The following is a 288,358-nucleotide window of genomic DNA, read 5'->3' as shown; positions in this document are numbered from 1 at the left end:
CTTTTAGTGCTCATTTTTTAAATGATACAAAACAGAATAAATATAGCTGGGTGGGTTGCTGATGGTTTGTTCCCCTTTCATTTCACTCACTTTGCACTTAAAAAAAAAAAAAAAAAAAGTCTTTAAATGCCTAACGCTCCAAATTGGACGGCGTTTTGAAGAATAACAATGGAGCAGGTCTTGCGAAGGTTTTTAATGCAGCAGAAGTTTGGAGAACTGCCTAAATGTTTGGATATTTATCAGGACATCTGCAGAAATTGCATTGGAGATCTCGCCACAGTAGTTTACTTATTAGATTTCTTGTACTTAGCAGCATGTGGGAAGTCTACTGGTGGAACTTACCGCCACCAGCCACTGCTGAAGTGCTCTTTGGTGTGCACAAAACCCGGGTTAAAGGTTTGAGGTTTATATCCTGCAGTGGTGTAAACTGAGCAACCTGATTCAAGTGAGCTATTTCATTTGATGCTGATAGATCCAGTGGTGCATTTGACCCCTGTATATATTGGATGCATCATCAACGAGGAGCTCGCTACGGTCAGAACAAAAAACATTTCCCTGAGGACTTTTTACTTTGTGGTCCACTCCCTTGAGATGTTGTGCAGCTGGGTTCCTACTCCTGTGTCAGCTGAGGGTGACAGAACTCCCTGAGCTCAGGGCATAGTGAAAACCTTGCTGATTTACCAACTGAAAATGTTCCTGGACACATTGGTCACGTGGAAATAAGCAAGCCAGGAATCCAACACATCCTAGCAAAGTAAGGATTCTGACTGATGAATTTAACTTGAAATAGCTGTGACAATTCCCTTTTCAAACTGTCTGGTTTTAGATATTAGGGTTATCCAAAAGCATTGAGGGTTATATTAATACAGTGAGATGAAAACGACATCCATTCAACAACTGTTCCATGAGCATTTGGGGAGCTCTATAAAAAGACCAAGAACTAGGTCTGAGGTCAGGAACCCTTTCCAGAAGTTAGAGCCCAGGTTGCCAAACACCATCTGAAAGGCAAACAAGTATAAATGAAGATTTGGGTTATTTATCCAGCTCAACTTTCTCCATGGGACACATTCAGCTGTAATACAGCAGCACCATTTTTCTGTTTCTAGTTCTACAGCAGTTCTTTGGGGTAAGTTCAGAGCTTCTTCATGAGACTGCATTTGAAGACAAAGTGCTGCTATGTACATAACAGTAAGTAGCATTTCTTCCCCAAACAGCTTAGCACCCCAACACATGTCATTAAGGACACAAACCACAAGAACTGTTCTATTTCTTTTTTCCTAAAAATCATGCAGCAAAGCCAGGAAAAGAACCCAGTTCCATAGACTTTTGCTCTGGTGTCTTATCCAATGGACCAGCCTTTTCCAGATGCTTACAGCTTAGTTAAAGAACAGATAGAAAAGGAAGGTGATTAAAAACCAGTTCTGCTGAATAGTGTGTACTTTGGTGAGCATTCCCTCTGAATTTGATGGCGTATTTGCAGAGGAAGGGACTAAGGTAAGCAAGGATGTTTGTGTGTAAGCCATTCTGAGGCTTGATTCTAACCCAGTAATGAGCAAGAAGTAATTGTTATTCTGAGTCTGTTCCACTGGACAGCCAGAACTATTTCTGATCTTTGCAGTCAAATAACATAGAAGTTTTAGTTACTACGTGGTAAACTGAAGTAAAAGCAAGAAACCCAGAACTAATTTGTTACAGTTTAATGGTGTAATGCCCTTCCTGGCAGGATAGAAAATGATCATCTCCATTGCCTGGGGACATGGTATAATGGGAAAACCTTTTCCCTACTCTTTGTATATTGTCCATTGGACATTAATTTACTTAACATTCTGTTTAAAAGAGAAGCTGTGTTAAATACCAATACACTAAGAGATCTGTGTGTGTTCAGTATTTGGCTAATAGGTAGTGTGATCTGGTCCTTTCAAATTAAGGTCTTTCTTTATGTGATACCACACCGTGTGTTGCCAGCACGGCATTTGAGGGTAGTGAAGCACATAGGAAAGGTTTGCTCGGTGTCTCATGCTGACAGTCAATGCCAGAAGTGCTTTAGAAGTATACCACCTTTTAGAAGATGCCATCTTAGTTTGGCATTAACTTGAATAATCTGCTTCAGTGCATGCACTTGAAAGCATACCTGGTGCAGCTGGGTTTGTATATGATTGACACAAGTGGTCAAAGCTGGCCTGTGTCTCTGCAGGGTCCCTTCTTTGGCTGCCTAAATATGAGTATGGCCAGCTTTCTGTCAGCGCCTCACTCATGGCATCTTCTTTATTCCTTCCTTGTTCCTTTACTATTCTAATGTGGACATTAACATCGACATTATCATCTTGACCTCACATTAACAGCCAAGTTTAGAGGATCTTTACAGAAGATATGCTCATAATAGCTCATTTTTAGTAGCACTTTGCACTTGTAAAGTTCAAAGGGTTTAATAAATTAAAGGCAAGGTGCCTGTTGAAATTTCTTCAGTGGGGAAACTGAGGCAGACTTTTTCTGGACTGAATGTCAAGTGATGCACATGCTGTTGTAATTGGCTTGCTGCTGAGCTTGTCCGGTCTCTCGATCTGAGCCAATATGCATAAATCTCAAAGGGTGGGATTAGGAATAACAACTCCTACAGGCAGAGTTCCCTGTTCCCTCTCTTACTGTTCACTCTTGTGACCTTGTGACTTGAAAAGGGCTGCCAGCCATAAAAAGATCCTATTTTAGAGAATTAGTCAACATAGTCCCGTAGCTTGGCATTGCATAAATTACACTAAACACTTTCACCTCTGGGTAAACTGTAACAGGAGAGGAAGAGCCAGGAGGTAACTTGAATCATAACTGTTAATGACAAAAGAAAACTTTTAGCTGGCTTTCCAATATATGTTAATTTAGTACCATTTTAAACTTTTCACTTAGGAGTGTTCACCCCTTGACCACTGGTTGATCCGTGAAATTGCAAAGCAAACCCTTTGTTTGCCATTTGGTGTAAGAGCTTAATCTGTTTCCCCCTTCTCTCTCATCCCTCCCCCTTCTTCCCCAGTCTCTTTCAGACTTGTTAGAGGAACTCCCTATTTGATTCAGGCTCTTCTGCCACTGGATTTTTCAGTCAACAATAAAAACACTGTTTAGCTTTAAAGCAAACAAGCAGCTAGCAGCAGAGTGGAACTCGAGTTCAAAGGTAATCCAAGAGGAAAGGTACTGAATTGTCCCTAGGAGGGGATTCTGGACCCTCACTGCTCTTAGTTTGACTTTTTTATTTTTTATTTTTTTTAATCCACTAGATGGCAACAGACAGCTACTTACAGAGCCCTCTGTCATCACAACTGGAAGGCTGTAGTTCAGGCTCCTTCCATTTAGCTTGGCTACTTTATTTAAAGGTATAGTATACAGTGACCTTTGCTGCCTTGAACTCTGTGGAGAAATGTCTGAGCCATGTCCAATGTACTTCCTTTGTTTAAATAGACACTGTCACGGCGGTGTGTGTTCTGTCATTCAAACCCCCCGGGGAAGCTCCCCAGTAGGACAAATTTTCTTATAGGTTTTTCAAGCCCTTTGCACATGTAGAATTGTTTGCAAAGGACTGTCATTGGGTGTTCTGAGAGAAAGGACGCCTTTCCAGCTCATCAGCAGTTTTAAGGTATGGCCTTGGGGGATGGCTCTCTGTCCAGCTGCCTCTCTGCCCAGCCTCAATTTCCCACCTGTAAACGGGGGTTGCTCGTGACTCGTTTTCGTGACGACTCTGTAGAAGATCCAGAGCATAATGTTGCTGTATGAGTAACATTACTGAGCAGATGTTGTGGTTTTACTCTGTTAGCTTGTTTTTTTTAGAAGGTAATATGTGAAGGGAAAAATATGCGAAGGTAGGATGTGAAGGAAAGCACAGCTCACTGAGGGATGTTGTGGAGTGGCAAAATACTATAGCATATATTTAGGATTCAAAAGCCTGAACAATGTGAGAAATGCCTTTCCTGCAACTCCCCTGAAAGGCATATCTCTACCAAGGCATGTTCATCTTCCAAACTGCTCTGTCGTGAGTGCCAACAGGGTATTCCCATTTTGTCTTCAGGTGGACTTGACACTGTCCGCTAGAGAGCAAAAGCTGTCTGTGTGACACATCTTCTGTGTAGGCCTGAGGCCATCATCTCTCATCCCCTGCTCTACAGAAGTGCAGGCTAGAAATGGAAAATTCGGCCTCTTTCCTCAGTTGTTTCCAACGGAGATCATCTCACGATTTTTCTCTGTTTAGATTGAGCTGTATGCTATCGCTTTAAAAACAATAGACACTGGGGGGTGGGGGGGATGTATAGCCTTGAATAATTAGACTAGAAAGTGCCAAGGGACATGACAAATGAATCTTCACTGAAAGATTGGCTGAATATTTAAACTGAATGCACGCAGCTGGTGATCTTGTTCTTCACCATGAGGCCAAAATCTGCTCACCTCATTCAGCAAAGTCCTACTGGCTGGCAGGTGAACGAGCTGAGGAGGGTTTGGCCCACACAGTGCTCCTAACCATCAATCTGCTTACATATGAATCATCTTGATACCAAAATGTCAGTTACTTGCTTAAATCTGCCCAGTCTGGGGGACTCGAGCGGTCAGGGAGTGCTATGAGGGACTCTGAAGTCTTTTAGCAGCAAGAGTTAGGTTCTGGCCAGGGACCACAGGCCAAGATTTTCAGCAGTGACTCTAGATTATAGGTACTGAATCTGAGATCTTTAAAAAGGCTTCAAACAAGGATTGAAGGCAGCCTTAAGATCAGGCAGCTCTGTTTGTGTCAGGCAACTGATGTATAAAGCACCGAGAATGTTAAGCTGTGTTTTAAAGCGCAGTCATAGCGTACAGAGGTTGCTGTAGGGCTCCTTCCAGACCTGTGTGAATAGCACGTCTTCAATCTTCATCTCTACAGAGCTCTTACTGGCAATCTGGGAATGAATGGATGTGGTTTTCTTGGCTTTTCTGCCTTGGATGTAATCCTTTCATAAAGAGTTGTTCACAGGCTAAGGCAGAGAAGCTACCTCCTCTACGCCTAAAGAAGAACACTGCGCCTTCAGGGCCCTTAACAGATGGGATCCCCCAGTACATCCGCAGTGTCCTTGCAGTGATTGTACACGTGCTGAAATTAGTGGAGGTTCCCAGTAACTATACACTGAAGCTGTGTAGTCACACTGACATTATGAGGGAGCATGGTCTTAGCATAAAGATACCCGTTCTTTTGTTGGGTTCATGTATCGTGTATTCGGTAGGAAATCAAGGGTATAATAATATCTTGCTTTCTAAGAGTGTTAACTCTCTGGTTATAGGAAATAGGGATAATTGTTGAATAAGAAGAAGCAAAGCTGCTGTGTAATTGCACTATTCCTCATTGTGATGCTATTCACTGTTAACCACTATGCCCCAACATTTTCTGTGAAATCAATAAAATAAGATTTTATCTTGTTTGAAGCCAGTTAGATTTCTCTACTGTGTAAGCATTGACAGTGTGCTCCTAGGCAAATAGCAGAGCTAGGCAAATAATTTGCCAGGATGAATTATTTCACTCTGCTAGTCTCCAAATTCTGGAATGTGTTTACACGTCAGAGTTTGTGGGTTGCTTTTTGTTTGTTTGTTTGAAGAAGAAATTTTGGTTTTCAGGTTCTTTTTGCTGCATCCAGCGTGTCTGTTGTCTGCGCTCTCAAAGAGTAGGTATTATGCTCCAAGAGAGGAGCAACTCCTTCTTGGCTGATAAATACAGGGACAGTACCAGTGCAGTGTAGATGATGCAATATTGACTTCGTAATTGAAATGTTTGGTTTCACTACTATGATGAAGCTGCCCCCAATTCAAAGAACTGCCCTGAGAGTTATGCACTAATTAAATTCCATTTAAGCCTGTAGATGATATGATTAAGTTTATTTTTTTTCTGTAAAGCATATTTCATATTTGATCATCAGGCACAAGAATTGCTGCAAGAACAATGTGTCCATCATAAAAATACATTAAAAAATGTGTTAAACTCCAGGTGTTTTGGTTCTTTTACTCCAAATGCATATAATTAATAGGGAAAAAAATGGTATATTCTTCAGTAGGGCCTAACCTTTCCCATTCATGTGAGAATAAATTAATGGAGTCTTTGCAGTTTTTGTTTTTTGAGTCCAACATAACTTGATTTTACTTTTCTGTTGTGTTCTTATCTGTTGCCTTCTGCTGCAACTGCCAGCAGCCGACTCCAAGAGTAAGTACGTTCTGCTATAATAGAGCTCCAGGTGTTGTTGATATTTTAAATAATGGTTGGAGAGACCCCGAAACTGAAGACAGGACTTGGTGTAGGGGGAATCATGTTCAAATCACTTTAAAAAATAATTAAAAAGTACTAAGCAAATGAGCAAAGGTATCAGAAGCAAACCCCTTCAATGTGGTGAACTCTCTGTAGCACTTGGTGTGAACGTGAGAACCTTAACTTGGCCCCCTGCACTGCCACACATATGGTCTCACACATAATAATGTGACATGCTGCACACTGAGAAAATATTTTGTTGAAAATATGAGTAAAGCAGCATCTTTGCTTTTCCTGGATAATTAGCGGTGGAATATGCAGATGACTTGCTTTTCTTGGAGAGGTTTTGCATAAAAAATACCTTTGTGGTCAATATGGCAAATACAGATTTAATCTGGTCACTTGCTTAAAGCTTTCATTTGCTTTATCTTCTCCATCCAATTGCCACATTCTTTGGGATGTGGATTGTATTTTTTGTATTTAAACAGCTTGGCTATTTAACTAGTAGTTTAATGTTTATTTTCATTGCTAGGTTTTTGTATTACCAGTGGGCATCAGCAGGCTTCCCTAAGTGATAATGCCCATTTCTAGGAAAAGGAAAAGAGTGATCTTGTAAAACTGAGAAATATGCAGTTAGTTTCTATAGTCTTTTCTTTTGTTTGACATCATGCTTTTTTTCCTTTGTGCCTCAGATTCTCATCTCAAAAAACTAGGTTTATTTTATATTTCTTCCCCTTTTAAAGTTCTCTGTGATTTGCAGGTGATTTGCAAGTGTCATACGAGTATCTCCGATGATCTCAGATCTGAAAGGTCCTTGTGAAAAGGACGAAGAAATAGACATCTGGCCTGGATAGCTCTTGCACGTGAAGATATTTGGACTCTGAATTAAAAAATGTCAGATTCTCAGAAAGGTGCCTTAGTATCTGGATTTTGCAGCTGGAGTCTGAGGGGTACGTTGCACTTTTTTTATCCTTTTTTTTTTTTTTTTTTCTGACAAATGGGAAGGATCACGATTGAATATTGGGCCTTGGTCTTTACCTGCTAGAGGTTATGGATGGAGTTCAAGGTTCAGTAGTTCAGGGAATGCTTTGGTTGCTCAGTAGTGTAGCAACACAGTGATCTGACAGCTTTTTCATTTGAATATCTTCTGATGCCAAGAATGCAGCCATGACTTGAGGCCCAAAACACTGTGTTGGGGTAGGGAGCAGGAGAGAAATTTGGAGGGGATAAGGTGCCTTCACCTTCACAGGGCACCTTCAGATATGGAAAGTAAACTCCGTCAATTGGGTCCAGATTTATCACCCACATGCTGTATTGTCTACATGCACAGAAGGGGATTTGTTAGCATTATCGTTTACCTAGGTAGCACCGAGAAGTGTGATATTGTGGAACATATGGGCTGCAATATCATGGCAGAGTAGCCTGTGTGAAGGATGCGGCAGCTCAGAAAATATTCTTGTTTTTGACAGTTTAAATACATGCTGTTTAAAACTGAACTGAAGCAAAACATTTGGATTGTTATGGCTGAAAGAAAATGCTTTATAGGGTCTTGAATAGATTGCTCCCTCCTTCCTAACTCTCACAACATTTCAGTGACTACAATTAAGAACAAACAAATGAAAAAAAAGACAAGACAAGGCAAATCCAGAAAAGTTTGTTACTAATCATTGTGCAAGGAAGGAACAATGATGATGAAGCTCACAGCAAAGTGAAGTTGAAGAGTCTTCCTTCCCTGACACGAGTGAAGAATGAACCGAGAGTCTGGTTCTGAAAGCTGAAGAGCCCTTTCTTTGTTGTCCATAACACTCAGGAGTGTGAGGTAAATGACCTGTGCATATAATCTAATATTCACCTAGAGGCTCAGATCCAAATCTTGTTGGTTTGGAGTATCTTTTCTTTATTTCAGGCATAGATTGTTGCTTTCTGAGTAACTTGCAAGAAATTTTATGACTTTGAGATGTTGTCTTCTCTGGTGTTTAAGGGTCTTATCCCGTGTCACTGAAATCAGGGGGAAACATGTAGCTCCAGTCCTGTTCTGTCAGTTGTTCGCCACCCATCAGCAAAGCCACAACGCAGCTGAACCAAACTCTAGCTATTGTCACTTCTTTGGAGAATTTGTCTTCACATGCCTTTTGCATTATTGTAACCGACAAGTCTAAGACACTGTCTAATGTTAATTCTGCTCATTGCTGCCAATTATAATCAGAGCTAGTCAAAATAAACAAATTAAACAAATAAACATGTCAAAACATCTCAGTCGTAGAGAAAATAAGCCAAGTCTGAACTCTATCAGTGCTGCAGTGTAACTGATGTGCTGCATATTGTAAAATGTTCTATCACATTTTTCACCTTTTGTTGAGGAAAGGAAAGAAAAGGTGGGTCAGTTTAGAATTACAGTTTAGTTCTACCCTGCTAAGGGGTCTGCAACTGAAACCAAATGAAACCCAAATGTTCTTTTAGCTCCTTCACCCAACCTAATGATCATCTGCTGTATGTTTTAAATGTTTGTGTTTTGGGAAGGTTCTTTTCTTTTCTTTTCTTTTCTTTTCTTTTCTTTTCTTTTCTTTTCTTTTCTTTTCTTTTCTTTTCTTTTCTTTTCTTTTCTTTTCTTTTCTTTTCTTTTCTTTTCTTTTCTTTTCTTTTCTTTTCTTTTCTTTTCTTTTCTTTTCTTTTCTTTTCTTTTCTTTTCTTTTCTTTTCTTTTCTTTTCTTTTCTTTTCTTTTCTTTTCTTTTCTTTTCTTTTCTTTCAGATCGCCAAGATACTAAATCATTGTAGGATTTGGACAAGATGCAGGTGAAAATATACCAAATGTGAATATACACTTCAATATAAAACACACTGTTGCTGTGACATAACACAATCCAAAGTGGTAAAATACTATGCAATTTGAATTAGAAAATAGTCCAGGTTTAAATCCGAAATACATAAAACATGCTTTTGCTACATGGAGGGGACATCTTAGCCTGGATTTGTTAAGAATCAGTGGTAATGGGAGGAGGGGGCATTTTTTTTTAGTGGTATGTTAACCTTAAAAATATGTTCTGAGGTTAAAGGAAAAAGCTGTCGCTTTAGACAGGTGGTTCTTGTAAAGAGGTGATCTTTTAAAGTGCAGTCTTACAATGTCAAAAACAACGTCTCGGCAGAGATAAAGCTATAATGCAGGTGATTGCAGGGACTCTTCTGTTGTCTGTCATATAGCTTTAAAATCTGCTTCTAAACTTGCATTTGGAAGGGGACTTGGTTTTTTAATATAAGACACATGCAGCAAATATTTGTTTCAAATAGTTAGCAAGTTGGAAATGAATCCTCAAAATGCAGTGCCTAGAAACAATGACCTTGCTTTTACAAATCTTAGAATAATCCTTATTATTGTGTGTGATCAGAAGACTAACTTCATGCTGGGAACTGTTGGTGGGACCATGCCTGGATTTCCTGGGACTACCCAACTGCAGGTAGGTGGGATCCTGCTGCGATCGGGTGTGCCAAGACCTCAGGGCACAGGAGGCATGAAATAGATGCAGAGACGTCCTTAATGCAACATTTAGAGGAATGTCTCAGCAACTGACCATCGAGATTGACGTGGCTGTTTAATAAACACTTGCTTGCTCATCCTCAAACAATGTTGGAAACCTGTAGCAACATTTTGCTCAGCCAGGCAGGAAAATCCAAGCAATTTCCTTGAGGTTTGGGGAATCTTGCGAGGCAGATTGAAGAGAGTGAGAATTCCCCACAAAAATATACAGGACTCTTAACTGCTGAGGTTCGTCCTCCTCTCCCCCCCTTCCCTTTCTTCCCCCCACAATGTTTTTAATGTACATTGGGTCTGGGGAGAAAAGGAACAGTGTGCCTTTGAAATGTTGTTTGCTGAAGACAGTATATAGAGTCTTGGTTATTAACAGCCTCTCACAAGACAGTTATTTTTGGAGTGGCCTCTGAGGAGGCAACCTCTTGGAATCGAACTCATTTATTCTGCGTTTCACTGTCCTGCCATTTCCTGCAGAGAGAGGGGAAAAGTGAAACCACATGTTTTGAGGAGCGAGCGTAGGAAACCCCACCGAAGACAAATGACTGCTCCTCTCCCCTGGCAATTAGTCAAAGCCGGGCTGCGTGCCAGCCCAGGTGTTCCCGACTGTGTATAAATTTGCCAAAGAACAATGAAAATAGCAGCTGATTGTGCTGACAGATTCTTCTGGTAATTTCCTGTTGTTTGGCATCTTCAGGTTACTTTCCCACAATTATGGATCCCGATGAAGTCTGGGGCCTTCAAATCCACTTTTTAACTGGAGACGAAGGGATTGTGTGTGTGTGCGCGCACACGCGGAGCCCTGCTCTCTCCAGCCCCTAGCCTTTTCCCCTAGTTACCAGATGTTTTAATTTAATTCGTTTTGCAAAATACATATTTTAATGAGTCTGAATTTAAAAAACTATTTGCACCTGCATCATATAGAATTTCTTGGCAGTCCCACCATGGCTTTTGCCAGGATTCATGCTTCTTCTATCGCTTAAACCTGCCACTTAGAAGGCTTTCCTCTTGTGCCTCCCATTATCTTCTAAATCAAGGCTGCTCAAGAAACACTCGCTAATGGAACTCAGAGCCTCGAGCTGGCCACGGGAGGGGGGGAGAGGGATCTGACAGCTCGAGACGCTGACAACAAGGTGGTGTGAAAAGTGCGGGGTGTCTTCAGATGCCAGCCATTGTTTTGGGATCTGGGGGAGAAACGGCTGTCCCTGAAGAGTTCCGAGTTTTATCATCTAGAAGGAGAGAGGGAGAGCCAGAAGGGAAGGCAGACTTTACAGGGATCTTAAAGCTTCATGCAATCCAGTCTGTCAGGAAGTTATAAATACTCATGTGGGTTTTTTAAGCAACTTGATTTTTTTTCTTTCTTTTTTTTTTTTTTTTTTTTTTCAGTTGGAACAGAGCTGGATGGGCACCAAGGGACATTCGCCCTGGGTCCGTTGTCTCATTTCTTCTCCGCGTACATTCCAAAGCGAGGGAGAGCAGAGCGCATGGGTCTGTGTTGCTGCAGCATGTGTGAAGAGGAGAGGGAGAATTCTGTCCAGCCTTTCCTCGGTGCGTTTCCTGCTAGTTGAGCTATTCCTAGAATATCAATTCTAAGAGCAACACTGACTTTGGAGAGATTTTGCAAACCTTTGGTGATTTTTTTTGTTTTGTTCTATAGTTTAAATGTACGTTCCATAGAGAAGTGATTTTTGTGATTTAGAATGAATGAGTGTCCTTCTGTGGCTAGAGGATTTTCTACCTTTTTCTTGTCCTTAAAGAAGGGAAGATCTTAATTATTTGTGGAACACATGAAGTGGAACTAAGGCTGATGAAAACTACCCTGTTTTTTAACTCTCTTAAAAAAAAAAAAAAAAAAAAAAAAAAAAAAAAAGCAATTACAATTTTCACTAAGTGAAAATTTCTGCCAAATATCTGCTTTCCCTGAAAAAAAAAATATGAAAAAAAAAATCTCAGATTCTTTTTGGCTTGGACATATATTTCAGAAGATCAAGCACCTTTTCTTTTTGCCTCAGGTCAAGGCAACAGCAACTCCTGGCTGCTCTGCGTTGGGCTGTTCACAAACCCGAAGGGGTCAATTGAGGTGCTGAGGTCGTGTCCAGTATCCCAAAGGGTCCTCTTCTTTGAGGCCACCAGTTTGATCCACTCCTCGTGTGAACCACTTGCAAAGTGTCCTCTGTCTTGCTGTGCTGCCTGGCTCACTAGGTTTGAAACTATCTGGTAGAGATCTATATTTGTTCCAGAAGGTCTCTGGTTCAAATTCTGCTGACAGCCTTTGCAGGGACCATCGCGGTTCCCTCAGTGATAATGGCTGTTACCAATGAGTGTCCCATGTGTATTTCACCGAGCAGGTTAGGAAAAGGAGGGAAATAATGTTGTGAAACTCCCCCCTCACCCTCTGGTTTTCATCAAAAAATTCTTTTCAGTGGAAATCTTCTCCCAGCTGGAGTGTCGCCTTCTGTTCAAATCCCTAAAATTAGACTGAGAGTCTTCTCTCACTTAAACAAATCCATGCTGTCTGCTTTACGGTAATTATCATTCTGTAGCAGTGGCAAAGGCATGCAGGTTTGCAGAATTCTTTGAAGATGAAAAGCTCTGCGCTCCTCGACTTGGTCCTGGCGCACGTCGGTAAACAGGTAGAACACATGGGAAATGCGGCAGGGTTCGAAACGCTGCTCCCCGCAAGCGAAGCTGTAGCTGCAGAGACGTACTCACCAGGCTGTGAATCCACCTTGCAGGGACTATTTTGGGTTTCTGGCTCTGGGGAACTGCCAGCTCTCTACCTACCCACTCAGCCCTATTCCAAGCCTACTGAAAGCAATTAGAACTTTGTTGCTAATTGCTGAAGTGCCTGGTGTTGTCCAAGCCCCTCCATCTGTGGTCCCACCTTGGAGCACATCTCTTCCATGTGTCCCTGAACAGAGTCTTTCTCTTTTCTCTCTGCTCTTTCTCCTTTCTTTCTCTCTCCTCTTCTCCCCTTCTTCCTTTTGGACTTGTAGTGGGTCAGGCAGACCTCAGGCTGGGTTGTTACCCCCCTGATGAAGCAGTGGATAGAGGAGGTTTGTTTCTGTTCCGTATCTCCTGTTGACCAATTATTTTTTTCCACCCATCATTTTTTTTCTGCCTTATTTTCCCCATTTCCCCTCTGTGTGGAGGCTTTTTTTCCAGGACAAGGACATTCTCTCCCTGTGCTTGTTTTGTTCCTGCAATGAGAGAAAGCACCATTTCATCTGAGACTTCTGTGCACTGTAGCATATTTCTGATATTCCAAAGACTTTAAACATTTGGATGGAGAGAAATGGAATGTGGATCTGTCCGGATCTACCCCTGTTTCTTTTGCAGGCTTCCTACATGGCTTTAGATAAGTCACTGTACACCTTTCCACCTCCATTTTCCTATCTGTGACACAGAGACAGGGGCTCTGTCCCACAAATAGCTTTAAAATCTACAGAAGATTTTTGCCAGAGCTGAACATTGTTTTATTAAAACTAATTGAAAACATACATGTTTAGGACCTGATCCTAGTCAGTCTCATTGGTTCAATTCCTTGGCTATTAGCTTTAACCTTAAAAAACGCAACTTGGTGAACAGTGGTGCATAATGGGTCATAAATTTGCCCCGAGATTAACAACCCGAACAGTCAGAGCTCTTGTGAAAAGAAACCACTATAGCAGGTGGTTGGCAGAAGTTGAACCCTGGACTTCGGCACCAACAGAGCCTTGTGTGAATCGTGCTGGAGGTGTCGTTTTGTTAACTGGCTGCGGAAGCAAGCTTTTAAAGACCATTCCAGCCAACCACAGCAGCTGAGGAGGTGACATGTTCTTTACAAGTATTTTACTTTCACCAACTGGGATTTTTATTCGTGTTATAATTCAGTGAAAATGTTGCTTTCAGAATGTCCCAAGCTGCCCAAGGAATTTGATCACCCAGTTCCTAATAAAATGAATGCAACTGGAAGCCTAAACCCTTGTGGATGCAGTAAAATTAGTATTGGTGTTTTGTTCTTTTTAGATAACAACCTTGCTTAACTGGGAAATGGGGCAGAAGGAGCTAAGTGGGGCCCTTTGTCCAAATAAATTTGGTGTTTTCTGAGAAGTTTTCTAGTTTTAAATCGTGCTTGCCATGTAATTCTGAAAAGCACACATCACCTCTCCACAAATAGCGGTCTGGGTAGTTAGATGCAGATGTATTTAGCAAAATATCTTGATAAAACCTTCCTTTAAAAATAAATAAATAAATAAACCTGGTATAAAATGCAGCATTCTGGCAGGTAGTTAACTTGTCTTTCTAGAAAGAAAAGTAGAAAGAAAAGGGGAAAAGGCATGCACTTCCCATTGTCTGAGTGGGACAGCACACCACGTTATAAAACAAACTTCCTATACTCTTCAGTTTATGAGACAAGTATTTATGGCCATGAAGAAAAGAGTGGATGATCTCTCCTCATTCTTTTCCCAAGACTGTTATCTTTGGATCAAGCCAAGAATGCCGGAACACATGGGGAAGCATTGTCTTGGCAAAACCAGGGCTGTTCCAGGTAAGGGAAGGAAGATCAGGGAGGCGGTGTGCACTGCCAGGCATGAAGTGATACTCCGTAGGGTTATCAATTCATCTGGCTGTTCCAGATTGTGGAAATGCTGCCCAGCTTTTTTTGTACGGGTACATCACGCTACCCCCAGCCTCTGGACTTGCTTCAGTGCCTGTCTTGCCTCGATTTACTGCCTTTGCTCTGAGATGCATTGATGGGATTTGATTTTTCATTCTGTTGCTGGGGATTCTCCTCATTTGTAGATTTTGAAAGTGGGAAAAGTGGGGATGGAAGAAATAACTGTAAGGTTACATTCCTCTGTAGAAACGCTGACTGCAGAGAAATGTTAAATCTTAAGTGATGTCTGAATTCCACTTTTTTTTCTTTTTTTTTTTTTTGAAGGCACTTCCAAATAAACTGTTGGGCTCCCTGCAGTCTAATTCACTTCTCCTGGCATTCCATGTTCATGTTACAAGCTCCTCTGAAAGAAGATGTGGTAAGATAATGTTGATGCACATTTCTCATACTTATCCACTTCACATAAGGGTTAATTTATAGAATTTGACTTAATTAAAATGGAGTCTTTTCTGTTAGATTCTGGGAAATTTTTTACCACTACAACTGGACAGGTATAACTTTGTACATACATGCATCCAAGGAAATCCATAAAAGAGTCATAAGGGAAGAATAGGTTCCACGGGGGAATTTATATTAGTAGAATTATTCAAATTCATCCATTGGCTTATGCTAGTGTAGCTTTTCCATGTAAACAAGTGACTAAGGATTAGTCTCATAAAGTAGGTAGGAATGCTAATAAAGATATTTTAGTGTTGGTTTTGGTATCATTTTGGAAACTCCAGTCTAGTGAAAATGAAGAAAATTTAGGCCCCTAAGTGACCACAATTTTGAAGCCCAAATTTTTCAAAACAAGTGAGTTTTTTAAGAAAAAAATAAAAAGAAACTTCTAAGGGAAATTGAATAAGGTATTATAAAGAATAAAATACAAGGTAATCTCACAGTAGAAGGACAGCGTCTGTCTCATATGTGGAGGTGCCACATACTGCAGCTGCTGTAGCACTAAAGGCTCAGAGGCACAGACTGCAGCAAGCTGATGGTGGTTAGGTGACAGACAAGTTTTGATGTTATTATTTTCTGTTTAGAACTAACTTTGTCAAAATCTAAACTTCTGTTGCAAGCAGATCAGTTGCTAAAAGCCTTTCTTAAAGGAAGACTTCAATGCAAAAATAATTGAAAAAATCCTTCTGGATTTGATGCTGGCTTTTTAATGTCTTTCAACCTTAAGAAAACTATTTTCTTCATGGCAAATGAAGCTTCCTTAAATAATGAAATGAATCCTTTTTCCCTCACAAACTGATAGCAATTTTCATTCCAGATCCACTGCTTTTAGCTGTAGAATTGGGTGTGTAATTGTCACTGGTGTCCTGGGGGGGGGGGGGGGAGAAATTAAAAAAGAAGTCCCAGTGTCTTGTAAGTGAGACGTATTCAAGGTGTGGTTGTCAGAGATCCTAGCCAAGGCCTGCAACTTCTGATTTTTCTTAAACAACTTTTAAAAGAGGCTCATGTAAAATATGCTACTAACAAGTAAACTTTCAGAGGACTCATTCTAGCTTTATATCACTCTAAAAAGGATCAGACCCTTTCCCTCTCCGTCTGTCTGTGTTAATGTTCTTCCCCTACCTTTCAACCTCAGGCTTATGACCTCTGAATACAAGCTCAAAACTTTTTTTTTTTTTTTTGTTTTTAGCCCGTGCCTGCATTTCTTCAAGTCAGTTATCACGTGTCGCCTGACAGATGAGCTCCTAGAGCACTGATAGTTCTAAGAATATTCTTTTTCATTTTTACTCTGTTCTGTCTGAAAAACAATTTCTGGCCTCAGTCTTGGACAGAAACCTTGTGTACAGACAACCTGGCTGTAAGCTCAGTGAATGTCTTTAATGGTGCAATCTTTTAGGTTTGCTACTTCTGATAAACATTTAGCTCCTGGTTAAAAGAGTGAATGTTCCTGTAAATCTGAATGGGAAAAGTGCTTGGGTTTGGTTTGATGTTCCATGTGCTTTGCACTGATCTCCTCAGGTACAATCATGGGCAGTCTTTCATTAGCTGGGTAGCGGATCCTCGTGCTATCCCATCTGCTGAAGAGCTCGTTTGGGGGCTAAAAGGTGGCACCCAAGCAGCAATCAGCTTGTGTTGGGTTAATTCAGTGCTATTTCCACTGCCACAAGTGCCGGATCCTCAGCAGGGTTATAACAGGTATCATGGCAATCCCTCTCCAGGCAGGGTTTCTGTGAAACTGATGCTTGCAGCTCAGGTGTGGCTATGGGTGGGGAGGCTCAGAGAGGTGAAACTTTAGGGGAGGAAAGCACGAACTTATGGTCAGGGAAGAATGTCTGAAAGCTTCCTATATGGCTGCTGGACCTGTCACGCTGGTGAAACTTTATGCCAGTTAATGATGCTCTAACTTGTTTTTTCTCTCCACTTGCTTTTAGGTGATGTGCTGTGATCTGCTGAACGGCCTGAGAGCATCGCGGCGTGGTGTCCAGCAGCTGCTGCTTGTCACCCACGTGGCAGCTGGACTTCGCTGGAGCACAGAGGTTCCCCTAAGCACTGGTTCTGAAGCACTTTGTGACGCCTTTAGGGATAAAAAAGATTGATGGTATTTTAATGGAAAATCTCAGAGCTGAGATTTTTTTTTTTTGAAGTGAAAAATTTCACTTTAGGTGAATCTGTTCCAGGCAGTCCAGTTTGACATATCTTAAAGGGAATCGGTTATCAGTAAGGCAGGTGTTCTTCAGTGTGTTTCGGCCTGGGTCCCTGACAATCATTACTCATGACTGGAAATCTTGTTCCTGTGCTTTAAATTTTCCTTTTTTTTTTTCTTTTTTTTTTACCCTCTCAGTTTTTGAAGCTGAGCAGCCAAATGTTGGGAATTACTAGTCTCTTGGAGACTCGGAAGATTTTCAAATGGTTTTCATGTTTTTTGGAACAGCTTAAATTTGGCTGATCTCTTTTAGTAGGAATTCCAGGATTTATTTTTTATTTTTTTTTCTTTTTACAGTTATGAAAAACAGGTTTGCTGCCTTGGGGGAAGGGAGCAGGATGAGGAAGGCAAGGCAGGGAAGAAAAGATGAATTTATTCTGACTTTATCTTTATTTCAGTCTCCCAAGTTAAATTCTACACTGTTTCACTGAGGCCAGCTGGTTTTAATCATTTCAAGAGAACACTATTTATTAAGTGTCTGTTTCAGGCAGTGTCAAATCCTTCAGCTCCTTCTCTATTCTCCATTGTAAGCAAGAACATCAGTAGCCCAGGTGGGCTTTGAATAGCTTCAGAAAGTAGGTAGGTGAGAATCTATTTATTACTTACTGTAGATCTCAGTAGACAGAGACTCCAATTAAGGCAGGAAACTGACATACTTAGCCAACTCTTTCCAAACATAGGATGCAAAATGAGTGAATAAAAATTAAATAAGGCGATCTAAACTTTTCTGCATTTCCTTATGCAGTCTGGAATCATAATTCCTTTGTGATTTTCTTTTCATTCACTTAAAAATGCAGAAAATGTTGAGGAAGCATATTATGTTAAGCTTCACCAAAGCACAGGTGATATATTAAATAGCGTAGAAGTCCATGATCCAGTAGATAACCTTCAAATTCATTTACTATGACTTGTCGCCTTCTTGTGCTACTGAAACTGCTACAGTCAACACCATTACGCTTTAAGATCAAAAGCAGATTTACAGCATCTCAATTTTAGAACCCTGAGTAGTATTTTGTATTCTAATTTGTCAATATCTGCATTCAAATCCATTTTGCTCTGTACACAGGAGAAGCCTAAGATGTTGAAAGATAGATCATTTATTGTAGTAACAAATGTGCAGATTGTGTATGTATTGAACAGCCCAAGGAAAGTTTAAAAAAGAAAAAAAAGTAAGTAAATTGCTGGTCAATTTTATACACCTCTCCTGACATCTAATCTACAACAGAATCTACTGTGCCTCTCATAACTCCTGCTTTCATTCTGAGGTAGTAGCTAGAATTATCAGCCCAAGGTAGTTACTGGAATCTCATTTAAAATAATTTGGTTGGTAGAAGTAAGTTTCTGTTGAAATATCTTATTGTTTATGTAACAGCAGATATAACTGGAATTTCAACAATTAGCATATCTGCTTTCATGCCAAGACTGGTTAAATACAGGAGAATTTTTTTTTTTTTTGTGCTTATCTGTTGAAACTTAGATTTTTCTGTAACATTTCAACCCTTATTAAATTGCTTTGAAAACAACACCAAAAAAGGGGGGGAAAAAAGAGGAAAAAGACCCACCCATCATCAAAATTTTAAACTCTGGGTGCTTTCCAGTGAACTGTTCTTGAATGAAAACACTACTCTGTCTTCAGTTAAACATTGGCTCTAACGTAGACAAATTAACACGTTCAGTTACACTGCAAAAATCTTTAACTGTAGGAGAGGGGGAAAAAAAAAACAACAAAGAAAAGAATGATCATAATCATTAGCATTTATATAGCAGCTCAGTAGGAATATGTGATTGTTAAAGCACAAAATGCAGCAGCTGGTACTTGAGGAGGAAGCAAAACTGTAAAGGTACTTCTTGATTATTATTTTTTTCTGGAAAACTTGCAGAACTCTCTGTTACTTTCATGAAGCTCTGATTTTGGCCAGACTACGGTGCAATACAAGATGGTGTGTATTCCTTCCCCTTGCATCCCTTCAGTTCCTCCAAAGAGCTATTTCTTCAATTAAAAATAAATTTAAAGATATTGTATTAGAAGATTTCTTTAAGTGCTTTCCCAGACCTGTGTTTTGGTGGTTTCTTTCTGCATCTGTTACTCAAATATAAATTCTCTGTTTTGAAGTTAAGTCCTTGACTCAGGATTTGAATGCTTTCCCAAGCTTCGAAATGCTTAAAATTCAGCTCCAAATTTTCTGCAATTAGCATTATGCTTCAATCTGTGAAATGCTTGCATAAAAATCAGCAAAGCTGTAGAAAGAGCAGCATAAAATCAAAGAAAAAATTCAAGTATTGACAGAAAGACTCTTTCAAGGACTGAGGAAAACAAATGCTGATGGAGGCATTTAATTAATTAACTTTTAATACTTCAAGTTGGTGTTGGTAATATAGGTGATAATTAAATTTTAAGACAAATTTTGAATTGGTGTGGAGATTAACTGCATTGAAGTCATTTGAGCTACAGCCGCTGGGTTTATACTCCAGCCCCTTTGCTTTCAAGAATCAGGTGCAATCTGGTTTTCAGGAATTCGCAGTACTCTTAACTCCCAGCAACTTCCGTACGAGTTGAAAATGAGCCCAGCAATTCTTAATGGAAAGTCTCCCTCTGACAGATCCCCAGCTGGTATCCGTTTGAGCATCACCTACAAGCTGAGAATTGGCTGAAGCCCATGTAAGAGGGTCAAACATTTTTATGCAACCTGGTTTTTAGGTTTGTTTATGTTTTTTTTGTTTGTTTTGTTTTTGTTTTGTTTTATTTTGTTTGCTTGTTGTTTTTTGCCTGTTGTTGTTTTGTTCCTTTTTTTTTTTTCTTTTTTTTTTTTTTTTAAGGGATAGCTGAAGTGATCCAGGACCACAACAACATATAAATTACTGGAACACATCAGCATGGTGAAAGGACTTCATTGTTCATACACATCTCCACTTGACATTTCTGCAACCTTGTGTCATTCTGTAGCATATCCTCTTCGTATTAATAGCAATTTATCATTAATCCATTTGAATAATACTTTTTTTTTCCAACGGAAAGAGACAGAAAACATCTGCATATTGAGTAATATTAGCTACAGTTTGTGTCTCAAGTGAGACTAACTGACAACCCTCATTTATTATGACTGTGTAGGCTTAATTGGGTTGACGTAGGATTTGGACTTTGTGAAAGGAGAAGCAGTTTGAAGATCTTTTATGAAAAAAAAATAGAGAGGGGAAAGAGTAGGGAGAGGAGCGGGGGAGGAGGAAATAAAAGAATAAATATGGAAAATAATGATGCTGAGATGTTCTGTTAAGGCCCAAACATTCAGGAGGTGTTTTAATAATGGTGCTTAAATGAGAGATTAGTTATTAAGCCATATGGTTTGTATTACAGCTCTCATCTTTTGTTTCCTGCTTACGCTGTCAAGCATTAATGTGATTGTTTTGATTCTTAATGTCTTAATGCATCATTCCTCCCGATGCATTAGGCTAATAACTTTGGTCCTCTTAAGGGCAGTGTCGCCATTCATTACTCTTCCTGTTTTGGCTGACCGTAGAAGTTGAAATGAGGGACTTAAAAAATCTCTACATGTTCCAACATTTATGGAGCCAGCACATTGAGATCATTGAGAAAATCTGAAGTGTATTAAAGGCTGCTTACTTCCACTGTGCTGATGACATACATGCAATGCCTAAGCCTTCCCCCAAGGCAATTTACAAGTTTTTCTGCTATAAGTGAATGTGATCTGAGTTTGTTGTCTTAACTCTGGGCGAGGCTTCAGGTAGTTCTTTGTAAAACTACAGCAGTGTGTTAAACTAACTGCAATTTTTCTCTGTTCGGGCAAGCGACTGTGTGTGTATGCAGTACATGGTTTTATATTAAAACATGTCTGTTACACATCAGTTTGGGTCACCTTTTGGGTAAAACATAGCAGTAACAACTCAACAGTCCAAGACTCTGCTGGTCTGCTTTTCCAGTGCTGCTTCTGTTGAGAAGCTCTCAAGTCAATGTGCTCCGTTAAGATTGATTTTAGAGAACATTTACAAAGCTTTGCTTTCAAGCATTTTCCCCAGATGAGAGTTGGTATTTCCAGTAGAATGGTCATCTCTGAGGCTGCTAATAACCCATATTGGTCACCCTTCATAACATATCAGTGTATCCATGCAGAGTAAATTGGGCGCTTTGGTGGAGCTGATTTTATGAGGAAAAGTGTATTTTTCAACTATTCAAGTAAATTAGAACAGTAGAGAAACAGGTGGCTTCATTTTGCAGGATCTACTGCAAAGGCTTGAGCTTGAAGTGATGTTTTGATAGATGCTACAAGTTTTGTTTAAATGATGAAGTTTGATAAAGTTGAAGCACGGTTTTACATAAAACATTTAATATTTTGTGTTGTACTTTACCAGGCTAATGTAGCTCATCAAATGGCACTTTCTGTTGTTGCAGCCAGACGTGTCCTGTTGGTCTAGGGATGCCAGGTAAGGAATTGCATGTCACACAAACATTTCTGTGGATACACTCCTACCTTCTGTCAGACTTTGTAAAATTTTAAAATAATGCTAATTCCTTGCAATTCTTAAACTGGGAGAATTTTGTCTTGTTTTGCTGAGTAAAACTGAAGAGGTATAGTGTAAGATAGAGGGTTTTTTTCATTGTCAGTGAGAAGTATGGATCTTCCTGAACTGATTAGCTTCTTGTTTTGTGTGGATTTCCAGTGACTATTTCCCTTAATATATTCAGAGTTTACTGTGATTTTTGTAGTGTTCTGTTCATTCTCTTTGCATGTTCAGAATATGAACTACAACACTTTACTGCAATTATCAACGAGAGAATTCTGTTCATGTCCCGTTGCCTATACAGATGTACGTATGGTTGGTTTTTAGAAAATAAATACGTTCATGCAAAAAGCTTGAAAAAAAAAAGTGGAACAAACCCATCCTAAGGCAAACATGTAAGTGTATGAATGAATATTCATAGATGTGGATATATATCTCCACTTGAATGCCTGTGTGTATTTGTATATGAACAGAACATATAGATGAAACACACAGACACTAAATATTTTGTCTGTTCCTATGTACATTTCATTATCTGCCTTTCCCTCTTGACAGCTCAAATGCTATGTCCTCTTCGTACAATGCCAAGAGCATTATTTGCTTGAGCATGAATCATAAACTGTCTTAAACAGTTGGGATTCTTAAAAATCCAGTGCATTTTTTCAGGGGTGTTTTGACTGGTATGTTTTTCTAATGGGGTTATTCAAATTCTTTCTGTCTAAAACCTAACCTGCAATTTCAAATGGTGATAGCTTCACCTAATATGAGCACTGGTTCAGCCTATGTTCTGTCACAGAAATGATGCAGTGAATCATATGTGAAATCTGTAAATCACTTAGGAATCCAGTGGGATGAAAAGTGGTGCATCAATGTGAGATTATTGTCATTCCATGGTCACCCCAATTTATACAGTAGAAATAGCAAATGCAGCAAGGTGGAAGGAGGATGAAAGGTGTGACGAGCTGTTCACAACATTAAAATGACCAGTGTCCGCTAGGGAGTCTGTTATATATTCAACATGTCACTGAAGCACTTGTGTGATGGGATTGCATTTGAGAAAGTGTCAATATGAAAGACAAGTAAATGATTTAAGTACAGGATATACCCAGTAGTATTGTCACACAGACTGAAATTTAAATACACAGCAGATCACACGATGGGAAGAGCCAGGATGGAAGCTTTAGGGAGACATAACAAGTATGTGGGGGAAATGTTTTCGGAAGGAAATTATCCAGATGGTTGGCTGTTGGTTTGTGTTTTTTTGTTGTTGTTTGTTTTTTCTCACCACAGAAAGTTCCTAGTGTATCCACAAACAAGTTGGGTGTGTTAGATGCAGGAATGCAACAGACTTTCAAAGATTTTAAGGGTCTGAAGCTGAAGCGTTCAACCTGTTGAGCAGAAGATGAACCTCAGACAGGTAATACAACATGCTGTTGGGCCCAACACTTGTGTATTCTCAATTCAAAGGAAAGTGGAGTCTAGTACTTTAAATTTGTTGTATCAGTGTTGATATTTTCTGTTGCTTGGCAGAATGCTGTTTTTTATACAGGGGCAGTGGGGATGAAAATGCTTGTAAGACGGAGAAAGATAGAAGAACTCAGTGAGTATAGACCTCAGCACTGCCTCTCTCTCCTTGAGCCTGATTAAAACCCAGCATTCCTTCCCCAGTGAATGACGTTTCTGTGGGTAAGGACCTAGGTGTAGTTACTCAAAATATGTGAAGTATGAGGGCAAAAAACATTAATTGTTGCCATAAGTGGAAAAGTCTCTCCTTTTCATTTTGTCCTCTAATGTAAATAATCCTGCAAATAATAATGCAATACAAACATTGGCTCCCTGTTATCACCAACGCAGAGAGAAGAAAGTAAGTATCAGGCAGCATTCAAATCTGTTCGGACTGCTCAGTACTGCAGGAGGGGAAGGGGAAAATCAGATTTGAGGGAGGAGAGGGTTAAGACAGCCCCAGAAGCACAAACTGAAGTGGTAGGTTTCCAGTTGGGGATAAGGGCTTGATCTTCTCACCAGCCATCTTCACACAGTTCATAAGTTGTGCAGAGTGTGTCATTTCCCTAAAGCTCTGCACTCCCTTTCACCCACAAAATTGAATCTTGCACAGGTGTGGGCAGCATGTATAGGATTAAAGGCTTGTTTCCCCCAAAATCTAGACCTGTCTGTTTAAATGAGTGCCTTCATCCTGTGAGTCCTTGCTGTGTGTGAGAGTTTGAGACAGTTTGCTCAAGACAATAGCATTAAGTCATCTCCCACACTGACTCTACGTGGCTGAGGCCCTGGAGAGAAATGCTTCAGACTCTAGTGGCTGACGAATTAAACAATGAGGAATATATGCCAGCTCTTTCCATTTGCTTATTAATAGGTTCTGTGTCTCACGCTCCAAGGGGATTGTCCTTTCTTTTGAATTGCTAGCGGGGAAGCATTCAAGCATTCACTCGATGTAAATGGAGAAAAATGGAGAAGGAAAGAGTTTCAGGAAAGACTGGAGCATGTCTTCAAAATGTAAGATAAGGGATCTGACTTTGCAGAAATGCTGATATTCTTGTTTCAAGCAACCTGGCTCACATACCTTTGGGTATCAAGCAGTGATCATCTGTAAATTCTAATTTTAAATATCCTGATATTATAGCAACTGCTTGAGCTAGAAGACAATTCCAAATTGTGCATTCACGGGACACCACAGTTTGTGAAATCCCTGCAATCTAATAATGCTTGATTAGATGAGCAAGTTCAGTGGGACATCTTGTATAATGACAGGGCTATGGAGCTCCTAAATATTTAAATATCTTCTTGGATATTCAGCAATTTCTGAGAATGGTTAATATTCTCTGTCACTGATACTTCTGATTATGTCCATGAGTTTTGAGCTCTTTATTTAATTTAAATCCATGGTTTTCAGTAAATGCTTTAGGTGGTTGTGAAAATCTGGGCGTTGGGGTGGTTGTTTCCCCAGAAATTGCTAGTGGATTAGCAAACAAATACATGTTCATGTTTAGATCCCTCCAATCTCAGTGTTTAAAAGGTTTATTTCTGTCTATCTAAAACCTTTTCTAATGCAGCTGTAGGATAATTTAAGTTGTCAAGCATGTCTGAACATCATCTGCTCCAATTCCCCTCTCAAAGCAGGGCCACTGAAGTTAGATCTGGTTGTTCAGAGCCTATGAACAGATTTATACCAATTGAAAATAAAGCAGGAATAATCCTAAATAAAGGACAAGATAAAAAATCTGTAAGTGCTTACACATTCCTTTTTCATTAGAGACTTCAGTTCTTATATTCCACTGGCTCCCAATGACTTTTTAACCTGGTTTTTAAAGGTGTCTATACACCTATACACCTAAATAATATTGTTAACTTGATTGTTCTGGAATCCAAAAATTCATTTACCTTTGGAAATGGCACACATTCTCTCAGTCTATGTGCAGACTTCAGCTCTGTGTCAATAAGGTCACTTCCTTAACTTAAATTGTTGAAATTCTTCAAGTGAGCATGGCCACGGGTCTCCGGGTGATCGCACTGACTTATTAGATAAATAGATAAACTTTTAGGTGATGTTGGTTATAGCTGAACAAAAAAAAAAGGTGAAATCTTAAAAGAAAATTGCTAAGAGGTGATGTTGATTCATTGTTTCCCAACGTGTTCTTGTGCGATATTCTCTTGACATAATGTTTATAAGAAACCCTATGCAGATATAGCAGTAATTTCATTTCCTCTGCTTCTATTTGAATGACAGCAGGGGCATGCACAGAAATGAGCTGAGAATATTTGAAGGGAAGTTTTTATGAAAGGGTGGCGTGGTTTGCTCTGGGTTTTCCAACAATTACATAACCCTGTTATGCTCTCCCGTGTCATTGTAGGACTTGGTACCAGGCAGTTGTTCACATCTACTTTTGCTTGCTGCGTCGGGTGTCCATGGGCTACATGAGCACAAACTGGACAAACCATCCACAGCATTCTTCATATTGCATTGGTAAAACTGTGACATCTAACAAAGCAGGAAATCCAATGAGTTAATTAAGGAAGAATTGTCTATGATTTCCTCTTACCTTTTATTTCCACCCCCACCCCGTGAAAGTCTATGCAGTGGAGCTGCCTCTTGCCCCTTGTGCCAGAATGATTAATGGGGGGACCACAATGAGGTCAATTAGCTGGGGTCGGCTTGAAGCTGAAAGGTGGAGTGTGTTTCTTTATTGAACGCTGCATTCACACTCCAAACCGTGACCTGGACTACAGTGATTTATTACAGGGGCAGTGTTTTGATCACTTACCTTCAGTACCTTACCTTGGCTTGAGAAATCAGGTTTTCACTGTCAATTAAAATCCAGGAAAAGGGATTCATTCAAAAATCTGAAAGGTGCACCCCAAGTAAAGGATGGGGAGCCTGAGGATGATTCTCAAAACTGTCTCGGTAAGCCTGGCAGCAACAAAGAAATTAAATCATGTTCTGTGTCTAACAGGAAAAAAAATCATCCATGGCTGAACTTCTACAGCCTTTTTCCTAACTGAGTTGAAACAGAGGAGCCAAATCTGTCCTAACGAATTTTGTAGAGGTACTAGGGAAAAACCTCTGCACTTAATACCTATGTGGATGTGTGGCAGAAAGGGCAGGAAAACAACCTGTTGTTTTTGGAGAGAGAAAAAATTTCTCATGTGCATATATAAGGTATTTATTAATGAATAATGTTTAGCAGTTATGGGGCATCTTTCAACAGAGGATCTTGAACTATGTTACATACGCTAATGAAGCCTCTTGATGATGAAGTGGTGAAACAAATAACCGCTTGTGCTTGTTTTAATGGTCAAACTAAGATGTAGAAAGACTACATTATTTTGGTATTTTTTTTGATCCTGAAAGCTGCTGAGTCCCCAGATTAACTTAAACAGAGGCTGTTTGTGATTTAACCCAAAGACTTGCCAGATTAGTCCAAAAATATGTTTTGTTTGAAATTCATTCACTGTAATAATGAATCATAACTTCTACCTGGTACTTTTAATTCTGTTGGCTGCAAAGCACTTCACAAACGAGGTCAGGAATATTGCTTATTTTGAGAAAGGGGGAATTGAGGCACCAGGGAAAGTGATTTTTTGTTGTTGTAGCCTCTGTTCCCACTTCTTACCATTTGCTTATGATTCTCCATCATTTGTTTTATTAAGGCTCAAATATATTATCTTACAAAATATCATTAATGCTAATGCTGCAGCATTCATGAACTAGCAAATTGTCAGAAAGGACTGGCAAGAAAAAAAACATGGATGGCTGTATCTGACAGAGGGGGGAGAGGGCATCTCGGCTGCCCCAAAATGCTGCCTTTTTCACTTGTTCTCTCCTTCCTTTCCCTTCAGTTTGAAGAACACTGCACTCGCATCAATTTCATCCCATCTTGTAAAGATAATGGTGAACTAAAGTCTACCAAAAGATCTTTTGAATGAGCTTATTTGACTTCGTGACTACTGCTTAAATCATTTCTGAATTCCAGATTCTGGTGCATGAGCCTCTATATGCAGAAGTAGAAGAGAGTCCCAAACCCAAATGCCTTTCAGCCAGAGGCTGGAAATTTCTAGTTGTGCAGAAAGGAAACCTGCAGTTATTTTTGTCTCTGGAAGCCCAAGGTTATATCGACAGAGGCTGTGAGAGGTAAAACCACTCAGTGAGGGAAATGCAGTGAGCCCCAGATTTCCAGGTGACTGGTGGTAGGTTTGGGTATTCAGTCAGAGTCCCTTGTACATGGGCATGCTGAAAGCACAGAATTTAACAACCTGCTTTGTAAAGAGCCTGAAATTCTAGTGTAACTATGTAGAAAAACGCTTTGATAATATTTTCTAAGCTGTTTTCAGTTTGTTGCTGTGTTCCCTCCTATCTCTTGCCCAAGCCTAATAATTAGACACAGAGAACACCTATTAGATAATCAGGTCCATCCCTCCCCCTGTACTCCCAGCAGATTATTTTTCCAGTGCATCATCCAGAGAGGTTTTAAATGACTCTTGCGACAGACAACAAGCTCTCATGGGGAGGGTATTCCTTCTAACAGTGCTTTCCATTTGCATGGCGTGTAGCTTGCTCACAGTACAACGTAGGTTTTTAAACTCCTGGAAGAAAAGGATGTGGGCATCTATTGCAATGCATTAGTTTTATTTCCCTGTCAATATCTGTGTTACTCTAATGGGAACAGAACGCCTTCAGTGAAAACAAAGCAGCACTTATCGATAGGCAGTGTATTCTGGTACCTGGACACAAATTTGACCTACATCTGTTCCAACAGTCACTGTCCTTTCAGGCAGTTGTCACACCTTGCCAGCCTTACGTTATGAGCAGGGTTCACGCGAGACAAGCAGCACAGCTTTGCAGTGCGCTTGTGTTTTGTCTAGGGTGATGGGGTGGGGATGTTTGCTTACCTAAAGCATTTGAAAAATTGTGGCAAGCATTTGATTTGCCATAGCGGGCAGACTGTTGGTCCAGGAGGTCCATTGCCTCTGGCAATGTTCAATACCAAATGTTCCAGGGGAAGATGAAATAGCCACAGAGCACCTGGAGAGCTGCATAATGCCGTGTGTTGTTACATGAGGCTGGAGTTGGCATTTGGAGCTTTTAATGTAAGAAAACAAGCAGCATAAATGCACATAGTGCTGTACGGGATGTAAAAGGCAGCAGAGTTTCTGTCTTCAGATAGCTTGGGCCTTGTTTCAGTGGGTCTGCAGATAGATGCAATGCTGTCTTTCAGATCAAGATCTAAATATTAACTCCCCGGTGATAATTAACTTACACCCTGAAGTTTAAGGTTTAATTTAGCTTGAAGAGTTGTTTAGTATTGTTTGTTGATGAATCAGTTTAACTTATGCTGTTGATTCTGTTTTCCTACAGAATTTAAACCCCGTCTGGTCATCTGTAAACGAAACAGCTCGTGGTCCTTGCTGTGTTTATCTTCTCAACACCTCTGTAATACAGAAGGCATCATCCCCATTTGGAGTAAGTGATGTGAGCCGTGGCAGGGCGTGCCCTTGAACTAAGGCTCCCTATTGTCTCGGTAAGCATTTTAGCCATTTGGCTTGCAGTCTCATTCCCTAATTTGTGGAGCATTAGCTCTTTCTTGGGTGTGAGGTACCTATTGTTAAATGTGTGCAGAACTTCTGAATCACAGAACAGAATAAATAAGATAATGCTAATAATTTAAAGATGCCATTTAAATGAATTTCCTCTAGGATTTATCAATAACTGTAAAATACCAGGCAGGTTTAAGTGAGATCTAACTCAAGAGTAAAATTCTACTATCTATGGGCAAGTCCTTTTCTTCAAGACAAGTACAACAGCATTTTTCATTACATTTACTTGTAAATTATTTCCTCTTCTAGACTTTTTTTAGGCCTTTATTGTAATTGCAGAAGTTAAAATATGAGCCTTTAAGAAAATAAAACTTCTCTGAAACTTCACCTTTCCATGTAGATTTTAGAGTAATTTATATGGCATCCTATTTTATTCCTGTAGACTGCTGTTGACTCAGTGCCTATTAATTTTTATAAGATTTTCTCCATGAGGCTTTGTAAGGGAGAGACATATATTTAGTCCCTGGACTGGTAAATTTTAATGACAATTTTGCATGCTTGACTTAATTCCTATTTTTCATGTCCCAATCATGCATATCCCTCACCTTGTTCTTTTAGGGCTTGACTCTTGTCTTTTGAGTCTGATCCAATAACACACATAAGTATATAACTAGTCCCACAGATGTTAACATAGGGTATTTTTGCAAGGCGTGTTAGTCCCCAAATCCAACTGACTTTCAATGGGACTTGATTCCAATCTGCCCCCTTTGCCTTCCATGTCAAAGTGTTCTGATACAAAGACTAAAAGAGCTATAAAACCAAGGAGGAGAAAGAGATCTCTTAGTGCTAGTTGAAGCCTTCTGGAATCCTGTATTAAGTCCTACAGAACGCACAAGAAATAGTACAAAAGGAAATAGTTTTCCACTACTGTCAATACAGACAAAAACAAAATGAAAAAATAAGAATTTTTGCACCTGCTCTCTAGAAAGTCCCACCTCCTCGTGGTTGCTTGCACTTAAATGCAAGTTGCAGTTTGGAACAGGGCCAGGATGCTCAGTATCTTGCAAGATCTCACTGTTGGTGACAGTCTGCTTGCCAAAGGGCTTTTGTATTGGTGGTGTGATGGTCTGCTTAATTTAGGACTCAGAGACAGAAGGAACTAGTCACAGAGTGATCCAAATGCCAATGAATGGGGTGCTTCTGTTAAACTTAGTCTTTCACCCTCAGAGGTGCTGTGGAACAGCTTTAAAGGCTCCCTATATGTTCTAACAACCCAAAGCATTGGGTTGTACCAGTTTTGAGGCAGGATTGTCCTACCATTGGGAGCTGGAGAAGCTGAGATAGCCTGGTTAATCAAGTCAGTAGGATTACTATTTTACTCACTTGGCAGAGAGGCACGAATCTTGAATTCCAGGTCTGGAATTTTCTCGTGACCATAGGACTTATTTTTCTTTACGAAATTCTTCTTGCAATTTATTTCATGCGGCCTGACATAATGCTACCTAACCAGAGCCTCTGAATACTACTGCAGTGGAAGAATTAATTCCTAGTAGGACATTAAGGATGGAGGTGAGGGAAAGCCCAAGTTGTTTTCATCACTCTAGTGTTACATAGTGCTTGAGTAGTAAAACACAGACTTGGGGGCCCAGATAGGCTTCTATAATTGTTCTGCAAAAACAACTATGAGTTTCCATTTCTAAGGACTGTTCAGTGGTCTGCAAGCCAGAATTTTCAAATTAACCCACTCTTTTCCATTACAGCAAAGACTATCCTGATAGACTGCTGCTGAAATACCTGTATGCTCTTAGGACCTGACCCTGCGTGTTTTCCTCGTGTGAACACTATTTAATTGGAAACGGTACTGTAAATAGCAACAGTTCATGTGATTACATGAGATTACATCTTGTGATATTGGGAGGGAAAACAGCATCCTGCTGGTGGAAACAAACAAAAAGAAGCCTGAATAGTAAATAACATCATAACGAATTTTCTGGTTTGTGACATTCTAGACAATTTCACTGAGGATTGTATTTAACAATTAAATTCTACAGAATTGCCTTCAAGCCTCATACCTGAAATAATCCATGGAAAAGATCTAATTCAAATCCTGTAGGTTTTAGAGGGGTATTTGTATACATCCCTTTTGCGTTTTTCCCTAGTAACCTGTATAAGCCTTATCCCAAAGGGAATGTGGATATATGTAAACCTTCATAGCAGCAGAAAAATAAAAATAAAGTTGTGTGCCAAATTTTCAGCAAATATAAACTGGTTTAATGCTGTTGAAGCCAAATAAACCAGTTGAATATCTGCTTCTCAGTTCACAAAGGAAAGGTTCTCCCCATTGCACAGAAAAATGTTGCTTTTGCATTGCTGCAAATGGATTTTGTCACTTTTTGTTTTCGCTCAGTGTACCCCTGAATGTGTCTTGTGTCTTTGTCTGTGTGGGCACAGAAGCATACTTATAGCTTCTAGCGATCTCTGCACATATACAGTGGTCTTGTTTTAATATTTAATCGCTAATTGGTGTGATGATCAAGGGACAGACGAGGGAGCACTCTGACATCTGATCTCTTGAACTGATTACACGCACTTTGCACTACATGTTGTTTATCATGGTCAGGCTAATTTCCTTCACTGAGTGCTGATTTCTTTCTTGCGAAGAAATCTCAATTTGGGGCTTGTAAAGAGATTCTTTCCATTTCTGGAAAAGGATTCCAGTGTGCATTGGGCTCCTGTTATTGACCAGAATTTCCAATAAAAGCAGGGCAAATTCTGTTGGATGAATAGAATCGAATATTCTTCTTTGCCTGTGCTCACTCTCTCTGTTAAGGTTTGTTCTGTATTCACTGTCTCTGTGCGTTTATTCATTCCCTCTCTCCCTCTGTTAGCTTTCTCCCATTTTTCAGTAGAAATTTTAGATTTCAAAGCTCCTTTCAGACTTAAAGAAAAATAAATAAATCCACAACCAAATGCAAACTGCTAATCCTAACAGGAGGAGAAGGTTTTCTTTCTTTCATTATGATGTTGATGATGATGATTATTATTATTTGGAAGAAGGTGGTGAAAAAGAGAGAATTTGTCATTACTGTATAATTTAAAATTGCACAGCCTACAGCCCACAAAACAGAGCATGTAATTACACACTTACTAGAGGTAACAGCAGTGCTGATAATTATTCTTTACACAGGAGAATCTCGCTGATATCCCAGAGTCGGAAAGTGGGAACTACAATATCTTTAATACCATCCTTAGAGACCCTCATAAGCAGAGGAGAAGTATGAGGAGGCACACAGGGTCCAGAGCAATATCTTCATCGCGCCAGAATGTCAGGGGCTTTAGTACAGCAGAAATCAATAGATTCAAGTACATTTTTTTTTAAGGTACAATATTTTTTTATGACCCTACCTAGAGAAAGTACAGCAAAGCCAGAGGAACGGCAATGGTATGAAACAAACATTTTGAATGGAAGCCATGTCGGTTTAGAAGAATAGTAAGCTAAGATTTATTCATTTATTTATTTATTTTTAAGGCATGTTCTGCTGCAAGGATGTGTTAACTCTTTCTGGGCTGCAACCCTAAAATTTCTTTGGTATTGAATACCCAGATTATTTCTCTAACCCCATTTTTTTCTTAAATATTTTTCTCTGTAGCTGTTCTCTGTCTGCCTCACTTAGCATTTTGGCCTCCTAGATTTAAATAGTAATAGCAATTCAAAGTTGATCTTACATTTGGCATTTAATTTGATGATTTTTAGTGTGAGCTAGAAACCAGTCTGATGGATAATTTTCTACATCCCTATTTTCTAAGCTCATTTAAATCAGTGTGATTTATTGGCCAAATATCCCTCCCTTTATTTATGGCGAGGGGTGTTTTATTTTGCAAGTAATTCATTTTACTTCTAAGGAATAAAATGCTATTTGCTATGAAAGCAACCAGCAAAACTAGCTCATGTTTTGCCATTTCACTTTGCCCAGGTGATGCAAAGTGATGCGAATTTAACTGTCAATGGCAATTATGCATGTAGGGAAATTCTAAGGTATTGTATTCCTATACAGACGTACATTATAAGACAGACAGACAATCTGTTGGCACCTAATTTTCCTGTGCAGTTGAGTCTCAATCAGACTGATTGCCTTAATGGAGTTGGAGTAACCGCTGGGCTGCTCTAACTTAAGCCATCAAGTTAGGTCTGGAGTGGCTGCCCGGTGTGATTCAGGGAGGCTTTTCGTGCTTCTTGATGGTCTCAGTTCTGCCTGAGCAGATCTCTGTGTTGGTGAGAATCTGGGTCATGGTCACAGGGAGTCAACATGAGTAATAAAGTACATGAAGCAGTTGGGGAGGAGTCAGGGGACATAAAGTTAATTAAAAAAAAATCTGTTCCTAATATCCCTAATAACAAACTTAAAATGGCATAAAGATCTCAGAAGTTGGTTTAAAAGGGAAGTCAAACTCTTCACTCTCCATCTTTGGCATAAACTGCTAGCTATTACCACTTGCGTGTGTGATTATTTTGTAAGGAACTTTCTGTTATTCTTTATATTTCTCTTATTGTGCCTCTGTATAGGGAGAAGTAGAATTCAAGTGAAAAAAAACATTCATATACCCCTTGTACAGTGATAGTTGTGATAGTTGAAGCTCAGCCTTGTGGCACTCAAGACACAAATGACACTAATATTTTATTTGTTCCAAATTGTTGACATGAATAAAAAATTAAAGCAGTTGAAGACCTTGACTCTTTGTGTCTAACAAAGTAGGATAAATGGTCCTCTGGTAACTGTAAAAGAGCAAATAATATCTTGCAAGTTTTTAGGGCTCTTCTTGAGGTTTGTTAATAGTGATAGATCTGAAATGAATCAGAGCGTAGGAAGATGTAGCGATCAATGTATATTCTATATACATTTAAGATCCACAGAAATCACTCAGAAATCTTTTGTTTTCTTCGTAGTTGCTTAGGGTCCTTTGTGTCATAATTTCTAGGATGTGGCATAGATGAAGAGGTGTTGAATATGAGAGGCCTGGATTCAACTTCTGGCTTTGCTATGGATTGCAGGGATGACCTTGAGTAAATTCTTAATTTTGAGAACTTAGAAATTAAACTTACTCTGTTGTGTTTGTTGTTGTTTTTAATCTGTTACTTAAAATATTCTCTGGGCTGTGTACATCCTTAATTTAACCTATGCCAGTACAGTGCCCAGCACAACAGGAGAACAAGTAGTAGCAGTTCACAGGTGATGAATAATAATGGGTTGTTTCTCTCTCATCCTTCTCTAGTCTTCAAAAAACATCAGCTAAATCTTCATACTTCTACTTGTTAGTCAGAGGCCAAATAATTATAATTAGTAGGGAGATAAAGAATCAAGAAATGACATGGGCTTCAGTTACCCAGTGTGTAGGTCAGTGCAAGCACCTTCTCTTCCATTTGTCTCAAATACAAATGCACTTTTAGTAATTTTTGTTCTTAGTTGGCAAAATATTTACATGCCTTTCCAGAAAGAGGTATGCATGGGAAAGGGTAGCAACTAATTTTCTTTAAAACTTTCCTCAGAAGTCATCTTGGGAGTTTTGAAAAAAAATTCCAGGGGCACGTGGATCCAGTTTCTGTCATTATGTTTAGAGCCACAGTCTCAACTTGCTGCTTCCCTGATGATAAAATGTCTGCTGGCATGTGAGAAGGTGGGTGGATGTCCATTTTTTTGATGGGTATGCTCAGCTCAGGTGACAGGATCATGCCTGTGACTAGGGTTACGTGAAAGGTACGTTCAGCTACATGATGGGAAGCACCATTCCCATTATGACAGTGTGGAACCGCTGCCTTGCTCTTATTTTGTGTCTCCTGGTGCTGCAGCAAGAGATGAAGGCCAAAAGAGTAAGCATCATGCTGAGGGCAGGAGCTGTGACAGGTCTTTTGTCTTCGCTGACTTCTTTGCATTTCAGAGTCAGATAAGCAGTTCCACTTTTGGTCTGTCCCTTGGTATTTCTATCCTCGTCGTCTTGGACTATCTGAGCCCCCCCTGCAGTTCCATGGCTAAAGCTGATCCTTTTTTCTTAGACTTTCATTGAAGTCTGTTGCCAAAAGTAAGGTGCTATTAACATATTCATGCATGCGTCTATTGTGATAGTTGATCTGATATCTCTCTTTGCTTTTTCAGCTGGCTTGTGTCTTCATGTTTTGTGATTCCCATGTTATATTCCTAATTATTATTATTTCACACTTCATAACATTTTGGTAACTAAAATGCTCTAGGGTTCAAAACTTGTCTATTACATTTTAGCCCAGAGGAAACTTTGCATCTAGTTCCAACTTCCATCCCCAAATATGAATTTATATTGGAAATTCTGATGGATCCTGCCTGGGATTGGTGCAGCTCTGATAGAATATTGTAAAACACTGACTTTGTTACACATTGAGATGGGATATTTTCTCCCCCCTTCCTTTCTTTTGTGTAAATCTGTTTTCACCACAGGAGCACATGCTGTCTCTTCTGGCTACAACACTACTTACTAATTCATCGATTCATCTTTAATGAGGCCCCCTGCCAATGTTTAAATAGCATTCGGAACAAAGAAAAAGGCAACATTTCCAAAACAGCTGCTTCTCTCCGATCTTGACATATCAGCCCTTCAGAATTTCAAGTAAAATTTTCCCCCCTAAAGTTGGTAATTTATAATTTAGGTGTAGCTTTATAATTAATTGTTTGCAGGATGGAGGAAAAAAATAGGAAGAGAGAAGAATGAAATAAAAAAAGAGTAAAGTTTCCCTCAGGCTGTTATGATACATGAAACCAACATGGTTTCTGTGGATTGCACTAGCATTGCAGATATAACAGTGGGAGAATTCTCCTTTGCAGCCAAAATCATTTGTTGTACATTGCAAGTTGGTACAAGGACATGACAGAGCAAAGTTTTTCTGCCCGTTACATACAGCTTTACTATGTTGAATAGCTCAACCCTTGTCGTATTTGAGTTGGCTTCATAAGGCACTCTTAACAGGAAGGAGCATTGCCTTGGTCACTACTGTTGGTTCCCAGTTTTCTGAGGACTCCCTGAAAGCACTGCTTAATTGTGTGGGATCAGGAGTCAAGACTACGAGTACTTGGTGTCACACCAAATTTTGACATGAGGTTAAAATCGTGTGTTTTGGAATGAATTTGGGCTTCCTGGTGGTGGCCATAACAGGAGTGCTTCTTAAGTCCAAGTGCCTCATGTTCCTGGAAAATGGTATTTGGACCTGTGACCTGGAGGTTATGGACGCCTTGTCCCCCTTTAACACTTTGGCCCCTTCAAACTAGTTCATTTTCCTGCCCTTTAGGAGTAAACAAAAAGGTTTTGTTCTTGTCTCCTCACTCTTGTTGAATAGCAAAGGAAAAATTATCCAAAGTGCTTGAATTATATTTGTTTGTTGTGCCTTGGTCACATCTAAGAGTTTTTGAATAAATGATCTTTTAGGGAGAAAACAAAGGGTGAGAACGGGCTAGCTACAATTCAGAACTCGAGAAAAAAATACTCTTGAATTTGAGTGGAGGCTTCATTTCCTGAAAAAAAAAAAAAAAATGTTGTCAATTTTTCTTTTAAGCTATTTGGTTAAAACAAAATAGTTTTCTTTTTGAATTTTTCATACTTTAAAAGTGAAACTGAAGCAAATGTAGTAACCAAGTATAATTTCAGTATGAAAATTCAAAGTATGTTCACTTCTAGGAAATATTTTTTTAATACTTTGAAACTAAATTTTCGGAAATTTATTATATTTTAGTTGAATATGCATTTTTCAGATACAAAAGAAGTGTTATAGTAGTATTTGGATACACAACAAAACATGCATCTATTTTTCCCTTGTACAGAGTATACCACGAGAGAACAAGCAGAAAATAAATGAGGCAGAATTTAAGACCATATGCAAGAAATAGTGCCCCGTGGTGTCCGGCTTGTTCTGCAATGAACTTCTGAGGAGCAGAGCTCAAGATTTCCGTAGCCCTGTACTCCGTACAGAGTGCCAGGCTGCAAACACTGCTGGTAAATCCTGGCTTAGAGCTGGCAGCTTTGCATAGTGAAAGTGATGGAGAAAAACCTGTACGGGATGGTAAGGCTGGTTGTTGTCTCTGCAGCGCCGTGACTTGATATGCTCTGCAGTCTTTTCTAGGGACTTCTTTCCTCTTAAATTTCTCCTCAGGTGTAAGAGGACCTGCCTGGCTGTAAATCACTGTCAGTGCGCATTGCATTGCCTCTTCTGGGCTTGACTCCGTACGTGCTGCTGAGCTTTCCCAACTTCAAGCAGTGGGAGCTGCTGTGGCAGCCCAGGCTGTAGACTGTCAAGTTTTCTGTTCCAGTCCAATCCCCAGCACTGACCAAGGTGGTGGAAAGCACATGTTAATGTGAGAGTTTAGAGCGAACTGCATAGTTTTACCTGGACTTGCTGTGGCAGACATTCCCTTTCTTTCCAGAACTGTCTTTCCTCGACCATGAGAGATGCAGATAAATCGCTGAGTATTTTATTTCTCTCCTGCCATCCAAATTGCAAGACCAGTGTTGGCAAAGAAGTCCCAGTCAGAAAAGGGGAAACTCTTTGAAAAGGGAGAGAACATTTTACACTTGGATTAATGTCACACCTAATTCAGTTTCCTAACTGTTGTTTCTCTATTAAATAGCAGCAAAAGTCCTACAGCCTCGGCATGCATATGTGCACATGCACACACACAGACTTGCCTAGAAACAACAACAAAACAAAATGAAGGCAGTTTGGAGGCATTTCCTGGGAAAAAGATTCATGATTCTGTTTCCATGGAAGCGACAGCACATCCCAAGTGGCAGTGAGAGCTGACAGAGCGCAGCTAGGAGAGTTAAAGTGCCATCTTCTTCCTAGCGGAGTAGGGGGGGGGCAGAAGTGGGGGGAATTGCTTTTAAAAAGAATACAGAAAAATTTAAAAGGACAGATGGACATATGGTTAAAATGAAAGTCTGGAGATCGGGGCTGGTTCTCCGCTCTGCCATGAACTTCCCGCGTCCCTTTGGGCAGCTCACATAAGGCATCTTCCAGCGCCTGCTCCAATCAATAATTGATTTTGGTGGGCACTAAATCAGAGCCGTAAGCATTCTGGACAGTGTTCAGCCTGTCGTCTTTGGCATCCAAGTTGTCTATGACATTTCAAGTTCAAGTCCAGCTTAGTTTGCCTGTTGATCTTCTACTCTGCTTAGCAGTAAAACACTCTTCATTTTGCACTGTTTCTGAGCTAGGGCTTTTAATACATTCCTGTTCAGATCTTAATGCAAAAAAATTTAGTTAAATCCAGTACCAGTGACTTCACAGAACTAAAGATGTCACCTAGACAGATGTCTATCACTGTCTTCAGGTACTTAAATTTGTCTCTGTGTTTGTTTTAATTTTAGATATGGCATGATGAGAAGTGTTAAAGAAGTTAAAGAATGAGAGGAGAGTGGGAAGGGGTAAGGATTTGGGGAAGAAAATCACTCTAAAGTGTGCACAAATAGTGGTGATGGCACTGAAAATTCTTTCTCAGTATCCCCTACAGCCATGTTCTCATGTGATGGGATCCAAGGTGAACTGGTTTTAGAAATGAAACAGTGCAAAAGGACAGGAGAATATCAAACTGCAGCTCATTACAAATATCGTGCATGCTTTTGTTGTGATCTCCTATATTTTACTTTGTAATTCTTCACTTCCTTCAAACTGAAAAAAATTAAATTGGCTCAGAAAAGCTTTGTGATGGTTTAGGGCTGGAGAGTGCAGATAGCAGCCAAATTCTGTTCCTTTCCAAGTTGGTTTGTCTGCTGCTTAGCCTTAGCCCTTCTCTGAGAAAGGCTTTTGGAATCCCCATCTTTCGTCTTCTCCATGGCTTGACTATATTTCTTCCTGGAAGATGTGTTTTAGTGAAGCAAAAGTTGGAGAGCTCGGTGCAGGGGTGGTTGATGAAATCCTCTAACCTGTCCTGTTCTGGAGATTGGGCCAAATGATCCAATGGCACTGACCGGCCTCAAAACCCACGCAATAACTCTACGGGCTCCTGGGCCCATGCAAGGACTTTTGCAGGTCCCCATTAATTGCAGCGGGTTTGCACGAGGTCTGGTCACAAGGACTTCTCTGCATAACACGAATCAACCCCAGCCTGTCGGCAGCGGACGTGCTCGCTATTCGATGCATTAATTAATATGGCTGTTGAGTTTCAATCCTCTTTCAAAGCGCTTTAACTACTGCTACGTGGATCTAACTAGAAGGCAGGGCCATATGCAGCAGGCATGGCAAATAGTTATAGTGCTCTGCTTTTTTTTTTTTTTTTTTAATGGTTTCTGGCAATGCATCGCACTGAGGTAAGTGCTTTGTTTCTCCCTCAAGTGGCACTCATCTCCCTAGGGTTTCTGTATGAATGCTTGAGAAGAACGTCCACTTGGGTTTATTTCTGTTCTGTATGTACTATGCAAGCTTTTGGCTGTCTTTGCCAAAGGAAAAGGCAGGTTACTGCTACTTAAAAGAAATATTTTTAATTGCATAGTATTGATTTTCTTTTTTCTTGCTGGAGTGCGTGTTCTCTTGTTGATGGATGCCGTAGAATACGGGGCTGGATTATGTGGATAGATTAGCACTGAGATAACAATACAAATGAATTAAAACCCATTCAGTTATTTTGGTGAAAGTATGTTTGTCTGCCACCTAGAATTTGGCTTTTCTTTTTATTCACTTAATGAAACGCACGTGCCAGCACTTCCCTCTTTCTCTGTCACCCTTTCTGCACTGCTGCAGCACCCCAGCAATACAGTGCAGCCAGCAGCACCTAGGCACTGAGACGAAGGCTGGAGTTGTTCCTACCCTAGCTTATGTGTCAGGTTCTTCCTCCTGTTGCACTCTGTGACTTCGGAGGATGCAAGGCTAGGGGAGATAATCATAGATCTTTAATTGCAACCCCTCGCAAAATAAAACAAGCTGCAGAGCCTTCAGCATCCCCTTGTATACCTCAAGGGGAAAAGAGGAATTTTGAAAATGCTTGGACATAAACAGGTTAACACAGAGCCATGGAGTATAACCCTTTCCTTTATCATGATGTGTTATGATAATGTGCAGTTGAGAGCTGGTAAAAGACAAATGCATGCATGTTGATACAGGACCAGGGAGTTCTAAAATTGTTTTCACATTTATATGTAAAGCAATTACCGATTTTTTTTCTCTGCCTCATAACCTGAGAAGTGGTGCAGACATACAGGAAGTCTTACTTTTTATTTCACTCTAGTAGACTTGTAAAGCATGCAGCTCTGGTGTACAGTGCAACAAGAGTCAAATGAAACTTGAATTTTTTTTTTATTGCATTACTCGTAGCCCCATAATGCAGGCAGATACCTTTAGAGCAGGGAAGGGGGTAAGTGAAAGACTAGTGTGTTCTGACAGCTGACTGTATAATCATTTCAAATCGATCTGTATTCATGATGATCAGCGTATCAGTCCTAACACATGTATGCTTCTCTCTACCCTGGTTGTTCTGATCTGTCATATTTAGGGCACTGGGGAATGCAATTTAATTTTTTTCACCACTTGTTACTTTGGAAACTGCTCAGTAAAACACCCCTCCAAGCCTGCATATTCTTTCATGGTGTCTAATTAATTCATTTGCAGAGTGTGTGTTTCTCTCAGTGCTCATTCTGCAGAGGTGCTAAGTCTTGTAATAAGAGGGAGAGAACCTGAACAGATTTGTTTTCACATTCTCTGTTTCAAAGCTGATTGAATCAGACCCAGCAGCTCTGTGTTGGAAAAAGAGGTGTTCTTGTAGACTAACAACAGTGCTTAGGTCAGGACTATGCAGAGCCAAGCTCTCCTTGTGCCTCACTTTGCTCCTCAACCCCTGCAACATATGCTCGATGCTGTCAGCAAAGGTAGGCACTGCTTGACAAGCAAAATCAGGACCTATTTGTGCTCAGGTTTGTTGGTAGAAAAAGGCAGGTCATGCCACAGCCACTTTGTTTGCTCAAGGAAAGTGTGCAGATTTTTACCCAGAAGTGAAAAGTAAGGGAAAGCCACTGGCTACATCTATCAGCAGCAATTAATAATCCATTACCTGCTGCCAGTCTCTGCCTCGTGGTTATGCATAGGCATTTGGCAAATGAATGTGAAACTTTACAGCCTCCATAAAGGGAGGGGACAGAGGTGAAGGTGAGTAGTGATGTCTGGTTGCATCTCCCATCCATCTTGGGATATCATACTTGGGGTTTGTCTCTGTTCTCTGAGCCTCTGTAAGCTCTGTGGTACCCTAAATAATCATAGAATCATAGAATCATAGAATATCCTGAGTTGGAAGGGACCCTTAAGGATCATCAAGTCCAACTCTTAATAAGTGTATTTACATGTGCTGAAAGGCACCTAATCAAACGAATTAGATGGCTAAATACCTCAGAATATTCCTTCAACTTCTAGACACTTTCTGACAGATGTACTTGACTGGTTCAAGCTGGACTGTAGGTACTTATTTTACTCTGAACATATAAAGGCGTTGTTACAAATGTACATGATCTAGGGTGCTTTTCTGGGGGAGGAGGAGGCAGGAGAGGGATGGTTGGCATTGGGAGAGTTCCCACTGTCAGGGGTATTGGTTTTAGAGATCCTCCTGACCTGGCAATTTAAAATTTCTAAAGCTCAAGGCTTTAAAAAATGAGGGGGAAAGGCTGTTATTGACAATAACTTATTGTGGAAAAATATTTGCATAGATAAAACATTTCACTCAGCACGTTAGGACTAAGAATAAACCCCATCTCTTATCTGATCTTATTCATGATTGCTCTTTGGCTCTTCTCATGCAGAGATCTCAAAGCATTTTGCAAATGAAGATGTAAGTTGTCACCCTTACTTTATACAGGAACGGCTGAGAGAGAGAACCAATGCACCGCAGGACCACCGGAGACCTGGAGCTCCAGCTTGGGTCTCTGCAGTCCCAGTCTAGTGCCTCATCCACTGGATTCTGTAGGTACCATTCTTTTAAGGTTGAAAAACTCATTAGAACATATTAGGTAAGAGGAAAAGCAAGGTGGAGAGGTTATTAGCAGAGAAAGAAAAAAGAAAGACAATACCAAACTGTGAGGGGATTTAGAACAGAGAAAGCAGATCTTGGGTAAGGAGTAAGTGGGGAGATTTTTCTCCATAGCTGAAGTGGACTAAAGCCACAGAATCTGACAGTAACAGAAATGTAAGATGTACATGCTCTGATTTTCAGCACTCTCGGGTAGTGTCAGGGAGTTGGAAAGAACTTCCAGAAGCAGCTGTGTCCATAGCTTTTTCAAAAGCATTGTAGGCATTTAACCTGCAGCCCTTTACTGTACAAGGGAAATTTGCACCTTACTTATTTGTGTGCTTCTGTGATTATCAACAGGTACTTAACCAACTTTGCAAACAGGAGAATCCACACTTAGTGGCTTAGGAGTCTGCTGTTAAAACATGACTCCTCGTCCTTGTGTCCATCTGCAAATCACCTGACACACACTCCATGTACAAATGATGCTAATGGTTCTGATTCTATGTATTCATAGAGTGCCCGTCCAGGTGACAACGTATCTTAAGTTTCTGAGACTAAAAACGTCACTCTGGGCCTGGCAGAGTGTTTGATTTCGTTCCAAGCATAAAGTAACAAATTGCCTTTAATGGCAGCATCACCAGAAGTAGGCTTCCATCGCTTTTTCATGTCACTTTCAAGTGCGTCGTTGATGTTTTTATGGAATTTTATTATACAGCTTGTTATGCAGCAGGAACAGCCATGCCAGGTTCTTGGGGATCAGCAGGCAGGGGGGGCTAAGCTATAATAAGATCTCGTACACTCGTGGTTTTAATATCTTTTACTTCAAAGCAAGGAGTTGATGTGATCTTTCATCATCTCAGCTGTTGTTTACCAGCTTCCTACAGATGCTGTTTGAACTAACAAACCCCACATTTCCTGGTTGGAGGGAGGAATTCCCTCGGTAGTTGCAATCCGTTCACTTGGAGGCTTAGTACTCCTGATTGAATGATGCCACTAACAAGAAGGGGATAAACCATTTAAACGTTCAGTATCACCTTTCAGTCAAATAATAACTGGCCAAATTAGTTTGGCTTAGCTTCTCAGCCCTGCTCCTTATTTACAGCTCCGAGGGAAAACGACCACCGAGTCCAGGGCTGTAGTTGGGGTCAATTTGCTCCATGTATCAGAAACAGACAGACGTGTTCCTGATACAAGGGCTTCTCTTTGGCACTGATCTATGAACACTATTTTGTTTCCTAGCAGTCTTTTAAATCAGCTGAAATCTAGAAATTACAGATGAGGAAAGAGCTGCGAGGTCATCTGTTCTGAGAAGATCAGAGCAGGTTCTTTAGTGCCCGTGATTACAGTGGGTGAGTGTCTGTAATGGAGAAACTAGCAGCAGTCCCAGGCAGGTTCCATTTTTTCTTCCTCTACCACCTCCTTTTTTTTCTTTTTTTTCTTTTTTTCCTTTTTCCCCAGCCCATCAGCAGAGCACTCCTGCTACAGAAGTCAATGAAATTTTCAACCACACTGAAATAAGTATATTGTAATAAAAATGGGATGAGGCACGTGTGTGCCAGGTTGGCTTTCCAAACAGACACTGCTTTCCCTTTCAGTGGGCAGCATGTTAGCCATCCACAACTTCTTTCCCTGTTAGTTATGTCTGAAAACCCATTCCAATCTCTTTGTGTGCTTGTATGCTAGTTTATGCTGACAGCATATTATTTACCTCCAGGGACATCAGAGCCTTAAGCTTGACCCTGTCCCGAGTAGCTGGTAGTCTGAGCAAGGAAGCATTGGGAAGAAAATGTTTTGGGCAGTGACTTGCTCAAGGCTATGCAGCAAGTCAGTGGCCACAGTGGGAAACAGAACATGATTCTTTACTCTCTTCTATGGGACAGTTTTTGTTCTTTTCTTGTAAGTGTTGCTGAAGGGCCCTAACCCCCTTGGTTGCACCAAGCACACTTCTGGAGCCTCTGCAGGGTCCCCTCCTCCCTTTCTGAGTATTTATGTGGAAAATTGTAAGCTCAGAAACCACTTTTGCATAGCCAGCTGAAAATGCCCCTTTTGGGGTGCTAGCAGGTTACAATCAATACCTCATGTTCTTAGACTCTTGTCTCCGTGCAATTTTGCTGAACAAAAGTTTAATTGACCTGAAAAAGAAACTTCACTGATTTTCAAAGCCATCAGCCACCTAGTAAAATAAACATTCTGCAGGGCAACTTCCATGTTATTTCTATGTTGAATTTCTGTTTTGTTTCCCCTGCCCAACAGCCACCTCTTAGAGCAAAAGGCAAAACCACCGTGTTGGATTCTACCCTCCTCTTAACGTTTCCTCATAAAACAGCATTCAAAAAAGAAACAGAATTTTGCTAAGAAGCAAGTTTGTGGGAAATGATGGAGAGGGCTACTTCATACAGATCCAAGAATAATTTTTCCACTGTTCAGGATGCTTGGCTATTTAGTCTGTGTCAGAGGCATGGGACCTTTATCAATCAAAGACTGACTTTGTCATTAAATGGAATCTGTGAGTCGCACTGCGATTAAATTCCTTGTAGGATCCGTGAAATAAGGGTCTGATTCTCAGCTACACTGAGGCTCCTTTGTGCACCTACAGTGGCAGAAAGCCCCCAAGACTTTATTTTGTATCAGATCTTTCATAAAATCTATTCACCCAAAGCGCTTTAGGGTTAAAATTAATTCAGTTAATGAGTTAAATAACTGCCAAGGGAGAGAGAAATTAAGAGTCATGGGCAAGGGGGAAAAGAGATGCTTCCAGCTGAGTTCAGAAGAGAGTGTGAATGAGTTGAAGGGGAAAAGAGATGCAAAGAAGATGCACTGATGGGCAGGAGCTGCAGAGGAGAAAGCTCTTATGCCCTGGGGGTCAAATTATATGAAGGAAGGAGGAAGAGCCCTCTTTCTGCAGGAGACTTGCTACCAATGGAAGTTGATTTAATGCATGTTACAGAAGTAGCAGTATCAGTTAGGATTTTCCCTTATTGTAGCCAGTTGCTAGAAGTCTGCACGGGTTGTTCACCCTTTGTTTGTTTAAATGCAGTAGAATTTACAAAGATCTGGCACTTTAGGAACAAAGTGATGGTCCCTGAGTGCATCTTCTGACACCCAGGATCGTTCAGGTCGCAGAGAACTGTGGCTGTTCCAGCTACGGTAGAGAGAGGCTCAGAGCATTAATCTTCTCTGATCTCAGCAAAGCAAAAACTGTTGTAGGGCTGTGTGGATAACCTGCATCTAACACACCCCTACAAACAGCCAAGGAGTGTCTCTTCCTCAGCTCCTTAGTCGGGCACAGAAACAAGTGGACAGTCACCTAGAAGAAGCTACAAAATATTTTAATCATGCTGACCACCACATCTTGAAACTCTACTGGAGACAGCAGAGCTTATTTTTGTCTTCCAGGTTATTGTTCCACTGAAATCTTGGAAGTAACAGCTGAGTGGTGTGGCACTGGAAGCACTGTCCCGGTGGCAGCCCAGGTCTGGGAATGAGCTTATCTAGCTTTTATCAGGAAGGTGGGTAAATCTCTATGTTCCTCCTGTGTTCCTCTCTGTATTTAGCAAATAAGCTTTTATGTCACTTAGATGCCTCTGAAAAATGCCCTCTTCCTTTTCCCCCAGTCTTTCTTTAATTTCTCCTCCCCTGAGAAGTCTTTCCAAGCCTTTAAGCACATTTGTAGGACTCCTCTGGATCTGAATCTATCATTGGTCTAGACGACAAAGAATAGTTGAACAGATGTGTTTTAAGTGAGCTGATCTTTCCCAATTTTAATAAAACTTCTAACTTCATGCGAGGCACAACTTCATCTGAAGTGGCTCTGCACCTCCAAGAAACTGTGCTAAAGCAGGCTTTAAACAACTCGCAGTTCCTAGCATGGTTAGACTGATGACGTCCCTTACACTTTAAGAAACCTCTGAGGCTCACAAACAGAAGTTTTACGTTTAATAGTTTGGATACTAACAGCCTTGATTCATTTCCCTCTGTTTTATATCATTGCTCTATCATGGCGCGATTACAGTGCAAGGAGGTGCCTTGGAAGCTTGGAGAATAGTAAATGCAGACCTGGCTTCACTCAGCAGAACCTGCTCAGGGCTTTACAAGCAATTTTCAGATGAACTCATCTGACAAAGGTTGGTTAAGAAAAAAAAAAAAAGACACATAAAAACAAAGGAAAACAAACAAAACAAAAGCCCAGGTGCCTTATTGGAGAAAAGTAAATAAAACACATCCTGCATATTCTGTGAAGTGGTATGTAGTCAGCCTTTGGATGATATAAGAGGGAATTTATCCTCGCTTAATGTTCACTCTGTGTGAAGTTGGATGTTATGTCCCGAGTTATTGGGAGCTCTTTAAATGAAATTGGTGAGAATGGATAGTGAGGGAGAGAACTGTGAGCTTTATTGATGTATCTGCACAGCATGGGGCTGAAACATGTTCCCTTTACACGGGGGTGGGGTCTGGTGTAAAACCCAAGAAGGATTCTCCTGAGACACATTTCCTCCATTTAGAAGTCCCGTTTAGAAAGCAGGGGGAAGGATTCCCAGGACATCGTGTGTTGCAAGTTTGGCTTGAGAAGGTCCTATAAAAGAGCTCTGGGTAAGACAGACATCCACAGGGGGCTTCCTGCAGGCCCTAGCAGAGCCTGAAATGGCTCGTATTTCCATAAATCCCTTTGTGAACAAAGAGGCAAGATTTGGGTTTTACACGTTGAGTCTGTGACACTTCGCTAGGTCTAAAACTAGAACTGGGTGCCCGTTTTGAAGGAAGAGAACAATTAGGATAATTCTCCAAGACTACGTGAATCCAGTGCTGATGGCTTTATCTTTCTCATATGCTTTTGTTTCTTCTCATGCCTGCAAGTCTGGTTTCTGTGGCACAGGGATGAAAATATAAAACTCTTGAAATCAGGGTCTGCCTCTGGCCTGTGGGTTTGGGTTTCTCATGCATCCCTCTGTTTGAGCTGGGCCTATCTGGAATCACAGTGTGTAAGTCTAAGTGAGTTTCTCTGCAAGCCTCATTTTCCTCTCATCTGTGAAACAGGGTAGATAATTTCTGCCTTAAAGGCATGTAAATTTTAATAGTTTAGTCCCCAGTTCAGCAAAGCACTTGAGCACATTCCACTGGAGTCAATGGGGTTTTAATTCTGTGATTACATTGGTTGGTGAACTAGGGCCACAAAAAAATGGTTTAGGATCATTGAAACAGAGGTGTTACAGGACTGTAAGGTCATTATCAGTGTTTTGCAGTAAAATATATCAATGTTTTGCAGTAAAATAAACCATGGTAACATTAGAAGCATTTCAGAAACTAACCCCAGATATATTTTGGCAATCAAAATCATTTAAAAATAAAATTTACCTTAAAATCTGAATGCAACATGACTGTGTGGCATCAGAAGGCCAGGCACAAATTTTTACAGCATGGGACCATGGATAAACTATCCATTCACCTTTCTTTATTTCTGTTTTAAAGATGCTTTCAGAGACTTATTTATCTTTTGCACAAAATTTTGGCCAGAAATGGGCACTATTCTCATTACCTCCAACAAGTCATACATGGAGTTTCGGTCACCTTAAACATATTTGACCAACAATTTTTCTGGAGACGTTAGAGGACAATGGCTTGGCTGTACATTTTTGTTTGGTTTGTTATTTTTTAAAATGTAATAACTCAGTGCTCTAATGTACTTTTCTGAACTGCAGGAATGCAGTTTCAATTCCTTTCTCTTAAGTGGCTGAATCCGCAGTTCTTAGACGTGCGTCTGCCCAAGAGTGGCTTTAGTTTAGGGTAAGGAATTCTTAATTTATCCTGTTACTGATTATTTTGAATAAATAATGTTATGGTATACATAATATCCATAAAATCACCAAACACTAAGCTTAGAGAATTACAGTAGCAAGCTCTTTGTCTCAGTGGCTGAAGTGTTTTCTCTGTTCTGCAACTGTAATATCCTCAGCTGGCTTGTTTCTACCACCAGAGCCTCCAGATGCAGAGGAGAGCTGCAGAGACCGGCACATACAGAGGAAGAATACAAGAGATCCCCAGAAAAGGAAGGAGGAGGCTGAGAAGGAAAATGCAGCGCCGAGGCAGCTTGTTTATATCACCTCAGAGAGTTGATTGCATGCTTATCACACACAGCACAAAGCTCAGTTGTCTAGACAATCGTCTAATTGTCTTTACTCGGTAAGTAGCAGCCCTGGTGACATTCCAGACCTTGACCTCTGCCCTGTCCAGCGCCAAAAAAGTGCCGTTAGGAATCATGTAACACTGGGTATTAAAGATTGTTGGAAAAGGCCATGGGGTCAACCTACTGTGGAGTTTTAGCAACAATGCTGAATATAGCCGACTCTCTCGCTCCTTCCTCCCTTCCTCTTGAGATTTGGGCTTATTGTACGAGAGTGTTGGTATGATTCCTGTGCTTAAACTAAGAGATGAGGCTGCGCTAGCACCACTTGGGGGCTATGCTAGGAAGGAGGAATGTAAGTCTAGGATTGCTTATGCCTGCCATCCTTTTTTTAAAAGAGCTTGGGCAATCCTTGGTCAAGAAATGTGCTTCTAAATATTGTAGTCGGACAGTGTGGCTTGGGGTGTCAGAGGGTAAGTCTACAAAGAGACTGCTGGCTAGAGCAACAGGGTTATATGTGTTATAGCCCTATAAACAACATTGTGCTTCAAGGATTTAGGGATGGGAAGCAGAGAGCCAGACACTGCTGAATATCGGTACAGACCTGTACAGATTCCTCAGCTGCTGCTGGTGAAAAGCTTACTTGTGCACACCCTGCTCCCCTGGAGCTGCAGGTGGAAATGGGTTTGCTTGGCCCGTTAGAAGATGAAACCCTGAGCGTATGAAGTGAGGGCCCAGTTCAGGGAGATAATTAGCTGTAATGGTCGTTACAGCTAGAACTCAACTCAGAGATGTCCTGAAAGGCGTTCTTGAGTTAGAGTGGAAATCTGTTGTTTGGTAATAACTATTTGTACTGTATGATCTGTCTTCTATGAAGTATTCAAGTTAATTGCATCAGTCATTGCATTTAAATAATGAGAAATTTGTTTGGGCTTTTAAATGGTGTAAACGTATAGAAATTGTTACCAAACTCCTCAACTGGTGTAAACTGAGGTAACTGTTTAAATCAGTGGAGTGATGCCAGTTTACATCAGTTAAAGACCTGACTTTCTATTCCCAGGCACATTAAAGGTGTTAGTGTGCAAATGACTGCAAAAATTATTGCTGAAAGGTTTTACGCTCAAAGGCAGATCAGGTATCTGGTCCAGGGAGGGTACATCCATGGCTGTTAAAGGAAATAAAGGAGAGAAAATTGTGAAGTGTTAACTGATATTTTTAGAAGCTTTATAATGACAGGTCACATTCCCGAGGACTATAAAGTGGCAAATCTAACACCCATTATTCAAGAGGGGCAAAAAGATACAGCAAGCAATTACGGTTTAACACCAGTTGTGGGAAAAATATTAGAAACCATTTCAGGAGGTTTTGTAAGTGAACAGCTTGGAAAGTGTAATTTGATTAGAGATGGCCAACATGGGCTTTTGAGGTAGGCTTTAACTAACTTGGAATTCTTCAAAGGTATTGCTGCCATGGGAGGCAGAGGGTCTGGATTGGGCGGCACGTGTCTGCGTTATGTATCTGAAGTGGCAAGCTGGGATGCTGCTGCAGAGCTCCTCTTACCTGCACTGAGCTGGGCTGCTGAATCCATTTGAAATGTGCTTGAATGGAGGGAATAATGAATCCTTTTAGCCAGGAAAAGACAGGTTTTGCTTGAAGAAGTGAAATAAAGTGGGTTTCTTTTTGCCTCCTACTGTCTGAAAGTCCTGAAGACCATCACAGCAGGCAGAGAAATGTAGCTTGGAAGAGCTGGTCTTGCATGCCAAGCTCTCTGTGACCACAGGGAAGGGTCTTCCAGACGAGCTTTCCTAGGTGCACTGCTATATCTAAATGAAATTCAGATCATTCCTGGAGGCAATACATAGACCAGGGGAGTATAGCTATCAGCAGGTCTTTGCCTATGTACACAGATCCTGTTTACATGAATCACTTTGAAAGTAAAATGCTGCTGTTCCTTGTGTTGCCTTTTTTAATTGCAGGGTACAGCTCTGAGAATGGCTCTTGTGGCTTCCACCTGGCCTTGGCCGCTGAGCCTGTGAATCTGGCCAGGTCTTTCCTTTGCACTCTTGTTCCCCCTCAAACCTTCTCTGTCACAAACAGGTGGCTGGGACAGACTCCTGCCACATGGTGGATGGTGGCTAGCACAGTGTGTCCCTTGTCTCAAAGTCCTCAAGGCTTCTTGATGCTACCAAATAAAATAATAATAATAAAACTTGTTTTAAACAAAGAAGTAGAGAGATTATTATACTCCTGAACTACCAAAGAGCAACTTAGTATCTCGAACAAGATTAATTAATTTACTTCTTTTATATTTCAGAAAAGATTTACTGATAATTTCAGGGATGAGGCCAGGAGTTAAGTTACTAAACCGTGTCTTAGGATAAATAATTGTCTCAATTTTTTTATTTTTTTCCCCTTAAGTGTGATGTACCACAATAACTATTTTCTCAGTACTTTTGAATTAAGGCTTAACAGGCATGATATTTCAAAGGTAATTACATGCTTTAAGATTTGAAGTTATGTAGGTGTTCTTGAGATTTGAAGTTATGTAGGTGTTCTTGAGAATTTCTCTTCCCAGTATTATCTTGTGTATGTATGAGAACTGTATACATTTCAGCTTATTTTTTCCAAAAGCAGAGGATGTACTGAGCAAGGAGTACTGCTACCCCCATTAGAAGGGCTTGACTCTGAGGCCGGTAAATGGAGAATGCAGTTTTAATGCAGAAAAATATAAAATGCTAAGTCTTGGGGGCAATGCACCAAAAGTGAGAATACATATTAAATGGAGGAGCCATGCAGCATACTGATCAGGGAGGGGATTTAGGGGCTGTGGTAGAAAAGTCCTTCAAGCCATCATGCCATCATATTGCTGCAGCTGGAAAAAAAAAAAAAAATAAGAGAAAGAAAAAAGCAGCAGAGTGTAAAGCAACAATAGGAAGGATTTTTTAAAAATAAATAAATGGCTGATCATTGCATTGTTTTATTTGTTCAGTGAGGCTTTGAAGATATGCTTGTGTCCTCACAGGGAGCAGTGTATTTGCTCTAGGGGAGAGGTCAGACACATGTCAGAGAGCTGCTGCCTTGGCTTCTCCTGGTATTCGTGGCAGAGGACAATCGTGTGCAGCTGAAATTGTTTCACCCAAGGAAACAGAGACCAGAGGCCTTCTGTGGTTGATGGAAGTATTCAGAATTCCTAAGGGTCCTGAAGCAGGGTAAGTAGTAAGAAAGGTGGAACTGAGCCTTGAGGGTTGGGTCTCAACGGGCGTGCTGCTGCTGCTGGAGGGCCAGGACCAGCATCTGGTCCTTTGCTCTCAGCCCCACATCACAGCAACATCCTGGTCCACAAAGATTTTCAACTGCTGCAAAATGGGTCATGGACAAAGTAATATGGCTTCTGTGTCTACTAGCCAGTAATTACCATCCTGCTAATATCTTTTAACGTGCAACTCTGCGATTTCAGATTGCCCATTTGAAGGTAATGAGAGCATTTCGTGCAACGCCCTGCCTATTGTACGCGGTAAACACTGATATGTGTCCTCCAAAGGAGATGGCACTGGTGTGTAATGAGAGTCTGTAGGACTTGTCCTGCTTAATGAGGTTGTTCCAAGAGAAAGGTCTTTAAATTTCAAGTGATGACAGATGAATCCTAATTCCTGCAAACAAAGGCGCTAATGCAAAATGGAGGGAAAGCTGGAGAAGGCAATGGGGAATCAATAGAGCTGCTATGGACTGGATCACTTACATGGGTCAAGTCAGTTAACCTCGTTCTTATTCCTTCTGCTGCTATCAGTTCACAAGGAATGATAAGTACTCATCTTTTTACAAAAATGCCTTGTGATGCTTCAGTGATAGGTGTCATGATAGGTGTAGAACTATTAACAAGGATCAGAACAAAGGGGGGAAGTGAAATAAGCCTTGGCTCTCATCTCTGCATGTGTGCATGCAAACTGATTTTTACGTCCACCGCTAATCAGCTTGTCCTCAGACACCTCCAGCAATAGGTGGTGCTTTTGATATCAGCAGCAGAGTTCTAATACTTGAAATGTGTTTATTATCTTTTAACTAGGTTAATGTTGCCTGGGTAGACTCTAATATAAGATTTATGGCTTGTGTATATTCTCCCCTCCTTGAGATCAGCCCTACACCAAGGAATCTGCACTGTAAGCAGAAGGGACAGCTGTAAGAGGAGAAAGGGAAACTGAGGTACGTGAGCAGGGAGCATTATCAGCCTGTTGTATGCAACAGCCCTCTTGGCAGGGGTCAGCACAGAGCCTTGGTCCTCAAACTGCCTGTATGTTAGCCCATATGCTATCCACCAGGTCCAACCTGTAATTCTTTATTGTGTAAAGGTACCCACTTTGTAAGGGAATAACTGGAATATTGGAACTGGAATCCACAGATTCCACCTTTTAACTGAAGATGCTTTTCAGTTTGATTGTAAACTCTTTGGGGCCAGCGATTGCCTTCTGTTTTTCATGCTTATAAACACCTCAGCACAATGGAGTCATGGTCCAGGACTGGCTTCCCTAGGTGCTGCTTCAGTACAAATAATAATAACTACACTGAATTGCCTTGTTCTGTGAGGAAATGGTTGGGAAACGCTGCGAAACCATTTGCTTATGTTATTGTAAAAACAGAAATGTTTACTCATTATATTTAAATAGGTTTGGATCATTGTGGATGAAAGTGAAACAAGATATAAGCCTGCAATGACATGCATAAATACATAATTAAGTATATTTCCTTTCCATATGGAGACGATTAGCTTCCTTGCCTCAGCAGGGAGTTGCTTTATTTGGTGTCTGCTTTAGTGTCCCTTTCTTTTTGACAGCTTACAGAGGTGCACTGAAAGGGAATTTCACTGCCTAATGAATGTTGGAATAAGGACTTTGAGGGCATGTGGAAAAGAAGAAGTGATTACCTCAGAAAACAGAAGTTTAGGGACCTTAAGGGCTGTCCTATTATCCTGACTTCTCTTTTTGACCTTAAGTGGGCCCTATGGGATGATATTGCCCGCCTTGCCAAGACTTATTGCTTAGTCATAAATCGAGATGGAGGGAGAGAGATGTGTCTAGTAAATGCTGAAGTGTCAGCAAAAGCTCCTTAACTCAGGTTTCATAACTTGAGAAATATTTTATCACCCTTGTGAGCCAAACCTCTGAAAAATCAATAGAACTTGAGAGTTGCCTGTATTGATCTGAAAGGCCGAGCTGTATTGAAATATTCATGGCCGTGTGTGCGTGTTTGTGTCTGTGTGGTTGGGGCCTCAATGTAGGTATCTTTCAGGGGGTGAAACGCTCTTTTTTTTCATTTAAACCAGATTAAGATTATTAGGAGACTTGCAGAGCATGTATTTAAAAGGGAATGAATTTGTTTGTCTTACAACAGGGCTTTGGACAGATAAAGAGAAATGCATTCTCGTTATTATTATTTTTCTTAAATGACAAACTGTTGGGAGGAAGAAGTCAAGGAGATCTGATAAAATTAGCACCACGTTCTCTTGGGGATCTCCGGGCTTGCTTTGTTTGCAAAGCCAATTTGGACACTGCGTCTTTGATCTTCACTTTCAGTATTTGAGCAGGCATGTTTAGTATCACTCATTTCACAGGAGATTTGGGATTCAAGTTTCTTCAACAATCTAAAAAGCAGTACATTAGAAGGGGAATTGTCTGCCAGTCGTCTTAGAATCTCAATACCCTTGATACTAATTTGATGTGATGCATTTCACCAGATGTGTCTACCTGAACGATGTTTTATGCCCAAGAGGTTTGTGCTACTGTAGAGTATTAAACCTGGCTCTCTTTTTTTCCCCCATTCCTCCCCCCACACACACCTTTTTCTTCTAAGAATGATTGAATGAAAAGCATCCATAATTTTAATCTAATTTAATCTGTGACGGGTTACAAATATTTGGGAGGAAGGGGGTGTGTCAGGCAGGATTCGTAAACAGCACCAGGAAGAAAATCACTGCCAGTAATGCTTCAAAAATATTTAAAGAGAGTGATGCTTGTGTGTGTGCGTAATGGATTCAGACATTCAGATCAAACCTGGAGACCTGCCTTTTTAATTTTATTTCTTTCCTTAAGTACCTTTGTCACTTCTAAAGCATAGGTTTACGTCTCTGCTTGTCCCCCAGAACTCCTAATGGGCTTTGGGCAAATCGCTTAGGGGCAAGATCCTCAAAGGCATTCAGGTGTTGGCATGTCAGCGATCTCTGGTCAGGTACGTTCATCAGACAGAGCCATAGTTATGGATGTAAAGGGAACAGCTAAGTGAAGAAAGGGAGAAAAGAAAAGGTAACAATTACTCTTTAAGAAAAAATATTGTCCATATAGGCTGCCAGTGGGCTGCAAATACTGTTACAGGAGTGGGCACCTCCAGAATCTTTTGGACAAAAGGTGTGCGATACAGGCTACCAGGGATTGTGCTGTGTGGTTATGGAGCCCAGATCTTAAATGAAAGGGCAAATACGGGACATGAGAACTGATTTCTTCCTCAGGTCTGTCATGTGTAAATTCAGACACAGTTAAAAACAACCACCCTAGAGGGGCATTGCTTAATCAGTGGCTCAAACTAAGCAGCAAACTAAGCTTCGTGCATCTGAGATGTGCTGGTGTTGCTACAGAGAAAGGGAGCAAGCAGCTCTGTCCCTCAGTGATGTCCGTGGAAGTTGAATATCCCCAGGGAACGGTGCAAAGCCACCTGGTGTTGGCTCAGGATCTGCACCCTCTGCTTTTGCTTCCTTCGCCTCCTTTGAAAACTAAAATTAAGAGAAAATTGGAAATGCTGCTGCTGGATTGGTGCTTTCTAGGTAGAGTAACCTTAAAACTGTATGGTCAGATGGCATGGAGGCAGCCACTGCAAAGCTTGGCAGAGGGCTACAATTTAGTTGTTCAGTGCCTTGTACACCAGCTGAGTGTGTGTATCAGCTGTGGTTTGAGCCACGTGCAGCTCTGCTCTTGTGCAGGTCAGCATGTTGGAGTTTTTGAGGTGCTGGGGAGCTGGCACATGTGAGATGAGCCTATGGCCCTTTGCCTCCACTCCTGGTTGTGTTGCATCCCTCGGTCTCAGTGCGTACTGCCCCTTTCTGTCCTCTAGCCGAGGTCTGCCCTGAGCCCAGTGAATGTTGGCTTGTTGAAGCCGTGCTGTGTTTTCAGGTTAATCTCAGCCTCGTGGCCGAGCCACTGGGATGAAAGGGAATAGCATATCTCTGAAAAGGTGGCTCCTCCTAATTGCAGCCTTTTTTCTGAAGACCCTGTGCCCTCCTGTCCAGCAGCATGTACGAGCAGATGCCTGCATCTCCCACTGAACAGGGCAAGACAAGTCTACAAGGCAAAGTTCTTGGGTTTGGCAATGTACAGAGGCTAACCTCTTGGTGGTCTGCATTGATCTACAGACAAGACCCCTCAAGACTGAAATTCTTCTTCTCTTTTGATTCAGGGGATCTTGGCAAGCCTGCAGATAAAGGATGACATGGGTAGGGCAGGAATTGTGTACTGATGCTGCTGACTTCCTACTCTGTGATTCAAACCATAGACTGCAGCAGACGGAGAATAGAGGCAGATGAAACCAACCCAGCCACCAAATCATCCCCCACTCGTGTACAGATCCCAGATGGGTTCATTGGAGGAAGGAGGGAAGGAAGGAAAGAAGGAGAGAAGGAAAGAAGGAAGAAAGGAAGGAAAACTTTCTAATAGTAAGTAAAATGAAAAGAAGGAAAAAAAAACACCTTCTCTTGCCATTCCTTATTTATTTGCATTCCTCAATGGCAAAGTAAACTGAATGTTTAAGCAACTGACATCAAAGATTTGATTTCTCTGAAGCTGAAAAGCCTATTAATCACAATTTTAAAGCGTTCTTTAATTACCCTGTAATAAAATGACACGCGCAGAGCGGGAGGAAAAACTGTGTACTTTTAGAGTTCCTCATGCTTGTTTGTGTTTCAAATCTCACCGGAAATCCTCACTGATCCCTCTTGCTTCTGCTGCTTAATTCCATTCTACCACCACAGCTATTGTGTACCACTTAGCTTGTTAACCATACACTGTGCAATTCTGCGGCAGGGAGAAAGCATTCAGGGAGAGCAGGCCTGGTTTAGAAGCTGGCTCCTGGATACAGTAATGATGGAAACTTCATCATCTGGTGAATTAGGAGGCTGTGAAGTGCAGAACTCATCTGAGGGTTGAAGGCAGTGCTGGTGTTAAAGCCCATTGCTCAGTGAGTGGTGTATGTAAGCTGCAGGGGCCATGCCTGTATTTTAAGCTTGAAGCGCACCTTGGTGCATGAGGATGTTGAGTCTGTGTTGTGTTCTGGGAGAAGAGGACCTTTAATCCCTCTGTAAGCAACAAACTGGGAGATAAAGGACCAGTAGATGGTGCTCAAGATTGCACTGCACAGGCCTGAGTCATGGACCAGTACAGCTCCTGCTAGTCTTTAAATGTTTGGGTTTCACCAGTGAAAATGAGCAGTGAAATCGGGAGGTGAGAGACACAAAAGTGCTTTGGTTAACACTTGAGGGGATGGGACATGTCAAAAGGAAAGTAGCTGTAAGGAAAGACAAGGCACATCTTTGTTTCCTCTCTGCAGAGCACACCAGCTGTGTAAAGGAAGGAGAATGACACATCAAGTCAAGGTGACACCCAGCTCCTACCTTTACTTTAGGAGATAAGTGTTCATGGTGGTAGAGAAACATTTGGAAATGTGAAGCAAATTCAAAGCACTGCAAAATTGGAAGCATTACCAAAAATAAAATAAAATAAATCCCACAATGTTTAATAAAATTTTACAGGTCCTTGAAACCCTTTTCAAGTTTTTAATCCTTGAGAGAGCATTCATAAAACTGGAAACATCAATTGGCAGCATGGAAGCTGACTACAAAGACTGCCTATCTCTGTGGGCGGTGTGAAGGACTCTTATTGGGAGGAGAAATGAGTGGCAGTGCTAGGGGGAGGATGCCACAATCCCAGCTGATCCGGGCTGGTTTTGGGCTTGAATTCGCTGCTATTGCAAAACTCAGCCAAGTGGGTAACGTTCTGAGTTGATCTGTTTTCAAATCCAGACAGTTGTTAATGAAACAGTTGCAGTTTTGTTGACAGAACATTAATTACTTGATCTTAGGACTTGGTAATTGCACAGGCCCCCTCTGTATACATCACTAATTACATTAGCAATTATATGGCATTTTAAAGACAAAGAAATGACTACAGCAATTGCAGTGTCATAGGGACCCTGCTGGTAAATTTCAATCAAGTTCCTACGATCTCAGTGAAGTGTTGAGATAACTCCTTCTACATCCAAGTCCTGCAGCACCGGCAGTCTGTTGCAGTGCATTGCTGCAGCCACTTAAACCAAACATTCCTGAGAAAAGTAGGGGTGCTTGAATTTCTCATCAAGATTAGTGGCGCTCTCAGAATGGATTTGAAGCATTCTCAAAAGCCTACTTGCTACTGGAAATATTTCTTTGTACTGTAGGCTCTCTTAGTCCTAGAAATTAGGAGTGATCTTCTAGAAAATCATGACTTTACAATTGTGGTTATTTTTATTTTTACTCGTGGGTGCCTTTCTGAAAAGCTGAATTGTGTTTTTCAGGATCTTCCCCTGTAAATTAACAGACCAGAGAGTTACTTAAGGAGCTCGAGTTCCTCTGCCTCTGGAAGTTAGACGTTTCAAAAACACCTTCAACGTTGGAAAAAACTGTAAGCATGAGAACTGGCAACACAGCTGATATTTAAAGTCACCGGTATTTTGGAATGTGACAATAAGTGTAGAGGCTCCTTTACTCTGACAAGGAGCTGTAAAGAACCTTAATGCAAATAGGAAGCATCCTTACATGGGGTATATAACATATGGAAGGAGATGTTTCAGTTACTGCTGCCATTCCTTTCTCTTGTCCCACCTCCTGTGCTTTCCAACTCCTAATCCAAGCAGAATGTGTTAACCTGAAAATCGATGGTAACTTCTTTGTGTCAGGAAGCGTTTTCATTACTTGTTTATACATCGCCCTCCATGGTGGGGATGGATTTTGAACCCTCGCACACCACTGTAGTGTAAGTAATGAAAGTGATGTGTGCACTTTTGGGTGCTGTGCTAGGATGAACAGGAACATAAAAGAAATCCAATGCTTGTATTTTTTTTCATTTATTTTGTTGCTGTGCTTCTGCTTTGCAGGCCAGAGGGGAAAGTAATTATATGACCAGCTCTATAGATGGCATAAATTGGTACACCTCCACTCACTCAGCTTTATGATAGCTGAGGATCTGGCCCATGTCTTGTCAAGTTTTCTGCTTGTAAACAGGGAGAGATGCTATTATTACCGATAGACAATCTCTCTGGCTTGTGCTAGCTATTTATTCGCCCGCTCCACTCTCCCCTCCCTTTTCACTATTCCTCAAGTACTAAGGAAGGTTGGCAATTAGAAAATAACAAAGTTACACAGTGAACTGCATATATACAACAGCAAACACTGGGTGTAGAAACCCCTTTATAAACTGGTATTTGGTATGAAGCCCAGGAGCTAAATGGGGGATCGGTACTGAGGCTAAGACCACCTCTTTCCTGATGGTTGGAAAGTAATTAGTTAATTTCCCTGGTCCGTTTTGGGGTTGACATGTTGTAGCTGAAGTCTTCTGGGTAGTTTTTTCTCACCTTAAAGCTGCCTTTTCTTCGGTATTTATTTATTTAGTTATTTCAGTGAGGAGGCAAGCTCATGGCATCAGCTGGCATGCCTTTGGCTGAGTCAGTTTTTCTATTAAAAAGAACAGCTCTATTGAAAATAAATGGATAGGAGGATAAAGGAAATCTAATCATGCATATTTTGATTTGTTTCAGCTCAGTAAGAGGAAAGTGTTCTGCTGTGACATCGTTTGAACTTAAACTACAACAGAAGATGTGATCTCATTGAAACAAAATATGTGTTTTTCCAGGGAAGAGAACTCCCCATTTCTGAGCAGAATCGCACTAATTAGAGCCTCGATCCAGGATTAAATATGGTAGGTTTGAACCCACTGATTTTTATGGTGTCAGGATTACACCTTCTCATTACAGAGATGGACTTTATAACTTCTATTCAAACTTGAATAGTGTCAGCTACATGGGATTGAATTTGAGACCATGGACAAAAATGAGTTGGGATGTGTCCCCAAGAAGGCATGCCATAAAGCTCACAGACTAATAAGCAAATAGCAAGCTCTGTCCACCTGCCACCACAGGAAGAGGCACTGGCAATGGAAATGCTTGTGTTTTGCCATTCCCGTGCCTTTTTCTGTTAGTGTTGTAAACAGGAGATTCCTTCACACAACCACAGCGGAAGCAGGCCAGCAGATACGGTTTCCCTGCCCCAACCTCCTTATGTTGCCTCCACAAGAGAGCATTTTGGTGCCTTCCACTTCAGGAGGGGGAAGTGTTGGGTTTCCTGCATCCCCTTATCTACACTGATGTTTGCTCAACGTTGTCTCTGTCATGGCTGCTCTGTCTGCACCCTCTCCTCTGGCCACCAGCTGTCTGTTTAATCCAGTTCTGCAAGCAGAGTTAATGAGACATTCCTACTTAAATAACCCGGTGCGATTAAAGCTTCAGATCTTTGCACCTCAACAGCTGTGTGTTGTCACTGAGATAAATATTTTAACTGGTCTGGCAATTCCCTAGCTGCCCTGCGTAAGTGGTTGAGAGAGTGGCTATTGTTTCACCATTTATTAAAGTGAAATTCAAGTTCTGACAAAACAGCCATCTAGAAGAGACCTGTAAAGGAGAGTGGGAGCCAATCTGGCTTTCCAGAGGGCTTTTGAGCAACATGGGCATGCCTGGCTGTAGTTGTCTGCTCCTAGGTGAAGTCTGGCTGTACTTTCAGTGGCAGCATAGGTTAGTTTTGGTTCATCACTGCTGCCAAGAGCATGTGGTCCTTCAGGATGCTGGACAAGCAAAAGGCTATCCAAATAACTTGTCTTTGGAAAACAGGGCAAATGTCATTAAATTCTTCCTGCTTGCATGGCAGCAATCTTACAAAGGAAAGCTGAACAATTTGATCTCGTATTCAACTTAGTGAATTAAGTGAGTTGAGAAGGTGGTAGATTTCTAGCCTGTATTTGTCCTAATGGAGACCAAGAAAAATTGTTTCACATGTTTTGAAGAACTGGGTGAGATATTGATATTAAAATAGCTTTAGCATGACAATGTAACTGATCCACAATGGTTTTGTTGTTTCTTTTGCTGTTGTGGTGATGGTGGTTTATTTTTTCTAGTTTGTGGGTGTCAGCGGCACAGCATCATGGCTCAGAGGTGTGCGTGAAGACCTGGCTAAGGCAGGCCCAAAACACAAATTTAGTTCCCCAGGCAGGCCCAGAAAGGACCCACTCTGTCACTCCAGGCTTTGGCTTTTGATTCACGCTTTGACTAACTGTAAGTACTAGCAGAAAGGGAAGGTTTCTGAAAAAGAAATTAGAGCTACTCTACATTTTGGTTCCTTCCCACCCCAAAATGGACAAAATTCTCACAAAGGTGCTGCCTGCTTTGTAAATTAGCTGTAATAAGGAAGAGGTCAGAGGAGACCATTACTGTCTTGGTGTGCCTGGTATAACCCAGCCTTCACTCTCCCAAATGCTGGGGGGGAGATCTTATAGACAGGCATGAAGGCTTGATGTGGAGCCTGTCACCCAGCGTATAATTCACATTTTCTTAAGGAGTCGTTGCTGTAACAGTGCCCTGAGTGACTCATGGGGATGAGAAAAGATAAAGAAAAAAGCACGTTGAGTACTCTGAAATTAAGATAATTCCCCCCCTTGTTTACAGTACAAAAATTTTATTTTTTTGTTAGGATAATTTAAAGTTTAAAACTGAAGTAGACATATTCATTTTACAAACAAGATATTCTTCCATAAGTAGGACCATTAAAAACAGTAAACAAAAAAGCTATCTTTACAAAAGCTCTGTGCATAGCAACTTCATACCGTATATAACTGACAAAGCAAAAAAACAAAACAAAACAAAACAAACAAAAATAATAAAAATAACAAACCAAACAAACCAAACAAAAACGACCAGCCAACCCCAAACAAACCCAAAAACTATACAGTGGGGAGAAATGAGGCCTTAATTTACAGAAGGGAGGAAACGGTCTTTAAAAACCATGCATATTGGAAGTGTGCAAAGAAATAGGGAGAGTAAGATGCTATACCAAGATAAATAATGAAATAAAATGTACTCTTTCCAAGTTATGATAAAATCTGTAATTACCTATTGCAACACTTTCATCTTCCTAGTGACAAAAAGGAAAGCTGTTGGGCAATAGTAAACAGCAATAACTAAAAGAGGACAGGTTTGCTTATTACATTGAAAAAATCCTTACACAGAAATTTTTTACATTACTTTTCCTTTTTGTTGGGTGTTTTGCCACTGCCAAAGTCCTCCTTTCACGTTCAAGGATTTTTGATTGCATTTATTTACACACCGTTTTCCTTTGTAAAGCTACCAGTAACTTCTACACTTATCTGCAGTATGAGGATTTGCATGCATGAGCAAAATTCATGTTCTACATCATTCCTATGTGTCCTTTTTTCCCATTTGTTTGGCTCAAATCAAACCTGAACGAGTCATTTTCCCTTGTCTACACCCACTTAGGCAGCTACGTTTGTTTCTCGTCCTGTAAGTACCTGAAGTAACATTCTAGGGAGGTTTTCTTTTTTCTTTTTTTTTTTTTTTCTTTTTTTTTTTTTTTTCATTTGGGCTCACAGCTCTCCCACACGTGCAACTGGACAGAGCCAATAAAATAATAACTGAAATGTGAAAGGAATGTTGAGAATTTCAGAACGTTTTATTTTTTTAGCAAACCATTTGTTGTTGTTTTTTGTTTTTTTCCCCAAATCTTCCTGAGTTTTCAGTGATCTCTTTTTAGGTCCCTACACTGACTAAGCAATAATAAAAAAAGAAGGGTGGGGAATTGTCAGAATAGCTCACTTTCCTTGAAATGTCTCAGTTTTTCATTGGGAATCTTTCTGACTGAAATTCTGTAGCGAAAAACTTACTTGTTAAAAATGTGAGGAGTCATAGCGAGCTGCTGCTCTTCTGCCTGTGGTCTGGAAATTCCTACCTGGGATATTTGCTGGGCTTGGAGTTGTGAGTATAAACTGATGATAAAATTAGAACACACCCTGTACACAGAGGGGCAGGGGAAAAAAATCCAACACCTTTATGCTTTGGAGCTTTTTGAGTTGCTTTAGTACATGAACATGCTGGGAGGGAGATTATAAATTAGAAACTAATCTGATCAAGACATTTTTGGAAATCTAGGACTCAATAGAATATTCACTGACATTTCTGGAAGTCTTAACCCCATCTCTTAATAATCCTCAAACTCTCGTATTTTTTTTTTTTCCTGTATGGTTGCAGAAATCCAACCATGAATTTTGACCTCCCATGCTTAACTGTGCTGGGATATTGGTACCTCTGGATGTCTGCAATTCATTTTTCTTGTTCTCAGTAGCAGTTATCAGGTTAGCTAGTACACCCTACTGTGCTATCAAAAGTGAATGTAGGGCAGTACTCCGGTACAACTCCGGACATCTTAACACGTGATTCTTTCATATTCCAGGGAGCACTTGGCTTTAATGCTGCTTGCTTTGCTGATTGCCAGTGACTGCTGCTTCCCTGATGGCATGAAGGGCATGCAGACAGCCTGCGGTGTCAAGGAACGTCCATAACAGTGGTGAGTTATTTTATTTTGTCCTTCTGAAATGAGACACTTTTACTAACCTGACTGCAAGACTCTGGCTAACTATATTCATGCTTCTTAAAAACACATTGTTCTCACCTAATCTCTTTTGAAAGTGGCTTTTAATTGCCACTTTTGTAGATAAACTGAGCCTTGAGTTTTAGAAGGCAGTAGCAGTAACCCCCCTATTTCCCCCCTTCACATTTAAAAAAGGAATTCAATAGCATTAAAAAAGCACCTAAGGAATCCCCTACTGAAGCATCACGGCACAGCCAGGAGTTCAGAGCTGCTTCCAACAAGCGCATCATCTCTAGGAATGGCAGGAGTAGGCCAGTGTCATTGCCTTTGCAATCCACTGGCTTCTTTCCTGTGCTGCATTCTGGTTAAGAACCAGCCTGTCAATATTTGTGTATACCGAGTACATTTCTCAGTATCTGAACTCTGTGCTACAGCATGAAAGTCGAGCTCCAAGGAGGACCTATTCTCACACAGTTTGACTCAGAAGTGTGGTCACAGGGAGTCAGCTTTCCTGCACTGGGTTATTCACAGGGATGATTTTTACACGTTTGCAGAACGCAGTCGTATGCCAGAAGCCTGGCCATGCAGTGAGGGTCTGTAATAAAGTCATACCACACACAACACCAAGCCCTAGTCACTAATTGTTGCAGCTGGATTTGAACCCGGGCTGTAGATACAGACTTCCTAGTCTGTTACTAATCCAAATGAGCTCCAAATGGGCTCCAGATTACCTCAGCCATGGAGGTTGTCACAGTTCTCCATCCCGAGTCCAGTACTGAATTGAACATCACCTACCATATATTCTTGGATCACCAAGAATCCCATTTTACTTACACATCAGTAAAAGTACTGGGCAAATGGACAAGGGTGGTTTCAGGGGCCATACACTAAAGGTTTATCTATCAACAGAAAGATGTCATCATAGGAACAACTACTTGTGCAGATAGTAATGTTATGTATTTTAGTGGGGAGTAGCATAGCTGACTTTTTTTTTTTTTCCCTCAAAAAATGGCTTTCCAACAAAATTGAGTTCTTTGATCAGTACCAAGTTCTCTTGTTTGGTCAGATAACAAGTGATTAGTTTTGTTCCCCTCTCACCTTCCAATTTCAGGAGAGGAGAAGCAAAGGAGAACTCATTTTTTCTTACACTACAATGCAGAAAAATTCAAAACAATTACTTCTATAAACTTTAGTATATAAATGGAAAATACTTACCATTTTTATTGACTCAGGATAAAAGTGCATAAATTAGTCAAATACATATTTACCCTTTATAAATGCACCCTTAATATGAAGTATAACTGAACGTAAGGTGTTCTAACTACATGGAAAAACAATGTCAGAGAGCCCTTTCCCTCCCAATTCATACACTGAATGTATAAAATAAACTCACTACCGCATGAAAAATCTGATTTGTCCAAATCCCCAAGTGCCACTCATTTGCCAGTAGGGTCTTTGAAACTCACCAGATAATCCTAGTACCTGAATATCTTAATTGAAAGAGAAAAATGGAAGAGGGGAAAGATGAGGAGGATGAAAATTTATACATGAATTAGTGTCCTGTATACCACAATGCGTATAAAAGTTTCTGATGAGTTTGTTAATCAGAAAGAATTCTACAAATCCTTGCACATGAATTCACTAAGAGGGAAGAAGTGAGGAGCAACTGCAGCAGTAATAATATATATTGAACTCGTCACTACATTTTTGCATCATTTTTCTTCATTGTACAACTGGAGGAAAAAATCCAAAAAAGGTTTAATTTCTACCTCTACATACAATAAGTTACAAGTTTATTTATTTAAATAATTGTAAAACATCTTACATTTTTAAAGAGGTTAAACTATAAGCAAATACACACATACACCAAAGTTCCATCATTCGTGTCAGTTTGTCCTAGAAATTCTTTCATGCTGGTACCCTGTTTTGTTGAATTTTTTTCTGCATAAACTAAATCGATATCTGAAAGGCTCCATAGAAAATAGAAACTTCAACTTTTTACCCCTACAAAGTAAAACAAATTGTATCCAAAATATCGAGCTTGAATCATTTTGCCAATTTCTTTTTCCTTTTAATATTTTACAAATCTTAGGAAGGTTTCGTGTCTTTCAAGAAAGACTTTGCATTTCTGATTCCGTTCTGCCAACTGTTGTTCGTCCTGGCTCTTGGCTGATTCTTCATTCACAATGTTTTAGGAGTTGATGTGGTTGTGTCAGAAATATGAAACAGGTAAAAGATGCAGCCTTCTATCTTGTCCAATCCATAAAAAATGTTCCTTTATTTTTCATGGGCCTGGCTTTCCCCCAAAAAAGAGCTTGTAGTGCTATGTTTTTTCTTTTTAGTGGTCCATCACAATAAGTAGTTTTGTGCTGTAAAAGAAAAATGAAAAAAAAGAGGAAAAAAGGGAAGAGGGAGAGGAGCAAAGCTGCCTCTTCCTTACATCGGGGGAACGACAAGACCAGTCATGGCTGAAAAAGAAAATTGACAAATATGAAATGCTGGCATATTTTTATGGAACAAACTCTATTTGAGCCCTTCACCCTTCTGTGTGCAGTCATGCATTGCTGCAGGTTAACCTACTACATTAAAAGACCTTCAGCTTCTTCTAATGTTTTTATGCTCAGTGAGAAGAACTAACGCTGCCAGATTGACAGTGATCCAAGAAAATGGCCAATGTGCTATTTCTTCATCAATTCACCTAAAGGACAGGGCCAGTCTGTTTTTTTTTAAGTGGATGAAGGAGATAGGCAGTGGATTAATTCAAGTCTTAGCACATGAATTTTCAGAAACGCCTAATGATTTTGGGGTGGTTGTGTCCTGAGACTTCTCAGAGTTGGCCACTGCTTAGAACTGTCCCCAAACTTTCAGCCTTCTGATGCTTTCTTAAGTTGAATAGTCAAAATCACTTTTGAAAAATCAGGATCTCAAGGAGGCTCCTCTGTTCCCCGCTCAACCTGCAAGGTTATGTGAGGAAGGATGATGGAAAGCAAATGCAAACTGGCCCCTGAGCTGCTTCTGGGACCCAGCCCCAGAACTCCACGTGCCAATTCCTTGGAGAAGGACCAGAGCTGGGGTTTGCTCATTTACTTCCAGTGGAAGCAGTGGCCCAGCCTCTCTTTCTCGCTTGGTTTACCCCATATGTCTGAATGACTGTAGCCTTACCTGGCACAGTCCCAGAACACCGGGCTTATGTAAATTATTTATTAGTCACTCCCGGTGCCTTTAATTGCAGCTATATTCTTCATAACTGACAACAGCAACATTTGAAGTTGCCTGGAACTGGTGCTGCTCCCAGAGGTTTTGAGGGGTAAGTTAAGTTTATACGTATTTATATAACAAATGAGTGAGTCATATTTTCAAAGGGGCCTCAGTGTAGTGCAAAGTCCTAATCCTGCAAAGATTTACGTTCACTGAAATTTGTGGGATTATTCATGTGTTTAAAGCCCTGTCCTCTGAGAATTAATTTCACCCTTATGTTCATAGTGTTTAAAAAAAAAAATGCTCAGGGCAAGATCCTCAGCTAACATGACTCTTTCATTGGAGCTCTGTTGATTTTAAACAACTGTGGATATGGTCTATGAGTTAACACAATAGGAAAATAAATATTTTCATATTTTGTAAGTGACTAGGGCTAAAATTTCCTGCCAATTTTGGCAAATAGTTGAAAAAGAAAGTGAAACTAAATAGTCAAGTCAAATTTCTACTGTTTTAATTGCCTGGGAATTTGCTAGTATTTTTCAAACAGAGATTTGTCAAGGAGACAATTACATCACCCTAAATAAGGGAAGTAAATCTTTGCATGCCTGTTTGGGGGGAGGAGAGGGCAGAGACAAGAGGTGACAGCGTGCACATTTGAGGAAGAGAAGTTTTCTGTAGCACTGCAGGGGCTGATCCTTTCCTCTTCCTCACTCCCAAAATTGAAGACCGACCTTCACTTCCTCGAGGGTCGGTGGAGTCCCAGCCTGACTCTGCAGAACCCTCTCCTTGTGCATTAACCACATGCCTGCCTTTCAGCCCTCCAGAACAGAAAGTTTGATTTCAGTCCTGGATTGATGCCCTCGTCCAGACTCTGCTGGGCTGCAGAAGAGGTAAGTGCCCTCAGCTGCTCCCGGCCATCCCGCAGGTTTCCCAGTGGAGCAGTCTGCGTGAGCACTTCCTAATCTGCTCCAGGCAAAATCATCCGAGTTAGCTCAAAGAATTTAAATTGTTTGTCTGAGGTATCCTGGCTGGGTCTTTTGCCTGAAGCAAATGAAGGAGCACTCACACAGCCTGTGCCTGGTTGGTCCATACGGGGGTAATCTGTTCTCCTGGCACAGCCAGAGACAGCCCCTGTCCATGGCTTTTAGGCTGTCTGGGCAGAGAGGCAGCAGACCCTGGTAGAGCTGACATGGTTTCATGTGAGACACACAGGGTCTGCTGTCAGTGTAGTTTAAACTCTATTCCCAAGGGGCATTGGTTGTACTGGCATAAAAGCTTTTTCAGATACTGCTCTTATCAATATTATTTTCATTCCCTTAATCAAGGAGAACTTTGCAGCAGATCAAAGACCAAATCAAAGACCTGAGTTTCTTCCATTTCTCTTAAAAATATTTTAAGACTACTTGTAGACACAGCATTATGAGAAGTTCCTTACATTGAGGGACAACTACATTTTTGCTGTGTAATTAAAGAGATGATGCTTAAAAGGCAAAAAAAGGCAAAAAGCCTCATAACTTCCCTGGTCTTTCACCCCAACGTTGCAGCTTCACCCCTTTCTACAACAAAGAACAAGTTGAGGAATTCTCACCTTTTTTTTCTACAGCTCATGTAAACAGCCTCACTCTGTGCTTCTCTTTTTGCGTACCTTATCTGTCCATTTCCACCCCACCTCCACTCCCCTTTGGGGCTGCACTGTCAAAAGCCTATTCCCAGCCTGTATCGCTTTTTATTGAATGTTTGTGAGGTTTGGATTAAGGTCTTACACTGCTAGCAAAGCTGTAATTATTTTTGCCTGTATTACTATATATTGAATCGATGTAACTTTTCAATAAAGGTGGTTCAATGCAGGACACTCCCTGATGAGTTGGGAATATAGAAACCACAGTCATTATCCCAGAGGGTTGTTTTTTTTTTTCTTGGAGGGAAATGGAAAAAGAATTAGAGATGAGCCTTATTGTATTAACCTTGACAGCTTGCAATTATCAACTGAAACACTTGATTAAAATTGTCACAAGGTTGGAGAATTTTTTTATAAATAAATAATCAAACATGGATAGTACCCAGATGCTATGGTGATAGGCACCTTTAATGGGTGTAATTAATAATGATCATAAGCCTAGTGTATACGAGTGGCTCCTGAAAACGCTGTCTTGCTTTGTTGTGGAAAGAAGTCGGCATGCAATTCACACAGGCACTTGGGAAGAACTGGAAAGGGGCTCGGTGCTGTGTTAACGTACACACCTATACGTGTGCACACCCTCATCGAGCTCTTTGGATGTCTCAGCTGCTTTCTTGGGGTCTACATTATGCCCTGTTTTACAGGCTATGCTTTTTAGATGGGTGTTGAGCATTTTCGGTCATTGTTTGTTGCCCTCTCATTTGGTTGTTTGACTCAGGTTTCCTCTCTTGCCACTAAGCTCCCAGCAAGCCCAAATCTTGTGGTTCTGCAGCTCACTGACGAGGTGAACGAAGAGCTGCAGTGGTGCTGCCCTGAGCATCTTAAATGGCTATTCCTGTCCTGCAATGCCAGAAATACACCTGTGTATGAGCTGTCCTGTACATAAAGGTAAGTTTGTACATGGCAAGCCACCGAGCTGCTGGTACCAGAGCTAGCGGCCGTGTCATTCAGTTTAAACTCGTAGAATTTACAGCTGGTGGGTGCAGGCTTCACCTTACTGATATCTTTGACTCCCACCATGGCTACAACCAGAAAAAACGTGTCGTTTCACTTCTAATATTAAAGCCAGGGAGAAGTTTGTAAAACAGTGCACCTTTTTATGAGGGAGTAATCAGCTGAAAAGGCAAGAAAAAAGAAGATTTCCAGAGAAAAAGAGCTGACTCACTTAAGCAGAAAACATCAGTGGCTTGGATGACGGACACCACCATCCCTTATAGCAGACTGTAAGTGAAATAAATTGTAGCTTCTGTGAAGGACCTGGGAGGATAGTTCTAGCTAAGATACTAAAAAGTAATAACAAAATACTTGTTTTTCTTGAAGAATTTATTTTATATTTTCCCCCATAAGAAATTAATTTTTTTTTTTTTTAAGCAAATATCTGTCTGTCTGGAAGATTTGCATTCAGCCACATGCAAGCAGATGATTGCACAGGTAAGTAAAACATTTTTAAATAAGTAGTGTTTTTTTCTGCTTTAAAAGATAAGCAGGTTAAACCATATTTTATGTTTTTTTTAATGTTTTTTTTTTTTAAATATAAACAAAGTTTTTGCCAGCTAGAGATGGAGAAGTTAACTTGACCTCAGCTATTGAGTTACACTGCTGTAGCTACAGATCTCTGCACTGTGCTAAGTTGTACATGTGCAAAAGGCCGCCTGAACACTTATTTTAATTTAGTTCCATTTCATTAGGAACAGCCTTAAAAATCAAAATACGTGTTTGCAAAGTGATATGCATTAGCTTAATTATTAAAGAGCAGAGGAATGTGTAGCCTCTCTGCAGTTACGTATGTTTCCAGATGGACTACAAAGTGGCTAAGTTTTAGCCTGTGAAGGAGAAATCGGTATTAAATCTTACCCACAGTTTTTTCTTTTTTTTTTTTTTTTTTTTTTTTGTGACATAAAATAGGCCTGAATATGTCTTTCCATGAATAAAATAGGTGCAGATTTTTATGTTCTCCCATGAAAAATGGAGCTCTTGTCTCACTTGAGTAAGTTTGTGACATACGATGAGATACCAAAATTAACATCCCATCAAATGAAAGATAAGTAAATAATAGGCACAGGAGGGATTTTTTAGCTAAGTGTTAACAAGAAATGTAAATATCTCTTAAGGTTTTCTTTGTTTAGCGGCAGTCTGTGCCCCATACATCTCTGCCAATAAACTGGGGAGAAAAATGTACTTGATCCTTCCTATATATCAAATTTAATCACATGACAGATAGATATTTTCCGTATATATTGACATCATGGGTATATCATTTACAGGCTTTGGCATACTTAGAGCACTGGCTCGGCTCTGGAATCATCCTGGTTCAGACAGAGGCATATTGCTGCACATTCCTAGCTAGGAAACACCCAGTTATTTTTACCTGGTCAGAACAGCTAAGAGTTATTTTAAAATGCAGCATCGTGTTGACTGAAGCTAGGCTTCAAGCTGGCACAGCAGGTCAGGCACTGGGAGCAATCAAGAACCATTGCTCTGTTCAGAAGCCCACCCTTTACAAACTTTTCAGAGCAGGTATTCCCTACCTGTTTCTGCAGCCTTTTAATGCAAGCAGACCAGGCTTCCCTGTGCTGTTGACACCCCGAACTTTGTCAAGACAAGATATGAGCAATTAGGGTCTTTAACTCAAAAACCTGTATTTCCTTAGGGAATGGTGCAGATGTCCCCGCTGCTAAATTGAGGCTGTTCCTAAGCATATCAGACTTCAGTACCTTTTGGATTGGCCAGGATCCTGGTGGTTAATGGAACATCTGACCTTCTGGGGCTTGCCTGCTATTCCTTGTAACTGAGCTTGCATTTTTATGTTGAGATGTGCTGAGCTGGCCAAGGGTAATCTGGGCAGTCAGCGGTCCATGCTGTTCCAGCAGTTTCCAATTTGCTTACTTTTCCCCATCAGCTGCCTTCCATCTGAGATGAGTTGATTAGGCATTTGTGTACTTATCATGCCGCGTTGCGTCACGTCACATTATATCTTCCCAGTGCCTTTTTTAAACTCCCTTGACGTATGACGTGAATGGAGCAAACAATTGTTCTGATCAAGATCACCTGCTCTCAATTTGGAGAGCATATAGAACTGAGTGGTGTCCAGTATGGATTGCTGCTTGTTCTCCACCTATCATGTCCTGTTACACTGTCAGAATGTATAGCAGATGGCAGGTGAAAGAGGTAAGCGAGAACACATGGCACAGGATGGGGTTATCTGAGGGTAGGCCCACATGTCTTGGCTGTGTTGTGCAGCCCAAAGCTGAACAGCAATAGATATGCATGTTCCATGCTTAGCTAATACTTTTGATTTACAATATATTTTTTACAAGCTGGCCTATTGTCTCCAGAAGCTTTAAGTATGACTGTTTTGTTTTGGTTTGTTTTTCAAAAAGATTTTTGTAAAATAAATACCATGAGCACTGTATACTCTATAAACAGCTAGGAATAATACTAATCCAAGGATGAAGCTTGTAGAGCTCCTCCTGTTGAGACTAGGTTTGATCCAAGCCTAAACACAGTTGTGGTTAACATACACAGAAGCTATATTCAAGATTTTTGTTGCTCCTTGTAAGTAGAGTGGCATGCCCTGTGGTGCTGGTAATATTTCTGATAATATCACAGCAGCAGGATGCAATAAGTAGGATGGAGACTGTATTACTAGGAAACTCTTGCCCTTGAACAATAGATGTAGCCAAAGTACAACATTGCACACACTACATTAAAGTTCAAAAAAATCCCTGTTGGGGAGATGCTTTCCCTGAATTATGGATAGGGAAATTGAGAGTCAATACCAAACCCCTTGTATGATGTGCTTTGGGATGGAGCCTGCTTATATACTTATATACTTGAGCTGTGCTTTTGCTGATGCCTACGTTAAAAATAAAATAATAATAAAAATTACATTACCAGCACACCTATTCTTAGCTTATGTAACATAGGGTGATGGCATAGCAATGGAGATTAACAGTCTCCCATCGCTGCAGCACAGTAAGTCCATTCAAGAGGCCTCTTTGGGACCCTCCTGTTGACTTTCTGGCCACATCTGTCTGTCAACACTGTGGGAACGTTAATTTGGATATCAGGCTGCGTGGATCTGGATCCTTTCCAAAGCATGTGCTCCCCAGCTTGCATCAATTTAAATATTTCAGTTGGAAAAAATTTACATCTATGGCTGAAATAGTTAAATAGCGATGAAGATCTGGTATAATGAACCTTGGGCAGACGTGTTCGACTACTGTCTGTGCGGTGAGTCACAGCTGCTGTTTGTTGTTGCTGCCTGACTGACAAGTCTCATTGTACTAGGTGTGGTGGCTGCTGAAAGCTTATTTAAATGACAGTTGTAGCTGTATTACTGTATTTATTTATCACAGTGTTGGTGTACAAGGAGCTTTCCTGCAAAGAAGGGGATAGAGTGGACTTTTGGTAGTAAAAGAAATTCATACATGAGAGTCCTGGGTTTTTACCTTTGAGATTTTATGTTATACTTGATATTAAATTTCCATTTCTAGAATTTATTACCAATGTATAGATTGGATAAAATATTTGGTAAATGCTAACTGGCAAGAACAGCACCAAAGGACGCTGGTGCTTCACCTGTTTATAAGAGGGTTAAGGAAGAATAACAAACTCTTGCTAAGCACAGGCTTAGGCAGATGGAACAGACATGGTAAGTTAAGGAAAAGTATTAGCTACATAAAAAGTCATTGTTTTTCTTATCCTGTCCTTTTTCTGTCTCCCAGAAACAGTTTTCCCAAAGTGATTTTTTCACCAAGCTGATCTGCAGTTAGCACCGGCTTGGGTAATTTCTTAAAAATTTGCCCTCCTCAGCATGGCAGTTACACAAGTTTAAATTTAAATCAGATTTAAATCTACTCTGAATGCACAGCGACTCGAGCGATTTGTCTTTTGATTATAGAGCACTGGCCAACCAGCTTAAGCTAACCGAGCAAACTACTCTTAAGTTGATGGGCCTTCCTAGTTAAATGTTTAACTAAATCTGTTTAAAATCACATAACCTTGGACTAGTTCCCTAAAACACCTAAAGCCTCACCATGTGCACTTATTTATTTATTTGTTTTTAATAAAAGCACGGTGAAATCAATACATTCCCGCTTTAGCTGATATGAAGAACTCAAGGAATTAAAGTTAACTGCAGACCAGGTAGTGATGATTACACTTTAGAGACCATGATCATACATCATTAACAAAGATAAACCCATCTCTAAACGGTGTAGCTAAATAGCCACAGCTGTTGGGCCAACAAAGCTTTCTATTTGTATAGATTAAAAAAATTGCTTCAAACCCTTCTACTCTTCTCCTTTGAGTAAGAGAGAAATTGAATTCCCTATTAATATGATGCTTGTGCATTTACATGGATATATTAATATGTTTCATTACTGGGGAAAGGAGATGATCTTAGGCACAAAATTGGGGCAGGGGAATAAGCTGTTTCACATATATAGCAGAATTCTGTAAGTTAGCTTTTAAAAATATAATTATTTTTGTTCAACACACCTAAAATTTCCTTATTATATAAAATAATCGCAGTTTATGTTAGTCCCTGTGGCCTAGCTAAGGATTTATAATGCACCCAGATCAACAGGTGTGGTTTGTAGGACTCATTTTAGAATTACCACTGGCTCTTGGCATGGCTGAATTCCCAGAGTTGTTTTCTCTATGGTATCTCTAGTGAAGTCTGAAGGAGCCAGATGACTTCTCAGGCCCTATAAAGGTTTTTTTTTATGGAGACTTGGAGTGTATTTATGTACCGTGTGCCCCCCCACAGCCTGTTAAAAGAAAGAATTTAGTACAGGTTTCCATTCTTATCTTAATACTCACATTTGTTTTGCAGATCACCTTTAAAAAGGCTGTAAATGTACTATAGGGCTTAATTCCCTGTATGAGCCTAAACCTTGCAGCAGGTTTCAAGACGTTGGCCGTTGTGTACAGAGCTGTCTATTAACTCTGCGGGGCAGATGCTGGTTTTATAAGTCCCTGAAGCCTAAGGAGAAGCTGTTCCTCACAAAAGAGCTGGTATTTAAATGCAGTGTGGGTCAAATCTTTCTTGGTTTAAACGAGTGTCTGTCCCCCATTGTTTTACCTCAGAATAGACAAACCTTGGAGCAATGCTTTAATCCCATTGAATTGGGTCAAATTTTCACTAGTGAGTGCTGTAATGGTGAAATGGTCTTCAGATGATTACTGTATTTATGAGGCTAACACAGCGTGCTTCGTGTGTGCCAGCTGAATATTAATTGTACATTTCTTACCTCTAAACCCATTTCCATTGCCACTAGAGCAGGCAGGAGAAGGAGACCCTTGGGGTCTGATGACGGGAGCAAAGGCACTCTTCTGTTTGACAGCAGGAAAGACGGAAGAGGAGAATGGAAGGATGGAAGAAGTGCTGGAGGAGCCAACTGTTGGACTTGAAGACATTACTACAAAAAGAAAAAAGTGAATTCTCATCAGAAATGCAATTTTAGTTGGTAAAACTGCTTAAAATGTCTGTCCTGTTGACTTGGCTGTTTAAGGTAAACCTAGAGGTAAAGATGTAGTTACCTTGAATACTTTAGCTCAGAAAAAAATACATTTAATTATTTTAAAATGAGGGATGAGTGCATCAGAAAATGGTAAGTCAGCAAGGGAGAGAGAGAGTCAATGTGAACAAACAGTAGAGAGTAATGGCACGTGCACTTACAGATTGTGCATTGAAATTGGGAAAATAAATAACTCCTGTCCATTCCCTGGCTTTTTTAAAATGAAGATTTCATTGGTTGGAGCTTGCTGGGGGGATGTTTTAAGCTTTCAATGAGATTTGAATCCGAACTGTCTTATTTTTAAAAGAGGTGTCTTTGAAGAAAAAGTCCCATTGCACAGCACCTGTAAGCTTACCTTCTAGAAAAATATCAACTAATTCTCTGGAAAGAAGGAACAACTAACCATATTCCTTGTGGTTTCAAGTAAATCCCCAAGTCTCATGTAAGTAGTAGTTTGAAATAAGAACACCAATATGCTGCAAACCTGGTCCTTTCCTTACTGAAATCAATGGCAAAGCTCCAGAACAGGGGAAGAATCCAAAGTACCTGAACATTCTTTGGGCTTCACCTTAAATTACAACTCAAAGCATGAGGATATTGCTTAGCAAGTTTCAGACCGGCAAGAAACCCTCATCATCACTGCAAAGTGGGTATAATATAATTCATAGAAAATGTGAATATAATATAAAATAGTAAATAAAACTGTTTCACTGTTTTCACCCTTTCATATATAGGGAGATAAAAATACAAAACCATTGTGTGTACATATATGTGTAGATAGATGTACATACACACACATTGACACGCTCCTACAGAGGGAAATCAAGGCGTGGAAAGAAGAGTGACTAGCTTGTGGTACCACTGGTAACTGGAAATGCAGTTAATGCTTTTGTTGTTATATTTCTGCTTACCATCAAGGTAAAAATAATTTCACAGGAAATTAATCCAAAATTCAGCTCTGTTATTGCTAATGCAGTTCATGCACTTCTCCATGGACATAAAAAACACAGACTGCCTTTGAGAAAGGATCAGAGTAGCCTCTTTCCTTTAAGTGGATCTAAAGTAACATCTAAACATTTTTTGCATCTAAAGTAACAAATTGTGCCTCCGTTCTCTCTGTGGCCTTTGCCACTTGCTTAGGAATCTGCATAAGGAAAAAAAATTGAAGTAAGCACAGGTAGGATTCAATATTTCTCTTATTCTTGAAAAACGGGAACATTTGCTAGTTCATACTAGAACATACCGGAACACAAATCAGAACCTTTTACAAAAATTTAGAATCATAGGATTTCACTAAATCTTGAGAACTTCTGAAAGACAGCACTTGCTGCATTTTTTGATGTGGTAAATTAAGCTATGCAGGACAAGGCACCAATTACAAAAGAACCAAAGCACATACTTCCGTAAGGGGATCCTGTTGGAGAGCCGTTAATGAACCCAGGTGAGCCTGGAACGCCCAGGTTGGACATGGGGACGTTGCTGTAGCCGTTCATACTATTGCTGGAAGTGCTGTAGTTGGACTGCTGAGGCGTGGAACTGGATGAGTAACCACGGGGTGAGATGCTGCTTGTATTGCGAATGTAACCTAAAAATAAAACATTTCACAGCATGTCAGTGAATTTAAATTTAAACTTTTTCCTGTATAAATATGAAAAAATCCTTTCTCCTGGTTAAATAAATGATTTATTTAAATCCAGATGAATTTAAACAGTCAAGCATGTACCATTAAATTCTGTGTTTTGTATGCATGTGCTTTGAAGTTAAGCAATATTGAGTTTTAAAGCAAGGTAGGGAACTAAACTTTTTTAGGTGAACTTATGTATATTTGTGTAATTAGATTTGGCTTTTTTGAAGTTGAAATCTGTTCTGAGACCTGGAAAAGGTGTGTGCTCATTTTTCTGATGTACAATTTGTGTGATTTTCTGTAATTTTAGGTGGAAGTTTATACTTTTCAAATTATTGATGAATTACAGATAAATCATGTACATTTTTAAGGGGAAATTATAACCAATATGTAGTTTGCAGTTAACAGAAATAATAAACTGTGTAAATAAAACCTTGACTTTTTTTCTCCAAAAAGAGAGTACCTTAATTATCAGCATTATAAGGCTATTAGTACACATTATTATTATTATCACAAGGCTATTAGTACAGCAGAAAATGTTTTTTATCCACTGAAGAGCTTTCATTAGAAAGATATGATCCAATAAATACAAAAGTGGTTACCATTTAACTAAATTAGGTTATTTCTGCCCATTAATACTATGAAGCTCTAATTCAGGGTTGGTAAGACCTTATTAAAAAACTAACAAAATTATCTACATTATTACTTTTGGCATGGCACATTTAATACTAACTTCATATGACATGGCTTTAACACTTTAGAGCATTTTAATCACAGCTATTCATGCAGTCAGACACCACAGATTCATATGTTACCGGAACACATTGTTAACCTGAGAAATTAAATAGTCAAGAGTCAGAAAATGCCCAAAGTTTATATTACTCCTGTGATGTTAATATGACATTTTATGGCTTTTTTTTCCCTAAAAAAATCAATAATATATCATGTTTGATAAATAAAACATATGCAAATTGGTAAAATAAACGTTGAGGAAGAAACCTTTTAAAAAAAAAAAAAAAAAAGAAGGAAAATTCCCCACCTCTTTAAGTGAGAGTTTGTTCAGTTGTTGTCCTTGTCTTTTACGAAAACAGAGATCTAACAAAAGATATTGAGTGGAGCAGGGAGAGAATTGAGGGTTAGGTTGATGTCAAATCTACCCAAGAATGGCTTCAGCCATAGCTAATTGGATGACTGGAACCTGGTGTACAGAAATAGTGTCCAAAACGGCACCGCGCATCCATTCCTAGTGCTGACAGCTTAAAGCCATCTTTGTGTTCAGAAGCTGAGTAGGTAGAAAAGTTTAAAAACTAGGATGGAAATGACTACAATTCAGCTTTTCATTCTTTAAACTAACACGGTGCTGCTTGCAGGGCTTACCTTGGTTGTTCCCCTGCGCTGACTCTGAAATGCTGACGCCTAACTGGCTGCCATAGGAGTTAATTCCCATCATACTGCTGTGAGCCGGGGAGCTGGACAGTGCGGGGATCTGTGCGGGATTCCTCGGTACACTATAGAGAGCTTCTGCAATGTCTGCAGCTCGTTTCAGAATGATGTCCTGCACAGTGAAGGGCACAACTTCAGGAATGTGCTTGGAGAAAATGTTTAGAGTTTATTACAAAAATCTCACCATATCCCACTATCCTGCTGAGAGGGGTTCCACTGACCTGGTTGTTATGTGGCGTGCCATACAGTGCTTCAACTAGGTCAGCAGCTCGTTTCAATAGCATTTCCTAAAGGATGAGCAGATAGTAAAATTGACATTTTAAAAGAAAAGGATTTTAGTACAAATAAAACCACGGGCTAGTGTTTTCTGAGGTCATGAGTGATTATGTGGGGTCATTCTCAAAAGTGAGTCCCTTAAAGAGGCATAATTTGGCATTTAAATGAAAAATCAACCCCCTTGCAGTATCTCAGACTAGACATCCAAAATCATCGGTCACTCTGGAAAGCGTTGCGTGCGTGCTACAAATTGGCTGCCGCTGGCTGTGCGACACAGCCCAACTTCGGCAGGGCCTTGGAGCTCTCCATAGTCCTGAAGCTGCTTTAAGCACCCTCGCTTGAGAAATGGAGACAATTTTCAGACAGAACCCAATTTCAAATAGGAGCTCATTTTGCTACGGCATTTCAATATATTCTTTGGCACAGATGTAAAAAAAGATAATAATAATAATTAAAATATCTGTTTCATCAATATGTCCATTTATTTTTTCCTCAGTAATGGTAACCAATCAAATAACACACTTTAGCCAGTAGATATCTTCTGTCACCTCTGACTGTAAGAAAAAAACAACCACCACAGTATAATATCTGAATACAATAGCCTGTCCCCACGTAAAGATAATAATAGTTACTTTCAGTGCACTAAAAGCAAGGAAGAGTCTTTAATGCCAACTGCATCAGGCTAGGTACTAAATCAACACGGTGCGTAAGATTACAGCTACATTTGTTTCAACACATACATGCTGCAGTTGTGGCTACAGAAAAAGCTGGGCTTTGAGTGATTTTTTTTACTAAAAAAAAAAAAATAAAACTCATTTAAAACTCTTGAAAATATTTTACCTTAGCTAGTCTTTCAGGGTCACCTGGATGTCTTGGGATCACTTTCTGCAGTCTTTGGAAACCATAATCTATGGTAGGTTCATTTAAAGCTGAAAGGAAAACAGAAAACAATGCATTATATGATTATGTATTCTAAAAAGGCGAGTTTCACAGCTGCTGCACTGAAACCTCTCCTTGTCCAGGTTTTGCCTAGTACTCAGGTGAGCCCTGATCACTGCGTGAGACAAGTTTAACAGTAAGTGAAACTCTGTAAGAACCTCTGCATGAACATCCCAGTTTCTTTTCGAAGATATTACTTTTGTACCACTAAAAAAGCTGCAGTACAGAAGCTATCAATGTTGAACCATATTATACAGACCAGGTGTCCTGAGTCCTGGTGCCCCAACTCCACCCATTTAATTGTACAGATGTTTCTGCCTTATCTGTACAACAAACTGCACAGTCCTGGAGAATCCCTCAGTGTGTCTGTAACTTGTTAAATAAAGAATTAGAGATGTAACCAACTCTTGAAAGAATTCTGTGCGTTCATGCATATACACACACACACATCCCCTCTGCCTGCTCCTTCTGGTGGGCACAGCTGAACTGAATGCACATGCTCATTTTCTGCCAGTATTCCAGAAAATGTGCTCAGAGGCAGATACATTGACACAAATGACAAAATGTATGTGAACGCTACAGGCTGTTTGCACGACTTCTAACTGAAAGCACCACAAGGGGCAACACTAGTGAGTTTGGCTTTGTCAATAAGGACCAAATGTGCAACTTGTACACTTAAAACGGATTCAATTGTCAGTGCAGACTTACCATGTATTAAAGGCTGAGTGAATAATCTGAAAGATACTGCAGGCAACCAGGGTGCAGCCCATCATCAGGCACATAAAATTCTTAAATTGTGTGTGGCTCTTCTGCATACACAGCCACTTCACTGTAATGGTGTTAACTGCTAGTGGCTAAAACACAATATTTTAACCCAGATCCTCGGTACAAGCTGGTAGAGCCCTTACGGCAACGTTGATTAAGTTCAGAAAACTTTAGGCACACTGATACTCTACGTTGCATCTGACAGTAATAATCTAGTTTCTGATTACTCAGAATTAAAGTCTGATTCCAATTGATACAGAAACCAAAGTCAGCTTTTTAAAGTTCAGCATGCTTATAGGATTTGCCTCTAATACATTAGGAGTACTAGTGCTAGCTAATACAAGTACAGGTATTTTTAAAGAAATTCCTTATACTTCAGGATGTGCCTTGTAGTATAAATGATATGTTCATGCAATCACATGCTAAGAATCCTGATGAGAATTCCACAAAGCGTTTAATAAGTAACATATGTAGCTCCTTGAGCAATATCCTCATTCAGTACTGGCTTCTTCCACCTCTGGTACTGTCTTTCCTTCTTAAAAAAAATTTTTTTTGAACGAACCAGTGACATCAACACAGCTGAAAATACCTGATTCCAAGAGATGCTGATGGCACTTATTTAATCTTCTCAAATGTACTCAGCACCTTCCATGATAACCATTTCCGATACGGGGAGAATGAAACTATCAAGTGAGACAGACTGTTACACCGCTCCAAATTCTCTGTTTATCTGTGTCTGTCTTTGGTATAACAACAAGAAGGTAAAAGGTCATATTCCCCACTGAGATACATTTTATATTTACTTTTTATTAAATAATTATGGCATGGCATGAAGTTTAAATATTACAGGAGATAATCAAGTGGGAATTGAGAAGAGAAAACCCAGACCTGAGAATTTAGTCTTGGCTATACTTAGAATGTCTTTGCTCTCCACTGGGAGCCATTCTGGTTTGCTTAAGGAGTTTAATAATACACATTTCAACTGCCACAGAATCTACATCCCATTTGGGAAGAGGGTTTTTTTTGGGGGGTGGGTTTTTTTTTTTTGCCAATAATCCTGAGAATTATAGGCCAATTCTCTCAAGAGCCTATACATCATTACGTGCCATTTCTCTTCTTGATTACAAGTCTAATCAGTTAAGTTTTATGTCTTAAGCTAGGCAAAAACAATGTAAAATATACAGGAATTTATACATATATGTATATATAGTTGACTAAAAATAGCTAATGGGAATATACAGAATTCTAATTCAGGAAAAAGAAATTGGCTATTATCCATCAAACATTTTTCCAAAGTATTGACACAGACATTTTCATTCTGTTCTGATAGATAAATAGCAGCAAATCATTTCTCAACAATGTTGAACTGTTCTGAGAAGAAATCAACCATTTTGAGTCAATGCATATAATATGCCTCTCATCACAAAATGTTTTCTGTACAGCTTGCAACAAAATTGCCCACTGCTAGTTTTACTCGTTAATGAAACAAAAATCCCTCTGTCATGAACTCGTGGTAAGAAACAACCTCCAGCGTTTGTGGGAGCAAACGGCACCGTTTCGGCTGAAGCTGCAACAGGAGAGGTAAGATGTAGGCTCCACCAGCAAGTTTTAACAGCTCCACCACGATACCACTTCCAGTGAGAAAAGGGCTATTGGATCAGCAGTGGTTTATCTGCGTGGTATGCAGACATGTGAAAATGATAACCAAATGCTTTTGGCTTCATGGATTCAGAGACCATAAAGGAGTCTGACACAGAAGCAGGCTGCTCATTATTTCGTACAAATCAGATAGGTATCTGAAATGAAACTCCCAAGAAAAAACAAGATTCAGGTACAGCAAAATCCCTTTGGGCACTCTCACATCCAGTGTTTCAGGCACAAGGGGTCTCTTGAATTTCCCATAACATAATTTAAAAAATTGTTCATGACGTGAGATAATGTATGCAAAAAAGAGCAACCATCTAGCGAGTAAACTAAACTGTCGGTTAGTTTATAAACCACACTCCAGCATAATTGTTTTAACAACAGAATTGTTACAGTCAGCAGCAGGAAGAGGTCTGAATGCTCCACAGCCTGCCTGACTTAATTTATGATGAGACTCAAATAGAGTATGGCACACTGCTGCCTCTCTTATATTGTTTCTTAGCCTCCAAAACCTGTGCTTCCATTTCAAACACAAGTCTCCAGTTGGCACGACTCACTGGAAATAAAAACCTTTCGCACTTGAGCAACTGATGCCACGACATCTGTCTTATTTGCAAAACCCGAACCAACAGCTCGGTCCCATTCATCTCAATGGGGACTAACTCCGATGCCCAACAAGAACAGTGCTGACATTTAAAGTATTAATTATTTCACCACACATCAAAGCACAGGAGACTGGGGAAGGAGGAGGCTGTTATGGAGATCTGCACAATTCCCCATGAGTGACAGCTTGTTCTGATAGTGCCAGTCTATGCCCTGGGAGCTGCACACGCTCCCTCGCCACCAGCCAAAGAAGGGCCTCATTCAAAGACCTTAGCAAAGTTGTGCATCTTTGCTTTACAAAGTAGAACAAAGGCCAACAAGGCCACTGTTTGCAAAGTATGAATGAGAGAAACACCAAATGCGTACCTCTAGGTATAGCTGGAACCCAGAGCGCACATGCAATATTTGAGTATGGTGCCTAACCTTAGAGCTGTTAGCACAGAGAAAACAAGTCACCCCTGGACTGAACTGCCTGAATTTCAGCTGTGCACTGAAGACTATCCTCATTCAAACCACCAGTGAAGAGATGCTTGGTGTGCACCCTACACAATAAAACATTGCCGCCTTGCTGGCTACAGAAGCTCTCCTGCTAATCCTGGGTGCCTGGAAGTACACACGTTCTGGTCAGCCTGCTCGAAGGAGTACTCTATGACCTGGAGATGTAGAGTTGGAGGGATGCTACCAGGCAGTGACCTGTGTTAAATCTGCTGTTTCAGTAAGCTGTTCCAAATACCCTGGTCCCTATGCAATGTCATCTCCTATCGTGTGCGTCTTTAATAGGCTAAAGCGGTGTAGGAGCTGTTCTCTGCAAGGGCTTTCAGCTCACATCAGTTGTGTTCTGGCCAAGTGAGCTCACCTGCAATTTCCAGAGCTCACTGTATCCTTGTAAGCACCATTTCCCACAAGCAGATAACAAGACCTTCTCAAATCTACTTACAAGCTTTAGCAAAACAGTACCTCCTATCCTTGGTGCCTGGCATAGAGAGTGATACACCACAACCTGGGAGTCCAACAGATCCTGCAGATTACTTTATATTGCATTGCTCTGACAAGTTAACCCCTGGAGGATTTTTGCTCAGCAAGGAAAATTATGTTCAAAATCTCCCTGATATACACATTTCCAGGTTAGCATCTCTATGACAAACCAAATGCAGAGCTGTGATCAAACTTAAGATATGAAAGCCTACGAGACGTAGCTTCAGCTGGCGTAAACTGAGGTAAGCGTTATTAAAGTCAATGGAACTATAATGGAACTGCTTACAGCAGCAGAGACTTTGAATTTGTATGGTATTAAAAGCAGAATATGAGGCTACTGCGAGATTAGCACAGAGAACAAATGCCTTATTACTCTACGAACAGCTGATGATAGAAAAGTAACTCCGAACAGGGAGGCGTAGGCGTTACCTGTTTAAGGCTCACCAGGAGATGATGCTTAGCTGTGGTGATGTAAAACCAGACTTTTTATCTCCCTCATTTTAAGTACACACTTACTACTGATGTAAGTTGGTTCAGCAGTTGCTGTTAGCTTGTAGCAAGCCGTTTCACCAGGTTTTTGCTGCACTGTTACAAGCCCACAGCATCCTGTTGGTTTCACTCGTAGAAGAGTTTCCCATCTGGGAACCGTATGGAAAAGTCCACGCATCACATTTGGGTGATGAGAGGAATTTGATGGCTGAGTTGCAGCACCCTGAATGATAGCACTTAAGAGTGGAAATGCTGACAGAACCATAACTGCAGCACTGCCAGCACAGCACACTGTGCTAGGAGCCCATTATAAATGCACATTACAGGACGCATATGAGCTCCTGTAACTGCTCCGCTGTGGCGTTTAGATTTACCCTTGAAATTTATATCTAATTTTTGTACTCATCTTTCTAACTGTTTATCACTTTCTTCTTCAAACAACCTGTCTTTTCATTACTCCTTTAAAAAAAAAAAAAAAAAGCTCAAGTATAATCAGGTCAAACATTAATATTTGATGGTATATTAAATATCGAGGGCAGAGGCAGATATGCGCTGCACAATACTAAAATGATTGCTTTTGTTTCCATCTTTTCAAAAAGTTTTGGTGGTCTGGTGATTACAGGATACGACTTGGACCTGGGACTTCTGTTGCCCTGGCTCTCTTCAGCTTTCCTGCACAACCACAGGCAAGTGGTCAGCCCTTCTTCAGTTTCCTGTGACAGTGCCTCGCGTAAAATGGAAGCACGTGGCCTTCTGTAACTGCCCATGGCTGATGCAGTCAGACCCTGGTGAACCTTCTGAGGTCTGGTTTTATATGAATAATTATTATGGTTATACCTGCGACGTGCCTATAGCCAGCTGTTCAGTGCTTTCCACGTGACTTGACCCTTCGTGCTTTTCATCTGAGGTTATCTCAGCACTTAATAATTATTAAGGACTTAATACAACATGACCCTGATAGTGCCGGGGCTGCTAGTTGTTGCTGCTGTTATTAATTCTGACAGAACTACGTCTGCCCAGGCTTTCACTTTGCAGGATTTCACACTCCTCAGTCTCCTGGGCTCGATGTTAATGTCTCTGCATTTTATTTTTTTTTGTCAAGTGTAGGCTGAACGTAAAGGGGATGTACTGAGGGGAGAAATTCCTGGTTTTAGAGACAAGGACAAGTTCAAGACAGAAGTGGTCTTATTTGTCTCTCCAAGCTGCCCCATTCTCTGATATTTTGTCAGATATAGACTTTGGGACAGCTAGGAGGAATATATTGCAATATAAAGTGCTATCAAGAGAAAAATAAGCTTCAATTATCACAAAAAAGCTATTTTCGTTAAGATACACCGGACTACCTCACCAATGACTATAAAATCTATTGAACTCTCCTATTCAGTGTTTTACATATTTGCCTGCTACACTTTTTCCAACAAATACCTGCACTTCTGTGATGTGAGGCTATTTTCCAGGGTGCTATGGATATTCGTGCATTCGGTGGCATTTAAATAACCTGGCTTCCTGAGGCTGTTTTCTGGTAGCTTCACTCTTGACTAATAATGATTGAGCTCTGCAGCCTTTCCTTCCAAGAAGGATTAATTCAGATCTCTCTTACAATTTTTCCATTTTCAAAAAGTGTGCTTGGACTGCGCATCTGTGGTGCTTCTACCTTTCTGATAAAACCTGGCAGAAACTGCTGAAGAGGTTCAGAAGTTGTCAGGAAGGGTATGAAGAAGACTTACAAGCAGAAGGACCTTGACTGCATGAATATCTCTTGCCTAGGTTAAAAGTCAGTGTGTTTGCTCACAGCAGGATCACAGCAGTTTTCTGATAGCACAATCATGGAAAGAAAAAAAAAAAAGCCACCATGTTATTTTCATAGCTTAGAAGTTGTTTTTACTGCTATTAGCAGCAACAACCTGGGGGAATTGATTACACAGGTGAGCCTCTACCTAATAGCTGTGTTTATCATTTTGCCTGCCATGGTGGGAGAGCTGCAGGTTCCTGAACAGACAGATTGAAACGTTGTCTCTTCTACCCTCGCCCAAACAGCTCGGCATCTTCTGCGAAATGCTGTTTTGTAACATATGGCAGTGAGCACCCACTCACTCCTCAGAGAATGCTAACAGATATCCCTATGCCAGTAACAGCAGTAAAACAGGGATAGTATATTTAACTTTCTTTCCTTCCGCCAGCTCCTACATACATCTTCATGTCCCTTTTTGTGGCAGCACGCTAATTAATATGTCAAAGACCTGCTACTGTCTGACTCCAGTCCCCCCTAGATGGTACAAGTAAGTCTTGTACTTAAAATGGCTTCACCATAACGAAAAGACTTTTTCCTTCATAGGCAGATGCACGTTCCTATTTTACACATCTCTGCATCGCTCCATTCCTAAAGCTCTTTCAGTTCTCGTACCAGCAGCTTTCAGACTGATGCTTGCAGTGAAGAACTGGAAGATCAAGACCTCAGCAAGCAAAAAATGGCATAGGAAAACTTTCCAGTTTCAATGTGTAAGAATAACTCAAGAATTAAGTCTCTCTGTCCCTCTGAAGGTAAAAGCATCACAACTAATGCAACCCCTACAACCCTTCACTGCACACAAATCAATGACAGTGCTCCCTTGCTTAAGTACTGCTGGACTCCACCAAGCTGATCTGCTCCCTCTCTTTAGAGGAACAATTGTGTTTTCATGCAGATTTGGAATTTTAACCTCTTTTGTGGCTTTGGCCAGTTATTGCTCAGGGAAAGGCTTAACCTGCTCAGGCATCAGGTTCAGCTTTTCCCAGAGACAGATGAATGAATGCACTGCCTTAGAAGAAAACGTCTTTCAAAAGCTTTTGGCCAGATCCTGAACTCACAGGTCCAGGCATAATTCCAGAACAAATTTTGGTGCAAGATCAGAACAAAGTCCTAATCTTCGTGAGGCTGATTCAGTTTCAGTCAATGGATATCATTTTAACGTCCTCAACTAACTGTGGATCACACCACTATCATAACAAACATAATCCTTTGTAGTTCAGCTTATATTTCTTTAGAGTACCTAGTATAATGGAAGACTTAATTCTTGCTGCAGGTTCCTAGGTATTATGACAATCATGAATCAATGCCTTCCCACATACATAGGTAAAGAGTAATTTAGCATTTGTACTTTAAAAGTATATATAAAATGGCATATGGTGGTAAGACATTCTTCAGAAATCACTGGTTCTTGCTAAAGCTTACTAAAATGTCAGATTTCCATTCAAATTTTTCTAGTTTTAGAAAAATTCTAACTAGTTCACTCAACACATGGTTAAGCTTTTGCCTTATTTTTTTTTAATAAAATGTTTCTTGGACCCTCGTTATTATTTGTAATTTAGGATTTACATTTTTTCAAATATAGTACACAATTACTTAATGAAGACTGTTGGCAATAAGAGGCTTTTAAAAAGAGAATCAATCCTTACATTTTGAGAAAGCTGAATATGATTTGGTGGGAGCAAGTCATTCAGTATAAATACAATTGACAACCCTGTGCACCATTATTCTCCGTCCATGCTTAATAGGCTACAGAAGTTCTGGTGTACGCATGGTATGCCATCGCTGATACTACTGGTACTGACAGTTCAGTGAGGGATGGTCATCTGGTCCCATCTGATTCTTCCTTTCAGATACATAGATTGCTCTCTCCATAATATTAGTATTCTCCTGTTACCAGAGGTGAATGTAGGGCACTAAACAAGTTTATAATCCATTTAAGAATTAAAAAAAAAAATAAAAAAAACAATTGTATTTATTTTCCACTCGGCTCATTGGCTTCTCTCAATACAAGACACTCTCCTCGTCCTCTGGGATTATCTCGAAAATGAAAGGTTACCCCCAGCGAGAGAGAAATGTAAAATAAATACTGTTATAAATAAAACATCTTTGGATATATAGAACAATGCTATCACGTTACTGTACATTCAATATATCTACGGACAGAGCCATATCATAACAGCATGAGCTCTAATCTGGAAAAAATATTAACATGTGTAGTAACAGTCCCTTAACACCTCTGCACAGCAATGAAGCTATCTCCTTATGTATCCAAATGCCACAACTAGCAGAGTGGCCTTCAAACAGGGAGAGGCAAAGCAAGCAAGCAAACAAAGCACGGAGTTGTCAATACTGTTTACCAACACAAAGAGGCTCAGAGCTCAAGCTCCTCCAGTGTAAATCACAGTCACCTACCTGTGTAAATAAACCTGCCTGGGGCGCCTTTGCAAAACTGTTTGGATTTGTATGATAATGTCACTTCAACCACTCCGGGAATGTGACGTGGAGGTGTCTGAACTCGGATGGCATGAGGTGTGATAAGCTGGGAAATAACAAAAGGAGAGATGCAATTATGGTATGTCTGTGTTACACCCCCCACTTGCATTTACACCCTCCAAACATACTTTATGAGTAAAAGCATTGCTTATTGCTGCGTAGGAGATGCTATAGATCTGGCAGGTGATACATTTGGTCTAGTTTCTTGCCTCCAAGAGAGGAAAACACTTTTTTAGGATAAATTGTCATCAAGGAAAATTGCATTACTTATTGCTTAATTGCTGGCTTCTTGCTGGACATAGATGGAATTCTTTTTCCTTCCCAAACTCTTTCTATGTTCACGCTCTCTTGCTTTATTTCTATACCTTCACCTGCCTCCAGACCCCTGAGTCAATCACATTGTGGATCTTACTGGGCAGTTGGCCTCAGTAACGTCACCTAGCAAGGAGTTCCACAGAGCAACTGTGTCCCATGAATTCCCTTCACAGAGGTTTATCCAGACCATCTTACATGCCACCATTTCGGTAGCGTTGTTGGAATGGGAAATAACACCACTCCCCTCCACCTTCCAAATAACAGCAGAGTGTTGAGTGTGTGAGCTTCACAGCAGGGAGGTGCCTCTACCTACCTCACTCCAGACGAGCATGGTTCCAAATACTACTTGCAGCCCATCAAAGAAGTTGTCTCCAATGATGATCACCATTGCTCCTCCTGTTGTCCAGCCTTCACTCGGGCTGATTGCTTTGATGCACGGTGTGGCTAAACAAAAGCAAAGGCCAACAGGGCATCCGATTAGGGTTGGGGGTTTGTATTTGTGCACAATTGTGAGATTGGTCACAAAACTGTTTGTAAACCCCTGCAGCTGATGTGTGCACCCAACTTCTGAGTGCATTAAGCAGTCCTAAGTCGTACTGAGACAAAACTTCACCTGTCCACTCCTGGGAGTTTCTGCACCGCTGCAGTGTCACGGTTGGCAGGAATTCCCCAGCGCTGCCAAAGGCCTGGGACAAGTCCCCTCCAGCCATTCACCCATGAAGGCTGCTTTACTGTTCCAGGAAGCCCAACAAACATATAAATAAATAAATAAATAAAAGTGTTTTCTGCCTTGCTAGTGTTAATTACTTGCCTATTCATTACTGGCACTTAACATTGTGTCATTAAAGCCTAATAGGCCAACTGTAGTGGGTGTAAAAATGAAACGCTTAAATGGTTGTGCAGAGGCTGTTTTAAAAAAACACTCATTAGCATACGATCACACAACAGCTAAAGCCTGTGCAAAGGGAGGTAGATTAAGATTTATGAAGTTTATCAATGGGTAAGAGAGATATGGAAATATCAAACGTTTCCTCCAATTCGTGTCAGAATACGATTTCTAATAATTTTCTTGATTTTATAGAGCGGATTTTTTTTTCTTCTCTCTTCCATATGTTCAAGGCCTCTGGACTATACATCCCATCAGGAACCCAATATGGTTTCCAGGCCATAACCAAAGTCAATCCATCACTCCATTCCCAATGTTGACAGGGTCAGAGGTGGAGGGGAACTTTGGCAGGGCTCCAAAAACATGAGACTCCTTTGAACAGCCAGTCAATCACATCCAATCAGTCAAGGAAAAACTGGATGGCTTCCTAGGCTAGGAATCCTGGGATTTTCCTTCTACCATTTCACTGCCCGCTGGGGGAGAATTAACACCACTCTGAATTCTTTACTGATTCAATCATTTTCTTCCAGTTCATTAATTCTTCTTATAGGTTGATATAGGGCACATTTAAGAAGTGGGACAGCAAAACATTATAATGAAATAATATCCTCGCTTGTCTTTTCTACTAACATCACCAGCTCTTCTCACTTTCACTAGCTGCAGGGGAGGGAGAAGTAGACACAGATAGCATTTTCTGGTAATTTTGAGTACTGCCTGCACAAGAGAGGTGGAATGCATTGGTAATGAATGCATGAGAAGAGGGAGAGGAGGGGCCAACCATTTTGAAACTTAACAGATACAAGTAGTCGTAATTACTTTAATATAGTCCAAAAACCATCCTGCAGACGGCCATGAGTCTTGCTTAGCCAAACAAACTAAAATCAATTAGTGTCAATTTCCTTCTGTGCATTGTTATGCTTTGCACATAGTTTGTTTAAGGGAACTAGTGACACTTTTTCATACACATCTTGTGCTGTAACAGTTCTGTTTAACTAAGATGTCATGTTGCCTAATTTGCCTGAAATCAAATCTATCCCAGCTGAAAAAGAAGTCTGAATTTTAGATAATACTTAGTCTTTCTATGTTTTTCATCTCTGCTGGACAAACTAATTAATGAATTGGGAGGAGGGGGAGGGAAGCCAGTCTCTTAGATGTGAAGAGGATCATATTTTGCATGCTGTAGACACTGTTTTCCTGCCTTTTCCTTCCCTAAACTCCCTGAGGTTCTGTAGTTCCCCCTTAGCTCCCCTTCCCTCCTGAAAACAAACAGAAACCAAAGAATGGGTAATATGCTTTTGCACTCATTTGCGTGCTGTTCTTTCTACAATACCCTACCTTCGGAGGGGTCAAGTCTCCTCGCTCTCCGTCCGTGCTTGGAGTTGTTGTGAACGAACATGTTGTCAGACACTGCCAGTACGTGCCCGTCTACGTTCACTGTTGTTGATAGCACAACCTAGACATTTGCAAAAGGAGAAAAGGGAGGCAGGTAAACAACTTACTTGGATATTCAGCTTGTAAAGTATTAATTATTCAGTTTACTTAAAATCCTGTTCTGTTTGTAAAATGTAATCATGTCCTACAGGGTTTACTCCCTAGCAAGGATGGGAGAAAATATTTTCAGCCTCCACTCTGTGCATTAATTCCATTTAACATAGCATCCTAAGGGCCATATAAAGTCCTTAATGTATAATGAACCAGCTCCTGCAGATGGCCCGAAATTGTGTTCCCTATGATGCGCTGTAGTATAGCTGATGGCAAAGAGGTCTGCACATACCAACCAGGAGGGCAGGCTGCAGAGCACCACAGCAATTTGCCCTCTGATACAGCCATGCAGATTCTGAGCCATCTGCCGTACTGCGCACACATGCAAATGCACCCGCAGCTGCTCCGAAAACACAGGTCTCCACTGACCAAGCAAAATAGCAATTCCCACGACGTGAAAAAGGTACCTAATATCATGTCTGGTTTTTTACATATGCAAGCTCAGTGCCTCTCAAGGAACACCTGAGCCTGAGCAGCCAGAACCAAGTACCAGTTTCAAAAACCTCAGCCTCCCTGAATTCTGCTGCTGGCCTCCAATGGCACCTGAATTCATAGAGGATGTAACCATAGATGTTAATGAAGGCCATTTAGCTCTCCCTTTAAAACACAATACCCAAAGCTCTGTTTCCTATAAATCCAGAAATATAATTACCTTCAAACCACAAACTTTATGGAAAAAAAAACCATCAGCTGCAGAATTTACCTACTGCAAGAAGATGCATCTTCTGGAAACTTTCAGGTTGGGGCCATCAGCTGGGGTAAATCAGCTTAAAGCCCTTCAGCTGCCCCACAGCCACGGCCCTTCACACCTACTGAGAACCTGCCCCCAGTTGTGTTCATGAATTTTCACAGATACAGCTGTCATGGTCTGGGTAGGAGAATGGCAAGCTCTAATTGTTGGTAAAACTCTACTTGTCATAAAGCAAGAGAAACCTGGCCTTCCTACAGGACTGTGCTGGTTTAAAGAATCCTTTCTTTCTTGAGACAAGTTTAATTCATTCCAAAAGGCTCTTGTCATACTGTACTCTTATATTTCTCAAGCATTCTTGTCACAAAATGTGTTGCTTTTGTGTGCCAACTGATTTCATCATTGCACATTTGGGTGGAGTGAGACTCCTATCCAAAGTGAACATTTCCCGCATGACATAGCTGAACCCACTCAGATGCACTTCATTATTTTCCGTTAAACAATGGAAATAAATTTTAATCTCTCACTGGCCAGCACAGAGCACACTATGGCAACAGGGGAATAGACCTGAATTATTCCAGTGTCTGAAATATTTACGACAAGTGTTTAAATTGTAACCAAATGTAAATCAAAAGTATATCATATATATACAGTTACATTATATAATATATACATATCTGACCTCACATACACAAGGTATGTATGTGATAAACACACACACATGCTCTCGGTATGAGATTTTTGTAATATATGCAGACTACAAGTATACACACATTGCCTGTTTGATAACCACTTGGGTGTAAAAGTTGGGCACAAAACAAGAGCCACACTTGGGTTGCAGAGGTTCCTGCAGCAGGAGAAATTGTCCTCTGTGGAGGAGAAGGTAAGTGTGGAGCATCCTCTGTTCCCTGAGCCAGCAGGAGCAGAAGAAGCACGTTCAGACCTCTCTCCACGAGCAGCTCCAGTTGTATTCACCTCTTCCATTCATCACAGGAGGGTCAAAGCCACTTGGCATTTCACAGGCCAGGACCCAGGGTAAATAAATACGGTGGTATCAGGAACGGGACAAAATGCAAGGTTCAGATCTGGTCCAGAACTTTCTCAAATGTTGGACCTTATTTGCAGGCATCTCCAAGGTACCATGGAAATGCAGCACGCACCTTTGTCATCCTTACTATGACACTGCAAGGCAACTCATTGCTGGAAGGTAAGAAGATGATGGACATAAAAGTGCTGGACTTCTCCAGTTTGGTCCAGTCTTTCCCTCTGCCCGATGGAGATGGCAATCCAATTGTTTTATACCGAAGATTAAAAGCCAATGTTTTATGGATAAAAGGAAGAGGAATGTGCATTCCACTATGGTCTCTAACTCCCAGGCCCTTCCCTTTCACAAGCCAACTGCTTTCCCCCAGTGAGTATTTCCTGGGTCACGACGGGTGACCCTTTCCATCTGGAATCAATCAGTCAACTCCTGACAACTTCCTGAAACACCTCACTCCATTTCCTGTTCTCTCCCCCTTCTCTCTTTCCCCCTGGTTTGCTTCACTCTTCAAAACTGCAGGCCACAGCAGCTTAATGTTAGAGGGTCAGACACAGTTAGACTCCAAAACACTACACAAGAACACCTTTGACCTTCAAAAATCTTTACATCTTAGCTAAACAAATCAAGGTCAACGTTTCTTACCATTACCTTGTTAACCATTTCTATGCATTTTCACCAATACCCTTCTGAACACGAACTTATCAATAACACTTGTTCTCCCAACATCATAAAACATCCCAGGTCTTTTTTTTTCTTAACCTGTATTCCTGTATGCAGTGCTGGTGAAAGGTGATGCGTACACTTCTCTGGGGGTTTAAGTTCTCAGATTTGTCTACAGCACTGGTGAATTACTGGCAAATGTTTTTCTTTGTTGGTTTGGTTCCTGATCTGATGGCACTACTTCTACTGTATGGCAATTTGGCTTCTCTGCTTATTCAGTTTATGGTTTTTCAGCTAAAATCAGCAGTTACTGCAAAATGTACTACTAAGGGAATGATGAGAGCATCAAAATACATCAGGCGATGGATTCTGGTAGTCGTAGCTTTGAGTCACATTTGCCGTAGACAGCACAAATGAGAAAGATTTTGTGCCCCAAGCAGCTGATCAACTTGTCACCCCAGTGGAGTTTCAGAGGACAACCAACCAAGAAGAACCAAGAAGACCAGATGTGGCCATGAGCTGTTCCTTCAGCCAGCCCAGTGGGGTGCCAACTATAGGAACAGCACGGGAGTGGCAAGCTTCTGAGTGGGGCTTTCAGCAGGATTCCCTGAATTTTCCTTACTTTAGGGGAAAAAAAAAAAAAAAAATCATTATTGGCTATGAAGCCACAGACTTATTCCTTTACAAACCTGTAGCCAGGTACCTTAAAGATCACCTCTCTGACTCAGCAGTACTGCCAGCCCCATCAGTCCCAAGTGTTCACATTAGCAGCTTGAAGGCTGAAATCCTCAACTCCTGCAGCAGCCAGCCCATGTTAGAGAAGAGCGGGTAGTGGGGAAGGCAAGTGCTGTACCTACATGAGGTATTTCACTAAAAACTGTTAAAGTACCATGAAGTGCTTCAGAATGCTTGGATGGAGGCACTGCAATCTCTCCTCCCCTGTCTATACGTTATATTTGTAAGGCGTGTTCCACTTCAGATCCCATACATGCGAGTGAACACACATCCCCGTACACACAAAAGCTGCATCGCTCAGAGACACCTCTTCAGACATATGGCACAAACATTCCAGGCATACAGGCGTTTACTTACATGTAACATATCTCATCACTGTGTAAATGATCTCTCCCCAAAAATTCCTGTTGCCATTCCAAGTGTGGAAAAAATTCTTTATGACATTGTACATCTGGAAACAATATTACATTCCTGATGCACTTTCCCTTATAACTCTCTAGTCCCAGCGCCGTGTTATTTTAACTTTTCAAAAGAATAACTACTACGAGGATTTTAAAAATTATTATCATTATTATTATTTTCCAGCTGGGTGGAAGAAAAGATGTCAGGCCTCATCCTGCTGTCTGCACTTGGACGGGGCTCCCATTGATGTCAAGAGGCGTTTTGGTTGAGCGAGTAATACAGGAGTAGATGCTGCGATACTTGTTTGCTTCAGAGTTGGATTAGGAATAAGATAAACAATGTGAAAAATGCCAGCGGCTTCTCTCTGCTCAAACCTTCCACCAAATTCATTGGGAAATCCTCCCTGATACCCCGGCCTGTCGCAAACTCGGGGCTACCAGGGAAGCGATGCACGTGGCCTTCATTTCGGGCATGGGGGCACAGGGGTGGGAGATAACTCCTGGGTCACTGACATCCATCTCCTGCTATTACAGACAGCTAAACCATGTGGCTGCTTTTCTTAAATTGTCTTAAACCAGCTCAAGCTTCTGCCTTTGGTACTCCTGTTTTGAAGCCTACGTGTCTTGATCATCAGGGACTTTATGGCTTACAGCCCGAATTTATTTGTAGTCGCTTTATACTTAACACTGTCTTCAAAATTATCATTAAATATTAATTATTATTATTATTATTATTATTATTATTATTATTATTATTATTATTATTATTATTATTATTTATTATTATCATCTACCTTCTGATATCTTTAGAGAGCAGTTATGTCCAGGCTCAGTGCACGGTGCTAAGGTGTGTGACCACCTTGCCCACTCCCCAGCTACCTTACCGATCCTTTTCTGCACCTGCTCCAATTTCAGTTTCATCCTGTTGAAGATGGGTAACCCAGTACCTCGTATCCCAAACAAGCTCAGGGGGTACAGTGGTACAAATGCCTCCTTTCTACTGACAGAGCTTACCTGAGACACGGCAGAATCTCATTTATGGTTTGTTTTACTGGACAATATATGACTTTGGTAACTCACTGTCACAATGTCTATTCGGGCTTCAGATCTGAGCACATTAAGCTCATTGAGTGTTGTTTTTGTTGTTGTTGTTGTTTCATTTTTGCAGTTTCAGTCAATCCCTCCCATGTACAGAGACTCTAAAATAACACCACCTTTTGTCACTTTCTGACTAAGAGATCTGTCACACAGCAATAGCTGGATACCAGTTGCTCTTCATTTGCAATCTGTAACTGGGGAATTAGTGAGTAATGACATTACTCCCTGCAGTATTCATCTCCCTAACAGCAGTTCAGAGATCTCTGTCCACATCCAAATCTGACTGGGGGGTCTCTAACACATCCTTTTACTATCAGGCTGCGAGTGATTTGATTTTGACCAGTTCTCTTTTGCTGCTCCCCTCCCTTTTTGTTTCTTTACAGACCACGACATCCCTGAGTCACAGCCCACCATCCTTACCCGTTTTTCCCGAACAACACAGATCCTCCAGTGCTTCATGTCAAAGCCTCGCTGGGGGAGCTCCCCACCACAGCCAGCCTGGCTCACGCGCCTGCTGAAGAACTGATCCAACCACTCCGAGGTCAGGAAGGAAATCTCCCCAGGGACACACCTTGTTATTTTTCCTTTCTCCTTCTCCCTAGAGCACCTAGAGGGGGATACCTGCCAGGAAATATTCCGTGTCATGCTGTCTGCTGAAAACAGAGGACAATTGCCGACCTTTCTCTTCTCTGAAGAATCCCGCTGGCTCAAGGATGTATTGATGTTCTCGTGCCTGGTACCCTTCCCTCAAACATGGCACTGTAGGATCTGTTTAATCAGTGTGTTACCGGATGAAGCAGAATTCCCAATCAACAGGAGGCTAATGTGTTAGCACCAGGTCTCAGCTGAAGCATTTTTGCTGGAGTGCCTCATCTTAATTCCACAGAATTATTGTCCCCCATTACACACCGGTCATTACCATTAAGTATCATTGGGCTTCAATCAAGTTCTCTAGGAGAAGTCCTCATTAAGTGGAGGGCATCACGTTTTTTTTTATTCTGTTCCTGGGAGATCACTCAGTGCACATACAGCAGTGACGGTAACGACAATACCTATGGAAACTCAGGTTTGCAGATGAGCTGAACTCACATAGTGCTGTGGTTTGCCACCTAGGTGACTCAAACATGCTTTTTTTTTTTTGTTTCATTTTTCCCCTAATAATTTTTCCTTTTTATTCAGGGATTTTTCAGCTGATAGCTGATCAATATTTGCTCCAGTTAAATTCCCAAGGACATATTACTCGATCTGTATACGTACTTGGGCAGCCACAAGTAACCATGAAGATATCCACTAGTTCTAGACAGATTCTCTGCCCTTGCTCTAGCCACTGAGAGACACTGAAGTAGCCTGAGATTCACAATACATTATGTTATTACTGGAGAAAAAAAAAAAAAAAAAAAACATTTAAAATAATGATCACATATCCTTTACCTTCTGAGCTGTAACACTTCTCAACAGTAGAAAAACATTGTAAGAAACATTTTAAAAATCTGTAAAAGTTAAGGGATTTTCTTTTTATCTCTGCCGCTCTACCTCCTATCAAAGCAAATTTCAAATAGTTAACGTGATCACAAAGCAGCTGGCGTTGCTCTCCAAACTAAAGAATTATTCTAAAAAAAAACCTCTTCTGGCATCTGGAGCTGTATTAAATTTACAATGCAGCGTTAATGTAACCTTTCCACCCCTTTTTCTCCCCCTTCATTTTTTTTTAAATGGGTGTGATGTAAGTGAAATCTAACGTTTAATTGAGTTTGTTGTACTGTAACTGTACTGTACGAGAGCTAAATCTTCGATCTCCAGGCACTGAGCGTGAGGCCAGCCTCGGAGGCTGGATCCCAGCTCCCCGGAGCGTTGGTTATCAGCCAAACCAAGCCCAAGCCGTACATTCACACCCATCTCTAATCAGAAGCATTAACTTGATGCTTTTCCAGACATGAGTAACCACTCTTCCACGCTTGAAGAGCTCACTCAGAGGCATTGTACGGCACAATTTCCATGCCTCTTATTTACATTTGTGTCTCAACAACCAAGCCTGAGTTTTGGGCTTTTGTTCAATTTCCATTAAAGAGCAGGAACATTTGGATGAGACCCTTTCAGCTCCAGATTTCAGTAGCAATTTCAGTGATGAGAACCCTGAGACAGGGTTTCGCTCTTCTGTTTTCTTTATAACCATAAAGAAGTATCTTAACGTCTTCTGGAGATCTGACAAGTTCTATCCCACTGAAAATGAAGAGATTTGATTCCCTAGAATAACATGGGTACAAATTAAAAGAAATTCAACTGAGCATCACTGCAGAAGTCTGGGTTAGGGAAGTTGAGTGTATGGAAATGTTGGGAAGAAGAGGGTCTTAATAACAACAGCTATACAAAGAATTTATCAGGAAAAAACAACAAATGTCTTAGATATGACCCAAAAATAAAGCATAATGAATTCAATCACAAGTCAAGTAGCTTTTTGTGCTTTTTTACCCTTCTTTTACTCTACTTAGGTGTTCTTGTACTGGTGGGATGAACAACTGTCCCTTCAAACCCAATAAGCAATCCCACACACTAATTGCCCTGCCTGATGTAACTCCTAACAACTTCAGTGAAAATGAAGACGTTCACAGCGTGCAAGCACACTACTACTGGTTGGAGTGATGTCGCTTTTTTTCCACTTCTGGCTTTAAGGGTAGCTGACAGATCACACTCAACAAGATGCAAACAAAAAAACATTCATTCAAATTTAAAAAAAAATAAATAAAAAAGGAAAAAAAGGAGGATCCAGAAGACAGAGAGAGTGGAGCATCCAAGAATGCTCTTTCTTACATTGCGATCAGGGAAGTCGTGCTTCTATCCTTAGAAACAACCAGGCAGACAGAAAACAACTTAACATCTTTGCTTATCGTCTTTACTGGTCATCCTGGCTGATTTCCACTGGAACACACGGCTGTTTTACTCCCAACGCATATGGTTGCAGCAGTGGAACTACTTTTTTGTATCTTTTTTCATACGCTCTGACCTCTGTAGCCCACAACCAAGCTCGGCAACTGATGAATCCAGTTTTGAACAAGCCTGAACAAAGACCCTGCTTTCACACACCACCTCAAGCATTTTACCATTTGTTTCAAAGGTTCATTTTTGTAACTCTGTAACGAAGTCAACATTTTTGGTTTTGACAAAGAGTAAGGTAAACCTAGGCTTTGCCTAACCCTGATTCATTCTGAGGTTTCAACTTCAATCTCAAACTGAAGCCCCAAGGGTGTGCTAAGCTGCTGGTTTGGTTTATGAAGAGCAAAACCAAACCAACCCTTCCTTGTGCACATTTTTGACAGATGATGTCTAATTGGTGTTTTTTTCTTTATGGAAATTGCCATGTGAAATAAAAACCAGGACAAATTCACTAACAATGGCCAGCTCTTCAGATGTCTTACCATCCCCAAAAAACAGAATGAAAAAGTAACTATGGTCTCTTTAAATCACTGGTGTAAAAATAAATAAATAAATAAATTGAAAAAATCTTTACTTTTTTTTTTTTTCCCTAAACTTCTCTAAATTTTTTGGAGCTTTCAGAGATCAGAGTAGATTTTTGTTTTCATTATTCCGCATTTTCATTTTACTGGATTTCTCCTGCAAGATTTTTTTTTTTTTCATAAAAAAGATTCTTGCGAATCTTTCATTTCTAGTAAGAGTATAGAACAAAATCAATTGTCTGTGGAAACGTGTTTTGTGGAAAGTTTTAAGCACTTCTGTAAACTCCTCTGGAGTTTTTGCTTCTTTGGTAAATGAGGAAACTGAGGCAAGCACCCGAGTAATGAAACATGAATTGCCAAAGCTAAGGATGTCGGAATGTTGGGATGACCCCTGACAAGTCTTATGGGTCTACAGGAAAATCATACATCCCCCAGTAGGGTAAAATCCTCTTGGTAGCACGGTGCAACGAAGGTGCAATAATAACGGTAACAAGCAGGAACACCTTTTACCCATTTCATCAGCAGATTTCAAAGGCCCTGGCTGGCAAAGTGTGCGTGTGCTTTCCCAAAACCTTTCCTGAATCCACCCCCTGAAGTTTTGCAGAGGTGAGCAGCCCCATTTGGAGAGGTGGCTGTACAGGCTGAAAGCAAGGGAATGACAGCCTACCCGTGTGACTTGCAATCTCGTGCCCCTGCCTTCAGACCGTGCTGCCCAGCTCTCAGCTGCTCGAGCTGGGTCAGTTCTGGCATCACTTCTCTACAGGATTCTCCCCTGTGACACTTTTCACACCACACAAAGACCTGGCCGTGCACCCAGGACTTAGAAGCCTCAAGCAATGCACTTCACTTCTTGTGAGGGCCAAGTTACAGGGAAAATACTTACTTATTAAACATAATTGCTTAAAGGATTAGGGTATGGAAGAAGAGAGACTGCGTCTGCCTCTCCTCCGCTGCTTCTAACCTGACACACTTCACCTCCTTCTGTGTTTTTATTAGCTGGTATTCACAATACATCAGCGACAGCTATGATGAAACCAGTGGCAGATTTTACTGCAAAGCAGCTGGGTCATTGTCCCGTGGGTCTTGTTGCTTTCCTGCGTGAGATCTTAAAGTGACCATCACTATTGTGGCTTTTTTTAAAAAAAGAGAAGCTGAAAGGGAGGGCGTGAAAGAGTTAAAAGGCAAAAGAGATGGAAAGAGATAGGGAGTGGAGGGAAATGAGGAGACTGCTTGTGTACCACGTACAGAGCTACTTTGAAAAATTCTGAGGCATCTAAGTATCACAAACATGATCCCTGCTGTGGGCAGCTGTATGTGCGAGTGCTTTGCCCGAGGGTGTCAAATCAAATATCCACTGCTGGTTGGTACAGTACATCACTTCCCCTTGGGGATTCAGAGTGGGAAAAGAGAGAGAAGAGGGAAAAAAGGTTTAAACACAACAAATGGAGAAAAACTTTAACAATATCTGATATGGCTTATCATATACTGTCATCATATTTATTATGAACAATGTAGGAGAGAGGAAAGGAGAAAAAGAGAAAAAAAACAGACAGCTTAATGCTGAGCCTTACCTGGAACCGCCTCATATCTCTTGGGTTTCCTGCTGTTTTCAAACAATTCTGATTGCACTTGAGAAAAAATTTTAAGAAGAATCTGGAACGATAAAGAACCGTGTCACTGTTATTAAGCATAGTAAAACGTGTTGTATTCTGTCTTAAAGTACACATCATGGTGATTTACATGTCGGTGTATCAGGAGACCAGGATTGTGAGAACTTACAAAAAAAAAAAAAATGACAACAACAAAAAAATGACAAATTTATAAAAATCATGTAAATTATAGCTGACGTGCCTAATCCACACTGAGATGGGCAATTAGTTGATGTAAATCAACATATCTACTCGATTTATGCCAGTTCCTTCACTGCATGTTTGAACACACGATTTGAGTTTCTTTCTTTATCTCTTCCATGCATACCAGGTCTTTCTTTCGCTGTCTGAATGGATTTTCCATGGAACAATATAGACGGATAACATTATTGTAAAAAACACAAAAACCAACGGGGCAACTCCGAGGCAGATAAGCCTTGAAACTACTTAGAAGGTATTAAAAAACAGAGACAACCAGAGCTCCCAGAAGAAGCTGATGAGATTTCATCACGACGATGTTTTCAGCTATTAAGATTTCAGTAACTAAAGCAGAGAGGCAGAACTGCCAGGAGCCCAGATTATAATCTTACCTAGATTTTCAGAGAGGATAACAGAAACACAAATCGAAGTCAGCCGTGACAGCTCACGCTGGCCAAGCAGATAAACCCATTAACATTGCACAAAGTTCTCGTGCCGATTATTTTTGCCTTGTCACATGGATCTGTCTTTAGACGTTATTATTCTGGCAAGTTTAGCTTGTCATGTTCAGAAATTGAATCTTCAGGATGCTTGATGGGCTTACCCAGCACTACGCGTTACAGCATATGGATTTTACACTTTAGAAATATTAGGCAGGCAGTTTTCAATAAACTGTTCCACCAAATTTTTCATCCAGGGACGAGAGGATTCGTCCCTTTATTGCCTCATTCACCTGATTAAATTTGTGAATTGCAAAGGTAAAGGAGTCTGCCCTGCATGAAAAATCACAGTTGTTGGATTAGAAACAAAACCAGCGTGTCTTCTGAATTCAGACAGAGCAGGCAAGAAAATGTTTTGGCGTCCTTTATCCTACATGAGATTATTTTCTGTGATTCCTTTCTGCTAGTGCATTGCCATTTGGAGGACAAAATGGGTTTAGCTGCAACAATTAAAAAATAAATAAAAAAATCAGAGATTTTTAAATAAGTTTGGAAGGAAAAAGAAGCCGATATGAGAAAAAATTAATAGTTGAAGAATCGGTTTAGAATACAAAGAACACTTTATTTATTTATTTCTCTTGCTGAGTGCTTTCCTTAAAAAAAAAAAAAAAAAAAATCCGCTTTTGCAGTAAGTTAAAGTCCCAGGTGAGCCAGGCCTATTTCCCTTTCTGTTACTATGACAACGATTTTTTACCGCAGTCCCTAAGTCCCTTCAGAACTCACACATTCATGCCTTGAATTAGAACTTTAAAGGAGAAAGATGTATATTTCCCAGGCTTTGCCACCACCACCAACCCAACCAGCCCCAACGCGAGGCAATAAAGCAGAAATCCGCTTCTTGTTATCGCTACTTTCTTTGCATCGCTCACACCGTGCCATTTCTCTCCGTACAGCCTTACAAAGAGTAGCGAAGGATCTGATCCATTTATACCTTGCTTGAACAAACCAGAGCCCTCCAGAACCTCCCTACAGCTGACCCTGCAAAAACGAGCCCGGTAACGTCACATAAAATGCCTGCCACAACACGCATCCTTCTGTTGAGTTGAGCATTTCTTTCCTTAAATCCCTCACCGACACTTTGAACACCTCCACACCACGTTTGCCGTGCATGTGCATGCTGCAGGCTGGTATTTTTCTCTCCGTCGCTCCTCATCCTTGGGGGCTCAGAGGGCTCCCCGCGTTTCAGGGTAACGCTCCTTGTTCTCCTGCCCTCTTCTTACACATATCAAAACATATTTGCAGATACGTTGACTGCTTCTGTTACCATGATCTAGCGAGGCAGGGAAAAGCCTACAAAGCGCACAACAGACCAAGGCAGGGAACTTGTACTTGGCAATCAGTGAGCCAGCAGAGAAGGGACTGGTTTGGAGAGCTGCAAACAACCCCAATAAACCCCCCAACATTCCTGGCTTGGTGTGACATGCAAGGAAAAACAAAAGATGAAATGAACCAGGGAGGTGTTTGGGTTGTTTTTAATGTCTTTAATTGCTGTATAGCTATTCCTCCAGGTCAGGAAAAGGCTCGGCAGCAGCTGAAGAGCGGCGCAGCGCGGAGCACGGGAAGGTGTCGGGGAGCGAAGTCGCTGTGTCAGCTGGGGAGCCTCGGGACAAGCTGAGATCCCGCAGCAGCACCCTGCACAAAGCCCTGCAGGGCAGACACACACAGGTACAAATTCTAAATGTGCTTAAACGTATTTGTGAGCAGACTGTAATGCTGCGTGGCAGGGAACACAATTTCTATTTTCTGTGAAACACCCCCAGAATATTTGGGTCTGGACCCCCAGCTGAAAGGAATCAGTGATATACGTGGAAATGAACTTGGGCTGTAATTAGAGCGGTGCTGATTCATCCCAATGGGTGTCTGCTAAAAGATACACAGAAAACAAAGCTCCTGCAAGAGGTGGCTGCCTCCGAAAGCATTCCCTGCCCTCACCGACCGTGAGCAGTGCGCTGAGCTTTGGAGGCTGCAGGCTGGGAGATTGGGGCAGGAGCAATTCGGAGAAACCCACCGGAGACAACCTAAAGAAGCCTGGCTTTCTGGGGTTGCTGAGCTCCTGAGCTGCTGGGAATTGTGTGCGGTGAAGATATCACAAACTGGGCATCAGTAATTCCTCCTCGCACTTTTGGCAGTGCTGGGCTCCCAGAGTGGGAGCATTGGGGCAGTGTCTGTATACTGCCTGTGTTAGACGTGCAGCTTCTCTGGACCTCGCTGGGCATTCTGTGCTAAGACTCTTCCCTCCTGCCACCCCACATTTAGATTCAGTTTTATGTAAATACACACTCAGGAATTTCTCCTCCGGTTGATCCAGGTCTCTCTCTCTCCTTTCAGAGGTTTTCCCGTCAAATTTTAGTTGCAACTGGGCATTCCCAGCAAGTATTTGGTAGGTCGGTGTATATACATATATATTTTAAGTGGTTGCATCTGGGAAAGGCATTAATATTTATTGCAGCATTAGAATAAAAATGACTTGGGGGGAGCGAAGAGATGGGAAGGTTTAGCTCCAAATGAAGCTGATTTAGGGGGAACGGGAGAGTTGCAGAAGGCCTGTATTAATTTTTTTAAATGAGAAACTTTAGCCAGTTTTTGCCTTAACCTATACATACATCAAAAATAAAATTAAAATTAGCTTATTTTCATGGTTCTTAGCTGGCCTCTGTTCCTTCCCAAGGCCAGCACCAGCTCTGGGTTCAGCAGACAACTGCAGAAGGAGCTTGGCCCAGGCATCTCCTACATCAACATCGAAGGGCACTGGGGAAAAACTTAAATGCTTTTGAATAACCACCACTAAAAGTTCTGGCAGTGCTATAGAAGACCTGATTAACTTCACGTATAGATGTCAAATTAATTAAGACATACTGCAGACATTTCTTTTCTCCTATTGTCTCTCTCCTATGGTCGAGCCCTCTATCTACAGACTGATGCGCTCGCAGAGGTCTCCAAATCGCCACCTTAAATAAATTCCTTCTTCTAGGATTTCGAGGGAGCTATTTCAAAAGTTACTGCTCCTCCTACTGGGAGTTCCCACCATGCTGGGGAGATGGGCTGATGAATCATTTACGTGCCCCTCTCTCGCTGCAGTCCAGAGGCTGGTGGCGGTGTTATCCCTGCTGCCTTCCAGCAGAACTGCAGGCCAGCCTGGTGATGTCGTGGGAGCCTTAACAGGGCTCAGAGGCAGCAGGAGGAAAAATTCCCCTGGAAAGGTCTTGTGTCTGTCAAGCCTTTTCCAAAGGGGCTGCTGCTGCACCACGCTGTCGTGGCCAGATCCAAAAGGCTGCTCCACCTTGGAGAACATTCCTCCTCCATCTCGGTTGGTTGAGAAGAACCTGAATGAAATCCTGTTAGAGCCAGAAAAAATCTTTCTGTGACTTCAACAGGACTAGGCAGGCTCTAAAGAGCAGTCCCACATGCAACAGAAGGTGTAGTTTAAAAAAAAAATAAAATCCATTAATGTTTTTTCAAAGCCCTGCCACAAGACCTGGGACTGCTCAGTCTCACCACATGGAGCCCCAGAAATAGAAAATACACTTTGCGCTTTTATTGCACCATTCTGTGGGACTTAAACTTCAATTAATTCTGCCTCACAACCCCCTCTGCAGCAGGTGGTGTAACCACCAGTGTAAGGCAAGATACGGGGCCTGGAAACTGGGAGGGAATCGCTCCCACCACAGGCCTGCTGCAGAGCTGGGACTGGGTCTCCTGGCTCCTGGCTCTGTGTCTTACCCAACCTCCCAGCCACCTCGTGTGCTTCCCTAAAACATAGCTACAGGATCAAGAGAGGCAACTGTTTTGATCTTGTGAGCAGCCTTTGGAGAGACACTCTGAAAAATATCCCTTGTAAAGCAAGCAGTGAGACAGTCCCGACTCGTTTGGGTTGCTGCAGAGTTCGGGTTGCTGGCCCCAGCTGTGCTGTGGCCCAGGACGTGCCACTATCTGGTGTGATCGTGGTATCAGCAAACCCTGGGATGCTGCAACCTAATGAGAACATAAAGTGCCACCCTATATGGTGGCATTGTGATTAAATAATTGAAGTGCTTCTAAGAGGTCACAAAGTCAACTAAAAAGAAATAAAAAGCTGGGAGTTGTTCCTGCGAATGTTTTTGCTCCGGCTGAACAATGCTAAGAGTGAGCCACAGAACTATCATGACAGGAGGGCCTGGCTCCAGCTGCATCAAAGCGAGCAAATTCTGAGGTCAGGGTCTCGCATCGTCCCCCTGACTCCCCCGTGTGTGTCTTGGCACTGCAAGCTCTGAGATAAGTGTGACGAGCAACCTTACCCGCTGCCCCAACGCGGTGGAGCAGGCTCTGCTTGCAAATCTCTGCCTTGCAAAGGGACCAGATCAGATTTTGCACATACATTTGAAGGCTGGTGTTAAAATTCAATTAATTGCATTTATTTGATGGCATCATCTTGATTTTAATGAATATCGCAGCAGAAGACTTCTTTATAATCTGAATATTTATCTCTGGAGTAATTCCGCTCTATTATGTCAGCGTGTATTATTAGGGAGCTGATGAACAAATTTACTACTTTTTGAGCAGTTATAGTCAACGTGGGATCAGGCATGGCACGAAGGCATTCTGAGCGAACACACACCATATACTGTGTGCAAAATGATTGAGGTTATTACAATAATCCAGAGTATTTATACGATACTCCACAAACAGCAGCTAATTAATCTTCGCAAAACTCCTGTGCATAAAGTGTGAACCCAGTCGAACAAATGTGAAAACCAACATATGTAGGTCAGAAGCCTTTGCTGAGATTCTCTGCGAGAGAAGGGAGCAGGAGTTGGATGTCAGTGGGGCCCCAGGCTGGGCCAGGAGAGGCGGTGTTCGTTTTCCGCTTGTTTTTTAGGGGAAAGGCTCCAGTTGTACCAAAACATGCATGTGGGCATCCTGCCTTCTGCTGCTGCCCCACCAGTGTCCTCGTTTCTTGATCTGAAAAGTGAGGAACGGTTCTCTGCCCTCATGCCTTGGTCCAACACCATTTCTTCAGCTCGGGGTGTTTGAGGATGAGTGATGGCACAACGGCGCTCCTTGGCCATGTGTGAGAGGTGAGCACTGAAACACCATGGGAACCTTGCCTAGTAGGAACCAGTGACCCCACTTGCATCTAATGAACAGCACATTCCCAAATCACTTGTTTTTTTCCTCAGACTAATGGCTCTATTGTAAGGCTCACAACTTTTCTAACCTCTCTTTGCCCTCTGCTTCCCGTTCGGTCTCCTGTCTAGTCTTGGTATCTTCACAGCTTGGCTGTAAGATGGTAAAGGAGAGAGTAAAAAGCATAGGTCTATGCCAACCTAGGGGAAATGGCCTAAATGAGTCTTTGGACTCATTAGATGATGAGACATCTCTGAGGACACCTCCTCAGAGATGTCCATGGGTCTTCTTATTTTCCTGTTCTGCTCCATGCAGCCCCATGTGTTACCATCACATCTTTCTCCTCACCTCACCTCCCCAACCATCCTGCAGCTTCAAGGCACCGATCCCAACCTCTCCGTACAGGAAGCTTTCCCTGTGCTCTGCAGTTCTTGTCCAGCTCGGAAATAGAAGCCTGCCAAGGTAGGGTCAGCTTCTGCGGGGGTTTAAGGAGCACGGGTCAGGAGGAACCGCGCTGATGTTGGAAGCATTGTAATGGCCAAAGTGAAGCTGGCTTCAAGATGTGAGGCTTTGGGGTATTTGTATTTGTATTATTAAATCAAGGTGGTTTGGACCAAAATCTGTAGGAGTAAAAATCGTTTGCACTGCAAAAAGTCTAGATCAGAAGTTTTCAGTTTTGGCCCATCGTTATTATTAAATTAGTATTTAATCAATCAATAGCAGAATGCTCCTTCCAAGATGCTTGCAATGCAAAGCATATGAAGACATGCAGATCAGATAAGTGTAATAGAGAACAGGTGGAATTAGTGCTTTCATTTGAAAAAAAGAAGAAAAGCTCCAAAAGGATTTTAAAATGCCACAAGGCATTGTATCCCCCAAACAAATTGGAAACATCAGATGATTTTAGATACCCAAACAACTCTGTTTTCCAGCTCGAATGGTCCGATGTAATTCAGCAGCACCTACGGTGTGACATCCCACGTTCTTTCACCCACAGTCAATGACTCCAATTTAGATTTTGGGCTTTAAGTTTTGATGTGGGACCTTTATTGTGCCAAATATTGAGACCTGAAGCTGACGCTGCCTGCTGTGTAGGTCTCCGGCCCCTTGCAACACCAAGTTCAGAGGAGCAGACACAGGAGATGGGTGCGAGAGCAGCATAGAAGGATCAGCGGTTCAGCTAAGGCAGGCCGACAGATCAGCCTGCCTTAAAAGTCTACCTTAAAATTATGGGATGGCAGCACCCATCTTAAAACTGCTTCTAATTACAATTTGCTTGTGGTGCCAAGAGGTCCCGATGACACTTGGGTGAGTAATGCTCTGTGTTGATACAGGATGGAAGTGCTGATATCCTATATTTCGGGTGGGTCAAGGATGAACACAGCCCCTTAGGTCCTCAGCAAAGGTTGGACTGGAATTCATGTCCCACTCCCAGTCCCATGCCTTAGCCCCAGATCTATTCCTCTTCAAATATCCCGTCTCCCTGCAACCTAGGACATCCTACTGCTCCCTGCCCTATACCCAGTGGCTTTTTTTTTCCAAGAGCTTACTTTCCAAATAGTGTCTGAATGCAAGCCTGCAATATGTCATCCAGACCCCAAACATGTCAGTAAAGTTGATATTTATATTCTGTACGTTTTCCACCTTCTGCCCAATTTTCATCTCTGCAGCAGCAGGCGTACACCTCCATGACTGCAATTCCCGCTCGTTTGGTAAATGCCTATTCTGTCTTGCAAAGTGATCCCATTTTCAAGAAACAAGGGTTGGAGGAGAGTTCACTGCTGGTTATATAGCCAGGCATTTCTCAGTGCTGAACGCAGTTATTTGGCACGGCCACACTCGCTAGGAAAAAAAAAAATCTCCAAGGAAAACCTCCTTGTTTGTGCACTCTGATGAAAACCTGACACCATTAATGAAAATAATAATTGAACTCTATGGGTTCGAATTGAAAATGAAACACAACACTAACAGCGTGTTTGTAATTGCAATTGTTCTCCAGAAAGCCTTTGGAGGACTCTTTGCAATCCGAGCAGTTTCCCTTTCCCTTTGGGTTTTCCTTCTTCCTCTCACACCAAAACTTTCCAGTAACTTAGGAGACAATGGCGAGAAGCTTGTTTATGCTGTAGGATCCATATTATTCATGCCATTTGGCACACAACCAAATACCAGAGCGTAATCAAGAGTCAATAGGCAGGGAGGTAATAGAGGACGGGGCTGACGGGCTGTCGAAAGGGGCGCTCAGATACTATTCCCTGCTTTATTACAGGATCTGCGGGCTCCAACTGTGCTAAGCATCGCGCAGTCACATTGTGAAATTGTTATTGGAGATGAGATACACAAAGGACACGAGGAAAGAAAGGCTTTTAGCTCGTTTCACTGATAAGGAAGTCAAGGCACCTAAAAATCAAGCGATGTACCCCCCATCGCACATCAAGCTGCTCTTCCAGCCAAGAACCACGCACCATTCCTGCAAGCCCACGGCTACGACTCCACTGAGCCTTTTCCGTTGTGACAAAAATCTCATAAAGGCCCTTGCCTCAGAGTCTAACCCTCAGCAGGGTTTTGAAAGAAGGGCTGAGTTCTACCTCATTATCCCTCTCCGATGGACACCGGCCTGATGATGCTCACAGCACCGGCTGCATCCATCCAGCCGCTGGCAGCGCCTTTCCCTGATGCTCTCGCAGGTGCAAAGTTAACTCTGCTCTACTTTGCAGATATCACAGACCCCAGGAAAGACACGCAGAGGCATTACACGAGCACAGAGCCTGATCCCCACTCGTTTTTTCCATGCCCACACAACCCTACGGCGGCTTTATCTTTTGACTCTTGGATCCCCTCGTCCCATCCTCCCAAAATGCCTGTGTCCTGAGCCATACTAGGTGCACAGCCAGCAGCAGTGACACCAGTGGCTTTTTGCTGCTGCCTGGGCTGCTGCCTTTTACTCTTCCTGCTAGACAGCAGAGGCCAGCACATGCACTGCCCACCCTGCAGTTAGTGTAGGACCTGATCACAACTTTCCTGCAGCTCCCAGAGGCCAGGAGCCGCGGGGATGGGAGTGTCAGTGACAGCCCCAAGGTTAGGCACCTCTTTTCCACCTGCCACAGTGGGTAGCACTCAGCCGAGAGCTCTCCCTCGCTTACGAAGTCAGGAGCATTGCTTGTCCCTCAACTGGTTTTGTATGGAGAAAAAAAAGAAAAAAAAAAACACAAAACACACATTCATTTGCTAAAGAGGCAAATTTACATCCAGGCAAGTTGCTTCCACACTCATTTGTCTCCTCCCTTCTCTGAGGCTCGCACCCGTCGTACTTCTGGGTCTAGTCACAGCTGACCTTGAGTGGGAACACCGGTGTAACATTATATTCCTATGACAGATTTATAGATTGGCAGAGAGGGGTGCGTTCAGAGCATTCCTTCCCTAAGACAGGACAGCATCCAATGTTTGTTAGCATCATTAAACTAAAACTGACTTTTCACCTGCTCCCATACCATATGCAGCTGCAAATTTTTAAATTAAACTATGAAGCCATGCATAAATTTACATATATTACAGACTAGCCTCTCCATTTAACATGCAAATGTACTCCAATGTTTCAGAACACCTTCTGTCGCTAATTAATTTGCTGAATTATAATTAGACTAATCCTGCATAATTAATAAGCACAGATTTTTTTTTAATTTCTAAGCAGCTTGATGAGATCATTCACTTCCTTCTATAAACTGCTAAGTAACTGTTAAAAAAAATCTGGAAAGAACATATGTGAAAAGGTATGTTTGATGTCGCATACAAATTTAAACTAGCGGGCAAGCTTCAAGAAAGTCAGGATTAATATAGGTGTAGGGCTGAACCAAGAGACCGACGACGGCACATTATTTTCAGGGGCACGGACCAAGATTTTCCTTGCCTATTTTATTCCTTTTGCTTTTACCCATCGGACCTTCCGAGATCATAGCCCGAGACAGAGAAGGATTACAGAACCGTATGTAGCATTAGGAGATGTTACGATATTAACGCACCGTTGTATATCAAAACACTCCCTGTACATGCTGTGTGTGGATGAGCTCCTTTGATGGTATTTGGAATTGTTTTCATTTCAGCTGCCAAAACCAACGGAGATCATTCTAGTGAAACAATTAAGTGCTATTAGCACTGGACTCGTTCCGTAATGATTAAAATGAAGGGGCTCGCTTTAATGTTGAAGAGCTCGGATTCAGAGAAACGTGCACGCCAATATGTTTTTTACAATGTGCAGTGTTACAGCCCCTCGTGCAGGGAGCCCGCTCCTGATGCACGAGGCAGCCCCTCCACCTGAAACAGGTCCTGAGATCTCACCCAGCAATAACCAAGCAGAGTCAAAGAGCATCCCAAAATGTCATGGGGTATTTTGCAAAGCAGAATGCAAGCAGTCACACAAGTGTATTATATTTATACAATCTTAAATGCATTGTTTGTAACCTTGTGATAATCACTGTATTTATGTACATTATCCTGATACGTATTGCAGCTCTAACATCCCCGTTCAGTCTTCATTTAACCTTTCCTAAATGCAGCGCTCACCAAATTCACTGATTTTCTCCTCCCCTTGTGAGTAGGCAAAATCTAAAGCAAAATCTCATGATTTGACCCAAAGAAAGGTAGCAAGAAGAAAAAAAATAAAAAGAATTCCTATACTAAGAGATTCCTGAACCACTTAAAGCTTGCAAGTGTCTTGTCTACAGCAAATGATAAATATAAAATACTTGCCAGCCACTTCTGCCTGGAATCTCTCTCTCTTTTTTTTTTTTTTTTTTTTAATTTGGACAAGTGCCCTTGTTCATATAAATATATCTTTTAAATTGACTGGGGTTGTGCATGCCCATATATAAATAGCAAACTTACAAGGGACCCAGCTCACACAGGACAGGTTCTTGGCACTGTGTGCCAACAAAGCCGCTTTCTAGTATTTCCTACTGGGCAGTCAATGGGAAAACACTTTTATTTTTTCTTTAATGTTTTTTTTTCCCAAGGAAGATAGCAAAGTACCCTGCTCTTCTTTAACTCACTGTAAATCTTATCAGAAAAGATAAGTGCTTGGCACAGGTATAACAAAGGTATTTAGGAGAAGAAACAACATCTAGAAATTAAAACTGTAGAAGCATTGCAGACCTGGAATCCCAGCTGCTCCAGAAGCATAGCGATGCCATGAGACATGCTCATTGTGGCAGATTACCCTGGAGTAAAGGACTCCAGACAGGGAAGAGCTTCCGTGCTTTCTGTGCTTTGTTCATTTAGGACAGCCCCAGTACACTTTGTTTTCCTAATGGCCACTGAGCATATCGCCAAGTGACAAGGGAAGCTAAGGAAGAAAGAAATGAGAAATAGAAACAGAAAACATCTTTCTGTTGCATTCTTCTATTTCTTATCTTCCCATATCCCAGCTCAGCAGACACAGACAATGTAACGAATGAAACTAAAACATACAGGACTGGGTCTATATTTTTCCCTCCTCATTTCTGCCTGCCCCTCATTTTAGACCATGGATGAATTGGCCCAAAGATATATAGGTCACAGGGCTGAGGCAGAAATAGAAGCTGTGTCTCCAGAGCCACAGAGCAGGGTACATGAGCAAGTCACTGAAATTCTGTTTTCCTTTCAAGCTATTCTTGTTTTGTCAGAGTAAGAAATTTCTAAGACATTTTGCAGCCATAGTATAGTGCCAAACCCGTATGTCAGCATCCACATCTTTCAGAAGGTTTCTGATGACCAGGACTTCCACCATGTAGAGAAAATTTCACTTTACAGAGAAAAATTCTGAACTCTGAAACCCACTTTTTTCTGCGTTTTAGCATGTCCTCAGAAACCAACTAGTTTGCCATGGGAAAATAGTGCACAGTCCTGTAGTGGCGTGGAATATAAAATTTCTAGTGTGCAGTAAATAAATTAATACATTTACAGTAATTCCACCTTTCACTGCAAACATTTCATTCATCTCTGCTAACTCACCTCCAAATTTAATTAACCTTTTCAGTACCCTTTGATGTAGCACATAGGTGCCAGAGGCCAAAAAAGCAGCAGCATTTTAGGGTAGGAACTCAGAGGAGAGTACCAGGGTAACTCTGTTAATTGGTGATGGCTGAGCCTCCAACGAGGCAGCAGTTTGATTTGAGGAATTACCCACAGTTTGTGGGCCTTTTCAAGGACCTTCACAGGAGGGTGCAGTGAAAAGAAAAAAAAAAATCTCTGGAATTGAATGGATCGAAACACCAGCACACAATTTTGGTGCCTGTACATCCATGCCCCCCCAGCAGCTCAAAGCACACGTTGCATGCTTGAGGAGCCACTTTGTGCAACTGCTCGTAGAGTCCACAATGTCAGGATTCAGAAAAAAAAAAAAAAAAGAAAAAGAAAAGAAAAGAAAAAGCTGGGTTTCCATGAAATGTGTCATGAAAGCCAGACTGCTTTAGATTGGGCACTCAGAAATAAAGATAAGGTAAAATTCAAACACTTGGGCAATCAGTTTGCTATAAACTCATGGCAGCAGCAAGTTATTTTGCCTCTGGCAAATACTTTATGCTACAGGAGAAATTGCTTCTCTCCACTCCATCCCTCTCCCTCTCCCACGCATACACACGAACCCCAAGTTGACTGTGCAGTGATGTTAACAGGAGAGGAAAATTGCTTCCTGACCTTTCCAGTGATCAATTTACACCCTGAAGCATGAGATTGGTTTCATTTTAGTGTGTATATGTAATACCTATTCCCACCTCGCTTTAGACAATGCAAGATGTGCCGCTCACTCGAATGGGTGCGCGTGTTCAGATGGTTTGGGCCGTGGCCTCCTTCGAGGCACCCCTCTGGTGACTGAGCGATTCCTCGAGCTCCGTGATGGTGCCCACAATTTGTGATGCAGGTCGTAGTGCTCATCTCCCTCAATCACTGCAGCAGATCTCTGTGTGTATCCACAAGGTTGTTACAGAGCTTCGCCACCAGCTATGCAGTCTTAGCCTCTGGCTGGAGCAAACACATTCTTGGAGCTGCTGGGAGAGGTCCTAATTACTGCTCAGTAATTTCAGCTCCTGACCTCCCACCCGTGGAAGCCAAACGAGGCCTGGGACTTGCACTAAATCCAAAAAAAAAAAAAAAGCTGCAGGAAGGTGCCAAATGTGGACAGGTTGGGACCAGCCTCAACTGGCCAAACTTTCTGTCCTGCCCCCAGCTGTGGGTCACACAACTCAAGCCCACGATTAACACGTTATGAAGGGTAACCCCTAGCTTCCTGCGCCCTGCTGAAGTGGTCACTCATGCATCGAGTTGTTCGTGCTTGTTTTGAAGCTCATCAAGGGAAGCCTTCTGCAATGCCCTGCTTTCTGCCTGGGCTAATGAGCCTGTGCGAGGGCTCCAGATGTTTCCAGCTGTGGCAGCTGAGATCTGTCCTCCTCATTCACTTCCAATTCTGAGCTTCTCCCCTGAGCTGCGGAGATCACAGGGACAGACTCGACGCGATGTGTAAGTAGGTACTGCAGAAGCCAGGGATAGGGCTCTTGTAAGAGTCTGGCAGTGTTAAAGCTGGACACAAAACCATATTGCTGACTTTGAAAGGCTTCTCAGGGAGTGAATCCAAACCGTATTATCTCTTGGAGGCACACGACATATTTTTCTGCATATGTATTTCATGCCTTATATCCTCCCAACTGCAGGCATACTCACATACATGCAGAGCATAGATTCGTGCTTGGAAAATATTCCTGTTTTGAGCCTTTAAATAACAGGGTATCGTTCCACATGCATCATCACAATGTGCTCTCTACTGAAAAAACTCTCTTGGCAGATCCCAACTTTCGGACTTCCTGCCCATGTCCCCGGTGTGCTAAGATGATGCATGCAGTGGATTCTGATTTTTTTCCTTCTCAGGTTCTACTGCAGTCATAATTCCTGGAGAAAAGTTTTAGAGTGCATGCAACATTTGCTGAATGCTTTCTTCATTTATTTAATCCAGATGTTTGCATTTTAAATAATTGAAAAGCTGCTCTGGTAAATAGACATCAAGGGAGGCTAATGGGAGTAGCACTGTCATTAGAAAGAGCTTGTACGATGAGACATCAGACTGAGGAGTCGGTCCCTGCAATGTCAGGACAGGTTACAGGAAGGAAGGCATGCAGCTCGGTGGAAAGCATTACGTGTCAACGCAGGACCAGAGACTGCTGAGCAAGGCTGAGCACAAACTGCACAGAACTTGCAATGAAAAGAGTATTGAGAGCTTTTCCCTTCTCAGTGCTTAATTTCTTCATGTGGTTTGATTTAGATGCACAAGAAAAACAAAGCAAACAAACAAACAACAAAAAAAAAAGAAAGAAAAAAAAAAAAAAAGGAATTTCCATTCCCCCCCCCTTCTTTTTAAACTTGATCACTAAGCTCATTTAACAAGTGTGATTTCTGAAGCTCCCAAATGAAATACTGCAGTTGGTGCAGAAGTTTAACACAAATAGGATTTATTTACGTTATCTTATTTGATTTAAGGTTTTGAGACTGACAGTGCAATCTTCACTCTCAGGATATCTGGGCTCTACTAAAAGTGCCGTGGATTTGCAGCTTGACCCTTCAGCTGTCCTAATTTTTGTCTCCACTGTTAAACTCCTGCTCTGTTTTCACCTGGACCTCTGAAATAATCAGTATTAAGTTCTATGAAATCGAATCAGTTTAGATGGAAGTAGGATTATGTGCAGGTTTGCAGTAGTTTCCTTACATTGATTTTTTTAAATCTTTTCTTAAATGACACCGATGTGATCGTGGAGGGTGACCAGCCTTGCGATCACTGAACTCACCAGGATTTCTCATTTTCACTGAAATTGTTTAAATACTTGCAGCCATATCCCAGCTACGTAACCTGACACAGAAGTCGTTAGTTACAATAACTCAAACCAGGTAAAGACTTGTTCCCTGGAAGTCAGCTACTGTCCATTCCCTCCCCAAATCCACAGCAGAACTGTGTTTTCCCTCAATAGACAAAATTATCTTAATGGCCCCAGATCATTTTGTGATCCCTTGCAACGGCTTCTTTGGATCTGTTAAGGAATAGCTACCGAAATGTCTACAGAACTACTCTTTTACAGGAGGTATTGCCACTGGGCTCCAAATCCCTCCTTTACATGAAGCCAGCAGGAGAGAAGTGTTCCCTAAAGGACCAGATTTCCAAAGATGTTCCTGTCCACTCAGAAAATCAAGTCTGCAAAATTTCTTCATGCATAGATGTGTAATTACATCTCTGATGAATGCTGTGAGGTTGGGTAGCACTTGATAAACCATTCTGATTTGTTTTCCATTGCCTGCATGTGCTTCATAAAAGGCCTGTATGTGTAACTTTACATCATTGGTTTTATAAAACAATTATGGCACCATTTGCTGTCTGAATTCCTACAGCCCCAGATTAAGTTTAATGCCAAAATTTAAGTGGCTTAGTTCACAGATATTAATTTTGAAAAAAAAAAAAATGCATTTTCTTGAGGATCTAGTAGAAAAATGTTGCTGCATCTCTTCCTAGAAGATCAGCATGTACTGTAGAGATCGCCTAGAAGACTTGCACATCTTAATATACATGCTAAAAAGATGTGCCATAGCTTTGAAGCTCATGGGGTTTAAATCTACTAATCACACTCATAAAGAATCATCAAACCAAGGAATGTCAAGGCAGAAACTCTGATCTCTGCCAGGACACTCGGAGATCTTTATAAGATCCATCAGTTCCTCTAGTAACAGATCCTTCCCTTCTCTATTCCCCCTTTTCCTTCCTCCCTCCCTTCCAAAAATAGTTAAAAAATAGTTAAAAATAAAAATTAATTAAATAAATAAAGATTAAAACAATTTCAAGTCTAAATTCTGTGTTCTTTTAGCAATAATAAAGTGAACATTAACAATATCTTTTGTTGCTTAATTAGACCACTTTAATTTACAGGATGGTTTAGGAAAACGTTCACTCTAATTCTAGGAGTGAAGCATTAGAAACCATTTCATCTGTCCTATGTAATTACTTTTACTTATCTATTAGGAAGTAAAATACTAGGGTAAAAGTAAGTGTCTCTTACAAAACAGTTTCTTTCTAATAAAAAAAAAAAAAAATGCTCATTTTTTAACTTGATGAGTAAGCTCGTATTCCTGAGCACCTGAGCAAGAATAATAGCACAGCTATTATTTTTGGCAATGTTTTTACTTCAGCTTAGAAAATGACAAAACTTTGAAAAAAGTGAAATTGTTTTTCTAAAAGGCTTTTCCTCTACCATTCCCTGCCGTGCTTTGGCTCACCGTGACCTGAAAACCATTGTATCAGGCAAGCTGAGCTGACCAAGTTCGGGACTTTTTGCTCTGCATAACATTATTCCCTATTAATCACAGGAAAACAAGAGATCCGGCCATAAAACAGTAGCACTTAGAATAAAATAAGTTGGCATTTATGATTTAGAGGTTTTTCTTTGAGCACTTTGTTTGATAATGCTGGAGATCAAAGGATCTGTTAACCTCCTAAAAACCAGAGGGCAGTTCAGCAACTCCCCAGCCCAGTGTGGTCCAGCAGTCCTCTGAGCCAAGCCCCAGCAGACATCTATCCCTTCCTATGCACTCTTGTGGCCATATAACTTCTGCCCACAGATTCACCTGGCCTTGCCACGATTCATCCAGCCAACCTTGACAGACAGCAGGCGACCTTACAACAGGGAGACCAAACTTGGGCAAAAGGCACTTGAAAAGGGACAAGTAACAACCATTTAGTTCACTGGAGGCCGAGCTGATGGCCTAAAGGGAAACACCAGCCAGGTTGGAGAACCCCCCTGGTTATATATCACCGATAACGCACGGGTTGTTATTTAGGGCATGCACCACAGGACTATATGCGCATGGGCCAGCAAGCAGAGATTGCTCACACAGGCACCGAGCCACTTGTGGCTGCTCAGAGCTTCGTCGCCTCCAGCCCTGGGGAAGTCAGGCTTCAGCAGAGCTCAGCACACTTGCGACCCCATAACTCAGATGCCAAGGGCTCCTTCCAAAACTACTGCCATCAGGGCACCTCAGGGACAAAGACAAACGAAGTTGCTGGATTCCCAGTGGTTCTTTTTGCATCCCAGCGCAGGCAGGGCTGCAGTGAGCCTGGTGGCTCCGCAGACGGTGCCCAAGCTGAGACACCTTCACAACAGCCTAATTTTCTGCAGGTGCTGAGCACCGGCCTTTGCAATGCCTTAAGTTTACAGTCCAGCATTCCAGATGCTTTCTGCCCATATTTTTGTGGCTGGTACCAGAAAAGCTCATTTTATTACTCCAGACACTGGGTTTGTGCGTCTGCGTGCGTGTGTATGTATAGCGAGGGGCTTAGAGGGGTAAGGGGAATAAATCACTTCAAATTGCTACTGTAATAAATGTGGACAAAAGAATAAAATTTGTCACCAACCTAATATTACCATCAATGTTTTGTCTAGCTACATTCCTTCCAATTTAAAAACAGTTCAATACCCTTTTTACCTTCAAGTAGCAGCACTTAATAAACAGTGATGGATGCTTTTTATTCCCTTTCCCCCCTTCCTCCTATTCCAGGCTTTCCTATGTCTGTTACAAGGGGATTGTTTAGCTTGGGGGAAATGTAGATCCTCCATCTTTCTTGCATTGACATGCATCCCTCAAGGAATGACGACCATATTTAATTCATAACCCCCGTTGGCTACACAAACATACAACTTCCCATCAATTAGGCAACACAGAGATGCTGTTAAAAATCAATGAGCTTATTATTAAATATATTTTCTTTTCATGTAACAATAATAGTTATTGCTGCTCCATTGTTACGGCTGCAATATCAGCTGGCTAAGCAGCTCCCAAAAAGGGGCTGATTGCTTTTTGATCAGCCCGGGTAATAGCAGAGAGCAGCAGAACGATGTTGTCCTCGCTGTGCTGCTTGGCACGGGTGCTGAAGGATAAAGGTGATAAAAAGTGGCCAAATGGATGCTTCTCGAATAAAATCATCGATATCAAGGAGAAGCCAGCAGGTCCTGAGTATTTCCCCGATTTCCAGAGCCATACACACAGCTTCAGAGAGGTACGAGGCGCTGAACATCCGTCACAGCAGCCCCATCAAAACGCAGAGAGGCTCCTATTTGTGTTCTCACTGTGGTGTGTTTATTAGAAATTATTGGGATATTTTGACACATGCCACTACTGAGGGAGCTCCCTGCCTACAAACAGAGACGTAAAGTCTGTGCCAGCTCATGCAAAGGTTAAAAAAAAAAAATCCACACACACAAAAACCCACAGTGCACAGATTTTGGCAAGTACATCATATGCTGTCTGGCCACAGCTGATCTGAAGCGAGTCCCTTGTAATTATGGGAGAAGGTGGAACAGGTTTCCTGCTAATTGGAAAATTCTGCAAATGGCACCACTGAAGTAAATTGACAGTCGTTAGAATATTAGCAAAATGAGGGAACTGATTAGGAAAAAGCTCAGATGTGGACTTTTTTTTTTCTCTCTTTTTTTTTTAAACAGTGCTTGAATCTACAGACAAATTGATAATAAAAGCTGAACTTAGTAATAACAGCTGTTATTTGACCTGGATGCAAATATATTTGTGCACACACACACAAATATACTATAAATATACATATATACACTATATATATACTATACCTATATAGTATACTATATATTATACTATATATACACTATATCTATACTATATCTATACTATATATACACTATATCTATACTATATATAGATATATATTCCCCACACACACATATGTATGTATGAAGTGCGTAACCACATCCACTTATATATTATTCCTGCCACTCTTCTCACATTACGACAAATACACAGAATGTTTGCTAACTTTTAAGAAAATAAATACCTCCTCCAAACAGATACACACAGTAGGGGAAGAAAAGCTGCACTTCGGAGCACGATCAAGAGGCGTGTTCTGATGCAACTGTGCTCACTTTGTGCTTCAAACAGATCTTGCAAGATATTTGTTTATGTCTTTAAATCTTTAAGTGATTTGCTCCTAGGGGAAGCTGGATTTCTATTGTAAATTTGCTCTTGATTGACTGCTGTTGAGAATTCCGGTAGCAACTTCTCTTTGTGTTTTAGTTTAAGCTGTACAGGAAGCAAAGTGGGATTTGGCCGCGACTTTGGCCATCCATCAACGCTTCGGTATTTGTAGTCGGTATTTTTCAGCTACCAGGGGCAAGGGAAAAGCAGACGTGAGGGGAAAAATAAGACATTCTAATTAGAGACACTCCTACCAACACCGGCAAATCCACCTCTCTGCAACTTCATTAGGAGTCTCTCATCTCTTTGCCTCCAATCCTCTGTTTAGTCTCAGAATAACCTCCGAGGGCCCGATCCTTCTGCTTTGACTTCCTGGGAGCTCTGCCTCCTGCAACGCTAACAGCTCGGTTCGACACAGGCTGCCGAGGCCTCTCATTCCTTGTCAGCTTCACTGGCAGAGAAGATGCTCTGTTGGCAGTTGGCTTTATAGGGGGGATGCTGCTTGTTGGTTTTTTTTTTTTTTTTTTGTATTTTTTTTCTTTTAAACAGGCTTTGAAATTTATTCCCGTTCTCAAGGAGAAGTCCAAAAGACATTAATGCAATTTAGCCAAAAAACCCTATGAGCCCCAAATCCTGTAAAACTTATTAAAAAAAAAAAAAAAAACAGATGCTATCCATAGTTTAGAAATATTAAAAAATAAAAAATAAAAAATCCAATTGAATTATAGAATAAAACCAGACCTAACTCCGAAATCCTACAGACTGTCCAATGAAACTTCAAATTATCATTTCAGTAAGACCTTCCCCTGTACCAGCTCCCACAGAAGTTTCATTACACCTAACCCAATGCCGACTACAAGTGTTCGCTGTGAATTTGCAATCACTTTATTCATCCCAGTGATGCAATAAACCTAATAAAACCTCTAGCCTGGGTCATTATATCACACTTAGAACCAAAATAACTATGTAGGATTCTCCCAGCCAAACACAGTCTGACCCCGAACTGATTTTAAGCGTAACGTTTTCCGACTTGGGAGATTTCCCTGCAATGTCGCACTTGTTCCTCTTACACATTTATATCAGTTTATTTCCTTTATGTGATTTTTACGGTTGGCTCGGTGTCTCTTTTACTGTTCTTCTCTATTTTGGGGGATGTTCTTATTGCTCTATTTTATCCGCTAACAAAACCATTTATACCTACCATAATTTTACATCAAATAAAGAACACAGAATGAGGGTTTATAGGCCAGAATAGCTAATTTATATAAGCATGTGCTTGTGTGCATGGGAGAACCTCAGCTGTACCTCCAGAACCAGACATGTTGGCTTTAGAGAGCAATTTCAACAAATAATATTAGGTTGTATCCTGCTAAAAGTCTGCAGGACTTTTGTAGTACATCGTTTTCTGTATATTTTTGGTTGATCTGGTTAGCAGACAGCCTACTGTTTGCATTTCAAGTATCCATGTTTATTTTCACATATTTATTTAAACAAATCAGGGAGTCAAAATAATGCCAGATCTAGTCTCTTCATAGCGGTCCCTAGATGGCAAGAACACACAGCAATTCCCAGTCCTCATGCTATTTTGGCCACTTCAGCATCTAATATCCTGCCCCAAAGCCAATTCAAATCAATGGACTGATTCTCATCAGCTGCTATGGATTTTGGATCAAGGCTTTTGGTGCCAAAACTCGGCTGAATATTTTCTACGGGAGCAGATCTGCGTTCTCACAGGGGTAGCTTGCAAGCCCTCGTAAAGCAGCATGTGGGATGGGGACAGATTTTTTTATTTTTTTTTTATAGAAATAGTAAGAGAAAAGGCACATGAATAAGAAGTTTTGGCTCAGTGGGTCATCTCCCTGCCTATTGCTGTAGATGTTGAACGCGCTGTCCCAATTTTCAGCCCCACAGAAGGAATCCTGGCTCCAGGAGGTACAAAGACCTCCGAGATGCCTGCTGACAGCCCTTAGAGTGGGCTCCAACAGCTTTTACAGGAGTCACTACACTCCGCTGCATATAAACCTGGGTTTTCTTTCCTACCTTTCCCACTTTTTTTTTTCTCTCTCTCTAGTTTTTGCTTTGTTTTCCATTTTTGGTGTGCTCCATTTCCTAGTTTTCATTCTTCCTGACAATTCCGCTTCGTGAAAACAAAAGAAGGGAGGAGGGGGAGAAAGGAAAGGGAGGAGGAGAAATCCTACCAAAAAGAAAAAAAAAAAAAGAAAAAAAAAAAAGAGTCCAACCCAGACAGTTTGTGCCAAATACAGTTAAGGGTGGTTGGGGAGTGGGGGAGGGAAAAAAAAATCAAGTCACTTTCAATCAAGTGTCACACCTTTAAATAGTGGTTAAATCTTTGCATTATGCAGCTCATCCCTTTTACAACATGGGGTTCCCGTAGAGAATTCCCTGTTTACACTGGGAATTCCTCCAGGAGAGCATCAATAAAGCTGAACAGATGTCAGGGTGGAATGCCAGCGGCAGTGGCTGTTGTCAGGGGTGGTGGGGAGAGAGTCAGGAAACAATAAGAGGCGGCATCTGCTGCACAAAGCCCTTGCGTGTGGGTCAGGTTTGCCAGTGTGTTGAGATTCCACCCTCTCCTTTGTCTGGGCACATTGCCTCTCTTGTTCCTGGATGACAGGGGTTGACACATGTCACCCAACCCTATCAGAAGGGCTATTTGTTTGGCTCTTGCATATGCACCAGTGTTTTTGACCTCCTCTGCTTGGAATACATTGAGCAACGCTGGAAGGGGGAGGCGGGGGAACCTGGAGGGAAAAAAAAAGAAAAAAAAAAAAAGAAAAACCCCACCATACTCACGGGGCGTCCCCGCTACGCAATTTCATTATGACCAAAGGAAGGATGGAGATGCCCTTCTTTTTAATTAAAAGCCTGATTGATGAAACTCAACTACCAGGAAAACCCAGGGTTTGAAGTGTTTCCTAAAGGGGGGTCCACCCAAATACTTGGATGAAATTTTCCTCTGTAACAAATGCATGAAAATGAAAGTTATCAGGCTATAAAGGAAAAACCTCGAGCCAGGCTTCAGGAGTAAATGGCAACACTCGGCTGAAGGAGCCGACCTCCAGTCCCACTGCAAATTTCGCCACCCAGGCTTGCAGTCGCGCCCTTTGGAGGGTCCTTGCCAAAGCTTACGTGGGATTCGAACCTCAGCGTGACTTCGCTCTTATTCAGATCACCCCACGGCTCATGATTAAAAAATTTAAAAAATATAGAGAATTAAGCAACAGGGTACGAAGTAAGCCATATTAGGTAAATAAGGAGAACTCTTACTAATGTTATGAGGAAAATAGGAGGCTGTGGACGAGCAGACTGCAAAGTGGGGCCCCTTACCCCAAAGCTGTTACATGTGGGTAGCTGGGGATCCCTAATGAAACTCTGATGTACTCCCTGTGTAGCCTTCAGAAATAATAACCAGAAAATAATAATTTAGGTTGTCTTTCCCTCTTTATGGGTAACTTCTTGTTTTATCATCAGCCCCCAATTATCTTAAAATCTCTGCTAAGCTTAAAGCCTGCCCACAGCACTGTTTATCGGTTTGATTGCCTTAAAAGCCGCGGTTTCCATGATATTAATAAAATATCATTCCTAACGATTAAAGTCGGGCAGTCGGCCTTCGCGGAGAAGTGACCCCGAAGTAGCACTCCTTCGTTTTAACGTTCAATGATCGGGTTGGGAGCAGGAGACAAAGCCCGACGGCCGGACCCGAGCAGAGGGCAGCCCCCGGGGAGCTGCGCCCTGAGCTGTGCTGCCCCCGCGGAGTCACACAGCCCGGGTTATTGAGCTGAACCGAAACGGCTTGAGCCGAATTTTTCCTATCATCTTTTGTCTCCTCCTAACAGCCGAGCTGGGAAAGGGGCATTTTGGGGAAAGCACAATCTCGAGTTACAGGGAGGAAAGCCCGAGCTTTCAGCCGAAGGGATTGAGAGATACGTTACAGGCTGGCACGCCGCAACTGTGCGGGGGCAAACCTTTGAACTTTCTCCTCTCTGAATTTCTTCGTTACTCTCAGAAGTCCACAAAAGAACGGCACGCATGCAGAGATCTGAATTTCTCTCTGATTAAATGCTCGCCAAACAAACAAGAAATCCCCTCAATCTTCACATGCTTCAGAGGTTCAGTGTTTGGGGTTTTTTCCCCCTTCATTGGACAATTAGAAATTATTTTTGGCTGCTATGTAGCTAGCAAAGGTTAATTGGTCTTGCTGCTGTAAAATAGTGAATTCTGATCACTTGATTAATGAGGTGTCAGAAGCCACAAGTAACCAACACTTTTTTGAAGGGAAAACACTGCAACAAAATGTACTTTTAGGGACTGAACGTTTCTCCCACTCCTCTTCCCACCATCCAGAGAGGCAGCTGCTTCAAATGCAGATTTAGTTTTCGGCATGGTCGAGAAGAGAGAAATCAAATCCCTACTTCAGATCAAGCAAGCTTGGAGAGAGATCCCACAAAAGCACTTTGTGGGGTGTGTAATGTCTCCTCTCCGGGAACACGAACGGAGCAGGGCTTGGGGCAGGAGCCGGGCGATGCAGCCAGCAGCCTGCTGCCCGCGGTTGTGTCCCTGTCACCAGCAACAACCCGGGCTGCGTGTGCTGGGGTGACTCCACATCTACCAATCCTTCTTTGAAGCATTTAAATAGCCCGCATGACATTTTAAGGACCACAAGTATTTTCGTCCACGCTGAGGAGAGCCAGTGCTGGTAACAGCGCTCTGCTCCCATTTGACTCCACTCGAGAGCCAAGCGATCCTTCTCTGTTTGTGGCATAGATGCACTTTGTCACAATAAACCACTGTATATTATGTTTATATATGTCCTTCAGGCATGTCACAACAGTTTGGCGTTCGGAGCTGCTCTACCACTGTGTACATTAAATAGTCATGTAGTTACATTAAACAGTGGGGAGTTCACACTTCACAACCACTCAGTGTTTTAAAACAGATGTGGGCTGTCTGCTGTCAGGCTGTAATAGAAAGACTTAGGAGGATCTTGGTGGGAATTTAATCTCCGGATGATTGAGTGCTCCCCGCTCCCCTTCCATGGGCTCTGCCCTGCTCCTGGAACCCCAAGTTTCGAGGAGGAGCACGCCGATAAATCGATAGCCGGGCCCTGCAGCGCCCGAATCACCGGGAGCCGGGGCGGGCAGGGAGGGGAGGCTCGGGCTTGGGAGCCCGCGGTGCCTCGGCATATTTGTGAGTGGGGTGGGCAAGGAGGAGTACCCAGGGATTTACTGACAGGAGAATTTCTGACAGTTGATGGACAGATGAATTCCGTCATGGAAGCGTTAGTCGAAAGCGGCAAGGCCAGATGGAAACTCACAGCTTGTCTTTAATATTAATTTTCTCTCCCCCCTCCTTTTTTTTTTTCCTTCTTTTTTTTTTTTCTTTTGCAGGAGATCAGAATTCCCTAATTCCCTAAAATGTTTCAATGCATCTTGAGGTATTATTTTTCCAGTGCCCTTACCCACCTACTCTTAATAAGAAGTGCTTCTTTGTGTTAATGTTATTTTTTTCTCTTTCCTCTCTGCTTATTCCCCTGCCTCCACAAGAGTCAAAAGAAATCAAGGAGAAAGAAAAAAAATAAATCAGTATAGCTCCGCAGCTGTTAGAAAGTCTGCCTGGGTTAAAAAACACATAGATGAGTAATATCTTAACCTTGTACAATATTTAAAAGATGGAGACGAATCTGTTTGAGCCAGCGAGTTTTAGCTGCAAGGGGAGACCCAAACACCTGAAAGCAAGGAGCGACCAGGATGGAGAGCTCACGGCATCGGCCAGCTTTCAGGAGAGAGGAGAAAGCCCCAGAAGCAGGAGTGCTGCTGCACATCGCCTTCTGGAGGAGATTTTTTTTCAGAAAAGCAAAACCTGTTTTCATGAAAAGAGACCTATGACAGAGGATGAAGAAGCAGCCCAAAGTCACGCGCTTCTAGATTTTTCTGCCATGTTTGTTCAGGAGCTTGACTGCCACAACGCCCCCACTTAAAAAGCACAGTTGACTCCCAAGATCCCACAGTGACCCTTTAAAAAAATAAAAGAACAGAAAACGAAAAAAGAATTTTTAATGGCTTCATTTCCCTAATACATACTTGCAAAGCTGATGTAAATAGACAATGATGGTTAGGCTGAAAAAAAATCTGCTACCATCCTCCTTTTCAAAAGTCCTATATTCAGTTGGGAATAAACCATATGGTTCTATCATAATTTAGCATGGAGGATCCTATGGATATTTATTCAGTAGAATTCCAAGAGGGAAGGAATAAATATTTTTTTCCAGCTCCTCTAGTGAATTCGACCACAAAATTAAAGAGACAAAATTAAAAATAGGCACACAGAAGACTGGAAAGCCTCGTAGAAAGGATTTCCTTCTCCAGCAACCCCTCTGGACAACCCTCTAACAAAAGGATGCTCCCTCTAGGCTTTGCCAGCTCTGTGCACAAGTTCAGAGAGATTCTTTGGTAACAGTGTTGCTCCAAACAAGCTGCATATTAACAGGCTTGAAGATTATTAATTCACATAGAAATTAGAACATATGCACGCTTTGTATATTTGTTTTCTTCTCAATCCTGGTTATGTGCAAACATTTGCAATGCAAGATGATTGATGTGCAGTATGATGTCCTCCTGTAATTGCAGTAATTAGATGTTTGGCCAAACTGCTACAATCAGGGGGGTAAGGCGGAACTGCAGTTTGGGGGCAGCACCAACACCACTTCCCTGCTGCGGGCACACCGGGAGCTGCTGGACACCCCGCTCAGCCCCCAGTAATTGCTTGCACAGAACTTCAGCAGAGGTTCCCCGTCAGCGGAATTGCAATTTCCACATTACAAACCGAGACCGGGGAAATGTGCAAGGCTCACGCAGCCGTGATGCAAGAAACAATGACTCCGATTTAATGCAAGGACCAGGCCTAGGGAAAGACATTCCTGCACATATTCCCCGCGACTGTCTCATCAGGCACGCAATAGCTTGGTGTTTTTGCAAGACCCCTCATGGCAGCAGTGACGTGGGCTGGCTGCGGCTCTGCATCGCGCTGCTGCACACAACTGGCTCCCAATCCAAGAGTTTTGCAAACCTTCACGAACTTCTGCTGCGAGCACGAGTGCAAGGGAACAAAACAAGCTAGAAAAGAAAACACAACAATCTGAACTGGATCGGGACCAAGGAGTAGCTCAGACTGTATCATCACATCCCAACGCCCATGACTGCGAATCTGGAAACGGATCCAGCCCTTGTGGCTCAGACACATCCTTATTCACAGCTGCAGTTTTTGCATAGTTTTTACACAAAAACAGCAACATTAGCCACCCACACAGGTCAGGATGTCCTCTCAACCTTATTAGCAAATCTGGTCCTATTTTTGAGTCTGGAAAAGTACCATCTTCCTTTCCCATCATCCTATCAATCTCCCCAACTCAGGCAAACTTAAAGATTAAGATGCAAGTTAGTACAAAATTTGTGGATTTTGACCTTTGTCCACTGTTAACAGGTCAAAATGGCTGAGAACCTCAATCAAAGGCAAGTCCCACAGCACTTATCCCATGGGCAACAATCTCCCAGATAGATCTGTAATCTGGGATAGCCCCCAAAAGCAGGTACCCACCAAAGCGATGATCCACATTTCCATGGGAATCACCTCCTGTGCTCTCCTTCCACGAGAGCCATCTCAGATAACAACTGCCCGAGCAAAGCCAGGCTGCTGTAGGCCCGCATGCCAACATCTGCAGTTTTAAAACCGAGCCCACTTGTGTCACAGGCAGAACTGCACACGGCTTGGCTCACAGCGAGGATCTCAGCTGTGGAAACATTTCTGCTTCTGCTCGATGACATAACCTTCCAGTCCCTGATCTAGATACCACTCGGCACTAACATATCCTGAACTAAGTGCCTGCTTCTCAACTAACCACTGCTTCTTTGTCAGCAAAGGATTATTTAATCATAAAATGGGTCCTTAAGGAAAGGTGCCTGACACATCTTCAGCAAGGAAACAGACACTTCCTTGAGGATGGAGAGAGTAGGAACAAAGCAAGCAATCACCTTTGGCTCACAACAAATCCCTTTAACTGTGCTGTCACGCTCTGCATTTGGTTTCAGACCCTGCAACATTCTTCCTGATTTTTTTTTTGGTAAGAGGTGATATTTTAACATATCTGCCTGCACAACTCTGCTGGAAATGAGCCCTTGGTCATGGTGGTATTTACGGTGCTCTCCCTGGCAATGCAGTCGGCTGCTCTACTCAAAACTTCAGGTTGCCCACTAAGTCCTACCCTGGCCAAGAGAAGATCAGCAACCACCATTTACAGACTTCTCGTCAGATTCGCCTTTTTAAAAATTCTGTAAATCGAAAGCTTTACTGTTATTTCTCACCTGTTTGTGTTCTGTTTTGTTGGTCAAATTTTGATGTTTATGTATTGCAAGATCATTAATTAACCCCAGGCTTGGCGCTTGAGGGGGTTGAAGCATCTATTTTGCATCATCTGATATCTCTCTCTTGTATGTGCACAAGGTTTGTCATTCAGAATCCTCTAAGGCTACTTTCTGCTATGCCATTTTTGTCTCATCCAAAGGGTCAGCCCAAGACGTAGGACCAGACCTGTCCTCAACACCTGCAACCCTCAGGGTCACTGATAAATACCCATTGGCTGTGATGTCCTTTCTGACTCCTGGGACCAAACTGCTCTGGACACCCAAGGAGTCTGAAGGCAAATTAGCAGGAGAAGATCCCACCTCCATGTTGTTAACCCAGAAAATGATGCAGGGAAAGGCACTGAGCAGAAGTTAGTCCTGCTGAGGTGTTCTAGGGAGAACTTCTCCAGTTTGGGTCTCGCTTCCAACTTCACACAAGGCAGAAAGCCAACTCTGTGCTACCGCTGCTCCCAGATACTTGGGAGAGCTCCGATCACAACCTCCATCTCCTCGTCTCTGTGTTTGTTTGGTTTTAGCTGAAGTAAATAAACAGACCAAGTCCGTTAGGTAACTGGTAGCTAGAGCATTCCTCAGCTATACGGAGCCTGCTGACAAGGGTGGGCGGAGAGCACAGAAGACAGAGAAACTTGAGAGTTCACATGAGAAAGGGGCACTAAGAGGCTAGCTTTGAAATTGGAAGTCCTGTGCCAAATGTGCTGCAAAGAATCCACAGATGCGCGCATTACCCAACGCTGAGAACCAGCATGCGCTAAGCCAGATGTCTGGGCATGCAGGATGGCGAGTGGTGAGGAGCTAACGTTACCCACCGTCACAGCCAGCCAGCTGCAGCTCCCACGTATATAAAGATGCTTCCTGCCATAGAGCAACAGGTTGTGCTTCCCCGCCTGTGACAGAGACCCCCCAAGCAAACCTCTGATCTAGCTGTCAGAAATTCCCGGTGCCTACCTCCTGCTGCAGCACAGACAGGGCAGCGAGGTCTGACAAAACCCCTTTGCCAGAGAAGCAAATCCTATTTGTCTACATGTAGACAGATCGTGGAGAAGACGGAGCAAAATGATTTTAAAAATATCCAGCACACTTCTTGCTTTCTGCAGCAGTTTTTGCTCCACATCCCTTAGGTTTCATAAAGCTGCAGGGAGGCATTCCCAGCCCTGCCATGCAGGCTGACATTCTCCGAGATGCGTGGTGCCAGCAGAAACCCCAATTTAACAAACTGCTCACTGAGGACTTAACCCGTGACTCCCAGACATGCATTATACCTATTTAAAGAAGAGGGGCAGGATTTACACCACCGCTGCTTCCTCCAGTGATGAGAGGACACCTGGGCACGGCAGCAAAAACAACGGGGCAAGCGCAAGTTGCAGGGTTTGGGTCTGCACAATTAAATCTGCGTACTGAGCACAGGATGAGACACGATAGATTTGGAGGGAATGTCAAAACGTGATCCAGTTTGTCATCTTGCACCAGCATTTGTAACTTTTGAATTTGTTTTTTAATCAAAAAGAAGACAATACGCCCTTACCAAGCTATCCAGGCAAAAGCTTCACTGTTGCCTCTCCTGCCCTAGCTCAGGAGCTGCCCGTGCCGCAGTGCTCTCCTTTCTGCTGCCCTTCTGGTGGGGGAAGAGGGTGAAGAGCCCAGGCCTCCGATGTGGTGATAGTGCTGTCTGTATGTATCTCTCACCACCACGCATCTGTTCAGCATTTGCAGGGGTTTGCACTGGTAGTTTTACAGCTGTTTAGGCATGTAAGTAGCATCTACACTTAAAAGACTCCATAAGGGAAGGGCAGGAGGAGAGGGGGTGAGAGATGAAGCAGAATTGGAGAAATAGAGAAAGGAAGGTGGCCAGATGCTGCTTTAAAAGCAGGGATATCCTTTTAATGACCGGGATTTGTGTCCCTTTAAAAACACATTTGATTTTGCAGGTTTATGGCCTTTTTGTTAACATCCTCCAGGATCTGACATAGGAAAAGGCAAGAGTTCTCAGCTAATATTTAGGCCACCGAACAAACGCTTCACAAAGGAGTTGAATGGAGCTCAGCTGCCAAGTCCTTAGCATTGGCATTCGCTTGTGCTTGCATTTGCACAGCGCCTTCCTCACCTGGCTGGGTTTGGTGCCTGCAGCTCCTCAGAGCTGCTCCAGGACCAGGGACAAGCATTCGGCTCCCACTGGAACCAGGCACGGTCTCTGCATCTCAACACCCCATAAAACCCTGCAAAGTCTGGGAATAAGGGCAGGGAAGGCACAGTGCTTCACAGGCCTGCCCCTATGCAAAGGGATCTCATCAGTATATCATCTGATTCCAACTTCAGGGAATTTAGTGTTTTGCAGGATACAATCTTTAGTTAAATCACTGCACACAAGATCACTTAAAAGAGATTTTTGAATGTGATAACGTTCAAAGTTTGTTTTGCGTGATCAGACAACACTCCTGCAAGCTGAAATCAGGCAGCGCTTCCAAGGAGGGCAGCAAGGACAGGGACTCAGATATTAGATCTGTGTATCTACAGCCTGGAAAGGTGCCGAGGGCCTTTGAATTTGCACAGCAGTTAGGCATACAAAAGTCGCTGGGTACCTCAATGGTAAATTCCATAACAGCCATTAATTGAGCGGCAAAACTATCTAAATGTTACGGGCTGGGAAGGGGTTGTTATTGCAGCATGGAGAAGCCTTCCCCACCTGCCAATTCTCAGTTTTAGAGTTCTCTGGGGTTTGAGGATGATGGTTCTGGCAGAAGAGAGTGGCAAAATTCATAATAGACAATAATATAAGACAAATATTTGGATTTTTTTTTATAATACCCTGAAATATAAAGGAAATGTTGTGCAACAACTACTTGTAGTTAGGAGCAAAACAACAGCTGTGAAAAAGCCCTTCAAATTCCTTCTAAAGTTCAAAAGACAAAGACTTCTCGGCTTCAAGACATTTCATACTTGAGTAAAATATTAAATGATACTCGGACACCAACGTATCCCTTGTTTTCTGTTCTAATGGGAAAAAAATCCAGAATCAGATGCCCAGGTCCTAAAATGCTGCAATTAGAGTAACTTAGCAAACAAGCCTATGATGATTTAGCTAATTGCTGATATTTAATTCCTTTTAAGAAGTAATATGAAGGTTTGATTTATTATTGCTACCCTACATGCTTAAGGATTGGCTTTAAAAACAACCGGCTTAATTACCATGATTACATGAGATGTGAATTCCCTTGAAGTCTCAGCTAAAACTACCTACTAGAATGGTTTGTGAGCCTTAAATTGAACTTTGAAGTAACAAAACCAGCCCTCTGTAGGCAAGAAGGGTCACCCAGCCCTATGTGACCGCCTAACCCATCAGTGAGGGCGATTCTTTGCGACTGCCTCGGGTTAGGTCCCAGTGCAGTGAAACCATTTCCCTGGACGGGCTCTTAAAAAGGCACCAGGGCATCATAGGTAGAAGTTACGAGATGACGGGCCTAAAACCCGAATCCATACACCACACTGTAATTCAGCCGTATGCAACTCAACGGCTGCCACTCATTTTTGCTGATGTTTTCTGAGAGCTGAGGTCTTGTGCAGCTCTGCGCTTCAGGTGTTGGTATCAGCCAGCTGTAAAGCAGACACAAAATGCCAGTTTTCTGTAAAGCAGACACAAAACGCCAACTTTCTGTAAAGCAGACACCAAATGCTTCCCTACTTGACACCTAGGACAGGGGTCAATCAGGCCCTTCAGAAACTTGGCATTTTAAATACCCATAGTTAAGTAAGTTAAAGATATAAGATGCCAATTAAAAGTAATTAAGTCTGTAGGATCTCTAGGGTGAATGCAGCTCTGCTGCTAGGAGGACGCTGCTTAATCCCTGGGCTGTTTACTCCCAAAGCTGCAACCCGATAAGCACAACACTGAAGCTCAATGGTCCTAACCTAAATTTTGAAGACCCAGATACTCCTCTGAGCTCTGCTACAGCCTACGGGAACATTTGGCAAGCCATGAAGAGCGTATTTCTTATTTTATGTGCTTAAATCAATAGGAGACAAAGGGCTAAATGCCTTCGAGCTCACTGTGCTGGGCTTACCAAGCGTGCAGCAGTAGCACAGGACTGACGGGGCTTCCCTCTGTCACTGGGGCAATCTGAAGCCAGATATATAGGGAAGCAACTCAGAAGCAACTGCAATGTGGGCCATAAAAGGACTTTAGGGAAAGAATACAATAGCATTACTCATTAGATGAACTGCAGAAACGGAAACAAAACTGTAATTAGCCTGCCCAACTGCAGGGAAAAATGGGTTCATATTCACAACAGTTTAAGCAAATAAGGCTGCTTTGTAATTAGGAAGAACATACCCACCGTCAATGGCCACAGTGTGGGTTTGTTTAAATAATACATGATAAATTTTGATTGTACAACCATATGCCTAGGTTTGGCCATAAATACTCCACAAAAGAGAGGTAGGAAGGAACAAAAACAACTGAGAGAAATGATAACAACAAAAAATCTGTAAATGAGACTTTCACATCCTACTGGCTTTCTAAGGACTGCAGAAGCAGAATCCCCGTGGTTCCTGAAATGCAGTCGCCTCCCCTTCCCAAAGAGGATGCGTGAGGGATCCCAACCCCACCCCACACCTGGATGCTGGGAGCTGCCCGATCCAAGAGTGCGGCTGAAACACGCGGGGCAGCAACAAGGAATGAGCAAAAAGAGACTCGCTGGGGAGCATCTGAACCACCCGAACTGAACCTGGGCCTGCCGTTCCCTACAAGCTCAGAGAAAAAGCCTGCCAGAAAAACCCTAAACGCAAATGCACCTACTTTCAGCATTATTTCCCCTCGATTTTCTCTCTTTTTTTTTTTCCCTTTCCTTTATTCCTCTCCCCCCACCACCTCCCCCTCCCCTTCCTACATCTGTACTTTATTCAATGAACACATCTGCATTCTTTCTTTCTGTTTTTGGCCAGAAACTCTATCCAACCTTTATCACTGACACCTCTCTGCAGTTTCAAATTCCAACCTTGTGCCAAATCCCCATTTCCTGCTGCTTAATTTCCATTCATTTACTCTTGTTTTTGCTTCTTCTGCCATTCCCAGCATGGACCAGCTCCAACCCAGCTTCTTCTAATTTTTTAAGGAAGGCTCCCTATTGAGTGCTATTGGAACTTGATCCTCTGCTCCAAGCCAATGGCTGGCTATTGTTTATACTACCTAACAACAGTTGCCAATATTACTGCTTTTTTCCTTTTCTTTATTTCACTCTTAAAGTGTATATCCTAAGACCCAAGAGAACTCCTCTCCACATATGGTGACCCATTAGGTCTGGTTTTATTATTACTTCTGCAGAATCTGAAGTAGCCTCTTTTTTACATGTGTGTGTGTATAGACATACATATATATATATATATATATATATATATATATATATAAAGTTAAAAAAAAAAATCAAGAAAGTCTATGGTGTCTTGTTTACACAGGTCTATTGATCTGGCTCTGTTCCTACCTGTGGAATAAACTGGTCTTTAAAGAAAAATCATCCTCTTAGCGGTTCAATGAAAGCTATGTTTTATGCAGGTGAAACCCAAAAGCTGAGCTGCAGCACAACTCCAACCTTCGCCCTAGCTGTCAAGAGCGCAGGAACTTTCCAAGTTCTAAATTACACCGGGCTGTTTGGGTGGGTTTGCAGAACTTCACACCCCTTTTCGCACATAAGAGAAATTGTTTTAATAAAGAGTAACTGGAGTGTCAGCGCTCTCACATACCCTAAGCAGATGTAACTTACCAAGAGATAACCAGGGGATCAGGTGAAGGACTACCATAGTAAGGGAAAGGTAGTCCTGGACAAACACGTGAAGTGTTTTCCTCAAGTCGTGACCTGAAGATGCTGCATCTGTCCTCCATGGCCGCTGCTTTTTGTGCCTTTCTTCCCTGCTCATTGGCTCTTCTTGTCAGTCTTCATTGTCTTCTTGTCTTCTTCCAGGTCAGCTTGTGCCAGCATTCATTCAAAGTAGCAGCAGGGGAAGCTGAAGAACTTCTCCAGCTAAGCAGTCCTACCATCAGAGAAGCCTTCTCCCTTGGGAAGAGAACCTAAGCGTTCTCTTCTGCTCTTGCACAAGCTGACCACTCCATGAACATTTTTATCCAAGGGTTCTTTTGAAACAAAAATTCCTGCCAGCTCTGTCTGGAGCACCCAGACCCCTTCTCTTCTCCAAACAAGCCTGCAAACATGGAGTAACAGCAGGCCTTCTGCTTCCCCCCGTGTAACTCAGCTTTGATTTCTCTCTTCCCACAGCTTTCAGCGCCTTCTTCCTTCGTAGGTTTTGGCCTTCCTCCTTTACCCTAAGGGCTGGAGATCTGGGATTTGGCGTCAATTAACCATTCCCATCCCAGTATCTCTGCTTCGTTTCAGACAGCGGAGGACCTAACTCTGAGGACTCACAGAGGAACACCACACGTTACGCTGTGGTGGGAGATGATTCTCTTCTGCAGCTGGCAAACCCAGGTCCCGCTCTCTCCTTGAACTTCTCGTTTGACCTCGCTGTGCGAGAAAATATGAGAAAACTTGAGCAAAAGCTATGCTAAAAACACGGCCAGACACAGGGAAACTTTCAGGCCCACAGCATGTGAGGGGGGCTGAAACGTGCTCCAACACATTCTCCTGTCCCTGGCTCGCGCAGCACTGGGGTTGTGGCTCAGCCTTTCAAAGGGAGCTTGCCTCCTTGTAAGGTTTTACGACACAGATGTGTTGCACACTTTGCTGAGCTGCATTCTCTTTTTATTTATTTATTCTGTTTCAAGCAATAAGTTCGAAAAGCAACATGCTTCTTCACAGTTTTGGTCCTGTTTCCACATTTGCTAGCTGCCTCGTGGCTAACATTCAGCATCTCGCAGCTCATTCACACTCTGCCCAAAGACAACAAGCGTCTGTTCCATGCTATGACCAAGTCCACCTGCTCGAGTCAAGATCTAATGAGGAGAACAAAGGCAGTTCAAATTCTAGTCAAGGAGTCACACAGCCTGGCGTGGAAGAAGTAAGGTTAAGATTTGGAAGAAATGTTTTCTAGATGCAGCTCTGAACAAGGGAGTCAGCCGGTGGGATATCAAGGGCAATGTGCAAGGAATTAAGCAATGACAACACTACAGGACTGAATTCATTTCTGCTGACCTGTGCTGTAATCCTGCCACTTTCTCTCCCATGTCTGTAGGTGTTAGGCTCTGTATTGGTACTGGGAGTTCATCACCACGTCTGTCATCTCCTAAATAACAGGATCCTTCATTGATATTGGCATGTCAAAGGCACTGTAACATGCTGCTTCAGGCTCTGCATCCCAGACAAACTCGATCGAGATCATGGAAAGGCTTCCATGGACATCAGCGGCCTTTGGGCTTCATCTTGTGGGCCGTGTGTTAGGTAGCATGCCTCGCAATCAAATACTGCACAATCCCGACAAACCCATGCCGAGCAACCAAAGAGGGAATGATACTTCTAGGTTTCGTTTTTGCCTTTCAGCCTTACCAACTGAAGAATGCCATCTTAGAAAAGGAAAGATTGTGTTCAAGCAAAGGCACCAATGGAGCATGCTCTGTTGTCCCATGTTTTGATGGGCTCCGATTAAACCACTGCTTCTTCAGAAATAGAGCAGATGATGGAAGTTTAGCTCTTTTTGCTGGAGGAGTAACAAGCCAGCTGATAAATGCCCTTTCATCCCGTGTTCATTAACACACAGGTAACTATCAATAGTTAAGGTGCTAGCAAAGACAATGCCATTTTGCTATGAATGAATTTCAACAAGTCTCAGTGAAGCCTCATCTTCTCTACTGTGATCTTGGCCTGCTAGCACGTGTGACATTACAAACAAGCTTTCTCTTCACTCGGGATTTACCCCGCCACTTCAAATTCATGCATCTGTCTCCCATTTATTTTATGAAGATATTCCTCTCGGTTTAGTAGAACATTCCACCAACATGAGGGATTTTCTCTAAATCCATGCTTAATATTTCTTTACGCATGCTCCATTTGCTACCCAGCATGGCCTGATGAAGCAGATGCATTTCCCCGGTGCAGAGCGTGCACAACTCTTGCGAGATGCTGGGTGCAAACACAACTCTTCTTTGATTGCCTTCTTCCCTGACTGCCAGCATGTTGATGGCACAGAAAGCAGGCAGAGCCAACGCCTGGTGTCAGCCTGTAGCAGCTATATAGTGATGAAAAGAAGCACGGACACACATTTACATGTCTGAAGTTCAAATGATTCACTGGCAAATCAAGGTGATACCTAAACTGGTGCTTCCTGCAACATCCAGGAACCTTCAAAGAATAAAATTCCATCTGAATCAGGGCATTGGGCCAATCTTTCCTCATCAGAGGACTCCACCTGACCCAGAAGCAAGAGCCACAACCAAAGGGATATGTAATTGTCCTCAATTCCTTTGTGGTTCTTACCGGTGTGATGGCTCAAATGGCTTAGAAAAAATAAAATACCATCATAACAAGTAAAATACAGAAATTTATGTGAAGCTTTAATATGTAAAACAACAACAATTTTTAAAAAAATCAAAAATATAGATAGGGTAAGGTAAGGATATTTTGATTTTGTTATATTTTCATAGTGGGCAGAGGTATCAAAAGTATAAAAATATCTTTTTTTTTTTTTTTTGGTAAAATAAGGGCTTTGATCTTTAAACAAGATTCTGTTTTTATACTCAAAAAACCAAACCCAAACAAAAAGCCTATTCTAAGTTAACCTCAAATTTCCTATTCTTAGCATTCTGGTTTGCTGAAAATTCTTCATTTGGGATCTCAAATACGTTACCCAACAAACTGAAAACTCCTTTAACAGGATAGTTGTATTCAAAACACTTAAGTTCTGCTTAATGTAACATCCGTAAACCACATCAGAAAAGTTTACTGTCAGATGGGAAACAGACCGAAAAGGATGAGACTTGCCCAAGAGAATCTGTAGCGGATTTAAGGGATGACTCAGATCTTCCCCACCCTTTTATTAACAACCTTTACCCGCAAAGCCAACCATTTCCCTGTAAACCTTCGCAGGATGAGAGACGAAGACCAAAACAGCAGGTATCAAGATTCTGGCAAAGACTCTGTGAGTTTAATCCCAGCCAGTTCTAGAAGCCGTCATTGTTGGCCAGGAGGCCTCGCCGTTACAAATGTTAGATTATTCACTTGGAGACAGATAGCTGACACATCCTGAGGTTAACACTTCACCCAAATACGAGCTGAGGGACTGGGTTTTGTCCCTAACATAGAGCTGCTTCGAAAAAGCCAGCTGACCACTTCACACCTCAGTTTCCCCATTCAAATAAATATTTATATATATATAAATATAAAAATCGGTGGGGTGATGCTGTCATAACAGAGGCTGGGATTTGGGGAATATGCTCTAATCCTAGCGCTGCCACTGCCCCGCTGTGAAATCCTAAGGAAGTTGTTTCACATGCCTATGTGGTTTCTGCGCTCAGCACCCGGTGTTTATACAAGCTGCTCTGAATGCGAGCCCTCGTTGGCAGGATCTGTCCTCCGGTGACAGTGAACAGCACCCGGCGCAGGGACCTGACCCCAGCTCAGCCTGTGGGCACGGCTGGAACTCCAAGAGCAGGATTTGGGGTATGTTTCGATGGCAAGCTCACAACTGACTGGGATCATAAGGGGAGGGAGAAGGTACAATCCAACTACTACGAGTAATAGCTAACAAACCCAGACAAATAGATGTCACATACTTTGCTGATGACTTGGCTGTGGGTACAGATTCCATTGTGTAAGAAGCCTCTCGCTTATGACATCATTTACAAAGTATTTTTGTGTTTCTTCCCCCTCCCAGCTCCTACAGCAGGCCTGCTACTCTCTTGGTAGCTCTGCACCCCTGGCGGCCTGTAAATCTTGCTAAGGATAAAAAATAGGGGTATCAGCACAAGGCACATATTCCCCCCTGTGCTTTTAAGCCCTTCTTAAACCTCAGAAAGGAAACAGCTTTCAGCTCACTACAGCGCACGACTGCAACACAGGATATTTTTCCAGCTCACTGATATTTCATAAATACCATTTGTTGTCATGTGGTTAAATTAAAAACTCAGGATATCAAACATCAAACAGTATGTTAATGTCAAGTATGCTTGAATAAATACTAAAGAGTTCAACTGACTGAAATATGTGGACTACTAGCTAATTAAGAAAGAAGCAGGTGTGAAAAAAAACTAATTTAAGCAATTTTTTTTATATAATTAATAATGTTTACTTGTAGTTCCCCTTATAATAAGGCTGCAGTTTAACCTCCAGAGAATTCATAGCTGTAATCCAGCATTTTAAAAATAATAATTGAACACGGCATTTTAAAAAGCAGATCGGTTTTCAAACCTGGGTAATCTGCCTAGCATGTATTCAGAGAGGATTCCTCTTTTAATAATAATGAAGCTTTGTATCAATTGGATCGGTTACCGGATTATTCCAGCAAATTTTTAAAAACAACCCAGGCCAGTGTCCGTCGTGCTGGTACCTGTAGGGATTACAGGAGGAACAAGGAGGGAAGCGCTTGGTGCGATTGCTGCAGAAATCATCCACTTAACAAAACAAACAGAACGAAGCAGGTAATTTCGAGGCTGGGTTTTCTGGTGGGTCTGAAACTTCTCAGAGGAACAGCGACTCAGTGACATTATAGTCTAGTTTTACATAGGCAAAAAAATAAAAAACAACATTAAGATTTTTATTTGAACTGTTCTGGCAGCATACACACAGCCAATCAACTAATCCAAGACTGTATTTAATGTAGACTTTCCTTCCAAGAAGGCAAATGGAAGTAAAGGAGGAGAAAATGGCTACAGATGTAAAAACAGACCTGGAATATTTCATTGACATGACATATCTACTGCATTTAATTAAAAGAAGAATGTATGGGAACAATGCATCCTACTCAATCCGGGTCGGGGGAACAAAATAGGACTGGATTAGATAGGACAACTCTAATCCCCAGAGAGATTCCCATATTTAATGGGAGCGCCACATGTTTGATATGTAGGGAAGCAAGTGGGTGTTCCTGGATTTGATCCACTATTCATCATAATACCGCAGCCTTGTTCATTCCCAGTGAGGAGGCTTAAAACCATGAAACCATATGTAGAATATTAAAAATCATTTAAAGTTAAAACGAACATTATGAAACCATGCACTCCGGCTGAGGCTGCAGTCCAACAGCCCTCCGAGTGCTCACTGTTCCTGTTGATATTGGTTAAGGGAGTAAACGAAATCACACGCACACGCAGGCGTGCACACACACACACACACACACACACCCCTTCGTAGCTGCAGCGCTTCGGTGCAGAAGATGGTTCCTCACTAACACTGCAGCGAGCTCGTTATCAATAATTGATGGGACTTTAATACCTACAGCATCAGTGCTTTAATTTATAATTAAAGATCAGAAACTCCGGCTCTATTTTTCCACTCCTCCTATTTGTTGTTTAAACTTTTTTGCTTTTTTTCTGACATTAAATTGTTTCTCAGATGCAGTCAATAACTTTACTATATTCTCATTGCCGTTGAATTAATCATAGCTCTGCCCTAACCACATGGAATTTAATTTCCCATAAGAGAAATGTTTACTTTGGTTTACTTTGTTGGAACTCAACGTACTTATACAGTCTATAAAGATTTACTGTAACATATTTTGTTAAGCAACATTAAAGCCTCTGCTGACAGATCTTGTCTTACATTACTTCACTTACATTCAGGTCCTTAATGCTTTTGCTGTGCACCACTGCAGCAGTACGGCATCGCGATGAGCCGAGATGTGCATGTTTCAGAAGTGCACCGAGTGCCAGCCTCCTGGGCCATACCGCCTCAAGTTTATTCCTAGTTAACTGCTCCATGCTTTGCATCCATTTTTATTACTCCTTAACCATTGGGATGAATGAATGGCACGACCAGAGGAAAAGAATTTTGCTCTTTCTTTCCTTGTTACGCATTAATTTGACCCAAACTGACTGCACCCAGGAAGCTGAAGGAAGTTTCACCTAAGGGTTACTCCAGACAAGAGTCCAGGGACAGGGCTCAAGCCACCTGGGGGCTGTACCTTACCTGGGGGCAGGTCTCTTGCTTCCCCCAAGCCTCAGTTTCCCTGTTGTGGCCTGGCAGCACGTTGGCTCCTTTGTGCTAAAAGCATCTTGGTGTGCAGACCTGGCACTGCTGGCAGTGCCGGGTGAACAGTGAACACAGCATGGGGCACACTAATTTCACGTTCAGAGCCTCTGTGCTAGAAGTGCCTCCAAAGTCCATGGGAATTGTGGTAGCTCAGTGCCAAGGAGTCCTGAATTTGGGCTCTCAGAAGCCAAAAATTCCCACAAACATCCAAACACTGGAAAGCAAAGCTACACGCATACGTTAGGCAACCCCGTTACATAGGCTGCATTCAAACAACGTGGTTTTGAATGCTCAGCAACCAGAATTAGCATATTTACTGTAACACAGACCAAACTTGGTTAGGGAATTCCACTTGGTGCTGACAGGCTCGCTCTAAAGCTTCAGCATACGCTGCATCTGCTGCTAGCTGGGACTTGGTCCCTCGGAGCTTGCCTCTCTCAGCCGAGGGACCGGCCCTGCAGCATGGATTTAGGTCACATTCGCACCGGGTGAAGGCCTCTTACCCCAGGACCCGAGATGCCCAAAGGACATGGGGGAGGAGGGAGAGTGAGAAAAAAAAAAAAAAAAAAAAAGTCATAATTGTACCAAATCCTGGTGAAATCAGACCTATCGCTGGCAGCGGATGTGAATTCAGTTCACATGCATGCATGTGCATACGCACATTATGGGGGTGGGAGTTGGCAGCTGGGTGGAGGAGAAAGGAAAAAGTGATTTTTAAATATATTTATTAAATCACTGCTGAGAGCAGAGGGGAAAAGAGGAGCCTGGGAATCTGCAGCTGAGGCTCAGCTGGTGAGAAGACAAAGAGAGACCACAGCGTATGCACGGTAGGAAAGTCATTTAAAAAAAGAAAAAAGAAAAAAATCCCCCAATTTTCCACATGCACCCCCAAGAAACAGCAACATTTGCCTTAAAGAGACAGCACAAGGATCAGCTACACAATTTCATTTTAGGATGCTGCCTTGCAAATGCTTTGCACAAAACCAGCCGAAGGGATGTCCCACCAGTTTCAGACCGAGCTACTCGCAGTAATAAGCTTTTATACTAATTGTTTACCGCAGGGAATGCTAATGCGACCACTTGCTACAAACACGGGGCTCCATCAATGTCAGCACAGCAGCTCCCTGGGCACGGCAGAGCACAGCCCTCTCACTTATGGGGCTGTGCCCGGTGTGACTGAACCATGTCCCCAAGACGGTCACAAATGAGGTTCTCCTCACCTGCAGGTCCGCTGGGAAAGCAGACGGCTCTAATCCCTGTCCTGACACAACCTTTCTCCTTCCTGCTGTCAACCAAGACCCTGGGAAGGGAGACCAAAACTTTATTCCTTGTCCCTCCCACTACCTGTGCACCATGGGCCAGGAGACGCAGAACTCCTTTCTCCTCCAGCCCTGGAATAACGTGCCACTGGAGAAACGCACAGCTTGGAGAAAAGCTCACCTGGCTGCAGTTTGGGATCACACAAGTGCAATACCTCCGCGTCGCACCAGGTGGCTTCAATAACCTGCTCCGAGTATTCAGCAGACCCGAGCACGCACAGGTCTGCGGCTTCTTTCAGTTTTAGTTTCTGTCTGCAGAGTGAGAAGGAGCTCATACACCAGAGGAGTGCTGCTCCTGCTCCTGCTCCTGCTCCCTGCCCCAAACGCTGCACACGGGGAGCAGCAAGAAGAAGCCCCCTGAAAACGCTGTGACCTCAACCACACTATCTCCTGGACAATCACTAATTTAAGGGCAGTCTTTCAACATACCTGCTTTCTCAGTTAATTTCACCCCCTGGTCATTACATTATTTTATTACAGGCAGAATGTAACCATGCCAGGCAATTACGCTGAGCCTACCTTGGACTCGTTACTCGCTGCTCACCGTGTTACAGCACAGCACTGAAATCCTGCCGCAAGATTGAGCTGGGCAAGGACTAACTTAAAATCTCTCATCAGCTCCTCTTCTATAAAATACTTGCATTAAAATAAATAAATAAATACATAAATAAATAAATAAATTAAAAAAAAATCCTTTACGAAACTTTTAAGACTGCTTTCTCCCCAGTTACTTCCCAAGCTTAAGAAAGAGTGCGAAAGACAATATTCATCCGTCCCCTCTTCGTTCCTTGTCCTGTTCTCCTCCCCGCTCTAGCTTTTCTGTATCAAACTTGTGGAGTAAGAAAAGTAAGAAGCAAAAAGAATTGCATGAGCAGTATCTTTAAAAGCCATGAATAACCAAATTAGAATAATTATATTTAGAAAACATTCTGGTTTATTTTTGAATATATTTTTTTTAACATGCGGAAGTCACCACTATTTGTTAATTTTCCCCACAAAAGTCACCTAAATTCTGTTTTTCTTTTCCTCGTGCAAACAGCCGGACCCAGGCAGACCAGCCCAAGACGCACAAGCCCGGTTGCAAAAAAACAAATTGCAATATGACGCGCCACTCCTCTCCCCCCATCTGCCCTGGCCTTTTGGGACCGGGAGCCTCTCAGAGCACCACAGAAGCAGGTGTAGTTGTATTTCCAGCAACAGAAAATCAGTTTAATTAAGCTCTCCTCAGACTTGCAAACCGGGAGAGTTGCTTTCCTTTCCCCAATAAAACCGCCCGCAGCAAACAGACCCGCTCCTGGGTCAGCTCCCCCCAGCTTCACACCTCTGGCAGAAGGGACGCGCTGCTCAAGTAGGGAGCGCTTCTGAAAGCCTTTCTGCTCCTGGGAAAGGGCAGGGGCCTCGCATTTTGGCCCGTCTGAGTTTGTGGCTGGAAAAATCTCAAGACCCCTCCTCACAAGCCAGGATCCTGATGTGTGGGACGCGGGGGAAAGCCCAGTCCCCTCTGAGGCAGCACTTTGGAGCAGAACAGCCTGGTAGTGCTGCAGTGGAAAGAAAACCTTCAGTTCTTCCCAGAAAATGTTTGTCCATTGCTCTCCACTGTTTAATTGCAGAAGTCTTTGAATTTCTGCACTGGGGGAGAGAAGTGCTATTAATCTTACACATGTGGGAAACTGAAGCTCAGCAAGGCAAAGGCCCGGCTTTTCTACCAGGGACTTACCGGTTGCATCCTCTCGGGATATTTGTAAGGTGGGAAGAGTAAAAAACCCTCACCCGTCTGCACAATGACCGGCTCCTGACAGCAAAGCTCTCGGCACATCCAGGGGCAGGATGCGAGCAGCACCCTGATGGTTCTGGATACTGATTTATGAACCCTGAATGATATTGCAGGAAAGTCCAGAAGGAGTAGTTTACAAGAAAAATTACAGCAGGCAAATGGTGGTTGGCGTTTTAAATCACTCACTAAAATTGAGAAGTTAATGTATGCCACACTTGCTGAAGGTTCATGAACCAAAAACCCTCATCTTCTGGTTGATACTACCTCTAAGCCAATAGACATACACACTTCATGCCGTAATATTTACATTTTTCTGAGTCACTGACTTTAATTATACATCTGGATTTAAGAATTATATTTGTAAAGTTTTAAACAGACACGCCGTTTTCCTTCCCCAACCTCCCCTTTTCCTACTTGGGAGTAGTGGTGAAAATTCAGCATTTTTCAACTCCCCTTTGTTTCAAGCAATTGAAAAATAACTTGGTCTTCAGTGCTGTTTGAGCCAAGTCTTTTTGTCAATTTTTCATAACATTTCTGCCACGACAAAACCTGAAAAAAAGTTAAATAAAGCAAAACGTTTTTGAATAAGGTTAAATGTCTGGCTTAAGCTGACAAACCCCAGGAAATTGAAAGTTAAGGCTGATACTAACAAATTCAGGCTCTCATGAAAAACAAAAGGCAAAGACAAAATGGTATGAGCCATAAATAATGTCTGCCAAAACTTTTCATCTTTAGGATCAAGCCCACTTGTACACAGATGGGAGCGTAAGTACAAACACATCACCCTACTAACATTATTTAAATGTTGTTTTGTCTACTTAATTCTTACCAGGTTCATAAAACACATGATTTACGCCAGGGACCACCACTGTACCTAGGGTGAGCAAGTTAACTAAGCAGTCCTATGAAGTGTTCCTTATTTACCTGCAAGACCAGAAAACCACCAGCGGAGATGTTTGGTCTCTCAGGTAAATAAGGATTCAGTCTGCAGGAATGAAGAATTTAAATGCTTTTTTTTTTTTTTTTTTTTTTTTTAAGACTCCTTTGATAAAATACTGAATATATACAACGCAGTTATTTTTATAACGCAGCACGATAAGCCCCATTTTTCTTTGTGTTCATGTTTCATTGCATTGTTTAGATGATGTTAAAGAGGCTCAAAACCAGAAGCAGTTGTGATTTACATTTTCAGAGTGGTACAAAGCAACCCTGGTGAAGGGAGAAGCCTTTCCTGCATGTCTTTAAAAAGTATTGCTCCTCTGGCAACCTTCTAGTATTTTTATTTGCAAGTAGCAGACTTTACTTAATAAGAATCATTCCCGTTTCAAGGGGAAAAGGCAGTAAGGGGACAGGACTTCGTGTACATACACACTGCCTATATTTTAGAATTATGTTATTTATGTCTGTTGGTTTCTCCAGTTAATTAAGGGTTGGGTTTCTCTGCACGTGTAAATGATTGCGCTCATTACAGAAGAGCATCTTGAAAACACAACAAAAAATCATCATCCATGATGAAATCACTCACATGCCAAAACTACCGTACCTCCTCCGTGAGATGCTGTGAGACCCCTACTGAAATCACCTCGAGAGCTGGGAGTGCCAGCACTAGCCCAGCGAGCAGACCGCGACGAGGCTGAGCTGCTATCGCGGCACCTAGGCTGAGGTCCAGATCTTTGTCAGAGCAAACTGCTCAGGCTCCTTACAAATCTGGTCTCAATTCCTCCTAAAAGTCTTTTTTTTTTTCTCCTCCTTCAAGATATAACCCAACACATTTGCAATAAAAACTAATTTGTTCAAGCCAGCCTAACATGAACTTTTATTCCCAGCTCCGAAATCCACGCACATCACATGTTGGAGAACAGGGGAGAAAATATGCTGAGAGAAAGGGCAGGTGTGGTGAGAGCATGAATGGATAGCAGGGAAAAAAAATAACACCGAAGAGGCACACTGTATAAACTTTAAATTGAATACACCCTTCTCTCCTCCAAAGGGAAAAAAACCCTTGGCTCGCTAACTGAAATCTTACCCTGTTGACTAAACTTGCTGCAAGTTGTATGCTCACCATACACATTTCGGGATATTGGCAAAAAATCTGGAAATGCTTATAAATCCTAAATTGCAACATCAGTCACAAACAGCTAGTCTGCAATCGGATTTGTTATTATACAGTCTCGGGCCGTGCTTTACTACGCTGAACAATTCTTGGGAATTCAGAGAAGCAAGTGTATGATCCATAACCTTCCGTGTGTCCAAATGAAAAAACTGTTGCCAAGGAAACGCCCAAATATCAAAATTGAAATATAGCTTGGCCCTTAATGAGTCCAAAAGGAGCTGTAGGAAGTTTACTCAAGTTCAGCAGAGATTTTGGCTAAATGTGGGGAAGACATTATTAAAAGAGATCCCAGCTCTGTGGTGGAGGCAGGAGAAGAAACACGATGCAATTTTGCAATGTAACTGTGTTTAAAATCTTCTATTACATTTTTCTTCTCTCGGGACAATTGCAAACACCCTAAATGCAATAAAAAATGTGAACGTTACCGAAAGGATGAAAAAAAAAAAAAAAAGGAAAACATGCATTTGGGGACAAAACCAAACAAAAAGAAGGCAAACTTGTAACGTTAGCACAATGATGCAACCTTAAAAAAAGGTACAGTTTTCCAAGAACTGCATTTTTCTGACATCTTGTGCATATTGAGGTCCATGGAGACTTCACATTTTCCACACTCAGCACTTTGAGGGTCAGAGAGGTCAAGGTACCAGTATTCCCAGTGGATCGCTGATAGTTCATCCAGAACAATCAAGCTACTGCCTGTTCCTCCCCCCTCGTTACCAAGCTGACACCGGGCTAGAGAAATAGCCACTGCCGCTAGGAACGAGAAATCCAGAGGCAGAAGATTAATTTGAGATAGGCAGTTTCTTTTATATTTTAGTGCTGTCGTTCTTTTAAGCTCTGACCCATTTCTACCAAAAAAAAAAAAACAAACACAAAGAAAAGTTTCTACCCATCTCCAGCTGAAGTCACCGCAGCCCGCTCCATGCTCGCACCCCCAGCTGCTCAGTGGGAGAAGCATTTCTACATTTCTTACAGCTGTGGGTGATGTGAAATTAGAAATTCTGGCCAGTACTTTGGGACAGAGACCGTCCTTTTTTTTCTGGAGCACTCAGAAAGCACCTAGAACAAAGAGGCTGATGTTTTGAAAATTCTCCAAATAAATTAGCCTGTGATCCTACAAGGAAGGCACACCACCAAACCAACGTCACCACTCGTGTTGTGTCTCCGATTTTCAGCTACAAATGAATGGGTTCACCTGGTAAATTAGACACGGGAATTATTAGCTCCTAAAGAAACAATGATTTTAGCAAATAGGTGTAACTCCTTTTTATCATGAGTTGTTTGCATGCCTTAGCTAAGAATCCGCCTTAGAATCAGTTTCCATTCTCTAATACCTGTATTTGTGTGTTCACTCAATATGATCAGCAACTAATTAAATCCTACATTTTAAATATTCCATCCAACCCATCCCTGTCTGGAAGAACTTTAAGCTTTGTATGCAAAATAACCAACCGAGAAGAGGAACCGAATGTACGTGCATGTTTTTATATTTACCTAAATAACAATTTTCAGAATACATTGCTGGTTTTGTTCCAAAGGAATTCCCAAAAGAATTAAAGAGAACCACAAACCTTTTGCTAACTACCTTAGAGCAAAGTTATTTTTCAGAATTAAAAATAAGGCACAATACAAATATATATATGTGTATATATAGATATTAAATAGCAGCAAGCTTCCCGTTTGTATTTAAATATCTCTGGTTTCTCATAGATGTAGTTCAGAGTTTAGCATAGCTACCAATGAAAAACATCAAATCCAAAAAATGAGCCAATACTTCTGTATTAAATCTTTATGTGGTTCTTAAATAATATTTAAACCCACATCCAATTTAAAAATAGCATATATAAACAATATTTATTATGAGTCAGTTCTGATTTGTTCTTTCTGATTCTAATAAATAAACTACTCATAAGATAAATCACATTGCATCATGTGTTTCATAAAATAAATTAATTTTTTTGAATAGGATGTGGTTAAAATTGTTAAATTGTTATTGAATATAATTCTTAAAAACCACATACAATTTTTCCATGTTATTTCCCCACTTCAGAATCAAAATCAGTACAATTTAGCCAATTTGGCAACCTCCCATCATAGACTGCTATTAAACACTATTAAAGTGCTAAGCTTTCTGACTTCCATAAAGGTTTGTGGGCCCCAGTAGGTGCTGAATGGCTATCTGACATCTTTAGAAGCACTCATAACATTCTGGGCAAGAGACTTAGGAAAATGACATAAAGCGGGAGTTAGCTGCAAAAATATACAGTCTGCTTCAGCTGAACACGGCTATTATTTGGGTCTGATTCCCCACATTTTCTTTTATTTATAAGTTATTCTGATATATTTTCCAGTGCTTGGAATTTCCAAGGCTTTGTATATTTCTTTAAAAAAAAAAAAAAAAAAAAAGTTTACAGGGAAATAAAAAATTAAATCTCACCTTGGAAGTGTGTTTGCTAAAAATGCAAGGCCTGATTTTCAGCTCTTACAATTCTACGGTAACAAGAATCGTGGCTCTAAGAAGCAAGAAGAAAAAGGAACACACACACACAAAAAATGGTTGTTGCATTCTCTGCAGCTATTGTAAATATTTTATGAATGGATACCTCAGAGCAAAGGACCAAGATAAAAATTCCCCATAATTGTTTGTCTAACACACCACGCAAGGATTTGGACTTTGCCACAAGTCCTTAATGCAAAGAACTTGTCGACATCAGCTTGTTGAGACATTAAGAGGATTTCTTTGGGTGCCACCTTTTAAACTCCAGTATTAAGCCACAGCTCCTGGTAAATTTACCCCGTGGTAAGCAATTCCAGATGAGTTCTAGTGACAGGCTTCAGTCTCAAGGTACTTATTCATTGCACATTAAAATCTCATGTTCCCGGGCCCGGGTTGTTTCTGACTGATATCCAATTAGGGAATAGAGAGGAGCGGCATTTCCAAGGCTGGGGCTGAAGTAAATAACCCAGAGCAGCAAGCAGCCGACAAGCACCAGCAGCACTTGGCACTTTCTGTTTACTAACAAGAAGACAGGCTGGAAAGAGGTCAGGTTAGGAACAGCAGTAACTCAAGTCCTTCAGAAATAATCGCACAGCAGAGCACCATCAGGATTTCAACCACACAAGCATCTCCAGAGCGAGCTATGCAAAATACCTGCACCTACCAAACGTTCAGCTTCTGGTCCGTTTAAGATCTTTCTTACCCATCCATACAACAAGCTGCCTCAGCCCAGATTGTCAGCAACCCAGACATTCACCAGCTGGAAGAAAAACAGCACAGGTCCTGCAGCAATGGTTAGGGGATCGGGCAAGCACCTGGCAGTGCTGTGCTTGCAGATGCTTGCTGCCTTCCTGTTGCTCGATCCCCCAGGAGCTGCAGTTGGGTAGCAAGGCACCAAACCTGGCACCAAACCTGTAAAGATTTTTTTGTCCTACCGTGGAATTTGATGAGTAGTTTGCTGCCAGCTTTGCTAGGAATAAGAAGGGTTTCTTAAGTGGCAAGATCCGGGTGGGAAATTTTCGTTGACATCTTGCTAAGGAAACAGGCTGTTGCCTCCCTTTGGCTCTTGTCAAGGACCTGGCCCCTGTGAGCATCTCGGCCTGAGAAAGCCCCAAGAAATGACAAGCCAAGAGAAAGCCAGGTGGTGTAATGACCAGAACTACCAGCAGCACTGGCGGTCTCACAGCCCAGGTCAGTCTCAGCCCCATCAGCCGCATCCGTCCCTGAGCTTATCACACTGCGGAGACCAGGACGAAGCTTCGTGCACACAGCTTCTGTCTGCAAAGGGAACATTCAACAGAAGGACAGACAGACATGCCAAAGAGGAACTGAGACATGTTTGCCTGAAGTTAAGTGCAAGGCAGGCCTGCAGGAGCACGAAACTAGAGAGTAGAAAGCAGCACCCCTCACACGAAGCAGCAGCAGGCAGCTTTTCCTTTTACGCCTGCTAAATGCCTGGCTTTCTCCCTGAGCAATTTACAGTGCAGCCACACGTCAGGACGGCTGGTGGGAACCAAGATGCTCTGAGTTCCTCAAAATAGATCAGGGATTCTACTGACAGATGCCTGCGGTATTTGCCTGGCTAATTTGCTTTTATTACGGCGAGCGAGGTTTCTGTTAAATGTTTGCTGTCTCCTCCGCGTTTATTATGATGGGGAGGTTTATATGGGTGGTGGTAGAACCATGCCTGCTTCTGTAGCAGTGTGGGGTTTTATCAATGTTTGTATTAGGCCTCTTCCATCAGAATGGGAATGGATGTTTTTAATGCCCTGCCTCGCTTTATTACACTGGGTGCTTTATTTAAGAGGCCCTAACAGCCTACTTTTAACACGTTTGTGTGAAGGCTTTTGTGGTTAGCTGTTTTTATTAGGTAGAAAAGTTGTCGCACATATCTCTGCTAATACTAAAGGCTTTCTACGTCCATAGACCGTTCCCAACCAGATTTCAATGTAAAGCAACCCTTTGCAAATATTTGCAAAGCATCGGTAGAAATTTAAGGGCGGCTGGCAATATGCTGCACAAACACTGCTCGTCCGCAGGGTTTCCTATCCAAACGCACGAGCCGATGTGCTGAGGGAGGAAGAAGGAAGAGGAAGGCAGCCCCACGAAGCATCGAGCTGGCAGCGTGGCTCATCACCGAGGTCAGTGTCAAAGGTTGTTTTCGTAGAAAAGGCTGAGAACTTCTCTAAGTTCTCAAAGGCGTCGAAAACAAGAAAAAAAATGGGATGACAACAATGAGCAGGTAAGAAATAGCTCCTGGTGTAGCCAGAGGGCATGGGGAAATGGTGGAGGCACTGCATGAGGGTTGGATGAAACCAGGAGGGGTTTTCAAACCCAAAGGGATGCAGAAGGAGGCTGTAATGACGGAGATGGGTTTCCCCAGGTTACAGGAGGCTGCAGTAACCCACGTGTGCCCAACTGGGACAGAAAGCTCTGCCTTAAAGAGGCACCTACAAAGACAATGGCACGAAAATGCAAAACAAAGAGGAAGAGAAAAGAGGAAACCTGGAGGTGGCACCAAGAGCTTGGCACCCAGCACCAGGAGAAGAATGCTGCTGCAGTGACCAAGGAACATGAGTGGCCTCGAGCCCGTGATTCTCTAAGGTAGTAGAGCAACAAAACGTCTTGGGGAGGTGTTACCAGACTGGAAGGCAGGCGGTCACATTTACCTTGTGCTGCTATCGCTGTGGGCATTAAGAGCTACGAGAGGAAACGTTGACCAGGCAAGGAACTGGGGAGCATATGTAGGAGACAGAACACAGCAGGAATATTTGAGCAAGTACAAAAAAGGGTTGGGTGAATGAAGGCAAATGCTGGACCAGTCAAACTGTGGAGGATCAGTCTAAGAAGAGAAAATGAAGTCCAAAAAAAACAGTTGGACTTTGCAAAAAGAAAGGAGGATAAAGGTTACGTGGAGGGAACTGTTGGAGAAGGCAGCACCTAACGCGGTTGATCACGTAGCACGTAACAGGTGGAACAGAGAAGCAGCCAAACAACCTAATCCATCACCCTTCACACCCCGCTGGGAGGCAAGGCAAGTTTCTCAATCTGTATTTAACAAATGGGGAAATCCAAGCCAACGATCCAGACCTCTTCCCCAGCTCAGGTCACACTGCGATGAGGCTGAGCCTGGAGCAGATCTGGCCTTTCCCCTCCAGCCTTTGTTTCGCCCCTGCCGAACAGCACACGCCGCTCTGAGCGAGCAGCACACCGACTGCCCCGCTTCCTAAATTTTGATCTAGCTCAACACGACGACCCCCAACCTGCAGGTACCTCCCAGGGCTACTGAAGACAGCAACGTTAAGCACGTACGTTGGGTGTCTGCAGAATCAAGGCTGGGTTCGTGACTGCCTAATTTCACAAAGTGTTGTACAAGGCGATCAATAGGAAAAACACAATGCGTTGCAGATGTTAGCCCGACTACCTCCCTCACCCCAAGTAAAAGGCCCTGAAGGGTCTGAAGTCTCAATTCCCTGCTGCCGGTTAGAGTTATCTGACCGATCAGAGCGGTGCCCACATCACCTTGCACCGAAAAGGAGGCTCGGCCCATCACACGGTGCACAGCTCTTGACAAAAGGGCTTTGCAACATCATTTTACATCACCTTGGAGGTTTCATGGCTCAGAGAGAGCAGGGCTTGTTCTCGTTAAAGGGGGAAGGAGGTGGATAAGGTTTCTGAGGACAAATCCAGCTGAGAACATTCAAAGGGCACTCCAAAGCAAGCACAAAATTGTTCCTCGAGGTAGGAAGAGGCCGAACATGAGCATTAGCAGAGCACAAATCAAAATAAATACACAGGAACTGCCACGAGAAATCAGAATGATCATCGGTAGCCCTGCCCGACGAGGCAGAGGAGGGTTTATTTTTTCTTTTTATTTAAAATTTGAATTATGCCGGGAACCGACGAGTTTTATGTTGTGTAATCCAGAGTGCTTAGCCCCAGTAAAAGCACCCAGCAGGGGTTTCACAGGTTACCCATGTTGTTCAGCTGACGAACTAGGTCTGCTACCACGCTGAATCCAAATGCATCGCAAAAACTTCCCCTGTCTGACACCCGCCCTTCAGAAGATGGGCTTGGAGAGGGGGAAACACCACTTATGTAGCACAAAATACTCTTAGGGCTAAAAAAAAACTGACTTCTGAAAGCGAGGCAAAGCCAGGCCTTGCACCCTGAGCTCGGATTGCTGGAGGTTTGACCTTCAGCTGATGTTCTCTTAGAAAAACAAAAATCAGTGGTTCCTTCCACATTATTTGAGGATGAGCCATACATCACCCAAAGTGAAAGAAAACGATCATGAAATGTACACACGAGAAACACCAAACTGCAAAGGGCACAAATCCAGATTTCCTTATGCAAAGCTTTGTTGACATCTAGAATAACAACAGCACACAGACACCCTCCTCTGATGAAAACTGTGGTTCAAGGCTCAGAGTGGTGAACATTTCACCCACAAAAGGAAGGCAGGGGTGTACATTTGTTTGTGTGTGTGATGGGAAGGAGAAAAATGACAACTATGAGTAATGCGTGCTGCTACATGCTAAGCAAAAGCAAAACCCTCCTTCCCTCCTCTGCACTGCGATGAAGTCGGACGCTCCCAGTCCCTGGAGTGCCACCCCCATGGACCACCAAAACGAAGCAGAACAAAGGAGGCTCGCTTAGATCTTACTCAAGGAAAAGAGCTTGTTTACTGATCATCCGGGCTCGGGGAGGAAGACAGCAGCTGAAAAAGCTGTGTGTCGCTGAGAAGTTGTGAGGGGGAGATGCTTCTGCTGTGTTCTTGCTTTACAGGAGAGAAAGGGGCAAGGGAGGAGAAGGAGCATTCCGACAACTTTATCACAGCAAACGCAATCAGAGAGGCTGTTCATAATATTGCTAAAAAGAAAAAAATATTAACATTTCACAAGTTCCCCTCGTGGCCTCCCTTGCTCCTCCTCCCCCATCAAAAATTCATAAAGGGAATCAGCATTCTTTACCGAATGGGTCCCCGAGGTGCCGTAGACCTTGTTGGAGAGAAAGGCTATAAATATCGAATTATACACCTCGTGGGAAGGAAGGCTTGGAGATTCAGCTTCAAACCCACTGCGCTGCTCCCGGGGGAGCTCGCTCCAGACTCAAGGTCCAGCGTGGCAAGGAAATGGGTCAAGTGTGTCAATTTTGAGATCGCCGACCTCTGACACCTCTAATGATGCCCGCAGTCCACCTCCTCGCCGGCCTGCTGCCCCCCGCGCACCGCAAACTTTCCAAAGTCCCTTCAAGTAGGAAATAAATAACTGAGGCAAGCAGCAGGGAAAGCTGTGCTAAGGCTACATCGCAGACACTTCTGGCCACGAAGGCGAGTGCAGTGTTTGGCTTTCGTGCCTCCTTTGCTCATCTTTATACCACTGCAATGCAATGTGGTTGAATTAAAGGCATCCGTGCTTTTACCATCAAGTCCTCCGCACAGGTTTTGTTCTAGTTAAAACATCAAACCCGTGGTGTTAGATTGTGCGATGCTTTAAAACAAGGAGCAGCTATTTTTTGTTTAAGTATATTTCAAGTTGCAGTAGAAGACGATGGATGTTAAAGAGTTAAAAACTGAAACAAGCATTTTTTTTCCTAAAAATTTAAAAAAAAAAAATCAATAAAAATGCTGTCTGCATCCACAATCCCACAAACGTTTGCTGCTGAGATGCGGGAGGTCAGCAGACCTGCCCAGACTCAGCAGTAAACATCTCCAGGACCTGTCCTCCGCCCAGGTTCTTCTTGCCTTTGGCTGAGGCTGGCGGTAACAAAAGCTGCCCACCTCCAACAGCACCTCACAGAAGAGAGCAAAGAAAAACAAACTCCTCGCAAGCCAACCTTAGTGCCTAACAACTTGTGTCGGTGCAGCACATTCCATCCTCGTGGGTTTTTGGGAAAACCTGGGTGAAGGAGGATCTTCCAGCAGTGCCAGTAGAAGTATGAGTTACTCGCCTCCCGTGGAAGTGCAGCCACTTTTGGGGTGGAATGCATGTAAAACAGGTTAGGTCATACCGCAGAGGACAGCTTCAATAACCTCATAAGGAATGATAGGTAGGAAAATGCAATGACCCAGTTCCTAAATTGGGATCTGGCTAGGACAGCACGGCCAACATTTCCTCTTCCAAAACAAACCATCATGGGATCGTAATGCCACAATGTATTTTCAGCATAAAATAAAAATAAAAGAGGGCTTAACACACTGCAGTTCCCTGGAAACACATGAAAAACAACAATCATCTACTTGAAACCTGTCTTCCACCAAGCCAGCCCCAACCACCACCCTCTTAGCAGTGGGGTGGGAGTTTAGTTTTTTTTTCAAACGTAGCACAACTTCAGCAAGCAAGTGATGCGTGCAAACCTGGAAGCATCCCAGGCGGACTTGTTTCTGGTCTCTGCTCCTGGAATTTACTGAAGAAAAGATGCAAGATTCAGCTTCTAGGGCTGGGTAAAGACACCGCTAAAAATCTGGCTCACAGTTCACCAGTCCTACAGAGGGAAATGGCCTCAATGTTTTTTGAAAGGCCTGTGCATTTAACTTCCAGCCCACTGCAATGCCAAGGATGTGGGTATGTATCTGTTAGCCCTCTTGCTCCCAAACTTAGTGACAGGAATGTAATGCTGAGGAAGATCAGACGATCATCGGTACCGTGGCAAGTTGTTTATTCCCAAGTTGGGTACAAGAGAAGCTGGAGCCAGACCTACCCACTGTCCCACAGCAACGCCACCTCTTTCAGCCTCTTGTCATTCTGTGACTGCCAGCAGTACGTCACTTAGTTCTACGGCAACATTTAGGTGTACCAATTCATGTTTTTAGATGTAGCTTCTGAAGTCTCTCAGTTTTTCTTTTTGCAGGGCTGAGAAGGGGAATGGTTTATGCAGTTGCAAGCAGTGGGTTATTAGCACATCTGTGGGGGAAGTGTTCCCTCAACACCAAAAGGGAAATGCTTTCCAAACTCATCATCACTTCTCCTGTCACCTTCCAGCCCAAAAGCAGGGACATTTTTAGCCCACCTCCAACACTTACATCCGATCCCACGTAACACTCTGGCTTGCAGGTAAGCACGTTTCTGCTCATTAGGATTGGTTTGGAAGTTCATAATTCAAGACCCCAAAGCTTTTCTTTCTATTTGCATGAAGGCCATACATTACAGTTAGCTAGGGTGACCCAATGGGGAAAGGAGCAGCAGTTATCTGCAACTCCCTGCTCATTTTCCCCAAGCCATTCATAAATTCATGACTCTACTCAGTCTTTCATCTGCTTTGTGATTTCCAAGTTAGAGTCCTTATTTAGTCTCACCTGATATGAATGCTGTATCATATCCCAATCAAGCGAGCAAAAGATGTATGACAAATACCTCAAACAGCGCGAGATATTTATACCTGCAATGGAAATAATTTCTCTGGTAGTTTTTGATCTGTAATCATTACTTTTTTCTTTTTTTTTTCCACTCCCAACTCTAAAATAGCACACGTAACAGGTAACTTTGGAACCAAGGCACCACCTTTGGTGAGCACAGGCTGTAAGCATTGAACCAAAGGTGCAGGGAGCAGGGAGGAACAAATAGTCGTAACAGAGAACAGACCCGAATTTCAGCTTCTCAATGTCAATGTTACTTCTCTCCTGTTGATGTTATTTGCAGAACACTACCATTTTTTTTGAGAATTTTACTACGTGCCTTCAATTTTGCAAAGTCAAAGCAATTTAGAGCATTGGAACCATGCTATTTGCCCAATGTCTTATAAGAAAAGCTCTCCACATTTGTTTTCCCTGTGATCAGAGACAGTTTAGGAACAACATCATTTATGTAAACTCATCTTTCCATGGACAATTCATAACTGCCCTGTTTTCTTCTCTTTTGCTTGCAACACTTCCCATGTTGCGTTTCAGAGCGTCATTAAATGTCCTTTTATTGCTCCCTCGCTGTAAGTACCTGAGTATTAACCAGGGCTTCAAGATTTACAGCCTATTTTAAACTCAGATAATGATGTTTAATTTGTTATTGGCTGTGTAAAGGTTAACAAAGAAATAACTCAAACTATTAGCAAAGGAATAATGCATTACGACAGGGCAATTAAGAGCTATATCTGGCACTGCATGAGAAGATTGATCTCATTTCAGAAGGAGCTTGACGATCCGGATTCACAAGCCATGAAGCACAAGGATGGCATGGAAGTTCATCTTCGCCATACTTCATGTATCATTGACTTGGGTTTCATTAGGGAACTTGCACGAGTAACCTGCTGACAGCCAACCTCTCACAAATGCACCTGTGCTGTTTGAAGGAAGTTTCTGCCCTTTGCAGTTCGTGCTGCTCCTTTTCTGGGGGTAACCTCCCCCAGAACAGGGCTGGGAGAACACAGTGAGCAGCACTAACCAGCGCTGCCAGCTGTAAAAGCCACCTAGCTTAGCCGAAACACACCTTCGGGGGCACGTTGAGCTAAGACTCTGCCCGTACCAGAGTAAGATGCAGGCACAGTTTTCACTCCAGCTCTGCACCATCTGAAACCAATGAACTGTAAACACACACAAATCAAAGCCCGAAGTGAGAAAATATCAAACTGATTTCATGGCACTGCTGCAACCGTCTTGCTTATAAACTTCGCTGTCGTGGGCTCCACTGCCCCATTTTTGTTGTGAGGTGAGGGTGTTTTTAATGGGGGCAGGGGATGTGTTGGGGGGTGCTTATTGCATTCAAAGCTGTAGCTCTGTTACAATTGTTCTCATGGCGAGAAGTCTCTTTTTTTCTCATCCTCATTCCGGCTGTTGGGCAATTACCGGAAACACTTTTTGGAAGAGTTGGGGAGAGGTTATTGGATGGGGGCCCAATGCTTTTGGAAAAAACAGAAGAAAATATGCAGAATTCATGGAAGAAAGACAAGCAGATGCTGCTTGAAAAGATGGTTTTATTCTTGTGTCAACAAATTAGTACTTGAGCAGCCAAAAAGCCCACACAGAGGTAACATAAGCAAATGTGTCCTTAAGACATTCAGGGAAAACACAAATTCTCCCCGCAGGATCTACACTAGCAGGCATACCACTAAGACCCTGCTTAGCAATGCACTCGAGACCAATTCCTATAAACTTTGGATCAAGGCAGTGGAAAGGCTGGGTACAAAGCAAACCCAGGCTTGAACTTTCGCAGCTGAGCTGTGTTTTTGAACAAATCCTTGCATTTAGAAACAATTCCAAACCATCTTCCATGGGGCTGAAAAACACGGATGAGACTGAAAAACCATGGATTCTGCAACTTTGGCTCGAACAACGTTCATTTCATTTCCTTGAACACTTACCCAACGTTGCAGCCAAGCACTAGTTCAAGCAGTCTTCCCATCCCCTGTCTGGGAGGGGAGCAGCCCCCCGGCTGGCATACGATGCAACGCCACTCCAAGTGCAAGGTCTAACTTGTTATTCTCTTTGAAATCCCTTCCTTCATTTTTTCTACAAGCCCTTGCTCCACAATTTCTCTGGCATATTCACCCAAATTTTATTTCTCTCATCTCTAAACTTGCAAAAAAAAAAAAAAAGGGAAAAGAAAAAAAAAAAAAAAAAAAAAAAAAGAAACACAGGGCTGGGGGTGGCTACTTTCCCTGTAGGGTTTTAGTATAAATTCTATGCAGTCTTACTGAGTTGTGTGGAACCTTCCCATCCTCCCCTTCCCCCAACTTTTTTGCTTTTTTTCCCTCCTCCTAACTCTTACCACATGTTGCAAAGGCCAGACATGAGTCAGACCAAGCTCCTTAAGCAGCAGGAGGGGGGGAAGGTAAGCCTTTATCAGCTACAAGAGGGGCAATTTCCCAGGCTGCCCATTCCCCACTCCAGTGCTCCATCCCACAGCACCAGAGACCATCAGCGACAGAGCCATGCCCTTTGGAAACAGTCCTGCCAAGAGCTGAAAATTGAGGACCGACAAGAAACTCATAAAAGCAGTATGAGAATTGTGGAATTCCCTCTTTTATTGGCCAGTAAATGTCTAGTGGGTCAGCATGTCCTAAAAGACGATCGGCCGGTGGGTTTAGGCGCAGGGGCTCCTGGCTGCTCGCAGATTGATGCCGCAAATGGAGACTGAGGATGAAGTGAACCTTACAAACCATGTCACATTTCCAAAGTGAAACAAGGTGGAATCGAAGGTGTAAGGCCATGAATTTGTTTCTGTCTGGTCTCTCCCATCGCATTTTTGTCTTATTTGCTTAATTTGGTCTTGCAATCTGTTTTAGAGGACATTTTTCAGCAGCTCTGCCAACTCACACAGGCTTTGATCATGGGTCTTGCCACACCAGACGTGAGATTTGACCTTTCACATCCCATCCTGCAGTGCATGGTTAGAGCTACCCATCAGTATCAGAACTCACCAGTCAGTTGGCTGTGTCCTTCTTAAAGCACAGCTCTTTATCCTCACTATCACATCCATACAGAGTGTTTATAAACCTTGATAGCCTCATCAATTCTGCAGTATCAACTGGGAATGACTGCAGAAACAGCTATACCTCAGATAATACTATTTCATCCTGCCTTTTTCTGAGGTCTTTCCTTCTGATTTAATCTCTCTTTTACCGAACTTATGATAAACCATGTCCCTGCTTCATGCCAGGTATTATTTTGTATTCCTTCATGTTACGTTTTTATCCATTTCCATTTTTACAGTATTCCTTCCAGGATGAAACCTGCAGCCCACTGTGCCATAGGGGACTCATCAAAAGTTTCAGGCTAGACAGATTTTTTTGTCCTACTCTTTTATTTCTCCCCATGCGAAACTCTCTTCCAACTTCTAGAAACAGTTTTCAGTTATGCCTCAATATAAATATATATAGTCATTGGTCTTTAATCTCAACAATTTTCTAGCCCATTCCCATCAGTACCACTGAGGCAAACGGGCAGCTCAAAGGTGCAAAGATAAGTGCAAGTTTTTGGATTATAAAATGTAATTCAGGTGGCATTAGTTACTGCAGCGGTAGGAAAATCCCCAGGAAATAGAATCATCCGGATGGATTTCCTGCAGAGGCAGCTCAAATATCTCTGCATCGTATTTGCAAACACTTCTGGATCCGGGACGTCGTCCTGCCTTAGTTGTGTGCCACACAGGAGACACAGAACGGGCTGGGCTTCAAGAGCCAGACTGCCGTGCCCACCCGAAGCGATGTCCTTTTGGGTCTAGAAGGGCTGGAAAACATGATGTGAAAGTACAAGGGGCTCTGCCTAGAGCCAGCGTAGACATATAAGCAATGCAGTTAATGCTGCTTCCAGATCACTGCAATCCTTGGCCCAGCAGGATTTCTGAGCTCTGTACTAATGGAACAGCTTACCAACAAGCCAGATAATCTCACTCACAGATAGGAGAAAGAGCCACAGACAGGGCTATATTAAAAGTCAATCTGCCAATTTCTTGATTAAAGGAGGATACGGAACACGATACTGAAACACATCCAGCAGCAGAAGCTGCCCGAGCAGCTGCCTTTACTACCTACTGCATCTCTCCCCAAGGCTACAGGAGAGAAGACTGCACAGGAACAGTGCACAAGATTTTTACTGCTTCTAGGATATTGGTGTTTTAAAAAAAAATATATTGATGAACTACTTTGTCATTGTTAACAGCATTGCTGACAAACTCACAGCAGGCCCACTGAGAGGAAGACAGCAGCATGTCTACTGAATGCCTGTTGTAGCTGAGACATGTGCTCTGAATTAGGCAAGGTGTGTAAATTATGACAGCCGGAGCTCTTTAGAGAATGCCCAGGTCTGAAGGATTCTGGTGCACTTTTGTTGTTGCTGCTGCATTTCCCCATAGTTCTTCTCTCAAAAGAAACCTTGCTCCTTGGAGGGAGCATTAACAGGCTCCAGCTCCTGAAGTGTCATTTGACAGAAATAAAATTGAAATGCTAAAAAGAAACTCCAGTTTCCTTTCCTTATTGCACTCATTATTTTATTCTCTTTAACGGTAGCTTAACCTCAGAGGAGAAACAACAACCGCGCTAGGCTGGGGGAGATGGGGGAGGAGAAAGGATGAGATAGACACCCAAACCCATGGCTTCCTTGACAGAAAATCACGCATGAAACCAGCAGCCTGGTAACATCTGGGAAGAACTTGCCTGCAACAGACTGCCAGATGGGGCTGGGAAAGCTTCATTACCAGGAATGCCCCCACCAGGGCAATATCGTTCAATGTTGCTGCGTCCTTATTGCCAGCTGAAGGAAGCTAGGTTACACTGCTCTCGGTCATTAACAAAGTAATGCTGAAAGAGACCTTGAAAGGACGTGGGTTCCTTCTGCCTTCACGCCTGGTGGACTCAGAGAAGGGTGGTATTGGGAAAGACGTCCCAGTCCTTACAGATCAGAGGCAGCAGCAAAGGGAGCGAGACACCGAAGCTGTAGGCTGGCTAACATCCCTGTAAAACACACTCTAGAGGAAGAACCACAGCTTCCTGCTGGCAATGCAGAGCAGACAAGTGGGGTAAGCAAACAAGCAAGCTAATTGTCATAAGAAAGGTAGATTTGTCTGAGGGAACCCGCAAGCATTTGCCGTGTTGATCCGTTTCAGTCACTGGGCTACACGCATCTGTCAGGCTGAAGAGACTGACAGCCTAGAAAGCAGCCCAAACTGCAACGCAGCTGTGAAGAACAGGGTTAAATCCAAACTTGTTGTCACAAAGAATTATGTAACACTTTCAAGATGAGATTATTGACCTTCCCTCGAATGCCTAAAACAGCCTTAGTGTATATTCTCATATTCTGCAGACATACATTCCAAAGGCACAGATCAAAGTCGGAATCATCGCTGGATTTTGGCACTGTGAATCTGGCCGTTTTACACGTTCCAAAGCAAAATCCATTAACCCAACTCAAAGGTTGTAAATAAGAAGGTTATTAATTAAGAAAGACGTCCTGAAACCAGCACACTAACAGCCAAATGGTAAGCTGGTAATGAAAAAAAAAAAAAAAGCATCTGAAAAGTATTTTTTTTTTGTACTACAAAAGATGCTAATTAAATTTGTTGGAGAAATACTGCTAATCAATCCCACTCCTTCATGTCCTCCAATTTTGTCTTTGTTTTCGCCTCTGGATCCCCAAGCTCTTTTCAGACATTCTCCAAAGAAAAAAAAAAAAAAAAGAAAAAAGAAAAGAAAAAAAAAAAGAAAAAAATAAAAAGAAAAAAAGAAAAAAAAAAGAAACAGTTACGATACAGTTATCTCCATTATTAGTTATGCTCCTTCCAGGAAATATTTTGACCTCAAGTACTGCACTACAAATGCTCATCATCATCTAAGCAATTCTTGGCAGGAAAAAATGTTGCCTTTTTTTTTTTTTCTTCCAATAACTGAAAATACATTTTCTAGTCTCAAGAGCTTATTGTTGAGAGAAGAAAACTGTGCATAAAAAGTCTGAAAATTAACAGTTGCAAACAGAAAGTACCAACTAACTTCCAAAACATGTCTAATTATCAGCACTGTGGTGCATTTGGGCTGAAGTTTCCCCACATCAGCCTAAGTGCAGGGATAGTGTTTCTTGAAAACAAAAAGATTCAATGAAAGATTTAACAAACAAACAGAAAACCCACCATTTCCTCTTGTTGTTGAATTAGCCTTCATATTTTGGCTCTGAAAAAAATTTGTGCCTCTGTTCCTTCCACTGTGGCAGCGTGTGGGAGGACCGGGGTGGTTCTGTACGCAGCGCAATAATCATGGTCATTGCAGTCCCATTCTGCTGCAGTGCTCAGAAATGTTCTCATTTCGACATAATTAGTCCTTTATTGCAGGGAAAATTAACCAAATGAAACTTTATCAGCTGGTTAATTAATACTCACTTTGCCAGTGCTTTTTGCCAGCTATCGCTGTGTTGGACTTGTTCACTCAAGTGGTGCTGCGAGGAGCGAGCTCCAAATTCACTGGCTCTGCCCCTCAGCTAAGATGCCCTCAAGGAAGAGGAGAGGAGAGGACACAACTGAGCAGCTCTCGCTCACAACTGGGATTTCTGGTGCCAGGAGCCACAGCTACAGCACCACACACGAAGTCACCTCCCCTCAGGTCCTACACAAGAGCACAGTAGGGGATGGTGACACCAAAGGAAGCTGAATCTTCTGGTTGGGAAGGAATAGCCACCACTACCCTATTCTCCTAACCAATCTGACGTTGTCTTAAACACCTTTTAAATTATGCTACTCTTGTAAACCTGACCATCAGCTGCCCCCAAATCCTATTTGAAGCATTTTCTCTGTGGAGATGTACCTGCCAGAAAAAGTTTAGGCCAAGGTCCAAAGCTGAGAGGGCATTTGCATCAAGCAAGATTTTTATTCACTCAGTCTGGGGTCTTTCTCTGTGCTACCACATGCTCAGAAACACGAAAGGCACCACTGAATGCCCAACCCTATACATTTTTACCCATACAGGTCTTTAACTCCAGTTCCTCCCCATATGCTGGTTCTCTAATCCTTCAGTACTTAAATATCTTCAGTCATCAGTGTGTAAGCTAGGGGTGTGTAACCATCCTCCACTTCACCCCTGAGGCACAGGGGCCCTGAAATGGAGAGGAAGGGTGCAAAGCTCGCTGGACCTGCTGCCCAAGGGTCTCACCTGCCCAAGCTGCAAATGCCACCCGAGTGACAGGGACCTCACCGAGACCTCCCGGGCTCCAGACCAGTGACTCAACCCCAGGACACTCCTTCCAGTGAGAGATTTTACTTCCAACTTTCCTCTCTCTGTTCCAGGCCCAACACGTCAGGTGTCGCTAGCTGGGAACAATGGGAACACTGACTCACTTCTCCCCTTGGATAGAACTACAGAGCGCTGGGGCTGACAGCAGGCCCGGCCGAAACACACGGTTTGCAGCAGCCCCGTGCACATCCCCGCTTCCCAGGCACAGCCTGCTTTGCGGGATGACATTTTACACTGGGAGGTCACAGCGCACTCACATCCTTCCTTCTGAACTCACATCCTGCCTTCCCTGTCCCAATAAATGCCTCCAGCATTCCTACCTGCTCACCATGCAGCCCGGTAGGATTGCGCAGCACATTTCTGCTGACTTGCTTTACCGTTTGCTCCAGCTTTAAGCCCCACTACTGCTGCTCTGGTTTAATAAGCTGGTTTCACTGCTTGTTAGTACCTAAATCGGGCTGAAAAGCTGCAGATCAAGGTTTTCAGCAGTTAAACATGAAACAAAAATAATATGAAAGTTCTTTTTTTTTTCATTTTTTTTCTTTTTTTTTTTTTCTCATTCCTCTTAGCTAAGTGAACGCTTCCAATGGAAAACAGTCAAAACTGACTACTGAAACTGAAGCAAAGACCTAAGACATGACATGGCTGGTTCAGGCCAGGAAGGGAAGCTATCAGATATTCAGATTACAACTCCAGAATTCCTGGCTTATGCTCCTGGAGTCGTTCCAAGCCTTCTCCTGCTAGGAGCGACCAGCACTGTCTCAGCTCTTCAGGGAGCACGGTCACATCCTACGGATTGAAGTTTACCAGTGGCCGGACTGATAATATCACATCTTCCCGTAGCAATTCTTATAAAATCCATCAGTAAGGCAGACAGAAGCTGACACTAGAAACATTTTAAAGCAGAGTAACTGGACAAGTAGGCTTGTGCAAAAAGAGGCCAAGCAGCAGCTTCACAGGGGGAGCTAGAAAAGAGCTCAGCTCAGCAGTTCTGCCTGGCACCGTTTCATGAATCACAAGAAGGCTGCTGAGAACCAACACGGGACGTTATTGGCGTTACGCAGCTGGGAGGAAGGGAACGGGGGTAGAGAGAGGTTTGGGAAGAGAAATGGGAACGAGACAGTGCAAAGGGGAGGAAGAATTCAGTCAGGGCTTCCTCAGAGCGAGGGATCAAACTAAAGGGCCGAGCCCTGACTCTGGGAGAGACAAAGAACTGGGCAATCCTGAGCAAGCTCCTTGTGAGACAGAGAGAGGGGCACAGCATGCAGGAGGAACAACCAAATGGGAAAGTGAGGCTCTGTGAAAAATCCCATCCCATCTGACTCACCGGGCTGTTACAACAGGTAAAGGAGAATGCAATGTTTTTATTGTCTAGCCATAACTCTATAAATACAGCCCGACTTCACAAATTCTTGAAGGGGAAAAAAAAAAAAAAAAGTGTCTGCTGTTATTGGTCTAATGAGCTAACTCTGAAACATGAGCTAAAGACAGCTCCCTAGCGGCTGCCGACTACTCCACGAACTGAGAGGAAACCTCTTTCAGAGTCCATCAGTGCAAACCGTTGCTGACAGCTTGGGACTACACAACACACAGATTTATTTCACAGACAGCCACAGACAGGAATTTAGCACCCCGAGCTGGCCTCCTGCTTAGCAGAGAAGGTGTTAAAACGCAGCCACGCAGAGCCTCCCCCCGCGTTTTCTTCCCTGACCCCTCCTCGAACAAAACCCGGGAGCAACTAATCAATTTGGTCACCTGCTCCAGGCAGCCCAATACTCGCCAGATTTCCCCTTTTCCATCACAGTCCCTCCCCACCACCACCCAAAAAACAATTACACAACAGCGACCCAGCAGAGGAAAGCCAGCAAGCCAAACAGCTGCTCCCGGTGCCAACCAAGTTCAGCTGCAGTGCCTCCAAAATTCCCAAATATTTTGTGTGACCTTTCATCCTACAAATTAATTTATTTCCAGGCAGCAGCCAACTCCTTTTGCACCTGACAGCTTAGAGTCACTGAACTCATCCAAAAAGATTTAAAGGAGGAGAAACTGAGAAGCCGAATAGCCTCCTGATATTACCTAACCGGAGGGATTTCTTTCTTGTTTAAACTCTGGTTTCAACTTTTAAAATAAGCCTTTTTTTATTATTGCTTCCCCCCAAATTTGCTTTTAAAAATTAGAACAGGATTTGCAGAGGTTCACATCGTTTCAGTTTAATAATGTGTTGATAAATTGGGAGTTGAAAAAATAGGTCAACCCGATCAGTGCAAGTCCTCACACACACACGTACACGTGGAGAAACTCCATTTCTATTAATGCAACTGCAAAAGCTCTGACAGATCCCCCAAAACTAGGGGGAATTTTATGCAGTTGGCAGCGGAGCTATTGCTGATTAGATAATAGGAATTGTGCTCCTATTTTTAGGAACCAAAGAGCCCTTATTAATGGCTATCTTCTTGTTTGGGAAAAAGGGAGGGAATAATTCTGTTTATATTTCTCAATCAGCCTGCTGGCTTTCACGCAGAGCACAGAGGCAATTACACCAGCTCGGAGACGAGATGAGAGATTCAGCAAACATCATTAATATTATTATTCATTTGCTTAATTCACTTCTTTCCCCTTCCACTCCTAGGGACACCACGCTAAGGCTCTACCCCGTCCCCCTGCCAGTGAATGCAGCTCCCATTAATGTTGGACACCTGCCTGCGGGGAAGCAACGCACCGAGTTACAGCAGGGGAATATATTAATAAAACACAGCGAGATTCCTCAGCAGGGCCACGCTAGGGAGAGCGCTGGATGACCTAAGTGGGATGGAAAAGACCAAACTTTTATGATCCTAGGATTCCACTGACAGGTCAGCCACAAAACCAAGGACTCAAAGCGAAAAATACCGTGAGCACGTTTTGAGCACTGAAGTTTAATTTCTTTCTTTGGACGCTGACAAAAGATTCTTTAAACTGACTTCATCCTCTCTCCTGGCAAGAGGTCACTCACCAGTGCTATGTCCCCTTAGATAAGGTGATGACTTAGAGCCAAATTCTTACATTAAAAGCAACAGGTTAGGAACAGCTTCATTTTCAAAAGAGCTGAAGAGCCAGCAATTTCAGTAACTTGCCCAAGTTACTGCTGTCTTTGGCAAGTATTTCCAAGCTAGCTGTTAGATTTGTATTATAATTTCCATTATAAACTCTTAGGCAACACAGAAGATCTGAATCTAAATAGTGCTCTGGGAGCTAAAGCTTACATTTTCAGTGTTCAGGGCCCTGGCCCTCAAGCAGGCCATCTTCAGAGAAAGTTTTCAGTTGCTGATTAAGAAACAGCCTTCAAGCAGCAAGACGCAGCCTTTCGATGCTGTCACACTCAAACAAATCAAAACCATTCCTGATGTCCCTACCAGCAGCTTGAGATGATCTCCGTGCCATTCAGCTAGAAGCTGCTGGCTTTTTAGCACTGAAAGTGATTTCTGATGCATGTTAGGAAAGTCTCTTCCCGGCCCAGAGTGACCAGGCACTGTATTAACCGGATTGCTCGGCAGTGACAAAGTGTATTTGCATTCCAAGGTGAAATCTATTAAGGGGAAAAGATGAAGTGTGAGATTTCGAGGCAGACAAGGTGATCAGATAATGACATTACCCCGCACAATGCAGGATATGGTTACCATTTTAAACCCAACTATTTGTTTACTCTCTCCTCCACCCACTCAGCAAGTACACGAGACTCTAGATTTTAATACGATACGCAGAGGTGAACATCGGGGGGAAAACTTCACATTGCTCAAGGTTCAGCTTAGATAAGCATCCAGATGAAGTCCACAAGCTGGAAAAATCAGATGGGAAATCTCCTTGCTAGAAGACTCTCCCCCCGTTTTAATTGAATTTGCACAACTCGTCTTGCTGCCGATTCCGCCCTGCCCCAACTCCCTTCCTTTTCCTTTCTGCTCTCCTCCTCGGGTGTTTCCAGGAGATGAGTTGTGCTGGTACAGCTTGATATGGCATTCAGAGTCATAAAGGGCAATTCTTTGCTACCTTGGTTTTCAGATCAGACCTTGCTCTCACACAGAGCAATGAAGCAAAGCAATTAGCAAATGCTGGTTCCAGTGCACCAGCAGAGGGAGTGAACTACAGCCGCGTTCTGCTCGGCCTCCTTAAGCCTAACCCTTTCCTTCCACTCCATAAAATAACCTCTCAGGAATCCTCCCCCTCTCCACCAGGGAATCCTAACACAGGCAAACCTGGAAATGTAACTGAAGCCTGACACAGGCTTCAGGAAAGGGGAAAGGTTCCCCAGCCAGTGGTTCGGCTTTCCGCCTTCCTGGTGTCTCATGTCATCGAAATGGGGAAAAAAATAATAATAATAATAAGCACCACAGCGTGTTGAGTCCCCACAGTCTGGATCTACCCAGCCCTTTCCCCAGAGTCAGGATATTTCGACCTTAGAGCCTTATTTTATTTGCGTGGTGTACTTGCTAGTTCCTTCAGACTTCATCATCTCCGGGTTAAGAAAGAATTTCAGATGTGACCCCCTCAGCGCAGCTATTCCAGCTTCCTATCCATTTCTTCAGCCTCATTTTCCAGCTTTCTGATTTGGAAACATCAGGAACAATCCATGGTAATAAACAAAGGCTGAAAGTTTTTATTTTTCAGACCCAGACAAATATTTATCAGATTTAAAATTTTCTAGTACAGGATTTAAATTTAAGAATGTATTTTGTTTTTCACCCACCCACGCTAACCAAGGAAAGCTGAAACTCTTAATTCTACTTTGAAAATAAAATAATAATACCTCTCCCACATAACCTTTCTTTTTTTTTTTTTTTTTTTTTTTTTAAAGCACCCTTATTGGAAACCCTCTCACTGGCTTAGAAATACCTTTATTTACCAACAGGTCACGAGAACGCACTCCTAAGGATCTGCTATCGTGAAGCAGCAGCAAAGGATATAACCTTAAAAATTAGTCACAGCAGCAAGACACTGGAGAAAATGGCTCCCTCTGAGAGCCCACCCCCAAAAACGAGGTTTAATGTTGAAAACTTTCCTGTCCGATGGCTGGTCTTGTTTTCTTGTTCTGAATCTTATCGCTGCCATTAATTGGCCTTGTCTCCACAGGTTTCTTCTCTATCCCCAGCCTCCTTTCCCGTTCTGCTTCTTCCTCATTACCCCAATTTCCCAAGACATTACCACCCTGTATTTTTGTAAGCCTGTTCACACAAAGCAACTGGAGATTTATCAAGGAAGGAGAGAAAGAAAAAAGAAAAAAAAAAAGACAATGTGGGAAGATGAAACTCATAAAGAACGCACTATGACATACAGCAAGGGCAAATCTATCGTATACTTGAAGGCACAAGAAGTGCTCTTAGCTGAGGCTGTAGGGGTACAGCACATGAGGGCTGTGCTCCTCCAGCTTTTTGAGGCTGGGGAACACGAGGGGGCTGATTTCTCCCCTGGGTTCCCAGCACCCCTTCCCAAAATGGGCTAAAGTGCATTGCAAAAAGGCCCGGAATTAACAACCAGATTTAGGAGCAATGTACCAGACACGATTTTAAGTTATTTTTTTTTTCCAAATCCACCTCTTCACTTTACCCAGCAAGATGTGATCTTCCTGCAATCGCATCCTTTTCTTCACTGCAGTTTTGCCAAGGGCAATATCGCCCCTTGATAATACGGCCTTTGTATGCACCTACAGAATTAAGAGAGATGCGGGGGAACTGGGGAGTTGGAGGGAGATAATTTCAAACCAAAAGCAGCACCATGCAGAGCAGGGTGGTGTGAGATCAGAAAGCACTTCTCCTCTCTGATCCATACTATAGATCTCGCCTCCCAGTGTCCCACTTCCCCTGCACACACAGAAGTCCCCCTTATGTCAGCAGCATATATTGATGGAAAAAAATTCAACATCAGCAGCAAGGAGCCACCCCGTTCAGTACTGCAGGAGGATTAGGAAGGTCCACTGTGCTAGACACTCTTCATATGTTGGCTGCAAGGCGATTTGTGACTCGGAGAGCCTAGAATCAAATCCAAGCAGGGCTGAACAGCAAGAACTTCACTGCATGAAGTTTAAATTAAAAGGTGTTAAGAATAGGCATTTCGCTTCCATAGTCTTTACCAATTAGGCTAAGTGTTCAATACGGTTAGGTTGCCCTTTAATTCTGATTTGTTTCTTCCCCACCCACACATTAACTCCAAAAATTGATTTTAAAAATTAAAATCATTGTTACAATTTGCTGAGCTTAATATAAAGCAAGAGCGTAATGTCCCCTCATGAGTGCTACTGCAAGTGGCTACCCAGCCTGACCCTTACTTATAATCCCCTGTAAATTCACCCAAAAAGTCACGAACTACATAATATTAGTTCTTACAGACTGACATATTTCCCTGATCTTTCATGAGCCACATGGGGAAACAGTTTTCGCCTGATCTGAATGAAGAAGAAAAACAGTGATCCTAATCAACCGTTTACCCTTAGTGGCTTCCCTAAACAAATCTGGGAAAGAGCTTAAAGGCTTGGGAATATCCTCGACCCTGCTTGATGCACTGTAATAACCCTACCTAATTATACTGATATAAAAACTAATTGGAAAGATAGCAAATGTCAGGGTAAGATGCAAATTGTAGGGTGTTAATTGCTGAACAGGTGCTGGAATAGAATTAAATGAGCATCTTGATTAGGAGAGTGGAAAAAACAAATGTGGACCCCGAAATCAAGTTGGCCACGTGAATTATTTAGCAGCCTCCTTGTACCAGCAAAAGGTCATGTTGACGTGACCTCTGCTTTGTGATGGGTGGGCTGACAAAACAATAGTGAACTCCAGGAGAAAACACGGCTTAGGATGAGACTCGACAACGGACAAAATTTTCAATGGGATCAGGGAGGAGCTTTGTTTTAACTGGTGGACTTCTTGGTGGATAATGCGGGAAGTTCTCCATATGGATCATCGTAGTGATACGGAGCCACCAGACCCAAGGCCGTGGGAGGCCCCCATGGGAGGCAGAGGAGGTGTACACACCGCCCCGTCCTCCCCTGACCCCATACACACAGGAGCGAGGGCTGTGCCTTTTACAGCAAACCCTTTGGGCCGGGGGCATTGGCCCAAGCAAAAATGGACTGAAAGCTACTTTTTGCATTTGCACTTAATAGGGTTTTCATCCACTACCAGAAGTTCTTCAGCAACACTACTGCAGCAGTAAATTATTGTGAAAGCCAGCTCATGTTTCAGTTGCCACCAAACGACCGGCAAACAGATTAGATCACATCATGCCAATTAGTACCAGCAGCCCAGAAATATGAGACCTTATCATCAGGGGTTATTATTTGGGGCATACAAGTAGAATCATTTTAATGATATATTTAATCCAGTTTCAGTTCAAAATTCCCAAATTTTGAATCTGACTCCACATTTTCTTGGTGAAAAATTAAAGTTCTGCAACAGCACTCTAGGGGCAGAAGAAATGTTTATGGAAAATGTGTTTGTTTGTTTTTTTTTTAATGGTTTCAACAAGTGATAAAGCCTACTGAAACGTTTTGCTAATTAGTTAAAAAAGTTAAAAGTTAAGAAAAATCTGGAAAACAATTTTCTTTAAAAACTGAAAATATTTAAGTGGTTATTTAGCTTGTTCTATTCAAAATATATCACAATAATTTAAAAAAATGTGTCTTTGGGAGAAAGGGGACTCTGTCCCTCAAGTTCACTTACTAAATGTATACGTCTCGGTGGACAGTAGCAACGATCATGTTGTTTTAGGAAAAGTTAGAGACCAAGTCTACAGCAGGACTCCAATCCATTAGGCACTGTACAAAATCAAAGTACAAGAAGCCCTGCACTGCAGAGCTTCCAATCTAAACAGAAAAGATGGAGAAGGAACGACTGAAATGCAAGAAAACAGGCCAATTGTCCTGGGCAGGCTTAAAACATCAGGAGCTTAAAAGAGATCCTAAAAATCAATGTAAACAGGAGCCCAGTTTAAGGCATTTAATACTGCCAAAAAGTCATGATGTTAGACCTGGGTCTTAATTTTTTGCTGTGCATTACCAGTTTCTCTCCTTTTAGGCAGCGCATTCCCAGAAGTTCATGCAAAACAGTGCACTGCAGTTGGCTCTAGACTAATTGTCCATCAAATATATTTCTACCAGCAGGCCAACTTTGCTGAAGACAGACTTAAGCAAGGGATTCAGACAGCCAACAAGATGTTGTTTCCAATCTCACTGACACCAGGTAATGGATGGGGTTAAGGCAGTGGTGAGAATATGAGCACCTGAGCTTTCGGCAGGTCCTCGAAAGGAAGAGTAATTTGTACAAGGCAACAATAGACTGAGTCGCTGACAGAGAGATGCTGTGCATAAAAGACCCAGCTCCCTTTTCCCCACCCTAAGGCTAGAATACTCAGCAAAGATACCTGCAACAATGCCGAGTCATAAGCAAGGCATGTCCCTGCTCTAAGACCCGCAAGAGGAGGCCAACAGATCTCAGGGGCAGGGGGAGAAGCAGGCTTCAGACTGAGAACTTTGATTTATGACACTAAGACCTGGAGTTCCCTTTGTATCTAGGGGATACACTACGCCATGGGTGACGGGAGAATAGAGTGGGTACCGCATCGCAGTGCTCGGTCTCCTGGGATAAGGACACCAATTCATTATCTGCACGCTGTCCTTCGTTCGTGGGGCCTCCACTGCTGGAGGAGGTAGCTGCCAATCTTCCATTCTGCACTTTTATTTAGCACTTGCAGTGGGGGCTAGAAGCAGCTGCAGGGAGAAGCAGACTCGGTTAATTTTTCAAGTTCAGATCCACGTCTTAGCAGGGAAGGGCCGCAACTCCAATCCAGTTGTCTCTCCCATGGCTTCAGCTTTAACTTTCCTGTTCGGGACCACTACAGATACACAAGGTGCATTTGAAATGTTACGTCTGGGGAGAAAAGAGGAAGGCAGGCAGACTTAATTCATGTAGGATAAAGCTAAGCAAAATCGTAGCAGTCTGTTGAAGTCCTACAGGCATTGTACATGGGTGGGATCACAGCTGCACTGCAGGCTATTGCACACCCTGTTAAAAACTACCTTGCTTTGCTTTGTCATTGCTGCCACTGCCCCCAAACAGCTCTTGGAACAGCTGTAGATTTCTTATAGACAGCGAAGTAATATGCATTCAAAACACAGGAGATTTTATTTTTAAATGCTCATGCTGAAGCTTGAATGAAAACAAAGCTTTACCCACACCTGAAAGTAATGTTAATGGGATGTCTTTCACATGTCCAGGATCCGAAGTACAGGAGTACTACTGAGCTTGTAAAACTCATTCAGAAGCTAACAAATGTTAAAATCAAGGTTGAAGAAGCAACTCTAACTTAAGTCTGAGCAGTCCCCTTCCCCATTTTTACCCGCTCACTCTAGCTGCTTCTTGCCTCTTCCCCAGGCTCCAACTACACCCAAATACTGTCAGGTCCTAATCTTCCAGTCAAGCCTCCTGGTCCAGGACAGAATTCCCCACCAAGCCCCAAAGCCTGGTCCTCTTGACCAGAAGTATCATCTCCCCAGACTGCAAGCACAGCCATCGAAAGGACAGCCCCAAACCAAGCGCCATACACACTCAGAGTTAGAGGCAAACCTTACAGATGCACTGTCAGAGCTGCGTGACAATTCACATTAGCCAAGGAGCAGAATCCACGCTGCTCTAAAATCCGCTTTGATCTGCGCAGACAGACAGCACTTAGATGCTCTCTGCTTTTCTCTTGCTAAAGCAGCGTTCTCAAGTGGAGCAAAATAGCCATCAAACGCCTGCATGCAGAAAATGACAGAGCTTAACATATCTTCATCTGTAACACCGATTTTGCCTGTAAAAAGAACCCTGAAGCTACAGAAGAAAAGCCAGAGGAAGAGAGTCCCTCTGCCCATCAGAGAAATGGTTAAGGTTGCTGCTTCTGAAGGGCAGCTATGTTTTCGGCAAGTTATCAAGCAGGGCTATCAGCCCGCTTGTGTTGCTTGGCTAAATAGAAAGAAACAGAGTGATATTTTTTGAAGGCACTGAAGTAAAGCTAGAAAATGAGAGAACCAGATGTCCTGAAGGAATGCTGGGAAATGCTTGAGATAAAGGGAAAAGAAAAAAACCCTTTAACAAAAATGTCCCAGAGGATTTTTTGAGGTTCTGTGTCAACAAGTGACACTGACACAACGCTGTATACTTTTTCTCCCCTCTTTAGCAGAGGAATTTTGACTGACCAGATATTTTGTCAACATCAAGCAGAATGATTTACACTGGCAGGGATTCAACCTTAAAAGTTATTATTTTTCTTCAAGGTACTGAGTGCCCATGTTCCTAATGAGAATATAGATTTGGGAAAACATCACTGTTCAAGTATTCACTCACACTCAAATTTAGTATCTAGCACAATCTAGTTTGGAGTCCCAGTGAAAATTCTAGTAGCAATGAATTCAAGGATCATTTAAAGCTACCCAGAATAAAAGCTGAAGGTAGAACCACAAGATAAATTCCATGTGTGAAGGGGGCAAACCTTTTCAGTTTTACCAATTGTTCAAAACAACACTTTCACCCCCCCCCCCTCCAATTTATGTGAATGTGGGAATCCTAGATTTATTCCTTTCTTTCACAGGAAATCAAAAATTGTAATTTCTTATTGAAAGTTTTCAAATCTGAAAAGAGCCAGAAACTCAGATGGGCATCTTAGCAGTTCCATTTTTCTTTTCAGGACTTAGTTTCAACAAAACATTTATGTCCGTGTTTCTTGATATTGATGCTAACTAATATCAAGTGCTAATTGCTTTGCTGAACCAGGACCCATGTGCTGAAGTAGCTTTTTGTCAACGTTGCGTAAGAAAATTTAACCACATGTCTTAAAAAATAATTAAATTCAATTTGTATTGGCATCAACACTGAGCTTCAGGTCTTATTTCTCTGTGCCATCAGCTAATTTCAGCTGTACACTGTGCACTGGCTTTCAACTGCTTTAAATGCCCCTGTCATTACCCTCCCCGTGTCACCTCTTTTCAAACAGCCCATGATCTTCCTCTAAGGTCTGGCATTTTCAAAAAGAGCGTGTGTATCTGGCTAATGCAACCATACCTTGTGCAACTGTGCTTTCACAACGTCGCTCTTGGGTACGGAGCCATAAGAGCAAGGCAATTATTTCTTCCCTTTCTGATACAAGCCTCTTGCACAGAGCTCCAAAGATCAAGACAAGAACCCAGAGGGAAAATATGGTAGTGGAAAACTTTTCCCCTGGAGCAAAGAAACAGACCTAACTAGAGCAAGTGAACACCTACAATAATCAGACTGTAAAAAAAAAAAAAAAATAGCTTGGTGGTGCAGTCAGCAGCAACAATGGAAAGCAGGGGAAGCACACAGAACTGATGGCACAGCCTGTGGAGGAAGCTGTCTGGTTCTTTGAGGGAAGCATCGGGAGGGAAAGGGAAAAACTGTCAGAGGAGTAACTTCCTAGCAGTCTACTGAGCCCGACTGCTGAAAAGACTCATGGTGCTTGATGATACCATTTTAGCTTGCTTGGGATTCACGTTTCCAATGAGAATAGTTACTCTATTTTTTAATTTATTTTTTTTTAAGTGGAGAAAAATCCACAGAGCAGGAGTTTCTGCCTTCATGCCAGAAATGGAGCAGAGGGAGAAGGGCTCAACGTAGAGCTGGAGTTCTCCACTCATTCATCGCTTCGGGCCATACAGGTCTGAAGTTAGGATGCTTTGAGCAGCAACACTCCTATAACCCCGGCTCCTCCAGCTCAGCCAGCGGCCTGTGTTCTCAGAAAGAAGTTGTTGGTACTTGCCAGCGTTTACTAAACCCCCATTAGCTGACATTGTGGTGTCAGAACATGTTCTTTTCATGCCAGCCTGCATAGTCTGACTCTGCACAGTCTCAACCAACCACACCAGCATGCTCAGAACATCTTCTGTCAGCACTGACGAGCACCAGCAGTGCTGCTCAAATTGCTGTCCCAATTAGCACTGCAGAACCCCCACTTGGCTCCTAGCTAAAACCGCCCTCCTCCCCATCCCATATCCCACCTGGCTTGCCACACTCCTTCTTTCAAAGGTCTCGCAGTGTTAATGGGCACCCCAAGGTAGGCTCAAGGGGATGTGATTTGTCCGAATTCCTGCAGGCCACAGGAAGGAGACTGTGGGAAACAAGACTCCATCCCTCCTAATTTCTATCCCTTCCGCTAAAGCATGCTTCATTAATATGAAGTGCTGGGTTTCTAACAGCTGTGTGCCTCTGAGGACCACAGCAGGCCAACTCCCTGTTTCACTGGCCATTATGGGCTTCCTCTAGCTCAGCCTTTTTGTTTCATCTTGCCTGGTGAGAATCCTGTAACAGAAACAGGTTAGGGCTATTCCTTTGGTAAAGGATCTTGAATAAACAGAGCAACAGGAACCTTACAACACAAGCCACAAAGAGGATATTGGACTATTGATTTTCTAAATTCAGTTAAAACTCCCCATCCCATTCTATTCCTCTCCCCCATGGAGAAAAATATTCATTTTACAAAGCAAACTTACCTTGGAGTTCTGCTTACTGACGGGGAAGAAGCTATGTCCTAAATAATACTCACTCTGAACTACAAGATTTTCCCTGAGAACAACTGCTCATTGATGGGGGAATTCCTTTTCTCACCTAGTGGTAGCAGGGCCTAAGCTGAAATGCACATTTGCACCATCACCGACAGCCTCATGCCTCTTCCCAGCTGCCCCAGTTTGGTTCCTCGGGTGCAAGGAACCGCGCTGCCGTTTCCTACAGCCACCAGAAAACTTCCTGCTGGAACAGGGAAATGAAACAAGGGGTCTGGTGCCTCTCCCTCACACCTCTCCTTGAATGTATCAAGGATAAACACCACGAGGCTCTGTTGGACAATGATTGGTTCAAAAACAATAGACTGGTTAAATACAGGCCCAAGCACTTGGGGAATAGGAGTGTGTGTGAACTGGAAAATTACCAGCTGACTTCAGGCTCCCAATTTAAAAATATTGCTATACCTTTGCTCTTTCAAAAGGAAGCTAAGGGTTACAAACAAACAAACTTAAAAAAAAAAAAAAAAAAAAAAAAAAAAAAAAAAAAGATGGAAAAATGTAGAATTTTCCTTCCCAAATTGCAAATCCCAAATTTTCTAGAAAAGCAAACTTTTTTTTCAGTCCTTTTTTTTAAATTATTTTTAAGGTGGGGGGGGTATTTGTTTTTTTCATTACATTTCATTTTTGCATTGTACATTAATTTGCTTTAAAATATTCTAAGTGGATTTTTTTTTTCCACTCAATGGAAGTGGTTTTGTTAGATGTAGTGCCATCCAGGGATGGAACCCTTTAAAAATGGCTCATATTTGAAATTTGGAAAAAATTTGGAGGCACCCAAAATTATTAGTTGCTTTTGATTTTTTTCTCGCCCTGCGAAATTATATACAAAAACTTCCAAGATAATTAATATGTTGCTCCTGCTTCCATTGAAATTAAAGAAAGTCTTGGTGTGGATTTATTTAAGAATGGGATAAAACCCCAAATCTCCAACATACCGTATGTATAGCCTGCTTGTTGTTCTGTGCTGGAATAAATAAATAAATAATCCCTTCAGCATGAGAAATGCCATCGTCTGGTGAAATCAGCTTTATGCCATCTCCTGTCAGGTGTGACAGTGCTTGGGAGTTCACGAGAGGGACAAGTGATTAAAAGCCTCCATAGGGCGATCAGTTGCCACTTCATTTTATTTTATTTTGTTGAAACAGCCTTTGTAAGAAAGGTACAAAGCCAGGTAGGAAAGAGCAACCCCTTTTGCCTAATAGGTTCACAGTCACCGAGGCTCAAATAAGCTGACTGCTTAAAAACAACTCCGGAGTCACAGTAAAAGATAGAAAATTATTGCTTCCTGTCATGACCAAATATTAAACACAGCGCACACCTAATGGCTCTATCACTCCCCAGGGAAGAAGCTTTATGAACAATAAAATCCCAGCAGACTTGCACTGTTTGGACTTAGAAGCCTCATTATAGGCTCACTGATCCAATACAATTTACAAGCTCAATGGACTCCACTTGAAGGAAAAGCCACCAAACATGGAGTTATAAATGGAACGCCCATGGAGCTCGTTATTTGGGAAGGAAATTAGCGGAGAAGAGAAGATGGGAGGGAAGAAAAGAAAAGAAAAGGGGGTGGGGGTGGATGACAGCAGCACGTTAGGGCTCCAAATTAAGTAAGAGAGAAAGATGGATATATAAAATACACTTACGGAGAGGAAATGCATTTCCAGGATGTGCTTACATGATCCAGGCTGGAATACACAAAGCTTGGATTGCACCCCTCACCGTGTCACACACCTCCTGCAGGATCTTAGGGCCATCACCTAAGTATATAACAGCTTTAAAATTATGAGGCCAGCTCCAACTGACTCACATTCCAGATATATATTATAAACTTTTAATATAAATCTTGTCTTCATTTTTACAAGGACTTTGGGTGATGTTCTGAGTAGGAGAAAAATTGTCTGAAAGCAGGAAACAGATACTGCACCTTCACTGGAAGGTCTTCTTCAGATGTGAAGCGCTCACTTCGAAGAGGCTGAAATCCTGGGATGTTTACAAGGTAAAAAAATACACGAGATCCCACCAGAAACAGATGGTGTCAGAAACACACAGGGAAGGGATGGGCAGAAACAAAAGGTTCAAAAGGGAAGCAAGAGGCAGTAACAAAAAAGGTTAGGGCAAATGAAGTGACAAGTCCATAAAACCAGGTCTAGACAGAGGCCGAGGAGTGGCAAGGTGATAAGGAAGACCATTTTAGGTCATAAATACAGGGGCTGCTTTCATTAGAGCGCAGATACTCTGAAATATCAGCATGGTCAATGATGAATGCAGAAGGATCCAAGCAAACACAGACCAATGGTCAAAAAAATGGACTCAGAGAGACCCCGCATCGCACGCTTCTGCTCCACACACCCAGGATTTCTCTTGTGCTGTCTGCACAATGAATTTATCACTGGCTCCTATTCCCAGAGGTGCTTTAGTTCATGGGAAACTTTTATTCCATTCCCCTCTGCTACTACCCAAGCCCTTGATTCTAACGGTTCCTCGCACTATCTCATCTGTCCTTTGGAGACCTCTCGTTATCCGCGGGCCGTGCAGCCATTTCAGCTCCTCACTTGCTGTTTATGAGAACTCAGTGCTTAGATGGAGCAAACTTCTCCTAACTGCAGTGACAAACCTTCTGTTTAAAAGTGGGCAAGGATTTTTCCACAAACTGTTTTAACTCTCCCCGATTTTTTGCATTGTTCAGTCAAGATTAATGCAGCCAGCACCACGATGTTCGTTATCTCAGCTAAAGCACAATTAGCGTAGCAAGGCTGGGATTCCTCCATGCTTGCTGTCCAGACTACACTAAAACATCACAGAAGCTCATCTGATCTGTCCAGAGAGACTAAAATCCTTACCTGGTCTTGTCTTCATTGGATTTATTTTCTTAAAGCTTCTAGACAGTAGCAATAATCAGAATTTATTTTTAATTATATTTATTCACCCAGGTTCAGGCTCAACCTGTTCACCTTGCAGTTCTGAAAGCAGAACATGTCCCAGCCATTCCAGTTATGGACTCGGTAGGACCAAAGCAATCCCACCCACTGCATTTCCCTTCACAACCCCACTTTCACTCAAACACATCCAAAAAACAGCAAGCACCTGGCAGGGCTCAGGACAAAATGGCTGCAGTCACACAATGACAGCACACGGCTAGGGGCACACGCACAGAAAGCTAGTGGAAAAGAGGTTCCAGTCCTGTAAACCTCCTAATAAATCTGTGCTCGAAATCAGCCGTGATTTAAACTAATCTAATTTATTTTTGGCTTCGTTTCAGAAGGGGTAACCTTCAGCCCAGGTGGCAACAACTGACAGTCTGAGGTAGAATAACTCCGTAAAGCACTCCAAAACAATCTCCAACATAATAGCAACAGTTCCCACATCCCCAAAGCATTTTCACCCATCATTTTTCAGCACGTGTATCCATATCAGTGAAAGCTGGAGAAGTACACGCATCCTTGGTTTACTCATAAACAGAGATTATGTGGACACAGAAAAATACACAGAGCCTGCGATGGAGGGAGCAGAGCCCAGGACTTCCACGGCTCAAACTACTTCCTTACCCCCAAGTCCATTCTTCATCTTTATATCATGCTCCAAGAGATATTTATGTTTCTTTTGATGCACTGGCCTTCTGGAAAATCTGCTGTCTGTCTACATTACAAATTATAATAATAATAATAATAAAGTGACACAAGCCAGCCGCTAGTTTGCTGGCCATTTACAAACCTAAATGCCTGTATGCAACAAATATTTCAAAATGCTTTTGACAGCAAACTAGTAAGGAAATTTTCTGGTTGCTTAAAAGAGGAAAAAAAAAAAAAAAAAAAAACAGGAAAGAAAGAAACAAATTATGCAGTAAGAGAACCACTTGTCAAATGGCTAGTATAGTGCACTTTAAGTTACTGACTCCCCACAAACATCCAGTCTACTAAAAAATTCATAAAGAGACAGATGGCACAACAGCAGCTCTTTGCAGGAGAGCAGGGTTTAGCAGTGAACAAAGGACTTTGACTCCTTAGGACAAGAGAAGAGATCATTGTGGGGTTTGGAGGCTTGGAAGGGGGGATTGGCGCATGTGGGGAGCTGAGAAGGGCTGCGTCTATCTGGGGCTCCTGGTTTCACTCCACAGCAGCAGATTTGAGACATTTATTCTACCCCAGCAGGCATACAAGGAGGAAGAAGGGAGTGGAACAAGAACAATCCAACTCTGCCATGTATTTGAAATTCTCCTTGCCGTATAAACCTGGGAGAAAAGAAAAGATAAAAGAAAAGAGTGGAAGGAAAAAAAAATAAAAAGAAAGAAAGAAAAAAAAGCCTTTCTGGAAAGCATTTCACACAGCTAGGGATTTGGCATTTGCTAACACTTTGCATGAAGGGGGAAACTGAGGCACAGAGTTATGTGACTTGCTTAAGGTGACAGGACTGCTCGGTGTCAGGGGGAATTTGATCTCTCTGTTCATGCAGTTCAGCCTCGAAGTGCCGGAAAATATCCTTGCACTACCCTGCAGACTTCACGGTCAGCCTGAAGGGGAGAGGGAAGGGACAAAGTCCTTTTCAGAATACTGACACGAAGGGGAAAAAAAAAAGAGAACCACCAGAAGTCTGTACTTATTTCAAGCCAGGCCTTTCAAAAAGAGGGGAGTGGAAATGAAAGCTAACCTACTGGGGAGCGACGCAGCACAAGAAGACATAGAGCCCGGTGCTATTAATGTGGACGTCTCACACAGAGCGCTTTAACGCACAGCACGGACACCGCGGTGGCATGGTCAGGCTGTTTACATGCCTGGCAAGGGCTGTCTTCCCGAAAGAGAGTTTTAGTGCTTGTGAAACGTGCCAGACAGACAGCCTGGGAGAGCTCAGCGCTGTGTTTATCCGTGCAGCAGGTAGAGCACGAGTGTCAGCAGGGAGGGGAATCTCCACCCGTGCCGCCCCGTCTCTGCGCTGACGGGCTTGGCTTCTTTATAGGGATGCTAACAAGCATGCCAGCTGTGCTTATGGTTTAGGGGATTCTTTAAAAATAATTTGCAAAGGCTAAATATTTACAGCGTGTGTCAGCGGACCAACCCTGTTGTTCACCATCTCCTGAAATCCCCGTGCCAAGAGCCCCACTGGGGCAGGCCCAGGCTGCTGAGCCAGCTGCAGGCCTGGCCCCATTCCCCCACCCCCTGGCTGCAGCAGGCTCAGCCCACGGCACTGTGCTCCCATCCCAACACCAACCCTTGCCATAAATAAATAAAAGGTGGGAACAAACCTCATCGGGTTCTCTACAGGGCAGTTCAGAGGAGTTTGGGTTAACAGCAGCAGGAACCGAAGCTAGAAGCTCAATTTTAAAAGCATAACTGAGCTAAACAACCTCACTCCGCCAGCTTGAAGGTGGTGGAAAACTCCAGAGCCTCCACACGGTAAAACCATGAAGACAGCAGCTACACGTGGCACACAGCTCACACTCACATTTTATGGTGTTATTCCAAGTGATTTCACCTATAGACCCAGAAGAGGCTGTCCCATCCCAGTCACATTCCATCGTTTTAAGTGAATTAAGATTTTTTTTTTTAATTAAGTAGGAAGTTCTCTTGACAATTTATCTCTTATTAGGAATAAGAAAAAGTAATAGTAAGCAAATAAACTGTTCAACCAAAACAAGCCACCCAGTCCTCTTCAGTATCCTGGAGGCTTCAATTCAATTGCAGCTTCAGAAAACTAGAAAAAGCACCGAGTTAAAAGTGCACAAAAGAGCATGCTCTATAGAACTTAAATCTTAAAGAAACGACAAAAAAAAAAATCATTCACACTTGATGGGTGGGCAATTTATATCCCAAAGCAATTTCCGTGAGCAACAAGGAATGTTGAGAAGAATCACTTCAGCCACAAGAAAAAAAAAAAAAAAAAGTTTTTACACATTTTTCAAAATTGTTAACACATTTTCTCAAAACTGTCAAAACTATGACTACCATGGGTACTAATTTCAAAAACTAAGCAGGGGGACAGTAGGAATAGAAGCTAAGATCCCTGGGAATCCACCAGAGTCAGGATCCCCCATGGGAACGCACTAGAACCACTTCAGATCTGGTGAATTTTGATCTTCTAAGTAAATCAAAGCTTGCCCTCACATCTTGAGAAGTTACCATGGCTTGTGATGACTAAAAAACTCGAAGCCTGGATTTTGCAAACAGCTCTGGACAAGACATCGGTCATGAATCTCCTGGGTACCTTCAGGTGTCCTTCCAGTCCTACACTCCACGGGGGTCGTGCCTGCTGCTGCTGCAGATGTTAACAGGCAGCACCACCGGAGGGTTTGAGCTCTGCCAGCACAGAGGTAGTGCCCTGAAGGCAGGTTCCGATCCCAGTTTCCCTGTAATGCTGGATCAGAAGGCTGCAGGATCACGAATACTCTACGTACCCTACAAATACTTGCCGAGGGGAGAGGGTGCATGGTGAATTTCAGTGAAGAAGCTGCATTTCACACAGAGGAGCACTGGTTTCCAAGAGTGAAGAAAAAAATAACTACGAGCTTCTTAGTATCTAAATCTAGTCCCCAGAGCAAAGGTCAAAGCAGAAATGTTTTATTCAGTATAAAAACTCTTGGAATTCATTCAAGGAGTAGAAAAAAAAAAAAAAAAAAAAAAAAACCAACATGGCTGACATTTTTTTCAACCAAACTATTTCTTCCTTTTTAAAGAGGGATGCAAGTTTCCGTGCTTTGGCAAACAGAAATGAATAAATGGGTAAGCCAGCACAACAGTCTGAGCATTAGTCTGTGACAGCGTACAAAGTGAGGAAAAGGGAAGAGAAACAAAGGGGAAAATGATGTACTGCTGATAGAGCTATGTTATGGTATAGTCCCTGAACTTTGCTAAAGTTCATGGGTATTTACTGCAGTAAAACAGAAATCGTCTTACCAGCTTAGTGAGGGCTACAGACCCCACAATCACACTACAGACAGGCACAGTACTTATTGCAGCTAGTCTAGGCAAAAAATGAAATCACAAAGTTGCAGTAACAGGCATCAGTGAGTACCTCTACCCAGTAACAGCAGCTCTGCTTGTTCCTTCACCACCCTCACAGGTAGCCAGGTAGGTAATTTCACTTGTGCCTGCTCACAGTAGGGGCACACCTTGGATTACCACGCAGAACTTGCTTTACCTTGGACTCAAAACTCCTCTCCACCTTGTAGCTCCTTTGCTGTTGAGGGAACCTGCTTGCCACACGAATTTCACAGTCGAGCAGCTCAGAGGTTGGCACTGATCAATAATCCGGTGTCCTCCTGAATTCGTTGTATTTGAGTAGGCCACTGCCTCCGCAGGAGCTGCAAATCAAACTCAGAACTTACCTAAGCTGTACGTAGCTCATCCTAAAACTGGGCTCCACCTCTGCTCGCACACCTTAGGAGTCACCTAACGCAGTTCTGAAGATTTGGGTCTTTTCTGTGTTGTACAATCAAGCCACGTTTTAACCACGAAGGTCCCTCGCACCGCCAGAATTACAATGCAGATGGCACCTCCTGCATGCCAGTCACAATTTCCTCACACACATTTGCAGCAGGAGCAATGCATATTAATTAACCTAGGCTCAAAGGGAGAACCTAGCACCTGCAGACAGCCAAGTTCATATCTGGCCTCCATTTTCCTTCTCCTCTTGTCCCATTTCACTTCACACACGCTGTTTAGCCATGGCTCTGCATAACACAAACGCATTTTCCCAATCCCTTTTCCTTTTGTTTTACTTCCCTCTCTCCTGCTAGAGCATGATAATCTAACAGCTGTATTGCTATATGACAAATTTTATATTTAATTATTTGAAAAAATAAAAAACCTTTGTTCCAATTACTCTAGTTTAAAGAAAATTTGTAGTTCATTTTAAACTGAGAAAAATGCCAGTACGAAGCCAGCACTGAACTGAAAACAAAGCATTTAAATCTAGAAGTTGCAAAACATGCATAAATCTTACCATATTTGTTGGCCTGCACAATAGCAGGGGGTTGCAAGCTGCGTTTTAGAAGTGGCATTCATTCCACCTGCTCTTGAGTTCTTAAGCATAAATGTTTTCTTTCTAAGAAGCTATATATAGTCCCCCTAAACAAATAAGAACACTGCTACCCGGATTCCCAAGCATGTACAGAGCTCTCTTGACACCTCAACAGAGTTTTCTGCTCATGTGAAAGACAGAGAAGTCAGTCGTGTTGACTACACCTCGGGAGAGGGGACTGTTTAGACAAGCACCCAAGCAGTTGTACTTACTGCTGTGGAAATGTCTGAGGATGACAGAGTAGACAAATTCCTCGCACAGCCGTGTGCAGCACGACTTTATTATGTTTGCAGTTCATATTGTTGATCAAGACATAGTGCACAAGATTAACTCCCCAAAATATGCATAACCAGGTAAAATGTTGGAATAGCAGGAAATAGAGAAAAGGAAGTCATTTGCTTGAGGCATCACTACGGACCAGAGGCAGAACAAGGCAGATTTAGCTTCAAGTTCTCTCTTCCCTAGACCATGCCACCACCAGCCAGCAGTGCAGATTTGCAGTGATTTCTGTCCTTGGTGGCCTAAATCCACTTTGGTGACACTGCCTCTTAAACAAGTTTAAACAGCTTTATCAGGCAGCACTCCTCAGTTCCCTCACCTACCTTATTACCCCTATCGGGGTCTAGAGTTCACCTGCAATTTCAAAAGACACAAACAAAGAGAGGCAGAAGAACTGACAGCAGAAAAACCCAGCAAGCTGACCCCAGAAGACACTTCCATGCGAGTGGCAGGATGCCTACAGCTGTTAGCAGGGGACTTACAAATCTGAGTTTTAGGCTTAGAGCAAATTCGGAAAGCTTAGGACTCACTGAGCACCAAGGTGATGTGTCATGCATATTGTGCACTCAGTTGTTTAAAAAACAATAACAAAGCACAAAAAACAACTGCAACAAAAAGCCACCCATCCTGCTCTTTCTTTCCTTGTTTCATTTCTATTGCACTTTACATCAACAGATCTCAAATCCCCGCAGAAAGCATCAGATTTTTTTGCATGGGAATGGACAGCTTGCTCGAGATGACAAATTCAGGTAGTGAGAGGACCCCTTCTTGAGGAACAGTCTTAACTCACAGACCAGCCCATTGCCTCATGCCATGCTGCTTCTCCAGCAGCAAGACAAGCTTCATTGAATTCAGACTTTAAATTGGAAGGTTCCCAAATGCAGATTCATACCAAACGTTAACACAGCCAAAACTGAATTAGAAATTTCATAGAAAAGGTCAAGATGGCATTATCTAGGACCTCTGCTTCTAGTCAGGAAACCACCCACCACCACGCAGTCATGCAAACAGCCCAGTTTGCTGGAATTGCCGACTCTGTCCCCAACCACAACTGTAAGTACAAAAATAAAAGGGAAAACAGGGGGGTAAGGGAGTGGGAGGAAGAACTTCATCACAGCACGAACAATTTTGATTAACTCCCTGATGAAAAAATGAAGGATATAATTGTAGCTCTTTATTCAAACCAGCTTGACCATTCTGAATGCCAAGACAAATTCACTAGAAATATTATGACAAATAACACTTATTAGAATGTAGATAGAAGATGCCAAATACATACAGACATAAAACCGAATCTGCAATCAATTCACCTCAGCATCAGCTTTCCACTGGCCCCTTATACCAGCTGCTTCAGGTATAATAATATATATTTGCTCTTTAAAACAATTAATACATAGAAAAATTTGTCTGGGGAAAAAAAGGCTTCTTCCTGACTTTTCCTTGTTTACTATTCCCTTCCTGGAGATGTTGGTTATGGACTTTTTGAAAGAGCTCTGTCTATTCTTATTTTTCCTTTCTGAATCTTGCTAAGTTCCAGATCTCAAACAAGAGTTGGAGTCAGTGAATTCCACAGGGTAGCTTCCTAAGCCTCCACAAATACTGACAATTTTGAACATACCAATTCATGTAACAAAATGCTGTTCTCCTTCTTTTATGGTTTTTACCTAGAAACTGGCAAGCAGAACCTAGGGCTGGATCTGGAACTAAGTGGTACATGAAACTGTTGTCTTGCATAAAATTGCTCACAATCCCCAGACCATCAGCTTTAATCCTCGCTAATACATTGCACGTCTGCCTTTACCCCTTCCTTCCTCTCTGCACTTCTTGGGGAATATTGCTATTTTGTTAAAAAATGCTATTGAAGCTGCCAGGTTGCTCAAAGCTTTATCCTCCCCATGATCTGTTTGGACCACATGCCTGGTGAGCAGAAAACATTCCAGAAACATACATTTGGTCACAATGAAAATAACACACACAGAACATAATTGAAAAAAAATAAAAACTAAAACAAACACTTTTGTCAAGGCAAGCCCAGATGGGGTAAAGGTAACTGGCTTTTAGGCTGGCATTTTGCTAAGAAAGCACAGACACCTCCAAACAGCAGATGCCGACAGAACCACCAAGACCTTCAGCTGCCTCCCGTGACACACAACAGTTTGGTGGTTGCTTTGTGGAAAAAAAGGAAGATTCATCTCCTACCTGTCAATGATCACGGGGTCAGACGGAGTCTCATTTCTGTTGCCACAACTTTTCTTCTCACAGCACCGACTAGAGAGAGGAAGAAAAGCAAGATGGAAGAATTACTGTGACAGCTGATAGCAAAACCACCAGCTGAAAGTCTTCTCTGTGAAGCTTTAGGGCTCAATATATGCCCAGAAAAGTGACTGAGAGAATTCTGGCTAGGATTTCTGGAAAGGAGAAGGACTAAGAGAAGTGGGTGCCCAAATCCTGGCTGATTTCAGCCAGAGCTTGGCAGTTGGCTCCCCTTAGTCTGTTTTGAAGTTCACAGCCAAAGTGAACAGCAGTATAGTCACACTTAGACTAAGGCACTACATATAAAAGACTTATAAATGATTAACAGATGTCAAAACAACATTACAGACATGAGTATCATGTGCTATGTATGGTTATAGTCCACCAAAAGGTGTTAAAACTGACTATAAGCAACTTACTGATTTGTTATACTTTAATAACTGATTTGTCATTTATTCAATTCTTAGTAACCCCCTAAAAAATAAATAAATAAATAAATAAACTTCAGCAGTACAGTAGCACCAATGTGAAAAAAAAAAAAAAAAGAGAGAGAGAAAAAAGAAACTGAACATAAAGTTAGAGCATATTAAGAAGCTGAAGAGATTTTTCAGGTTGGCATTTTGTCTGCAAATCCCTTTGCAATTGTTTCGGTGACGATAAGCCCTTGAGATTAATCTTGTATTTATGCACATTTTATACTGAGTGGCTACCTGCATGCCTGCATAAAATTATAACTCCGATAAGCTTTCAACATAAAATAAATACATTTATCTGGCTTGGCAAGAAAATGCAAGATAATGCCGCCGCCCTTTGGAGATTGCAGTAAGGTACAAACTGCAGGATGATATCCATATCGTGGCCGTGTCTGTGTCTTCATGCTTATACAAAGACAACCGTGTGTACATATGTGCATATTTGTGCACAAATATGTGCATATACACAGATCCAATGTATATATTTTTTACATATAGATATATATATATATATATATATAAACACACACAGAGAAGAATATAACCTGCACAAACTATTTGGGCTTCTTCACTCACAGTGAATTCAACTGTACTTTAGGAAAGAACAGAATCACTGCATTTACCTTACCTATTTAAAAAATATATTAATTAATTAAAAAATAAAATGAAAGCCAGCTCATTATTTGATTTCCACTGATGTACTCATTGACATGAGTGGTGCTCCCTGCACTTACTACAAGTATCACAAGTTCAATAGATATTAAAAATAGTCCGTGCTCGGAATTACTTCCTTTTAAAAAATCGGCTGAGAGCAGCACAGAAGTCTGTTCGAAGTTTTCAGCTGTCTTGCTGATCAAATAGTTTGTTCTGACTAAACTAACACAGGGAGGGGAAGGATGTAGGCAGCCAGAAGTTAAGAGCATCGCTGTGGAACTTTACGTAGACTGTACCAGAACTCCTGTATGCCTCAAAAGGCACCAGACCAAATTTAGGCTGCATTAATGCCTTTCCAAATTACATTGTTCACATTCTGCTGAGGTTGTTTGAATTTACACCTATGGAATCAAGAAAATATTTTATTTTATTTTTTTGTCCAGTGACGTAATAGATGCTGAATACTTTTACAAAATTCCCAGGCGAGTCTGAATCCCACTGTTTGCCACCTTAGAGCAATTTCAAGCAGAGGAGTTAAGAAAAGATGCCTGAATTCACTGAAAGCAGTATAAAATATGAAAGAGCAGCTATTTTTTTCTTCCTGAATATTCAACAATAAATACTTAAAATAGGCATTTAGGAAAAAAAATAAAATAAAGAGAGAGAGAGAGAGAAAATTAAAAAAAACTCTTTGGGTAAGAAAAGATTTCAAATACATGCATATTCTCCATGAGTTACAGTGTGCCAGGAACTTCCCATTTAAAAGCTGAAATTGCCCAGCGAGATGAGATACAACTACCAGATCTATTTGAATAGCAGCTCTAACTGTTTCAACATTTCTACATTCCTTTTGCCTCAAACCTGCACTTATTCATCGATGCTAGTCCTTTTAAAATAAAAGGATACACTAAATATTTAAAAATCCCTGGGGCAGACCCTCTAGCTGCTGTAAATTGTCATAGCTCCATCGACTTCAGTGAAGCTATGGTAATTCACACTAGCTAAGAATATCCCGAATCCTCCTACTCCCAACTTTGTTTTAAGTGCACCTTTTATGCGTTTCACTGCCTAATGATTGTTTATACAGAAGTGCATATTTTTTGTAATAAAAGCCAAGATATATCCTAAGGAAGAAAAACAGAAAACAAAACAGAAAGCCATTGCTAGGAAGAATATAAATTCGGCATATACTTTTGACATGTCCAATATTACAATGCCTTGGAAATAACTCTGGGAACAAATGCCTTGTGGTTTCGGTGCCGCTGTAATAAAACAACAAAAGCAACTCCATTTTTAAAAGTTTCTTTTTTTTTTTTTTTTTTTTTTTTTGCCTTTTTCTTTCCTCTCTTTGTGGTAATACTAAACGAAATATCCCTTAGTCATGTAACTTACGCATGTGGTCATAAAAAAAAATAATATATTTCTGATAGCACTATACCAAAGTCCGAGCAGAATAAAGTAGCAGCATCTCCAGCACATCTCCTCAGCTCATACAGGCTTCCTCGAGGTGGCCATGTCTTGGCACAGTAAGTGCTTAGAATGAGTTATGTGAAATGGGAGTGCAATGAGGCTGGGCTCTGAAATAAATGTGCCACTTTATTTTATAGTTTGCATAATTAGCACAGTTAAGAACTTTACGTTTAGTAAACTTTGCTGCTAAATCTAATTTTTCCAAGTATTTTGCAAACACCTACATTCTTACCACTCAGCACACTTGGGGAACGCACTTTTGTTAGAGACCTAGATTGTTACCCTTGGCCAGTACGTCCTTTTCAAGCCCCAAAATACATGAAATCTTTTGATTAGGCAAAACAGTCACTTGTTTCCAGTAAATGACAAGTTCACAGGAAAATCAGTGCTTTCTAAAGACTGAGGCAGTTTCAAGCCCAGAGTTTTAGCAAAAGTACCTCTCAAATCTTTAAATCCCTATTTCCAAGTGTTTCATCCCAGTATCCAAGTCCACATTTCCGCTGGGTTTGCTTTACAAGTGCAGTCTAACAGAACTGACTTGTTCCAATGTAAATCAAAGGCAAAAATCCTAAACCCTGATGGGGTCCAGGACCAAGCCTACAACATTATCTTAGAGCAAATTACTGGCACAACTTCACTCATACTTAAGCTTCTGTTTCTACGCTGTATTAGGAGCACACCTTCAGAGGTGCTCCTTTGCTTAAAACAGGAATATCAAGGCCAAGGATTTATTGTCTACACATACTCTTACTAGACTGACTTGGACCACTTTCCTCTCTAACTAGATCTACACGGGAAAAATGATGGTTTACATTATGAACAGCCTTGAAAGCAAAACTAAAACCAAGCACCAAACCCAAAAAGCTATCACAGGCACCAGACCTACAAACCGAACACCCCAGAAGGCTCGTGGCAAAGCGAACTTGCCCCCTTTCCCCCCTCACACTTGCCTAAAATGGTTTTAAAATTCAGCCCTCAACTTCCCTCCCTTCAACCCCCCCCCCCAAAAAAAAAAAAAAAAAAAAAAAAAAAAAATCTGTCTCTAATTTCAAACTCAAATAAGCTCACAGCATGGTGGCCTTTGTTTTGTTTTCTTCTCCCCAACTCCTCCCTGCAATTGCATAACAAAAGTGTCTAAATTCACACCATCTGGCCGATAAAGACACAGGCCCCAGTGGCCGCCTGGCCCAGCTGATTAGAGCTCCTGTCTAGTCTGAGCCTTGTGGCGAAAGTCACAGCTGTGGGGCTTGCTTGCACTCAATACAACTCTGTTATTAGCCAGCTGTAGGCCCTGAGACTACTTCTGTTCAAATTATAATACCTTTTAACCCTCTGAGCATTGAGGGCATGGAGGGTTGCTGGCAGCAGCATAACAACTAGTTTCCTCTTAGTTGATAATTGGAAGAAAAAGAAGAAGGGGAGGAAAAAAAAAAAAGTTATTCCAGGAGAGGAGACTGTTTACCTTGATTTCCAACCACTGCAGGGAAGGCTGCGTGTTTGAGAGAGATCCACCTAATAGGAACTGTTCCCATTAGGCTGTAATAACCCAAATGAAAAATTTCAGATCTGCAAATAAATAAATAAAACCTCTCATGGAAAGCACTAATTACGGAGAGTCGAGAGTTTAACTTTCAATTGGTATGACAGATTGTTGTAGCCGTATCAATATTTAGACAACTTTCCTGCTAAGCATGCATCTGTCACTGTCTGAGTGGAAGATGCGGAGTTTTGGATGCGCTTGTCTCTCTATACAGCAAGAATATCTGCGTGTGACTTTATACAGAAAAAAAAATACAAAAAAGAAAAAAAAAAAAAAAAAAGAGCCTACCTTCAACTAGCAAAGATTGGAAGAAGGGGAGCAGAAAGACAGCCAGACCCTGCTTTTTAAAAACGGGAGGCATCAATTTGGACAGCAGAGTGGGTACAGTGCATTAAATTTTTATATACTGTTACTAATGCAAACTAAACTAGGGGCTTTAAAAATTGATGCTGCCACTTAAGCAGCACACAATGAGGAACATTTGATTATTGTACTTAAAAGAAATAAAATAAAATGTCAGGTTTAACTAGAATTGGATCCGTTCCCTGGGCATTATTCAAAGTGATAGGTATAATGCCTCTTCAGGATACACAGCATCCTGTTCAGAGGTACTTTAGGAAAACAAGACATTTAAAATCAAATGTCTTGATTAGGCTGCAGAGCGCTTTTGATTTGGTTCACTAATCTGTGTTTTACATGGAAAGGACACCCCTGAGCTGTAATTCTTCCTTGGCTAATCTATCAAGCAGGAAAGTTCAGCACAATCTGAATAATGGTTTACATTTGTAGAACGCCGCCTTAAATCAAGCACGGAATATGCTTATAGGCACCAGTGGAGGCCAGGTATGTAAGAGATGAACAGCGTGTTTGATACTTTGAAGGCAGAGGCAAGAAGCAGGGAAGAAAAACAAGCCAATTTTATTTTAAAACACTACGCTTGCTGTGCTATTTTAACTTCTAGAATAGAACCTCTCTCTTTATAGAAAAGCGGAGACAAAGTCCCCTGACTTATTTTATTCTCACAAACAAGAACCCAATCGCGTAGCAATTCAAAGATTTTTCTGCTTCACGTTCAGCTAATTATAGAAGAGGCTTTCACTACCAGGAAAAGCACATATATTTAAATCTGTACGTAACTTCCAGGTGTGCCAAAAAGTGACACGCAACCCTTTGATCTTTGCTACTGCATCTATAGGTCCTCGTAAAGCGCACGTCGCGTGCAGCCCATCCACAACACGAGCTGTGGTTGCGCATACATATGTGATAATTGCTCAGAAGTAACAATGCTCCGCGTCTTAATTAAGGAGAGCAAAGCACAACAGATAAACACTATGCGTTTACTTGATTCTTACTACATTTAACAATTACATCAATTACTCTGTTCCTTTTAAGTGCTGAAACTGAGACTTCCCCTTGACAAGCCTGCCCAAATAAGCTGCTCTAACTACTATAGTAACTTGGAAGATGACTTAGAAGGAAAAAAAAAAAAATAGTAGCAAATAGCAGCATTAAAAGAAGCAACATTCAGTCCAACTACTTAACCACCCCCCCCACTAATACAATAAATCACAAAATGTGTTTAATAAAGGTCAAGATTGGTTTTGCCTTTCATCTTATGAAAGAACATTCTACGCACAATTTAGCGCATTTTAATATAAGAACATTGACTGTTTGCATTGTTATATGTATTGAAAAAAAAATTTAATTACACGAGAACAGGAAAAGTAATAAGTTACCATGGAAGCACGATGTACATACATAAGGTACATGTAACTTCAGATTTATACAAATGTTATTAAAAACATCCTCAACTCATTTTACCCTCTAATTTATAACTTTACATATTAAAAATAGTGTCTTTTTTAATTAAAAGATTGAAGTCCTACAAATATTGCTTACAAAGTATAGAAAGGAAGGATTTGGGCTTTGGTTTGAGAGTTTTCTTCCTTGCTTGTATTTTTTGGAAGGGGAGGAACTAAGCAAAATTAATTATGTTAATTTAATTAAGAAAAGTAGAATATTTCACCGGAGAAGATTTTAAGGAGAATACCTTCTAGTTTTCAGGTAAAATGTCTAAATCAAACTGTTCATGAAAGGTGCACAGGAATCTTGTAAGAAATAAATGCATGCAAAGTATCGATTTAGACGGCACATCCAAAGGCCTAGCTTACAGAAGAAAAAGAATGCAGCTCAGGCTGCGGGCCTGAGCCTGCTAAATCTGTTGCACAAAAAACAAACAAACAAAAAAAGGAATCTGTATCGAATCCAAATCAAATCTTATCCGCATATAGAAAAAAAAAAAGTCTGTTGTCACGCAGTGTCTCTGACTCAAAAATCAAACTCGTCCTGCCTACAACTTCATCAGAAAAGCCCTTCCAACAACCATGCAAGCAAGCCTAGCAAATCGTATGTCATTAATAAAGTCACCTTACCTGCACATGACTTCATGAGTGAGCAAAACTCTGCACATTTCAGGATTCTTGTTCTGTCCTTCATAAGTTATGGGCTAAAAATGAAGAAAAGGGGTACGTCAATAGCATCAGGGTTTTACTTGCTGGTGATAATATCCAAATTTCAGGTGAAGGCTTTTTACCTTTGTTTGTCATGATCTGCAAATTAAAGCCTTCCTCAAAGCCTTTTGGAACAGGAAGGCAGCTTATACAGTAGTGCTGATAAAATGTGGACAAAATCCTACAATCCAGGGGGCACAAATTCAGAGAATAATTTAATTATTCTCTAAAATAAGGCAAAAATAAGGACTTTAATACATATGGAAAAGAGACAAAAATGAACCAGAGATGAAAAATCATGAGGGGCAAAGAGAAGAAAAGAGTGAGGATGAGGTGGAGCAGGGTAGCCCGGCATATATTAGCTGTGCTCACCTGCTTAGTGACTGAATCAATGAGTCTAACATACAGATCCTGTTCAGTCCTGACACCTAGAGCGAGACAGAAACGCAGTCATTAATACTGTTACATGCACCTTTCCTTACAGAACATACACATTTAGTTTCATCTAGTGCCTTATTAAAAATCCTCAGCAACACCAGCTACTTTTGTTTCTTCTAGTGTGCTTCCCAAACCCATCACCACGAAGTAATCTTCAGAGCCCATCCCTGTGATAAGGAGGCACCTAAACTGCAGTGCGTTTTAGAAATCATCGTGACAGCGCCTACAAACCTTGCCTCAGTTCAGTGCCCACAGAAGATGACTGGGAAGGGGACTCACCGTTGCTATAAAGGAGTTGGAGTTTGTAATGTGTACCGTTGTTTGTCTTTTCATTGCCTTGCTCCTGGAAAGAGAATTTTAAAAAAATAAAAATAAAAAAAATCTTCCAGAACTTATTTGGCACATTTAAAATGCAAAAACTGATAATCATGATGGAAGTGACAATGAAGTTCATTAAAATTCTGCGAGGTGAATTCACTGATTGGGATATATTAACCTTCCGAATGACCCAGGACAAACTACAAAATACTGCTGACATCTTTTCCTGTAGGAGTTCAAGAACTTCTTTTCCTCTCTTATTTGCTATTATGCTCTCAAGTTTTTCAAGGCAACAAGATGAACGTGCACATTGCAAGTCAGCTAATATAAAACAGATTGAGAGTAGAAATGCCTAGTGCTTCTTGTCTTTAATGTGTTCATTACTTTGCAACAGTGTTATCTGGAGTCACTATTGATATTTACATCCATTACAGAGTGTTTTCTTGCAGGATTTTTTAAAATGTAATTTTCTAAAAGTGTTATTTATGAGCATCTTTTACTATTAAAAAGTCTTTTTCTATGACTAAGAAAATAACTGTAAAAACAATAGTATGAAACAACATGAGGCGCTTAACACACGGATTTAAAATACAAAAAGAAATGGTTTTCAGGTCCTGCCACTGACTTTGGAGCCTTGAGAAATACACAGCCCGCCAGATACTGTGACACATTACAGGTCAGATTCCACTCCTCTTAGGGAACTAATAAAACTTGGCAGATCTGATTGATTTTTAAAATAAAAAATAAAATCAATCATTCTTTGTCCCCCGTGATTTTTTTTATTCTATTTTCAGTGGATTTCTGAAATTCCCTTTGTATTCCTGACACAACCTTACAAGCCTTTTCAGCTAGAGCAGCACACAGAGGGCAGCAGCTTTTCCCAAGCACCTGAACCCTGGACCAAGAGCTGGGTTTATTTTGCTACGGACCAGTACAACAGGTATTAAAGGTGAGCAGCTCCGTGAGGGAGAAGAGATGAAATCTGGAGGGGAAAAGAGGGAAAAGAAAGACAACAAGCCTTACTTTGTCGTTTTCTACAAAGTCCACAAAAGCTGTCCTCTCTATTTCCACAGGCTGCCCTTGTCTGTCGTAGAGAGCCAGGACAAAGTGGAAGAAATTGGATTTCCTCAAGTTGGAGGGTGGCTGCTTTTCAAAGTGAGCTCTGGACAAAGCTACTCCGCTGTGGAGGAAACACACGGGATAGGGTGTGGGGGGAGAGACAAAGACATTACAAACCCGTGCAGCAGCTCTACGAGCAAAACGACGAGCGGGCACGGCAGAAGGGATTCGGGGAGAAGCCCGGGGAGGTCGGCAGGGTGCAGGTGCCGCTCCAGGTCCCCCCTGTCCCCTGCCACCGCCGGCGGTGCCCAAATTTGCAGCCGCTCGTTCCTGCGCGGCCCCGGGCGGGGTGGCTGCACTCCGAGGGCAAAAAAAAAGAAAACAAAACACCGGGCTCGGAGCGTTAAACCCCAGAAGTTGGTGCTGAAGGAGGGGAGCTGCTTCCCTTCCTCCTCGGCCGGCACCTTTGCGGGCACGGAGCGCTCCGGGTGCCTGCCAGGCTTTGCTCCGAGCAGGCAACCGAGCTGAGCGCGTTTCCTACGGGCTGTCAGCGGCACCGACACCGTTTGCGGTACAAAGCAGCCGCTTTCGGGCACAGCACCCACTTTCCCCCAGCAGCAAAGTTGGTTTTAGCGGCTTTTAGCGGCTGGCTGTTTGTCCCGGCTCCTGGGCGTGCGGTTTGGGATTTACCCGGCGAGAAGCTGAGCTCGGGAGCCCCCGGCTCCGCTCAGCCCCGGCCACGGTTCCCAAGCATCTCCCGGCTGGGGGGGGGGGGGGGATGTTTGTGTGCCCGCCGTGTCCCGACCCGCAGCCCTGTTTGGTAGGGAAACGAGCCGAGCCTCCCTCTCCTAACGCTGATTTTTTATCTCCTGCAGAGAAAATAGGTGCCCGAGGGCACCTCCGTAGCACGGAGCACACAAATTGAGTCTACCTGCAGGACAAGCTGGGAGGCTGAGCTGCTTTGGTGTCCCCACGACAGCTCTGCTGCACGGGCACAAGTATTCAAGGCTTTCGGAGCTTTCCCTGGGCTTTCCCCTCGCCAGAGAGGCACGGGGGGAACTCCCCGCATCTGCCACAACCGCACCTGGGGGCTGCCCCTCGCCCTGCAGCGAAGAGCTCGGATTTGGGGTTTCTTACTGATCCCTGAACTAAAAGCGGCGCTGCCCCAGCCAGCCCAGAGCGGCTGCACCTCCGCGGTTCCCCCGCAGCCCTTTCCTTTTACTTTCGGTTTTCGGGAATAAACGTCCCCGGTCTCCCACCCCCCCCCCCCCCCCCCCCGGATTTATTAAACCATCTATCGGCATTCCTAAAACTCTGATAACTCCTCCCATGGTGCTTGGGAAACCTTGGATCAGGCCGTGGGTGGGGGCTCCGAGGTACCTACCATTCCTCCAATGTCCCACCCGCCGGTGCGTGCCCTCACCTTGTCCCTGTATTCACTAAAAAGCAGCTGGCTGCCCGGGCTCCTTCAGCTTTCCCCTTCCCGGCGCTATACTGGTGGTTTTTTGGGAGAAAAAATGTATCCAGAGAGCGAGGGGGCAAGTAGATATATGGTACTTAAAGGAGTTTTTATCACCTCAGCCAAAAAGGGAAGAGGCTGGGACAGCGGTCCTGTGCAGATTTAGCTGAGGATAGGAGAAGGGAAAAAAGTGTGTGTGGGGGGAAGACACCAAAACATCAACCTATCCAAACCAGGAAAAAAAAAAAAAAAAGAGAAAAAAAAAAGGCCCCAAACCCTACAGCGACCAGCCCCAAACCCTGGCGGCTCCCCCCGCGGTGCCAGGTCCGCTCCTGCCCCAGCAGCTGTAGGGCCGCGGGGTGGGATCTGGCCGCTGCCCCCGGTAGCCCCGGAGCCGCCTGAATTGAGGAACCCAAGATGCGCCGGGGGGGCGGGCGGGGGAGAAAAGCGGCCCCAAAGTTGGTTTTAACTCGGTTCCCTCCTGCCCGGCTGTCTGCCCCCGAAAGTGGGAAGAGGTCTCCTACAGCGCTGGGTGCAAGCGGTTTCCACCAAGAGCCCTCTGCGCTAAAAAATTAATAAAATATAGAAAAAAAAAAAAAAAGAAAAAAAAAAGGAAAGTGATCAGAGCTCTGTCATCCGAGCCCGCGCTGGATTTTAGGGCTCCTGATGCTCTCCGGGTTTGGAGCGCCTGTCCCCAGCTATAGCCGTATTGTCTTGAGCCTTCAGTGAGTAGAAAAGACCGGGAAGGAGGAAGGGGGGTGTCAGAAAGGGAGAAAATAAATTTAATGTCAAATGAAAATAACAAGAGGGAGTAAGGAAAAGGATCGCTTAAAAATAAAAATAAAAAAGAAGCACGGAGGAGGAGGGGGAATGCGGTGACGGTTACCTTTGTGCTGCTACGTTTGCATCCACAACCCCAACGTTTCTGACCCAGGACCTGACGGAATCCATTTCAGAACCTAGAGATTTATCTTTCAGAATTGGTCCTCTTCCTAAAGTATCTTGAATCCCAAACATTTAAAAAGTCTATTCCAACTGGCAACAGTTTCCTTGGGGGGGGGGGGATGCGGGAGGAGAAGAAAACCACGCAGCCTCTGCAAGTGACACACACAAATCCCAGGGAAGTGGAGAACTTCAGCGTTAAAACCAACTTCTTCTGCTTTTTGGTGCTACGTGTGTTTTAATGCCTTCAATGAGGGGGGAAAAAAAGTTTGTCCTCTCGCCGAGCAAAAGTTACGCTGATTCACTCTTGCCTGGGATCATCATCATTCAAACGCGGGCGAGGAAACTGCAGCCAGCAACCGCTCGCGGGTAACGAGGATCACCTGTTTCTCGAAAGACAGGGGGAGAAGGATTGATTGCTGCCCAATCCGGGGGGGGGGAAACATAGACAAAAAAAAAAAAAGGGGGGGCAGAAGGGCTGGGGATGACTCGGGGAAGGCAGGGGAGCGGGGAGGGAGCCGGAGCCTCGCGGCGGGCAGCCCGCGCCGGGGAGGAGCCGCAGCCTCCCGGCCCCGACACCATCAATGGGGCACGGCGGGCAGGGGGCGGGGTCTGGTGCCCATAAAAGGGCATCTCATTTGCATGGCCCGCCCCGATTGGAGGGCTCAGGGCGCGGCTCCCCCGCTCTGCTCCGGCCCCGGTGCCCGGCCGGGAGCGGGACCGGGAGCGCGATCGGGAGTGGGGCCGGGACCGGGACCGGGAGCGGAACCGGAGCGGGACCGGAGCGGGACCGATTCCGGGAGCGGCTCCCGGGCCCCTCTGCTCGGCCTCCCGGCTTGCAGCCTCGCAGCCCCACGCGGTCCAGCCGCGGTAACCGGGCTGCTCCGCAAAGCCCTTAATAAATCCATCCAATAAATTAATTAAGAAAGCAGCCGCGCGGGTGCCGGGTTTGAAACGGATCGAAGCGACCAACGGGGCTGCCCAGGGAGGCTCTGCCCGCGGGGTGCCACCCTGGGCGACATGTCGCGACACGGGCAGGGCAGCCCCCGTTCCTGCAGCCTTAAAACTTCCCGTAAGGTCCTGCCGAGGGAAAGAGGGCCCGGGAAAGGAAAGCGGAGCTCCCCCAGCCCAGCCGGCGGTGAGGCAGGACGCTACCTGTGGTTTGAGTTGTTTTTTTTTCCTAAAACCACTTTGTCTCGCTGCTATTTCCCCCCCGGCCCTTTTGTAGCGGGATCCGCGTATAGATCTGCCTCTGAAATCCATCTAACAGCAACGCGAAAACAGATTTCAAGACAATGAATGCAAATCTGTGCTCAGCGACCATCTGCCAGATGAGGGAATCAGATGTTCGGTAGTTAAAGGGACAGCGCCAGGATTTCCTCCGCTCATTATCCGCAGCTCCTCTTTAACCCGCTTTATTTTTTAACGGGATGAGATTAATTCGGAAATCGATCTCGTATTTCTAACTCCTTGCACCCGCGCACGCTTAGATTTCAGAAGGCACCGTTCTGCTAAATGCCGGGTGGTTCCCGGTAAGTTTGATACAGTTCTCCTGAAACAAAAATTACGAATTCAAACCTTGTCCGAAGACTTTCATAAAACGTATCCTTAATTCAGGCGCGATCGAGGGCAAAGCCGGCACTCCGGATCGCTCTGCCTACAGAAGCGCCAGACTTTTGGGTGATCCAGATCTCCCCCGATGCCTGCTCAAGGGCATTTCCCACCGCAGCCCCCTCCCCAAATTCACCAAGGCGCACCCGGTGAATTTGTCGCGTTAGCCAGGGGCAAGGTGGGCGTTATAAAGCAAAGCACCGGGAGCTCAGCGCTGCTCCGAGCCGAGGCCAACGCCGGGATGTTCACAGCCCTGCGATGCGATTATTTCTCCGGTCAGAAAACAGGGTGACACATCCCAAAAAAAAAAAAAAAAAAAAAAAAAAAAAAAAAAGTAATAGAATAAGAACACGCAGTGTAAACGGACGCGTTACAGCGAATTTGGTTTTACTTTCGCAATAGGCACGGGTACCTTTCCCCCGGTAAGAGCCCCTCTGTGTACTAGGATTATTTGGGGCAGTGGCACCCTGCGGAATTCCCCAAGCGGGGCTGCTGGGCTCCCATGGGGAAAGTGCTCCCCCCGACCTCCAGCCGCTCGGCTGCGGAGCCGGACCCAGCCCAGGAGCCCCCCCAGCCCCAGCCCCGGGGCCGGGCCAGCTTTAGGAACAATGGGGACTCGTGTGCCGCGGGGAGCCGGGCTTTTAGGGCTTCACGGCGGGTCAGAGGGCAGCGGCGCAGGTCAGAGGAGCTGCTCTCTCCTCACCCCAAACAGCTGCCACCAGAATTTGGCACTTCGGGGACAAATGAAGGGAGCCGAGGGCAGCGCCGGGCCGGGGGGAGGCCGCGCTCCGCCGGGAAGTCGCTCCCCTTTGGGGTGCATCTGCAAGAAGCAGCACTTCTTAAACACTGCTGGAACGCCAAGCACCGCGTCCAGAGCCCCCGTTTCAAGCATTTGGGTTACGGAGAGTTGCGAAAAGCCCCTCTCGGCCCGGCTCTCCTGATGGCAACCCCCCGAGCAGCGGTGTCGCTGCCTTGGGGGCCGCGCTGTGGGTTACCGGAGCCGCTTCCAGCGGGCGGTGCCAGGTGAATGCCGCCAGGGAACGGCGGCGGGACGAGCCTGGCAAAACCAAACCAAAACCCGAAGCAAACACGCACACACGAAACCCTGCGAGCCCTGCCGAGGACAGCTCGGGCAGGAGAAGGCAGCCCCGAGCAGCCGATCCTCTTCTCGTACAGCTCCGAGAAGCGCCCGGCACGGCCGGGAGCGTGCCCCGGGCTCCTGGGCCCCGCAGCAGGAGGAAACATAGGCTGGGGAGATTATCAGGTACTTTCAAAGCATTACCCTAAAATCACGCTGGTTTCCTCTCACGTTTAAGGCGAAAAAGGGAAGGAAAAAAGCTAACCTGCGCCTGGAGAAGACCCTGGAAAGGCAGCGTTTCGTTCGCGTTCCTACTCACTCGGGAGGATCCTGCATCCTTCAGGTGTCTCAAGGGAACGAACTGCAGGTGAAAGTTATCCTTTTCCCTCTGCCACTGATAACTCTTTCCGTCTTTATCCAATAATCTCACTGAAAGTTTCCCTCCACAGCTGCACCAGAAAATAAACGTTCCTGTTACAAACAGCTTAAAATTAAGTCCTGCACAAGGCAGGCTGTTTGCATGCAAGCACACACCACATGTTTGGAAATACAACGGTATTTGCCAAACAAAGAGCTCCCCGAAAAGAACTTTCAGGAGCCCAAGAGCAGAGCAAACAAACCATTCACTTGCAGAGGATGCCCTGTGCCAGAGACGTGGCTCCCAGAAACGAGAGCAGGTTGTGATCTGAGCTCCTGGTACGTGGTCAGAGCACTTACAGCTCTGGTTTAGAAGTCCACTCCGATTCAGGAACGTACTCCTGATTTACAAGACCCCCATTTAACTGGAACAAGAGAATATGCGATGCTTATTAAAACGTTTAATACAAGAAGTTTAAAGCAGTTCAGGTGCATGCAAGCAAACCATGAAAGCAAATCGAGCTCTGAGCTGAACGCTGCATGCAAAACAAGGGCTTAAACAACGAGGTGCTTTTGGTGGGATTGGGTGCATAAAACTGGGCTTACAATAAACCTAAAGGTTCTCTCAGAAGCAAACTCACGATTTGATTGCTGGAAGAAGTTTAATCCCCAAGTATAAAATTGCTTCCCTCTCCCTCCCCCCCCAAGTGCACTTGGAAATATCTAGAAACGTGATTTTACAGCTATAAAATCCTGAGCTGTACCTGGGCTCTCCCTCTTTCTCCCCCTTCCCTCTTGCATCGTAAAGGTGCCATTTACTGGAGTCAACTCTCCCGACTGATCAGCGCTTATAGTGTGCAAGTTTCAGAGATTCCACTGATCACATTTAGCAGCGTTGAACAAAGGAATGCTTTCAAACTTACAAATGCATAAGTAAACATTTAATAACTTCTTCTCCACCTTATCTTTCCCAAAAGAGAAAATATTGCATCCATCATATCCTCTTCCGAGTTTCCCATTCACTCCGATAAGTAGGTGCTTTTCGCAGTAGAACAGAAAAACACATCTGCTAGGTTTTATATCCAGGTTTTTTGTTTTGTTTTAAAGATACTTTTACTGCCTTTTGCCTAGCATGGTTTTTGGAACACGTTAGCAAATAATATTTTACCATCGGGAGTATATGTTCCATTTTATTTTATAATGCAGATTTGAGAAGTCTTAGTGCTGAAGTTTGTTTTTCTAACCACATGGAGGTTTGAACCACCAGGCATAGTCAGGAAAAATGCTTTAAGTGGGTGTATATTTGTGCTCGTAGTCTCATTTTCCAGTTTATAGAAAACAATCACGGGGAGCTTTTATTATGTCTTTGCATGTCAGCTACCCAAATTAATCTTCCTCGGGAAGAAGAGGAGTTGAGGTTATCATGCCTGTTTAGTTCCACCGCCGATGCACACTCATGCCCCAACTCCAGCTGTCAAACGTCGCCCACAAGAACCGGGTAAGTGCAGATGTACCGAAGAGCAGAATTACTTTCACTCATTAACATATGAATCAAATAAAAGCGGTCCCCAATACTGCAAACATTCTTATATGTAACCTATATTAGTCACCAGAGTGGCCTTACAAGAATTACTTGACAATATGCACATGCTTAACCTCATGCTTAAACATCTGCACAGCGAGGGCCTCTTTTTCCTCGCCTCAACTCAATGCAGCTCTGTCTTAAACAGGTGTCTAACTTTAATTACTTCAATAGGCACTCTGAAGTGATGCCACGGGGACACTTTGCCTACTTAAGAGTCAGCGCAGCTTAAGCCTCTTGATAGATAAAAACTTGGTTTTTAAAGTGTTTCAAAATACAGAGAATTGGGAACACTCTGGACTTGCAGCTCTTCTGGTGGAGCACAGCCTAACATTTCCATTTGGGATTTCAAGTTACTGTACTAAACAACTACTTTCATGCAAACTAGACTGTAGCAGGAGTGCCCAAGTTGCACTTAATTCCTCATTTGCCCACTCTGCCTGTGAATAATACATATCTAGAAACATATAGAGACTCCCTGGTTGTACCATTCTAACAGTACAGCTGTAGTTCAGTTCCACCAGCTAGGGCTAACTACCCAGAAAAGCCTTGCTTCCAAAATCTGGAGATTTCCAGGCACATACACACAAATATGTGCATATATTTCTTAGGGAAGACTCAGGTATGTGTATATGTTTTCTAGGAAACAAGCATACTGATCTTTCATCCTTGCATAACTCCAATAAGCAGACACCTCAGACTTGCCAATAACCTTTCATCGTTTGGATAAATCCCAGGTTTCAGCACAAAGATAGAGGAAGTTACAGGGTTTGGTTGAAAGCCTAGTACATTGTCAAAATGGTTTGACTTAACAGGTTTGGGATCAGACCAACATTATGCTGTTAAGCTCAATTATAGACTTCGTTTCTTTTACTTTGAGATGGTTTTACATCTAAATTTCAGTGCTTGTAAAGCTTTCAAGATACTTGCAGAGACAAACTTACTTAAGTCATGCAACACTATTTGATGACCAAGAAGCTGAGCCACCAAAAAAGTCACAGTACATAAGAGAGAATAAGGGTCCAGCAACATCTCCAAGGTGATTTTTCCTTTACTGGGCCATTTTCCCAATACACAGAACCACCCATGAGAGCTAAAAGCGTGCAGTCATGTAACATGCATGCACAAAGAACCTTGGCTGGGTTCAACTTACTTTGTGCTGCTCATGGATATGGTGCTGATGCAGGCAGTTTTCAATCTGCAGTTCCATAAATTAGTGCAAACCAGTTCTCAAAGTGCTGTTGAGTTTTGTGGTTTAAGAATTAAAGCAAGTTGTATTATCAGGAGCTCCAATTGCAGGCTTCAAGGAAGAACTTGAACCATTTTGTATAACAAAAACTCACTCATCAAGATTCGGAATCTGGCTAGAGGTTATTGGTGCTACCATCGGACAAATTATTAGGATGAGGAAGATATCTCTTGGGGATGGTCAATAATCAAAACATCTGCCTCCTGCAAAGTTTTCCTGTGCCTTCTTTTAGAGCATCTGGTACTTGAAGCTAAAATAGAATATACAAGAAGCTTAATCTAATCTGACTAGTCCTATGTTCTTTTCATAAGGCAAGAAGGAGGTAGTTAAAAGCTCAGTATATCATAATTAGAGCTTTACAACCTTGGAGAGACAGTTCTGTTCTTCTCTGAACTGTATTCAATAACCCAAAGAACATTTTTTTTTCTTGATTTGGTGGAACAGAAGTATTAACACACCTAACTTCATAAAGCCAACCAGACTTCTACCTCAGTAAGTGGCATTTCAAAAGCTGCCAAGTTACATGACCAGATTCTGGTCCCGCAAACATTTATACTTGTATTACAAGCAACGAAGCTGCAACACCAACTGCTCACAATGGATTTCTGCAAGGTTATAATTCTGAGCTTTCGTTTGGGAGTTTATTCTAAGTTATTAGAACCTTGTTTAGCCTAAACATTATTTACTAGGGGTGGAGAAATCAACCCAGAGTTCTAAGCCTTCTGTGCTAGTCGGTTACAGCTTACCATTTGAACCGTTTCTTTCATCACCAGTTTTTGAGTATTAATTGCTAGGGTAAATATCGATGCTCTGAAATGTACACATACATAAATGGGTCTGCTGCTTAAAAGTATTTGTTCAGCCTGGTTGAACATCATCACTTTCCTATCATTGGTATTAGGTAGGGAGAAGTAATGTTTTACTAAATAATCTGATACTATTCAAGTACTTCCAGTGAAGAGTACTGCTAATAAATACATGTGTTTAAAAAAATAAAAAGGCTGTACCACACGTGCCCTGTAAGCTAGCTAAGCCAGAGCAGGTGGGTAAAGAAAAAGCTCCCATGTTAGCTTTGATAGGCATACTGTACGTTAGTGGATCTAGCTTGTTTTACAGTTAGTATGTATATAACACTTAGGTGGGGAACCTCAAGCGTGTTTGCCATACCCAAAAACTAGAAACAGCAAAGAGGATGGGTAAAGAAATCCACACACACCTGTAGAAGGTGATGGGCCCAAGGCTGACTGACAGTATCACACCTGGATGAGCAGATGAGCCTCTTCTAATAGTGGGTAGGAGAAAAATCTAAACACGAATGTATATCATGAGAAGTGAATTTCTTTGTACACACTTTAGGATTCAGTCAGTTCAGATTAAGGAACCAGCAGGAGTGCTCAGTCAGGTTGTGCTCACACTGGTGGAGGAGCATTAGGGCAATGACAGGCACCTCTGGGACATGCAGTAGAGCCAGGCTGGGCAGTGGGCAGGTGTGCCCTGTGTGAGCTTCATTGTGAGCCATGAGGTGTCTGAATAGTAGCAGAAGAGTAAACCGTAACTCCATTCAGACGTGTTCTTTGTGTTCTCACACAGATGGAAGAATTAGGACTGCCACTGCTCAGGATGTGCCCATCCTGATGGGCTGACCGAGCTTTGCAGAGTCCTTGTGCGCCAGTGGCCTCATACAGAATAATGGCAAGAAGGGGACTGGAAAAACACCAGCTCTCCATGTGCCTCCTCCCCCAGCATTTAGCTATTAGCTGAAGTGGTAAAATGGGGTCTTTGGTGACTCCAGAGCCACAGGGCATCAGTGGCAACAGAAGCAATGAGCAGGTTCTGAGGGTTTCGGAATACCACCCTAAGCAGACACAGCTTTGTCATCCACATGTATTCTTTGGCTTTAGGGAAGGAAAACACCCTCTGTTGTTTGCAAGAGCATGTGTTCGGAGCATCTGAAGGGTAGAATATGTTGGAGCATATGGCATATAATTTCTTTTTCCATTCATAATCTGTAGCAAGACAGCAAAATCAGTTTTCGTAAGTAGAGGCTCCAGCTTCCCTTTGGCAATATCTCCACTGCCACGTCCTTCAGCGTCACCTAGATGCAAGCAAATGTCAGTGAAGCAGTCAGTTGTCATCGCTAAGGATGGTCTGAGGAATTGGATTATAGCAAGTACATGCCACACAACTTAAAGGCTTTCCACGTGCTTGCTACTTCCACCAACACCTCCTGTTGGAAGCACAAACAGTATGGGATGGCGCTGTCAGCTTACTCTGCCCTTACATGCCATCCCAGAGACTTAGGTCTAATCCGGAAGAAATAAAGCTCCTTCACTGCACTGCTTGCAAGCCAAACGTTAGAAGAGAGAAAAAGCAGAGACAAAGGGAAGCCAGAAGGAGAAAAGAGGACACCCAGGACACTTCAGACCACGCGGTGTAGCTACTGAGTATCTCAAGGACAGTCAGTCACTTTTGAAGACTTGCCATCTGTTTATTCTCCCCTTCACTAAATCACCTATTTGGTCAAAGCGTTCTCCAGGTACTCCGTGGGACAGAGGCGAAGAACTTCAACCTACAGCAGTGGAAGTGCCTCAAACATTTCCTCAAATTGGCCCCACCTCATACGTAGCCCAGAAGAGAACCTCAAAAAGAACTAACGCCCTACAAGCATGTGCCCTAATAGCTACAGCACTGGATATCCCCCTGAATTTCTGAGGTACGAGATCTGGGTTGCCACTTCAGAAAATGTTCTCGCTTTTCCCCTCGAGCTGTGTGCAGGCACCCTGACACCCCAGATTTCCTCCGCTGGCCCTGACCTCAGGGTACCCAGAGCACGCGCTGTGCGGAAGACCGAGCTGCCAAGAGGCACAGCTCGCACGGCCCCCAGAGGGGAAAAGCATTTTACAAGATGGTTTATGGCATCTTATTTTTCCCCACGTAGAATATGAATAACGTTAATGGTGACAGAGCCTACAGGCAATAAAAGGCCTTTGCAAGTATCAAACAGCTTCAAACTTTGCTTTGGCTCTCTGCCAGCGGTACAGCCAGCCAGTGCTTCCCTCCCAAGGCTGGGCCCTGTGGCCACTGTGTCCCAGTAATTACAGGGCTGTACTGGTGGTACAGAGAGAAAGCAGACAGGAAACTATTTTGATGTAAAAGATCACATGAAAGTAGAAAGGAGGAAAATTGTGTTTCGTGTATACCTGCCACTTCAGTGTGGCAAGAAATAAAGTGCAAGATGAAACAAGAAAAGACTTTTTTCTAGGTGTTTAGTCCTGTACAGCATGCAACTTAAGCAACTTTGGCCAGTTGGTAAGGATTCACATTTCAAAGCAAAAACCCCTGAGCCACTCTTTCTATTGCATTTCACTTTTTCCATCAGGCAGGGTAAGCACCATGTACCACCAACAAGTCACAATAGTTTTGAACTAAGTCACCTTAAGAACCACTTCCTATTTCATAGCTCCAAATCATCAAGCAAAAGTCATTTTTTCTTCAGTGGTTAATCTAATTTGAAGGAGTACTTTTTGAAGAACTGGCAGCTTTGTTTTTTTTTTTAATTTCCCCTTTTTTATGTTTTTATTTCTTGATTTTTATTTTATTTTGCTGCTTGCCACTGCAAGCTAGTTCCCATGAAAGTACAATACTGCAACAGTCAAACAAATTATTTCTTCATTATCCATACGTTGACAAAAGCCCTTTGAATAAATACCCAAGCACACACACTTATCTTACACCACCAGTTTTTTGTTAGTCAGGTTAGCTCATAAGCTGAACACCTTCATTCAGACAATATCAAGAAGCCCTAGAAAATGGTTGTCTGATATTTTTTTTTTTTACTTTTTTCTTTTTCCTTTTTTCTTTTTTAAATTACAATCACAAAGGCAATCTCCTCAGCACCTGCATTAGGTAACTGGTGTTGGACTATTCCTGCTCAGTATCAGAGGAAGAGGGAGCATGTGGAAGCCAAAGTTAGAGCAGGTCAGCTGCAGGGATGGGGCTGGATCTCAGGAGCTCCTGGATTCTGGGACAATGCTATCCATGAATGGGAAAGTATTTCCCCAAGGCTCAATTATTGGCACATTTGCCATATACCCTGCAAAACAGCAACATTTAAGAAATAAACCTTCAACAGCCAAGACACAAACATCTGTTTTGAGGAACATGCTGTGGGCTGGGAACAAGACAACCTTTGCCTTTCCACCCAGCCTTGGTTAAGTCAGCCAAACACATTGACTTGTGTTTCACGCATCTTGAAACTTGAATCACTGCACTTACACACCAAAACGTACATAGCACATGTGAACATATGTACATTTATAACGTATATAAATGTGGGTTTGGCTTTCCACTAGAGGTAAGTCTTAAGATATTGATAAAATGTTATTGTGGAGTGCCACAATATTGTTCAACAGCTGCAAAGTTTCCACTTCCACACTTTTTAAATGGGGAATGTAGCTTACAAGTATTAACAGTTAACAGAACTGCCATTTTACACCTGAACTTATTATTTTTTAAGATAGGAACTAAATATTTGATCATCTGATGCATTTCAACATCTGCACCGGTTTCCTTTCCCCTAGTCTCCTAGGTATATTTGTTGTTCCCGAGCACTACAGATACACTTGGGGAACTGGAGCAGTGGAAGTTTTACCATCAGTTTCAGTGTCGGTGAATTTGCTCTTGGCCATCTAAAAGCAGACCAGATGTGTCTTGTACAGGGTGCAGTGCAGTCAGGCCCAGCAAGGCAGTCCATGTATTCAAGAGCCCAAACTTGTGAAAGTCAACAAGTATGGGTCAGAGCAAACAAAGGGACATATTCCTGCCGGTTAGATGCAAGAGCAGGAGTTGGCAGAGAACAGAAGTCCTTACTGATCATTCAGATGTCAGCCATAAGATTTAAAATCACAGTTCTATGATTTAATCCATTACCATTGTTTAAAGTTCTTCATAGCAAAGCAGATCAGTTCTGACCTGCGTTTTTCCTATCACTGCCCCAGTGAAGCTCATCAAGAAAGATAATTCTTAGGAAAGAGAAAGGATTACCCACTTGTTTTAACTTTCCAAAGTCTGAGGCGTTTGGCAGGCAGCTTTCTCCTCAGACACTGACAGATGATCGAGAAGGGAAGGTGTGTACATGGAGGGGGCGGCTACGCCTTCGCTGCTCTCGGGGTATAGGCGATGACAAACAGGCTGATAAGGCAGCAGCTCAGAGCACTGCAGAAAGGCCCTAAAGAAGCGATGGAAAGATCTGAGGGGAACCATTGTTCTGGTGGAGGAACAGAAGGAGGTGGAGGTGAACTGATGACCCAAGATGATCCCACTGGTGGTACTTTCAGCAGGCTGGGAGGAAACGTGAGGAGAACAGCAGCTGTCAGCAGACCCACAGAGGCAGGAGATCCTAGTCCTAGAGGAAGAGCCTTGACAATTTGGGTAGGAAGACAAAAACCACATCTTTACAGCACTAAAGTGGGAATCTGAAGGCTCACAGAGCAAGGCCACTTGGCAAAAAAAAAAGGCTCAGTACTGTCTCAGTACAGGCTGCCCACTGATTAGCATCTCCTCTGAGCCCCTGGTACTTAATGACCTGTGCAAATGTGTTAACAATTAAAGGAAAAATGCTGTGGTGCTGTACGTCTTAACATCTGGAAAGATTACAAGAGTACTTTACATGCTCAAGAAGAGAAAGGATGCTAGCAAGTTAAGCACCCCATGCACATGCCATGACTGAAGGGGCCACACAGCACACAAGAGGGAAATAGAAGGATGATCTACTCTTAATTTACAGATTGGAAGTGGAGGTCTATGAAAAAGTTCCGCCACTTGCCTGAAATCACACAAAGGCAGGAACTCAGCCCTACTCTGCCAATTCCCAGAGCCGTTTTTCCAAACCACGACTATATTCAGTCCTCCTGTAGGGCAGTTACTCCAAATTGCTTAATAATGGGGTTGGGTGAAGCAGAAGGGGGAAGTCTCCTAATAAAAAAGAGCCCCTTCCATCAAGAAAGGTCTTTCTGACTCTTGGTTAGCAATGGAACAGATGAAAAATTACACGTTTGATTCCTGTTCCCCAAACAAACCTAGCTAGCACCCAGGACAAACCTCAAGGAGTGTTCCGTGTACCGTTTACCTGTGCAATGCCACCACCTTGTGGTCTCTGCAGTCACGGCACCACCAGAGTCTTCATTTCTCCAACAGTAAGCAAAACCTCGAATTCTTTGTCTGTTTCCTTTTGAGATAGCTTTGCTTAGACTTCACTTGAACAACCCGAGCAGCTCGTTGTGGTGTGTACAGGTGGAATTTGATGCGTGGTTGCTCACACACTGCTCACACCAACACTCTTTGCCTCTCCAAGCAGGAATATTTGTAGGCACACTGCAAGCAGTAAGAAGCACAACCCTTTACAACCCAAAGGAGTTCCTCCGAAGGAGGAATTATCTTTTGGGTTAGACCAACTTTTGGTGCTTACATAGACCACACCAGTAACAAGTTTGAGCAGAAAAAGGAAGATCAACAATCCCAGGCTCTGCTAACAAGTTAGTCCACAGCCTGAAACATGTCTGTCTCCTTTCCCCACCTGTTCGGTCAGCATATCATGCCTTTGCAGCACAACTGAAGATCCACAGATGACAAGCAAAAGAAAACAGATAATATAAAAGTTATCATGTTTGGCCACAGTGGAAAAGAACAACTCTTTATTGCAAAATGCAGTTCTATTCTAACTAGAAAAAGCTTATCTAACACTGCCATGAAGAAATAAAAATACTTCAGATATCTGCTACTGATATAATCAAGACATCCTGTATGATGTAAAGCTGGGCTGCTTTCCAGGATACTAGCACGTATAAGCATTTACAGGAATTTTTCATGCAGTGACCAACACAGACCTGGTTCAGGGTCACATCAGAGCCAAGAAAACACCTTCCAAAAAACAGACATTGACAGTCTGCAGCGTCCTCCTCAGAGGCAGAATTATATCCTCCATTTGCACTGCAGCTCTTTGATGCAACACATGCTACCTTGCTGGTTTGATACTTGCTTTACCAGTTAATTTTGCAGTTCAGCTTACATTTGCCAAACCGTCAGAGGCTTCAGAGAGCTTTACATCACAAACATTCCTAAAGTATCAAAGGCTACTACCTTTACTCTTCTTGCTGCTTTCCTTCTACCTTGCTGCCTTCCAGGCCCATGCAGTGCAGCCTCGGAAATCTGCTAGAGAAATAAGAGGCTATGAACAGTCCTGCAGTCATTCCTGTCACTTTTCTCACTCAGATAAGCTCCAAGGTCCAATTTCCATAGGCATTTGAGCCTCTAGTCCCTTGAGTTCCTTTGAAAGTTAGCTCATATTCCTTTCCCCAAAGCCCACTAATATTTGCAACGTTCACGCGCTACATTTTAATCTCTTAATCTAAATTACAAACACTGTAGTCTCTTTACAGCATTCACAGCACACTTAACACAATAGGGTCCTTATCACCAATATGTATTTCTGCAGTTAGCATAAATACTCTTTGGGGAAAAAAATAGCCTTATCGTGTAGGGATTGCATTTCATTTGCAAACAGTAAGTATCTGACAGAACTAGGAGTTAAAAGGAATTGGTTTAATAAAATGCAACACAGGTAGCAACACATCTAAATCCAACTTTGACTGTATGCTTACATACTAAATATTTTTTGTTAAAGCTGTTTGAAATGCTCAAAAGACCACACCTTGCGTTGTGTGTTTGAGGACTTGGTGGTAGTAAAAATAAAGCAGCCCAAAGCCCTAGCAGGCTGGAATGCACCAGAACTGTCCAACACACAAAATAAGAGCACAGAAACATTAGCCTCAAACCCCATTAAATGCAAATAGTGCCTGAATTCCAATGAGAGTCTCTGAAAACTCCAGCTTTACTACCTCACCCCACACCGCCGCTAAATGAAGCGTACAGTCCTTGGGCTAAAAAGACGGTGACTGGCTACCGTACGGCTTCACATCCATGAACTGTTTTGACGCACTGCATGACAATCCATGAGTTGGGTCAAGCCTTTTTTTTTTTTTGCAAGATAATTCTTGGTGTATTCTAACATTGTCACAGCCCACAAAGCCGGGCTTCATTCCCAGTTAAGTCACTTGTCACCCCGAGGACTATTATAGCATCAAAGAACTACCCCGCTGAGGTTTCCACATTGCTGGTTGGGGGAAAAGAAGCACAGGCATGGTAAAGATCCAGGGCATACGAGTTGCTTCCCCCAAACTGTCCCTGCACCAGAATTCAAAGGGAATACCTCAAGAGAAGATGCATTAAGACAAAAAAAATTTAACTCAAAAAAGTAGACCAAGACTCATCAAGGAACAAAGACACCTATGCTCATTGCATCCTTGCTCGTAAGGGACTACCTGTCCTAACACCCTCCAGAGAAGCACTGGTACCTGTGCTTCAAGTATACTAGCCAGAGACTAAAAGCTTGATGCAGAGGAAAGTGCCTACAATTCATAGCAGCCCCAAATTACACCAGTGTAACAGCTCATTCTGAGTTTTGCAATTCTAGAGTCATTACAGTGCCAGGACTCAGAACTCTCTTGTGCTTGGTACAAGCACAGAGAAACATTTCCAGCAAACAACTCCTACCACTTCATTACACCATTAGGACATTTCTTGCACTCAGCTTGATACTTACCTGCATATCCCTCAGCTCATCATTGCCCTGGTTCTTATTTGAGTCTCAGATGATGCATAGCATAGGGCAGCTTAAATCATTATGGTTTTGAACAGATAATAGTCAGTAGCAAACAAAATTGTTATAACTTACTATAAGAGGCAGACATTCATTACCATAATGCTTCTGTATAACATTAGATTTACAGATACTTGTCTCAATAAACAAGTTTCCTGAAATATTTCAATGTGCAAAAGTGAAACATATGGGACAACCAACCTCTTTGAAATACAGTTAAGAGTCAGACATAATTAGGTCACAGCCATATTGCAGCACATTCAATTAAGAACAGTTCAATCTCTATAGTTTTTATCTTTCTTTTAATTATTATTATTCATTTATTATTTTTAAGGGTCTATAAGCACTGGAAGTACCTAAATACTATTGAGCATTATTTTTTTTAAGGAGTGACAGTGGGAAAGAAAGGAAGTTTAAAAGTATTTCCGCAGGATACCTAAAATGAGCAATAATATAAACCAAGGGTTTCAAACCCAGTCTTTCCCACAGTAACTAAGTGTGAATTTTAAGGCAACGCACACTGGTGATTGCTGAACCTTGTCTTTTGAGCACCACCCAAGCATTTGGGCCTTTGCTCCTTCCTCAATTCTTACTGCTAGACAGTACAACAGCAATGCCGTCATTAACACTGGATTGATTTCACGTGTTCCTCCTCACATTGCCACCTCTGTGGAAGGTAACAGCCCTACACAGGACAAGCAAGACAGCTGCCAAACCACAAGCCACTGAGTATCTAAGCGAGGAAACAACTAACAAGGTTAAGGCCACAGTAGGTATTCATCCTCCGACCAGGTTTCCGAAAGAGATACCAGTATACATGCAGTCATTATTTTATGCATGTTTTCTTCTTTTCACCATCACCTCACACAAGCTCAGAAGGGAAAACAAATTGGAGCGTTGAGGTTGTTCAAGGAGGTGTTTCCAGACCTTTGTGTGTGTGAATAAATGCAAGTAGACAATTTCCCTTTTCAAAAGCAAGAGCTAGGTTTGAAAAAAACAAGGAGCTGGAGTCCTCATTTCCACGGAGCAGCTGTAATCCTGTACCTGCTCTCAGAGAAAGCCATATTACAGCTTAAATACTATGATATTTTAATGCTGCAGGTAACAACACCCTTTCTGTTTGACACAGACATAGCAGGAGACACGACCCTTTCTTAAAACTGCTCTAGCACTACACCCCTTCTCCTAGTTTCATCCCACTAGCTAGAAAATAAATAAATAAATAAATAAATAAATAAATAAGTTATCTGTTCTCTGTTCTAAGGCCATATGCAAGGCCAGTAGGCTGTGCTTTCCTCTGAGGAAAAACACCTTAAAGCTGTCTCAAGCATTTGGGATTATCTCCTTCCCACATCTTTCAGCAGGGAAAGGCCCCTTCCCCACACATATCCTGTGCATTTTCAGATCTTCTCTTGTGTGCAGGGGGGAGCTCAGGGCAGGAAACGGCTCGTAATGCCCCCAAAGTACCTTTTGGTTGCAGAGCCTCTAGTGACAGCGTAGCAGATCACCATTATTCCTAAAATTTGGCCTCATCCCACCACGGTACCTGATAAGCACCATCCCTGCCAAGCGCCTCCTCCACCACACAAAATGGCGCCAGGTCAGGGGGTAAAGCCCTGGTGCAGTCTCAGGGCCCTGTGAGCTGCCCTAGGACGCACATGCAAAACAAACATATATATGCAGTAAATCAGGTATATACCTGAAACACAGAAGTTTTCTTCACATCTTCCTTGCTTCTGTGAGGAAAGAAGAGGGCTGGAAGTGCCGGCCAACTCTTTCTGATGTTTTTACAGCACTTAGCATAATGGGGCAGCAGTATTTCACATCAGGGCCTGGAGGTGCCACTGTCAAGCAAAAATATTGTCTTAAGGACCAATTTCCGGAAACAATTTCAATTTCAAAACTAATTTATTTGGAAGGAAGAGAATTTGAGCCGCCTCATGTCTAGATTAACAAAGATCCAGTAACAAATATTGAGTTTTATCTGCAGATCAATTGTGCACGTTCAAATCCTGTTTTCACAGCTGCGAATGCATTAGGCAGATTGCAAAGGTCAGGTCTGAGAAAGTTTCCATAGGTGGCAGCATTACTGCAGCGTTTCAGTAGGAAATGGAGATGAGCATTATGGTCTCTTCAGCACTGATAGAAAACTCCCTTATGGGAAAAACCTTCTAGGAATTAATTACTTTTCTATAGTGCCATCACCCAACACAGGCAGCCATACAAACCTACAGGACAAATGAAAAAAAAAAAAGCGTCCAGCAGAAGGGTTGTAATTGTGTCTGAATAAAGCTTAATAATGAACTTGGTACTGCTAATTTATAGTTTTTAATAGGCCTGTTACTACTAATAAAAAGCTTTACTTTCAGAGCTTTATTAAGATTCTGTTACGAGTTATTATGAGACTCCTGTGAAAGGGCATATTTTTACCCTAAGTGTCTTCTTTGGGGTTTCTTTGCCTTTGGAACAACTTAATTCATCCTAATAATTATATATTATGTGAAATATACTGTTTGAAATGGCTCACTGGTAGGAAGGAATTTGGTAATTCTCACATTCCTATATGTTTGTATTGTATTCTATGAGCTGTTTAAAAATGATTGATGTAATCCCTCTGAGAAGCTATTAGCAACTACCACCAAATTAGGGTTTGTGCAAAGCATTGGCTTAATCACAGCCTGAAGCTCTCTGCTTATATCCATAGTGCACGTAACAGCATAGCAAGCTTCTTCAGATTGCTGGCATATGATGCTGGAACAAAAAGATGTTATCTTTCATGTGCTTGGGAATCACTTTTATTTTCAGATGTTGGGGAAAATTGAGAGATCAACATTTTCATGTTCACAAAGAGTTGTTTCACACATAAATGAGCCTTGCCTGAACCAAAAAGATCTCAACACTCTGCAACACTACACCAATGCTTTCAAAAACATCAGTCCAACCACCAGTATCTATAAAGCCAAATAGTAATATATAGTCAGTTGGATTGGACATGAGAGCTGCCCCTTTGGGGGTTATCACCCAGAAAGGACTTCCATGACTTTAACTCTTCTGATGTCTCAGTGAATAAAGTGTACCAGCCAGGATGATGGCTTTTACTTTCACGGACACCCATACTGCAGGAATTAGACTGAAACCCAGAAAAAAGTCATCATGTTGCAGGCCAATAAAGAGTAAATGGTATCCACACTTGTCTCCAGTTTAAGCTAGATTTGAACTGCTGACCTGGAAGGGAAAGATTGGATTCCATTACTAAACTCCTGAGCATTCCTTGTTGTCCCTGATAGATATGGGGCAGATAGAGATGGGGAGGAAGGGAAGGAGTATATCATCTCAATCATCATCTTTCATCTGTTTGGAAGATAAACAATCAGTGGATATATTTCACTGTGTGCCTAATAGGAGAGTATAATGTAACGTTATCATTTTTATGGGTTAGAAGGCCTCTCGGGACATGGGGGAGCAGAGTAATATATGTTTTTTCTCAGCTGAAAATGTGACACAGTGCAGTTATATAAAACATTTCCCACCCAAAATTGAAGGGGTAGCAATAAAATAGCAGCTGAGTCATGAATCTAGCTCTGATTTAGGAGCTAAACCAGCAATTTTATTGAGGATGTCTATAAAGAAAAGGGAAAAAAAATAAGTGCTTTTTCTACTCTTCAGCTCACCTTTTCCAGACATTTAATTTCCCATAGTATAGGTTAACACAGAAGTCTTCACAGAATTTCCAAAATCAATCTTTTCACAGCATTGGAGAAGAGTCCTGAAAGGTGCAAACATCATGGGAATCAAGAGCAGCATTTAGAGTACTTTAAAATAGGTAAGCACTCATTTGGAGTTTCAGCACTGCAAGCAGCTGTCAAGTGTCCTTAGGGTTGGTCCCTCTAATAGGCATTATATTGCTCTGAATTTTATAGTCAATGCACAGTTGCACTGGTGAACATTAAACAGGCATTGCCTATGTTTTAAAAACTGATTTGTGACTTTGGAAAAGCATACTGCCTTCCTTCAAATTTGTGCAAACATATGTCTTCTTCAGATTAGTGAGTAAATTAGAGATCCAGGGTGAGCCTGCTCAGAAAATGTCCCACCAGTAACAGACTCTGACCTCTCCAAGGCTAGGCCTGTTTTTAATTGTTACCTTTATGGCTACCCTCACCAGGCACCCTTAATCAAACTTTTCTGCTTTTTGGTATGGTATTTTTTTTTTCTTTCACCACTAATTAGGTGACTAAATACAATTATAGTATCATAAAAACACTTATTGTGACCAGCTGTATGCAGCTGGTATAATTTAGCTTTCATTGTGAGTCTCGAATTGGCTGTACTGGCAGTGCACACATCTGTATTATGGCTGACTACAGATGGAGATAAATGAAGAAAATTTGGGGGGTTACTCCCTAACACGGCACATTTAGAGCACAACTTTTAACTGTAGGCAAATCCAGTGTCCCACTGTCATACACACAGTAGTAGCAGAAGACTCTACAACTGACTTCCCCTCAGCTAGCTGGGTCTCTGCTTAATCAGCTTCATATGTGCATGTGACTCAGAATTCCTGCTTACCCTTTTACATCCAGTATTTAGGATGCCGGTAAAGAAATATCCCAAAGGAAACTGCCTATTTTCTCACTGCTGCTGTTTCACATTTGTCTCATCTGGTTATGCTTTTGCTTCCCTCTCCTGGCTGTTTTCATCCTAAAAAATACAGAGAAAATTTGCAGACGTATAAACCAAAGCCTTTAGATAAGGCTGAAGAGAAGATATTCCCTGTTCTACGAGCTATGTTGGCTCATTTAACAACTGCAATTTAGAATAGAAATTATCCAGCATTTCTGAACTCCCATCTCAAACTTCCTTACCATCCTGGTATAGCTAACACCCTGTCTGCACATCAAATGTCAACCTTAGGTACATCAAGGACAAATACCCAGAGTTGCCCTGAAGAACTTGGAAGTATTCCTGGACCTAAGTATTAACTGAAATGCCACATACCTTTGTGAACATAAACGGGAGAGACAGACCAAGCCCGTCTAGGATTTATTTTTGTGGGGACCCAAAATAAATCTCAACAAAGAGGAAAGAGTGGAGGGATTGCCACTGAGGTTTCCACTTGAAGCATTTTGAGAACTTTGTCAAGTCCACACCAAAAATCATAGTAATTCATATATAACTGTGACATAAACTGGAAGCCTCACATAATTTTTTCACATTTTGATGGTGACTTCTATATTCTTGTTACACAGATCTGCAAGTTAATTGTAACTTCTTCAGGCTTCCCCACTGTCTCACGGCACTTGAACCAATACTCTTTGTTCCCACTAAAAATAAAGAAACATTCCTTTTAGATAAATTCCTAAATTCACTTTAGATAAAATCTAAATTCCTTTTTAGATATTTCTAAATATTTAGAAGTATCTGTTTGTGTTTTATTATTATTATTATTAAGCTTTTGTGACTCTCCAACATCTTCCTTCCACTCAAGCTCTTCCCTCTAGTCTTACCCTTACTTCAACCATTACACCAAGATTCCCTCTTTAAAACTGACCAGCAAATTTCCATTCCTATTTTCAAACATTTTCCCTAAATATTCTGAATTTTCCCCTTGAGCTAAATATTCTCCCTGGAGCACAGGAATCTCTTGCAGCATGACCCATTAACACCATAAAGAGCAGCTAGTGTGTGTCACATCGATTAGGTCAGTGCTCTGTGAGGTAGGCAAAATTCAGGGAATGATGATGAATTGATTTTTGTTTTCTTACACCAAATTGAAAAATGCAACGAGCCCACAATTAGTTGCTCTATCTAGCCCACACACTGAACTTAATTAACTATTTAATTAAGCAATGAATTAACGCTATTTTTAGCAAAACGTGATATGGGTCATGCCAGCCAGTCTTCCTCCTCCTTTCTGCCCCTCCTCCAGGCATCCACTCAAGTTTTATCTCCACAACAAAACAGAAGCCTCTCTTTGTTACAGCTGCAACACTGGCGGCATTGACGGGAGTACTCATGTGTCCAAAAATAACCAAGCAAGTGTCCATTTTGCTTGGAGCCATCTAGCATCATGCCCTCATGCTTGGCACATCCCATGAAATCCTACACCTTCTCTGATGGAGATTAAAAAAAACAAGATCCCAACTACTTGTATACATTTAAAGGAGCAATGACTTTGTTTTTCTCCCCATGTTAAGTATTTCTTAAGCATTTACGATACCTGCATATCTTAGCACCAGACATTCACACAGTTATTTTCTGTGTTCTTGGCTAAATTCCACCAAGGGGATTTACTTTCTACCTTGAATTTCCCAGGCAGTTTTATCTGATATTTTCATTGCGTTGTCTTTTGCAATTTTTCTGACATCATATTACATCTTCTATGCCCAGCATACATTTTACACCTAAACCCAAAGAAACTTCAGCTCTCATATATTAAATAACAATCCCAGTATCATTCATGTGGCATCAAGAGGTACAAAAAGAAGTCAGGGTGCTTAATGTTAGAATGTTAGGTGCAGTAAGAGAACCCAAACACACAAAACCTAGCTAAAAGCACCATTATTGCTCCTGCTTGTTTAATTTGAAATTAATTAATTAATTTCAAATTAATTAATTAATTTAAATGATTCGTCTTGCTCATGCTGTGAATGTGAAACAACAGAGAACAAAACTCTAATCCTGTAAGTTCCTTGTCGGCCTTCTAATTATGAACTCTTGATTTTATAAAGAAAAACTATAGAATCAGTCCCTTTTTGATCTGTGCTGTCATCTTATTTGCTACTTAACCAATTTAAAAACCTACCCCAGAAATGGCTGCAGGTCAGTACCAAGCAAAGCAGATCCTCCATTGATACAACTTGTAAATCAAATGAAGGCAGCTCCAGTTTATAAAGCATTGTATAATCCCTGGCAGTGCAGATTGCTAGGGAATATAGCCTGTTTCCACGATCAGTTAACTTTCCTACCCTCCCATTCAACTGGAATGATTTCTGACAAGAAGCAAGTGGAAACATTAGCCCAGATTACTTTGTTTTGTTGATGTGTATCAGAACAAAATGAGAAGCAATAATATTTAACAGTGTGCGTAGCTGTGCCCTCTTTAGAAGTCCTATAAACATCGGATGCTTGGAAAGCAAAGGTCTGATGGTTTATTCCTGCTGTCAACAGAAGTGCTATCTGGGTTGGAAAGCTCCTCATGGAGATCTTGATTTGAGCTGTCTCATGGCCAAAGCCACGTATCTAAGTGCAGGGAGTAGCCCTGGATAAGCATCGTTCTGGTTCATACAAATTTATGGCTGTCAGACTGGGCCCCGTGTATGGCATTTTCCAATCCATTCTGTATTCTTTCCCCAGCCTCCCTCTCAAGACCAATGTCTCACTGGTTGCAGAAGAATTCAGTGTTGCATCTAGAACTGGAATGTTTTCCTGGTAAGTACACACACGTCCATCACAGTCACAGTGAAAGCAAGGTACTTAGTCTACAATGGTCCCATTTTATTTAGAGCACTCTGGATCACATAATCCATGCTGCTTAAGTGGCAAACATGACACAGAAATCGGTGGCTTCCTGCAATTTGGGAGGGAAAGAGGGGCTTATTTGGACAGAGAATATCTTATATGAATTTTATATTTTATTCTTATGGTATTAGGACAGATAAGTTTAAATTCCTGAAAGTTTTCCAGCTTTTCAAGTGCATTTCCTGTATAGTATAGAGGACAAGCGAGGCCTTTCAAAACCCTTTTGTTGTTGCGGTTGTTTAGCAAAGTACAGAGGATAAAAGAAAGAAAGACCTACTCTTTGCTGAGGATGTCCAGCAACAATTTTAATGAGGGCACTGGTTTGTAATGCAACAGACCAAGTTCAGGATCTTGGACAGAAGATCTTGGGCTGCCTAGGACTGATCAGAAGAAAAAGTGTTTTAATTTTGCAGGGTCCATGGAGGAAAAAAAAGTGTCTGAGTCCTTTGGCTCAGAGCCAGTACCTTGTTTAGCATCATTTGGAGACGTGGATCATGAAGGTTAATGTATTTAACAGCAAGACAGTCCTCCTGGCAGTTTTGTGGGAAGTCAGATAGCATGGGAACCCCTGGAGCTGCTCAATGAATTGATGTTCTTGGTAATTTCCTGCCTGCTATTGGAAACAAAACTGATAAGGTTGTTGATTTCTCAGAGCCCCTGCAGAGTCCAGGGAACTTCCAGTTTGTGGGAACTTGAAAATATTTCTAGTGACTGTCCAATTTGGACTGTAACCAAGTTTTGGAAAGATGAAATTTCTGTTAAACCAGAAAACTCTTGATTTTTATTTTTATTGGGGCAGACGGGGGTGTAGAGGTTTGCTTTACTCTCAATTTTGTATAATTTTCTAAATTAGAAAATGATAAAGAAAACATAGAATGACAAACGGACTTGTTCTAACCTTGTGGTTCTCTGCCTCGGAGTTTTTCAGCCTTGGATTCAATGTCACCAACAGGAGGTAAGTAGGCTGGCTCCACACCCAGCAAAGGCTGAAACGAGCAGCTTCGTAAGAGGGGATCTTGGAAAGCCTGGTCCCTAAGCCTTACAGCCGAATTCTCTGGTACCTGGTAGGACGCAAACTTCGATTTTTGCCTGGATGGATTCTCTGGAGTCTAATAAGGTCCAAAGTCGTGGTGCAGCCACTGTCAGTGGACGCAAAAATTCAGGCTGTCTCACTATCACATTTTCTTGGAATTGGTAAGCAACTGAATATCCTTGAAGCATCCATTTGTATGAAACCTAATTGGAATAGGTAATTGAGTCAACAGCTTCTGCAGGGAAGTGGACAGACATCAAGCACGAATATGCTAGCCTCATTTTGGTTTAAGCAATGGGGCTGGGAGAAGACTTTTTACTTCAGTAAAGATGAAGTAAAGATGAAGGAAATAAAACTGCAGAAACCCAGCTTCACCCAGCGGTCTGGCATAATGCTAGCAGTAACACTTACAGGAGCCCTCAGCCTATTGTTAGGCAAAGTAAAAGGGATTAACTTGAACCACTTTTAATAATTAAACCTTTCAGTAGTGGTTCAGATGAACTCACTTTGCATGCAACACACTATGGCAATGTTACATGACTAATTGCATCTCTGTGCAGTGCCTGGTTAGACAGATCATCTGGATCTTGTCTCCTCACGTGAGCATCCTCTAAATTCCACACAGTTTATGCAGATGGCTCTTTTCAAAGATATCTGGATGCCTTCTGGATGTATCTGTGCCTATTCACTGTGCTTCTCACCCTTCTGTAGATACACCACACAAGTATTAAAACCTCTAGTTCTTATCTAAAGACATAGATACATAAATATCACCGAATCATAGAATGATGTATGTATATATATGAGTCATGGCCAAGATTTCCCTCTCTGTACTTCAGCAAAACATCTGGTTCACCTGTCAACACCCAACTTTAAAGTTGCCAGCAGGTTCTGTACCTAAGGCCTTACCTAAATGCCACTGAAACTAAAGATCTGTCTATAGTGACTTTGGAGAGAGTGGGCAAAAGACCCTAAGGCATAATATACCCACAAATCATTACTATTTTTTTGTGCTACTTCAGTGATAACAACTCAAGCTGTGGAATTAACTTATTGCATATTAACATTTAAGTGAGCAGTGCAGCAATGATCTTATCAACCAAATTTCTCTTTCAGGTTCATGGGGTCAGGTTTTTGTGCAGCTGGGGTAACCAACAGTTAAACAGGGTGCAGTGAAACGTAAGTGAAGAGATTTTGGTGGAGCTACAGAAAATATCAGTGCCTTGTGGAAAATAAAATCCACATTTTCACTTTTTTTTTTTTTTTCTCCTGCTTACTGTTGATTTGCTTGCAAAGCAGGAAAGATCAGCTTTAAGTCTAAACCCAAGAGTCAGGATGGAGAACTAATGTGGTTTTTGGAAGGGCTGGCCATCAGCTGAAGCTACAGTGCAGCATTTCTCATTGTAAAACAGAGTAGAAATAGGATTTCAAAAATAAAAATTGATAATTTAATCTGATGACTCAGAAGCAGGATATTTTAGTATTCTTCTGCATACTTGTGTTTGTCCAAAACCAAGATTCGTGTAGCTTAAATTAATTGATACTCAAGTATCAGTAAAGGAGTTGTTTTGTTCTTCTCCTTCATCCCTCATGGAATTTATCTCTTACGAGGTAAATTCTGGTTAAAAGTAAATAAATATATATATTTTTCTTCTGGGATATAAATACAGAAATCTCTCTGTTTACAGGCAGAGAAAGCAAGAAAGAGGTTCATGTTAAAAACCACATACAAGGAACTTCAAAGGAAAAATTCGTCAATTCCAGATACTGAAAGAGGTGCAAAGAAGATAAAGGCACTGAAAGGGAAAGGGAGGAAGGTCAATAAGCAGATAAATTCAGGGCTTACTGTTGTCTAGGATTTTTAAATAGTCCCTAGAGTAGGCCAATTAAGTATCACTGTTAAACAACTTGCCCTTTTCCTATATCTCAGGGGTTCTCTCTACACAGCTACTTCAGGCTGTATCTTCTACGGCAGACCTTGAATGCATTGCAGCCCTGGGGTCTTTGAAGAAAGCGATACGTTTTCCTGTTGGATGGCAGCAGTTGCCTGTGGCAGAAACTGAGATTTATTGGCAGGCTTAATTTCAAATTTCTCTCTCTTTCACTGGTATCTTGTAAACAGCTTCCCAATTGCCAAGCTGTGAATGACTAAATGTCTAAAGCACGAGCTGGTAATTTAGTGATTTGAGTCCTGATATTGAAAGCCACAAAAGTTATTTGGCCATCTGCATGCCCTGGCACATGCACGTATAGGAACATGCACAGGAGTGACAAAATGAAAAGAAAACAACTGGGCCTGCTGCACTTTCTTTTTGCTTTTGCTTCACTGAGGATCAAAGAAGGGGGTTGGATTTTGAAGGGCAAGGGGAGAGATGAAGGAAGTAATGTAGGGCAATATGTGGGGGAAGACAGAATGGAAAAGCATGGAAAAAACAGACCCTGTGAATGACTCTGCCTTCACACAGGGCTGTCACCCACCAGTCTCTGTGCTCCTTCAGTATTCCCAGCCCAGCATCACCACCTCCCGCTCCTGGACCCTTCATGTCAGACACAGTTGGATAACTTCCCAGACAGCTGCATCTGCTACATGGGGTCTCAGGGCACAAAAGGCTGCCACACAGCTCAACAACCAGGGCGTGTGGCTTCTAATGAGGGCCTGACACAGAAGAGTCCTCCTAAAAATGCACTCTCCCCAGCCATCGCTCCTTCTCACACATCTTCACTCGCAGGCGTGCTCCCTGCAACCCAAAGGCAAAAGGTTAAGAAATTTTTTTACAGCAGGGCCAAATGCAGCCACAGTGGGTACTAAGGATGGCAGAGCAGTGCCTGGCTGCATGTCATAAATAGACAATGGCTGTTGGTGGGGCTACATTTTCTGATATCCCTGGTAAAGCATCTGCTTTGCATTGTTACAAGTGAGAAAAACAAAGCCTATGATGACTTGGGCCCCCAAAGGTCCCTGGTCCTCAGAGCAATATAAGGAAATAACTTCAAGCAAGTAGCCAAGTTGATTTCAAGCCCACGTACCATGAGCTGTTTTTAAAGTATGTTATAAATGTTTTAACTGAAAGACTGCTCCTATGAGCGAGTTAAGTGCCATCATCCCTAGTTCATTTCCAATGAAAAAATAGGAACAGAAAGCATTTGCTCAAGGTCTCCAAGGGAATCAACAACACAGCAAGGATTAGAACTAAGGATTTCCTGTCCAATCTGCAAACCACACCTCTCTCCTGTTTACAGTGTTAACTTATTCCCTAGCAGAAAAGCCATGTGAATGGAACAATTCAGTCTGCTATTTTGGCCTCCCTTCCTTCCCTTCTCAGTTCATTCCTGGCATTACCTTCAGACTCTTACAAACCTGTTACCAGAAGAACTGTGGGACAAAGTGAAGCAAGCAGAAACTGTTTCAGAACAGCTTCAGCTCAAATAATATTTGCTAAATTGAAGAAAATGTTAAAACTTAAAAAACTGACCTGGAAATATTGTGCGATTGTGCTGTTATTAATGAAAAAGAAAACAAAACTAAAAGGTAAATTAACTCGTCCATCAATGGATAAGTTAATGAATGACTAAAACCAATCACGCTAGTTACCTGCACACGTTATTTTTTGCACACATGACCCATAAATACTAAAGCAATAGTGTCACTGCTCAGAGTCATAGTGTATGGCTTAAGAACCAAGAGAGTTTTAAAGATATATATTGAGGCTCTTTGCATTTGGTTCTGCCCCTCCTTTCTTTTTTTTTTATGTAACATTTTCACATTTCTCTCTAGAATCACAGAAGCTAGAATCTCCTTGAAAGATACCAAAATATCAGCTGAATTTCTTATGTGCAAATCTTCTTCTTTCTATGATACCAGGGCTTAGGACATCAGTCTGTTCACACCCCCTAAATACCATGAAGTGTTAGCAACATCAAGCTGATTGAAAGTACAAGACTTGACTAGAGGCTAGGATCAGGAGTAAGAATGCTTGACTTCAAAGACTGCAAGGGCATTTTATTCCAAATTATACATTTAATCAGCCCTTCCCATAGTCCATGCTTTTTAAGGAACATTTCTCCTGGCAAAGTCAGATCACTGATGTGGGAAGTTCATACACCCTGCTAGCACCACACAGAGCTAGCAATTAACTTCCTTACTGCAATATCCTACTAAAGTTACACGCTTCTTCAAAGCACAAAAACATGATTCCAAAGAGCCAATTGAGCTCTTTTTAGATCAGCTGCCTTTTACATATGTTTTATTAACAATGGCTTCAGTGATACATACAAGATAACTATAGCACTTGAGCTGAGACTTATATTTACTTATGCCTTTTGAAATAAATCTATGCAGGCGTAATTCTTCCAACTCGTGGTGAAGGATAATAGCTTGTTAATTAATGCATAAAGTATGTTGCTTTAGTAAGAATCGAAAATAGAAGATACTAAACCCCACTATTAAACAGGGAAATCCTATAGACAGCAATGTTTTTAGCACACTTGCTTTCAGCTTCCTGCTTTTGTTAAGCCAACTCATTTCATAGAGGTCGCTGAAGCCATTCTTTTACCTATTTAGGTTTATTAGCAAGGAACGAGCAATTCTGCTCCCTCAGTACCACTGCAGCCCTTCCTCAAAAAGAACCATTTCAGTGTATAGACCATGAGATTTAGAAGTTAAAAACAAACAACTAAATAACAAGAACTGTTCAAGATCCTTTGCAATTCTTTATCTTAGCTCCTCCCCTTCCTGCAAAGTGCCTCATAAAGGTGGTGGTGAGCAAGGCTCTTTTCACCTGTGAGTTACTCCCTGCTTCTTAGAGATGCAGCATGTTATCAGTTAAGTCTGTGCATGAAGTGTTTTTGTTGTGTTTTTTTTTTTTTTTTTTTTCTCCTAAGATAACTTTGTAAAAATTGTTGATGTTATTGTTTCATTCTATAAATCTGAGTGGATTCCAAGAGATTGAAGAATGTGAATTATTTCTGTCCTAGAGACTAATAGCACAAAGAGATATAATACTTTTTAAAGTATTCTCTCTGAATGCATTTATCACTTCTGGATTATTTTGATTTTGTAATTGGTACAAAGAAAACTTTCAAGATGAAGAATGTGGATTCTCTGCATCAGTAGAGAAAACTGGGACTGGGAAGGGCGAAGGCATCTCCTGCCCTTAGGCAGGGAGCAGCTCTACTTAGCCTATTCCCAGTAGGTGGTTATCTAATCTGCTCTTAAAAGTGCCTAGCAGTGGATGTGCTGCAGATTTGTTGGCAATGTGGTCTAGTCTTTAATCACTCTTATTAGAATATAAGCACTTTCTGAGCACCTCGCCTTGAGTTTCTGGTGCTTAGTTTAAAATCCCTGTTCTTTTTGTTTGGTTTTTGGTTGTTTTATTTTTCTCTCTTTTGTTTGTTTTTCTCCTGCTAACAGGTTTCAGAGCTCTGAGTTATGTCCAATTTATCCGGAGGTGGAAGATTCAAAGATGAAGAGATACCAGGTTATCCCATGTGCTCTGTTAATCTCAGCTGGTATATCATGGGAAGGAATAAACCTAGGTTTTGTGAATCTCCTATTTTGTCCTGTAGCTGCAGTTTTAGTTTCAATAGGATTAAATTAGTTTGCTATGACAGGTCTCTTATTTTGTGGTTTGATTCATCCTCCTATAGAGCTAACTATAACTCATCAAAACGTAGTGAGACACTTAAAGGCAGTAATAATGTAACTTTTGTATGTGTCTCAAGTTATCTTTTTTTTTTCCTTCTTAATCATAAAATAGTGGGATATCTCTTACCCTTCCAAATGAGCCCTCCTAGTTTTAAAAAAAAAAAAAAAAAAAAAAAATACATATAAATATATACATATACTTGTTTTCCTACCCCCAGACAGGTGCTTCCTGTCTACATCTAAGACCTTTTTCTTCTTTACCAGAAGCCTTGTTTTCCCTGTGTTCTTGCCTGTAATTTTGCACTCCCTTTAAAATGAATCTCCTGCCAAAATTCAGGTGGATGAAACCTGTACAAATTGTGCTTAAATAATCCATTAAACTAATATTTTGCAAATTATGGTTTCAATCATTATAATTTAGACCTGCTCTAAACAGATCATCTTCAGAGCTGGTTTTAAACCAGTTTTGCAAACTCTTGCATTAATGAATACATAAAATTCTTTCCAAGTCTAATTAGTTCTTCTGTTTGCTTGCACCAGGCTGAAGTTAAGAAAAAAGTCTTTGTAATTTCTGTAAGAAAATGCTGAGGTTACCCCTCGTAATAGCAGAGCTTTAATCCAATGAACTTTACACTTCTGAGGTGACACAAGCTGCTTGTTTACTGAAGTTAGGAAGCTCTCATTGCATGGGTTTGTTCAATGATGAATAGTTTGGGGCACTCAGTTACAAATCATTAGATATTATTGTTGCATGGTTTCCTTTGGGAGATGGCACTTTAGAAAATAACTTTCAGACCAGTTGCAAGTGCCACTTATCTACCATCCTCTTCTGCTTTTAATCATTGCTAATACTTAAACTGTCCACTGAATGCTCAGGTGAGATCGATGTTTTATGCCCCTTTTGAATATTTTCTCCACAGTGTAGATGCTCAGAGCTGCTAGAAACTTTTTTTTCCCCTTTTCAAATATAAAAATCAGTGACTTCACTGGAACTGTTCTAGAGAATAGGGTCTGATATGGGGTTATGTCATGCTCAACCTTAGGACTGTGAGGAAAGTTTAAGACTGGAAATCCTTAAACCTTTGTTTAAACCTTGGTTATGATTGAAAATCTCTGGCCACTGGCAATGGAGATTTTCAGGGCGTTACAAGTAGGACCTGCTGAAAGCAAACTCAGGTCAGGTAAAGCCTGATTGTCAGAAAAAGCAAATGTGTGCCCAGAGAAGACTTCCCTGCATGGCACTTGGCACAGCACAAATAACACTAAGGGCCTGCCTGCTTGAGGTTGGTGTTGATGTAACCTCAAAGAAGTTAGATGGGTTGGGACTTGCACCAAGTGCAGTTTACCCTGCAAGTCTGCCTGCAACTCATTACAAAACCAGGGGCTGCCTGACCTTTTCTTAAGCATGAACCTGGCAGTATTAAGACATGACTTAGCACTGTTTCGATAATGGTTGTTAATTAAGTGGCTACATGCATAGAGACAATTATATGAAATTAAGAGTGGGGAAACATACGGTGAATATTAGCAAACATTTTCTAGGAGCAAATCCTGTTAGGCTGTGAAATGCTCTCCCAAAAAGCAATGGAAACCTCTTTTGCTGAGATACTTCAGGCTAGACAGTACGAAGTACAGAAGAGTATGCTGTAGGGAATTAAATCGCCCTGATGTTAACTGTCGTGTGACCTTGGATGGCTCAGCTATTACTAAACTCCAGTGATAATTTTGGTGATAATTACTCCCTTTATTTCTAAACTGAATTATTGTAATTCATTATAGTCTTGTCTAATGGGTCAAATTACTAGGAAACTAACTCAGATACAAAATGAGTTGGTGATAATTCTTTGGGCCTTAGTTGTTTGATCAGTGATTTGACATTAATTTATTATTTAAACTGGTTACCAGTCAGATTTCACATCTTGATTTTAAGTTGTAACTTCTGCAGCTCCTGATTTATGCTGCTGTGAACTGACCACTCCATATGTAGATCACTGTCCTTACCAAATACAACCAGACTTCGTTTCCTGGAGATGGTCTTTTAGTCTGAGTTGAAGGGGTTGGTTTGCATAGCAAGAACGAGTGAGTAAAGCATAATTGGAATAAACATTCAGCAAAGCTTTGTGCTGTTGGTGGTTGTGTAGAAATTTAACATATTACAGTTACTATTTCCCCAGAGCACCTGAACAAACGCTTCTGACCCTTTGATTTCACTGGAGTTTAAGCATGTGCTTACAAACTTCCAGTCAGAGCTGCAAAATACTCTTGCTAATTTGCACTAACCATTAATAGTAGAATGAATACTTGCGTTGTCTGAATTAGCAAGTGAACACCCAAGCAAAGACTGTGATTCCCAAGTTGTCTTGCTAATTACCATGGCTGTGATTTAATGTTAATTATTTATTATGCTTCATTATGTTCTATAGCTCAGTTAGTTCAAAACAAAAACCTGAAATGTTGGAATTATGATCTTTCATTCTGGCACCGTGATATTAAATCTTTTCTAAGAAGGACTTTGTTCTAATTATAAGGTATGTACTAAAGCTTCATTAATTTATATTACAGGGCTAATTGCAAGTCTTTGCTTTTTTTTTTTTTTTTTTTTTTTAGCAGCATAAGTTCTTGAAACAATGCTTATGCTATTGTGAGGGCCAAATTCTGTATTAATAGTACAGAAAGCAATGGATAAATTGGACTTTATTTGCAATCTTTCCTGCTAAGTGGTTGCAGAGTACTTCTGTTTAGGGTTGAGAAGGCTGGCTTTAAGGAATCCCAAAACAAGAGGGATGCCAGCTTCTGTTCCAGATCTGGAATTGACTGAATATGGCCACAAATTTGTAGAACTGAGTGAATTTGTTCCTGAGCTCTGGGAAGTGTGTACCTGGGTGATAAGAGAAGGCCCTCAACTCTGTAGTGATCAAAAAAAAAAAAAAAAAAAAAAAAAAAAAGCCTGTCTTGATTGTGAATGTTTTCAAACTTGTGGTGTGTTTGTCTTTAGCTTTTTGGATGGCTGTCAAGATGGACCAAACAACATCCATGCTTCCAGATTCTCCCAAACTTAAGTGAGTTGCAGTACTTTAGAATGCCCTGTATGTGTTGAGTATTTTCCAAACATCGCTTTATCATTGCTTGCAATAATTATTTGATTTGCATGTGTGGTTTCTGAGGAACATTGAGATAAAGCTGCATTTGTCCAAAGTAGCCTACAACGTGAGCTAGTTTGGGGTTTGTGGCGTTTACTCAAGCACTGGGAACCCAACTGCGTTGGTGTGTTTGTTTAGACGTGTTCAGTTCCCACAGTTCTCTTTTTGCACTGTGCTTGACTAGGAATTGTATGGTCTTTCATTTAAGAAAAGCAGCTTCTTAGTTTTTTTTTGAGCTGGAAATGCAAAATTAGTGTACGTGATGACTTGGGAAACTTGTCTGAAGGCACACTGTGCTCGTGGCACTGCTGGGCGTGCAGGATGAGCTCATGAATCTCAAAGTGAAATCTGGATTAGCAAGCCCTACCCTGCCTGAGAAGGGGCAAAAAAAAAAAAAAAAAAAAAGAGCCTGCAAAAACACCTGTGAAGGGAAACCGATGACTTTGACAAGATCTTAAAATGGGTTGTAGTGAATGAGTTGACTGTGAGGTAACTACAGTGGGGACCTTAATGGGGATGGAAGGGGCAGGCTTCTGAGCCAGCAGGGCTTAGCAGAGAATCATATATCATGTAGAATCATGTAGTGCTGGGGGGCAAAAAGGTGTTTGGGGGGGCTGAAGGGTGAAGGAGGCTAAAAGGTGATGGGGGGCTGAGGGCTGGTGGAGGCTAAAACCGGCTGGGGCTACACGGGGATGAGCCATGAGGGCGGCGGGGCCGCGCTGGGGCCCTGAGGTGAAACGGGAGCCCCCAGCCCGCCGGGGACGAGCCCCACACAAGGGTCCCGGCTCCGAGCCCCCCGTGAGGGAGCCGAGGCCGGGCGGCGAGGCCCGCTGAGGGCCCGGCGAGGCCCAGCCCGGCGGCGAGGCCGCTCCGCCTTCCCCCCCGTCCCCTTCCCTCCTCCGGGTGACGTCACCCGGAGCTCGCCCGGCGCCATTTTGAAAGTGGAGCCGCTCGGCGGGGGGGGCCGGAGCGAGGCGCGGAGCGGGGGCAGCCCCGGGAGCCGAACCGGAGCCGAACCGGAGCCGGAGAAACCGGAGCTGGCCGCAGCCCCTCCGCCATCCGCCTCCATCCTTCCCTCGGCCCGCTCCCGGCCGCCAACAGCCCGGCCCGCCCGCCTCGCCGCCCCAACATGGCAGGTAAGGGGCGGCCGCCCCCCTGCTCGGCCCGGGGGCGGCTCGCGGCCCCCTCAGCGCCACAGAAGGGGAACGAGGGGGGAGCTCTGAGGGGACGAAGCTCCGTGGTCGTCCCCTTGGGGTCAGGGCCCGGCCTTGGGGACAGGATCGGGCCCCCGGGGGGGGGCTGGGGAGCAGGCGTGCTCCGTGCTAGGGGCAAAGCCGGCCGGGTGCGGGATGCGGTTAGGGGTGTGTGGGGTGGGGGCTTTCTGTGCTTTATTCCTCGTCCCTTCATGGGCCTTCAGCCCCATTTTGCATCCTGAGGTGCTCGTGGTGCTGGAGGGGTGTGTGTGTGTATGCAGGGGGTGGCTCTTCCTCCTCACTTCTCCCTGCGGTTTTTCCCTTTGGGAACCAATTCCCCCCCCCCCCATTCCACAACCTGAAGCCCTTTTCCAGTGCTCTGCCTTCCGAGGAGCAAGCCAGGGAGGCAGCGCTTGGGTTGTGCTTTGCCTTTTTTCCACCCCCCCCCCCTCCATGCTCCACCCTCCTCTTTTAGCCAGGGGAGGAAAAAAAAAAAAGTGCCCACTTGGTTGAAGCGAAGTGTACGAAAAGCAAAATTTTGGCTTTATGTGAAGGGAGCAGCGATTTTTCCCTCACACGCTGTCCCCTTTAAGTGCCTCCATGGTGGCAGCTGCTAAATGACAAATGAAGAGGGTGGCGAGAGGAAAGCAAATGGGTTGGACGGGTTTGGGGGGAATGGGAGAGGCGAGCACAGCAGATCCTTCCAGGGTATCTGCAGAAAAGCCTTCTGACATCTCTCGTGGAGCTGGGAGCTCCTGCTTGCCTTCACCGTGCTGGGTTATGTAGTTTGCTTGCCTGGAGCCCTTCAGAAAAGACATTAAGGCAAGCAAAAAATGCATGCTGGAGTCTGGTCGTGGTGTAGCACTTTGGTTAACGTTGAGCCATTTGGTTGTCTTTGGAAAGACTGTTCTGGGGTTCCTGATTTCCCCATGTTGGACTTGTTTTTATCCCCTCAGATTAATGTAGGAGAGGGAAGAAGTCCCTCCTGCATTCTTTGTTATGCCAGAAGTGATAGCAGACCTCTGGATTAATGTGTAAATGCCATCTGTTGCTCAGCCTGTTTGAATTGTGTGGAGGAAAAGTTCCATTTTGACAGTGGCTTTAAAAAAAAAAAAAAAAAAAAATAGGCAGGCCCATTTCAGTCCCTTCCTGTATGTACTCAGCTCAGCAGTGATTTGCTCAGAATGCAATGCAAAAGAAATGGGTGGTGATTTTTTTTGTGTGTTTTGGTGGCAGGGTTCAAATGAATCACTGCCTTCCGCCGAGGCAGTAATGTTCCTGAAGTTTTCTCTTCGATCCGTTTTCTATGGTAGTAGAACTTGTTAACATCAGCTTGCTTGTTTGCTTTTCTGCTCGGATTTGTTGGTGGTTTCTTTTTTTTTTTTTTTTTTTTTTTTTTTTTTTTTTTTTTAAGCTGATAACTGCTTTCGTTACTTCTGCGAAGAGACTCTAAATCTGTGGTAAAATTCTTTTCTTTAGCCTTCAGTGTGTAGGTTCGGTTCTTTGTTTTTGTGGGAGGAGGAAATGAATGACGTGCGTGGCTTTATGTTGATTGAAAGACTGAAATGTTCCAAAAATGCCGAGCTTTTCTGACAGTTGCTGATGAAGTTGTGTGCGTGTGCTAGTGGGGTTCTGCCATATAAAGTAGGAAGAAGCTTTATGTGAAGTGGGATGTTCGTGCGCTCTTATTTTAAGTGTGTTTTAAGTTAGTGCCAGCCGTGTTACTGAGCCATGCGAGCTTTTGGTGAGAGGCTTTTATCGCTGTTGCTGCTTTACGCTGTTTTTGACAAACATTGCTTGGGACGCTGGCGAGCCCCTAATGACAAAAACAATATCTGCAAAGGAAAAAGGTGGGGAGGGGCGACTCACAATTGTGCCGACATCATTGCTGAGGAAGTAGGCGGGTGTAATGCTGTCTGAAATTTTCGGTTAGTAACTGTTACGGGCTCTTTGTGTTGCTCATGGGGGGGTCTGGGTCTCATTTTTTGCATTGTGTTTTCCAGGAGCTGGAGGAGGAAATGACATTCAGTGGTGTTTTTCTCAGGTGAAAGGCGCTGTGGATGATGATGTAGCAGAAGGTAAGAGCAGTGTTTTTTTACTGTGACTTTTTTTCTGACTTTCTAGGTATATTTTAGGAAGACGTGAATGTAATCTGTATTGTATGCAACTTGAGCAAAGCAGATGGATAGTTCATGTGCATTCAGATACCTAGGCTCAAACTGTGCTATGAGTCTTGCTCACGTGTGTAAGAAGGGCTGAATTTAGGCTTCTGGACTATTTTGTGGGAATTGTTTCCCAAAATTTAGATATGTTTTCCTGTCATTCAGCTTTTGCTTTGTGTTTTTTCCTAATCTGCAAAATGGGGAATGTGATCGTTGTGTTCCCAGGGAGGTGTTGTGACAATTAATGTTTGTATTCTTTGAAGACCTTAGTATTGGATAAAGATCAAGTGTGTTTTCCCAATTTTTCCAGCTTTATTAACCAGAAAAGGAGGAAATCAGAATATTTGTGTGTGCTTCCCTACTAAGTAGAGATGGGTTTTGTGTTTGAAATGATACTGGGAATGGCCTCAAACTTTTCTGAGCTAGGGCTCCTAGTGCTGGCAGTGACAAATGTCATCTTTTACTAAGATGGCTGCCTGCGATTGTGACTGCAAAAAGTGCTTGTTTTCCTCAGTTTTGGTTGGGGGTTGTTAGCGGAGTCGTGCCTACTGCGTGCTGCTCAGCGGTGCCAGCGAGCAAAATTTCTTTTCTGATCTGCACTGGCCTCTGTATTTCTTTGGCCATAAGTTCCTGGTTGCGTAACACAACCTGTAAGATCAGGAGTTAATTCTTCTTTTGCTAGCAGTTGGCCTTGTCAATTATGGAATTTGTAACATTTCTTTTTTTTTAAACATATCCCAAATGCTCTGACTTACAGACAAGTGAGATTAATGTTGTATTTAGAAAAGCGGTAACCACGGTTCCCATTACTTTCCCATTTGATGCGTGGTTCAGATTAACTTCCAAAGGCTGAAAAATGAGCATAAACATGAGACTTACTTTTATTTATTAGCTACAGCTTGTGGCAAACAAGGCACTTTCAAAGACTTGTGTGATTTTTACAAGCTGAAAGATGGCTTTTGGAAGCAAGAAGGCTGTAATATTTTTTTAAAGCTGGGTTTTGAATTTTTCAGGGAGTATATTTTAAAGCTCGAACTCCAAATACTGTTTAATGTAATATAATCCTTTTTCCTCTGACAGACGTAAATTCTGTGACCTTTTATTTTAATTTCCTATCAAACTAAATGCTCAAATCTTGCAAGAATACTGGTTGTGTGGCTGGTGCTTGCAAATAATTCTTCGTGACAACAGCCCCGTTGACACCACACAACAGTAACGAGCTTTCTATACACACTAAAGCGGCTCTTGCAGGGAACTGGAAATGCAGAAGTCAGGAAATAGTCTGTCCTTTGCTTCCTTAGCTGCTCAGAGGTGCCGTACTTTGCTCTCCGCCAGATGACTTGCTGGCCTCCTGCTTCCTTCCGGGCAGGTGAGCAGCTGCGGGAGCGAGGAGCAGGGGGTGGAGTGCAGGGGAGCTGTCACCGTAGGAGAATTAACCAGCTTCAGTTCAGCCAGCCGCTCAGCACACTCTCCAGAAAACTGTATGAGTGTTTCAGACTGTATGGGACGTGCAGGTTTCTGATTTTGTGACCCAAAGAACTATTTCGTGTCGTTGCCAGCTGTAATTGACTTCCGATGAGTAAGTGCAGACCCCTCAACGTGCTGCAAGACGGCCTGAAATTAAATGCCGGGATCCTGGAACGAGGCCCCAGCATTGGTGTTATACTTGATTGTTGTGAACTTGTTGAACTGAAATTCTAAGCTCTTCCTGGGTATTTGGCTCCCACGATACATGCTGGAAATTGTTAAAAGCCAGCTGTCTAATCGTAACGCAGCTTTACCTTCCCTGCGGTCCTTGGAACTCCTATTGTGCCTTATACTGCCTGTCTGTAATCCTGTTGGGTTGGTGATGTAGCTGAAATTTATTTTTTTTCTGTACTTCTGCCTTTAAGGTTTATCTTAATAAAATGAAGCCTTGTGTAGTTCTTGCAAAATCGGAGCAGCAATTCTGCATGCTCCTGGTCCCCCTTCAGAATACTGAGGGACAAGTCGGCAGTGGCTCCGAGTCTGCTCTGACCTTTCTTCCCTCCCTGCCTTTGTCTGCCTTTTTGTGGCAGCTCCATGGTGAAAGCTAAAGAGAATTTTGCTGTCTGAAACTTCAGTGCTTCTTTAACCGCCGTGGTCTGCAGCCTAACAAGCGTGGGCTCCAGCCATGGCTGGGGCTGAGGACAGTGCCAATTTGGCTGGGGCAGTACCTAGGGCGTGGGGTTTTGAAGTGGCTTTAGAGCTGGGATTTTAAGAACTGACTTTTGTGGAATATTGAAACTTCCCTAGAAATAGCAAAGCGAAGAAAACAAACCTAGAAGAAATGGAAGGAGTGTGTTTTAAGTATTTCTTCCTGTTCTTAATAGAATGTTGTGATATTTACATTGAGAAGTTAATGTTAACTTTGTGTTAGCCGAGGAACCTGCATCCATTCATTACATGAAGCAGCAGAATGTGAACCAGCAGTCTCCCTAAAACGCTGCCCATAAAACAGGCCAGTGGAGAGTAACAGTTCTAATCAATGCAGTAATGATGGCAGCAACTTCAAAAAGTTTGCAAAGAGCTGGTGCAGAGCTTCCAGTGGGTTTGGGGTCAGGTCTGACCCCCTCACTGTCACATAATAGGAACAGCCTCCAGTTCTGTGGGTGCTGAGGCTAGAATGGCTGGCTGCTATAAAGTCAATATTTGAGGGTTTGTTGGCTGAAACACGAGCTCTCAGGTGACAGTTCTTAATTCTCTGGCTTCCTAAGCACCCTGTGGTAGGTGGATGTGACAACACTTCCTTTGGAGATGGTGAGGATGGAAGGAAAAGGGGGGAAGCTGTTATGAAAGCTAGGAAGTGAAGATGGCAGTGGCCAAGGCAGAGCTCTGGTAACTGCAGGAGCATGGCCGTGTGAGGAGCAGCCAGCTGCCCTCCAACCTCAGCACAAATGGAGCTTCTCTTTGGTTGTCAGCTTGATGGGGGCCCTTGTTTGCATCAAGTTAGGTACAGAACTTGGATTTGAAGTTGAAATCTGAGTGTCAGCATCATTATAGTTGGTGTCCTTAAAATTAACTGCTGGCAGAAGGTTGCCCTTCTGTTGTGTGGCTTCTGCTGTATCTGCTTTCGAAACAGCCAATTCTTTGCTCTATGTCTTCCTCCCTTCTCAATTCCCTATTTGTCCTCCTGGAGCCCAGTCCCACAACGTGTCAGTGCCCAACTTGTTATTCTGATTACTCTGGAGAATCTGGACCCAGAACAGTAGATAAAGCAAGACTTCCAGGGGTGAAAGCAGAGTTATTGTCCTTGATAAGTTCAGTTGTTCAGGGTATCAAAAACATCTGTAACACATGATTTTTTTTCTTTGTGGCATCACTGTTTCAGTACAGGAAAGACTTAACTGTCCAGAGCTGCTCAAGAGCAGACACGACCACATCTTAGTAGAAGCTGAAGGAGTACAGGGATTTTCTGCAGTTTCCTTGATTTTAGTTCTGCTCTCCAAGAGGTAGCATAGTGGCAACTCCACTTGGAAACAACTTGAGAACCGTGAGTTTAAACCATCCTTGAAAACTAGACGTTAGCTTAATGGAATGAGTTTGTACTTCAGAACAAATTAAGTCAAATTTGTTTAATTACTTGGCAGAAGGTAAAGAGTCAAGCTGCTGTATCTAAATGTTCTTTCAAGTGTAATCCAAAGATACGTAAAAGTCCGATGGTCTGCTTCCAAGGCTGGGAGCCAGGAACTGAAGTCCTAAGCTTTAGCCCTGAGTGATCAGCCCTCATCGTGGACGAGTTGTTTAACTGCTTGGGGCCTGAACGCCTCTGGAGGAGGCACTGGGGTATCTGCTGTGGGTATGAAGTCTCCTACAGGACCATTCTCTGCTTTGTTAGTAACCTATGGCTTGATTTGTGTTTCCTCTTTGTAGCCGAAACACTGCTGTAGTCTGCTGCAGCTTGTGCAGATGATGAAGGGATGAAGTCACATTTCTGTCCCTAGCCAAACTGAGTGTGGTCAGAGATATAAACAAGATCTGACTTTTCTCCTGTTCAGGAATGTCTTTCTCCATTTGATTCTAGGTATGTTTTATCTTAGTGTAGTTTCGTGCTCACTTTTGGCAGGCTTCAAAATTGCAGAGCAGCTGTGGGAACTGTTACTGCTTCAGTAGTAGTACTTCATCTTCCGTACCCCAAAAAAATCTGTTGTTAACAGTGAGGAAACTGAGGCCAGCAAGGACCAGCTTAGCAGCATCTGCAGCTCACTGGCTTCTCTTGCCTGATCAGAAGACCTTCTCTTGGCTAAGTAACATCTGTGTGGAGTAAGGGTAAGAGCTGCTGAGCCTCCTGCCCCAAAGCTGGGTGGCTGTGCCTCGCAGACTGCTCCTGGTGGCACCTCCTGTGCTTTTGGCTGAGCAGCTGAGTGGCTTCCACATGGGGTGGCGTTGAGGGGGACCTCCTGGGGAGCAGGGCTCCCACCCAGCTGCGTCTGTGGGCAGGAGTCGCAGAGGAGGAACAATGGTGTCATTATGGAAGCGGTGGATGGGCTTCTTTAAATGCAAACTGATGCAGTAGGAGGGGAAGAAAAATCCTCGGAAGTAGCAAAGGCGTGAGGAGGGTTTGGGATGCTAATGCTGATGAAAGATCGGGGCTACAGTTAAGGCAGGGAGCTGAACTTCTGTTTGAGAGCTGTGGTTAAGCTCTCTGCTCATGAAGCAATGTTAGTTAAGAGGAGCAAGGACTAGCAATAGGCTTTTTTAAAGGGGTAATGTGAAATATGTTGGTAAAAATTTAAAAAAAAAAAAAAAAAAAAACAAGGAAAAAAACAACACGGGTTATAGTCCTTTATTCCCTGTATTCTTAAGTCCACTTCTGCTCATGCCTTTGGCTGTTTATAGAATGTCTCACTCTATCTAGAGAGAAATGGGCTGCTGTGCTCTAGGAAGCGCTGGCCTGAATTGGCTGAAGTGTGTGCTCGTGAGGTCCCCCCAAACAAAGAGTGTTTAGCAGACAGCTCAACAGTGAGAGGCTGTGCAGCTCCACGAAGCTGTTCTCTCTTGGTGAGAGTTGGTAGCTCGGGCACTTCAGCCTGTCAGTCACGCTGACCAGTGCTTGCTCTGCTCTTCTGGGAAGCTTTTGCACTTAGATCAAAAATCAGATGGGAGAAGGAGTTGTTTGTGGTTTCTGTATTGTAAATACAGCAGCTACAGTGCTAAAGCCATCAGACATCCACCCTACAAAGGAGCGTGGAAATCCTGGTGGGTTGCAGCTCTGTACAAATTCTTAATCCTTAATTTTAAAGGTGCTGCCTTTTTTGGGGTACTTCCACCCTAAGAACAGGCTTCTGTAGCTTCACAGAACGTGCATGGGAGAGAGCTGAAATGAAGAAGGAAACGTCTGGTGGGTGCAGTGCTGAAGTAAGAGTTAAGGGCTGGGTGTTCCTGGCTGTACTGTTTGCCTTTTTTTTCCCCCTGCTGTCTTCTGACTTGCCTATTTAGGCCATGGCTACATGTTTGGCAGCATTTCTGCTTAAAGAGGCACTCCTTCCCACTCTGCTGGCACCAGCGTGCGTGGAACTGCACAATGAACTTGTCTGGGAAGCCGATCCAGCTGAAAAATACTTAGAATTGTGGTTTTGACCGGATTATTTCTCAGCTGAATTGAACCCTGATCTGGTTCTCAGTGCTGTGTGCGCTTGTGCCAGCACAGTGTGACGAGCGAGCGAGCTGCTGAAAGGAAGAGGAGGAACTGTGGAAGGGAGGCAGTCTCTTTATAGGATTTTATGTACGGCCAATGCGAGACCCTGATCTTTAAGTGCTGTGCTGCTCCAAATGCTAGAATAGCTTAACAAAAAGGACTTTAGAGCTTTGCTGTTCGAGATTAGAGCACGTGCAGTCTGAAGGCCAGCAATAAATGTATCTAACACCAGTTCTGTATGGTAATCGTAGAAGGCTGCACTAAAGCACTGCCCTAATAAAATGGGTCAAACTTCATGTGGTGCACCGCTGCTCGACCGAGATCCTGCATAGTTGGTGGTCGTCTTTGGAGATGTTTTGTAGACTGAAGCTGGTCCAAGTCTGCGCTGCCATAGGGGAAAAAAAGCTTATTTATACTGGGTTACTTTGCAGTCAAATCAGGTCCCTGAACTCAGGGCTGTGGGGATGTGCAAACCCTCACGGCGTGAAGGGTGGTGGGAACGTGCCCGAGGGTAGGAAGAGAGCACAGAACCCCCTCGCGTGGTAGCAGCAGGGATTCAGGCAGGTAGGAGCCAACTGGCAAAATGCTTTGCTGTGTGTCAGGTTGGGATTCTCCCAAATTAGATCACGCACACATCTGGTACACATGGACCGTGTTGCTATCACCAGGCTGTGAATAATTCTGATGTTTTTCTGCAGCAGAACGAGTACAGGTGGAACAGGCTTTCATCCTCCGGTGTTCATAGAAGCAGTCAGAAAGGAGAAACGAACCCTGCTCATTCAGCATTTATTAGTTGGTGTTGTTTTTCTTAAAAGCTGTGTTGCTGTTCATATGGCTTAGTTTCTTGGAAGTTCTTGTAGAAAAGCATCTCAGTTAATTGGGAGGTGGATTACGGGCTGATTGCTTTACAGTAAAGCGCTTTAGATCATGTAACAAACGATAATCTATTCTTACCATGTCTTACCACTCTTAATATGATTTGAAAAATTGATCCCTTGTTTGTGGATTTCACTTAAACTAATGTCTTGTCTCGATTTTAGGTGCTAGAGAACGAGGCCTGCCGTGTCTTAGGTGCTCCTGAAGTATGTGCAGTGCGCCTGCTGTGTCCTGTGCCTCCCGTAGTAAAAATGCCCCTTGCTGGTGGTACCAAAGTGAGGCTGCCCGTGCTCTCCTTTTAGGAAACGCTGTGCTCTTGAAGCTCTTTTATTCGTGTAAGATGCTTTTCTTACTGCCTTAGGGGTATTTTCCAGACCTTTTTTTTCCTGTTATTCATACCATGCGGTACCATAACCGTCTACGGTATTTTTAGTAGGGAGTGTGAAGTTTTGTGGAATAATTCAGCCTTCGGTAATTATGTGAAACTGTGAGCGTTACTGCTCTAAAAAAAGAGGAGTGAAAAGCTCTGACACAGGCAGCCGCGTTGTGAGTCGTGACAGCAGCTGCTGTGTTTCTATGACAATCGGGAGGAGAAGTGCAGGAAGTGTGTTCCTTCAACCAGCCTCGGCTGGGAATCATCCTTCACGAAGCTCTGGTAGGATTTAAGTCAGAACCTGGACAGTTTTCTCAATTTTGAGTGGAATACGTGTAATATAACTGTTTTAATATTTTATGGCTCAGTTAAAGCATGCATTAGCGAGGTGCTACGTGTATAGGGTTTGCAGGTAAGCTGGAAATAGGATATTGTTGTACAGTGTGAGGGTCCTAGGGGAAAAGGGGGAAAATGGGCATGCTGCAAGGTGAGGAGTTGATGCTCTGATGGTGTTGCAGATTGACCCAGCAGGGTTTCCTTTCAACAATGCAAGTCCTTCGCTTTCTGGCTACCCAGCAGGCCTGCTTTAGGGCATTGTTTGGGGCTGTTTGTGGTGTTACCTAGCAGTGGGTTTGCCTTCTGGTTTTCTGTTGCTGGCACTCTGGGGTTGTTACCCTTGGCTTCAAAATGCGGGTGCTGGCTACCAGCGCCAGGTAGGGTGTTTGCATCGAGTTGATGTTACTGCAAATCATCCTGTGAGGTTTCTGTGCATGACTGTAATTCTGTTACAGAAATAGAAGGGGCTGCAAGCTTCTCTCTTCTAACTTGCCATGCTTTTGTTAAGCACTGGAGGAGAAATTATTTACTTGGTCAGCCATTCTTTACAAGAATGTGTTTTCCTCCCAGCCATCCCCAAGTGGTAGCACCATTAAGAAACCTGGCCTATTTGGGCCACGTGGCAGACCCTCGGGCAGATAGACTTGCATCTAACTTGGGTTAAAAAAAAATATAATTAGGGTCAGGAGGAGAGGATTTAAGAGTTGTATTGTTGGAAAGATTGATTTCCCAGGTGTGCAGAATGTGTTTTGGATGGAAATGTTTTTCTTTGCATTTTCGGTTGTAGTTTTTGTATTAACGTTCAGGGAGTAACAAGACTTCCAAATGTGCACAGATAATGCTTGATGGTTTTGATTACTTGAGGAAAATATAACTGCATGTATTCAGGAACCTTCAAGGTGTTTGAGAGTTCAGACTGTAGTTGCTCATTTAAACTAAGGAAGCATTTGTACTATATCCCTGTCTGTGTAATGCTCTTGACTATATTTTGCTTTTTCCCCAAGGAGCATAAGAAGTATTCAGGGGCTGTTCTTTGACTCTTCAAAGCGGTGGCTGCAGCTGGCCTTTCTTCCGTCAGGAGGCCAGAAGTTGATGCGCAGAGACTGTGACCTACATGTGCTTGTGCATAGTGCTCATAAAGAGTGTGAAGGGCTCTCTCTTTTGAGTAATTTGATACAGCAGGCAAAAGTTGTGCATCAAAATGTTTTTCTTATCTTGAACTCTCTAAATGATAATTCTGAAAGACGCTTTTGAGAGTTCCTGGACTCTTTTCTGATGTAGTTGCATAACGAAACTTCATTTCCCAGTGTTTGCAGTGCATCATTTCTGTAAATGGGGTCATTCGTAGGGGTACTGACAGAGCTGAAAGGAAGTCCTGCCTCAGCTCTTAATTGCTGTTAAGTTTTGCTTTGGGGAACTGGCCTGAGTGGAAATTACATGTCTTGGGTTATTGGTTATCAGAGGAATTCTTTATCTTGAATTAGTTTCCCCAGACAGTTGTCAGTGTGACAGGTCTTTGTGGTGTAGGAGCACTGAGGGGTGGCTGGCTGCGTGTCCTGCACCCAGGGGAAGCAAATGATTAGAAGGAGCCACGGGAGCAACTGAGGCAATTCTCAGCCTTCTGATGCTTGTTCGTAGTCTCCTTCCATATGGAGAGCTCTAATATCAGTGAATTTGGGACCTGTTGGAGAACCTCTTCTGAAAGATCAATATGAACAAACCGCAATTGAAACTGCAGCACGCAGACCTTGTCGTGGTCTAGGCCAGCAGTGAGCAGATGGCTCCGCGATGCAGAGGCAGTACCGAGGCATTCATAAGCTGTGTTTAGGGACACTGGAACTGGCAGCAGGGGCTTTTTGACCAAGCTTTCTGTAGAAGCAGCCTGCTTTTCTCTGTTCTCACAAAATCCCAAACGCAAAGCTGTGGTTTAACCTTATTGATTTTGTATTTCTGTTCAAGAAACATGCAGGGTCTTCATTTTGTGTTCCCTTTTGGACCAGTAGCTTACTCTCAGGGAGCAGTGGAGGCCGGTAACATGACAATCCTGTTACTGGAGCAGGATGCCTGCTGTGCTTAACCCAGCAGTTCTCTCTCTGACAAGATTTGGATGCCTCAGAGGAAAGTGCAGTGAGAAGACAGCATTTAAAACCAAACCAAACATCTAGGACTGTGCATGCCAGGTTGCTGGCTCCCTGGAGCTTGTGGATTCTCTTCCTTGATCTGACCTGAGGAAGCTCAGACCACACTTAGTTATAAGTCATCCACTGGCTTATGTAGCATTCTCACCCTTCTGCTGTTCCTGCAGATCTGGTGTGATCTAAATTGTCATCTACAGCTGTGCTGTGAGGTCATCTCTGTCCTGATCCTCATGTTCCTGTGCAAGGGCTGTGACGCGTGTATGTTGGGAAGAGAGATGACACGACGGAGTGATTGCATCCTGTGTAGGAGCACTTCTGGCTTAGTCTTTCCTCCTTGCTGGCTGCTGTCATTTTGAAGAAGTCAGCAGGAGAAGATGTACACAGCCCTCTTTGGTCTTTGTAAGCTTGTTTGTGTGTGTGTTGAAACTCATTTTCCAGAAGTTCTGCTCTTACGTAATGCTCAAGTGGAAGTTTGGCACCTTCCAGTTCATGTTCTTTTTAACTAGTATATTTTCAGTGAGGCTTACCTTTATTAAATAGCTGTGTGTGTTTTTAACTTTTTACCAAGTTTAAAATTTAGGTTTAAAGTTAATTATCCTGAGGGGATAAGGAAGAATAGAAATTAAGATAATTGAAAATAATCATGCTGAGTCGAGATTCATCATTTTAACCCCTACAGACTTTGTTTTTTCCTTGTCTGTAAGACTAGCATGCGTGTTGCCCAAAATGGGGTTCCAGAACTTCTAAAAGCTATTGCAGGGAGCTTTGAGGCCTTTGCAGGATAGTGATATAACTAAATATTCTATATCTTGTTTTATAGCTGTTACATAACTTTTCCAAGATCAAAGAAAGGCTCCTAATTTATAGATAGAGAAGATGAGATGTAAAGTAACTCCCTTAAGAATAAAGGTCAGTATTTTGCTCAGACTTGTAGACTGTAAGTTTTTAAGATGTGGTATAAGCATGAGGGTCAGCCTTATCGAGGTGTCAACGTGTAGATTCTGTTCTGCATTGTTTAGAGGAGTGTTAAGAATCTCTGGAAGTCCAGGCTTCAAACTAGTATTGGCCTCTTTAACTACAACAAAAACGTAAGACACTGAGGCACGTATGTTTGGGCTGAAGGAAAAACTGCAGGAAAATACTTGTTAAGTGTGTGTGGGGGGGAAAAGCAGTTGGTAAAGGGAGGATTATTTTCCAAGTTCCACAGCAAGAAGTGCACTAAGTGTTAAAATGAACTAATAAAGGAGTGGATGGCCATAGTGAGTGAAATAATTTGAAGGTTTTATTCGTTGGTCCCATAATAGTCAGAGCTGTGTATTCGTCTCTGCTGGAAACTTCAGTTGCATTTGTGACCTTCACAGGCGCTGTGCTGTCCAGCAGGCTGCCTGAAATTCATCTAGTGAGTGTGCCTCCCTCCCTCCTTCCCTCCTTTCCTTCTCCATTATGGTAGGTAAGAGTGATTTTTTTTTTTTTTTTTTTTTTACTTTCATTTTCCTTCCTTAGAAGGAGGCACTTGACAAGTGTCTGAGGTGCAGTGCTAGAGTCTGACACTTGGAGATTAAAAAGTTTTAGAAATTTTTGGCTTTAGCAATAAAAGCTTTGGTCAAAGAGTGTATGAGACGAGTCTGAAACAGCGTGATAGCTTCCAGGAATTGTTTTTTATATTGACAACAGAAGGGCGACCCAGACTACAGAATTCTAGTAGCTGATTTTGAAAGGCGTTGCCAAATCATGATGTTTTTCTGAAGTACTGCTCCTAATTTTTAACTTGCGGTGTACGTTTTGTAGTGGCTTCAGCAAAAAGCAAATCAAGATACTCCAAGTGCTCTGACGCTGTGGCATTCCCAGTGACAAATGAAGAAAGGCATCGCCTTAAGGCTTCTGTTCTGTACATGCAAAACAATAGCACAGTATGTTAGTTCCAAATATATTGTTATTTGCAAACAGAAAACTAACCACTGGCTTTTCTGTGCTGTGCAGCCTATTGAAATTCTGGCTGTGATTCCAGCAGAGGCTTTGCCATAAATAGCTCTGCACCGCTTGGGAACACAAACAAGCCTCCTGAAAAGCTCTGAAGTAAGGTCTTCTGAGGGGACTAGTTAGTGGAGATACTTTGGTGGAGGTGAGGAATGTTTCTGTAGGTTGAGGTGGGGAGCTGTCAGCAGGAGCTGAGGAGTAAGCAGTTACTGATTCAAATGAGGTTCAAGGATTCCTGAATCACCTGAGTCAAGTGAAGGAAAAAAAGGATGATAAAAATGCACAAGTACAAGCAGAAACAGGTATGTCCTCCTTGTTAGTACTGAAGAGCTTTAAAACAACAACAACAAACAAATGCCACGTGGTAAGTAAATACAACTTGAAATAGAAACTATTTGTTCTTTTAATGTGCAGTCATCCAAATGAAAGCAGCCTTTTAAAATTTGTACTGAAGGGCTGTTTGGTTATGTGAATTAATACATAGCTAATTCTGTAGTGCTTATTTTTTCAGTGCTATCTGGGCGAATGTACCCTTGAATAAGTAATGCAGGGGCAGCTTTTGTGCAGACGTGTTCAGCTATAATTGGTGTAAGCTGTCTCGAGTAAGATACTTTCTTGTCTTGAGGAGAAGCTTGTAAACCTTCTGTGCATTAGGAGAGGTGAGTAAATTCTCCAGTGATTCACCTAGTTCACAGCGCTGATTCTTTCCCCTAGACCTGTTGCTACTAAATATTTTAACAAGCAGAATTTGGGAGTCAAAGAGCACGAACGTAACTTTGGCACTTGTGAAATCCGTGCTCTGAGTGGTAGACTTGAGTGCTCTGCTCAGCCCCTGGTTATCAAACAAATGTGTTTATTATCTGTCACAAGAAAATGAGGATGGTGTTGCAGAAAAGGGCTGAGGAGACATTGGGAGTTTGTTATTACGTTCTCTACGTGCGCAGCTTTCAACTTCACATATTACTCCTGATGGATGTTTATTAAAAAGCCTTAATCTATGGACACCTTGCAGCCTCGGACGCATATATTTAAAGCTTAACTACTCATATTTTTGAATGACTTTTTTTATTATGTTTAAAACCACATTTGGTGACAACATGTGAAATTTGTTTGTGGGAATTGCACACTGGTCTTGAATGGAAATTAGCCCTAATACCCATAGAAGGCAGGGGCTCTGTGCTATTAACTGCATATAACTTAGTGGGATCAACAGCTTAGCCACTGGTACTTTTTTCTTTTTTAAGATCTCGATGGTATTTCTGAGCTTGTTGGCATTTTTCAAGAACATTCTTCTTCGTTCTTCCCATGCCTATTAAGAGCAGTTCCTTAAGAAAATGAAAGCATAAATAAAACAGCTTGGTAATACAGGAAAGCACTCCTTCTGCAAGGGGCAATTAGCCTGTTCTTTGAAAACAGATGCATTGCTAGCATGTTATCTTTAACACAGTGAGAAGAAATAAAGCTTAAATAAATCTTTGTCTAATTCTTCCTATGTATTTTGGAAAATCCTGATGATAAATATAAATTGAATTCAATAATGCTTGTCATTTTAGAATTATGGAACACTTCTTGAAGTACCACACATCCTGAAGGAGCCCAGCAAGTGTGTAGTTCTGCAATGGAGCTCTCAGACTACAGGTTTTCCAGAGAGCGGTGGGTTGAGCTGGAGTCCAGGTCTCCCAAATCTTACCCTGCATATGGCAATAGGATGTCCTTTATCTGCAGGTCAGCAGGGATGCTCTCAGGAGAGCCAGAATCAGCAGTGCTGCTCTCCTCTGAATAGAGGCTATTTGATTTTTCTGGTCCATCATAAAGTTAGTTCTGGAAAATGAGTAATCCTGAATTTTTGTCCTTAATGTCAGAATTGAGATGGTTTGTTCTTGGAAGTTAGGTATGCAGCAGTAGTTCTGCTGTAGCTGTATTTATGATGCTCTGTAAAGTAAAGCTCTGCAGGCAGAAAATGTGTTGGAACAAGTTATGTACCAGAGCACCGGGGCTAGACAAATGCAGTAGTAGAGCAGAAATAATCAAATCTGTTATTTATAAGCCTTTTTGTCTCAGTTCTCCTGGTATTGCTCAGTAAATCCCTCAATGTTGTGAGCAATAGTGACAGAACGTTCAGGCACCCAAGGGGATCTTACTTGAAACAAATTTGGGGCATGAAGGTAGTCGCTGCTTGAGTTAATTTTGTTCCCCTATAACCAGATAATGCATGCAGTTGTATAAAGGACAAAAATGACAAACTCCCTAAATTCTTCACAATACAAATATAATTTAACCCTTCTGTCATCTTTCTCCAGGAAAGTATCTCCTAAATCAGTGTAGGTTTTGTTAGCTGAGCAGGGTTTCTGCATTGAAATGTAACTAGTGTGGACTGCATATCAAATTGCTTAGTACAGTTACTTTTTAAAGTATGTTGAAAGGCATAATGCGTGGGACTAGGAAACTCAAGGTGGAGGAAACCCTTTCCTTTCCTGCATCATTTAGTCAGGTTATCGCTACATCCGCAGGAGTATTTAAAACACTTGCTCTGTATGCACTGGAGAGGCATAAAACACCGTCAGGTTGCCTATTTAAGCAAACCATGAGCTTCATGTTCTTCGGGGCTTGTATTTTTGCTGAGATTTCATCTAGGGTTTTAAGCAAAACGTTGTTTTTGAAGCATTGCTGCCGCAGCACCAAGGAGCACGTGTTTATTTCAATTATTTTTGGGGTATGTAAACCAGTCAAGGCTCAGTTATGTGAGTGTTCTGGGCTGCTGTAAACTGTTTTGTATGTGGGATATGCCGTTGCCATAATGACAGCCACTATCACTTATTCTATCAGTAATGGTTGCCAGAGTCGTGTGGCATTTGAAACCTAAGGTTTTGGATTTCTTTATCTACATCTAAACAGGGACACGTAATTTTTTTAGGTTAAGTGTGACTGCTGTATGCTGTGACAGCAGGGGAGCACATACATACCCAAGCCAGACATTTAAAATGTTAGATGGTTTTTATGTAGTAGATGCTTTCAAAAGGAATACATTGCAAACTGTAACGTGTTTAGATTTTTTTAAAGTCTGTCTTCTATACTTAAAGCCTTTTGTTCTTTATATTTCACATCAAAGCCATCCTTTCTGATGGAGTATTAGATAGCAGCTTAATTTAGGGGTGCGTAGCCTCTTGAGGTGATGTTATTCAGAGGTTAACCACTGCTGCTCACTGTCTTTCTGATGGTCCTGACCTTGACGGGAGAGGAGTTTTCAGCGTGATGGAAGAGAGATTGATGCAAAGCTGCGATGCACATCCTCCGTGGGGGGACAGGTGGCTTTCTGCATTTCCCTGCATTAAAGCAGATTCAAACTTCTCAGGCTGGATGCTCTCAGCAGCTGAATTTGGTGATGATTAGAAAACTGAAGCCTGCAATAGCTTTTGTATTGAAAAGCGTTGGGTTTGCTGTTGGATACTTCTTTAAATAAAGTCAGAACCATTCACTGGTTGGAGACAGGAAGGGTTATGGGCAGACCTGAGCTGTTTTTTTGGGATCGTGCAGTCTTGCAGAGTCTGTAAAAGGGCAGGCTCAAGGAGAAGCTGTGACCTTTAACAGCTTGTCCCTAATTGTGACCAGACGTTGCAGCTCCACGATCTGTGAGGTTGCTCGCCCGCCTTTCTAAGGTTATTTAAGACGGGCACCAGGAGCGGGGCTGGATTTCTGCCACTTGTGCCTCTTATGTTTATGATATTAATAAACTGGTGTCAAATGTCCTGGGAACGGGTGATGTAGGCTGAAAGACCTTTGTTTCAGCCAACAATAGACCTGAATTAGTGTGAATAGGAAAAGCAAATAGGCGCTTCCTGTCATATTTTAAGGAATACTGGGGTTTGGGGAAGCGTGTGCATTACGGGACTTAACCTGAATGCTCATCATTTGCCAGTGCTTTTTCCCCAGTAAAGTTTTCCCTGTGCGTGTGGGTATCTGTTAGTCTTTCTAAATATGTTTGCTGTGCTAATGAAGTAGAATCCCATTTGTTTGAATAGTTTTTTTTAGGGTATTCTTCAGGGGAAAAACTGTAAGCTGAACTGCATGAAGACCTAACGAAGGGACACATCTTAGTTATTTTCCTGACCTGCCTTGTTCCTCGAGTTTGGACCTGGAGGCCTCTTGCAAAGGCTCGAAAGTATGTGAACCAAAAACACTTGGGTGGTGCTTCAGACCACCTTGAGGTTCACTTGGCTCTCACAGAGTATTGTAAGAGTCCAGAACAATGGTATTTGTGGTTTCAGGACAGCGGATGCCTTTGGAGACCCGAGGGAATTCTTGTCAGGTATTAAACAATCCCTTTTTATTGAGTCTGTGGTATTCGCAGGTTGACCTGGTGTGTGTTGAGCTGGAAAACAGCTCTGGTTTGACCTGGTAACTTCTCAGTTGTGCAGTAACTTGCAGATCGAATTATTTGGGTGGTGGTGATCTTTCAGAGCTGCTTCACCCTTCATGCAGCAGCTGCAAGGAAGCTCTTTTTTTCCCCCAGTTTCAGGGTTGGAAGACCGTAGGGTTGGTCAGCTTAGTTGTGTGCAGAAAGCATACCTGCAGAGGTCCTAGTAGCAGGTAGGCAAAGGCAGCTCCCAGGTGATGTGGGAAGGGCACTAATTGTGCCACGATTAATTACATTTCGGTTTCTACATCCACTGATGCTGGAGCTAAGCTAACCCTGCTGGTTAAATACACAGTGCCTAAGTATAGGCAGCTAAGTCGGTGGCAATTTTTGTTGTTCTGCATCAGGCCTGGCTTGTTGTAAGTTCATATTCCTGTCCCCCTGCTTACAGCTCAACTCCTGGCATGTTCCTGTGCTCTCCTTATAGCTGAGGGTGCAGGGAGCTGCCTTGGTTTCCAGCATCTTGTGAGCTACAGATACTGCTGCGGTCAATTTATTCTCTGTTTCACCTGGGGGAAGAAGGGGGTTTGCCTGTTGGCTTCCTATGCATGTGTTCCGAAAGGAACTGCAGTAATGTCCTTTCTCAAGGTTTAAAAATAGAAAGTAATTAATCAGGGTGATGAGGGTTAATGGTTTCTATCCAGAAACCAAACAGCTTTGCATTTGTTTATGTGGAGAGAACATTCTTCTATCTGCTCTTGTTAGTTGAAGAAAAGAAGAATTTTTTCACTGTAATTTTTGAGGCACTTTATTAATAAAAAACTAATTTAGGGTTAAATACAACCCCAAAACTCTATTTAATGCTTTCATTGGATGAAGTGCTTTCAAGGCAGCAGTTCAAGATTCTTTTCAGCTAGCAGCCTACCAGCCCTTTATTTTTTCTTCTGTAAATTTTCAGTGAACTTTGTATGCATAAAAGGAATTCCAGAAGCACTTCCAGACTTGGTGAGCAGGAATAAAAACCTCTACAGTCAGAGCCCGGTGGTTACGGTAATTGTGGTACAGCTAATGCTTCACCAGTTCCACAGTGGATCAATCAAGGTTAAATCAATGTAACATTTAAAAGTTCTGTCCTCAAATTGACACTGATTTTAATGTAAATGCTTAAACTCCTTTCACAAAGATGAAACTGGGGGAAAAAAAAAAGTAATTTTAAGTGAGCAGTCAGCGTATGTTGCTGTATATCACATCTGTTTTCAAGAGTGCTTTGGCTGCTGCTGTTTGCCACCTCTGTTTTCTCTGTGCCACCACAGGTGTCTTGGAGTCCTGGATACGAGAGGCTTTGAATTTCCTACTATAGATGGAGGCAGGAAGCCACTGGTCGGAGGTTTAAATCCATTTCCTTTCTCTTTGGACTATCCAATTCTTACCTTTAGGAATCTGTTGCAAGCGTGAGCTTGTGAAGACTGTACAAGTAGACAGAAATGCTTTTAATTGGCATTCTGGTCATGAGCTTCATAGACTGCTGCAAAGCCAGAAGGTTTGAGGTGATGGGAACATCTGTCAGAGGTGGGATGTGTAGTGTTCCTCGGGATTTCTGCAACTTCTGAAAGTTGCTGCTGGTTTTGCACACTTGTTTGTTGGCCCCTTGCCTTGGTCTGAAATGGGACGTGAGGAAACTGGTGATAACTTTGGGAAGTGGAGATGTTGAAGCCTACCAATGTTTGCCCACAAACAACACTGTCCTGGTGAGGCACAGCAATTGTTTACCAAACACAAGCAGTAAAATGTTCATTGTGCCACTCCCTGCACAGCTTAAATTGTCGTACAAGCACTGAGTGTGCCTTCTGTGAACTGCTCTTAAATGGGGAAGTGGCTTTGATATCTCAGTTAACTTAAGATCATGCAAAGATTTCTGGAAGTGCAAGGAGCTGGCTTTCCAGGCGGGAGGCACTGCATTTTGGTGAAGTGGTTCTGCTCCCTGCTTGTACCTTGGTAAAACACCTCAATTCACCTGGGTGTTTGCTGCTACTCCAACTTTACAAGAAGTGCCTTTTTGTAAAGGGATTAGAGTTTTACTTCTGTTTCAGTTCTGTTTTCTGCATTTCTAACATCATCTCACTATTGCTGTGCAGACAGAAGCAGCTGCTTTCATGTGGGGCAAAAGGACTTGGGTTGGTTTCTTCTGTGGGTGTTACCGGGAAAAATTACGCCTTACATGAAAACCAATGCTAACGAGGTTAAGATTGGCATCACTTTATCATGTCAGTAGGAGGGAATCTGGAGGGGTCCAACACTTGATTTAGGGAGTTTGGGACATTTCGGACTGTTTGACAAGGATGGTTTGGTTATTTTACTTAGGGCAAGCAGTACATGCAGTGAACTTGAGCTGGGAAGCACTTCATGTATTCACTGGAGCTGGGTGTATGTGTGCACTGCACTTGCACGTACGTAGGACTGGGACAGTCTTGGTGCTCAAATACCTCTCTGCAAACAGGACTACAACACTTTCCAAATCACTGGGGAGATGACAAGCTTTCCCCTGATGATGTCTTCTTATTTTCAGTGTCACAGGGCCTGGAGGGCTGGAAATGAACGTGGGTGCTAGAGAATATGTGGTGGGATTCTGCAGGACTCCTCTTCCCTGCGTGGAGCTTTCCCAGCCTCGCACAAACCAAGGAGAGCAGCTCAATCGTTGCTCGAGCTGCAGCTCTGGCTGCTGCCTGCTTGGGCTTTCACTCCAGCAGGGCCGGCTCCAGGGCGAAGCTGGTGTCCTACAAATTCCCCTCCCCTCTGCGTTAAGGGGCTTTGTGCATTCCTTGCATGCAGCGGCGTGGCAGACTGGTACTTGGGAGACAAGGAGCAACCAGCTGGCTCTTGCCAGCCTTCATGGCACAGGAGTGAAAAGTTTTGCCGCAGACATCTCCTCTCTTTCCCTCTGCCTTGCATATATTTTACCCTGTCCTCATTATTTCCGAAGAAATAATATATTTTTAATTCCCTCTGCTAGCAAAGAGACCCTTTTAAGGGGCTTTGGAATGACTCTTGAGAAGTAAATTGAACTGCAGGAATGCCTGATCCTCGCTGCTCTGCCTTTGTTGCCTGGTCACTTCTGTGAGACGGAATGAATGCGGAGAATCACTCCTGAAAGTGAATGAAGAGAAGGGAAATGAAGTCAATAGCAAAACGGGTCACGGCGGCTTTATAGAATGGGGTTCCCTGCCCCCTCTCCGCACACATAAATTAGGGATGGGGCTGGAATGCAGAGGGCATTTCCTTTCATGCTGTCATTTTGCTCTGCTCTTTCCCTGGTGCCTGTAGCTGTAGTAGCCTGAATCGGGAGCCCTCTTCTCTGCAAACACACATGTATTGTTGCTCTTCCCTAATCTTATTTAAACAGCTTTCCTGTTCACTTTAACACTTCACTATCTAGCTGCAGAGATTTAATGTACGTTATATTAGGATGCTGGATACGTGTGATACATTGAAATCATGCGAACAATGGGGTGGTGTTGGGGTGACTCGGACGTGCAGAGTGCATTGTGCAGCTTCTTCAAATATTTGAAGCCTTGGAGGAGCTGACTCTAGACCTATTCTGCTGTTGTTTACATCCAGTAATGACTAGTTAGGAATGATGTACTTAATCAGTGCAAAAAAACACCAGAGAAAGTCCAATAATAAGTCACAAACTTCTGTCACTATCTGCAATGTAAGCGAGGGTGTTTAGAAGGCACTTTTACCTAGTGGGTCTGAATGAAGCAGGAGCGTTTTCCTTAAGTCTGGGTTAGAAAAGGACCAAGCAATTTGTAAGTTATTTCATGCCTGAGGTCTGCAAGTTCTGGAGAAATACCCTTGCTCAGTTCTGAGTGTGCTGACTTTTGTCTTTAGAAATGATCCAGGAAGAAAAGCTCGTAGTGGTTTTCCATTTCTGTGCTGCTTCCTTAGTTTGAGATGTTTTGAGCTTGTTTGAGCTTCCTTGGATTTTAATGGTCCTAGATGTTAGTTTCTTGAAGTTTCCCTTTCCAGATGGGTTCTGAAGTATCCTTGGGATGGTCAGTTGATGTTCGATTTGATCGAAGCAGCTTCTCCTGTACACAAGGCTGGCAAACTGGGGTCACGGCCTCCACATTTGGTCAGTGAATTGTCTTTTTACTCCTCAGGACAGAATTACAACCTGCAAATCTGCTCTGCATTGCAGCTGAGTTTTGTTTCAGTTGCTCCTTTGGAAATTTCCAGAAATGGTCTTTTTGAGCCACCGGGAAGGTGAATAAACAATGAAGGAGCAGCAAAATGCTTTTTAATACTACAATTCTTTGTTCAGTCCTTGGAAACATCAGGAGATCGCTCCACTTGTGTAAACATACTGATTTACTTGCTCTCTGCTTAGGCAGCAGATCAACGTGATTCCAAAAACTTGCACAGAAACCTTTTAGGTCTGGAGAAATAAAGACACTCTTTGTTCGCTGCTGTGATTGACTTGCTGCTGGAGAGTAGGTGACATGTTTTGCCTACCAAGCATGTTTTATAAGCAGAGTTTAGAAAAAGTTCATGGTACATTAAAATAGATAGCCTCTTCTGTACTAATAAAATACCTTTTATTCTATTATTGGAAACAAATTTAATACAGAACTGCTTCTCAGGCTCGCAATGGGCCTTCTGGAACCTAAGTCATTGGATTAAAGTATTTTTTTGCTTGTTTGGATTGATTAAGTTGTTTTGTTGCCTTATTCTGTAGACTTGTCAGCAGTAGGAAAACTTCAGGGAAAAAAAACCAACAACCTTCTGATGGTTCAGAAAGCTTGCTGGTCATTTGGTGTCATTTTTGTTCAGAATTCCTGTCGATCCTCACTGAAAACCGTGGGAAGCCCCCAAAGTGCACGACTGGTTTTCAGGATCTGTCACTGAGTTTCTGCTTTCAAACACTGCTTTTCTTAAAGTGGGGGGTGCAAAAAGCATTTCAGATGTCAGATGGGTTTATTCAACAATCTTTGAGCACTGTAATTTACCTATGTTCACTTAAACTGGTCATTTTTCATAAGCCCTTTGGTCTGGGGCCTCAGTGTTTCAAGTCATCTGAATCCTGCTGGACAGGCTACCTTTCTAGCTACCTTTCTACACAGGGTCCTGCAGTCACGTTAGTTCAGCATTCAAGTGCCTTTTACTTCTCAGGAAGCAGATGTTGTGTTATTAAGCCCAGACTGTGAGCAGTTTCTGTTTTGGGATTAAGACTTGGGTGCTTTAGAGGTGTTTCAGCTTTGCAAGGTGCACGTTAGGGGGCTGGAAGCAGAACAAAACGCAAGATTCATGTGCTAGATTCAGGATTCAAGTGCCACATTATATACACGTAGCAGCAAAATGAAATATGTTAATAAAACAATTGTAAAAGAAAGCACTTCCGAAGCAAGAAATAGAGCTTTTTCTGCTTTAGTGATGATAACCTTGGTCTTGGTCCCCTGTGGGAACACTTTCAAATAAATGGACTTTCTGGTTTGGTATGAAGGTGAGCTTGGGGTCCTGCCTCATGGCCATTGTGCAGGATTTTAGTTGTGTTACTGTTTGATGTTGGTTTTATTGTTTCAGTCCATCTTATGTTTGGTATTTACCTACTGGAACTAACTGTGAATTAGTGTGGTACAACACCAGGCTGTTCAGCCATGTCATGTTGTAAGGTGAGTCACCCAAAATAATAAAATTTGATGCTACAAGTATTGACTGAAAATTCAAAACTCATGGTTGCCATCTTTAGAAGCCCCTAGGAAACAAATAGTGCTTGTGTTGGGGTGATTCTCCTGCTAGGGTATTACTGGAAGGAACGTCTGCCACCAGTAGGAACCGCTTAGGAGCTTGGCTCCCTTTTACATGAGCTGTGGGCATGTGGCTTTAGCCATCAGCAAGGCTTGGAGACAGATGTCTTCCCTGCTCCCCAGCCACTGCCACCAAGCCAACCTGCTGCACGTTTTCCCTTTGTGGTGTGCAGGCACAGTAGCAAATGGACTTCAGGTTGTGCATATTTCTCTCTGCTTTTAGGTCGATGAGAGCTGTTATTTAGGTCTCAGAAGTGTGGGGACGGTGGTAACAAGTGTCTATGAAGGGATATTTAGTGGAACTAAAGGACAGCTCTATTTAAATGTTCAAGGACAGATTAGGGTAACCCAGAGGTGTCTGCCCCAGGCTGATACACAAGTGGTAGACATGATACAGGTACTGCAAGAACACCTTGGGACCATAGATGCCCGTTTGCATTGGGTTTTGGTTTTGTCAGGACAATGTCCATGTCATGTGTGCCTGATGTTGCACTGTAGTGAACATCTGAAAGCTCAGCAGCCAAAGGGTCACGCTTCGTCTCGGTGTCCAAGATGTCCCAAGGTGCTGTGGGGAGAAGATCCGCGCATCTGACCTCTCGAGGTACGGCTGCTGCGTGTTGGCAACTCGGTTCAGGTCTCTTCACAGATGCTGCTGCTCTAACTGTATCCTGTGGGGGCATGGTTATCAGATGAGGTTCTGGTGGTTGCTTATCTCTGCTCAAAGAGGAAGGCACTGGAATGCTTGGGCGGTAAGCAATGGATGCGTCCCTTTCTCAAAGCCACTGGTGGTAGTGACAGCAGAGCACCGTACCGCTCTGCTGCCTGCCGTGTTCCTCCCCAGCGCTGTTTGCACACAGAAATGATCGTGTGCAGGCTCCTGGGCAGGGAGAGCAGCCCTCTGTGTTTGCAAGACTCCCACCTAGAGACCGGAGCAAAAAATAGCACGCCCAAAAGGAAGGAGGCAGAGAAGGCAGCACGATCTATACATGCTCTCGGGCTCGTTGCAGCACTGAAGGACTAAAATAACCCTACACGTAGCTATCCTGGGAATTACAGTTAGCGTTTGAAAAGCAAAGGATAACATTGATTTTTATCTGGCAACAAGGGTGTTAATACAGATGAAAACACATGGGCGAATCAGTGCACTGCGGAAGATGAAATGCTTCCCCTGTCAATTCGCAAACACTATTAAATCCGCCCAGTTCACCACCAGTGCCTTGATGTCTGTCTCTTTCTTTGACCAAGGTATGGGAATACAATATCCTGAACGGTGAGTTATTGGATTTAAAATGCATGATTGGTTGCTTTGTTCTCCTGTACTGATTTTGTGTAAAATATGCATCTCGGTGCTGTTGTGGACTAGTTAAAAAGAAAGCATTTTTCTGGCTACTTTTCCAGCACGTTTGGTTTTGTCCTTGGAAGGAGAATAGTCCAAGCTCTCAGGGTAGAAGGCACATAAGATTCCATAGGTATAGCTTGAATTTAAAAAATAATGACTTATTTTTCTGTTGTGATTGCTGCTAAAGGATGTTTTTTTCTAATTAAAAATGAAATTGGTCCAAGGACTCGAAAATATCTCTTGCATGGAGCTGGTCACCAGTGAGTTCTGTCAGCACTGTTGGGGCTTGCTGGGTTTTTTTGGAGGCGTGGGGGCGTTGGTGCCAAAAGTTCGGTCGTGGATGGAGTTGAGCCTAACAGCAAAGCAGGAGTTTTATCAACTTCTGCACATCAGTGATCTCCAAGTTCAGATGAACTTGAAAATTAAAATAAATGCAAAAGGTGAGGATGTCTAGAACTGTTAGAGAAGTGATTAGCTTTCTGTGATGTGTGAGTTGTATACCATACAGTAACAAATCCTTAAAATCGGGATTTCTGGCAGCTGTTGCTTTAGATTGTAAGGCTTCAGTCTGAAGGCCTTTGACTTGCAAAACTTCTTAGTGCCTTTCATCAAAGCTTTCATCAAAAAGTGCTGTGATGAATATAGATTTCGATATCTATATTAGATTTCTAAGGCAAACTTTTCCTCTTGTGCATACCCTCACTTAGGTCTGCTGAGACAGTGCTGTGTTTTCTTCTGTTCTCACACTGGCTCAGCTTGCAGTGTTTCTGAATGCTTCACAAAATGTGTGCCCTTCTCACTGGTAAGAAGTGAGATATCTTGGTTTTCCTCATTAATTCTTAACTTTCTTAAGGTCTTTTCCTATTAGAGGATTACGGCAGTGGGGCTTGCATTGTATGGAGTAATCAGAATCAGTTTGGTTTGCACTTCACCTTCTGCATACTAGATGTGATGAATTTTATGTGAAGGTTATGTGTGGTTATGTCCACCTGTGAAAGTCTTACAGATGGGAGAGGAATCACCTGATCTTGGTCAGGGTTATGTGAACTCATAGACCAAGTAGCAGCTAGCTTCCAGAAGAAAAGCATCCCTCTGTGCACTCAAATCCAGGTTTTTACCATCAGTGATCTGGATCCTGGTTTCTCTACGTAAAAGCTTGTATCATATTCATGTTCCTAACGCAGTGTTCTTGAGGAATTTCAGCCCGTGTGTTTCAGCACTGCCATATAACCGTGGTGAGTCTGTGCAGTGTGTCAGAAAACCTGCCTGAGCTCCGTGCCAGGATTCTGACTCTGCATCTTTCACATCTCAGGGTGTTGCAGCTGGGGTTGGCCTGCTTGGTGAGGCTGCCTTTGCATTGGGCAGTTTTCAGAGGGCTGTGCTGTGTTTGTGCTGCGTGCTCGGAGCTGCTGCGTAATGCAGCCAGTAACCAACAGCTTGCTCATGTCCTCAGAGGCCACCACCCCTGTGTTTAGGACAACCACGAATGATGTAAGTTTCATTTTGCTATTGGAACATGCAGGACTTGTATTCATTCTACTTCAAGATGCAATAAGACTGTTGCTATCTCTAAGATGCTGCTGTTGATAGGATGGCTAGCAGTGGCTTTGTTTGTACAGCACGTACTGGGCTTTGCTAAGCTACAAAACACAAAATGAAAAGCCATCCAAGAGAGAAGTTGGACGTTGCTTGTCTACTTCATGCTAACATGGAGGTGCACTAGCCTGAATTGTGGATGTACAAACCATAGGTACCTGCTTCTGCAGAAACCCAGATTTACGTAGCTCTAATACGCTGCAACTTGACATTGGTGTTCCCAGCACAGTCTGCCTTCCAACACTTGAAAGTATTGTGGGGCGTGTTTCAAAACACATTTTGCTTGAGCTGCAATGTCCTTTATCCTTTTATCTATCTTTTTGCTTCGTAAACAGATCGATTCAGTATTATGTGAATTTCGCCTGTATATATGCACTATTTAATTTTAGCACCTCCTGTAGAAATACCTGGTAATGTAAAGCTTGCTCATCCCAAAAAGTTACTCGGGTTTTTGAGTCAGCCTGCTGAACTTGGAGCCAGCTGCAGCTGTTTGTTCCACATCCTTGTGTTCCTTAGGTGCTGATGTCTGAACAGCTCCACCCTCGGAGTTTTTCCTTTAAGTTCTCAAATGTGTGTAGTCCTTAAAAATAAAAACTCAGATGGGAAGTGCTTGTGTCCAGTTCTTTTACAGGAATGCAGAAAATGTAGCAATACCTGCACGCAGACGTTCACTGATGTTACAGCTTGAACATCCCTTTCTATCCCTACCCTAGAGCAGGAGTCCTAACAAAAGCAGTTGTAAGAAGTGACCAGGTAGGGCCTTTAAAATAACTTGGCAGATGACTGAACCTAGTAATGGGTTTTCAAGTATATCACTTTTACAAGCTGTGCCTTTATCTTTAAAGGAGCTCCTGCTTGCGTTCTGTAAGTTGAGTGTAGGGGAACTGAAGTATATGGTTTTATTTCAAATGGCAGCTTTCTTGACCATTGAGTATTTACAAGAATAATTAATTTCTGGGCTTTATTTTTGTTTCTTTGCAGCGGATATAATTTCTACAGTAGAATTTAACCATTCTGGAGAGTTGTTAGCAACAGGAGACAAAGGAGGTAGAGTTGTCATCTTTCAACAGGAGCAGGAGGTGAGTGATAACTACTTCAAGTGCATTTAATATTTTCCTTTGCCATTTATTTTGTTTTTAAAGGAAAGGTGTATGTTTTTATAACAAACTTCACAGAGAGCATATGCTTGCATAATAAGTGATTAAAATAATGAAATGTAAAAGTAAAGGAATTACTGATGACTTGGTGATGCTGTTAGAAATGACTTCAGTTTTAATGCTGTGGTCCAGGCACCGCTTAAAGTGAGTTGGGGGAAGAAGGGGGAGGGGAGGGCGCCTGAAGACCTTGGGGAAGCTAAAATTCATCTTACAGTGCTCGATTTGGCTGGGTTTGTTACTTCAGATCTCACTGTAAGTTGGGGAAATAAGAATCGCTCTTAAATGCGAATGTAGCTGTGACCTTTTCCATTCTGATATCAATCAGGTAAAATAGTTCAAGGTTCTGTCAACATCGATTCCTTACAAGGGTCTAGGATTTTCTGCTAGTTAAAATGCTTCACATGAAAGTCTTAGTGCTAGAGGGAATTCTTTTAAAACTGTAGGGCTACATCTCATGTTGCTTTTGAACTGGAGCTAGAGTTTTTCTTCATGTCTGCAGTAATTTTGCTCACATTTGAAGTTAGCTTTTAAACTGCCTAGCTGCTTTATCTCTTATATGGAACAGTGTTTGTTGGTAGCACTTAGTGTCTAATTTAAAGTACAGCACTGGAAAACATGGAAGGAAAGTAAGTTCTGGTTTGATTGACTCCTTTTAGTGGAGTCAAAGCTTGTAGCCATCAGTACCTTGACAGATTGTTATCCCCACAGAAGGTATGTTTGTGGGTGGGTCTGCATTACCGTTTCTGAATATAAACCAAGTTTGAATGACTGCATTCAATGTACATACTTTTAATTTATGCTGTAAATATACTGATCACAGCTTTTTATTCCCCCGTGAGATCTGCTCTCTCTGATGCATCCCATCCCCGCATCAGATACAGAATTCCTCTCTCTCTTCCAGAATGTGAACGTGTTTCTTACACGTGTACTTAGCGGGCTTTCAGATGTTTACCCTTACACCTGAGCAGTGAGGTTACCAAAGACCTGGGTTAGAAAAGAACATCCAGTACAATAGTCCTAGGTCCCTTTGCTGAGAAAGGGACCTAAAATCCATTGCTTTGTTTTCTTTTGGCCTTCAGAGGATAACAGGTCACTGTCAAGGCATGTCTCTGGATGGTTTGAATACTGGAAGTTAGTGTATCCTATTATTAAAATCAGCAATCAGTGTTAGTGTTTGCATATGAGTAATAGCAGAGGCTTATTATTAACCCACCTGGCAACCAAAGCAGTCTGTTTTTATCAATAGAGATTACTGAATATTTTTCCGCTACTTTTATTTTCATGTGAACTTTTACAGTGCAAGCTTGAAGCTAGATTTTCTAGCTCTAAGCTTTTCATGCAGCGAGTAGCCTAACTAATACTGAAATCAGAGATAAAAGGACTGCTGAAAACTTAATCAATTTTGTTATCTCTTGGATGTAAAGATGAAATATTAAGAATCGAGGGTTTGATCTTGTTGAAATCTCTATTAGTCTTAGAACATTACAAGATCCTGCAATGTACAAGTGATTTAGGAGCACAGTTTCCAGTTCTGAAAGTAATATAAATGAAGTCTCCTAAAGGTTTTACTAAAACTAAACAAATCAAACCTCTCCCAGTACTGGGAGCTGTAACCTAGCTCCTTTAGGTTATAGCGGTAAGGGGATTTTTTTCACATTATGCTTGTTCTTTTGGTCTTTGTAGAGTTCTACAGACAGCTCTTCTGATGCCGAAAGGGTTTCTGCTCCCACCATAAAAGTGGGAAAGCTGAGATGGAGTGTTGGGTTTTCAAACCTATGGTTAGAAGTCGACTTGATTAGAATTTATTTACTTTAGGGGGAGCATGAAAAGGCACTTCTGCCATCTCACTGCCTGGAGAAGTCGTGCTGTTACTTCTTCCCTTGGCGTTTGATGCAATTCCAGATGTACAAACCCCAAGCATTAGAATTCCACGGTTCCCCAGCACAAGTTGCTTTCTGCTGCTGATGTGCAGCAACCATGCACGCAGATCGCTTTGGTCAGCTGGTGCCACCTAGCGGGGTGTTCCTGGCTCTTAGCCTTGCTGAGCTTCTTTGGCCACAGCCTGTGATGAACACAGCGTGTAGGGGGGTATCTGTACTGTAATCTCCTGTAGCTCATAATCAGCCACAAACTTTTGGGGCGTTAGCTTGCTCGCATCCCTTATGGAGCCTTTAATGTAGCTGAAGGCTTACTTGAGAACATGCAGTAAGCTTTTTAAGTTGTTTTTGTTTTTTTTTTATGCATAAGCTGTGGTTTGTGCCCTTCTGATCTATGAGGCTGGGTGTAGTAAGAAGGTCACCACACTGAGCTGCACAGGATTTGGACGGCCTCATTCCTTGGTGTTTGGGCACTGAGCAGCAGGGCCTGGTTTCCCTGCCGCAGCAGGTGGCTGTGCCAAGGGCCTGACTGGCTAGGGCAAGTTCTATATAAAAGATGGTCCACGAGACCATTGTTTTAAAGTCTTCTGGTTGGATTTATGTCCCACCTTCTGTCACGCCGCATTCCAGAGCCATTTGCAGACCAGAAAAACAGAAACACTTTGTGGAGACACACAGGGCTGTGCAGCACCCCCCACCAAAGTGCTGCCGCCTCTGGGCTGGAATGTGGCAGCCCTTCGAAGCAAGTGGCATGCTGTAGGTGTCAGGCAGGAAATGAATACTGGCTCTAATTGAAACTGAAGGCGGGATTTGCGTAGGCAGCCTGCAATTACCTAAATTGGAGTTTAACATAAGGCACTTGGGCCAGCACGTCGTCTTGTTTGGAGTTTTAAGCGTGCCGTGTGATGAGCTGATGGCTGAAAGTTTGCTTTCTCTCCCAAGGATGGACTTGATGTATACTAATTATAAATATTCGAGGCCTGTAGAGCTTTAACAGAATACACAAGAAATGTGTTTAAGCCTGAATCATTATGGTAAGCATGGAGCCGAAGGAAAGGTCACTGAATCATGACCAGCACTTCCTAAAGCTCAAGAGATTTTCTTTAGAAGCTGCCTATTGAATGCAGCAACCCTGCTGAACTTGTTAGGTCTAACAGAAACTTGGAACAAAGTTCCTTCCGTTCTCTGAGGTGGGAAAGCCAGCATAATTGGATAGGTGTGGTACAATATTCTAGTGCCAAATTATTTCTAAGGCGTTTTTTCCACTTTTCCCTTCCCCTGAAGCTTATTGTAAAATGTGAGGGTTCCTGCCAGCCATTAATTGCAGGGTATGAAGCAAGAGACAGTGATGCAGGGAATGTGACAAATGTGGGCTAGCAAGGATCGTATCGAGAAGCTCGTCCTAGTGAGGCATGAAAGGATGAAACGAATGGATGGACACGAAGTGCACCAGGGAAGGAGCGAAGTCCCTAGTCGAGAACGTATCACAGGAAAGGAATCTCATGGTGCAACCTCCTGAAACGGGTGGAACGGGAGTCTAGGACAAAATAAAGCCTGAACTCATCTCAGGTACACCTGAGAAGTCCCTTTTGAAGCATTGCTTCAGAGGGGCTGCAGTATTGTCACCCTACCCATGGGAGGGAACGCAAGGTTCCACCCCTGCAGTGGTGTTAGTGCTCAGAAGCTGCTGCCTGAAACAGAACCTTTAGAAAGAAGAGGAATTGTGCAAGTTTGGAGGTTTTCAGTGTGTCAAACAGGCTAGCTGCTGTTGTGACTTCTCGTGTCAAAGATGTATTCATCAGATGTTAAGGTTTTTTTCCATCAGAGTGAGGGAGAAGCAGAAGTTTAAGAACTTCTTAAACAGTTCAGAAGTTCAGAAGAACAATTCAGGGAGTGTTCAGGAGAACAGTTCAGGGAGTGGGGAGGTTATAAAGCAGACTAGATGGGCAGAGCTGTTCGTAGAGGTGACAGGTAGGAATCTTGTGATGAGCTGAACTTACCACAGAGTAGACTTGTGTTACCTGTGACTGCTCCTTTTTTGGGGAATATCTTCCTTACAGGTGGAAAGCTTGACTTCTTTTAAGCACATAAACATTTAACAAACTTATCATTTGTGTTGAGGTAAACTTTAATTCTGAGCAGCTGAACTTATGAGCTAACATGAAAGGGGAAAGTGAACTTGTAATTCATGTGGTAAAGGGAGATTCTGAAAACTGTACTAATCAGGAGCTGCTGCAATAAGTAGCTTTACACTGATGTACAGTGTAGAAGTCTTAACCTACTCTTATGCTAGCTAGCAGTGTGCCTGCGTATCTCACTCTAAATATCTAGTTCTGGCTTCTGCCTGCAGCCTTGTAAAGTGTTCTGTACGTTGCATCCATATCTTGATCATTTAATTCTCTTTTTAGAACAAAACCCAGTCTCACAGTAGGGGAGAATACAATGTTTACAGTACCTTTCAAAGCCATGAACCAGAGTTTGACTACTTGAAAAGTTTAGAAATTGAAGAGAAGATCAACAAAATTAGGTGGTTACCCCAGAAAAATGCTGCTCAGTTTTTATTGTCTACAAATGGTAAGTTTTGACTTATTCCTGTGTAAAATTCACAGTTGTGTTGTTACGTAGCTTGGCTGTTGGGATTTTGTCTAATCCTCCTCACTTTCAAAAGGCTGGAAGCAAGTTTGTTTTAAATGCGGGTATCTAGGGATATGGCTGCAGAAGAATTATGGTGCTTAACTGCCTGGCTGTTCCATCTTACCTGGGAACAGCAGCCCCATGACATGGAGGGGTGTATTAGAGATTTCCTCCTTGCTGTACAGCAGAGGAGCTTAGCTAATCTGTCATTCAGTACCTTTACGTGTATAACTGAGAGAGCTTGCATTAGTCATTCATAACAAGCCAAACTGAAACTTGCTCTAACTTTTTCTTAAAAGAACAAACTGTGGAGGAGGTCTTTTTAATGCTTTTCATGATGTCTTGTTTTCCTTTGTGTAATTTGGAGATGAAGCAAAATTTCTATCCAAATGAGGTCCCAATCTCCAAGCAGTATTTTTGTCTTTTTTGGTACACGTAGGTGGTCTGCTATTGTTAGTGTTCGTGTTAAAGTGCATCAGGTGAAGACTAGTGCCTTTGCTAGAGCTTTGATTTGCAGCTGTGGCTCCTTCTTTGCAGATAAAACAATAAAGCTATGGAAAATCAGTGAAAGGGACAAAAGACCAGAAGGCTATAATTTAAAGGAAGAAGATGGACGGTATAGGGATCCTACTACAGTTACAACACTACGGGTGAGTGAATGAGCCATCGCTGGTCTCACGGGAGGCCAGATGAACGTGCATTTCAGTAAGCTGTGTGTATGCGTCTGAGTGTTCCCTTCTTTTGAAGGTATGCAGGCTGGCATGTGGCTCAGTGGTTGCTCCATTGTGTGGTGAACTCCACTTTCTGTGGTTCCCCAGGTGTCATCCAGCGAAACCCTAATTTTGTGCCTGCCCTTTTGCAGGCACTTTTACTTCCGAGATGATTTTGAGATATTTTAGTGAACATGGTGTATTGAAGGACCGTGAGTGCTGATGTTTGTGTGTGGCACTTGCATGCACTCAGTACGCTTAACTCAAACTTCTGTTGCTTTGTACCTTGCAGGTGCCAGTATTCAGGCCCATGGACCTCATGGTTGAAGCTAGTCCACGAAGAATATTTGCCAATGCTCACACGTATCACATCAATTCCATCTCCATTAATAGTGACTATGAAACATACTTATCTGCAGATGACTTGCGTATTAATCTGTGGCACCTAGAAATTACAGACAGAAGTTTTAGTATCTTTTTGGCATTGATTCGTGTGATGGAAATGACTTGGTTACAGCAAAGCTATTGTGTGTTTTTTTTTCCCTTTCATGAAAAGTTTCTGTACAGCGTGTTTCTCCACTTCCTGGTTTTGGAGCAGTATGAGCAGAATTTGTTACGTGCATGGTGAAAAACAGGCACTCCTAAAGGAGGCAAAAATGCTTAAGGATTTAAGTTAAACAAGCAGTTTGGGAATTTTGGAAGGCAGCGGTATAATAAAATGTCCTGTGAAAATTTTTCCTGACTTGTAGTTTAAAATGAAGAGTCAGACAAGGATCATTCTCTATCTCAATTCTTTTTATCCTGCATACCATCTATTTCCACATGTGTACCTGTGAACATTGCAGGCAGTAGGATCGTAGGAATACGTATTCAGCCCCGTTACTGGGAGCAGAGGCTTGATCAGTAAAATCCTAAGCAGAAGTGGCACATGCCTGCTTCATAATATAGCAGCATAAGTGGAATTTAAGCAAAACTCTAGCTGACAAAACTTAAGTGACATCTGTACTATAGAATTACTGCTGGAGTGGAGCAAAACATTAAACAGACTTTTGTTTTAAGAAAAAACTTGAAGCTATGTTACAGCCTTGCTTTCTAGACAAGTTGTGGGACTTGATCTTATTTTTTTTATCCAGTTTGTGACTGGCTCCCGCAGCCTTTGGCATCAAATTCCTGTCCTGCTTCCAGATTTCAAGTATTGTGTTCTTTTTGTTTTTGTTGGCTTGTTTTAATTCTATTTGGCTATTTCAGATGTATTTTGATGAATTGTTGAATATCTTTTAAACTGAAAAATATGTTGTGAAAACTGGAGAAAATTCCTTAACAAAATGGTGTAGATATTGTAGATATTAAGCCTGCCAACATGGAAGAGCTGACAGAGGTGATAACGGCTGCAGAGTTCCACCCAAACAGCTGTAACACATTTGTATACAGCAGCAGTAAAGGAACGATTCGTCTCTGCGATATGAGAGCATCAGCACTCTGTGACAGACATTCAAAATGTAAGTTCTGTTGCTTGTTTTCTGTGGAGGACGATGTCTTGCTGCTAGGTGAAACTGGGCTCTCAGTATGGATATATTAAAATGCTTAACAGTAAGTTGTGTTAAATCATTGAACAGTGAGGTGTTTGTGTGCATGCATATATATAAATATACTACAGCAATCCTATAGGAATACATAAAGTAGATCCAAAACCTAAAATCTAAATGAGTCTTAAAATTAGATTCATATTTTTTCAGAATGAAAGTAGTGAATAAAACTACTAGTAACTTAAGCTGGGGTGTCTGCCTAGACAGCAGGACTGGGAATAGCTTTCTGCAGACTTTCTCAGCTCAAATACTGCCTGAGAATGGTCTGTACCTGAAACTGGAAATCTTACATGTATGAATGAAGTGTCCAAACACTACCAAGCAGTTCACTTATTTGGAAGCCAACCTTGATTTGCAATGACAATAGATGTCATGCCATTTTATGGCAATCATAAAACAACTTTCAATGGGAGAGTTTTATAATACGTAATTTAGGCAGACTAGCCTAACATGGTAAGTGCATTGTAAAAAATTAACCTAATTAACCTAGTTTTGGTGTCTTGTACTGGGACAGATGTAAACTCACCTCTTGAAATGCCTGTTTTATTTTTGTACAGTGTTTGAAGAACCAGAAGATCCTAGCAACAGATCATTTTTCTCTGAAATCATCTCTTCCATATCTGATGTCAAATTTAGCCATAGTGGTCGTTACATGATGACTAGAGACTATCTGTCAGTGAAGATCTGGGATTTAAATATGGAAAACAGACCTGTGGAAACATACCAGGTATTTGGTGAAAAAATCATATGCTAGAAGTTAAAAGCTTGAAGGACACGGAGTCCGAGTCCTATTCTTGATACAGCAGTTAAAATTTTGTCTGTAAATCTCTACATCCAGACAAAGCATCTGTGAGATGGGCAGGTTGCACACACGTGCTAAAGGCTCTTGCTATTTGCAGGTTGATTGCAGAACCCAAAACTTTGTTTGGGTATTAAAGTCTCTCTTAGATAGCAGAAATGGGGGAAAGGTAACGTTCAGCTGTGAGACAGCACATCTGTTTTACAGCCTGCAGTTGACCTGTTCTTTCCTGGAAAAAAATGGAGGTAAAACATTTCCTTTAGAGAAAAGGCTTCAAGCTGACACTGAGAACTGCTGCGGTGTTCAAGCTGGTTTTGTGAGAGTTTCTGAAGGGGGATCCTCTTCATCATCCATAGGAAGAAGATAGTCCCCAAACAGGGTTTTCAGAAAGAAGCAAAGTTTCACACACGCTTTCAGATTTCTGAAACAGTAGTAAGGGTATGGCAACTGCTCGGACAGGGAAAGTATTTTAAAGAGTTGCAGACCTCTTTTTTCCTGCCCGGAGTCCCTTGCTACTATTTATGTGCGCTTTTGAAACCTCTGTAGAGCAGACTATGTGAATTCACATGTTGCTTCGTTTTGCTCTTTGTACGGTCAAAGGAGGGAGCTGTGTATGCTCCTGTGAGTAGGGTGTAAGCACTATGTGAGATACAGGGTTGGTTTTGGAACATAGCAAGGCTATTTTACAGGTGTGTCGTGTTCAGAAATCATTCAGTTTATCTCTTTTCCAGGTGCACGAATACCTCAGAAGTAAACTTTGTTCACTGTATGAAAACGATTGCATTTTTGACAAATTTGAATGCTGCTGGAATGGATCAGACAGGTAAGTTTACTCCTCTCTATATGTCCTTAAGACATTTCCATGTTTTTCTCAAAGCAGGCATCTGAAGCATGGCCTCAAATACATTTTTATTCATGAACTGGCTTGGATAGTATTTTTGTACTTCAATAGATGTTAACACGTTAGCCTTAACCTCCCCATGTTGTAGCAAAAAGGGCAAATCAAAGAAAGACACCTATCTTTAAAACGTTTTAAACATTCAGAGGCTGCCTTACCTTCAGTTGATATTGTAGAAGGTATGCGGAAGGATGTTGGCCGCTGTTATGTATAATAAGGCAGGACTTTAGGTGAGACCCTGCAGTTTAACAGAAGTTCTCTTCAACTAAACTTTTGCTTTGTTCCTTTCCCTTCTCTGCAGCATTGTCATGACAGGATCGTACAACAACTTCTTCAGAATGTTTGACAGAAACACGAAGCGAGACATCACCTTAGAGGCATCACGGGAAAACAATAAGCCCCGTACGGTTTTGAAGCCCCGTAAAGTATGCGCGAGTGGTAAGCGAAAGAAGGATGAAATCAGCGTTGACAGCCTAGACTTCAACAAGAAGATTCTACACACAGCCTGGCATCCCAAGGAAAACATCATTGCTGTAGCTACTACAAACAACTTGTATATATTTCAAGACAAAATGAATTAGGGTTGGCATTCCTAACTGAAGAGTCCACTTCCTGCATAGTTGAAATAGTTGAATCTAGCATTTGTACCTGTAAACAAAGCGAATGAGGTCCATTATGGCACCCCTTTCCAGTGTTTAAAAATGTGCCATATGACAACACACTTTTATAGCTACATGGAGAAAGCTCTGTCGATCTGTCACCGAGTTCTCCATGTCTGCTAGCCATTTAGGTGAGGATAGGGCACTTTTTAATTTAAATGACTACTTGCACCATCTTGCCTAATGGACTAGATTGGACTGTATCAACATCGGTTTACTCCACTTTTTATGCCTTCCATTGTGATGACGTCAAACACAGGGAAAGCCTTCAATCATGCTATGGGATTTAATTGTGTAACCTCATTACTGTATCATTTGTGGCCCCCTTTTTTTATTAAATACAGCTCATTCTTGCTGTGGCTTGTAGCATTCCTCCTTCTGGCCTCCTGGACTCCCCCTTTCCCTTCCATCCCCCTCCACCTAGCCCTGGTGGTGGTGTATAGAGAAAAAACAAAATAAAGCACATGAAATGGGTCCGTTTGGGGTCAGTGGTAAAGGGGGTCTGTGTTGCAACAAATGTTTTAATAAACAGTTGACTGTAATCACTCCTTGCCATGTCTGGCACCAAAAAAGAGAAAATAAGGAAAAAAAAAACTACTGAATAAAAGTGACAAAGAATGGAGAATCTGTTTTCTTTTTTTAATCTACCTCTTTATACAAATACTCTGTGTTTTACCTTAGATGCATGAAAATAAAATGATGTTTTTTGTAATGATTTTAACCAGTATTAATTATTTTTCATGGGAATGAAGAGAGGGAGGGATTTCACGAGTATCCGCATTCATTTGTGAATGACAACGATACCAGCCTTAGTGTGTGTGACCACCTGCATTTTGCAATCACAAACTGCTGTCAGATTTTCTGTGATCTGAACAGGTCAGGTACTGCTCCAGTATCCTTAAAGGCTCGCTCTTAAAGCTATTGCTTAAGTTGGAACGGGAATAAAAGTTGCAGGTTTAAAACCTGTGTTATGGGACTTGCTTTTTAATGCTCAGTTTCATCTGGCTTCTTTCATGCCTTGTTTTGGGATGCAATACCTTTAATGCCTTGTTTAGAGTACAAAGTCCCCTGTGGCTTTTTAACGAGTTGTTTGAATTCTTGTCTAGCAGTATGATGTTACGTAGTTCAAGATACCAAGTGATTACGTAGATAACTACTACGCTGCATTCTGAGATGCTCTATTTTCCTGTATTTTATTGTATCGGTAACTGAGTGGAAATGTAGTTTTACCATGCAAGTGTTTCTGGCTTTTGGCTTTGCTAAGTTACTGCACTTACAGAAACGTTAAGTGGTGCAACGATCAGAAAATACGTGGAGTACAGAAGCTGCATGAAATATATGTTCATAGCTTTTTGAGAGATTTAAACTCTTCAGCAAATAAGGCTTATCCAAAGATGAACTGATGCTTTATAAGGCTCATGAGTTTTTACCTCCGGATATTTTTGCTAATTGTGTTTTTAGGTTTACTCTTCCTTCAAGGAAATGTTCAGAATGAAGCTTAAAGTCGTGGTGGACTTACCTTGACTGGGAGGACTTTCACTTTTCAGTTCCCTAGATTTAAATGATTTCTGTGGCTTAGTTATAGATAGCTAGCATAATGCCTCTCTGATTTGATCAAATAAGATACTGTTACTGCTGTAAAATTATGGCTGGGTTAGACATTGTTAACAAGACTACTCTTGCAACCATGCTTTAATTTCTTTAAGTCCTTGTGCAGTGGTTTGAAACTGTAAAGATGATAATATTAGATCTGGTTCTCTTCAATACAGTATGTGTCTTGTAACATGCATGCCTGCCCATGAGCCTTTGTAAGGATTTTACCATTTTCACCTGTTAGCCTTGTGCATTTAAAAAAAAAAAAAAAAAAAAAAACCCTCCCCCAGGGACAGCAGCTGTTATCCAATGGGTGAATAAACCCGCAGGCCCTACCCCCACTTACCCAGCATGTGACTAATTTTACTCAAATCCTTGCTAACAGGGAGGGAAACAACTTGTTGAGTAACATTTGCCATGCAGAGAGGTGTTTGACAGGGTCAGGGCCAAGGTTCATCCGTTACCTTATCACAAGGGCAAAGGGGTAACCAGACACTACTTCAGCATCAGAGCTGGTAAAAATTCATCTCCATTTCTGCCAAAACAGGCGTAGGTTTAATTGCTATTTTGGGAAGATTGAGGTTTGTGGTAGCAAGCCTGCTGCTCTGATATGTGTCTCTATCCTGAACGATGCACTGAACACACGACAAGCTGCTTAGCACAGACAGAAGGGAGGATACGAAGAAGATGCAGGAGTGAGCAGGCAGAGGTGGCTTAGATCAAAGTGCAGCCTTCTAGCAATACTACACTCAAGTACAACTGCCTCTTGGACCTCAGCTGTGCGTGTTGGGTTTCAGGATTTCTAAAGCTATCTTGGGAAAGATTTTTGTTTTTATCAGTAGCGGTGATCCCTGGCATGTCACCTGAGGCTTAGTACTACCCTCAACAAAACCAGCTACTGACTCTGGTGTCATACTATCCAACTAGGTAATTCTTTAAACACTGTCCGTTGACATATGCTGTAAATCTTATATTTTATTAATAAAAGTATGCATAGAACACATTTTGTCAGGTTGCTTTTTATCTTCCACCCCATCCCTTTTATTCCACCCCTTTCCTCTATTTACAGGCGGTTTTGAAATTACTCATCCCTTCCCTACTGCACCCTGACTAGTGCCCCATTTTGCTGGCTTCCCTCTGTTATTTCTGGGCCTGAGCCCAGAGCGCCCGCCAGACGGGGTGGGTGGGTGCTAAGGTAACTGCCCTCCTCCAGTGTGCGCTGCGACAGAAAGGCAGCTGCTCCCTTCTAGTGCTTTCTCCCTGTTCCCAGTGAAAGCAGTGAACGTTTTTCAGTGCTCAGCACTTCAATGCTGGGCCAACTGCAGAAGAGAAGTCATGTTCCCATCCCCAGCATCCCTCCTGAAGCTAGTGATGCTACCTAGGCGCAGACAACTGCCAGCAAGGTGGTGAGCATCTGCAAAGTGACAGCCCTGCTTCAGCCCAGAGCGATGGCTTCAGCCCAGAGCGATGCTGTCAAGGATTAACACGCAGCCAAAGCTGGCTGGTGTGGGTTAGCTGTGGCTGAAGTCCCGTTGTTTCCATGCTGAGAAGTGGCCACTGCCTTTAAAAACATGTATTGAAATGAAAACCACATTCAACATGTATTTATTCTGTTATTCTCAGCCTGACTTGGAAAAGCAAAGAGTTAGTGCTGATGAGCAGACACTGGTAATTCCCTCTCAGAGAGGGGCTGCTGGAACACCAACGATTTTCTTCTTGTTGGCTGCTCTGGAAGTGCGTGGTCTGAGGTGTGACATAGCTAGGAAGAATTATTTCCTGCACACTGGATTTCATCTCCTCATTTCATCTCTGGCATCACCACCACGCACCTCTGACCTTGAGTTCTGGATGTTTCCTTTTTGCCCTTGCCCACATAATGAGCTGCTGTAAGCTGGGGCACCGGTGGGTTGGATTGGGGTAGGGAGAGGTGTGCTGGAAATGAGGTTGGTGTCTAATGACTATCGGCGTGTCGAATAATTTGTATTGTTTGCTTATTGCAAATGCTTGTTTAACCTGGTACAGAAAGGTTTGGGCTTGTAGAGAAAGGAGTGGTAGAAGAAAGTTGCAGCAGCGTGGTTGGAACAGAAACAGCAAGCATTTCTTGTGGGGTAAGGCTCAGAACCAGGAAACCGTGAATTTTCTACACAAGCTACCTCTGAACTCTGACTCGACCTTTTGCAAACAATTCAGCTATTTCTCCATCGCAAGAGAAAGCACTTTTTTCTTAATACAGGTTTTTCTGTATTGGTGCCCTCCACTAGGAGGCAAAATGTTACCAGAGAGAGGTGAGAGGTGAATGCTTGAAAAGTGCAAGGGAGCAAGGTTAGAAGATGGGACTATCTGTAGCAATCTTTTTTGGAGGCCGTCTCCAAGGTCTGTACGTTTGATTTTGCTAAATACAAAATATCAAGAAAGCATTTCCAGTACTTACGGCTACCTCCAGCGGAAAGAAAGCTGCCTCGGTTGTCCCACAGGACGAAGCCTCCCATTGTGTTTGCCTGCTGTCCGCCGGTGTGATGCCTGGCAGCTGGGCGCCCTCCTGGCTGTTACAAACTTGCTGCTTAACTCGAAGCCCTAGGATCAAAAACCAAAAGTAAAGAAGAATTCAGGTTTTCTATACCCAGGATATTCATACGGAGGGGTAGCATTCACCTTACCAACAAGTTAACATTTTTTTCAGGCTTTGGGCACAGAAGGAACTAAAACCAACTGCTGGTTAGATTTTAGATCATCCTTTCCTTAAATTGCTTCCAAGAGGTAGAACACTGTGAAACCACAAGCATAAAATTGTGCAATTAGCTTAGCTCAGCTTGTGGAGATAAATCAGGTGGCTTGTGACATGTTTGACTTGAACCAACTTTCTGTAAGAAAAAACTTTTTATTGCTCTTTGGTACGAGAGGCCTTTCGCAGGAATTTACAGCCATTGTTTCTCTTCCATTATCATGTGGCTTTCTGTCCCTCCAACCTAGCTATTGTCATAGCATTTTCCATCCAAGGATTCAAATTACTTTACAAACATTAATTACATCATTCAACTGCCTTAAGGAACCTGTGTAGTGGTTAGAGAACAGGGCTGAAAGTCAGGACTTCTGAATGCTATTTCTGGCTCCGCATTGACTCACGCTATAATCTTGATTAATTTATTTCTGACTCAGAAACTTTAATAGTCCCACTTTGCTGATAAATATTCATGCCACAGGTATTACGGCAGATGCTTCCTGAATGATGGAGACGACAAGTACGCGTGATGCTAGCCCGTGACTGGTAGGATTGCAAAGCAGGATGGGGCTCCCTCAGCAGGTTTCCTATTCAGAATTGTGAGTAGCTCAGGGTTCTGTCTCAATCTAGAATGCCTCTGTGGCCTTCTACTTGTAAACAGATGTTTTCTTAAACTATCTGAATTATTGTCACCTTCTCACTACATAGAACTAATTCTGTTCCAGTGACATCCAAGTAACATCCAGCTTTTCCATGAGATCAGATGTTTGCTACAGTCAAGAAGTGTACACAGTCAATTTTGTGAGAAGGGTCAGCGTTACCCGAGGGGGATTTCAAATCTCCACATGTCAACATTTGGATGCTTGTTAGCACAGTTCATTTTCTGATGAACAGAAGATTAAAAAATAATCTAATAATCTAGTCTGACATAACTGTGGCAATTGCAAATACATGGTTGAAAAAGTTCAGACAAGTGATTTGTTTTTGCACGTGTAATAGGGAGATACAAATACATGAACAGAAATGGGTTTGTGTGACTTAATTTCAGTCTGAAGGCATTACTGATACCAAACTCCTAGCGTGAGTAAAGTTACAAAAAACAAAAACAAACAGAAAAACACTGACACCTCCCCTTCCTTATATTTTCATGCTGCCAGTGGGATGGGTTTGTGATGTCGAGAAGGGAAATGCTGGTGTGTTTTTGTGTGGGATGGGGCTGTTACTGAGCTCCACCAAGATTCTAGGCCTTAGAACATACCCTAAAGTGTAAACAATGTCCAATGGAATTAAGTTTATAAAATTGATTTCTTGAGAAGAAAAGGCAAATTAAATCATCATCCGTACTGAAGTTAGTCTCTGGATCTTTTTGCAAGAGGATTACAACGAAAAAGGAGATTAGAAACTGAAGAATCCTAGGAAAGGTTCTGTTACCTTCAGTACAGAGTATCTATGGAAGTTTGCTCTGCCTTGACGAATTGATGTGCCTGATTTTCAAATAAACATTGATTTATCTTGAAAACTAAGTGATGTAAAACCTTTCTATGTCTGATCATTTCACAGAAGCTTAGAATACATAATTGGTACAGACGCTACTCTTGTGTGACTGAAGAAACCTCAGCAGGGTGAGGTAGAGGTTTGCACCTGTATTTCATTGCATTTTCAAATCTTTTCCTTAGAAATTCACTTATTCCCATTCTCAGTACAGCAGCAGGTGCATCAATAGCCTGAGGTTGTCTCTCATTTTCATACTGAAAGGAGGCTGTGGCACGCACAGCAGTATTTTCACTTTTTATAGCTGTATTTCTGAGAGTCCTGGCTGAGAACAGCTCCAGTTTTGTTCTACAGGTGCCATCTCTGCCTTAACGCCTGCCAATATTAAAAAAAAAATAAAAATGCTGTGCACTTTGCTGACTTGTGCTAGATCTCAGAAAAGTATATTTGGCTGCTGAGCGCTGTCACTTCAGAGAGGTTTTACTTTTAAAGACGGTTATTTCATTCAGGGAGCCTTGCCTGTATTTCCTGGACCTCCTGGTTTAGCTGGCTTTAACTGATTTGAGGCCAAAGGAAGCTGGACGGGAGGGGAAGGAAGTTTTTGGGGACTCACACACCTGCGCCGTGCAGGTTTGACGGGTTACCTCACAGCTGGGTTACCTCACAACTGCCGCAGCCTCTCCTGAGGAGACTTTTTGGGAGCCTGGGTGGGCACCCAGCTGTGGAACTGTGGAGGCACCGAGCTCTGGAGGCTGCTGCTGCCCTCTGCAAGCAGAACTCGAGCCAGGGCAGCCCGCAGGGGGTCTCTGTGACCCCCTCAGGAAGATGGGGCTCCCTGGCAACCTCCCCTTCACAGACCTCTTCTTCCTTCTCTCCCCTCACAGCCTCCTCTCACAGCCCTCCATCCACGCATTGCCTCCCTTCCCCTCACAGCCCTCCCTCCCCTTCCTTCCCCTCACAGTGCCTTTTCCCTTCACAGCCTCCTCTCCCCTCACAGCCCTCAACAGGCTCCCCTCCCCAGTCCTCCCTTCCCCTCACAACCCTCCATCCTCTCCTCTTCCCTCACAGTTTTCCCTTCCCCTCACAGCTCTCCTTCCCTCCCCACAGCGTCCCTTCTCCTCACAACCTCTCCTCCCATCCTCCCTCCCCTCATGGCTTCTCCTCCCCTCACAGCCCTCTCCCTCCTCACAGGGTCCCCTCCCCTCCCAACCCTCCATCTCCTCCTCTTCCCTCACAGATCTCTCTTTCCCCTCACACTCCTCCATCTCCTCCCTTTCCCTCACAGCCCTCCTCTCCCCTCACACTCCTCCCTTCCCCTCACAGCTCCCTTTTCCCTCACAGCTCTCCCTCCCTCTCCCACCTCCCTCCCCCATCTTCCCTCCCCTCCCTCCCTCCCTCCCCTCCCCTCCCCGCCCCCAGCCCCGCCCCCAGCCCCATGCCGCCCCGCACGCTCCCCTCCGCCGGCTGCGCATGCGCGGGGTGAGGCGGGAGGGGGGGAGCGGGACGCGGGGCGAGTCGGGCGCATGCGCAGCGGCTCGCAGGGGGCGGGCGGCGGGGCCGGGCCGGGCCGGGCCGTGCTCGCTGTGGTGTCGTCGCGCCAGCCCCAACGGCCCCGCGTCCCTCTGCCGCCGCCATGTCCTGCCCTCAGGAGCCGCGGCCCGGCAGCAACAACAACAACAACAGCCCAGGAAGCGAGCCGGGCCTCAACAGTGAGTGAGGGGTGTGTGTGGGGGGGCGCGCTGAGGGGATGAGAGGATGCGGGGCCTCAGGGAGCCCGGGGTCTGTGGGGCTGAGGGGTGTGGGGGGGGGCTGAGGGGAGAGCTCGGGGTGCTGGGGGCTGAGGGGGGAGGGAGCTGAGGGGGAGCGGCCCCGGAGAGATGAGGGGGTTAGGAGGGGGTTTGGGGTGGGAGGGGGGCGGTTGGGGAAATAGGGGGAGGGTTTGGGGTGGTAGGAGGGGATTTGGGGTGGAAGGAGAGGATTTGGGGTCGTATGGGGGGGGTTGGGGTCGGAGGACAGGGTTTGGGGTTGTAGGGGCGGGTTTGGGGGCACAGGAGGAGATTTGGGGTCGTAGGAGTCGGTTTGGGGTCGGTATTTTGGGGTCGTATGGAAGGTTTTGGAGACTCAGGAGGGGATTTGGGGTGTAGAGACAGGTTTGGGGGCGCAGGAGGTGTTTTGGGGGCGCAGGGGTGGGTTTGGGGGCACAGAATCCCAGAGTGGCCAAGGTGGGAAGAGATGCCTGGGGATCAGCTAGTCCGACCCCCTGCCGAGCAGGATCACCTCGGGCAGGATGGCACCCAGGTGGGTTTCAGATATCTCCAGAGGAGGAGACCCCACAGCCTCTCTGGGCAGCCCGTCCCAGTGCTCTGCCCCCCTCACAGTAAAGAAGTGATCGCAGGGAGCAGCTTTGGGGTGGCGGGGGCAGGTTTTGGGGCGGCAGGGGCAGCTCTGGGGTCGCACCGAGTTTACCCAGCGGCTGGCAGTGGAGCTGGGGCTGCAGCAGGGCAGGGGGAGGAGCGTGCCTGTGGGAATGAGTTTATTCAGGGGCTGAGTCAATAGCACTGACGTGAGCTCCTTTCCTCTATATCCGGCATCGCTGTCAGCTGCTCTGCTGCATCCTTTTGTTCCCAGGGTGACACCGGCAGGGCACATCTATGGGGTTTCTGTGGGCTCTGGTGCTTCGGGCAGCTCCCTTTCACGCGTCTGAAGCAGTCACTTTGGTGGGGCTGTTCGTTTGCTCCCAGTTATTAAGGATGCCTCGGTTGGAGGGGTGGATAGATGGCGTGAACGGTTAGCTCTTGGCTTCGTGGTTTACAGCGAAGTCAAACCGACAACAAAATGCCTTGATTAATCTCCTGTGACTTGATGGGAATTGGGCTAGAGAAGAATAAACCCTGCCTGTGTGTTAAGGCTGTCATTGTGCCACGGTAACGTTGCACCTTGTGATAACGAGCACGCTTCACAACAAAACACTCACCTGAGTAAAACAGGCACTTACAGCGAGTTATTCAGGCCGGTTGGCACACTGAAACATCAATTTTCTGTCCTAAATTTACATCGTGCCTAGTGCCCAGCTCCGTGCTTTATTCTCAGTTCGTAAATCGCCGTCTTTGATCCTGTATTTTGATCTTTTCATCTTGTTTTCTTTCGGTGCGGGAGCTCGCTGTGTGGGACACGTAACCTGGGGGAAGGTGGGAGCGGCGAGGGGAGCGCGCTGAGCGCCTGGGCTGGGTCTGCCCACAGGGATCTTGCTGCTGGGTCAGCGTGTACGGGCTTAGCGAAATCAATGTGATTACTGGAGGTGGTGAGCACAAGGTATGAGAGGAAATATTCGGTTGGCTGCGCTTGGGGAACAAAACAAACGCCACCCATGGGCTCCGTGGGGGCTTAGCGCTGCTTTCAGGCGGGCAGCAGCTCCACAATGCGCGGCGTTCCAGGGGCTTTTTCTGCCATTATATAAGCGCTGCAGTGACCCTTCTCAGGCTAATGAGTTCGGACACTTATTCATTTTGTTCTGCGTGCCGTCCGTGCGTGTTCGAGGCCTTCCATTCAGAGATCTCCCAGCGCTTGAACTGAAGGGTAGGAGACCTTTAGGTTCACGAGAAAATAAAAATAAAAACCCCAAACCCAACCTTATGTGCTTTGGGTGCTTCCTACATTTTAATTATTATAAGGCTCTGTTACATATTGACAAAAAAGCAATCCCACCTTAGGCAGGAACTCATCCACCTCTGTCATGGAGAACTTGTTAATAATTACAGTTTTGGGGATCTGAGCAGCTTTCTTTTTCTGTTAAAGGCACACTTTGTTGTAGAAGTGGTAGTTCTGAGTTTATTCAGACTGATCATGGCTCAGGCTTCTTGTGAGCTACTAGCTTGGAATATCTTTATTTCTACAATTTTATATGCAGAAAGTATTTTTTAAACCATATTTTTATAAATAAATGCATAAAACTATATAAATATATGCAACATTTATCTGTTTTGTATCATATCTTTATTAAAAAAGTCTTTCTACCCCCAAGTGAAATCTCAGACTGCATGGACAATCTGACAGCCCCTCTCCTGCACTTCCAGCTACTTTTGCGTAGAATTTCCACCACTTAGGTAGAAGTGAACGTTGTGAGGTCACACTTCTGATTTATTTTCTTCCCAAAGCAGTTGGATTTCTCTGTTTAGGAGAAACCTGTGTGTGCAGGATGGCTGCGTGCCAGATGACAGCCTATTGATGCTGCAGTTTTGCAACAGGATTTAGGAGGACTTGCCTATTAACTGACTTAATGCTGCTGCATAAGACCTACTTAAATCCTGCTCCGGGACTTGTTTGTACGTGAGGAGTCCTGCGCCCGCATGGAGACCCGCTGACTTCATTAGGGTCTTGCCCAATTGCCTACACAAATGGGACTTTTTTTTAAAAAAAGAGACAAATGTATAGCTGATTCCCAACTTTATTTATGTTTTAGTAAGAAAATCTGCCTGAATATCTCAGAAAAGCAATTGTGGAAGTGGCGTTAGTGTTCAAAAATCTAAGTGTTTGTTAATGTTTTTCTTACTTAGACAACAAAAAAATTTCATTGTTTTTAGAGATGTCTGCCAGGAAAAAAAGAGGAAACATTTGGGGTGTGTATGGCAACTCCTTATGGAATTGCATACTTTTTGTTAACTAAAGACTTCGTGTTAAAAGGCTAATAGAAATATATATTTTTAAGCATTTTCTAGCAAAGACTAGTATTTAGTTGTTTTTTCTATTATGTAGATGATCTGAATGCTGTCTCGCTAAATTTAGGAGAAATATTTCACCTTTTCACAGGTACCTTTTAAGCTTCTTCAAAATCCTTAAAATAAGAAAAACAGTAAGCGTGTAAAAAGGTTAATTTCTTTAATTTATAGCTAACTACAAAAAAATCATTCAGTATACATCCATTCCTAATGGAATAGTGAGCATTAGACCTTGGGCAAATAATTTTGGAGTGAAATACTGTTCCTGTAAGCAGGTTTGGGGTTTTTTTTCTTTCCCAGAGTGTGTGGTACGTGATTTGGAAAGGGAGGAAAAAGCAAAGTGGGGAAGTTGAGTTAAACACCCACCTGAGAACGCCCCGTGCTGCCGTATTTCCAGCTCGGCAGTAAAATGGGAGAGGTGGTGGAGCTGAGCGTTCTCCTGTGGGTGATTACCATAACGAACTCGGAGCCAGAGAAGAGCTGGGGCAGCTTCTCTCTTCTCTCCCTGCTTTGCTCCAGGTGCTGATCCCTCCAACCGGGGGCTGCCAACCCCTGGGGCTCGCCGGCTCCCGCTCACAAACCGGTTGTGATTCCCCTGGGAGGACGTAGCGTGTTTTCGCTCGGTGCCAGATGAGGCTTCCCCGCGTGTGTTTGGACTCATTAAAAGTGAGGTCAGATGGGGAACGTGCTGCTCGTCATGTAAACTACTGCCTGCCTCGTCGGGGCTCTTTGCTCACGGATAATTCGCCTGTTCTTCCTAGCGTGGCCGTCACGTGTGTTAGATAAAGGGCAGATTCTCTCAGTCCAGGGTAATCTTCGTGCACAAATAAAATCCCCACTGATGTTAAGGACCGTGGAGGGTTGGTAGCTGCAGCCAGTTCTGATCACCTTCCCCAGGGCTTTCATCTGCCTGTGACTGCTGTTAGAAGAAGTGCTCTCCTCACACATTTGCCCTGCGTTCTTCTCACGTTTTATCACTCTGCTCTGTTTCAATATCAGGCGTCTTTGCAGTTCCTGAGCGTTAGGATTCCCAACAGATGCTCCCTGCTCCGGCGTGGCTCTAGGAGAGCCTTCACCTTTCTGGCCTGCCTTCGTCCAGCAGCTGCCAGCTGCCTTTCTGCAGGTGCTGCCCCTCGCTGCACAGCTACAAGACAAACCTACCTTCCTCGCCAGGTTCTTGAAATGGTTGGAATTTGAAATGTAGACAGCAGCAATCAGCAGAAATCTGCAATAATACAGTTTCGTGCTGATTAGTCAAAGCAAAAGCTGCCTTTCCCAGCTGACGAGGATCTGGAAAGCCCAGTATGTGGTGCGGAGCTGGTGTGCTTGGCGTGATTGTAGGCAGGCTCTGTGCACGCCCTAAATTCCTTGTTTGTGAATGCAGCTTGGGGAAACCAGGCTCTAAACCACCGGGACTCCGAAGGGGATGATGCTTCCATGGCCATCAGCATAATGGCTTTGTTAGCAATCGATACTAAGGAGGAGCTCTGCTTGGGCTTCACAAAATCAAGCTGGAAATAGGTGAACACATCAGGGTGCACGCTCCTTCCCCTGCCACTGGGACAGTTCCCAGAGCCAAAATGTTGCTGTACAAACAAGTGGAGGCACAATACCAGATTCCACAGTCAGGAACTTGGTATTGAAATTCAGAACCTTTGCAAGTATTTAAAAAAAAAATAGTTTCACCTCTTGTTTTCATATCTTTAGGCTTTCTTGTTCTTAAATATCGTTACTTCTTTAGGAAAGGCATCAAAACTACAAGGAGCTGGAAGCGTTTACTGTCAGACAGCCTAAGTTGAAGTCCTCAGGAGTCATGACACGTGTGAGGCCATTATCTGACCGATGATGAGAAATGTTGCACTGAAAACAGTGTGCTTTTGAGAAATGGGAGGTCTTTCCCCTCCCTAATGATGGTTGTCCACCGGGAAGGCATTATTTCTGCTCCACATGCTGTGCCGCGTGGAACAGAACCGGCGTTTGTGCTGGGGAAGCTGCTGTGACCTTCCTGAGAGGGTGCAGGAACTTCTGAGATGGTGGAATTACGAGGCCGTGTTTCGTAACGTGCTGATGGTGTTTCAAGTTGTTTGTTGTGTTCGTGGCTCTTTTCTGATGATATATTTGAGGTGGTGGGGGCATCAAATGCAGAGTTACGTAGAAGGGTTATTAACACTCTGATTGATGAGCAGAAACAACGTTTAAAGCCCTACTAGCTTCCCTAACGATATTGCATGGCAAAATGAAATGTCCGAAGGTCTTAACTGCAAATATTTTCCAACACAGAGCCTTAAAACATTGCTAAATGTCAGAATTTTGTAACACGGCTAAAGGCAGTGTGCAAGTGAAGCAGTAACTGCAGAAGGAAGTCTGTCCGCTGTTTGAGGCGCTCGGCGGGCTCCGATAAATGAAGGTTGGATGGTCAAATGGTGCTTGTTGTGCTCCTTAGAGAGAAGGCTGGAATTGCAGTCGGGTAGGGAACACATCTAAATATTTGGAGCAGAGAGAAGGGTGGGGATCTCTTTTATCTTTAGCCCTCAGGGCATTGGATAATAAGAATATTTCCAAAACATATGAATTAAAACATGTCCCTTCCCAACATGCTGGCAAATACCGTTTCTCCTGTAGTTTATCAGCACGTTAAATGGCAAACTGGAGCACGAGAGGCTTCGTCTAAATGCCAGGGAGCAATCTGGGGCTGCCAGGGGAGGCTGTGGGGTCTCCGTGGGGGTCTGCAGAGGCCGTCTGGGCAAGGCACCCCGCTCTGGGTGGCCCTGCTGCAGCCAGGGGTGCCTCCAGCCTCAGCCAGCCTGTGAAATTAATGTGAGGTCATGGAAAAAAAGAAAAATAAAAATACTTAACCTTAAGTACAGAGAATGTGAATTGTGTTGGCATCTCTGAAGTGAGAAAAACATCTGCTATCTTTTGTCCGATCTCAGCGCACACATGGGTATTCCATAGTTATTGAAAATGAATCCAAACCTCTGCCTGTTGACCAGGTAGGCTGCGTGGTCTTTGCTGGCTGAGGAAAGGAGGGGAAAAGAAGGGCCAAAAAAAGATGAACCGATGGCACGGGAATCAACTCAGTACATGTGAAGGTTCTGGTTTTCCTACAGTTCTTCACTTTGTCTTATTTGTAGTGAAATCTTTTCACCTAACAGCTGCAAGGTGGATGTTAGCGTGGTACTTGGGCTGTGCTGACCTTGAGCTTGTGCTGGTTGGAGTTGTGTGACCCAGCTCTGAAGGCTACAGCCGGGTAGGGTGGGTGGCAGGTGGCACTGGAGAGGAGGCTGCTTTCTTATTAGGCCAGGGCAAGAAAGTAGAACAGGGACTGATTTCCTTATTTTTAAAATATTTTTGTGTTATATGATTTTTATACAACTAAATCAGGGGCTGGTTTGGAGATGAGGGCTGTTGGAAGTGCAGGAGAATATGAAACCGCAGGTGGGGGACTTGTATAGAAGGAGGGCTGGGGGGTGAAAACTTCATTGGAGAAGGAACGTAGAACAGGGAGGTGGAGTGATTGACGTAATGAAGTGATACCGGGAGGAGGGAAGCCTCAAACTAGGGAGAGAAAGAGAAATTTGGCCTGTCAAAGTATTAATGGTGGCACCAGGAGTAGCTGCAGTGGTAAGCAGCAGCATCAGGTTTGGGGGCGTTCCTTCAGAGCCGGGAAGAAGCACGTCGCCTCGCCCTCGGCGTGTTTGTGAGCTCCTTCCCAGCACTGTATGTTATCTGAATTCGCCACGGTCCTGGGCCTTTTTGCTGCGTGTCATTGATAAACTTTAAGATGGGTTTTAGTTTCCCTGCTTTTAATGAAATGATGTCTGGCTGGCCCGACAGGTTCCTGGGTGGAGTTGCAGATGAACGGCAACGGCAATAGCAACGATAATGGCAACGGGAAGAACGGAGGCCTGGAACACGTCCCCTCGTCATCCTCCATCCACAATGGAGACATGGAAAAAATCCTTCTGGACGCCCAGCACGAATCAGGACAGAGCAGCTCCAGAGGTAGTTCCCACTGTGACAGGTAAAGAAATGTTTGCTGTCCTGCACACAACTCATTGCAGGTTTTCTCCTGTAGCTGTTAAATGAGGGGTAAAGTTTGTTCTCAGGTCAGGATTGTCATGCTTCAGCATGCTTGCTTTCTCTTGCCTATCAAACAAGTCATTTCCCTTGAAAAATAAGTCGTGTTTCAGAAAGGTAAGGGCTCCAGGAGCAGGGAGCTCACATCTGCACCGCAGTTAAATTTCTCGTTGTCATAAATCATACAGGGTATGAAATGCATTAATTTTTCTGGCACGTTAGTAATAATGTAATGTATGCATGCTTTATATTTAGCCAAGCGTAATAAAATGTATCACTGGACTTGGCAGAAGGATTTCTGGAATTTGTACGCCTTGCTTTCAATATCCTGCAGTTTTTTCATGTGCAGGCAAAATAATTTTGCCTAACAATATAACCCCATGAGACTCATGTGAGCATTATGATGTTCTTATTTGTTCATTATACCTTTCCCTCAAAGGTTTTGGGCCAGCTTTGGAGATCCGTGAGCGGTTTCTATATATAATTTTAGGTGTCCATCTGCTTATGCCTCCTTTGGATTTGCTAAATGACTGCTAACTGTCATGTCTACTGTGCAGCTTATATAAGTGGGTGATCAGAAATAAAAGCTATTTAAAATTAGTTAGGCCTGATTTAATTACTGACTGTAGTAGACAGTGCTTGAAAAGGATCCGTACAAGTATTTCAAACAGAACTGTTTATTTTCTATTAAAATAACCATTTCTATGTTGGTACGAAACTAACTGCCAGTAGTTTAGTAGTATTCAGTCCAACCAGGAGTGTTTGCTAGATACTTTTTTCTACTTTTTTTTCTCTTACTAGTATAGAGGCTTTTTCCCCATTTTAAGTGAGTAAAGATAGAATGTATTCCTTTACTTAATTTTCCAGTTGTTAACTTGTAGGTAATTCTTTTCCCCTTTTCATAGTTGAGGAAGCGTGCAAGGAAGGGGAGATATTTCCTTTTTTTTTTTTTTTTTTTTTTTTCTAAACAAGAAGTTACACTTAAGCGTGGGGTTCTTGGTTCTTTTTGGTTACTTCTAACATAGCTGCTTCTAATGAAAACTTAAATTACAAAGATGCCATTAGGAGTTGTAACGGGAGACCCATGCTGCTGCATCATACAGTATTTCACATTGTTCCTGACTTAAATTCTGCACTGTTTCCTTGGTTGACATAATCAGGTAATTAATTTCTTTTGAATAGATGACCAAATTTTTAATATTCACAATGAGGCTAACAAGCAGAATGCCTTCTTGCCAAGCATTAAGAGGTATTTTGATATGTAATGTTGCAGCTTGTATAGATATAAAGCTAATTTGCAATACTAGTAGCATTACCTAAAGCAAGGAAGGGATCTGCATCTTTTGTGTAGCTGTTGAAGTTTTGGGCAATGCTTATTTTTGCTTCTGTGGAATGGCAGTCAACACTGTTGAGACAGAGAGGATAATTCAAAAAAAAAAAAATGGAGAAGATAAGGGCTTTAAGGGCTCTTGGAAAACTTTGTTATTTTGGTGATTGTGACATGCAGAGTTGTGTAGTCTGTTAGTCATCTGAGTAGTGTGCAGAAGTGCATGTGGAAATGATTCAACTGAGATGCTATTTATGCTAATTGTTCTTTAGCTGACTGTGGTGTGACAAAAGTGACATAATGAAATCAATTTTTCTTTAGCCCTTCACCTCAAGATGATGGACAGATAACGTTTGATGTGGAAATGCACACAAGTAAAGACAGTAGTTCTCAGGTATTTTCTTCATTTACTCTCAAAATAAATTAAATTATTCATATTAAAGTTGTAAGTATTGTGTATAGATCATATTTGTATATAGGTCAATATTAGGAGTTCCTGAGGGGCAGAGCAACCTCTGTCACATTAGCAGGTCTTAAATCTTATATGTTTAACATATTTTTTATTCTGCCATGTAAAACTGCTGCTCTCTAGTAATTTTTTTTTCATTCTCACTCTAAACTTGGCTGTTATGGGCTGTACAGCAAAACAAATTATTTAAATCTTATGTATTCAGAATTTGGAGGTGTTCTTTAGTCACTTGGGTAAGGCTGTTTACTAGTCTCGTGCTTTGTTCTTGCATATTTTTACCCCATCTTTTCCTTAATAAGAACTTCATGGAGTACTTCCCTGTAAATATGTGTAGTAAACTGCTTTTGTACATTTCAAGCTTAGGCCAGTTTAACTAAATTACATTTTCTTCTAAGAGATTGTTTTCAGAATAAAACTTTATTTAATAAAAACACCTCCCAGAACAATTATTTTTAACTGATTTATGAATTATTTTTAACAACCAGGCAGAGATGGTAAACTGTAGGCTGTATTAATTGCAATTTTGACTTGTAGAGATGAATAGCTTTGGAGGGAGGGAAAAACGAGGCTCCATCTCTAAAGCTGGGAGATGCCCTGGTTAGTAGCACCAATGTTATTGTTTACCACTCTGCTCCTGCTCTGTGTGTCAAACCTGTTTTGGCTTTGGAACTGCTTATATTCCTGCACAAGATTTCAGGGTGTTTGGTGTATTGATGTATGGATCAATCAGCTCACATGACAGTGAGTAATCCTCATCGTGCAAACTGAGAGACTAATGCTGAACTCTTAGCTTGGCAATTTACTGGAATTTGCTGCCTTCAGCACTATAAATAAAAAGCAATCCTGGACGAGTGAAACCTTGCATTTAATTTTGTCTAACAGCAGTGGGCCTGTTGCACTTGTGCCCTACAGAGAGCTAGCCACGTGAAGGTGTTGGTTAGATCTGCCGTCGCTGTTTTTTTGGATTGGATTGCTTCTGTTTTTGGTCTGATTCCCACTTCAATGTAAGTGGTGCATCTTAATTTACTAAAGGTCACTCAGGAAATTGTTTTAACTCTGAAAAAGAGTTTGTACCAAAGTCATCTTGTGCTAGCCAAGGAAATGGCATTCTCTGGCCTTTTTAGCAGATTTATTTTTTTCTAATTCTGGTATCTAATGATGTAATGTTGACTCCTTGGGTCAAGAGAGTTGCACTGAGTGCTTGGCTTTCCCTGCTGCTTCTGGGACGCACCCAGTAGAAGCCACTAGTTGCATGTAATCCAAATTTCAAATAACGCCTTCAAAGAACTTCCTAATATTGTTTTGGAAACATTTTTATTTGGCTTTGTGCTTTACCTACATGCTGTATGCTTTTGATTAAATGCCATCAAATCAAAGTTTTTCATGTTTCTAAAAACTTTATTTAATGCATCAAGCTGGTTTGCTACGATTAGGATTAACATCACCACCACCCCTCCCCACAAAAAAAAGCCAACAACACAACCACAAACCAACTTCCTACTACGTTGAGGTCCTGGCTATAATAACCAAATTAGTGATATCCTGACCTCTGCAGATCCTCCTTTTAGCATAAAATCTCTTCTAAATCATTGGTAGTCCAAGAACGCTTGCTTGTTTATCAGGTGCCGCCATTTGGTGCTTATCATTTTACTGCTGCTGTTGTTGTTCTCAATTTAACACCATGAGGAGGAGCCAACTGACTGTTACAAGGCTTGTCCAATGTGTATTTTCAGTCTGAAGAAGAAGCAGTAGAAGGAGAGAAAGAGTTGGAAGTCTTGAAGAAAAGTGCTGACTGGGTGTCAGACTGGTCGAGTAGGCCTGAAAACATTCCTCCCAAGTGAGTTATTTTTTTAATGGATATTCCTTTGTGTGAAAGAAGAATCACGAGTCTCACTTACATGCAATTACTCTGGCTGTCCAAATAATATCATCTAGGAAAAAAGACATAATTTCTTTGGGGAGTCTACAAAAAGTCAAAATGAAGTTTGAGAACCATAATAGCATCAAAATTACCTTTTACTGAAAGTAATAGAAATCCACAGCAAGTTGATTACAAGGTTTCTTTACAACATTGCAATTACTGGGAGAGTTGGGCACTCGGAGCTGGGATTCATGGGATTTAGTTTGGGCTTATGAATGGAATAGTGTTGAGCAAGTGTCATAAATTCTCTGTACCTTTTTTTCTTTCTATGTAAAATATGTAATGTTCATCCACGGAAGGGGAAACGTTGAGCTCCTTGAATGCAAAGCATTTTTGTTAAAATAGAGGATGCTGTCTATATCTGGCAGACTTCTGTATCTCTGTTTGGAACAAAAAATGAGGCTCTTGCTAACAAATCACATCCTGAAATTCCCTCTCTCGGACCTACCTCTCTCTTCAGCTACTGCTCCCTTTGTCTCTATACTGTCTGTGTAAGTGGTCTCTCCACAATACCTCCTATTATTCTCTTTGATCCCTTACTCCATGTAAAGGATCTCTTGCTTTGATCTCTAGCTCTTTGTACTTTAAAAAAAAAATAGTTCCTACAGAGATCATTTGTGTGCAAAAAAAAAAAAAAAAAAGAAAGAAAAAACACCAAAAAAATTGTGTTAATTTTTCTCTCCTCCCCCTCTTCTTTCAGGGAATTTCATTTCAGACATCCTAAACGTTCAGTGTCTTTAAGTATGAGAAAAAGTGGAGCAATGAAAAAAGGTGGCATTTTCTCTGCAGAATTTCTTAAGGTTTTCATTCCATCTCTGTTCATATCTCACGTTTTGGCTTTGGGACTAGGGTAAGTATTAACGTAATTCTCACTTCAACTTTTGCATCTGGCTTTGCTTTTCTGCTTTACTTGAATGTCAGGTGCTTGCTGAAAAGGGCTTTGTCTAGAATAACTAGAGTATTGTTGCACCTTGCTCAAGAAACTATGGTGCTTTCTTTTCCTTGAAATGCAGGAAAACTTTGCAGCACTTTGAATACTTAGATATCTGAAATACTGGATGTATCTTGGGAGATCAGCTGCTGCTCTGCTCAGCAATCTTTTCAGTGCCTGTGTAATCTGATGTAATCTCTCAGCTTGCTTAAGTTCTAACTTTATGTTTATCTGTCATATTCTGCAAAGGGGGCGGAGGCGTGTACTCAAAATATGTTTTTACTTAGATTCATGTTTGTTTCTGGGGTGGGATTTGTGCGTCTCTAAGCTTCTGTAAACTATCGAGAGAATTAGGAGGATAGAATATATGAAAGTATTGTACAACACTTGTACTATTGCAAAATTGTACCTTTCTGCAGTGCATTAGATGTTGCCTGGATGTATTTGGTAAAGGTCAGTGTTTATGTAGATCCTCAGCAGCGTTTTAAAGCTCATCTCTTCCTTCTATTGGCAATACTTTGTTTTGCAATAATGATCTGAGTGTTGCTCAGCTGTTCAAGAGCCTCCTGTGTCAGGTACTCTATGGACAGCACAGCTTTCAGGCTGGGGTTTTCAGATGAGCTTGGGACTGGAAGGAACCTGTTTTCACTGAATGTAGCTAACATTAGTCCTTCTAGGCTTGTCTGAAAATCTCAGAATGAGTAATTTTACAAAACAAGAAGTGAAGTCTGTGGAAGAATCCGATCAAGCTTGAAAGACAGATCCCAGTAGCTAGGTGCATGAGGACTGTGTCAAAGCCAGGGAGTATTTCTGTGAAATACGCTATGCCTTATACTTTCTATTTCAGCATCTACATTGGGAAACGACTGACCACACCTTCAGCCAGCACTTATTGAAAGATGGAGTGCAAAACCTGGAAATCCACGTGACCTGTGAAGGTGTTTCTGTCTCATTTAGTACATTTGACTTGAGACCATTTTAAGCATGACCCTGACTTCACCCTTTCTTTACATATCCAGGTTTTTGCTAACTCTGGAATTGAGTATTGTGTTGGAACTCTGTTGAGGTGTTTCGCTATCCACATTCTTTTCCTCTCTCTTCCCATTCCCTTGCCTCTTGGCCTGCAAGACACGTCAGAGTTGCTGAACGGAGTTTACAACTGTCTATATGTTGCAAGGGCTTCTCTCAATGCAAAATGCCACCAGCAAGTTTTAATTTTCTCGGTGATGCTGTTGCCTCCTTAGTGCAACCTGACTTAAATTGCAGTTGTGCATGGTATGTTGACTGTATTCTAGTGATAAAACTAAGTATCTTTGAGGAAAATTACTGATTGGAGTGAAATTGACTTTTGTTTTGGAAAAACAAACTGGTTGTGAAACAAACTAAGAAATTACTGGCAATAAAAAATAGTTAAATCAGCTTCTGGGGGAATTTATTTGACCCCCCTTACATTGGCTAACACGATTCAATTTGCAGGAGGCAAAGACTGCGTAAATTTTGAACTAGGATAACTTATTCCATCAGCGTATTTTAATATTAGATAATTGTTGTAATCTTGTCTTTTCTATGAAGTCAGCTCCTTATTCCTTGTAGGAAACCTGTCTGATGCCTAGAAGATATTAGAAAAAATTGCATTGTTTGCATGTGAAGAAGCTTTTCTTTTCCTTACCTGTTTTCTTAAGGGAAAATTTTAAATGTGAATTTTTCCTTTTAAACGTAGTTTAAAATTAAGGAAAAACCCAACAGCTGTAGGTGTATTTAGACTCTTGTATAAAAGGATATGATTCTGTTTGTTGTGGAACCATTTACAATTATGATCATAGGGCAGTTTCGGAAGGTAAAGCGTTTGACCTGTCTCTAAGGGGGACAATCTTGCAGGTGCGTAAAGATTCAGAAGTTGTAAAGCTCTGAAATGTCTTCTGCAAATGAGTTTTCGATATTCCTCTCATTGTTTACTGTACAATCTCCTCTGGGGATACATAGAATCTGAAAGTCACTCGTGATGTCTCATGTTAGCTAGACTTCTCACTAACGTCGTTGAACTTTTATCTTAGGGAACATTAAGCCTTGTCCTCCTTCAGTGACACTTCTTTTCAAAATGTGAAGCTTTAGTACCAAATTGTTACAAAGCATCGGGACGTTCATGTCCTTAAATAGATTTTATTGGATTTCAGAACATGTAGCATGACTCTGAAGGATAGAATACTCCTTTTTTATATATATATGAATATATAAAAAAAACCTATGGTATAGACTTTAATACTAAGTATTTAGGGAACCAATGCTAATTTTAAGACTAGCAAAATCTCACTTAAATGAAAACTTTAGGAGGCTGACTTGTAGAAAACTTTAAGCAAATGCAGTCAGCTAGTTGGAAGAGAACAGCTACCTGTGATTGTTTGCTTGCAGCAGATTTTAGAAAGTTGAATATTTGATATAGCAGTGATCGCTTGAAACAGTTGATACGTAGAAGCTAAATCCCAACCGAGATTTGGTTTAAAAGAGCTTAGGTAGCTCCTAGGAAGTAAAAAAGCTAAGCATAAATCCACTGCTAAACCATATTTATTTTGATTCTCTACTTCTGAATGCTGTTAGAGAACGCTTTCAGGGTAAAAGAGCAGTCTAACAATTCTGGTGAAGACATCTGCTTTTTTCTTGTAGCTGTCGATGCTCGTGGCACTCGAGTGGCCTACCACTGGGTATTTGTTTCAAGGGTGGATGCTGGGTTTCGCCCAAAGGTGGGGGAGAGAGGGGGGACGTGGTGAGGGTGTTTTAGATCAAGTACATCACTTTACAGTCCTGAAAAACTGAGCGGACAGGGGAAAGGCTGAAACACTTTCAGTTCTAATTACAGCACCTTGTTTTGTACGGAAATTGGAATAGTGGGAAAATAGATTTTTACCGAGTAGGGAGAACTTATTCATCAACAAAAAACACCCCTTTGTAAAATAAAAGAGGATAATTCTTCAGAATATCTAATAGCTAATCTTGCAAGCTTGTGGCTAGAGTATCAACATAGTTTGTAATATTTGAAGGAGCCATGAAGAAAAATTGTAAAGACTGCAGCCGAGGAACGGATACGTGATCACGGTAATTTGCTGTGATACGATGCAGTATTTATTGATACCTGCTATAAGCTTTGGAGGAAAGTCTACAACTTTGAGTTTTACAATGAACAGAAACAGATTGTATAATTTGAAAAGGGGTTTCAACTATTGATAGTTGAGGTTTTGTTAAGATAAATGTTGTTTAAAAAGCTTTATACCTGTTTACAGTTTTGGAAAAAAAATGCAGGCTTCATTTTTCTTACATACAGTGAAAACTGGCCTACGATATTTGTAAATAGGATCAAGAAAAAAATGCATAAACTCGCACATTAAAAATGCAGCAGGCTAACTTAACTGCAGTAAATACATATTTACTTACTGTTTTAAAAAGTGAAAGCTGAAGATTATTAGAAACTCAAATTTTTTAATTGACATTTATTGAAATATTGGAGTTAACTGAGCCAAAGTGATTATGCATTCTTCATAAATTAGTTAGCACTTTGTAACATTATATACAGTTTACAGTACATGTATAAGTTGTAGCTTATAAACATTTTGTGCCATTAAAGCTCTCACAAAACTGGTTGTCTCAAATTACTTCATCCTGCGCCTTTCTTTCTCTTCTTTTAACAGGACTGCTTTGTAAAATGCTTAATGAAACTTGTATTCTGGGTTACACGAACATTGAAGCTGCTGCTTATAGGCTGGAATAATTTTTTTTAAAGATTGCTTTTTCTTTGTTGAACAACTCGAGGTTATCAGCTTTGTTTTCTAAAGCACTTAATAAAAATTGTTCTGTTGTCACACCATACACCTGCGCCCCTCCCTCCAGCACCTTGTCAAGGAAAACTTCTAAAGCAAAGTAAGGTGATGGCATATGAAATGTGAAGTCAAGTTGATAAGATTTTCTATAATTAGTCATCTCTACTGTACTCCTTGTATTTCTCTGCT

The 288,358-nt window shown here is 42.5% G+C and overlaps 3 protein-coding genes across 3 annotated transcripts; 2 read left to right on the top strand and 1 right to left on the bottom strand.

Moving 5' to 3' along the window:
• Nucleotides 1-64,319: 64,319 nt before the first annotated feature.
• On the bottom strand, nt 64,320-195,144 carry EBF2 (EBF transcription factor 2). Its single transcript, XM_084302141.1, has 16 exons — nt 195,004-195,144; nt 192,623-192,779; nt 191,561-191,624; nt 191,216-191,271; nt 190,766-190,839; nt 184,143-184,211; nt 99,294-99,375; nt 89,440-89,557; nt 87,532-87,662; nt 86,823-86,949; nt 78,047-78,135; nt 77,152-77,217; nt 76,865-77,042; nt 75,263-75,448; nt 73,597-73,764; nt 64,320-64,931 (listed from the first exon to the last, which is right to left on the bottom strand). The coding sequence occupies exons 1-16, from the start codon at nt 195,132-195,134 to the stop codon at nt 64,900-64,902; spliced, it is 1,728 nt and encodes a 575-aa protein (XP_084158267.1). The 5' UTR covers nt 195,135-195,144; the 3' UTR covers nt 64,320-64,899.
• A 32,784-nt stretch (nt 195,145-227,928) lies between these two features.
• On the top strand, nt 227,929-267,638 carry PPP2R2A (protein phosphatase 2 regulatory subunit Balpha). Its single transcript, XM_084302299.1, has 10 exons — nt 227,929-228,126; nt 230,187-230,261; nt 255,776-255,873; nt 260,237-260,402; nt 261,000-261,112; nt 261,465-261,642; nt 262,507-262,671; nt 263,316-263,485; nt 264,289-264,380; nt 264,757-267,638. The coding sequence occupies exons 1-10, from the start codon at nt 228,120-228,122 to the stop codon at nt 265,034-265,036; spliced, it is 1,344 nt and encodes a 447-aa protein (XP_084158425.1). The 5' UTR covers nt 227,929-228,119; the 3' UTR covers nt 265,037-267,638.
• A 4,832-nt stretch (nt 267,639-272,470) lies between these two features.
• Nucleotides 272,471-288,130, top strand: BNIP3L (BCL2 interacting protein 3 like). The gene is made up of 6 exons (XM_084302430.1): nt 272,471-272,626; nt 279,470-279,656; nt 281,361-281,433; nt 283,242-283,345; nt 284,130-284,279; nt 285,208-288,130. Exons 1-6 carry the CDS (start codon nt 272,551-272,553, stop codon nt 285,254-285,256), a joined length of 639 nt encoding a protein of 212 aa, XP_084158556.1. The 5' UTR covers nt 272,471-272,550; the 3' UTR covers nt 285,257-288,130.
• Nucleotides 288,131-288,358: the final 228 nt, after the last annotated feature.

The sequence above is a fragment of the Netta rufina genome (genome assembly GCF_964035555.1).
Source record: "Netta rufina genome assembly, chromosome: 27".
Lineage (NCBI taxonomy): Eukaryota > Metazoa > Chordata > Aves > Anseriformes > Anatidae > Netta > Netta rufina.
This window is presented reverse-complemented; position numbering and strand designations above follow the sequence as displayed.

Bases quoted from the DNA above. Each gene is read 5' to 3' on its own strand.
- EBF2 (XM_084302141.1), bottom strand. From the start codon at position 195,134: ATGTTTGGGATTCAAGATACTTTAGGAAGAGGACCAATTCTGAAAGAT. The intron at 190,840-191,215 runs GTGAGCACAGCT...CTTCATTTTTAG, and splicing joins TTGATTCAGTCACTAAGCAG to CCCATAACTTATGAAGGACA. The intron at 77,043-77,151 runs GTCAGTGGAACC...TTCACTGTGCAG, and splicing joins GCACGCCACATAACAACCAG to GACATCATTCTGAAACGAGC.
- BNIP3L (XM_084302430.1), top strand. From the start codon at position 272,551: ATGTCCTGCCCTCAGGAGCCGCGGCCCGGCAGCAACAACAACAACAAC. The intron at 279,657-281,360 runs GTAAAGAAATGT...ATTTTTCTTTAG, and splicing joins GGTAGTTCCCACTGTGACAG to CCCTTCACCTCAAGATGATG. The intron at 281,434-283,241 runs GTATTTTCTTCA...GTGTATTTTCAG, and splicing joins GTAAAGACAGTAGTTCTCAG to TCTGAAGAAGAAGCAGTAGA.
- PPP2R2A (XM_084302299.1), top strand. The intron at 230,262-255,775 runs GTAAGAGCAGTG...GTTTCTTTGCAG, and splicing joins GGATGATGATGTAGCAGAAG to CGGATATAATTTCTACAGTA. The intron at 261,113-261,464 runs GTGAGTGAATGA...TGTACCTTGCAG, and splicing joins CTACAGTTACAACACTACGG to GTGCCAGTATTCAGGCCCAT.